At 44.5% G+C, this 252,062-nt stretch overlaps 1 protein-coding gene across 10 annotated transcripts; it reads left to right on the forward strand.

Moving 5' to 3' along the window:
• Positions 1-25,707: 25,707 nt before the first annotated feature.
• Positions 25,708-232,466, forward strand: DGKG (diacylglycerol kinase gamma). 10 transcript variants are annotated; one of them, XR_005984257.1, is made up of 29 exons: positions 25,708-25,982; positions 61,323-61,633; positions 74,572-74,648; positions 83,438-83,600; positions 84,156-84,218; positions 92,056-92,226; positions 96,510-96,559; positions 100,223-100,297; positions 100,955-101,077; positions 105,554-105,671; positions 107,462-107,550; positions 110,631-110,747; positions 111,770-111,862; positions 113,487-113,546; positions 116,146-116,225; positions 117,367-117,441; positions 120,022-120,107; positions 124,941-125,030; positions 127,117-127,277; positions 134,647-134,711; positions 162,918-163,008; positions 184,241-184,418; positions 205,392-205,512; positions 208,453-208,513; positions 218,928-220,003; positions 220,555-220,660; positions 221,123-221,264; positions 231,119-231,261; positions 231,363-232,465. XR_005984257.1 is itself a non-coding variant. In XM_041731892.1 (25 exons), exons 2-25 carry the CDS (start codon positions 61,567-61,569, stop codon positions 219,024-219,026), a joined length of 2,373 nt encoding a protein of 790 aa, XP_041587826.1. In that variant the 5' UTR covers positions 25,708-25,982; positions 61,323-61,566; the 3' UTR covers positions 219,027-226,676. The 10 variants fall into 10 exon arrangements, 2 of the variants coding, with proteins under 2 accessions (XP_041587826.1, XP_041587828.1); XR_005984256.1 differs by having other exon boundaries at positions 218,928-220,660; positions 231,363-232,466; XR_005984253.1 differs by adding an exon at positions 27,636-27,909 and having other exon boundaries at positions 218,928-221,264; positions 231,363-232,464.
• The last annotated feature ends 19,596 nt before the right edge of the window (positions 232,467-252,062 follow it).

Below are 252,062 nucleotides of genomic sequence, written 5' to 3' on the forward strand. Positions count from 1 at the left end.
TCCTTCCCCCAGTCAAATATCCCTTGATGAGAGTTGGTAGTTATCACTCTTTTCTGGGTATCTATGAGATTCTCATATACAAGTCCCATATTTGCATGGGCAGTTTTCCATTTCCTTCCTAAAACGAGTTTTTCTTATTCAGATCTAATCTAAATAAGAAAGAATTGATCCCATAAAAAAAGTCAAGGAGATTTCATTATATACCAGCTTAATGAAATTGAGAAAGTCATTTATTCATAGAGAAAGCATTTTATATGTCTGGAAGAAATACTTTGATGATAATAAGTAAGGTTGGTGAAGTAGTGAGGATGGACTGGCTTATTTTAAGGCCTTTTCAAGCATCAAACAATTTGTCACTAAACTGCCTTCTACAGAAGGTAGGTGGGTCCAGGTGTTCAGAGACCCTTTGCTTCCCCAAGTCCCAGGAGGAGGATAAGTCTGTGAAGTTGAAGCTTTTATAACAACCGTTTAAAAAATATGATGGTGTTGGGGGAATGTTATCTAGGAAGAAGGAAAGAAAAACCAGGAAAAACAAAAACAAGAAAACTGCTGGCTCTCTGGCCACATAGGGGCTTAGTATAAATCAGAAGTGTTTAAGGGGATATGTTTGTTAAAATTATTTGCTGTAGGATATACAACGTAAAATCTTTCTTCTGTCTTCTCTGTGAAATCTTCAGTGAATGTTTATATTGCTCATGTTCATTGTGGCTCTGGAATGAACAAATCCTTCTTAGAGAGCTCGAAGAGATGCTGCTGAGTTCTGCAAATGGATTGTCCAGGGAACAAAGAAAATGAGATGGAGTTAAAGCACCAAGGGAAAGCCAACTCTGGATTAGGCCTGTAAATCATTATTAATATTGGACTGAAGTGTGTTATGCAGCCACTAAAAATGATATTTATGGAGCATTTTTGGTGATATGAAAAATGGTTTATGCTAAATATTACATTTAGAAAGCAAGGTTTAAATTGCATATATTCTGTGATCTAAATTATGTAAGAATTATAGAAAAGTGACCGAATAGAAATATACCAGAATGTTAATGGTGATTGACCCTAAAAGGTGGAATTACGATGACTTTTTTTCTGATACTTTGTGCTTTCATGTACTTTCCAAGTTCTATGCAATGAGCATGGATGACTGTAGCAACCAATATAAAAGAAAAACATCGGGCTTCTCAGATTCTGTTCCATCTGTAGAAATGTTCGGTCCTCCCTCCTCTCCCAAGCATACTTCTATTGGAATCTGGGGAAACCATGATGGGACCCCAGCAGCCCAGGTGAAAGAGGTAAGACCTGGTAGGAGGGGAGCCAGGGGACCCTAATTCTGTGCTGCTGCTGGCCCGAGGTACAGATGGGCAGAGGAGTCTGTCAGAGTATAGGACAGAGAGGGTACTACCCTCTGGATGACCAGGACTGGCTGCTGCTGTACCTCTAGGACCTAATGCAGTGTTGGAAACCCATTACAGGTAAGCAGGAGATCCAGGGGAGCACCATAGACTGCTTATTTTTATTAGAAGCTCTTTGATGGGAGACTTGCAAGGATGTATCCCAGCCAAGTTCAGAACAGAGATCCAGATAGACAATGTGAGACAGTGGAACTGAGGTTAAAACCCAATAGACAGGGATATAGACAGGGATAGTACTAGTGGACATGAGAATTTTGTGACTTGAAGGTTTTGTGGATGTTTAAGACTCATTTCCTTTCATTCACTCGTTCTTTCGTTCATGCATGTATCCACTCATATATCGGTCCATTCCTTCATTCACCAACAAACATTTACTGGGTCTTCCATGCTAGGCACTGGAGACATAAAGCAAATAAGACATTGTCCACAAGTTATCAGACTCATGCCAGGTCCTTTCACCTGGGTAGTGCAAAACTCATGAACACACCTAGGATTTTTATAGTCTTGACCAATCTGTGGATAAAGCACACCAGTGACTCTAGGTTAGGGGAGCTGGGAAAGGGTTTGCATCCATAAACCCTCCCTAGGATCATTCACACATTCTCCACTGTTTCCTCTCACACGGAATCAGGGAATAAGCATTGGGAAAGTTAGTCTGAACTAATAAGGGCTATAGAAGATTCTATCAACCTGACTCTTAGTTTTATTTCCTAAGGATTATGTATTGCTATTGCTAGAGATCTTCCCAGGATTGTGCCCAGGAAGCAAGATTTAATGAAAAAACAAGAAGAGTACATGGATGGAGTTTTAAAGATGACACCTCTCTTTTAATCCATTCTATCTCATAGTCTTACCACGATGGAAGTGAGTAGTAAGGGATTACTATTTGAATTTTATAGACAAAAAAAAAAAAAAAAAACAGGCTCAGCTTGGTGAAGACCTCTCCTACCATAAAGAGGTAACGAACTGGATCTCCATCTCAGGTCTCTGCATACCTCCCAGTCCGTGGCTTTTTCATTACAGCTCATCCAGAGAGTCCAGATGGCTCTATCACTCTGAGGGAACAGCAGGCCCAGGGCACACTCAGAACACAGGGCATGCATGCAGAACGTGTAGGGTTGGGGGAAGGAGGCGGCTGGGTGCATTTGTTTTCTATGGTTGATGTAATAAATTATCCCAAGTTTAATGCTTAAAAAAAAACACAGAAATTAATTCCCTCAGTTTCGGAGGCCAGAAGTCCAAAATTAGTATTACTGGGCAGAAATGAATGTGTTGAAGGGGCTGCACTCCCTTTTGAGGCTCTAGGGAAGAGAATCTGTTCTTGCCTCTTCCAGCTCCTGGTGGCTGCTGGCACTCCTTAGCTTGTGGTTCTTTTATTGCCCTCAGTCTTCAAGGCCAGCATCTTCAAATGCACTTCTCTGTGTCAAATCTCCCCATCTCTCATTTCTAAGGATATATGTGATTGCATTTAGATCCTACCTGGATAATCCAGGATAATCACCTCATCTCAAAAGCCTTAACTTAATCATAGCTGCAAAACCTTCTTCACCCCCGGCCCCCCAGATAAGGTCACTTTTCAGGTTCCAGTCTTCTGGACTTGGTATCTTCGAAGGATATAATTCAGCCTACTACCCTGGGGTAGAGGCTTCATATTAGTAACCTCTTCTGCTTCTGGGCTATTGCTCAGTAAAAGCTGCAGCTACATGGGGAAAAGGAAACATGGGTAGGGTGACAAAATAATTTTGAGAAAGCTATATGGATGAAGGTAGGACTAAGATTGCCTTCTTGATGTAGCAGTTTGTTTATTGATTCTGTCTTAAAGCTGCTGCCTCTTCCCATGCTCCTGCAGAGTTGGCTCAAGTCCCCAGGCTCTTAGTCTCCTCCCTCTCCAGCCAAGTTCAGGGAAGATGGGCTGGTCCTGAAATCCTGGAATGTCAGAGCTGGAAAGATCACCTCGCTGATTCCCGCACCCGTCCTTTACTGACGGAGAGCCTGAGGTTTGAGTGAAAACAGGCCTGCTGAGTTTCTTCCCCCAGAAACCAGTACTTCCAATACGTGAGTCTATATTTTTAAGGAGCCAGCACAGTATCCCCCAAAGAGGCTGGGATACAAGGATGGAGGCAGGGGGAACTGGGATTGACCATGTGGACATCCTGCTTTTGTGTCCTTTTGAACCTGGCTATGGTTCTTCCTTCTCATCCTCTTTGGATCTTTCAACCATCTGCTCTTTCCTCTCTGTATCCTCTTGTTCCCAATTGATACTCTGCCTCCACTTCCCCTCTCTGCTCATCTGCTTATCCACTCACCTGTTAGGCCTAGGTCCTCACAGCCCCTGCAGGACTTCCTCCTGTTCCCTCTCCTCCATCGTCCCCAGTTATCCCTCCTTTCTCAGCCCACCCTCCTCCCTCCTCCTTGGGAGTAGGCTCTTTGTCAATTTTAAGGCCAACATGATGAAATCGAGAAGCACAGTGGCTTCTGGAGGCAAAGAAAAAAATTTTTTTGGTCAAGTTTTAAGACTTCTAAAACTGAGAAAGATAATGAGGAAGGAAGTGGGGATATGAAGGAGGAGGGTTCACCTTAGCTTCTCTGTTTGTGGGTTTCACTTGCATGAATTTTCCTGTCACCAGAATGATGCGTAGATATCCAGGCATCTACTCATATAATTGCACAGTTGAAGCTTGTGTGCATCAGCAAACTAGACCCTCAAAGGTAGGCCATCCAGGGTGGTCAGACAGTTCTAATTGTACCAAAGCTCCAATATCGTTTATTAGCATGTGGCCTTTGGACTTATATTTCCTCATCTTTGAAAATCACAGGGTTGGTACTATCTGCTTCACAGGGTTTTCGTAAAGTATAAATGAGATAATGCCTGTGAAATCCTCGAGCCCAGAAATTTGTGCCAGTTGATAGTAAATATTTGTGTGACTGATATCTGGGTCACTTCCTCTGTGACTCCTACTCCAAGGAGGACTGACCCCTCCTTTTTTAGTATGCCCTTTATACCCTATTTGTACCCCTGTCTTAGAACCTGTCTTATTTTCTTACCCTACTCAGCCTCCATCTGGTCCCCTTTCACCACTCTCTCCAGCTCTAAGCATCTCCAAGACAGAGATACCTCTTACTCATCCTTGCAACCCCAGTGCCTGGTGCAGTGCTGGATCCTGGGAGATGCCCTGGGAATATTGGTTGTATTGATTTGAAATGGTGAGAATTTTTGAACCTAAGCCTTCCAGGCCAGGATTGCTTTGGATTTCTCATGCCAGTTGCTGCCTCCTTGTATTTATTAAGATCAATGGCAAAACCTGTTGAAAGGTATCTGGTTCTAGTAGCCCTAGGAGATTCCATCGGCTCTGGTCCACCACAGGCAGATGGACCTTATGAAGAGAGATCAGACTGTTTGCTGTGCTGGCAGTGCCCAGACTTGCTTCTCTCCCAAGCTAGCATGACTTGCCATTCAATGCCATCATATCAATGAATGGTGAAGGCTCGAGTGAGAGCCATGGGGGAACTTCTTCATGGGTTCATTTGCCTGGGGACAGTCTTCTCTATCTCCAGAGTCTTTCAAAGGCTTTGGGATTGGTCCTATTAGATGTGATGGATAGGAGTGCAGCCCAGGGAGACACAGCTAGACAGGAAGGGTTCTGGGCCTTGCAGTGCCAGAGGCCAATCTTCAAGAATGTCTGTAGGACATTATCAGGGTGGAGTAACTCAGGAAAGAATGAGCTGTGTGTCAGATCTGAGGGTAACCTGGAAGCCCAACAGAAGAAAGAGATGTAAAGGCATAGTCAGGCATCTCTAAAAGGTAACAGAAGGAAGTGCAAAACTGGCCAAAGGGTTACTCATAACTAAAACTATCATGTATTGGGAAACTACTAATGTGCCAGGCATATTATACACTTTATCCTTTGAGTCATCATGACAACTGTGTAGTAAACTTGCACAAAAGGAAATGGAGGCTCATAGGACTAAGTGACTTGCTTAAGGCCACACAATTAACAAGTGACAGAAATGGTGTCAAACCCAGACAGGAGGCTCTGGTCTTCTGCTCCTACCATGCCCCACTGCCAGCATGGAAATGGAGGGTATGTACTGTGATGTCTCCTTTATGTTGTACTCAGCTTGGGCTGAAGAGGCATGGGCCCAGCTGGTTCAGGGGTCCATGCGAGGTGGGGAGGCATGATCCAATGCATAGCTTTTAAAGAAGCAGTTCCTGTGTCTTCCTTCTGGCTGATTTCTGGCTTTTGTATCAGTGCTTATATCACTGTATCATCCATCCTGGGATTCATTATTCATTGTAGCTACTGTGGCCTCAAGTAGAGGCTCTTCTTAGAGTTGCAAAATGTGGCCTTTTCTGCATCAATCGCTATAGCAAGAGGCAGGACCTATAACAGAAAACTAAGGAAGTAGGAGAGAGACTTCCCTGTTCCTCTTGGGGTCTTTCCTTTGCTCTCAGACTACACGTCAGAAAGCACGGATTTGTAAGGCATGACTCTGGGATGCTCGATGATGCTCAGCCTGTGAACATGGATTGAAGCCTAAAGCCACTATCTGAAGAAGATCAATCCATATCTTGAGCACTACATTATCTAGCTGCAAATTATTCTCTCTGCTTATTTTCCTGCTACCAATCTAAAGATTACATGAAGAGTTATTTAAATACCCAACCCTGATCTTTGCTTACAGAGGAATATTTAAGAGAAAGACTGTGGTTACGGCATTAAACAGGTGCGCTTGGAGGTTACCATGGAGGGTGAATTGTTGGAAACAAGAGTTTCACTGCATTGGTTTTTCTGCCTCTCTCCACATGGAGAGTCTTCTTCCCTGACCAGCCTTGCAGTGAATATCACTTGGGGTCCTTTTGGTTGCAAGGAACAGAGCGTGTTGAATCAAACTGGTTTCAACAAAAAGAAAATGTCTTACTGGACACAAGAGAGGCCAAGGTAGAGCAGCCCTTAGGCATGATGTAATCCAGGCATCAATGATGGCATCAGATACACCAGTTCTTTCTGATGTTCCACATGGTTGCCTTCAGTGTTAGCTTCTACTCAGAGCTGGTTTTCTTTGTGGTTTTGAGATAGCTGCTAATGGCTACCACAGCTACATGCATTTTGTGCATATCAAGAAATATGATGTTTTCTTGGGCACGGACTGTACTTCCTTAGCCTGACTGAAACATTTTCCACATGCCAACACCTGGACCAGTAACAGATGCCAGTGGAAGACCATGAGCTGGTAATGGGTGGATGACTGAATAAAATCAGGACTCCATTGGGAAGTTCATTTGGCAACCAATACTATCTGTTGCAGAGAGCCTGGGTACTATTTTTATCAAGGAAAGTGACAGTTTCCTTAAAACTGGCCTTTGCTTCTGTAGCTGGCTAGGATTTGGGGGCCTATCCTTGCATTTGGGCTGGGAGCCAGGTGGGATGGCAGGGACATTGCTGCCAGGTACACACAGTGCCCCAGCCGCTGTCCACAGATGAATTGTTGTTTAGGGCTAATCTATGAGTCACTGTCCAGAGTTTCAAGGGGGCTATAGCCAGCAAAGACTGACCCTGTCCTCACAGAGGTAACCAAGAAACAGAAGAAACCCTAAAAATTGGGCCTCTGGAGAACTGCCAGGTACCAATGTGTGCCATTGTCTTGTATAAACCCAACCAGGAAGAGACTTTGCCTGCCAGCTGTCCTCACAGCCTGTGGCCCTAGGAAGTCCTGGGAAGCTGTTTGTGGTCTGGCGACGTTCAGTTGGGCCCTCTGCTTTCTGAAGGCTGTTGAAGCTTTGAGTGGACTCTTTTCCCTGCATGGCAGTTACCATGGCCTTGAAAAAACTGAAGAGCTTCCACATCTGTGCCCCTCAGCCCTTCTTCCCACCAGTGAATGCTCATTTTCTAAGCACCTCCCACGAATGAGGCACCAAGAAGGAATGGTATTTGCATGTCCTCCCACAGCCTTGCCCTCGCAATTATTACTCACCCATGTGAGGAAGTAAGGGATCGTATTAGAAGAGGCAATTTAGTGAGTCTGTGATTGGGGTGGTACTGCCAGGAGAATGGGGGTGATGGATAGAGGAGCGCACAGAATGTGAACTGCACCTGCTTTTGTGGGGAAGTAGTGGTATGAAGCACGATAATGATGGGAGTCATTGTGGGTCAAGGCTACACTGAATCAGCCTTGAAAATATTTACTCACCAATAAATCACATCAGTTAATCTAGGCAATACAGAGTGGGGACTTCCTCTGTCAAGTACCACTATGTCCCTCCTGATAGGTGAGAGAGATGCTAAAACTCACCAGAAGCCATTTGGGGACCATGGATAGCTGCTGTCAGGGCCACCCTTTGTGACTCTTTGTCTGGTGCGCTCTCATTTTGGAGAGGGAAACAACATATTGGTTTTCTTCACTAGTGGTGTCTCAGTGACTGAGTCAGTAGCAAAGCTGCCAGCACTGTGAAACCAGCCCTGATCAGGATGGTGGAGGTGGGCATGTGGCACACTCCATTCTGTATCTACTGGCTTTTGAAGATAAATAGCAGGAGCTTCTGCAGAGACTGTGTATGAGTGTGAGTGTGGGTGAGTATGTGTGGTGTGTATGAGTGTGTATGTACTTATCAGAGGACCTAATGATGGCTCTATCATAACCAATTCTCCAGAGGCCATGAACTCTGCTAGGCCTCAGAGCCCCATTGTCTGGCTGCCTGGGAATGGAGGACACTGGTTACATCCAGGCAGGTTCAAGCCTGAGCAGCCACCAGAGCCACATAGATAGCACCCTGAGTTGGACAGGCCAGGTGAGAGCTGTGGAATTTTCATTCTCCTCACAGCAATGAGCCACATGGAGGCAATTGAGGCAGTTGTTTGGTGTCCTGGGAAGGAGCTGGCCCTCTTCCAATGCTGGGTCCGTAGCTCCCCCTCTGTGAACTGGCTCCTCAGGCTTTGGGGAGCTCAACTTACCCTAAATCTTAGAGGGCAGAACACGGTTCCCTCCAAGACCACTACCACTAGCACTTCCACCTGTATCCCTGCCTTTTCCTCTAGAGACACTTTCCCTCCATTTGTAACCACCATCACTACCGCCACCACCACCCTATCACCTCCACCTCTCCTCCGCCACCACCTTTAGCTCCAACCACATTCCACCAATTCCTCCATCACTGGGCTCCATCACTGCTTCGGCCAACATTGCTTCAACCACCACCCTTACTGCTACCACTTCCACTGCCACCATCAATGCCACCAAGGCTATTACCACCACCTCCTCTGCCACTACAGTCATCAGCACTACCACCACCTGCATCACAAACACCATCACTGCCACCACTATTACTGACACCACATCATCTCCATCATGACCACTACCACCACATAATCTGAGTGCTTACAACATAAGCCTGTGTGTTGTTGGGGCCACACATCTCTTGTTACTATTTCTTATAATAGTTTCTCCTTTTGTAAAAACTCTTAGTCCATAAATCTCCAAGCATAGACTAGAAAACTAGCTAGTTTCATTCCTGGAATTTTAGTTCATGAGTCAGGGATTTGCATTAGATGACCTACAAATTCTCTTCCAGTTCCAAGATTCCTTGGTAGGTGTGTGTGTGTGTGTGTGTTTGTGTCTGATTATGCTCACACCTGTCCATGCCCATAGGCATGGAGGCTGCCAATTAGGTCTGGGATTCATCTGACTTTCCATGAAAATTCCTGATAGAATCTAGATCCAGAGTGCATAGAAGGAGACAAGGCACAATGACCCACTATGCGTGTGTGAGCCCCTCCAAGCACATACTATTCATCATTGCTTTATAAACCAGTGGTGCTTCCCAGAAATCCTGGCTTTCGCATAGATTGTAGGTGTACAACATTAGGAAGAGTTATCATAGAGAATTAGAAGACTGGTATGAAGGATAATTTAGGCCTCTTATCCACTGAGTGACCTTAGGTGAGTCTCTTTGATCTCTCTTAGCTTCAATTTCATCTCCCTAGAAATGGGACAATTTTACCCACTTCCTAATATTACTGAGGAGATGAAAAGAAAAGACAATACGTGACAATACCTGATCCCAGGCCTGGAGCACAAAGGGCGTTGGTTCCTTCCTTTCTCTCCCTCACTGCGATCCTGCAGCCTTCAGGTACTTGGGGAGCACCATTGTTGATCCAGTCCTCTGAGACAGTGGGCTTCCTGTTCCCAGTTCTATCTCAAATGGCTCTGAAGAAAGAACACAATGATCCTGTAAAATGTCACTGAATCAGAAGCTCAGTGGCTTTGCCAACAATCTGGGGAAGAGGACTCTAGAGCAGCTATAGGGAGAGAAGGAGAGGACACGGTCTTGGGCTTGAACTCCTAGATGAGGATGGACCCTAGGACTTCCATCTTTTTTGCCTCTTCAATATGGAAATGCCACACACACACACACAGACACACACACACACACACAGGCACACGCACCAATCCCATTGTTGGGGCAGAAGACAAAGACAAGTAGGGAGTGGTATCAGAGCCCCCAGAAGTCCAGAACTGGTACCCATGAGCTTTGATTGATTCATGGCCCACATCCAAATGATTGCCCAGACAGTGCCCTCTGCCACAGAACATACAGATGAAAAGGGGGTGGCCTCCCTGCCAGCCCCTTGTAGCAGGTTTCCTTGCTCCAAATTTCTTGCTTCTAACTGTATGAGCCTCTTACTAGCCTTTAGCCCAGGTCCCTTTCTCCATACCATTGGCCTCAGCAAGACTAGCAGGGTCTCTGGATAAGGACTGGCTGGTAAGGAGACAATGGACTTGCAGGCTGGGGTTGGTGACAGTAACCTCACCTCTGTCCCAGATGTAGCACTGTCCTAGAAAGGCCAGGGTCAGCTCTGGAATCAGAGCAGGAGGCCAATCGGGTCTGCCTCTTTAGTAGTCATGATGCTTCCTGGAAGGTGCCTTCTGATTTCCATCTTGGCTCATAATATTTTTTGAGATGGGAAGAGATTCCAACAGACCTTAGGGTTCATGTGTAGGCATTCACTGGGGGTGGAGACTTCACTAAGCCCTGAGGCCTAGATTTCACCCCTATTATTCCACATACCAGTTAGATGACTTTGGACAAGTGACTTATCCTCTTTCTTTTTGCCTTGCTATCTTAATCTGTAAAAATGGAAATAAATAATGATATCTATTTAAGAGGCTTGTGAATTTCAATGAGATTATTTAAATGAGTTATTTCTGGCACTTGAAGACTTTCTAGTGTTCTATAAATGTTAGTGAATGCTGCTTTTACTACAACTACTTCCACCACTACAATAATCACTGCCACTATCAGCAAAGCCAGTTAGAAGAGTTAACGCCACAACTCAAACTTACAATCAGCTTTAGTTACCATTTTAATCAGTGCCAACTATGTGAGCACTCTGCTGGGTACCTTCCTGACACTGACTAGTCTAGTTCTAACAATTAGCCTCTCCCTATAGCTGCTCTGTCAGATATGTAATTTTATAGCCATTTATAGAAGAGAAAGGGGGAGGCTTTCCTCAGGTCCCAAGGAAAATGGGGGTTAGCAAGGGAACCTTGCATATCCTTGATTTGGTATTTATCTAATTATTTCCGCCTTGCTTCATTCAAAAAGAGTTGAGGGCATCTGCAAGTCATCCATGTGCCAGGTAACAAAACACCCTAAAAATTACAAAGGCAACAGAATCAATGAGCTCTGGGTTGGAATCCAGCCCTATCACTTACTAGCCAAGTGACTTGGAAGTGTTTCATAAAACCTCTGAGAACTCCAGCTTCCTCCACCCACAGACTAGCTAGGCAAACTGAAAGATATTCGTCATTATCCCCATTTTTCTGCTGAGTAAATCAAGATGCAAAGATATTGCAAGTTTACAAGTTTCCAAAGCTATCAGGTAAGTTAATAACAGAGGCAGGCAGATATTGGCCCCAGGTTGATGTGATTTCAAATTCCAGAGCTCTTCCCAGTGCTCTGAGCTATCTCAGTGGTGCCCTTCCCAGGTGCAAAGCTGGGATGTGAACACAGCACAGTGCTTCCTGTCACGTGGTGGTGCTATCCATTTTCCTAGGGGCACTGAACTCGAGGAGGAAAAACAGACATTCTGACTCCCCCGTTGGTGCTTGCCCTGTCCCAAGTGACTAAATATCTCGATCTGTCTTTCAAAAGTAATTAAAAATCATACCGCCTTCAAGGTAAGGAGGGAGAGGATGGGCTAGTGGAAAGTGAGGCAACCCAGACTGGGCTGAGATCACTGGTTTTTTGCCCTTTGTCCCCTATTCTGTGCACTGTTGCAGCCTGGCATTGGCCCCAACACACCATGGGAAGGTGCTCTCCTAAGGACCTCCGTGATCTCCTGGTGCTGAGACCCTGGGCCTTTAAAAACTTTTCCATCACTCAGTACTAGATATATACTAACAATCTGCTACACAAAGGCTTAGTGGTAGATGATTCAACATTTATAAAGGTTCCAGGCCTCAAAGGGATTTCAGTCTGAGGCAAGGAATGACAAGACGAAATAAAATACAATGCAAGGCCGAGGAGGAGACACAGAGGCAGAGACAGCTCTGAGCACCATCCTCACCCACCATCTCTCCCTCCTCCTTCTCCACACCTTACCCTTCTTCTCTTGTGGTCTCCATTTCTATGACTGAAGCTACCTCCCGCTTTTGTGTCTCTGGCCCAGGCCTCCCTCTCTCCTGATCAAGTCCTAATCATTCAGCTGCCATTTGATGGCCTTTGGAGACCAACATGGTCAAAGCTCCAGTCACCGTCTTCCTGCCACCAGCAGTCCCTTCCTGAGGAAAGGCATTGTTGTTCACCCTTAACACCTTTCTCTCCCTCATCCCCCCAATTTAATCAATCTCCACATCTTTTAGGAGCTTCTTCCTGCACAGTCCTTGAACATACCTGCTTTTCTCCATCTATAGTCACCTGGTTTGACACAGGCCTCCACATCTCGTGCCTCCACCTCAGCACACTGCTCAGCCGCCATCCACACTGTATCTGAATGATCCTGTAAAAAGCCAAACCTGATCTTGTACTTTCCTTTGCCTTTAGCATAAAATCAGAACTCCTCAGCCTGACCCACAAGGCTCTTCAAGGCCTGCCCCCAGTCTTCTCTCTCTTCCCTTACCTTCCCCCCTTCACATCCCATTATGATCCATAATTAGAGTGACTATTTTTTTTTTCATCCAAACCAGAATACTTGTGAGAGTGAAAGGAGGCCCTACTCATAAGGATACTGGGATAAACTGGGATTCCCCGGGACACACTCAGATGTAGGGTCATCTAATCCGTAACGGCCATCCCAGACCCCAAATGTATATGAGTTTTTCTCTGTCTTCCCCAGAACCTAACTAGCAACTTCCCTCTGTGCCTCCAGGCTCAGGTTTTCAGAGATTGAGAATATGTTTGTTCCAGCTCCCCTTTTCAAGGGTAAACCCAAGTTGTAGCCTCTGGCCAGCCTCCAGATTGGTTGGCTGCCGTTATGTCAGGTGACTGGGATCTGCTGGTGTCAATATGGCTATCCCAGGCTGCTCACTGAAGCAAGGCCCGTGAATGGGGACTCTCTTGGTGGGATAAGGGGCACTGGCCTCTAAGTCACCCTGTCTTTATCAATACTTCAAAAACCTCCTCCCTTCCTTGGGATCATCTGCTAGGAGGTGATAGGCTGGGCCCAGGCTCCACCAAAGTCCCAGTTCCTCCGCCATTCCCTAGCTACTCTGCCCCACCTCCCCCAGTACAGCCAATCCTTCTAGCTGGCTAACTTGGAGGATGTCCTTTTCCCCCAGCTGAATTTTCTTCTTTCTCCCTTTCAAATCCTGCTGTGCTGTTACCCAGTAATGGAAACAGCAGAAATCACTTTAGAAAGGAAGCCAGCTGGTTCATTAGTCTGATTAAACTCAAGCAATGGAATCTGAGCACAGTTCACATGATGAATGGTATGCCTTCTCCTTGGCCACAGTGAATTTTGCAGTGATTTTTAATCGTGGGGCTCAGTCACCCCTCACCTCTGCAAAATCGTGTGAGGCAGAGAGACAGGACAGGGTTACAGTTAGAAAATGTCAGGGCTTTCTGAGCAGAAGTGGTCCAGCCTCCCCCTTTTCCCTCATTGCAGGCCTGGTGGACTCCACAAGGTATGTCAGGCTACCTGAGTCTGTCAGGAAGACCCTAGTCTTCAGAGACAGCAAGATTCATCTTTAAACTCAGGTTTTGTCACTTACCAGCTGTGTGTTTCAAGGCTCACATTTTTCACCTAAAAGAGGGTGTAAAAATACATATCACAGAGTACTGTATTATAAGGACTAATAGGTACTTAAAGCTCCAAATGCAGTGGTTCAGAATGTCTGAAGGATAGGCAGGAATGGGGAAAAGTGAAAAATGAGTCAGGGCCAAGTCACAAAAGGTTGGGCAAAGGAGTTTATGGTTTTATATAGAAAGAATGGGGCAAGTTGTAAAAAGATAAAATTGTAGAACAGTGGTAAGATCAACTCTACATCTGGGGAAGCTGATTCTGGCTACAGGGCAGAAGGTATGGATTAGACTGGGAGGGAGAATGATCTGGACAGTTACCCCACAAGAGTCTAAATGAAGGCCCAGAGTGGAGTAACAAAGAACCTGCCTCTCTTGCAGCAGATTTGGAAATCAGTGAGGAAGCAAACCAAATTGTCCTTGCTGAGGATCTGAAAAGCAACACGAGGAGACAAGTTGAGTGTGGGACACATTGAATTGGAGGTAATATTGCCAATGTTCCTTTTGATGGCATAGAATCCAACTGTTGGGGTGCACAATTAGACAGACCCTGTCTGAAGGGGTCATCTCCCCAGGCGCTATTTCCAGGGAGATGAACAGCCACACTAGCTAAGACCCATCTGAAATTTTCCCTGGAAATTCCTTTTGGAAGCTGTAAGCAACCAGGGCTGGGTCTGGAAATGCTTCTAAGTTTTCTAGCAAGAAATCTCACTCGCTCTGCAGAACACCAAAACCTACTATTTATTTTGCCTTCGTTGTGAATATGCCTTTTCTCTGCTGGTTCCCTGTACGGGAGAGATACGGCAACTGCTTCAATTGGAGGATATAGCAACAGGTTAGTGGTCCTAAGAAACTGGTCAAAAAGGACTCAGAGGATTGCTACCACCTGGGGGGAAAGTCACAGTGGTGGGAGGACTGGCAGGAAAAAGCAGAAGCATCAATAGAAAGAATGAGACAGGACAAAAGATGAACAACCTGTATATAAAGGAGGCCCCAGAGGGATCTACAATGGGAGAGAAAAAGAAAGTAGAGCTCATGGTTGCCTGCAGAGGATGGCCTGGTGTAAAAGAAAGCACGTGGGTTTGGTTTTGGAACTCCACTGCCTTAGGTTCGAATTTTAGGTGTAAGCCTGGCTTTGTGACATTGGCCAGGTCATGGAAGCTCTCTTAGGCTCAGTTTTTTAATCTGTAGAAGTTTTGGGATAATACCTTCCTTGTAGGGTCAGGCTGAGGATTGGCCCAGCAAAGAGACAGTGGCGGGGAGGTACTGGGTTAATTTCAGTAGTTCTTACCTGGTACCGTCACTGCCACCCCAGCCCTGTGACCTTGGGCAACTCACCTCATGCCCATGAACTTCTGGATCCTTGTCCCTTCCTTGATGGGTATTGTAAGAGTGAAGTGCCATAACCTAGAAGAGAGTGCTGTCACATGTGGCACTCCTCCTTTCCCTTCTTCTCAAGATCCTTGAGATCCTAGAGAAGATTAGAAATTAAGTAGGAAACTGCACAGGGCTAAATGATACAGATCATTCTCTTAAATTACTATTAAATGTAAGTGTCAGCAGAGAGAACAGAAAAACAAGCATCCAGAATCCAACAAAATAAGCTGACTCTGATTTCGGAGATTGATGGCAAACTGGCCCAGTTCCTGCTCCTCCCTTTTTCTGAGGCTGCAGAGATGAGGTAACACCAATGCCCAGGCTGCAGAAGAAAATGTCTCCATGTATTTATGTTTTGAGTGTGATCTTTTAAAATATAAGAAGCAGACGGTCTTCTAGAACAAAGTAGCCCAATGATGCTTCCCACTTATATAGTAACTCAGCTTCTGCAGCTCAGTTGGGGACTCTTCTCTATCCTCCCTGACTGTCCAAAAGCCAGGGGATAAACAGCATATTTCTGTTTATTTATGCATTAAATATCATGAAGGGGCACTGGGTGGCTCAGTCAGTTAAGCGCCTGACTCTTGATTTTGGCTCAGGTCACTATCTTAGGACTGTGAGATTGGGCCCCGCATCTGGGCTCCATACTCAGCAAGGAATTTCTCTCTCTCTCTCTCTCTCTCTCTCTCTCTCAAATAAAGAAATAAATCTTTTTAAAAATGATGAAAAGGTCATGGAGCTGAAGTCCAAGTTTATATATATTTTAATGACCAAACGTGGGGGCAGTGAAGAAATCCAAAAGCTTGCAGTGATGTGTTTCAGGCTTTGCCTTGGGACCTGAGGAGAAAGACACAAGTCTACACTCCAACAACAGTGATATTTCTGGGGGAAATGTTTGCCAAGAATTGTGTGGTCTAGAGTCTCTACCTTCTTACCTTCATTACCCTTAGACCCACCGTCAAAAACCAGCTCATGGATTTGCATCACAGTGGTACAGTCCATGACTCCCAGAGACTCAGTTGGGCTCCTGTTGAGGGACCCAGTGAAGGGAAGTGGTCACTGTGAGTGTCCCCAGGAAATGTTTACCTGGGAGCCAGGGAGAGATAGGAGTGGGCAGCAGGCAGACCTTCACTTATTAGAACCAGAGACTAAGTTAATATCTCTTCCTTTTTCCTGTGACAGTTTCTACCAAGACATGAGGTATGGGGTGGTATGATAGGACTAATGTCATGCTAATGTGACAAAATAAATTTTGGCAACCAGCCAAAATAAAGTAAATATTTGGCAACCAGCTCTAATGGGAGTAGAGTGGGGAGACCTGATTTATAGCACTTGCACATTGCAGTGGTGTAAATGCTCCCACCATGGCTGATTTCAAACTGCCAACATGATGTCATGCAATGCAGAATTGGGAAGAGATGCACACCATTGTCTCTAGCACCTCACTGGGTAGGGCACTGAGACCGCCACTGCCTGCAATGTCAATAGGCCCCACGTGGAAGGCCCTGACTACCTTTGAAATACAGATAAGGGATTGTCACTGCCTCTAAGAAGTCTCTTGCAGTTCCCCTCCACCGACCCTCCCCAGCTGGATCCCCTGTGCCTCTCTCCCAGATCACTTGTAAAGCCCTAGTGTCATCATTTGTCCACACACCAGTCCTCCAATTAAACACAGGACCCCATCTTCATTGCCATATCCCCAGCACGAAGCAGAGTGCCTGAGACAAGTAGTTTCCTTAAGAACTCTTGGTAAATAAATGTTTATTGGACTGAGAGCAGAATGAATAAGTGGATGTTCTAAGGAGGAAAGAAGGAAGAATGTAGGAGCTGCCATCAGGCAGCTGCAGAGATGTGCCATAATAATTTTTAAAAAGATGTATTATGTAATCTTATGGATACCAGTGGTCAAAAGCCAGAACCAACAAGAAGTGTCAGGAAATCAGGTTTAGGGTGTCTTTGAAAAAAATCAATAGAGCTCATCACCCCTAGAAAATGATAGAGTGCAGGGCTCTTCCTATCTTCCACCTCTAAGTTAGCATCTCCTGCCTCTCACTACTTGAAAACTAGCTCCAGTCTATCCCCCCTGCTTCTAGCCCTGCACCCACACCCCAGCACGGGGCAAGGAGCTTTTGCTACTGCCACAGACATTGAGGGGACGTGGAGGGGTGTGTGTGCCAAGCCCAGAAGAGGTTGGGATCACTCAAAGGAACAAAGTCACGGTCCTGAGTATCTCCTCCCAGTATATAAATGAATAAAAAGAACTCCTGGTGGGTGTTGTGGGTTTCTCCCTCAGCCTCCCTCCACTGAATGCTTGACTCTCTCCCCTTTAGAGTTTAACTCCACAGCAGCACCCTTCTCACCACCAACTCCTCTCCCTGTGTGGTCTATAATTTTTGCTCCACCTACTAGACTCTGAGCCTCTTAGGAATGAGATTACTGTCTGAATCCCCTAGCACAGCATCTGGTACATTGGAGGTGCCCAAGAAGCATTTGTTAAATGAACAAATTCACAAATGAGAAAAAAATAATCCGCTTCCTACACCTTCAATGTATATGTCCCGAATTGGCAAAACTCCCAGAATCGCACAGAAACAATTTGCAGATCAAGTAAGCTACCAAGCTATAGTCAGAGTTCTGTGAGAAGTCAATTTGGAAAAACTCTGAGTCCCCCAACCCACATCCTTCTAGGGCCAATTGAAAAAAATCTTTTTCTTTGAGACAAATAACTACAAAAACTTTAAAATACAGACAGTTCCCTAGTTAGGAACATGTTGTGTTCCAAAAGTCTATTTATGAAATTGTTGTTTGAAATTCAGAATACACTCTCTCATAGAACCATGTTAAGAAGAATAACTGACAATGTAGCTCTAACTGGAGACATTTGAAAAGGAAAATAATAGGAAGCAATAAAGGGATACAGAGAGGCAACTTTTCTTTTAAATATAATAAAATAGACATAGACTGTTTCAAGCTACACAGTAGCCTTTGGACAAGAGGTGACACTGGGAAACAATCAAGAGAAATTATAAATGGTTTCTTTTTATTTATTATGGATGTTGATATTTGAGAAAAAGTCAATTTTCTCTACAGTTGTAGAGGTTAGAAGGGATCCCTCGGGGGAGCAGCGTAGGCTGTGGTGAGTCACCTGCTAGTCTCGTTTAAAATGCAGACTTCATAATACCTATTCAGTCCCTGTTTTTGTGGATTATTTCTTTAAGCTCCCTTTTTCTTTTATAGGGTCCCCCTTAATATTTCTTGCAGAGCTGGTGTGATGGTCACATATTCTTTCAGTTTCTGCCTATCTTGGAAGCTCTTTATCTCTCCTATTCTGAATGAGAGCCTTGCTGGATCAAGTATTCTTGGCTGCATCTTCTTCTCATTTAGTACCCTGTATATATCATGCCAGCCCTTTCTGGCCTGCCAGGTCTCTGTGGGGAGAGGTCTGCTGTTAATCTAATATTTCTCCCCATATAAGTTAGGGATCTCTTGTCTCTTGCTGCTTTAAGAATTTTCTCGTTATCTTTGGAATTTGCAAGTTTCACTATTAAATGTTGAGGGGTTGAAGGGTTTTTATTGATTTGGGGAGCAATGTCCACAATAGCCAAACTGTGGAAGGAGCCTCGGTGTCCATCGAAAGATGAATGGATAAAGAAGATGTGGTTTATGTATACAATGGAATATTCCTCAGCCATTAGAAACGACAAATACCCATTTGCTTTGACGTGCATGGAACTGGAGGGTATTATGCTGAGTGAAGTAAGTCAATCGAAGAAGGACAAACATCATATGGTCTCATTCATTTGGGGAATATAAAAAATAGTGAAAGGGAATAAAGGGGAAAGGAGAAAAAATGAGTGGGAAATATCAGAGAGGGAGACAGAACATGAGAGACTCCTAACTCTGGGAAACGAACAAGGGGTGGTGGAAAAGGAGGTGGGCAGGGGGTGGGGGTGACTGGGTGACGGGCACTGAGGGGGGCACTTGACAGGATGAGCACTGGGCGAATCGAACTCCAATAAAAAATATACAAAAAATAAATAAAATAAATTTTAAAAAATAAACTAAGTATTTTCAGATCTTTAGGTGTGGTTCTCTCTCCTTTCTAAACATTTATTGTAGTATAATTGAATACAATAAAACTGCAAATTTGAATTTAAAAAATGAAATAAAATAAAATGCAGGCTTCTGGCCTCTGCCTCCAGGGAGGCAGATTCAGTGGGTCCCAGGAAGAGAGAATCCAGGGATGTGGGTTTTTTTTTTTTAAGATTTTATTTATTTATTTGAGAGAGAGAGAGAGAGTGCGCATGAGCCAGGGGAGTGAGAGGTGGAGAGAGGGAGGAGCAGAAGGACAGGGCGAAGCAGACTCCTTGCTGAGCTGAGAGCCCCATGCCATGGGGGTGGGGGGGCTCAATCCCAAGACCCTGAGATCAGATAGTGAGCTGAGCCGAAGGCAGATGCTTAACCCTCAACTCAGCCACCCAGGCACTCCCAGACATGTGTTTTTTAACAAGCACCCATGAGAGACTGACCCAGGGGATAAGAGGACCACACCTCGGCCCTTCTGGAGGCAATGTCACATCACCTCAACTGGACTGATATGTCATCACCTGATGACACCTGATATGTCATCATCATTTCTCTGTTTGGTCTAGTGCCATGCCAGTCCTTCCTCCATCCATTTCTTTCAGTGGTGGGGGAAGGCAGCAGTGACTACCTGTCACTCCAAAGGATATGTTGGCATCAGGAATTTAGGGTTAAGAGCATAGGTTAAAGAGATGAAAGAAACCCCGTCACTCATTCACCTACATTTAGGGCTAAGATTCAGCTGGTATGCTGGTGAACAAAATAGCAAAACAAACAAACACTAAACCACTTTGTACCTCTTGGAAAATAGCCTCTGCCCTGAGTACTCCCCACCCCCAGCACTCCCCTGCCAGCAGCTGCCTCAGTTAAACTCTGCAGAATGAGATTAATAACATCTTCTTTGTAGAATTAGCATGTGTATGTAGAGTACTAAATACATATGTGCTTAATAAACGGTTATTTATTTCTATAATGATATTGCTTTGCAACTACTTGGAGAATCAAGACAAAAACATCAAGAAATACAGCCAGGCAGCAATAAACCAGTTTTATATAATACAGTTCAATTTGTTCACAAGTGCTATAGAATGAGAATTAAGGCAAGCTCAGAGCGGGAGAGTCTCTCTTAGAGGAAGTGGAGACTGCAGGCTGAGGTTTCTGGTTTCAAGTACCAGTTCCTCCACCCACCCATCCCTACCCCTTACTGGCTGGGAGACCTTGAGCAATCAATACCAGTGTAAAGTGAGGCTGATGGTGCTCTCTTCACACAGCTCTTGGGAGGGTTAAGAAGCCAGGTGCCTGGCACATGGGAGGTGCTCAGTTGAGTAGTAGCTCTTTAGAAAATTTGGAAGTGGAATAAACATTCCCTTGATGGTAGACTCGTAGGGCCAACAGGGACATTTAATTGCCTTCTTTAAGTTCAATCCAATATTATTGATCTCCCATTATGTACAATACTCTGTGGGTGATAGGAAGATGATGAAGATGTAGTCTTATGGAAAGAAGATCAATTGCAGCCACAGGAGGAGGGTGAGGTAGCCAGTTGTAAGGACCAGAGCAAATTATAAACAAATTTCAATAGACAGGAGAGAGGATAATTAATTAATAATTAGGGTAGGTGAGAGAGGTGGCCTGACAGAAGGAGTCAGAGAGAAAAAAAGGCAGTTCTCAGAGAGGGATGAGTGTAAGGTAGGGTTGGATGATGAAGCCAGTCACCTTGTATACTGCTGGGTCCTTGAAAGGCTTGACTGGAGGTATGAGTAGATGAGTAAACTGAGGCCACTTAATGGAGGGCCTTGGATGCCATTTTAGGGAATATGAATTTTATTCTAAAGCAGTAATAACAATTCCATTTATCTGGAGCTAACAGGAATGATATTGTGCTAAACTTTTTATAGACATTTCTTCTAAATCCCACCAAAATATATGCATAAATATCATTAGTGAATTTTATGGATGAAGAATTTGAAGCCTCAGAGGCTTTTAAGTGAAGGGAGGGCTCTGGGGTTTGAAAGTAATTCTGGGAGCAGTAAATGGGAAGGATGGATGAGGTAGGTGACAGCACTTAGGGGCCTCCCCTCACTTCTGACATATTGTGACATGTGGTCCCCCAAACTGGTTAACAAGAGATGAAGAAGTGACTGCTATTTCTAAAAATGGACTGATGCTCTCAAAAGTTTTGAGTTGGGCAGGCTTTGAAGCATATGGTCATTTATGGAATGAGAACCTTTTCTTCCCCGTGGCTTTTCCCAGGGGACCCCATGAAAGCTTCCCCTCCAGGGAACACAGTGAAGGACACAGCAGTATCCCTGACCAGGGCAATGGGAATGAACCAAAATTAGCCTCTTTACAGAAGAGGTAACTGCAGCTTAGAGACACAGACTCGGGTCTTCAGCTCCATCTCAATGGTCTGTGTCTCTTAAGCTGATGGCCTCTCGCTTTCGGAGGAGCTGGGGGGGGGGGTCCCTACCCTGGTGTTGGGGCAGGACTTTAAAGGTCGTGAAGTTAAAAGTACTTAGTATCAGAGCCAGAAGGGCTGTAGAGACCGTTTCCAAACTCCTTATCTTACTAGTAAGAAAGCTGAGGCTGACAGAGGGGGCCAACCTGACTGCATTCCCAGGGCTGGATCCAGGAATCCCATTCATGATAAACTGTGACCAGGAGCAGAGCCTCTTCCGCACCCTCATGCTCACCCCTACCCACCCCTCACCCCGCCTGATCTCACAATGTCTCTTGAGTACAGCCCTCACCATCAAAGCAAAGAGGAAGGTGAAGGTCAGGACTTAGCTAATATCTGTTCCCAGCCTGTGCTTGTTTGATAAGATGGAAAGATCCCATTAATTGTGGAATCAAGAAATAGCAGGTGGAAGGCAGCATGGAAATAATCTGGTATTTGTAGGTGAGAAAAGTGAGGCCCAGAAAGGCAAACTGAGCCCTCTGAGCAGAGACTTGAACCTATGTCTCCCCATCCCCAGTCACTGACCCCCCCTCCATGACCTCAGCTGTGTGGGGTGTCATGTGCTATTCACTCAGTTGTTAGAGACAGTCCGATTTAAAAATTTCCAGACCCAGGTACCTGACTCAGCCCTGGTTTTGCCTTGGCAGGGGAGATCGGGCATCAGCTGCCGGCTTGAATGATGTGTTCCCCAAGCAACATGGTGAGTGTGAGCTGCCAACACTGAAGTCTCAGGGAACGTTAAGTGTTGAGCCAGTTAAACATCCAAAAATGCCCTGTCTCTCAGAAACAAGGGTGACTCATCGGAGTGCTTGGGCTATGACTGGGAATGGCATTACAGTGGCCAGAGGAGCTAAAACCTCACACTCACAACCCTCCAGTTTCTCTGCTCCTGGCCTCCTGCTCCCAGCTCTCTTTTCCAACCTAGAGCCAAAACACGGCCACCAGGAAGCCCACGGAGAACCCAGCCCTCCTCTTCCCTGAAGACTTGACGATTCAAGCCTGGAGAAGCTTTCCCTTCTCAAGCCCTGTGAATCCATCTATTCCATATAACTGAGCACTTGATTTTATACTGTCTTTTACTCCTTCTTAATCATTTTGAGTGTTTGTTTTATACCTGCATGGATGGCAAATGCTCTGAGGGGGAAGAAGTAAGCTTCCTTCTCCATACCCTATAGCACATCTTGGAGCATCACTGCAAGACAGAGACATGCTCAGGCTCACAGCTACTCCCAGCTTCAAGACCCTTTCCACTTTACCTTGCATTTATACACACAGCAAATGGTCGCTAAATCCTCACCTGTTTCCCTGTGGCTTCAGCTTTTTCTCTGTCAGCCTATGTCAAGCCTCTGTGCAAATTAGGGAAAGGCACTCCTTCCTCCAGGCAGAGCCCCGCCAGGCTGCGTGGCTGGGCCAGTGGAGCACGGCTGGACTTCAGCCCCTCAGCTAGGTGTCCTGTGCAGTGAGCCCCCTGCACACACCCCAGGGTCTGGTTCCTCAGGAGGGCAGCAACCAGATCTCACTCGCCCAGGCCCTCCCCTGCTCTGCATTCTGACAGGGACGGCCTTTCTTGGGAAAGCTGGCATCAGAGGCTTCCCAGCTTGTTTCCCAGCCCCTTCTCTGTCCAAACCAAACAACAACAGAAAATGTCCCCCTTTGAGAGCTCTTCAGTATTCATGGCCTGAAATCTACACTAAGGGCAGGGCACTTGGGGGCCCTCTACAATAGGATCCCAACGTTCCTTCCCTGTGCCAAAGGCCCAGAACTCACCATGGAGTGTCCTCCTACCATGCCATCGGCCAAGAATGCCCTCGTCCTGCTGATCTTTGTGTCAGATCCCCACCCCCCCTTTCAAACACAAACCTTACCACTTCCCTGATGTCTCAAATAACCATTCTCCTTGGTGCTTCTCCCTACGCCCAACCCTCCCTGCCCCCCACATTGCTCTGACCTCTGTTACAATCCTACCTCCACATTTCAGTAGTGTGCAACCCAGTGGCCAGCTGTCTTCCAGCCCTCTGTCTGCACAGGCTTCTCTGGGTTCATCCTGCATCAGCCCAGATGCTAGACTCAGCCCCACCCTGAGTTCCCCAGAGGAGCCCCCTTACAAACAAACTAGGGAACACTATTGCCTTTACAAATGATTGTGTTATAGGAAGGGTGGAGAGCTGAGACTTCACAGCGGCACAACGAGCACCCGGCCCCTCCCCCCACGGCCACCCCCCCTTCGCAGCAAACTATTTACGAATCTCTGCAAGCACTCCTGTTCTCTAAGTCTTTGGAGAGTTTTTCTCCTTAGTCCTCCTCAGTAAGCTTCAGATCAAGTCAAGCCTCCATACTCCGTCTCTGCATTCCTCCCATCTGATGTATTCCCTTCCTGCTCCAACAGGGAGAACCCCCTACCTGCGAGCATGCACCCCCAAATCCATCACGATGCTCAGCCCAAAGGAGGCTCCCCCTCCGTTTTGCCTTCTTTAGAAAGTCAAGAATAGACAGAGCAAGAATGTTTTTCTTACGACACGGACGTGAGTGTGTTTTCCTCCACCGATAATGCAGTTCAGAAGGCAAGGACCGTGTCTTTCACACCCATCCGACCTAGCACAGTGAGAATAGACACAGTAAGCCTGCGCCCAGCCTTGTCCTCTACCGGGGACAGGGACAGGTCTAAGCTCCTTCTGTCTTTCTTTCGCTTCTTCTTTCTCCCAAGGAAAGCCAGGGACTAGAGTCAAGGGAAAGTGTCTGAAGACACAGTAGGAGCGTAACAGATGGTTGTGAAATGAATGAGTCAGTGCGTGAAAGGGAAACAAGATAAAAGAAAAACTTCAAGAGCACCCTCCCTCGGGTTATAGCAGGCTGGCTAAAGGGAGCACGGAGAGCCAACCAGCATCATAGAATGAAATGTGAATGGTGAGTGATAGGGTGAAGTGTGAACACAGGGTTCTGGTGTCGGCTCTGCCTTCACTGCCATGTGGAAGCTCGGGGAAATCTCTGAACCTTGGTTCATCTGTCCCATCAGCCTGCGTGCAGATGGTCTACGATGGACACTGATCATCAGGGTCCTCAGAGCTGTCTGACATTCATGTTTGAGTCTCCTACCCCGGATGCCCAGACACCCAAGGCCCCTTGGCGCCTCTGCATCTGCAGAAAGCTTTTCTTGGCTGCAGTCCTGACCCGGGGACCTTCACTGCCTGCTGGCGGGAAAGAATTCTCAGCTGTGGAAAATGGTAAACTCTACATATTTTACAAATGAAGAGTCCAAACTCCCGAAGACTCTGAATGTGGTGTGAAATGGACAGAAGCCATCCTGCTGGTGCGACATGCCTGAGATAGTGTCACTACCCACCACCAACAACCCATGCGGACAGGCACGTCATGGGAAAAGAAGGAATAAGTCAGGGTGCCCCGGCCAGTGTTGGCCTGCCTCTGTTACCCCTGTCCCCCAGCCCCTTTTCTGTGCTTTTCTACATTTTTAAAAGAAGTGGTCTGTTTGCTCTGCGGGGGGGGGGGGGGGGGCGGGGGGGACAGTCCACTGTCTCCTAAAAGCAAAGGACAGAGGAATTAACAGCCCTCGGTCCCGAGCCTTGATCCGGCCAGCACCTGCGGGCTGCGGCGGTCCCCACCTTACCTGCGGAGGGGGAAATCTTTTCAGATTGAAGAGTCACCCATCTCCTGCCACCAGGGCCAGAGCTGTCAGAAAATGTGCCCTGCGCGGGGGCAGCGATTTGGGGGTTAGAGACAATGGAGTTCCCAGGAAACGGAGAGAACTTGTTGATTTTTAATTTGCATTTTTTTCCCCTATGCTTTGGTCGGGATAGGAAGGCGGCCTCGGCTTGGGTGCACAAGTGGACATGCCCAGGGGGTATTCGATATGCGGGACCGTCGCGCTCCGTCCCCCTGCGGGGCGCACCGCGGCCACATCCTCCCCGAACCCCTAAACCGCACGGAGCCTCCGACTCCTCCTCCGGGCCCGCAGCCCGGCAGGGAGCAGCGGCCGCGGGGGCGCAGCAGCCGATCCGCAGTCACGCGTGTGCGGGGCGCGTGCGCGCGGGGTGCGGGGCGGGCTCTGCGCCCGGGGGCAGGGCTCCGCGGGGGGGCGGCGGCGGCGGCGGGCGGCGGGCGGCGGGCGGCGAGGGGCGGGGCGCCGCAGTGCCGTAGTAGCGGGCGGCCGGGGCGCGCCGCTCTGGAGCCGCGGCTACGCGGGCAGGCGCAGGACCCCGGCGCTGCCCGTCCCGGCGGGGTCCCCCGAGCTCCGCGGCGCCCGCTCGGGCTGCCCCGCTCCTGGAGAGGGCTGCCCCGGCGGGAGGGCGCGCAGACCACAGCCTCGTGCCCCTCTGTGTCTCGGTTCCTCTTTCCTCCCCAAGTAAGGGAATAAGCCCCGAGGAAGGAGCGCCCCGGGGAACCGCGCAACCAAGTGTCGCCTGGCGAGGTAAGGCGGCCGGCGGGCGGCGGAGGGGGCGCGGGCGGCCGCGACTTGGAGCCGGAGGGCGCGGCGGGGGCCGGTCGCGCGGCCCGGGAGGGGAACCGCGGGCGAGGCCGCTGCGCCCACCCTGCTGGGGCCACCTGCCGCGAAGCCGCGGGGGACGGGATGCCCCGCTGGCAGGCTGAGGGCGCGCGAGCCGCACGGGGGGCGGGGGCATCGGCTCCCTCTTCGACCGGGAAGCTCTTCCACACCCCAGAGGTGTGCGGGCGGGAGGCAGGCGGGTTCGCGGCGCTTGGCGCCAGCCACTGGCCCGTTCCCCTTCTGGACGTACCTGGCTTCCTTGGTGGCCGGCTCGCGCGCCAGGGTGCCCAGGGGCGGCGAAGAGCGGGGACGCTTCCCCTAACATCTGGCCGCCGAAGCCTCTGACCGTCCCGCGGGTTCCAGGACTTCGGGACAGTCCGCAGAGCCGCTGGGCTGGGGGCGCTCCAAGGGACGCCGGAGCGAACAGGACACCTTGACAGACCCCAGCGAGGGAGGGCGACGAGGGCCGGGAGAGTATACGAAGCCACCTGTTCAGTGACCCGACACACAGCCTGTGCGTGTGCGCGCGTGTGTGCGTGCGCCTTGCAGGGCGCGCAGCGAGTATCACCTGTGGGGCGTCCCCCAACTCCACCAGTCCACCTGCCCCTGCACATGCTGACGTTTTCTTCCTCCGGTGGGTGGACTGGGATTTTCGGAGGGGGGCCGCGGAGTTCCGGAAAGCCCTACAGGTGACTGATGCGCCGCCCCCACCCTCGCCATCACTGCAGTGGAAAGCCGGGGACGCGAGCGAGGAGGCGGCTCCAGATGTGAGCGATCCAGCTGCGGAGCTCTGAGTGCCCCCCGCCCACCCCACGCCCACCCCCGCGCCCCGGGGCCGAGGGGCTGCGGCAGCGCGCGGTGGTCCCGGGGCTGCGCCGCAGTGGCGCGGGAGAGCGGAGAACCCGCCGCCCAGGCCCGCTCCTCTGGCTTCATTAGCATACGATGACCTCGCTGTCCCGGGAGGGCCCGGCGGCACCGTTTGTCATTCTTTGATTTCGGGGTCTGGGGGGGGTACCCGCTTTGGGTCTGGAGGTGTGGACCGGGGCGCGGCGGGGGGCTACTCACTGATGAGGGCAGTGGTCAGGACACAGGGCTGGGAACTGGCCCTCAGCTTGGGGGGGGAGGTCCGGGGAGGATGAACCCATGATTTCGGTGCTTTGTGTAAAATACAGCCCCGAGAACCACTTGCTGGAGCACAGGGCACCCTCATTGACAGTGAAGGACGTTAGCTCGCGAGGGTAGTTGTCATCACAATTTGGTCACGTACACACGCACACACCCTTACCTTATGATTCTCTGATTCCAGCGATGTGTCCTAATTAACGTGGGAAGGGACTTTGTCGTGTTAAGAAGGGCTGTATTGGCCAGAGATTCCGTTCTGAATATAAATTATACTCATTAAATAAAGCAGGTGCAACTAAGCCAACATCCCTGTCTCACCCCTGGTCCAAGTCTTCTCTTTAACAGTCACCCTTACTGTCTCTGGGTAGCACTGTAGGCATTATCGCAGGTATTCTTCTTGGAGGGGTCTGGGCATGGGGTGCAAATAGATGAGTCTTTTTCATCTTACAATTTTAGTTCAGTGTTTGATTCAGATCAATCAAGACATGGGAAGAAAATGATAAATATCAGAGCATCTTGGGATCGAGACTTGCAGAGATAGGAGAAACTACCAAGGACACCAGTTGGGACTCCCCCTACAGCTTTCCACAGAGCGCTTTCAACAAGTGGCACCCGGAGGTCCCAGCTGTGCACACTGAAGCAGTAGCGCTTCCTTTTCCTGCTGTTCCCTGGGGGAAGAGGCTGCCCCCAGCTCCTGCTTTGGAAGGGAAGGGAGAAGAGAGGAGTACAGGTTTGTTGTGGTAAAATTCTTTTTTAAAAAAAAAATCTTATTGTATTACATCATTGCATATACCTTTTTAGTGTGAAAGTAATTGGTGTTGAATGGCAAATATTTGGGAAGTTGGAAAGTGTACAGAGAATCAAACTACCCACGATTCCATCACCCAGTTTCCATACTGTTACTATAGTGGCATATTTCTTTTCTATCTATTTTTTATGCCTTGAAATCATATAATCTATAGGAAGCCTACATTGATTATCTACCAAATATACATTTTAGATGATAAATATTTTATATTCATTGTGTCATTTAATCCTCAGAAAACTCTCTGAGACAGGTATTATAATCAACCCCACAGAATTCAGGTGACTTGCCAACGCCACAGAGCTAGTAAGTGGCAGACCCAGGATTTAAACCCACGCTGTCTGAGTCCTGAGTGGTTGCCTAGCCTCTGTAACTATTGCTTCTCTGCCCCCCACACACGTCCCCTCAATTAGTGTTGTAGCGGAAGTCCTTCATGAACATCATTTTCATGGCTGTATAATAATAACTATTAATAATATACTATTAGTCATTTAGCAGCTACAAAGAACTCTGTACAACATCCCTGTTGCATACATTTCCAAATACTTTCTTTGGATCGATTCCCAGAAGCAGAACCACTGGGCCAAAGGGCATGAATGTTCCAAGACTCCGAGGTATAGGACAAGCTGATTTTTGAAAAGGCTCCACCAGTTTACACTTCCATCCATCAGAGGCAACTCTCTCACAGTCAAAGCAGATGACCTCTAGAGACTGGAATAGACCAGGGCCTCGTGTGACCAAACCACACCACCCGAGCATATTCCTGGCCTCCTGGGAGAAGGAATCACACATATCATCATCCAGCTTTATACACACACCCGTGATTATGGAAACCATACAGTATAAAGTAAAGTTGGACCTGCTTTATATAGTGAGCAACTGTCAGTTGCAGAATTCTCTGGCTAGATGTCACATACTAGCTTTGGGCAAATCAAACATTGTGTAAAATACACGAATGTGCAGAGGATCCCACTTCAGCGTGTAAGTAATTAGAACAATCCTTACTCCTGTTAATGTGCATCACTGTCATAGCCAGATGGATTCAGCCTCCAACCAATCCATAACAGCGTCTTCACGTGCTGGCCGTATCACAGAGCCGTTTGTTTATACCAAGTAAAAGGATTCCACAACAAAACCATAGTGGGAGTTGACGTCACCTTATCTGTAACAGAATTCATCTGCCTCCCCATGCCCTACCAAATCAGTTATGGTTAGTGACTACTAATAAAGTGATAAAAAAAATAAGGTTATATACATTATCCCCCCAAAATGCCCTCAGGTGAAGAAGATGTGGCTGCAGAAGAGAAATGAAATTAGACAATTGAAAAAGACAAAAAAGGGAAATGTTCGAAAGCAACAAATTGGCCCTAGCTATGAGTTTTCCCTAAGCCCATGTTTGCCCCATAGCCACCTCTGCCACCAGCACTGGGTCTCATAGTCCTGGAATAGAATTTTTGTTGTAAATTGAATAAGTATTAATTGAGTCCCTTCTGTGAAATCTATTTATTCAAGACTCTGCTCAGATCTTAAATCATCCTTCTGGAAAGCCCTTCCTGACTGCTCATCTGGGTTAGAGACCTTGCTCTGCTTCACCTACAGCACCTGTGCACACACTTACCTCACTATGGTGAGATCACTTCTCTGCATATCCCCTACTAAACTGTGAGCTCATTGAAGGTACAGCTCTCTCCGTACCCACAGTACCTGAGATAGAACTTATGCACCATAGACAAATGTGGTGGAGGAACAAATAAGAGAATTTTCCAGGTCCTATACATAAGTACTTTATGTGCATTTCTCTTTCCATGCATCTTTATTTACTCAGACTAGGCAGTCTCAGAAATGTACCAGGAAACTATCTAGAACTGTGCTATTTCCACATGGGACTATTTCCATTTTCATCTAATTCATTAAAATGAAATAAAACTTAAAATTCCATTCTCTAGTCACGTCAGTAACATTTGTAGTACTTAAATGCCACACACAGCTTCTGGCTACCTCATTAGAAAATGCACACATAGAACATTTCCATCGAGGCAGAAAGTTGATACCCACAATGCTGGTTTGGATTGTGAGCTTGGCGGAGGCAGGCAATGTGAATCTACCATATTCTCTGCAACCAGCACAGTACCTGGCCTGGAGGAGGATGGGAGCAGGGAAAAAGAAAGGTGAGGGATGCTGGAAGTACACGGAGCAATAATATTAGGTACGCTATTGATTGGCACCTACTTTGTGCTCTGCATTGTGCTATATTTTGTACGTGCATTATCTCACTTGATCTTCACATCACGATGAGCCTGGCATTCACCCTGTTGTACAGACAGGAAAACTGAGTCTCGGGAAGGCTACATTAAGTGCTCATGAAGCTAGTAGGAGAGGCCGAGTTTTAACTCAGAGTCCTGTGTCTTCAGAGTCTGTTCTCTTAGGCCTTTTTCTTTACCGCCTCACTACATGTTGTATGTAGTTATTATAGATGTGAACTGCCATCAGCTTGACTTCCCGGGGAGCCAAAGAAAGGGTATTTTTGAAGGCTTCCCAAGGGAAATAATTGGTATAATTTGCGAATGTTAATGGCATTTCAAGAGTGCAAATTTTTCCTGGGAGCCCAAGAGGCCTTGTCTCTGGATGAGTGACAAGGGAGAAAGGAACCTGCCCATAGTGTGGTCGGACCAGAGGGCCAAAACTGAGGAGAGCAGACCAGCCAGCCACCACCACCCATGCTTCTCTTCAGGGAGGCCTGTCACCAGCTCTGAGGGAAATACTGGCTTGGCTAGGACCTCACAGTGGATTCATGGCACACCCCGGCTCCTGCCTCGCTAGCTAGGACCCTTTCCACTGCTCCACCCTCCCTCATAGGTTGTTGGCTTCAGTGTCTTCAGTATGATTATCCTTCTCGCTCCAGTTTTCCCTGTCTTTGTTCTTAAAGAATACAACACAAAATTTCAAGGGAGGCTTAATTAGTACCAGATAGAGATTATTACCTCTTTCATTTTACCTTCGTATTTCTGTTAAAACTCTGTAAGGCTGAATTGGGAGTCTGTACCAGGCATACCTGTTGAGCTTCATACCAACTGAAAAAGAAAAACAAAACAAAACAAAACAAAAAACAATTCTCTTAAATCTACTCTTGAAGTGTATCAGCTGCCCCACACCCCCATGCTTGTACAGATGCTGAGACCTGAAGATAGAGCCCCTGCATTTATTACTCATTTTATCTTGTTCAATTTGTCTTTTTTGCCAACTTGCCCAGATATTTCTAGCTTTGATTCTGTTATCCAATGTATTTACTGTCCCTTCCAGCTGGCTTCCTGTCATCCCCAAATCTGATGAGCATGACCTCTTCAACTCAGTCATCAATAAAAATGACAAGCATTACAGGATTCTGAGGCATGCCACGATTTGCTCCCTAAAGATAGATGTTAATTCGATAAGTAAACAGTACTCTTTCAGAAAACTTATTCAACTTTTTATACTATTACCCAGCCCATATTTCTTCATCTTTTTCAAAAGGTTATCAGATGAATGTTATCTAAAGTTTTGATAAAGTCCAGATACTCTTTATCACTGGTATTTCCCTGATTTGCCTGCCAATAATGTTGTCAAGTTATTTTGTTAGTGTGACATAAGCAACTTTCAGTTAACCCTTGTTGGTTCTTAGAGTTCACAGCTTCAGTCCTGAAATCTCATTCCACATCCTATTCCAGAATGTTCCCTGGAATTAACATCTGTCCCTCAAGTTAAGAAATGTTCATATATTATTTTTCCCATTAAAAAAAAAATAGAACTGTCTTTGCCCTGGAGGTGATGATGTTGGTGGTAGTGATGGTGGTAGGAATGATAGTGGTTTGCAGTGGTGATGGTGGTGGTAGTAGTGGCTAACTTAATCTGTTCAGAATCATAGACTAAGGAGGGTGGTCCAGTGATATCAGTTGCATGATACCACTTTTAACATCCTGGGATATTATTCAGTTAGGCCAAAAAGACTTGGATTGGTTTGAGGTAGATCTAAGAGTCTCTAGCATTATAGAAAATGAAATCAAGGGAAGAACCTGGAAAGTACCTGATCTCAGACTTCTTTAAGAAAGTGGGGAATACTCCTCCATCTAAAGATGAAGTGTTCTGCATGGGTTAGGAACTGAGGTCTGCCACTCTTACCCAGGGCATAACTCCTTTACTTCATTTTCATTTCTAAAGAAACATGGCCTTTATTTTTTTTATATATAGAAATGTCCACTTTCCTCTTGGAATTAACCTCTGAAGTCATTGATGCCTCAGTAAAAATTAAAGATTCTTTCCGGGCATTGTGATTTAAAAGTAGGGATGCCTGGGTGGCTCAGTGGTTGAGCCTTTGGCTTGGTTGTGATCCCAGGGTCCTGGGATCGAGTCCCGCATTGGGCTCCCCACAGGGAGCCTGCTTCTCCCTCTGCCTATGTCTCTGCCTCTTTCTGTGTGTCTCTCATGAATAAATAAATAAAATCTTTTTAAATATGAAAGGAGAAAGTAAGAGAGCTTAACGGCTCTCATTTTCCAAGTGGGAAATGGAGCTAAGAGGTCTTCAAGGCAGGACGGGGGCACAGACAGAAAAGGTTCATGTAAGAAAAGATTTTTTTTAGATAATAAAAATCAGGGTAATAATAACTGTCCTTTGCATGTAAACCACACTTAGAAGATAACAACGTGCTCATATTCATGAGCTCGCCTGATTCCGATCACAAGTGTGGGAGAGTCAGCACCGGCATCCCCAGCCTTATTTCAGTAGTGTGATTTCACCATAGAAGAGGCCACGGGGGTCTAGAAGAGTCTGCTATGGCAAGGAAAGGGATGACAGGTAAAATTCAGTGGCACACAGCTACCAACACTCCCCAGACCCACCTGCCCACTCGCCATTTGGACCCACCACACTTTTCTGGGTCGTTTGCATGGAGAGTTCTCTCCTCCCTTAAGGCACAAACAGTGTTTCATCCAAACAGAAACCAAGTTTTCACTTCCCTGGTGGCTGATCTGATGTGAAAGTTCCAAGTAGCCAGAGGTCAGCAAGGCCACTTTGACCCTTAGATGCTGAAATGCTTGAAATGTTTGGCCCAAATGCTTTCATTCCCTGCTGTATTTCTCCACTTCTCTGCTCTGGGACAGTGGCCGACAGCACTTTACCAACTGCCTCAGTGCCCCTGCCTTTCATTTAAAGTAGAGCTAGACAAAGCTGTTTCAGTCTCTGAGAGGGCCAGAGGATTCCTTCCAGAATCCTTGAGGTCCATGCAAAGTGGGGCGGGTGTTCTAATCCAGTTTCCCACCCTTCTCAACCCAAAGTCTCATCAACAAGTATGTCCATGATCCCCAGAATCCAATCCCGGGATACCCACTGGTGGAAGTTGGTCCCCTCCTTTTTCTCATGCATGGATGTCCAGCAGCCTTCAGCTGATCACAAACTTGTCTTGCTCAGCCATTAGGAAGCTGGTAGTTATATGTTCCTATAGTGGGATACATTCCCTCTTTGCCCCAAAGTTTCCACTGTTCCTAATCTGTAAATTATGCAAATCATGGTAAATGCATTCCTGAGGAGATTCACCCAATCATTTGACTAACATTAAATCAGCAAATACATACTGAACATCCTCTCTGTGCTAGGCATAGGAGTAGTTTCTGGGGATAGGACCCACTGGGTTTCCAGGAGCTAGGTGGAGCAGAGCCAGAAACAGATATCAGGTAGCATTATCTTTAGATGAGATTTGGAGGAGGGTTACCTCCCTAGCCTAGGTATTAGATCAAGGAGGTCAGGCATTACTTACTCCCTGGAGTAAACGAACTTCAGCTGAAATTTGAAAGATGGGTAGAAGTGAAGAAGTGAATGTGGATAATACATTCTGAGTGTGGGTAATAGAGGAAACAGTGTCAGCAAAGGCTCAGAGGCAGTTCTTGTCTACAGTTCAGTGTTGCTGGAGCAAAAACTGATTTGAGAAGTAATGGGAGATGAGCCTGGAAACGTGGGCGGGAGGGTCTTGTCTGTCAAATAAAAGCCTGTGGATCTTTTCTTGTAGACAGTGGAGGGCCACTGGGAAATTTTAAGTGGGAACTGACATGGCCAGATTTTAACATTAGAGAAATTCTTCCAGCTGAGTGTTGGGGGGGGGGGGGGAAGACAGGAAGCACGAGCCTCCCAATGGGCTTCCATGAGAATTTACATAATATGAGGACTGAATAAGGTGGTATAGATGGAGGGACAGAATCAGGAAAGAACTTGTAATAAAGTGAATGTGAGTGTAGTGAGGGAGGCGGATGAACCAACGGTAGCTGCCAGGCTTCCTCCTCGTGTACCTGGAAGGGTACTGGTTCCCAAGGAGCAAGAGTAGGGTTAAATAATGAGTCAGTTCAGGGCATGTTACATTTGAAGTGTCAGAGATCCAGATGGAGATATGGTTGACAGCTGAGCTCTGTGGCTGGAAACCCAGATTAGGGAATCATCACTCTTAAGTGGTAGGTGAAACCACAAGAGCTGATGAGATCATGGGAGCTGATTTTCATTTATCTTGATATATGTATTGCTGGTATCTGAAAGATCCATGTCAAGGATATCCATGCCTCTTTAATGAGGGAAGGAAATTTCTCACAGCATTGAGAGTCTGGGCTTGATAGGCAAGCTGTGCTAGTAGCCCTTCGCTGACTTAGTTAGACCTTCCGTGTCAGTTTTGCCAGGTGAATGGTCAAGCATGGATTTTTCTTTTTTCCTGAAACACTTATCTTCCTCTTCCACATTTGAGCTTCATAAATTTGTAATCAAGGTCCTTTTTTCTAGATTAGTGGTTCTCAACTCTGGTTGAACATTAAATCTCCTGGAGAGCACCGCAGAACTATCAATTCTGGGTTCCACTCCTGGAGATGCTAATTTAATTGGTCTGGGGTCAGGGCCTGGGGCTGAGAATTCTTTTAAGGATCCTCAAATGACACTTGTGTTCAACAGAGTTAGGAACCATTGTTAAACAAGAAGTTCTCTCAGCGATTCCTCTATAGGGTTTCTAATTCCTTAGCTTCTCTGGTAAATCTCCTATGAGTGCATTACGTTTTCTCTAAAAACCCATGTTAGCATGTCAGAACGTACAGTGGACATCGAACTTACAGTGGACACTGCACTCCAGTCATGATCTTGTCTGCACATCATCCCTGTCTTTGCATCCAATAGTTATTTCTCCCGCATGCCTTGTCAAATATCCTGTCTCTGAGTTGCATAACTAATACACCTGTCAAAAAGACTTAAGAATTACCTGCTATGACTTCTGAGTGAACCTTGATTAGTTCCAGGGAATCATTGCTTTCTCTTCCAAGTGTTCACAAGGCAGCATTCAACCTAACAGTTCTTAAATTTTTATTTTTGCCTGGAGACTTTCTCGTTAGAGATTCTGATTCAGAGACGTGCAATGATAGCCCAGAATCAGCATTTTTCACCAACGCTCAAAGTGATTCTGGTGCGTGTATACTACCTTTAAGAAATACTGCCTTAAAATGGGAAATGAAGAATACACATTTAACTCATACCTACTCCTCTAATTTTTTATTGAAATGATTGGATTAATATGTAAATATTTGAGTATAGGGGGATCCCTGGGTGGCTCAGCGGTTTAGCGCCTGCCTTCGGCCCCTGGTGTGATCCTGGGGTCCTGGGATTGAGTTCCACATTGGGCTTCCTGCATGGAGCCTGCTTCTCACTCTGCCTGTGTCTCTGCCTCTCCCTCTCTCTATCTCTCATGAATAAATAAACATAATCTTTAAAAAAATATTTGAGTATATTATAGTACTGATGGCCAGAAAAGGATACCAATGTAATCCACATGTCAGAAATTTTGACAACAGTCCATGATAAAGAGTATACGTGAGTGAAACAAAGGAAAGCTCAACTAACCCATAAGTCACCAGAGTGGAATGGAAAGTTGGCCTGCAGATGAAAAGGAAGGAACTCCCAGAAGAATTTCACTAGGAACTCTAAGGGTAAAGTGTCAGGGGCTACAAAACAAACAAACAAACAAACAAACAAAACGGGAGAAAATTATTTGCAAATCCTATGTCTGAAAGTGGGTTGATATTCAGAATATATAGAGAACTTCCCAAACTCAACAATAACAAAAACAATCCAATTTAAAAATGGGCAAAAAAAATAAAAATAAAAATAAAAATGGGCAAAAGATTTGAAAAACATTTCTCCAAAGAATATGTACAAATGGCCAATAAGTACACGAAAAGATGCCCAACGTCACTAATCATTAGGGAAATGCAAATCAAAACCACAATGAGATATACTGGCTTCATATCCATTAGGATAGCTATTGTCAAAAAAAAATGTTGTCAAGGATGTAAGAAATTGGAAACCTCTTGCACTATTGTTAAGAATGTAAAATGGTACAACCACTATGGAAACAATATGGTGATTCCTCAAAAAACTAAAGATAGTAATACCACATGAGCCATCAGTTCCACTTCTGGATATATACCCAAAAGAATTGAAAGCAAGGACACAAAGTGATATTCATACACCTAAATTTATAACAGCATTATTCACAACGGCCAAAAGTTAGAAGTAACCGAGTATCTATCGATGAACAAAGGGATAAATAAAATATTATATAGACCTACAATTGAATGTTATTCAACCTTAAAAAGGAATGAAATTCTGATACATGCTACAACATGGTTGAACTTTGATGACATTATGCTAAATTAAATAAACCAGTCACGAAAAGACAAATACTATGGTTCCTAATACTCCTAGGAAGTATTTAGTATATCAAACTCAGAGACTGAAGGTAGATTGGAAAGGGAGAATTAGATCTTATCATTTAATAATACAGAGTTTTAGTTTTGTAAGATGAAAAACGTTTTGTGAATGGATGGTGGTGGTAGTTGTACAAAAGTGTAAAGGTACTTAATGCCACTCAACTGTATCTTTAAAAATGGTTAAATGACAAATTTTATGTCATGTACATTTTACCACCACAAACATAAATTGTATATTATGTGTATTTTACCACCACTTAAAAATGCATATGTATAATATTATAATATGTATCTCAATATATTTTATATATTATATGTGTTACATATATACATAAATACTGTGTGTGTTGGGGAAGGCAGGGGACTATAGCTGTGCTAGGCATGTTGGTGATGGGAAATACCACCTCAGCAATTCAATCATGTTAGTGCTTCCTCAGACACAGATTGGGCAGCACACATATTGATGGGCCACTCGTAATCAACACATGGTCAAAGCTCATGGAAACAGTAGTTAACAGATCAGAAGAAGGGAGATATCTAAGAACATTAATTTCTCTATAAAATAGACATTCTTAAACAAAAGAAGAAAACTTTTTTTTTAAAAAAAAAGTTCCAAGTTCTATTTACAGAGATTCAAAAGAATGTAACAGGAACTATCAAAAGAAACCAATCTGAGATTTAAAAACTTTCCCTCCTTTAAAATGAAAAATATTTTGCAGAATTAAAATTGTGTAATGGAAGCATGAACATTAGAACAATGCAGAACACTGCAGAATTCTCATGGTTCTGATAGAAAACACATAAAAGCAAACCAAAAGGGGCTTCTGGGTGGCTCAGTTAAACAGCTGACTCTTGGTTTTGGCTCAAGGGCATGGGCTGGACCAGAGCCATGCTCAGCAAGGAGTCTGCTTCTCTCCCTCTCTCTCTCTGTCCCTCCCCCACTCACATGCACTCTCTCTCTAAGTAAATAAACAATCTTTAAAAAAAAAAAGAAACTAATGAGAGAAAAGAGTGGAACCTATAATTCAACACATTAAATATTAAAATACAGAATTTTTTAGAAGAGGAGTTATAAAAAGTATAGGGAAATATGTTATGATTTCAATTCAAAATATTCATTGTGGGGGCACGTGGGTGGCTCAATGGTTAAGTGTCTGCCTTTGGCTCAGGTCATGATCCCAGGGTCCTGGGATCAGTCCTGCATCAGGCTACCCACAGGAAGCCTGCTTCTCCCTCTGCCTATATCTCTGCCTCTTTCTGTGTGTCTCTCATGAATGAATACATAAAATCTTAAAGATATATTCTGGTGGAAGTTGCTAATTTATAAGATTTAGAAGAATCTATTGGTATGCAATTAGGAAAAAAATAGTATTTTTAATAAGCATGTGTCAGACATTTTGTCGCACTAAATGTCAGAAGGAAGTTGTGGCTATACAGTTTTGAGGCAATAAGATTGTGACCCAGAACTGTATTCAGTAGTACGTGAGGAGAAAAAAAGATATTGTCAGACAAAAGAAGTACACAGAAAGTAGACCCCACCAAAATCTTTTAGTGGAAAAAGTACTTATTCAAAATATTCTGATCAAATAAATAAATAAATAAATTTAAAAAAAAACCAAAATATTCTGATCAACAGGGAAATTAATGTATATTAAAATTGGGGGGGGGGGGGGCAGCCCGGGTGGCTCAGCAGTTTAGCGCCACCTTCAGCTCAGGGCATGATCCTGGAGACCCAGGATCGAGTCCCACGTCAGGTTCCCTGCATGGAGCCTGTTTCTCCCTCTGCCTGTGTCTCTGCCTCTCTCTCTCTCTCTCTCTCTCTCTCTCTCTGTCTCTCATGAATAAATAAATAAAATCTTAAAAAAAAAATTGGGGGATGGATATGATGTGATATAAAAGATAGGTGAACAATGAAATCAGAGCAGATTTAATGTTTAAACTTTATTAATCTGGTTATGAAACAATGAGAGTGTCAAAAATAATTATTAATTGAAAATATAAAAAACTAAATGATAATAACTTGGGCCTTAAAACTCAGATTACTCCAGAAAACAAAATGCTTCAAGTACTAAAGATCTCATTTTGTGTGAGATATTGAATACTAAATATATTTTTAAATAGGAGAGAGAGTAGATTAATATAAGACTGGAAATGCCATGTTTAACTTCAAAATTAGGAAAGATTTGGAGTGATATAGCCAAAATTAACTAATAAGGAAAATAGCAAGGGAACATAAAAAAAGAAAGTATAAAATAAGACGATAGAAGTGAGGTCAAACATGTTATCACATTAAGTGTGAATGGCTTAATTGTTTCTATTAAAAGACAAAGAGACATGGATCAGGCAAAAACTCATTCTAAATATATGGCTGTTTAAAACAAAGTGGAGCAGAAAGGAGAGAAAACAGGAAATAGTATAAATATATCAGGAAAATGCAAACCAAAGAAAGAAAGAGCAAAATTAATATTAGACAAAGTAGAATGGTGCTTTATTGCTAAAAGATATAATCCAGTAGAAGGCATACCATCCATGAATATTTTTATTCGAAATAATATAAATATTAAAATATATAAAATAAAATTGGCAAAACAATCACAGTAGGAAACAACATATTTCTATCAATCTTCAATATACTGAATGACAAAAACAAATGAGTATGTAAAGAATTTTAAGGATATAAGGAATTTGATGCAATGGATATATACTGGATATCACATTCAAGAATGAAAGAGCATATATATCCATTAAAACATTTATGAAATATTGAGAAATTCTGATCATTCCGTAAAGTCTTGTGGTACATTTCAAAAAGTAGAAATTGTTCTGGCACCAAGAGGAAAATAAAATTCAAGTACAATTACTCTAGGATAATATAATCTAGAAACTTGATGTAGCCTAGGACCCCTGCACATCCACCTGCCACTGTTAATTCAGCATTCAGTGAGAACAAGACTCAAGACCTGTTATTTGAGCAGCCCCGGTGGCTCAGCGATTTAGCACTGCCTTCAGCCCAGGGCCTGATCCTGGAGACCCAGGATCGAGTCCCATGTCGGGCTCCCTGCATGGAGCCTGCTTCTCCCTCTGCCTGTGTCTCTGCCTCTCTCACTCTGTGTATCTCATGAATAAATAAATAAAATCTTAAAAAAAAAAGACCTGTTATTTGACAAGTATCAAATCTGTAGAATGCTTCCTTCTCTAAGAATGAGTAAAGACTAAAACAGATAGGAACTAAGGAAAACACAAGATGAGGGAGCAGAGAATAGCATACAGAATGCAAATAAATGAGCTTCTCCAGCTGGACCTAACAGTATATTTTAGGAGACTGGAATGCTCTTAAGAGGGCAGGAAACCATGGCCTTCACAAATCAGAAGAGAATGAGAGCAAGCAGAGATGAAAATGAAATATGTTATGCAAAGATGCAAATGAGATGTGGCAGGATTGCAAGGAAACTAAAACACAACAGAATTAAAATCTATTGGGTGCAACTAATGAGCAGAGTTTGTTTTATAGAAAATCAAGTACGTGGTGAAAGCAATGTTATAAAAGACAGGATTAGTAATGAAGCCAACTTAAAAAGATATGTCTAAATCATTGTTGTGGATCCAGTTTTTAAATTATATGCAGGGGGCACCTGGCTGGCTCAGTTGGTAGAGCACGTGACTCTTGATCTCAGGGTCATGAGTTTAAGCCCCAACATTGGTTGGGAAGCCTACTTAAAATTTTAAAAAATGTTTTAATTAAAAAAAAATTGTATGCAAAAGTAAAATATATTCAAAGTGAAGATATGCATTGTTATAAAAACTTATGAAAAAGCAAGTTGGGATTTAAAGCCCCAGATTACATTTTTAAAAGCCTGAAAAAACTGGTGTTTGTCTGGAGAATATGGGAAAGGATGGGACAGCAAAAATAAAATGTTCTGAATTCCTTGGTTCAATTATGAGCAAGTCATTCTGTTCTTGACGTTTAATTTTAGAAAATAATAGTTATAGAATTTTTTTCCCACTAATCCATCTTCCAAACCCAGGGGTCTAAGAAAACATATTTCATATGAAACAAAACAGAAAATAAAGGAGATGGCGAGGAAGCATTAAAAAAAAATTGAAAGGACCGTGAAACTGATGAGCTCAAATACCTCAGTTGCAACAGCTCACATTAATGAATTAAGTGACACGTTTTTTAATAAAGGTCTTCATCTTATATCAGAAAATAAAATTCAACCATATGTTGTTTATCATATTCATCCTTGAAACAAAATGATGTGCAAAGATTAAAGTGCTGAGAAAAGGGGTGCCTGGGTGGCTTAGGCTGTTGGTCTGCCTTCAGTTCAGGTTATGATTCCTGAGTCCTGGGATCAAGCCTCACATTGGGCTTCCTGTTCCATGGGTAGTCTGCTTCTCCCTACCCTTCTGCTCCTCCCCCAGCTCATGCTTGCACGCTCTCTCTCTCTACTAAATGAATAAATAAATAATCCTTAAAAAAATAAAACACTGAGACCAAGTATAGCAGGCTGATGCAGCAAACACTAAAGCAGAAGTCATGACGTTGATATAAGACAAAATGCAGCTTAAGACAAGTATCGTTGAACAAGGCAAAGCTAATGTTGCACCCAAAACACAGTAGTGGTGAAAGATTTTAAAATGCCACTCTGGGGCTTTCATATACCAAGTAAACAAACAAGAAATAATATAATACAGGAATTATATATTATAATAAAGATTGACTATTATGCAGTCAATCCAATTATAGAGAATGCATAATATCCAAATTATAGAGAATGAATTTTGTTTTGATTTTTCAGGGTTCAGAGAACATTTACAAATATTAATGATTAGGTTACAAATAAAACCTTAGGAAGTTCCTCAAAGCAGAAATACTAAAGGTCACAGTCTCTGAATATTAGAAATGAGTAATAAGAAATAAACAACAATATGGGGGACGAGTCATAAGTTACAGTTCATTTATATAATAAATATGTATAAAATGTACTATGTAGCCATGGAAAACAATATTATATGTAAGAGAATGTTTAATAACACCAAATGATAGTCACCATATGCTGTTACATAGAAGTCAAAAAGAGATAAAAAGGAGTTCAAAACCAAAAAGAAAAAGAAAAAGAAAAATACATGCATCTATTCATGGAAAATTCTAGAAAGAATTTACAACAACATGTTAATTGTGGCTGTAGTTGGTAGTGACATCATATATGATTTTTATTTTAAAAATCATTTTAAAATGTGATTTGGATTCTTTGCTAAGATTAGTATGCTCACACTGTTTAGTAGAATCTATATGTTTTCATTTTTTTTGCTAATGAAAATAAGATAAGCTTATATCTAGACCTTTGGCTTTTTGTTGCTGCTGCTGCTGCTCTCCAAAATTCCTCAAATATCAATAAAAGTGGTTCAATAACCAGTGGAAGTTCTCTTGGTCAAACTTGTTTCCAAGCGATAGACCAAACTGTTCTTTGCTTTTCTTACTCTGAAACTAACCAGCCCACTTGCCAAACTTTTTAGAGCAAATATAGTTATTGTTTTCTACTAGTATTTTCAGATCATTCTGAGCTATTTTTCATGATGTAATTCATATAGGCTCATGCTATCTTCCTCTATATTCGTGTGCCCTTGCCTTTATTTGTAAATATCCTTTTTAGATATGAAACATGCATTAGTCTTGAAGCTCCCCACCCTTTTTATGAATCTTTCCTTTTTCCTCTGGTATCTGCCTAACTCTAGAGTCCTTGGCTATTTTTTACAACCAGATTTCTCCTTGACGATCGTGACCTCTGAGTTGGAGTGAATTCTTTCTCTCAAGATGTCTCTTATGTCTGCTTCACTTAGCAAGGTAGTTTCTGGAGGAAGAAGGTCAAAGGTAAATAATACCAATTACCACACCTGTTGAACATGGAGAATGACATTTCCATTGAAAAATGAGGAAGGGACGCCTGGGAGGCTCAGCAGTTGAGCGTCTGCCTTCGATTCAGGGTGTAATCCTGGAGCTCCAGGATGGAGTCCCACAGAGGGCTCCTGCAGAGATCCTGCTTCTCCCTCAGGCTATATGTCTCTGCCTCTCTCTGTGTGTATGTTCTCATGAATGAATGAATGAATGAGTGAATAAATAAATATTAAAAAAAAAAAAAAAGAATAAGTGAGGAAAATCTGTTAGAATAAGGTCCAGAGGACTTTATTAGATTAAGTTTGTTTATTCCATATCAACAAGGGAAATAAAAACACTAGTCGGATTCTCTACTTTTAGCCGAATGAGGCCTTCTGGACACATTCAGCCAGTACAAACTCCCTTGTACTTTTTCTGTTCCAGCTTCCCTGTGCCAGACCAGTAGTGGCTAGGAAGGCACCCCTCCATTTCCTTCTTGTGGCCAAAGTGGCCTGTAGAAAATCCTCACAATGATATATAGTACATGTTCCCCATCCTTTTCTGCTCAGTCACGAATATTCTAGTCTATCTTCAGAGACCCGAATCCCCATTATAAGCCAATTTTGGATCCAAAGCCACATGGCCATATAGGCATGTGAGTCCATACATAAAGTTTCTATTACTCTTTGTAGCCACATATACATGCATTGTATGTGTGTATGATGTGTCACCAGGCACCTGCTCTCTTGTTTGTCTTTGTTTTACCAGTAGTACTAAAATTCAGAAATATTCATGGCAGTTTCCCAGCACTTTGATCCTCTTCCCCATCAGCCTCTGGGGAAATACATACCCCCCATGCTCAAGAGGTACAAGCCTCTCATTACTATACCTGAATTTCCCCTTTCAGGATATGGTGAATTGTGGCTCAGAAAGCAATAGCTATTGTGAACACTGTTTGCTTCTTTTTTGTCCCAGAATCCCAACTGAAAGAGTCGGTGACAATACCATCCCTATACCCAAGTTTTTCATGGTCTTGCCCTAAACTAGTGGGAGATCATGGCCTTGAAAGCCTAGAAGAGGAATTGAATACCAGCTGATAGTCAATAAAAGACAAGTATTAAAAAAAAAAAAAAAAGACAAGTATTGATTCCTTAGAAAGAAAGTAAGTGAAACTGGTGGGTTTTGTAGGGTAAAGTCCTCATGCATAGAGAGGACTAAAATGGAGGGAGGCAATTCTAGAGATCGGAGGCAGAAGCTGGAGCCAATGACTGAGAAATTGGGGGTACTATCTGGCACAAGAAAGGGACATTGCTGAGAGATAATATAAAACAATTGCTAGACTGTTTCTGACTTGGTATTGAGATTGGGGGGAGGAAGAAGGAGGTCGAAGGTAAATAATACTGATTTTCAAGCCCACTGAATGTGGAAAATGACATTTCCATTGAAAAAGTGAGGAAAATCTGTGTTATTTCATTTTGGAGGTGGAGGTAGGAGGAAGATAAGTTTGAGAGTAGATCTATTTATATATTTAAAAGTCACACCTAGGAAATGGTTGGAGGACTGAATAAATGCATGTGATTTCACCAGCAGCAGGATGTCTTTCTGACCAAACTAAGCTCAGTATGTTATTTCACGCTCTGTTCAAAACAATGTCAGTCAATCAAATCAAATTATTTTTTTTCTTTCTTCTTCTTCTTTAGTGGGAGCTGATTTCTGCGGCTATTTTTGTCTAGTTGAAAGTGATTCACCCAGGGAGGCCTTGCCAATTGAATGATAATTTATTAAATACATTCAGCCAAAGGACTAACTCTGTTCTCTTTCCAAACCCCCCAGTGTCCTAATCTAGCTCATGTATCCAGCCACTCTTAACCACTGCAAGCAGAAGTTGCCACAAAGTTCCCGTATAATAGTTTTCTGCTTTATTCATTGTTTCTGGGGTGATGGTAAAAATTACCCTGTTTCATCTTTTAAAACTGCTGGCTCTGAAACAGTCTTTCCCTTCCATCCTTAAATTCATACCTTCTCTCATATTAAACGCCTTTCTCCATTATATGAGGGCCCTCATCAATGTATCAGGGAATGTTGGCACAGTTACCTGCATTCAACAAAGAAGGAAAGGCAGTTGGCCTTTATTGAGCCCTATGTGCCAGACACTATGGTAGGAAATCTGCATTCATGATATTTAATCCTACTCTGTAAGGTGATACCACTATTCCCATTTTCCACCTGGGAAAACTTGGGCTCAGAGAGATTAAGTAAGAATAACTGATGTGCTCAACACCACAGATCTAGGAAATGTCACAGGTGAGATGCAAACTTGGGTTTGTTGGACTCCAGAGTGATACTCTTTTCTGTTTTGACAGATGTAGATTTCCATACATAGGATTACTGTTAGTATGTTGTTCTCCTCATCAGAAACCAGTAGTGTGAAGAAGCAGTGGAGGAGAAGCCCTTTACAGCACAGAGGCCCCAGGGCCCTGGCCGTTTGAATCTCACCCACTTACCAACCTGTCCAAACCCATGAATGAATAGGAGTTTGGAAGATTTGGGGGAAATGAAAGGGCATACTCCTAATTAGTTTGAACTGAGGAATCCATTAACTGTAATTTTTATTGAAATTCAAAATATAAGACATAATCTCATAGCATAGGGGTGCCTGGGTGGCTCAGTTGGTTAAGCATTAATTCTTGATCTCAGCTCAGATCTTGATCTCATGGTCATGATTTGAGCCTTGGGTTGGGCTCCATGTTGGGTGTGGAGCCTACTTAAAAAAAATAATCTCAGTAGTATGAAGAAACTCCTAAATTAGACTGGGTTTAGGAGTCTTGAGGTTTTGATGTCATCTGTTCCTCTCCCCAAGGTAAGGATGTTGGGAACACTTAGTAAGTGAGTCTTTCCTTCCATCCTGTCTTCTCAGTCAACCACATGAACATCCTCGTGCACTAAGCTCTTCTATCTCTGAACTCCACAGCTTTGAACTCACGCAGCTAAGCTGTTATGGTGACTTTGTGGCATCCCCCTTGGACTGTCAGTTCGCTTAGGACGAGATCATTTCTTGTTCCTATTCATCCATGAAACCCTCAAAGCTCCTAGCAGAGTATTTTACTAAGGGATGGATGAATGTACAAGTTTAATTGCCTTTTGAACATCATTATTTTAACTAAAGGTTATAGAGAAGATAAATAGAATAGGATTTCAAGTTGCAAAGCAATCACTATGATATACAGAATAACAGTTCTGGTATAGGAGAACTTCAGGGGTAGTATACATTTATGCATAGTTTACAAACACTGAAATTCACACATATGCATAGAATACTAGTAAAGTACAAAAAAAAATGTGGTGTACCTTGTTCATACTATAAATGCACACACATACACATCCCTATGTATTATGAATACCTTCAAGTACTTCTACCTTCAAGTCAGTATTCTTCTATCTCTAACCAATGCAGGTAAACTTTGAGAAGATTGATTTGGTTTGTGCCACAAAAAAGAGAAAGAAGCCGACCAAAATGGTGGGAAAAAGAAGAATCTCCTTTATATTTAAAAAATTAGATAAAAATAACCTATCTCCCTTTTTAAAAGAATTAACACATTACAGATAATGAAGACAATTTCTAATTTCCATGTGTTCCTTGGAGGTATTAATTATGATATTTTATGTGAATCCTTTCACGTATCTCTTTTTTGAGGTTACATATGTACATTTTTCTAGCCTAATTGGCTATTGCTTGTGTAAAGGGAAGCAATTCATTTTTTCATATTGATTTTATATGCAGCCACTTTGTTGAAATTCCTTAGTCATTTATTTCATGCTCTTAGTTTTTCTAGGTATACTATCATATCATTTAAAAATTGTGACAGCTAAAAAAAATTTTTTAAAAATTGTGACAGCTTCATTTTTTTTCTATTCTAATATGTCCACCTCTTATTGCTTCTTATTTAATTGCATTGGTTAGGAGCTCTGGTAGTATGGTGAATAGTAGACATCATAATATGCTTCCTTATCTTGTCCTAGATTTTAATGGCAGTGCTTCTAATACTTCACCATTTAAGTGTGAAGTTTGCTGTGGGGTTTTGGTAGATGGTTATTGTAAGGTACATACAGGGTGTTTCATTTCCCTTCTAGTGCGCTTAGAAATATGTTTGATTTTTCATCATATTTGGGTCTTGAATTTTATTAAAAATTTTTTGAACTTATTGAGATGTCATATGAATTTCTCTTTTATTCTGTTAATATAGTGAATTATATAAGTTTTATAATTTTGTTCCATCCTTGATTTCCTAGAATAAACTCTATGTATTGTCCTTTTATACTATACCAAATTTAGAGGGTTTATGGGGGGGGGTTGCTTAATTTAGTAAGGAGATTGGTCTATAATTTATTTTTATTTGTGCTCTCCTTACTCCATTTTTGTAACCGGGTTATACTGGCCTGATAAAATAAACTGTAACTTAACGTCTTTTTCTGTGCTCTGGAAAAACTTATATAAGAGAATTATCTGTTCCTTGGTGATTCTTAGAACTTGCCTAGACCAGGAGGGTGGGGCAAGTAGAGTTTTGAATATCGATCCAGTTTCATCTGTCATTATTGGACTAGTCAGGCTTTTATACTTCTTGAGTCACTTTTGAAAATTTATATTTTCTCAAAATGTTGTCATCTAATTTTTCCGATGTAACACTATAAAGTTGATTATCTTATTTTTTCATCATTTAATAAAATCTCTTGCATTTGTAGCTATGCCTCCTTTTTCATTCCTAATATTGCTGGTTTTCCTCCTCCCCCTCCTTTCCCCTCTCTTTTCCTTCCTCCTCCTCTCTCTACCCCAAAGAAATGTCTATTTAACTGATTTTTTTTCCCCAAACAATCAAAAGAGCATTTACTCTTATTTACTAACCATCCAGGTGTTTTGTTTTGGGTGCTAGCTCATCACTTTGGGCCTTTATCTTTAGTACTGCCTCCTTAGTTTTATTTAGATTTCTCTTCTTCCTTTTTCTGGCTTCTTGAGTTGAGGTTTACTTCATTTTTTTTCCCATCTTTCTTGTTTCCTAAGAAATTCATTTAAGGCTATACAGCATGTCCTTTAAGCATTGTTATAACCAAATTGTACATTTCCTAAATTGATATGTAATTCTTCCATGTTTTCATTTTCTTTTTTTTTTAAGATTTTTTTTATTATTTATTTATTCATGAGTGACACAAGAGAGAGAGGCTGAGACCTAGGCAGAGGGAGAAGCAAGCTCCCTCCAGGGAGCCACATGGGGGATGGCGGGAGACCTGATCCCAGGACCTCAGGATCATGCCCTGAGCCAAAGGCAGATGCTCAATCACTGAGCCACCCAGGTGCCCCTTCATTTTCTTTTTAAACAAGTATTTAAGAATATGTGGGTTTTTCCCCCCTTAATTTGCATATTGTTGCAGATCCGGTTTCCTGGGGAGTGGCTTCTGAGATGGGGTTGGCTGTGGAGGAGGGTTCTTAGTTTTAAAGAGAGTGCTCTTGGGATCATAACTTGTGGAAGGGAAGGGACAGAGCAGGATTTGGCAAAGTGAGAAGTTGGACTGGGATGGCCCTGCTGAGTTGTTTTCAGTTGGCTGAGAGGACTGAGCCTTTATAAGCAGGCCCCCTCCCTCCACCTTGTATCATTCAGGAATTGTGCCTGGGTTACTCAGAGAGGGGGGAGGCCTGACCTTGAGTGAGGCAGCTCTTTCCAGCTAAGGCAATTCCTAAAAAGGGTTGACAGCCAAGAGCTGTCTGCCAGCAGCACTCCCAAGCAGCTAGGGGAATAAATCCTTCTTTCCAAAAGGAGGTCTGGTTGGCATAGTTCAGCACCTGGTACAAATATAGTTTTAATAGTTTAACTGACTTCTGACTGTTGATGTTTAATCTGTACGAGACATTTCTCCATGGATATTTTTTTTAACTAAGTATCACCAACTTCAGAGTATTTACTTAGAAGCATGTAACCAAAATGTATTTAGCAATCCCATACTGTGTGACATTTAAATTATTTGGAATTTCTGCTCTTATGAACAGTGCTGCCACAAATGTCCTTAGAATTGAAATCTTGTAGCGGTAGTGATAATAATTGCAGGCATAGTGCTGTTATTGTTGGGCAGACAGAGGTAGGGCCTCTCCAAAATGGCTAAGGCTAATAGGTGGGGTCACCCTTCCCCCAGATGTCACCCCGGATAAGTTCCTAAGACATCAAGTCTCAAACAACTCGCAACCTACCGAGACCTGCCTAAAAGAACACCAGAATCAGCCAAAAACAAGAACAGGCACCCTGCCTCACCTTATCACATAAAACCACATGTTCCTAACCACCCCATTTTTCTTTCTTTCTTTCTTTCTTTCTTTCTTTCTTTCTTTCTTTCTTTCTTTCTTCTTTCTTTCTTTCTTTCTTTCTTTCTTTCTTTTTTTTTTTTCCCCATTTTTCTTTCTTAACTTGCACAGGCATAAAAAACACACACCCTTCCCCTCCTGGGCGCAACTTCCCTGACTCGGGCCTCCTCTCCGAGTCACAAGTCATGGAACCTTGCCCGGGAGTGCTCCCCATTAAAGCACTCTCAAATCTACCGCCTGGCCCTGCTGTCTTTAATTTTCTCTGCTGATCATTAAAAGAAAACCTAAGAGTTATTATTATTGTCTTTAGTTAATTTCTAAAGACAAACCTACAGAAGTAAAGTCCCCTGGAAATGTACATTGTGAGGCTATTGGTATAGCGTGCTATTTTGGCTAGCATACTTCCATACCAGCAGCACTGGAGAGTTTCCATTCTCTTGCTTTCTTACCAGTAAGGATATTATGTATTTTGAAATTGTTAACAATTTGATAATGTAACAGTAGTATCTTACTATTGTGTCTACCAATGAAGTATGATTTAAATGAATATAAAAACAAATGAAAAATGAAAAATGAAAAAAATAAAAATAAAAATAAAAACAAATGACATTTCCCAGGCTACAATGAGAGCACCAGGTACTGTGTGTCAAAAGCAAAGAGTTGATGTCTACCATTTCTGGAAGGAAAATGGAGTTACTGTTATAAGGAACCTTAATATTACTATTCCACTCTCTGCAAATATCAGTTGAGGAAATTGAGGTCTAAAGAGTAGATGTTACCTGTTCAGAGTCACCAGCTACTAAATGTCAGAACCAACATTAGACCGAAGGGCTCCAGGCCATGTCATTCCAACTTCTCCTGATTTGCTTGAGAAATGAATGTATCTTTCTTCCCAGTTTCTAAAACTCCATTAAACTGTGGTGTTTCTGAAACTGGAATTCATGAGCCTCCTATGAAATGTTTTAGATTTTGTGTTTTATTCCTTTTTTTAAAATTTTTATTTATTTATGATAGTCACACACAGAGAGGGAGAGAGAGAGGCAGAGACATAGGCAGAGGGAGAAGCAGGCTCCATGCACCGGGAGCCCGATGTGGGATTCGATCCCGGGTCTCCAGGATCGCGCCCTGGGCCAAAGGCAGGCGCCAAACTGCTGCGCCACCCAGGGATCCCTTTGTGTTTTATTCCAATAAGACTTTTATTTTACTTTATTTATTTTTATTTTTTTAGAGAGGGAGAGGGAGAATCTTAAGCAGGCTCCATGCTCAGCGTGCAGCCCAATGCAGGGCTCTATCTCATGACCCTGTGATCATGACCTGAGCTGAAATCAAAAGTCAGATGCTTAACTGACGGAGCCACCCAGGTGCCCTCAAATAAGACTGTTTTAAAATTGTTATAAATGTATCGTATTTTCCTGATGACTGTCTTACACTGTGTACTGCTGTGTGATTTCAGTGCTACATGGCCTAGGACCAGCTACTCAAACCTTTGTGGTTCAGTTTCCTCATCTTTAAAACGGGCAAAATATTTGTATTTACCTCATACAGGTGTTATGACTAGTCAGCCAGATAATTCATGTAAATTAATTAGGATAGTCTGGCATGTTGAATGTTATTATTAATGAGATGTTTTCCAGGCTGGTGCCTACACACCTCTGGGGTGAAGAGGGCCATCCAGGGACTTGTTGTCTGGAGTCAGAATGAGGTGTAAGCACCCCTGGGTGCCGTTGTCCATGGTACTTAATTATTATTGCATGATTACTCATAAGGACATTGTTATTCCATGAAGTTGGTGGAGGACGAGACACCTGACAGCTCAGAGCCTTTTATAAGCTAAGTACTGGGCTCCTCAGATGAGCCAGTGAGTCGATCCTTGGGCAGTTTACAATCTGGAAATGGTATTAATGATCTTCCGAGATGTGAAAACCAGGATGGATGCTGGAAGAAGTAGGGGCTTTGTATTCAGCCTGACTTGGGTTTGAATGATGGCTCAGCTGCCTGCAGGAGGTGTGATGCTAGGTATGATGGCATAATAATTCTTACTTTGAAAGATTTTTCTGAGGACTCTGTTCATGCAGAACAGGCAGTAAATTTTCAATAAATGGTGGCTGTTTAGGTTGTTATGGGAAGCAGAGAATGGAAGGAAAGCAAAAGAAAGGAGAATTAGAGACTGGGAGGCAGGAGGCAGCAGAGAAGGGAGAGGGGAGAGAAGAGAAGGAGAGAGAATGCTCACAGGACAGCTCACCACAAGTTCCTCCTGGTGTGCGGGGCCTCTCCAAGCTAAACGTGATTTCACACGCTGTTCAAAATGTGAATGTCGTCTCTTTGGTGTGGTTTTGTGGTGGTGTTGTTAACACACGCACCATCCCAAGCACGTCCCACATGCATGGTGTTTTTGCAGTGCTCTCTTTTCCTAGACCTGCCAAGCCCCGTACTCGTGCCTTGCCGTGTCCCTTCCCTGACAGTTCCATTTCTGAGCTGTGGTGAGAATGGACTTGTCACTTTCTTACTCCTTCAGGCTTTTCTGTTTGTTGGGTTTTGCCCTCCACTTTATGGTAGGAAACTCCTGTCATCTGTGCCCTCTTCAGATGATACATGTGGCACAAAATGTCATGGGAGGAATTTGAAACACAGATCCAGATTGTAAAGAAGGGAAAATTCTGCAGGAAATATAAATCATAACATGAGAATTTTAGTAACTAGGCAGGATAACAGGCATCTGGCAGTCATGGGGCTCTGGCTTCCCCATAATGTTTTCCTGCCTCAGGAAAGTGGAACTGAGAAATCTGGAATCTGTCTGCTTTAGGGCCCCCTTAAGGAGAGGAATCACTCCAAGTATTCCAAGCTTCTCTTCTTAGTCCCGTCTATTGCATTAAGGTAAAGCAGTGGTTACAAAACACTGGCATGAGATCAGAGTCTCCAGAGCTCTGTTAAACAAAGATTGCCCATCCTAAATTTCTGTAGGTCTATGGTATGTTCCAAGAATTTGCTTTTCTTACATGTTCCCGGCAATGCCAGGAACTGCTGGTGTGAGGACCATACTTTAAGGACCACTGTTAGGAAATTGTACTTGCTAAAGCTCTCCTAAACATTGTACAAATCATTCTCATACCAATCCCTGTGAAACATGTGTTACTATTATTATTATTATCTTCGTCTAGAGATGAAGAACAACTTGTTTAATGTCACATGGTTGTAAGTGGTAGAGCCAAGATTTAAATTCTGGTCTAATTTCAACACCAGGCTTGTGCTTAATGCTTTGGGAAGAAGGCTCCCTGACACTGGATAGGAGTCACATTTCCCAAGTAGTAATTTCCTGAAGGAGGCTTCCCCTCACTTTCCTTTGCCTGCCTCCGCCCAGCACCCTCTCACCCACCACCTCGCTCCAGCTCTGGAGCTAAATCAGGCCGTGGTGTTGCTATTTGCAACCCCATTTCCTTAGCATCTCCACTGTAGCGCCCCTAGTGGCAAAGCCAAGACTACAGTCTCCCATGTAGAGAGAACAGAGGTGACTCAAGTGCAAAAGCAAGTTTCTTTGAAGTCTCCTGTTTTACCTCAAACTTCCTGCATATTTTACATTATTCTGTTCCATTCTGTGTTCATGTTTAATGTAATAGAGTTATTTTCCTCAAATACTATTATTAGCTTTCCAGGAGCATGCCACGGGTTTTCCACTGGCTTCCAATTCACCTTGCAGTTTGAGGATGAGGGTTTAGGTCCTCTCTAGTTGGTTTATTGATGGCCTCGGCACCTAACAAGGGCCTGGCACTTATTCATTGTAGTGTATTATAATAAAAGGAAAGACCATGGGTTTTGGCACCAAATAGACTTGGGTTCAAATACCAGTTCTGTCACTTACTGATAGGCAAACTTGGGAGAATCACTCTGGGACTGTTTTTACTGCTGTAACATGGGCATAAAAAGTACCTTTCTCACAGGGTTTGGCAACTTTAAGATGAATTGTACAAAGCACCAGATGTGGGGTAGTCCGTAAGTGGAGGTTGTTGCTATGGCTCATTATTAGAGTGATATGTTGAATGGGTGAATGATTAAATGAATGAGTGACCCACACTCAAGCTAGGATGCCCCTGGGCTGTAAATGTTATCCAGCCTGACACTGCCTGCTTGTGCCAAAGGCAGCCCGCCTCAAGTGGCTTCTCCACACAGACTGTGCGCCTCTCCTGGGTTGCAGACCCCTGCACCTGGGAGCTTGGTTTAGCCTGACTTTTTCACACCACCCCCAGAGCAGGGATTCTTGGGTTCAGTCTGAGGCTGCTAATCAGAGACAAAGTCCTTAATTGCAAGTCCTCTAAACTGTTATGGGTAGCACGCAATCCCAAGACTTTTTATTTTTATGTTTGTATAAGGACTATATATTGGTAATTTATTAAATGAGTTATTAGGGATTACTCATATTTGCTATTCATACACTCAAATTAGCTCATTACTAAATTCCCCAGGGGGTGCTAATTCAGTTATCTGTGGAGTCCGGCTGCTTCTAAATACTCAGCTGCTACTGCCTCCTCACTCAGCTGGATGGTTAGAACCCTGAGACCTGTGGGAAAAGTCACGTTGTTGTCTTGCAGTGTCAGACTTGCTTTGAGTTGGTTGTAGTGTTCAGCTAACTGCTATTCTTGCCTTTTAATTAGAAATTAGAGTCATTTAGCTACATCATTATCGTATTAGCTTGTGGAGGATATTTGGTTAACCTAACAGCATGTAGTAACACATATTTGCCTCAAAATTATTTTAGGCCTGTAATTTTCCAATTACTAGATTTTAAGACATGAACAAGTTGCAGTTCCAACATTAATCATGCATATTCTTTTGCTAAACAGGTACATATGTATTCTGAACCCAAAAGTGCTTATGTAGTTGTTTTGATTATCTATGACTGCATAACTAACTGCCCTGAAATCTAGTGGCTCAACAACCATTTTATTACTCTGAATTATTCTGTGCGTGAAGCATTCAGACAGGGCCCCACAGGGACAGCTTATCTCTGCTCCATATTATGTCTTCCAAGGTGGTAAAATCCAAAATAGCTTCTTGTCTTCCATGTCCAGCAGCACAGCAAGAAAACATAAGTGACTGCATGCTGGCTGGAATGGCTTAAGTAGGATCACACAGCAGAGCCTTCAGTTTTCCCCATCAGCTGGGTTTCTCACTTCTCTCTCACTTCTCCTCCAGAAAGGTGGCTGAGCTCTTGACATGGCAATTCAGTGTTCCCAAGAACACAAAAGTGGAGGCTGCCAGGACATCTTCAGGCTTAGGCCTGACTCTGGCACAGTGTCACTTCCACTGCATTCCTTTGGTTAAAGCAAGTCACAGGCATAGTCCAGACTCAAGGGCAAAGGACCAACATGGGCATGAGTATCAGGAGACATGGTTTGGGAGGGACCCCCAGGGTGATAAAGTACTATAATATTGACAATTCATTAATAAATTCAAACTCGTAAAATACTGTCAAATTAAGCCAAGTAAAGTGACTATTATAAGTTTATAGATTATAGTTTATAGTTACAGATTTACAGGTCATTATTTTCATATTAAAATGTGTACATTATTTAATATTTTTAAAGATTTTTTTATTTATTCATTCGTGAGAGACATAGAGAGGCAGAGTCATAGGCAGAGGGAGAAGCAAGGTCCCTGCAAGGAGCCCAATGCGGAACTCGATCCCAGGACCCCAGGATTATGCCCTTGAGCCAAAGGGAGATGCTCAACCAGTGAGCCACCCAGGTGTCCTTACATTATTTAATATTAAAATGATAATTTTAATATTAAAATTCTTTTCCCACTGGAAAGTGCAAACAGGTATGGTAAGATCTTTTGCTCCATGAAAATGGTCTCAATCACAAAAGATTGAGAACTGCTTTTCTACTAGTCAAGAAATGAGCCCTTAGAAATCTTGTAGTAGGTAGACACAAAGTGTGCAGGATAACTCTGTTTCCACCTTGAAGGAGCTCAGAGTCTCACGGGGAAGAGGTGGCATGTGTATTGCAGTGTGGCAAGTGCCATGGTGGAGAAAAGCCCAAGGAGCTATTAGAAGAAGAGTGGAGAAGACATGCCCATCCCAGGCCAGGCAGTTAAAGGGAGCTTCTTGGAGTACATGACACTGGAACTGAACTCCAAAGGCAGCATAGGAGTCATAGAGCTTCAGAAGGATCAACGGGAGCACAAGCCTGGAGATAGGACAGTTATCAAGATGGGACTCATCACAAGTTTGGGAAGAGAGAGGGGTTATCTTTCTAGCTCTTAGTCATTTTTCCTTTAGAAAAAAGTTCTCATTATGGGTACTTTCATAAATCATCGGGTGCATATAAATAAGCTCCCCCAGTCTGATGCCATATTCATGAATTAGTGTTTTTATGAGAGCAAGAGGAGATGAAGAGGTGTTTGTTCTGGGTAATTGGCTATGGCTGATTCATTCAGATGAATAGAGACCTGGGGCTCAAGTCAATACCCATTGAATATGCCATCTTCCTTCTGACTTGTGATTTCCATGCTGTCATTTGTACAGAACAAATGGAGTTTGATCTGGGATATGAAATTGCAGAGCGAGAAAACACGTTAGCAACCATTATTCCCACCCCCTCATTTGACAGACAAGGTCACTGAGGCCTGGGGAGCTGAAGCAAGTGCTCAGAGTAGAGTAGCAGAGCCGTCGGGACATAGAACCCTCTTCTCCCATCCAAGCCTGACAATACCCAATCTGAGTGTTATTTAGAAAACCCTATTACCTTTTTCTTTCTGCCAGGAAAGATATTCAGGATGGTAATAAGAAGACTGTGCATACTCTAAAGAGCCACCGAGAGGGGCGTGTAGGGCGGGCTGCTGAAAGGGATATGCTAAGCAATGTTGGCAGAAGCAAGCTTCTTGTGTGGTGGCGGCCAGCTCTGTCAAAGGCAGAAAAACAGAGGGGCTGTCATGAGGGAGCGTCATCAGCAGTGACCATCTGATGGTCAGACTGTCTTTCAGGCCCCTAACTTCTCCCGATGGAGAGTCTATACCACCACACTTCCCATCCTGTGTGTTAATTATCTGTTGGGGGATCCCTGGGTGGCGCAGCGGTTTAGCGCCTGCCTTCGGCCCAGGGCGCGATCCTGGAGACCTGGGATCGAATCCCACGTCGGGCTCCCTGCATGGAGCCTGCTTCTCCCTCTGCCTATGTCTCTGCGTCTCTCTCTCTCTCTCTCTCTCTGTGTGTGTGACTATCAAAAAAAAAAAAATTATCTGTTGGGACGTCTGTCTCCTGCATGGGACTGCCAGCCACCACAAGAGAGAAGAAAGAGGACCTGTGTGTTCTATGGGAACAGCTAGGGGAACAGCTTAGTTTGCTCCAAGAGTTGAAAAAAAAAAAAAACTATAGAAGAGAAATCATCTTTGAATCTGGAACCAGATATGAGTTTGGTATAGAAAGGAAAGAGTAAGGGACATTCTAGGTAGATTAAAGGCAATGTGTGTTTGTCAGTCCATTAACTAATGTTCTGGAGGTGCTGCCTTGTGCCACGTACTTTGGTGCTAGGAGGAGACGGTAGGATGATTTGGCTGGAACATGGAGCATGTGGGCAGGAGATAATTGGAGTGAAGATGGGGAGGTGAGCTGTACCACAGGTAAAGGATTTTCTGGAACTGGCTAAAAAACCCGCCCAAAAGGGTCCAAGAGAAACTGCCAAATGTTTTCAGGCAAGTAAGCGTTGGGGGTCCACTTTGGTTCTAAATCAGGAAAATCTATGAACAAATATGGAATGATTCATGGGATATTGTTAAGCAAAAAAAAACACACACACACACACACACAATGTGCAAGACTGCCTTTTGTGTCATAAGGAAGGGGAAATTTTTTAAAAATCCAATAATCTGCTCACTGGTGCAAAAGAAAAACCCCAGGAAGAGGGGCGCCTAGGTGGCTCAGTGGTTGAGCAACTGCCTTCGACTCAGATTGTGATCCTGGGGTCCTGGGATCAAGTCCCACATCAGGTTCACCTTTGCCTGTGTCTCTGCCTTTCTCTGTGTGTTTCTCATGGATAAATAAGTAAAATCTTAAAAAAAAAAAAAAAAACAGAAAGGATAAACCAGAAACTATAAGGGGTGAATGGGAATAAGATGGAAAGGAGAGGCATGAGCACAGAGTAAGAGGAATGGGGTAGCAAGGCTTCGCTGAAGAAACCATATTAAGAAAAGAATCTTTGGGAGTGGAGGAAGAAACTGGAGAGTCAAATGCAAACAAACGAATAGGAGTGTCAAAGAACAAATCTAAGTAACTTTTGAAAATAGTACTTTGAGGACATGCTCTGTTGGCTCAAGACAAAAGAACTGTCAACAAATCTTGAACTCTTTTGTTTTTCACAGAGTTGTAGTTAGCAATTCTGAAACTACTTCCTATATAGTTTAGGATTGAGCAAATAAATATATTATAGATAATGGAAGCAAGGTTTGCTGGAGAAGGGAGCTTAAAAATATGGAATGAGAGGGTGGCTACAGTTGACACTGTAATATTGGGCTATAGTTGGAGTCTGAGTATGAACGTGGGGTTTTTAACATAGATGGACGGATGGATGGATGGATGGATGGATGGATGAATAGCCAGCCAGCCAGCCAGCCAGCCAGAGATGAGATGTGTGTGTATGTCTACATATATTTCCTGGCCCTGGCCCTGATAAAGCCTAGAAGCAATGACACCCCAGTAGCAATGTGCATACCCAGTGCCAAAGTTTGGCTTCAAATACCATTCTTCACTAAAGGAATCTGCACTTTGGAGAAATGACTGGTTTCAAGACTAAAATTGAGGATGTATAGGGTGAGACTGAAATATTTTGTAGTACTAGAAAATACAGATATACTCAAAGGATGATGGGAAGATGTCTGAAGAACAAGAAAGCAATTTGAATGACATTCCACTGGCCAAATCTGGGACAATTCGAATCAAAACAAATAACGATAGTGATGGGTATAAGCCTCTGAATAAAATAAGCATTCATTAATATAAATAAATGTATATATTATATGTAAACATAACATAAATTCATACTTATATAGATATTTATACATGTATCATGTTTATTTATATGCTATAAATATAAATAAATATAAGTAAAGCAATATAAAGAAATAAAGAAAACTCTTCCTTACAGTAGAATCTGAACTAATAAATATAGAAGGAATGATAGAATTAGACGTTCTTTATCATAATAATAATTAATCCAGAGGTGCCTGGGTGGCTTATTTGGTTAAGCATCAGACTCTTGATTTCAGCTCAGGTCATGATCTCAGGGTTGGACTCTGTGCTAGACCTAAGATCCTCTCTCTCCCTCTGCCCCCCACCCCTCGCTCACACATTCTCCCTCTCTCTAAAAAAATAAATAGATAAAAAAGTAAAATAATCCAGGCAAGAATCATCAGTGGATGCTAAAACTCATGGATAAAAATTTGGTGAGTAATTATAACAACTTGGAGAAGGAAAAGATCAAGTTCAGAAATCTATGGCACAACACAAAGACTGCACCTGACTGCATCAGCTGAGTGATTGGTCAAGTCATATTGCTAAGTGTTGTATTTGCAATTGGGATGATAACGATAATTATTTATTGAGTGCCCACTGCATGTTAGGCATTATGTTAGGTGACATTTGGAAGTTTTCTGTTCGTTTGGTTTTTCCATATATTAGCTCACTTCTAACACTAGCTCAGTGAGATTTTTATTAGTATCCCCATTTTTGAGGTGAGGAAACCAAACGGTCAAGAAACACAAAATTTGTCTAATGTCAAAGAGGTAGAGCAGGATTCAATGTTCTTGTCTTCTGACTTGCAGTTCTATGGTGTTCTCAGGCAGTGGTCTCTTGGTCCCCTCAGAGCTAGCTCTGTGTTTCTGGAAGTGTACAGAATGATATGGCCAGAGAGGCTTTCTTAAACAAAAGCTTTGGAGGTTCCTTCTTTCTCCACACCATATTTACTGAACACCTTGCCTCATTTTCCTCATCTAAAAATGGGGAAGTCAATGCTAAATTTATGTGATCATTAGGAGAACTAAATGGGTTAATCTATGTAAAGCATTTAGGATAAAGTAAGTGTCCTCTAAGTGACAGCCACAGCCGTAATAACACCAGGGGTAATGTGAATTCCCTGGTATGATGGAGAGTGTTTCTAAAGGTCACCCCTCACTTTTGGAATGAATCGATCATCAGAGGGCAGATCATAAAGAGCTTTGTGTATCATAAAAAGAAGATAACATTTTATTCTATAGACAATAGAAAACCACTGAGGAATTTTATTACCGGGAGAGATGTGAACTGGTTGGCAATTTAGAGCAGACCAAGGGCAGAAGAGTAGAACCCAGGGCAGGGAGTCCATCAGGAGACTGTTGATAGAGACTGGGTACAAGAAGATACAAGAAGATGAGGGTCTGAGCTAATAAAGCTGGCATGATGGAAAGGAGGGGACACACAATGGAAAGTCATTCTTAAGAGTGGTGCCTGGGTTTGGCAGGAGAGGAAGGGGAACAAGCTGAGGCTGAGCCTCAGGCTTCTGGCCTGTGCACTCTCTTCTCTTAGGTCATGACCTGAATGTAGAGGAGGGGCAGGTTGAGGGCATGGGAACGTGCTGATTTAGGGTGGTTTGGGACACACAAGGGAGTCACAATGGACAGGGGATATTCAGATCTCGATTGAGGAGAGAGTACAGGGCTGGGGCAGCATGCCTGGGGTCGCTGAAGCTTGGCAGTAGACCCCTCAGGGAAGGGGTATAGAGTGAGGAGAGGGCTGGGAATGGATTTGAGAAATGCCAGTATTTAACAGTGGCAAAAGAAGTGGAAGGAGACTGAGAGGGAACACTCAGAAAAATAAGATTTTTTCCAGTGAACTATTTCCTGCCATGGCAGAGGCTGCAAAGAGAAGTAAACAAAGCAAGGAAGGCCTGAAAAATGCCTAGTAGATATGACAATTGTGTCACTGGGGACCCTGGCAAGAGCAGGTACCAAGGAGCAGAATCCAGTCAGGCAGTGGATTAAGGAGAAAATTGGATGTTTCAAGGAGAGAAACTAGAACTTGGATGCTCCTGGGGATGCAGGCATCTCACTCCCTTGCCCTGCACTTCCACCTACGGGAGGAGAGCTCTGATTGGTGGAAGATCCTCCTTCCGGAGCCAGAATCTCCTTGCAGCATCTTCCCTTAGCTCCTGGCCAGCCCTCCAGGTCCACAGCGACCACGTCCATGTGCTCCTCCAGATAGCTGCTGCACAAACCCACCTCCTCACCGGGTCCATCTCATCGAGCCCCTCCACCATCCCTTATGGGCTCCAGGCCCCCATACTGAACTTGACGTCTGGCCCTCCAACATAGATCCTGTTTTATTAAAACTGAGCTTCTTTGGTAACATCAGTGTGTGTTTATCCCCCTATTAGGTTGGTGGCTTTCCATCATTTTTAAAAACCTCAACCCAGAATACGAAATACATTTTATGTTAAACATGTATGTATAACTGAGAGGAGATACACTCTTATTTTCAACTCCATTTCATGCCTTTCCACTCTGTCCTTTTCTGTTTCGGGTTTATGAATGCTGGCGGTGGTGGACTTCGTGGCTGATGGTATGACTGCGGCACCACCGTGCTGGGAGGGACTCAAAGGAAAAGATGCTAAACATCTGTCTGAATCTGTCTCCTTTCCCTCCCATGAGTTCTGGCGAGTTCTGGCCGTTCTTCCCTCTAATCCTTTTGTATGGTTCTGAGAGGAAAGCAAACCACTTCACTCACCAGGTGGTAGCCAGCCTTGGGAGTATTTGAATGTCCAGAGTAATGGTGGAATTTAGAAACCCGTGGAGGAGAGACTGGCTTACCCTTCAAATCAAGCAGATAAGTACTGTCCCTACTTACTCATGAGGCATCTGACAGCCTGAGGCATTTTCATGCCTTGAGGATGCCCTCAGGTGGTCTACTGTCACCTCTGCTGTGAGGCATTTAAAATTTCCTGAGTTGGGGAGTATAACTACCTATTCAGACTGGCCACCCAGCCAGTTTTTTTTTTGTTTTTTTTTTTAGGAAAGGTCTGTTAAAGAATTGCTTTATTAATACAAAATACACAAACTATTAAGTGCTAAGAAATTTAAACATCTAAGTCATAGCAAACAGGTGGCAATTCAACATCGAAGGGAGGTGTGCTGGTCTGGTCTGCGTGCCCTCTTTAGACTTCCCTGAGGAGACATCCACCCCCACTCCGGGAACCACTGCCTCCCATAGGTCTTTCCCCAGTGATCAGTTGAGTTTTTTGTCTTTGTTTTTGTTTTGTTTTGTTTTGTTTTATAAGAAAGAGTGAATTATGGTATTCTTACGCTCTCATTCACAACATCTTTTCTACTTCTGCCCAGGAGGAGCACGGATTTCCGGCTACTGTGACCACGGATAGTAGCATGCTGTTGGAGTAATAGCACAGGCCTTCTCTCATCTGCTGAGAGGTGCCTACTACCGCCATAGACACGTGGGTCCTCAGAGTCTCCCAAAGGGCCTGTCCATCACGTACCTGCAATGAGCCAGGCCCTGGGCTGGGCCTCAGCTTCATCCTGGTGAACAAAACTCCATCTCTGGCCTCAAGCACTCACACCCAGCTTAAAGATGAGTGATGAACGGTGGGTCTCCCTTACTCCAGAAGAATTTGACCAACTCCAGAAATATTCAGAATGTGAGTAAATGGATTCACCCACCTAGGGCAGGATTTCCTCTGGGCAGGGGAGAACATTTCTGGAGAGCAGAGTGGTGTGATCGTTGCAAAGCCACAGAGAGTAAGGTTGGGCCTGACAGATTAAATTTCCTCATAAACACGGAATCGGTGTCTTTAAACATAAAAACAATTATCTTTACACTCTATAAATGATACACGCTCACCATGGAAATTTGGAATATACAGGGAAAAAAATAAAGAGTAGGTTAAAAATCACAGCCAAACTCATGAACATTTTGGAACACTCCCCTCCTGTGCATATTGCTTTGCATGGTTGAGTTCCTGAGTATACAGTAACTTTTTTTTTAGCCTGCATTTTCTACTTAACATAAAAACTACTTTCTTAAATCATGAAAATCTGTTTATAGCATAATTTTTGAAAGACCAAAGGCTGCATGATTGTAAAGTTACTCAGTCATTGGCTTTAATATACTCTTGTGTTTGGACTCAGTGCCCTTTCTTCAGTAAGATACAGAATTTTGATGTGTTGTCTGTTTCTTGACTCTGTTCTGAATAAGCCTGGCCTCTCAGCTGGGGCTCTCGGTTTCCCTTTAGTTATACCCAGGGACAATTGCAGTGCATCAAGACACATTGGTAGCAAAGCCAGTGCTCACAGGTGGGCACACAGGTGTGCCCTCCACAGGCTACTCCTAATCCTGTCATGACAGGAATTTGCCAAGGCTGGAACAGCAACTGAACACTGCATTCTGCACACACCTGGTGACCATGGTGATTGTGCAGTGGTACCAGCGTTTCATAGAGTCCTTTGCTTTGCAGACCTCTCAGGTACATTATCTGCCCTGCCCCTTTGTTCTAATCACCTCTCCCTTCCTGTGAATTATACTGGCGGCTTTGTAAATCACTAGGCCAATGGCAATTTGACCTGCCCTACAAAGCTTGCCCAGATAGCCCTTGTATGCCCTTTTGGCAACCTGCCCTGCTCCCAGAGGGCAGGCAGCCCTTGTCCATAGTACTGGTCTGGGAGTCTAAAGATTGGGCTTCAGTGCCAGCTATGGCTCTTGCTCTCTGCAAATATGAGAGCTCTTAACCCCCAGAGCCTGTGTCCTCTTCTGCAAAATGAGGGAGTTGGATTAGATGATCTCTTCTTGTGATTCCTCCCAGGCCTAACACTCATGACTCCATATGTTCCCCACAGTCAGCAGGAGGCCCCCACACACATACACATACAGACACACCATGGGACTTCTGGTCAGTCTCCGTCTTGGCTCCCTGGAGCCCATGGCCTCTTGTCTAATCTTGATGGGTTTAGAGAAATTCTATGATATATTGACAAGGAGCAAGGCATCACCTTCCAGGGTAAATTGCATTTAATTCAGCATGCTCTCTAGGGCAGCAAAGTACTAGCCCTGTCAGGGATGAAAAAGAAGCAAAAGAAAAGGCTTGCTCTTGAGGAATCAGAATCTTGTTAAGGAATCAGAAATGTGCTCATAACACAAGCAAAGAGCAGGTTTAAGGCAGCTGGCAGATACCTCTGGCAGAGCTGTCTAACTTGAGTGCATAAATGAGAAAGGAATTTAAAGCTAGGGGAAATTGGTATGGAGGGAGTATATTCATTTGCTAGGCTACTGTGACAAAGTACCCACAATCCAGGTGGCTTAGAACAACAGAGAGTATCGAACAGTTCTGGAGGCTAGAAATGCAAAATCAGGGTATCAGCAGGGTACTTCCTCCTGAGGACTGACTATAAGGGAAGAATGTGTTCTAGGCTTCTCTCTTTGGCTTGTAGGTGGCTGTCTTCTCCCTGTCTCTCCATGACATTCCCCCTGTGTGTGTCTCTCCATATCCAGACTTCTCTTTGTGAATGAACACAGTCATACTAGATTAGACCCACCCTATTCCAGTATGACTCTATTTTAACTAACTACTTCTGTAATGACACTATTTCCAAATAAGGTCATATTCTGAGACTCTGGGGGGTTAAGACTTCAAATTAAGGGGGGAGAGGATACAGTTTACCCCACAATGTAGCATTTAATTGGGTGAACTCTGTGGAGGAAGAAATTTAAAATGTGAGTAGCAGATAGTCAAGGAGGGGTAGAAACAGTAGAAACAAAGGGAGAGAGGCCCAGAGAGGGATGCGTATGGGTAGTGAGGAGAACGTCAGGGCTCTAGGAAGACAAGGAGAGCAGGGTGGGGGGACATAGGAGGGATGAGGATAGTAGGAGGCCTTGGGTCAAAGGTGGACAAGTATAAAGCCATGAATCTGGTGACTATGTTTAGGGGTGGCCTGAATATAGAAACTGCCAGATCAGGGAGGTAGCGCAGGGTCCATTGGATGAAATCTAGTCTGGGGATGGACTGTGGCAAAGAACAAATGCTGATCTGTGGAAAACTGGTGGAAGTATTACCAAAATTTACAGAATGAAAGGAAGCCAGCAAAGATATCCCTGAAGACTGTAAATCTATGGCAAATGCCAACATTAATATTCAAGGCTGGTGGGGACAGCTTGGAAATGTTGATTTGGAGATAGTGATGATACATCTACTTCTGCGTTCAAGTTGAAGGCAACCAGAAATGAGTGAGACACAATCCCTGCCCTCGAAGAGCTGCCAGTCTAGTAGGAAAAGATAGATAGGGCTCAAACAATGATGTTCAGTATGACAGGTGCTAAGGAGTTGGGGAAGAAACCTAGCCTAGACTGGTGGGAAGCTTCCTGGTGCAGGTGTGGTTTCCAGATGCCAGAAACACTAGTAGGAGGGAGGCAAGAGCATTACAGGCAGAAGAAGTGGCTTGGGAAAGCAGGGAGGAAAGAAAGTCATCATGGTTGCTTCGAAAAATGTCAAGGAGGTCACAGACTTGGGGCCTAGAGTGTTTGGTGTTGGTGGGCAAGAACTGGAATGATAAAAAGGCCCTATCATGGAGGACAGTGCTTTCCATGTGAGGCCTGGAAGGGGGGTGGTGGGAGGAGAGTGGGAAGGAGAGCTAGGCTACAGCTCTGACATGAGAATCATTGTGTGGAGGCAGCAAGGAGAGGACAACAACAGGAATGAAAGCAGTTCAGATAGAAAGAACATGAGGAGAGAGATGAGAAGATGGAAAACAGGGCCACGGTCTGCATACAACTAGAGGTCAGAGAAGGGAAAGAAGTCAGAAGAAGGTAGAAGAAAGATGGCCAGGCAAAAAGAGTAGTAGGTGGAGGGAGCTGAGGGACAGAGGGGTAGGCATGTAGCAAAGCAGTAGGTGAGACAGGGATTGAAAAGAAACCAGAGTATTTAGTAGGAAGGGGTTCCTTTGTGGCTTGGTTCTTTTTTAACCATCAGCTTTGTCCTTCTGTGACCCCTCCTCATCTTATTCATGTCGCAGGTCTGGACAAGGTGCTCTGGTATTGTTGTTGTAACAGGAGAGGGAAAAAAAGCTACAGTTCTTGGAAAATGATTAATCCTCAGAGGAAACCCTGAAAAAGGCACTTCTACCAATTTTAGACACATGCTGGTATTCAGTCAGATTGCATTGCCATAGCAACTTCTCTTCCATAACTGCATAAACAGGAACTTTGCAGTAGTGGAATAGCCGAAGTGTATGGCCTGAGAATTGAGAACTTTCCCCGGTGGGGTTACCAGGTAGGAGAGGCCAATAATTTCAGGAGAAGAGGCTCTTGGTGTACTTGGTGTATATAATAAAAACCCTATACCTTCTCTAGTGGCCTTCTGCTGGGGGAAAACCGTGTTAAAACTGCCCTTGGGGATGTATATATTTATTTTATATGTACACACGCACACAGTGGATACATATATATATGGTAGGTTTCATGTGAGTCAGTAGTTTAAAGTGCTTGCAAAAAACATGAGGTGATATTAAGAATATTTTTGTTATAAAAATAACACAAGTATAAAAATGAAAAGTGGATGAAATTTAAAGCTACCTATAATTCTGTCTTCCGGTGATAACCATGACGTGTGTGTGTGTGTGTGTGTGTGTGTGTGTGTATAAAACAGACATGCAAGGCTATTTTGTATGCTGTTCTTCACCTTAACAGTTATCTGTTCAATTTAGTTATCAACTGCTGCATCAAAACAACTTCAAACTTGTGAGTTAAAACAGCTATTTTGTTTTTTCCCATGATTCTGTGGCTCCAGAATCTGGCAGGGGGCACAGCTGGGATGGCTGGTCTCTGCTCCACAGTTTTTGGGGCTTCGGGTGGGATGCCTGACATGACACAGCAGGACTTATTCACTCCCATGCTGTTACCTCAGTGTTCCTCCATGGGATTGCTTTCTCCAAGCACTTTGTCATCTCCTGGGGCCTCTCCATGTGGTCTCTCTCTCTCTGGCTGGCTGGCCTGGACTTCTTACATGCAGGCCTCAGACTCTAAGCATAAAAGCAGGCCTTTTTGACACCTGGACTCAGAGGTCCCTAAACAGAACTGTCTCCACATTCCACTGGTCAGAGCAGTGCCAGGCCTGACCCAGACGCAATGGGCCTGGGGAATAGACCTCACACCTCATGGGACAGTGGCTCACACAGGGAGCAGGGAGATTGTTGACAGCTATCTTTGGAGGCTAGCTAGCACACAATATATCATGAGGTGTTCCTGTGTTGTTCATTACTTTCCAGAAGCCTGATTTTTAGGAGATACAGAGATTTCTTTTGATATTTTATTTAACCAAACCACTGATTTGTGGCTATGATAGATCATAGGATGTATTAATAGATTTACAGTGTCTAGTAAGGCACACTGATACCCACATTCTGACCTACCTTGATCAGACCTCTTTGAGAGCTGAATTTATTCCTGGGCACCACAGTTCACTATGGATATGGACAAACCAGGAACTTGTTTGAGAAGTGCTGCCAGCATAGCAAGGGGCCTCACAGTAGGGCCCCTTGTGGGCCTGAAAGTGCCTGAAAGTCCTATGCCTGTTTGCTGGAGAAGGGAAGACCCAGAGAAAGGATCCAAATAAATAAATAATTAAATTAAATTAAATAAATAAAAAGTGGGGAGAAGGTGTTTATTTAATTTTGGTTGGCTTCCAGAAGTAGCCCTAGGACTAATGGGAGGAAATCATCAAAGAAAGACTTACAGCAAGGAATTTGTTGGTGCCTAATGGTCAGACCTGCCCAAGATAGAGGACTGACTTAAAAGCAATTGAGTTTTCTTTCCCTGGATGTCCAGTTGATTAAATGACCATCATTAGCCCTTCTAATACTTAGTTTCTGTGTCCAAACAGGTTTCTTTTCAACCTCAGAGGGCATGATCTTGTGGAGAGGCCTCCTACTGACCCTCCCTTAACAGCTTCAAATAGACATATAATAGGCTTATTGCCCTTCTAATCCTGATACTTGGGGAGAGGCAATTATTTTTCCATGATTTGTCAAGGACAAAAACTATCAGCTTTTTCAGAAAGGGAAAAAAGGAAAAAAGTGATAAATCATCAATTTTAACTTTTAATTCTCCAAGAAATTAAACCAAACATTTTCAGCATCAGCCCACAGTTGCTAGATTTTGTAGACCTTTTACACCTGGAAGAAATTGTAAGCCATCATCAAATCCAACTCCTACCCATTTTATAAATGAGAGTACTGAGTCCAGAAGAGCTCAGTGACTTCCCCAAGGTCAATGGCAGAATGAGAATTAGAACCAAAATTCTCAGTCCCAGGTCAAATTCAATTTGCTTCAATCCAGTTCCAACAGATTAAACAAAAAGTACCCATTGGAGCTCAACCTTCAGTGATACAGTTGAAAAAAATATATGTATATATGCATATAGATATGTATGTATGTCAATTAAACTATAACAGAGCAAAATTTTAAAGTGCATTTAAAGAGAATGAATCAGTAAGTTATGCTATTCAGAAATATATTTCATTAGAATCAGATCAATGCAAAGTCTCTTTTAGATGTGGATAAATTACAGCTCAAAATTCAAACCTGTCAGTGTTAATATGGGAGTCAGAGAATATGTTTAGGGCTGGTTTATAGAACAATGTAAGGCTCTAAGTAAGCTTCATTGAAACCTTACTATTTATATGGGCCAATGAAATGACAGTTAATGAAACGTTCTTGGAGGCCTGGGTCCATGCCTCATTGCTTCCATCCCAGAAGGAAACCACATCTATTTGTCACCCACATCTCTTGCAGCATAACTGGCCTTCTTTTCTCTATGATGACTGGGACTCTACCCACAAGCAGTCACAGAATCTATGGATAGGGTAGAATTCAATGGAACAATAGGTCTCAGAATTGAATATGCACATGAATCTCCTGGAGATCTTGTTAAACTACCGAGTCTGACTCAGTAGGCCTGGGATGGTTCCAAGATGCTGCATTTCTGACAAGCTTCCAGCTGTTGCTGATGCTGCTGGTCCAGGGCCACACTTTTAGTCACAAGAAGGTACAGGTTGTCTGACCCATTCTTCCACCTTCATTTGGGCTATGACTGATGAGACCAAATTGTTTGAAGAAAAAGTGTGAAGTTTTGCTAACAATGCGATTTTACTTATACAAATAAGCCATACCAGTCATTCAGAGCATTTATGATGAATCAGAAAGTCTCAGTATCCTAAAGAAGGTTCTCTTATATGAGCCCCAAACCCTGCTGCTTTTAATGTAAAGTCTTTTTCTCTTATTCTATTAGAGGTAACAATGTAGCAGGATTATTACTTCCAGTGGTTCCCCTCCATAGTTATCTTGGTAGACCTCAGTGGTCCTCAGCATTGGCTGCACACTAGAAACACTTGGGAGGCTTTGAGCCCTTCCAGTGCATACCCCAGTTCACACATACATCCAGTTCACACATACCCCCACCTGGGATCATTTAATTATAATCTATAGGTGCAGGATCCAGGCATGAGTAGTGTTTAAAACTCTCCAGGTTGTTCCACCATGCAGCCACGGTTGACAACCAGTGGTCCAGCTTTTCTCCCTATGCCCCTAGAAATATAGGATCTATAGGACAAGCACAATAACTCCAATCTCTTTTCTAGTCCTCCTTTATTCCATGAGTCTTTATTGAATATTGATTTTGTGCCAGGCATAGGTTATATGCTGGAGAGAAACAGTGCACAGGAAAAGAAGTGTGGCTGGGAGAATGTGTCAATGTTTATGAAGCTGGGCTTCTTACACATGCTTTCCATCTTCCATTTTGGGGCCTGATTCCTCCTGGGCTGAAAAAGAAGGCCTTTTGATGCAGTGCTCCTGGATCTGGCATCTCTATTATGACATCATTATCCATCTTTCCAGAGCCCTTGGGAAACTCCACTCTTGCTTTTTTGCACCTTGCTGTGTTCTTGACTCCCTGGAATACTTAGAAAACTTATTTATACATCCCAGCTGTCATCAAAAGAAGGAAAATCTAGTTTTTTTTTTCTTCCCTTTCATGTGCCAACTTTCCCTTTTCCCCTCTTTGTGTCTTTCCCTCCCAGGGTTGAGTCATTTATGCACTTCTCAGTCTATGGAATATGTTCCTGTAGCCTCAGCATCATGGTTTTGTCTGTGTTGTGACAGGCAAGTCTTACCTAGTCAGCCACAAATATACAAGCATGTTACTTAAGTCCTTCTCATCAAAAATGAGGTCCATGCACCTACATGATTGGTGTCACCTACGGTCTTATTTGAAATGCAGAATTTCAGGCCCTGACCCAGACCCTGCTGAGTCAGAATCTGCATTTAAACCTGATCCTCAGGCAGTTCCTATGCATGTTCAGTTTGAGATGCTCTTGGGGAACTTTGAGGAATGGAGAGTTGTTACGCATCTAAAATTTCACCCTCATCTATGGATTTTCATGTTCACATTTGAAAATGTTGATTTATAGTTATTTCAAAGTTTAATGGTCCAACTACTATTCAGATACTCAGTGTTCTTAACTAGAAGATGGCCCATAAACTTTGGGTTCTAGTTCAGGCAGCACAGCTGACATGCTGCAGTAAACACTGCACCTCCTGATTTGTCTGCTTGTTCAGTTGGAGGGCATCCCTCTCCTACACAAGCGTGACAGTGAAGGTGCTTGTGAGTTGGGCCAAATTTTCTCCTTAAAAAGGCTTTGAATGTGCTCAAACATTAGGAACAAATGTTTGGTTAAGGTCCCAGAATTCTTGGCACATAAAGCATAAGGAGACGATTTTGGATTGAAGCTTCTTAGGGTAGTTGTTACTACTAGAGACCTTGATCGCAGAAAAGAGCCTCCTTAATCCCTGATTTGGGGAGAGCTGCACACTGATGGTTCTGCCAGTGGGAGTTAATGCAGAACATATCCCTGCCTTGCCACAAAGCTGAATAAGTCGACCTCTTGGATAAAGTTCCTTAGTATTGTCCACTTAAGCAATGGAGAATGTCTACCAAGCATGGTGATTTCAGATTTAGCAGAGTTATAAACTTTTTCTCCTTTTGCAATAATTCTCTGACAAGTTTAGCTGCTTCTTAAGATACTCTTCATTTCTTTTTTTTTTTTTTAAAGATTTTATTTATTTGGGATCCCTGGGTGGCGCAGCGGTTTGGCGCCTGCCTTTGGCCCAGGGCGCGATCTTGGAGACCCAGGATCGAATCCCATGTCGGGCTCCCGGTGCATGGAGCCTGCTTCTCCCTCTGCCTGTGTCTCTGCCTCTCTCTCTCTCTGTGTGTGACTATCATAAATAAATAAAAATTAAAAAAAGAGAAATTAAAAATAAAAAAAAAATAAAAAAAAAAGATTTTATTTATTTATTCATGAGAGAGAGAGATAGAGAGACAGACCGACAGAGGGAGAAGCAGGCTCCATGCAGGGAGCCTGATGTGGGACTTGATCCCAGGACTCCAGGATCATGCCCTGGGCTGAAGGCAGCGCTAAACTGCTGAGCCACCCAGGGATCCCTGACACTTTTCATTTCTAACAGTAAAATTACATTCTCGGAATAATAGTTCTTAACCTGACTGTACATTTGAACCCCCACAAAGCTTTAAAATATTTTGAATTCCTGAGTTTCCAGAGAGATACTGACTTCATTGGTCTCAGATGAGGTGTGGGTTTCAATGTATATATAGGGCTCCTCAGGTGGTTCTGACATGTAACCAGGTTTAGAGAGGTACTGCCATAGAGGAAGGGCCTTGTCTTCTGATTTACCCATGTTCATATATCCAGTGAATCTAATAGCTATGTCACATCATTAGGTATACCAAAAATTAGTCACCCACTCACTAGCTGTGTGCTCTTGAAAGAATTATCTATATTTCATAAGCCTCGGTTTTTAATTCTCTTAAATGAGGACCATTAGGGGCACCTGGGTGGCTCAGTGGTTGAGCATCTGCCTTTGGCTCAGGTCCTGATCCCAAGGATCTGGGATGGAGTCCTGCATCAGGCTCCCCACAGGGAGCCTGCTTCTCCCACTGCCTGTGTCTCTGCCTCTCTCTCTGTGTCTCTGATGAATACATAAAATCTTTAAAAAGAAAATAAAGAACACTATTACATTAGAGGGCAGTTGTGGCAATTTAAATAAAATCTGTAAGACAACTAGGACAATGCCTAGCATACAATAAGCACTCAACAAAATAGGAGTTCTAGCAAAGACCTGCAGGCATGGCAGAGGTACCTATTAAGACACTCAGGAATATAACTGGATCTCCCACGAGTCTGGTGGTAGTGCTACTGTATAGCCTTCTGCTCTCTATTAAGGCTGCGCAGTTGGATCCACAGACAGTGCCTGAGGTAAGATCATGGAATGCTCTGTAGAGGTCCCTCATTGTTCTTAGGTGTCTTAAGATGAAACAGAATGGAGCAGTATGGGCAGCCCAGGTGGCTCAGCGGTTTAGCACCGCCTTCAGCCCAGGGATCAAGTCCCACATCAGGCTCCCTGCATGGAGCCTGCTTCTCCCTCTGCCAGTGTCTCTGCCTCTCTCTCTCTCTCTCTCTCTGTCTCTCATGAATAAATAAATAAATAAATAAATAAATAAATAAATAAATAAATCTTAAAAAACAAAAAAAGATGGAGCAGTACCCACTTACTCCTTGGGCAAATAGAAACCCAGTCCAGAAACCTGTCGAAAATAAAACTAATAAAATATCAAATGACATCCCAGGAGAGAGTAATGGGTCTCAACTTTGAAAATTAGATTTTCTCCCATTTTAAAAAAGAACAGGTGTTGACACTATAAGCTCATTAAGGTCCATGAAATAAATTGAAGTAAATGTGTGGTGAATCTCCTCATGGAAATCTAGGAACATGCAATCTCTTGGATTGTTTTTTCCTATTTGATTTTAGGCTATTAATCAGAGATTTTATCTCTGTTTTTCTTTTTAAGACCTGTTTATTTGAATGTGAACATAGGATAAACATATTTGTGTATGTTTATATACATATATGGGCATGTGTGTGTGGAGATGCATTTATAGCATACATTTAAATATAAATGAGGATTTTGCAAATATATAGCCTTTTAGAACCAAAAGATTTCTGCTAGGATCAACTGTGGAATTGCCAAAATGTGACAATAATATCAAGGGTATGAATTCAAGTGAAATCACCCCCTGGTTCTCAAAATGCTCACTTTTTATTATTCTTGCAGAAGCCACACCTAGGGTACCCATGCTTCCAAATGTGTACTTTTTAGTGCAGTACAGATTTGGCCACCCTAGCTGGCCTGAAAATCTCCCATGAAATTCTAAAATGTAGCGTTTTCTAAAGAATTGGGCTGCCCGTAGAATGATTTGAATATAATTTATGTGTAATGTTAACTACACTCAGGCCTAATTCTAAGCTCCCTTCCATTCTGTTGCCAGAGTGGCCTTTAGAAAACAGACACTTGATTATGGTACTCAACCTATTCAGAAAATCTTTTAACAATTTCAAATCAATATCCTTAGCTTGGCACTCAAGACTCCTGCAAATCTGGCCCCAAACTACTCTGGTTCTGACCTTTCCTAGATATCTTATAATGCCCATCTCTGCAACTTTGCTTAGAATACTTTTTTCCATTTCATGTCTGCCTTTCAAACCCCACTCATTCTTTACACCTCAGCTCAAATGCTAACTCTGTATAGGACATCCCTGGTCCCCACCCAAGCTTTACTGTCATCCTGCTCTTTTACGTCTTTCCTGCTTATTCTATTTCTCTGCTGTGTGCTTCCTAGAGCTTCATATTATTGTTATATAGCTTTAATTATACTTTCCCTTGTGTTAGCAAGTGTTAGCAAGCACAATGAACAGTGCTTAAGGGAAAGTTAGCAAGTGTTAGCAAGCACAATGAACAGTGCTTAAGGGAAAGACTTTGAGTCAAACTAAACATGAATTAAAACTCTCTTAGGCAAGTCGCTTAATTTTCCTGAATTTCAGCTTCTTCACCTGTAAACTGAAGAAAATATAACCAAATGTGCATATGAGAATATGCAGTAAAGGCCCCCAGTAAGAAGTAGCCATCATTATCACAATTATTCAGATCACCTCCCCAGCTAGTTCATCAATAGTACCTTGCAGCATCTCACCCTCCATAGTGTTTTCTGAATTGAGTGGAAGCAGCCCAAATTGATGACATCTGCTGCCTGGATCTCACTGAGTTATTAGTTTTTCAGTATCTGTTTTGAATTTCAGAAAGAAATGTCCATTTTTAGGCAACATCAACATTTTCCTGTGGCATTTCAGTAGTCTTAATCCTGAAATTATTATAACTTGTGTTTAATTGAATCCAAGTCAGCAGAACTATGGAGAATAGCTCAACTCATAAGCACATCTACTTTACATAGACCTGTGAAAGTGTAGCCCTCTGTGCAAAGAACCTGAACACCAAGGAACACTATTTCTATTTTTAATAACATTATCCTTTTCTCAGATGTTCAAATAATGGCAGAAATGGAGCTTGGGAAGCTCATAATTATCCACAGTACTGTGAGACCAGGAGAGCACAGAGACCCTGGTTTTCTCTGATATCTAGAGTTCTGGTAACTACACAGGATACACTCAAGTGTTATAATGACAATTATTGATTCCCTTTTCTAGATTACCAATTTCCTCATAAAACTCAAAAGAAGAAGAAGAAGCCACCATTTTCTCTGGTAGTTTCCAAATTATTTCCTACGGAAAGGGGAATTTTCTAAATCACCATGTTTCATGAATCCCAATCTCTGTTTCAGCACCAAGGACAGAGCATCACTGGGCTTAATGCCCATTGATCCTATTTAATCAACAAAATTTTAAATATTTTAAAATTTCTGCTCAGATTTTATGCAGTCATCTAGTATATTGGTTTCCTGAACACTAGCTATGTGTCGGACCATGATATGATATACAAAGACTCACAAAAAAAAAAAAAAAGACTCACAAGCCAATTACAGCTCTCAAGGTAGAACTGAGGAAGTGAGGCAAGTTAATAAATAACTATAACACCATATGACAAGTGCTATTACAGAGTTATGTATAAGTCATGTGGGAGCCAGGAGAGGGAACTCTAATTGATAAAGGAAGACCTTACAAAGGAGTTGACATTTGAACTGGATACCAAGAATTGAGTGAAGCTTACAACATAGAGAAGAGACTCCATTGGAAGAATGAATGAGTGAATACACAGTGTATTCAGGGATTTATGGAAATGCAATTTGATGTGGCTGAGAAGTGGGGTAAGTGGGAAGTTAAAGTAAGAGATAAGGAATGAGCTAGGTCAAATTATCACAATATTTATATAGCAAGCTAAGGGAGTTAAACTTTATATTGGGAAAATTAGAGCCATTGAAGTATATTGAGTAGGAACACAATCAGATCACATTTGTGTTTTAGAAAGATAGTTCATACAGCAGGGGAGACACTATACTGAAAATAAGAAATAAGAGGGCAGAAGGGCAGATAAGGGTGACATTTTTCCATATAGCCCTGGGAATAAGGAGTTGCTCTATCATAACCAAGGTTAGATAGAATTTACTTGGCCCAGCTCCCATTTGCTGTTCACCAATATTTTACATGTGGATTATGTCTCTCCAGATTCTTCCAAGAAGATAAAGGATGTCTTGGCTGAGTTTAATGAGGGTGGGAGCCTCAAACAATATGACCCACATGAGGTAAGAACATTTCCATTTCAAGCCTTTATAAAGGATGTTCTATGTCCTAGCCTTTCCATAATTTGTCCCACCCTTAGAAGTTTAGCTCATTTTAAAGAACTTGCTTCTCGACATATTTTCTCTAAGTCTCAAGTGAACCATTTATACATTTGCCAAGTTTAATCACCCTCTCACTGTCCTAGAAGACTACATCAGACCTTCCTCTCTTCAAATCTTTCTGTCTTCCTGTCTTCATTCTCAGTTATCAACCATGCTTTCTACTTCGCTGAGAAAATAACAATCAGAAGTGATCTTCCACAAGATCCTCACCTACCTCTGTACCTTTTCTCCTGTAACTAGGAATGAACTCTCCATGTTCCTAGTAGTTTTAGTCCCTCACTCAACTCATTCCCATTCTCTTCTAGTCTATTGACAGGAATTGCTTTCTCTCTCTCTCTCTCTCTCTCTCTCTCTCTCTATATATATATATCCTTCACATCAGCTTTCCACTATTTGTTAGATTTTTCTCATCAACATATAAGCATACTGTTATTTGTCCTATATTAAAATTGTTCTCCTGGGGATCCCTGGGTGGCTCAGCGGTTCAGCATCTGCCTTTGGCCCAGGGCGTGATCTTGGAGTCCCGGGATCGAGTTCCGTGTCGGGCTCCCTGCATGGAGTCTGCTTCTTCCTCTGCCTGTGTCTCTGCCTCTCTCTCTCTCTCCTTCTTTATGTCTATCATGAATGAATAAATAAAAATCTTTAAAAATATATAAATAAATTAAATAAATAAATAAAATAAAATTGTTCTCCTGACAACACTTCTCCAGTCACCTCATTTCTTTCCTGTTCTGTATAGCAAAACTGTGTAAAAGATTTGTCTATAGTCATTGCCTCTAATTTCTCTTCTTCCCTCTTTCTTGAAAGCCCTTCAATCAGAGCATAACCGCCACTCCTCCACTAAAACCACTAGTGAAAATAGCCAAGGATTTCCATGTGGCTAAACTCAGTAGGCATTTTACTCAACAGCATTGGACACAATTGGTCAGATCCTTCTCCACTGTCTGTCTGCATGTGGATTTCAGGACACTGCCCTCTCCTGGTTTTCCTTTTATCCCTCTAATTTGACATTTCCGCTAAAAATCAAATCACTATCTCAAACTTAACATAAGCTAAACTGAGCTCCTTGATCTTCCCCTGTAAAGTATTTTTCCAGCAATCTTCCCCATTTCAGTAAATGACAATGCCATTCTTCAAGTTTTTCAGTCTAAAACTATGGAGTCAGCATTGCGTTTTCCTCTCACACCCATGTCCAGTTCATCAGCAAACCCTGTCACTTTCACCTTCAAAATATATCCAAAATCTAGTCACATATCACCACCGGCACCACTTCCACCCTTATCTGAGGCACCACCATATTTTGTAATAATCACCTAACTGTGCTCCCTGTTTCTGCTCTTGACTTTTAAAGTCTATTCTTCACATACATCCTGAGCAATTTGTTAAAACTTAAGTCAGATCATGTCACTGCTCTGCTCTATAATTCCTCATGGTTCCCCCACTCCCTACTCAGAGTTAAAATCAAGGTCATTACCATCTGTACTTTTCTCTACTCTCTAACCTCATCTCTTGCTACCCTCCTCATTCCTTTCCAGCTATTATTAGCCTTCTGATGCTGTCAAACAAGACAATATTGCTCTAACCTCAATATCTTTGCATCTGCTTTTGCCTCTTCCTGAAATGTTTCTCCCACGTATATCCACATTGTGTTTTTCATCATCTCCTTCAAGTATTTGTTCAAATCACCTTCTCAATCAATGTCACCTTTTCTAGTTAAAAATTTAAGCCCTCTTTCCTGATGCTTCTTATCCCTCTATTCTGTCTTATTGTCCTCTTTAGTATTCCTCACCATCTGTCATGCTATGTAACTATTTAATTGTCTATCTCTCCTACAGGAGTATTCTGTTCATGTTCATGTCGGTATCCCCAATGACCAGAGGAATATCTGGTTCATAGCAGACACTCAAGAAATATTTGTCGAATGAGTAAATGAATGCAAGACTCCCCTACTTTCAAACTCAACTCATCTAATGTTTCTTGAGCTTTCAGGTACTGTTCTGGGCACTGTAGAAGATATAAGGATGAGGAAGCACGGTTCTGGCCCTCCAGAACTTACTTCCTATTGTCAGACTCTACAGTTACATGGTCTTAGGTTAGACTTCTACCTTTGCTGCCAACCGGCAATGTGGCCTGAGATAATATTTCACCTCTCTGAGCCTCACTTTCCTCATGTGACCTGAAGATAACAATAAGCAGAGACATTGAAGTTTGCAGATGAGTGGATTGAATGAGATAATTTTTGCAAAATGTCTAGCACTTTATGGGACACTGCCCATAAGGAAATGGTACCCTTTATTATTCCCCTTCTGGCTCCTTTCCCCAGAATGTTTTAAACTCAACTTCCTTTTCCCTGCTCCTGAGTCCTTTCATGAGAGCTAATTGCAGAAAAATGACTGATCAGCAGGACAGACTCGGGACAAGGCTGGCCACTTATTTATTCATATTGTCATCCTTTCAACACACCTTGACTCAAAACTCCTTCTCTGCGGGGCAATGGCAGGGTAACCAACAAAGCACATGTCTTCGAGGTGTACCTGAGCAGGGGTTTTGGATAAAATGCACCAATCATGGGGAGAATGAAGCAGGAGGAAGATTGCCAGTACAGGAGCCAGATTGAGAATGAACCATTTCAAAGAACATTCCCGAGGAGAAGCCATGCAGAGAAGATAGTGGAGCCAGCAAAAAACTCCCTGCCCCTCCCACCTCCCACCCCCAGCTCCAAAAACACAAGAACAAAGAAGGGTGGGGGCTACTAATCAGTCCTGTCAGCCCTGAGGCTGAAGAGTGGGAGGGGAACAATTTAGTCAGGGCCACTGAGGGTGTGAAGGCCACAGGAGCTCTCAAAAGCAGAGAGCAGCTTGGCTGTTATGAGCCTGTTGCCACCCCCGCCTCCATCAGGCTGGCCCCCACTCTTTGTACGCCTGGCACTGCCGTGTCCCAGGGAAGCTCTGTCACTCTGATTTTATTCTCTCTCACAGTGTGGCTGGCTTCTAGTAGGTGTAATGTCCCAGCACAGGGTTGGGGAAACAAAAAGAATTTAATTTCTCTTGAGTTTGATGGCTTACTGCTGGTAAAATGTCTCAAGGAGGAATGAGTTAGTTGTGGGAAGGGGCAAGTAGCTACAAAAGTAAGGCCAGGAATGAAAGTTTACACCTGGCCATGACAAGCATGCCCTTGCCCATTAGCACTGTGGGATTTTCTGGAAAGCTGACTACAGCAGCAAGTGGACAAAAGCACAGTGGAACAAAAGGGGCAAATGGCTTGGTGGCCCTACGATCTTAGACTCAGACACACCAAAGCACAGAGCCTAGCTCTGCCACCTGCTTTATGACTCTGAGCAAGTTATTTATGTTTTCAGGATTTTTTTCATCCACAAAATGGCAGTAATCATCCCACCTCACACTATTGTTTAAACGCTTAAATGAAATCATGTATGTAAGCTGCCTAATGCACAGTAAGCTGTCCATCTAGTTCACCTCCCTTCTTGACCTGTGCAAGAATCAATACTTTAAGCAGATTGGAGAAGCAGAAATTGCCCAGTTAGTTCTTAGATGAAAGTTGCAGTTTTTGGGAAAGAACAGGTCTGCCCATGACCATGCCTCACATGTTATTCCAGAGCTCAGAGAGTTGCCAACATGCCTCATAGTGTTTGTTGATCTGGTTTGGGCCTAGTAAACCACCTTCTACTCATCACACTTTCACTAGCAGCTACTCTGAGCCTGGCTTGTGCTCACAAAGAACTTAGTCTCTCATAACCCAGATATAAATTTTAGAATGGCAGCTAGTCACATGTTTTTGCATACTATACTTGAAGTTCTTGGAGAGGGTGACAGGGAGCCATATGTTAGCACTGGGACGATCACTTCTCGGCCTTTTGGCTAAGATCAAGTATATGTTAGCACTGGGACCTGGAACAGATATGGTAGCAGGAGCACTGGAGTGGGAGTCAGAAGATCGGGCTTCTGGTTTTACTCTGCTGCTGGGGCATGTCACGGAACTTTCAGAGCCTCAGTGACCTGAGGAGATCTGGGGTCTTCTGGTGTGAATGACCTTTGATTCTGGGCTTACTCTATGTGATCCTGTTTCCCAGAATAGGGTCATGAATGGTTGGATGTGTGTTCAATCATCGTTTTCTAAGTTCTCATAATAGTTTGTCAGTAGTTTTCCTATACTCACCACTATTGATCCTGTATTGGAATTATTTCACTACCCAAGTCTCTTTAAGGTATAGACCTATATGTATGTCACTGGTGTGTTCCCCAAGATGTTTGTTGTACCTAGAAGGCTCAGTACATATATATTGACTGAATAGACCCCACAATAATTGATGACAGCCAAGTGTATAAGAAGAAACCCAGCATCCATTAAGATACCTATCAGGAAACACTGTGATAGGTGATGTGGGGGGATACTTAGGTAAAATAAGATATTTCACTACCTTCCCAGAGCTCTAGATCTAGTTGAAGAACTAAGGATATATTTGTCATAAACAACTATATTAATAGAGGGCAGCCAATAAAAGTGTCGTAGGACACAAGTTGAAGTGGAAAAGTACAGAAATTCAGGTACAGGAGATCATACCAGGCTTCCTGGAGGAGGTGACATCTGGGCTGGGCCTTAAAGGATAGCTAGAATTTTAAGAGATAGAGAAGGAAGCAGTTTATGTGATATGTATGGAGGCTTGACCAGGAAAGAACATGGAAACCAATGTGGACAGAGTAGAGGTACACATAGGGAATAATAGGAGAAAAGACCAGAATGATCTCAGAACCTGAAGTAGCTACAAATCTAGGTTGGCATGGGATTTTAGGAGGGCTGTGAATCCCAGAGGACCCAAGGAATACACAGGATGATCCACTGGAGTGTGGGAACACTACAAATTAGACCTTCTATATACATTGATTTTTATCTCATGTAACTTCTATTCTCTAATTTCTTCTTAAGTATGTTTTATAGTGCATAATAGAGGAGCACAATAGTGCATGTCTGTAATTTATAAATAAGGATAAGTGGGAATGCATGCTCAAGAATGTTATGGAGGGACATATGATTTTAAAACTGATCTCACCTCTTCCATGGGCAATTAGGAGCCATGGAAAGTTTTTGAGTAGGGAAGCAATCTGTTCAGAATTGCGCTTTGGGAAAACCAATCTGGCAAGGATGGATAAGATGGGAGGACTGACAGATGGGGATAGAGGCAAATCGAGAAGTATTGCAGTGGTCCAGGTAGGAGGCACAGAAGTCTGAAACCAGGAACAATGGGCCTTCAATAGCCTTCTCGTCAGGGTGGAGGTAGATGAGCAGTGGACACACAGAAAGGACTTGGATGTGACAGATGTGGCAAAACAACAGTAACAAGAAGAGACAAGACCTAGTCTCACTTGACTGGGAGTTCGAGACTGAGCCTGATCTTGTCAGCTTTAACAGAAACTGCAGGGTCAGGATGAGAAGCTGGTTTAAGGAGGGAGCTAATAGAAGATTAGAACTTGAGATCTTCTAATTCAGCACTCACCATCCGCTGAAGAAGACACTGAGGCTCACAAAGATGAGGAAAAGTGGTCAAGCTGAGACTAGTCACAAGGTCTCCTGAATGCCACATTGCTCTTGTTTGATGATCTTCCAGCTTTGTTTTTTTTTTTTTAAGTGTTATATTAGACTTTGTTTAAACTTTCTCTTTTTAAAAACAATTTAGTATAGTCTGTTTTCCAGACATTTAAAAAATATTTTATTTACTTATTCATGAGAGACACAGAGAGAGACAGAAACATAGGCAGAGGGAGAGGCAGGCTCCCTGCAGGGAGCTTGATGCAGGACTTGATCCCAGGACCCCGGGATCATGACCTGAGTGAGCCGAAGGCAGATGTTCAACCACTGAGCCACCAGGTGTCCCTTCCAGAAATATTTTAATGCTGATAGTTCTCAGTTTGATAAAAAGATTAACAGGGCACTTTGGTGCTCAAAGCTACAGTTGACCCTTGAATAATGTGGGGGTGAAGATCGCCAACCCCCAACACAGTCAGAAATCCACATATAACTTTTGACTCCCTAAAAGCTTAATTACTAATAACCTACTGTTGACTGGAAGCCTTACTTTAACATAGTTGATTAACATGGATTTAGTATGCTGTATATAATGGATATGCTGTACTATATTCTACAATAAAGGAAGCTAGAGAAAGGAAAACGTCATCAAGGAAATCATAAGGAAGAGAAAATACATTTACAATACTGTACTGTATTTATTTAAAAACATTCCACAAAAAATGGCTGGCACAGCTCAAACCCATGTTGTTCAAGGGTCAGCTGTAAACAGTACTTGTCAATTTAAATAGCATGAAGGAGGAATGCCTGGGTGGCTCAGCGGCTGAGTGTCTGACTGACTCAGGGTGTGATCCTGGAGCCCCAGAATTGAGTCCCACATCAGGCTCCCTGCATGGAGTCTGCTTCTCCCTCTGCCTATGTCTCTGCCTCTGTGTGTGTGTGTGTGTGTGTGTGTGTGTGCTTTTCACGAATAGATAAATACAGTCTTTCTAAATAAATAAGTAAATAAATAAATAACGTGAAGGAAAGACAATGCAAAAAAGAGCCTTTTATTTATTTATTTTTAAATATTTTATTTATTTATTCATGAGCGACACAGAGAGAGAGAGAGAGAGAGAGAGAGAGGCAGAGACACAGGCAAAGGGAGAAGCAGGCTCCATGCAGGGAGCCCGACTTGGGACTCGATCCTGGGACTCCAGGATCACACCCTGGGCTGAAGGCAGTGGTAAACCGCTGAGCCACCCGGGCTGCCCAAAAAGAGCCTTTTAAAATAATGACAGTGCCATCAGCAAATACTCAAATCAGAGCAAATCAAAGTAGAGAATGAAGAGAACCAAAATAGCACAACACCATGGAAAACAAAGTTTCAAGAAGAAAGGATGGAATGCTACAGAGAAGCCAAATATGAGCAAGTCAGAAAAGAGACAATTGAATTGATGGCCTTCAAGAGAATGGGTTTAGAGGTGATGGTTTCAGAACCCAAACCAAATGGGACTAAGGAGGTAATGAGGCTAGTGTGGTCTGGCCAGGGAACATAGAAGGGGAAGAGAAAAAGGACACGGCTAGTAACTCGAGTATCCTTCCATTTCTTTGGAACAATGACCTTGAACATGCTTGCAGGTAGAGAAGCAGAAGCTGGGAGATGCCTTCAGATGGAGGGAGGGTAGACCAAGGGGCATAGTGGGTGGGTTCCACTTGTAAACTGGGAGGAAAAGATTTTCCTTTTGCAGACTAGTAAAAAAGAGGAGGATGTGTGAGGAAGAGCACTTGGATGAGGCTGTGGAGACAGGGTCAGAAAGAGAGACACAGACTCAGGGGCAGGAAGGACAGAGGGATAGAGACAGATTGGTAAATGTCACAAGAAATAGGAATCCACCATTTGCTTAGAGATCCCTTAATCTGCTAAGAGCCTGCATTATCCTCTGTCCAACCAAATCAGGCTTCCTCCACTCTGCAAAGGACAGCTTGGGGTAATTAGAAATGGCCCTGTGAGCTCCTTCCCAATGGGGTCAGGAGGGCATTACTTGTTTTTAGGGCCAAAACTTTGTACACTAGACCTGATTGTATATATTGAAGCCACCTCTCAGTTCTGGGAAGGCTCAGATCTTCTAGATGAGACAAGGGGTTAAATGCTATCAACATTTTGCAAAGAGCCAAGTAGGCTCCCAAAAAGGGATTTTATTCTCATGGCTGTTATTATTTACAAAAGCCTGCACAGCAGATCTTAGAGTAGAGCTTCCTCAGTGATTTCCAGGAGCATCTGCCGATTTGATGAAGAATCTGATGCCATCCGAGCACGAGCCAGTGATGACTCACTGCAAACTGTCTTTGTTGAGTGTTTGCTGAGTACAGCAGCCCTTTCTGGCACGGTTGCTCCCAGCCTGGGACCAGAAGCCAGGCAGTAGTGGGAGAGATACAACAGGGAGAGGTTCTAGTTTTTTTGGCACATTTCTTGATTCTACCTTCTGTCCCTGGCTTCCTGTTCTTCTCCCAGTGCCTAAAACCTTCACAAGGACATGTTTTGAGAGCAGCTGAGCCAGACACATACCCTCTCCTGTTCTCTTGAGGTTCATCCAGGGAAGATCAGTTATGAAAGTAGTGAAGGATGGAGCTTGTCTTTTCATATTTTCTGAGACCTGAACACTCAGGAATCACATCCCTCAAGCAGAACATGGAGACATCACAGAACCATCTTTCCTTCCTGTTTTCTACTACATCCTTCTTCATCTTAACTAGGATTCCAGGGCACTGATCAGATCCTCATGAGAGGGCAGTCTGGCTTGTGGGCCTCAATTCAGGCAGAGCCCTCCTCTGTGGTCTCTACTCCCAGTGCCCACTTCCCATTACCCTCTTTCTACCTGGTTTTGGATGCGTCTTGTTACAGAATCCTCCTGCAAGCCCCAACACGCAACCACCAGGGTCTTCTTTTTCTTGCATCCAGTCCTCTCCTCCCTGTGCCTGCCAGTCTCCATCACCTCCTGCCTGGCCTTTTCATTCCTGCAACCACCAATCCCCCTACTTCCATTTCCCTTTCATTTCTCTTAACCTGCCTGCCCCCCCCCCCACCACCACCATCAGTTTCTCATCTCTCCTTTTTCTCTGTCTCTTTGCTTCGTTACACTGACTTTTCCCTCTTTGTTTCTCCTTAGCCAATTAGCTATGATGTCTTTAAGCTGTTCATGAGGGCTTACCTGGATGTGGACCTTCCTCAGCCACTGAGCACGCACCTCTTCCTGGCCTTTAGCCAGAAGCCCAGACAGGAGACCCCCGACCACCCAATGGAGGGGGCCAGCAATGAGGCCAGTGGCGCAGGTATGTAGACCAGTGTTCCCCAAGATGAAAGGTAGATTTTGCAGCTCTAATGCATTTGCAACAGGCACAGGCGGCATTTCTGGGGGGTTCCCTGTGTATAGAAACTTCCCTATGGGGTGGGAATGAAGACCAGGGGACCAGGACTCCTTTCCCCAGAGGCCTCACAGGAAGCCCTGTCTGATGGCTCTCTCAGAGGAACAAAGAGGCAAAAATCCCCAAAAGAGGATGGGGAGAAGAGGAGCACAAACTAACATTAAGGGGAAGAGAACCTTCTGTAGAGATTGCAAGAAGCCTCTGGATGGAGCACATTCAGTGCATGCACCCAGGCTGGAGTGAGCCTAAGAGTGTCAGGAGAAGGGGAAGGTGTGGTCACTGTCTTCCTGAAGCTTGGACTATAATGGGGGAGACACAACCCCAACAAGTCAACATGAACCCAGATGACGCTCAGAGACACACAACTCAAGTGATCCAGGCCCCATAGGACGGTCCCCTCCCTGTCTTTTTAGGAAGCTAGAGAGCATAGGCTGGTCTTCAAATCTTCTTTTTATTCCCCAGATACCAACATACAGAATGTGGATAATGCTGCCAAAGCAGATGAGGCCTGTGCCCCTGATACAGGTAAGTCTTTGTAATAGAAGATTAGCATGGTAGGGTGCAGTGGGGGAATACCTCATCCTTGGGAGGAGGCGGAATTCTAACCAGCAATTTGTCTCCATGTCTTTGTATATCCTTTAAGCAGCTCTTGTCCGCCTCCATATTTGGGGCCTCCACCGCTCTAATGTGCTGGGATTCTGAGGCTTGATGCAGGTTCTTTATTCACTTGCCCTGAAACAGGGCAGGTTGTTAACTATTTACTTCTAATGGGTCTTCTAATGGTTTACTTCTAATGGGTCTGCTGGGCCAGAAAGGGGAGAAGGGGACCCTTCTCAGGAGAAAGTGTTTGATGGGGTTTGAGTGAATGTGTGTGTGTGTGTGTGTCTGAGAGGTGTATAAAGAGGTGGCGCTAGCGCTGAACAGATGACTCTGCCTGTGGATGGTTGGAGGTGGGTAGGGCAAGAAGGTAAGGCTATGCTCAGGTGGATAAAATTGTATGAGCTGTACTACAAGAAAGGTAAAGGAAATCTTTTTAGTTGAATTAAACCACATGTAAACCTAGGTTTACACATGAGAATGAAGAGCACTGAAACTGGTAACCTCATGGGGAAATACAAAGAATATTTTTCTTATTAGTTAAATCTCTTTGAAAGGTAATTAACTGCTAAAGCAAAAAAAAAATGACATTGTGTTGCGCAGTTTATAAAATATGTAGGAGTGAAATGTATAGCAATAGCACAAAGGCCTAGATGGGAGAATTGGAGGTATTTACAAGCACTGATTTAGTAAGTCAGGAGGAAGAGCAAGGCCACTGACTAACATTATTTTGGTCTATTTGCCAGGGACTTGGTAGGATGGGAGAAATTCTTCAAGTGGATACTAGATGTAGTTCTAATCTTTTTTTTCTAGTCCTGGCAAAAAGGGCAATTGAAAGGATTATAGAGTTTTTGGTGTGTAACTGAAGGACTAGTGAGATGAAATCTGTGGATGAAAAGCAGAACATGGTTGGGAAAGGTGAGTTGCCTCCGGACCATAAGCTCAGCAAATTTCAGCCTTCTTATAGAGCCCTGCAAAGCAAGGATTATGAGCATTGGTGCCTTTCTGAGGCCTTCAGGGGCAGCATCAGGGCAAGACTACAAGGTATGGCTCACCCACCTGCCCTCCCCAGCATCCTACCCAGCCATGCTAGGTCTGTGGCCTCTTGGTTAAATGGATTTAAGTTATAAATAAGTCTAAAATCTTATATGGGGTAGAAGAAGCATGTTACAACATAAATTACTCCCATGATAAGAAGAGAAGGGTGGAACTGGGATCCTTGAGATTCTAAACTCTGAGCAAGAAAATCAGCCTTGAAGAGCATTTGGACCCAAATTCTTTACCCAGAGACTTTCTTGGTCCAGGTATCTGGAACTTTAAGAGGAACCTGAGAGAAATTATACTTTATTCCTTGAGGTTCTAAATTGAGCATTATTTGTTTTAGTGGCTGAATTTTCCAAGGAACCAAGGGGATGCTGTCATTATATGATATTTGAGAAATATAATCAATGATGATAATGGAACTTGGCTGGCTTATTTGACCACCATGTTTATTTGCAATATTTGTATTGTTCTGAGTCTGAGAACAACTTCCAAAGACTTCCTCCTGGAGGAGCGATTTGTGATGTACCATTTTCCTTGTCTAGGGAAAGTATCAATCTCCTGTGGTCACATAATGAAAGGGTAGTGATCTGACTGCTGGCCCAGGGAGTTATACAGCATTTTTTTTTCTTCTTTTGTGACTTGAGACTTGAAGCAGAAAATCCTTTTCCTGTTAGGCCACCTTCCATGGATGTCTTAATTAGATGCCCCTGTTCACCAGAAACAGGAAGATAGGGACAGACGGATACCACAGAGAGGGGCCTCTGCCAGTAAGGAAGAGCCAAGTTCTGGTATCACCTTAGATCAGGCCATCTGTTAAAAATCCCAGCCTTTTCTTGTCACCCAAGCAGAAGCCAGAGGAAAGTAGATTCTCATTTGATATGGCCTATTTAGGCCTATCGGAGCAATCTCCAAGCTGGAATCTAGAACAGCCCACTTCAAGTTATTCATTTCCAAAACCAGGTCAGTGAATGATTGGGTTCATAAGCACAACAGAGAGGGGCTTTCACTGAGTCCAGACATTGACTCAGAGCCTTGAGCAACATGTCATTGTCAGGATGTCAGCTGGGAAAGCCTGAATACACCTCCCCTGAATGCCCAAGACTAAATGGGATAAAGAATGTGAACGTCAGCCTCATGGTTTTTATTTAGTTTCTCAGGCTCTTGAGATGTTTCAGCACCTTGGAATATTGGACTCTAAGAAAGTCCTTCAATTTTTTTCTCAGTTTTTCCCAATTATAATAAGTAACACATTTACATTGTAAAAATTGTGGAGGGTACCAAAAAAGAAGGAAACATCAAAACTACCCATAATTTACCAAGGCAGTTACATACATGCACACACACACACACACACACACACACACACACGTGTCCTTGCAGGTTTTTTCTATAAATTTTTTACTGAATTGGAATCAGCCTACACATATAATTTTGGAACCAGCTTTGTTTTTCACTTAACGTTATACTCACAAACATTTTTTATGTCATTCAAGGTTTTTGGTAAACATCAATTTTTATACAAGCCCCTTTTTCAACAGATGAAAAATCTTGAGGTTAGATGTAGGAATAAGCCCACTTGTGCAAAATCACACATCATTTAGCACAAACACAGAGCTAGAAACTCAGGCCTCTGCCTCTAGCTTGGTATTCTTTCCACTATGCAATACTCCTTAGCTGGAGGGCAACAAATAATACAGAGAGTAAGAGAGAAAGTGGAATAAGTCAGGTCTGCCTAAGAACCCTCAAGGAAAAGAGTTTATGAACATGGCACCCACACAGAACTTCTGTAATCTGGAAGAGGGTGTGAGTCTTTTATTACTGATGATCCCTGAGGGGATTTAGATGGCTCAGGTTGGAGGTGTTTCACATAAGGCAGCTTGAGGAGGGAAAACACTAGTAGGACTATGTGCGCCTTCTCCTTCTGCACACCAGCATTTCCCTGACTGGAATGAACAGTACACCTCAGTGTAGACTAGAACAGTGGTTCAAGATCCAGTCATAATTCTGGTAATCTAAGGGTCTTTGGAAAAGGCTGTAATAGTGAGGTATAATTGGTATTAAATGAGTTTTACATGTTTAAAGTATATAATTAATAAGTTTCTGCATATGTGTACGCCTATAAACCAGTACTACATCAATATCATGAAGATATCTATCATCCCTAAAGTTACCTTATTATCCTTCTCCCACCCTCCCTAACCACCACTCCTCTGTACTATTACTCATCTGCTTGCCGTCACTATAGATTAGATGGCATTTTCTGTATTTTTATACATCGAATCATACAGCATGTATACTTTCTAGTGTAGCTTCTTTCATTCAGCATAATTTTAAAATTTATCCATGTGGTTGGGTGTATCAATAATTAACGTATTTTTAATGCTGATTAGTATTCTGGTATATAGGTAGATATTTCACAGTTTATTTATCCATTCACTTAGTGATGGACATTTGGGTTGTTTCCAGTTTGGGGCTATTACATATAAAATGTGAATATTTTTGTGTAAATCTTTGCATGGACAGCTTTCATTCCTTTTAGGTAAAAATCTAGGAGTAGAATGTTTAGGATTATTATGTTCTTGTGATGATTTGATCTCTTTGTTATGAATGACCCTCTTTATTTCTGGTAATATTCTTTGCTTTGAAATCTACTTTATTATGATTATGTTCATAATAAATGATACCATTTTAATTAACTGGAGTTATAATGGTATCTTTCTTGATTCTTTTAATATGTTTGTGTCTTTATATTGAAACTGACTTTCTTATAGGAAGCATGTAGTTGGGTCTTCTCTTTTTAATCTAACCTGACAATCTCTGCCTTGTAGTTAGGATTTTGAACATTTACATTTCCTGTGATAATTGATATGGTTAGGTTTAAAAGTACCATTTTGCTATTAGTTTTTTATTCCTCATCTGTTCTTTCTTTCCCTTTTTCTCTTTTTCTGTCTTAATTAGTTGAATTATTTATGGTTTCATCTTATCTCCTTTTTTATCTTATTGACTATAACTCATTATTATATAATTTTAGTGACTTTTAACTATCACAGTCTATGTTCAAGTAATATTCTGCTTTGCATATGCTATAAGAAACTTACCGCAATATACCCCTATTTCTTCCATCTAGGCCTTTGTGCTATTTGTATCATATATTTTACTTCTATTTATGTTAAATTATAAACCACACAACACATTGTTATTACGTTTGCCTCAATAGTTAATTATCTTTTAGAGAGATTTAACTAATAAAAATATTTTTTATATTTACCCATGTGGTTACCAGTTTTAGTGCTCTTTATTCTTGTGTGTAAATCTAGGTTTCCATATGGTATAATTCTATTAAAAATATTCTTTATCATTTCTTGTATTGCAGTTTTATATAGTTTTGTACATCTGAAAAATTCTTTATTTTGCCTTTTTTTTCCTAAAGATATTTCACCAAGTAAAGAACTCTAGATTGATGGGAGCATCTGGGTGGCTCAGTTGGTTAAGCATCTGCCTTCAGCTCAGGTCATGATCCTGGGGTCCTGGAATTGAGCCCCACATCAGGCTCCCTGCTCAGTGGGGAGTCTGCTTCTCCCTCTGCCCCTGCCTCCCTGCTCATATTCTCTCTCTCTCTTTCTCTCAAATAAGTAAATAATTTTTTAAAAAAGAATTCTAGATTGACAGATTTTTTTTTTCCATTAGTACTTTAAAGATGTTGTTCCACTAGCTTTCAGCTTGTTTTCTTTCCAGTGAAAAAACTAGAGTCATTATCATCTTTGTTTCTCTCTATATAAGGTGTCTTTTTTCCTCTGGCTTCTTTTATTATTTCTTTATCATTGCTTTTAATCAGTTTGTCTTTAATGTTCCTTGGTGTAGTTTTATTCATGTTTCTTATGTTTGGGGTTCATTGAGCATCTTGGACCTGAGGTTCTATAGCTTTTATCAAATATTAACAAATTTGGAAAAATTTCAGCCATTATTTCTTCCATTTTTTTCTACTTCTTTCTCTCTTCATCAGGTACTTCAGTTTCATGTCTATTTGAAGTTGTCCCACAGCTCACTGATATGATATTCTTTTTTTTTTTTTTAAGACTTTTTGGATAGTTTCTATTGCTGTCCTTCAAATTCACTAATCTTTTCTTCTGCAACGTTTAATCCACTGCTAATCCTATTCAATGCATTTTTTCATTTCACACACGTCAAAGTTAGACAACTGATGTGGGCATTTCTTAAATATCTTTTAGGCCTCCACTTAACATGTGCAATCTTTTCTTCTAGCTCCTTGGACATATGGAATACACTTGTAATCATTATCTTAAAGTTTTTACCTATTATATCATCTGTGTCATTTCTGACTCCATGTCAATTGCTTTTTCTCTTATTATTGTTCATATTTTCTTGCTTCTTTGCTTACTTTTCAGTTTTTTATTAAATGGCCAGACTTTGAAAATTTTACATCATTGGGTATTGGATATTCTTGTATTCTTATAAAAATTCTTGACCTTTGCTTCGGGGCACAGTTAGGTTACTTGGAAATAGTTTGACCTTTTTTGGGTCAAGCTTTTAAAGCTTTGTTAGGCAGGACCAGATAAGCATTTATTAATTTCACTCAACTACCAGAGCAAAACTCTTCTAAGTACTCTATCTAATGCCTCATGAGTTATGAGAGTTTTCTACCTTGGTTGGTGAGAATAGATACTATTCCTGCATTCCATGGATTGTTCCCTCCAATACTGATTCTTTCCCCAGCCTCAGGTGGTCTCACACATCTGTGCAAATTGTTACTCAGCTGAATAATGTAGGGAAACTCTCCACTGATACAGGGGACCCTCTAATCTCTGAAATTCTCTCTGAGCAGCTTCCTCTTGTTTGGTGCTATGCTCTGTGAACTCTAGCCACCTTGGACTCCCCCAGACCCTAAACTCTGCTTCCTCAACTCAGAGAGACTTCTAGGATCTTCCTAGGTTCTGCTTCCCTGTGCTATAGCCTAGAAACTCTTTCTGGACAGTATGATGTGGCAATTTCAGGGATCATCTCATTTTTTATCTCTTGGGATCACCGTTGGTGCTACCACATTCAGGGACCTATGAACCATTATTCTCATATCTTTTGTCCAGTTTTTTAGTTGTTTCAATAGAAGGATAAATATGGGACATTATTCCAATTTGGTCAAAATAGAATTCATTGTAATAAAGTTTCCATGGATGGATAATCTGAGGGTATAACAGTAACTTGAAGTATAATGGGCTATCCAACAAAGGATTTCTCACATTTGTCTTATATACTATTATGTTTTTCTCCTAACTTTCCTTCCAGTAATGATTTTACTACTTCTGTTCCATATGTAATTTTGTTGCAATTTCCCTATATCATTATCCTTATTTTTATCTCATCCTATTGTATTTTTATCTCAACTTGCTCACCTCTGAGGCTTTATGCCCCTACTTAATAAAGGTTATAGCTTCCTGAAACCTCCTGAGGGTCTTGTCCAGTAGGAAATTGTTTCCAAAGATCTGGTTTTTGGAGACTTCAGGATGGAGCTTCCTTTCCTTCTTTGCAGCTCTGTTTCATAAGCTCTGTCATCTCTTCACAGGGCCCCTTGCAACATACAGAGTGTGTCAGTGAGACAGTGGTCTCACTCACTGTCCATCTGGATCATGATCACAACCCAACTCCTAGGACCCAGGAGGCTTTCATGTAGCACAGCTCTACTAGCCTGATGTGAACTGTTTGCCTTTGCCTGGCACTTTGGCTCTCTGAACAAAAAGTGTACTGGTAGCATGGCCTTCCCCAGCAGGCATTACTGTTGGGGTTGTCTCTTCCTCTGCTTATGCCTTCAGTACTCCATTACTTAGTGGTTCAACACCTAAGTGGATTTGCCACTGCCAGTCTTCCTCTTTTCCCTGTGTTTTCTGTGAGTTGCACTCTCTTACTGGATATTAAGAGATCATTTCTGTTGGGCATGGGTCTAGAGAGACTGGGAGAAGAGAGATAACCCTTAAAGTGCCTCAAGAAAATATAATTCCACAGTAAAATATAGGTGCCCAGTTTTCTAATTAGTAATAACCTCATGTTTCTGAAATAGAGGACAAAGAGTAGAAGAGAGACAGTATTCTCCTACCTAAGAGAAAGAAATCTCCAGAGGGAAAACTTCCTCTGTTCCTGTGGTATGATCAACCACCTTCTGCATTTTCTTAATCCAAATGATTAAGCTTGCAGCTAGTCAAAATTCTTCCTAATTTCTGTAAACTCATTGATTGTTGATTCCAGTTTTCTCTTTTGAATATTCATCTTTTTATTTCTCTTTAAATGTATTTGAGAAGAAAATTGCGAGAGAGTATATTAGTGAATTACCAATAGTCTGGATTTTGGAATCCTAGCCAAAACGCTACAAATTGAGTGTGTTCCCCAACAATTAGGCTAAACGGCATTTACCTGTTGGCTATTGATATTATTAAAAATTATTATTAATCTTTTCTGAAAATTCACTGGGTATAGGTAAATTTCTTACAAGGATATAGATTCTAAAAGGGTCAGGATGGGGTCCATTCAGAGTATGAACTCTACAAACTAGATTTCTAGGGCCACTGATTTGATCATGTTTAAGTAACCAACACTTTTGAGGACACTTATATAAAATTCTTTCCTCTATCAAAAAAATGATAGAGCAGCAAAAGGGGTTTGATATTTACTAAACATTGATTGCCTTTGGATGGTTTCCTTTTGCCTATCACAGAATCAAAGATCACTGAGAAGCAAGTGCCAGCTAAAGACCAAGTGGCTGCAACCCTCCTAGGAAACCCTGTTGCTCCATCTCGAGGCTCAGAATCCCCAATAGTGTACCTGAAGGATGTAGTGTGTTACCTGTCCCTACTGGAGACTGGGAGACCGCAGGATAAGCTGGAATGTAAGTGCTCACCCTGTCAAGGGGCTTCAACTTTTTCCTAGAAGAAGATAATTGATTTCATTCTAAACATGCTGGAGATTGATCTGGGATCATGGGTATTGGTGACATCTGCTTGGGGAAGGTGTTTCTGTCCTGTCTCCAACAGTGATCTCAACATTTCTTGCAATCCATATTGGGATATAATACCAGTTGTATAGAGAGTAGGAAGTGCATCTGAGACCTTGGTATTAAGAATCAGGATTTGAAAAGGAGAGAAGTCTCTACAAGGGGTCAAGACCCCCTCCCTTTGCTGGCAGGACTTCCCAAAAGCCTCCAACCAGAAATCTCCTTCCTTCTCATATTTTTCAAGGGAGGCTATTCAACACCTATCTTCCTTCTCCTATTCTATATCCAAGCAGCTCTTTAAGTTTGAGGAATTCCTTTTTCTTGATCAACCTCTATCTTGTTAAAGCTTATTTCTATTTCTTCACCTATCCTTACCCCAAGTTTTTTTGACCTCTAGAGAAAAGGGACTAGTTAAGTAAGGGAGTTGAGCTTGGTTTCATAATATTACTGAAGTTGGTTTCAAAAACACATCTTCAGAGAGAGAGTAATGGCTGGTGGCAGAAAGGAAATCCCACAGCAGCTGAAACAGCCTGTAGTCTTGTAGAAGACTCACTGCAGGGTTGGCCTCCCCTACCTCCATGAGCCTATAGGCAGACTTTTAAAATAGGAGATAATAGGATCTTGTTAAAAAAGGAACATTGTTTTGGCTCCACTTGGGACCTTAGTAGATATTAAGGGAAAAAACACACATCATGGCAAAAGTCAAAATTTCAGTTAATAATAAGACTCATCAATAAAACTTAAACATTAACAAGGAAATGTCTGGCAAAGGTTAACCCTTGCCAAAATGAAAATTAAAGTTATCTCATTAGCTGAGCCTAAAATCTCCCCCATAGTTTTGAGGTGTTAACAATTGTAAGTCTGAAGTGCTAATTTAGTGGCAAATATAGCAGATTTCTGTTTCTTTTGGTTAATGTTAAAAGTGAATGTCAAATTATTCCCAACATTCAGCTGGATTATGAGTTATAGGCATTGTATTTGTTCATAATTACCGGAGAGGATATGGCAGATTTTTTCATATTAGTGACTCCCAGGCTGAGTCTTGTAATGGCAATAAAAAGAAACTGTATTTTAAAAAAAATTTTGTTACAAAAAATTTCCAACATAGATAAAAGTAGGAAGCACGATGGACTTCCATATACCCATAAGCCACCTTCAGTAATTACCTGCTTATCATGTTTTGTTTATACTTCCCATGCATTCCCTCTGCCCTACAATATTTTGAAGCAAATTCCAGACATCATATAATTTCCCTGTAAATATTTCAGTAGGTACCTCTAAAATATGACTTTTTCTTAAATATAACCACAGCACCATTATCACATTGAAAGGCAATGATTCCTTACTATTGCCTATCCGGAGAGAAAAGAGGCAGAGCTAAAATAAGAACAAAAGCATTTGTGTAAGGCCTCAGAATAGCAATTAGGGGAACACAGATTTGGGCAGCAACCCAAATAGTGCCCTTCCCAAGGAATAAATGTCAAGGGTTTTTAAAGACAAAAGGGAATGCTTGTATATGTTCTTTACAGAGAGCTTTGATTGGTGTTGATGGCAGAAAACTAATTGGTCACTAAGGCCATCACTAAACAAAGTCTCTTTTCTGTAGCCAGTTGCAGGTGTTCGGGCTAAGTCCTTGGAATATTTGCAGTTTGGTCCAATTCAGAGTTCACAATTCCACCCAATGAGGAAGTGCATAAAGCCTATACCTCCTTAATGGCCTCCCAGCTTGATTTTAAAACCCTTTGACATAAATGACATTTAATTTCACCTTTTATATATCAAATATTCAGACAATTTCCCCAATTCTATATTTCCAATAGTTTGTTTGAATCAGGATCCAAATATGGTCCATACATTGCCATTGCTTCTTAGGTTTCTTCTATTTTAGTTTTCTGCATATTTTTTTTCCTTGTAATTTTTTGTTGTAGAAACTTGGTCATTTGTCATCTAGAGTTTTTCATCTTGTTTGCTTGTTTTTTAAATTAAAGCAGATGAATTCAGATCCTTTTCTAATTTTAATGATTGAAAGCAACTTAAGCTTTTCTTTTTTAATAACCAAACACATATCTTTTTGGAAATAATAGCCTGAAATTCTACCTCTCATTAGTACATTAATAACAATAACCCTCATTATTGAATACCTTTTATTTACTAATCATTTTAAATGAGTTATCTCATTTTAACCTCACAATAACCCTAGAAGGTCAAGGTGAATATTCTCATTTTATGTCAGAAAGCACAGAAAGTGTAAATGACTTGCCCAAGGCCATGCTGCTAAAAAAAAAAAAAAAAAAAAAGGATGCTTTCTTTCTAGTTCTTTCTAGCTCTACTGTCCATGCATAGTAGGACCAAGAGAAAGAAAGCTCCGTGTTGAGTTGCCCAGACCCAAGGTCTGGGAGCAGCAGTAGTGGGAAGGTCTGTCCTTTACGTCATTCAGCCATCTGTTTGGCAAGTCAGCCTCATATGCTGAATGCCTCTGACCAGGACATTCTGAAGACTCATGGAGAATCGGAAGACTGTGATCCTACTTTGAAAGAATCTCGACTCCCACTACAATCACACCACTGAACAAACACAAGGTGCAGGGATATTAAAACATGTAGAAAGATATGACAACACATGGGCCACCTAGCAGGATTGTTGTGACCTGTGGGGACAACACTGAAAGGTCCTGAGTTGGTATGTGGGGGAAGGGTCAGCCAAGGGAGGCCCCATCGAGAAAGGTCTGTTGAAGGATTTCAAGAATGGGAAGAAAATGAAGATGTGTTCAGCTCTGCTCCCCACTCTGCTTACTTCTGAGGTCACAGACAGGATCTCTACCTTTTAGATGAATTTAAGTTCCCATGTCCTGAAAATGAAAATTTAGTCCTTTGCCCAAATTTCTTTCCCAGATCTTCCTTATCCTGGATCACCTCCCTACACCTAGAACATGATAGCAGATATTTCTGAGTAGCATGTTGATATTTTAGAAAAACAAATACAATAGCTTCTATAATGGTAACTACTTCATACCTTTATTGAGAATTTGATAAGTAGTAATGATAAAGCACATAGGATAGTGCATTGTACTTATTAAATGTCATATAAAAATATTCACTGATGAGAGAAAATAACAATAAATAACATTTGTTGAGTGCTCTCTACATTCCAAGCACTTACTAAGGAGTAAGACACCTAAATAGAAATCCGTATCATATAAGCTCAATCTTTCTGAAATCTTTAAAGAGGCCAAAAACATTTAGATGTCACAGTATCGATTTTTAGAATGATCATGGCTGGCATTAAATCCTGAGGTGAATGAAATGTAGTTGAACTTCTTTGCTTGCTATGGGGATGTTAAGAGAAAGAACACATCAATTTAAACTTCTCTAGATATCTTTTTAAAGAGAACAAGATTGTCAAAATCTTCTCCTAAAGCCTTTCTAAGTATTAAAAAGATCAGCAAAAATAATTACTATTTATGTAATCTTACTTGGCATGTTTTATGAACATTTTAAAGGTTTAGTATATTTATTTTATATATATCTTATAATACATTTTATGCTTGTTTTTATCTCGTATATAGAACAATTAAAATTATGGCAGAGGAAAAAAAAATTATGGCAGAGGAAAAAATTGGCCTATCATTTACATATTAATCTTCATTAAAAAAAAAAAACTTAGGAGAAAGAAACCGTTGGAATCTCCATCTTGCAAGTAAAGAAACCTGGTCCAATGAAGTTAAATGACTTGTTTGATGCCCTGGAGGTAGGACCAAGGCAGGATAAGGCCCAGATGTGAGTCTGCCTAAATCCACACCCTTTCTGTGTGCAATAGAAGCAATGTCCCAATTATAATTCTGGTGTCTCTGCCCACCACCAGCTGGGCATTTGCTTTGAGCTATGTTTCAGTGATGCTACAAGGTATGCATGCTCTACCAGGAATCATGCTATGACCTGGATCTCATCAGCCACAGGGTAATTGCTTAGACAGGTCTAAAAGCCAGACAACTGGGTTTTCCTCTCTTTTCCCACCCTCTGTGTGAGAAGTCAGACTCTGCACCTTGGAGGGTGGATGAGTTGGCTGCAGGGGCCTTTGGCCCTGTGACAGAACTGATCTAAAGACCAGCAGCATCAAAGCCGCAGCCCCTCCTTGGTCCCTGGAGTACACCTCAAGCCTCACCTCTGTGTTTCTTGCAGTCATGTTTCGTCTCTATGATTCGGATGAGAACGGTCTCCTGGACCAAGCGGTAAGCTCTTACTCCAGATGTCCTTCCTGAAATAAAAAAAAATCTGGGGGAGAGGGGAGCAGGTAGCGGAAGAGGCTAAAACCTTCCAGTTCCATCTTTGTAGAAATAGCAATGTCTCAGAATGGGCTGCAGAAATCCTGGTAAACCGTCACTACTACTTCCAAGAGGGCGGCCTGGGGCAGAATGAACACTACCTTGGCCTTTTCATTTTAGAAGCCCTGGATCATAAAATTTCAGAAGGGGAGATCCTCTGAACTCCTACTTACCTAGGAGTAACTCCTACTTACCTTCTGAACTATCTTACCTAGTTTAACTTCCCAGTCTTCCTCTCATACCCAGGGCGCTTGTTCAACAGGTCTGGTTCTTTCTGCTCTGAGCACATGGTCCCATCCCATTGTACCTGGGAAAGCCTGAGATTCGCCCCCACTCTCCCTCGGGGATAGGACATGGATCATGGAGTGAAAGGAGGTATGCAAAGGAAGAAGGCAGAAAGGGGGGAAAGGCAAACAGACTCAGACAGGCCCTGTGCTCATAACTCCCAGTGTCAGAGATGGGACTCCTTAACAGAAAGGCTGTGAGGTTGAGGGGCATGGGACTGAGTCAGACCAGCCCCACAGGGAAGGAAGGAAACACATCCACTAGACCAACTAAGTCATCCCAATGTCCTCTAAACCCCAGGGCTCCTTTTAGGGATCCGTATAGCCACATTGCAGTGCTTTGGATTGCATCATGCCAGGGAATAACCAGAGGACTGACTCTCAAGCATTTGACTGGCACATATTGATTGAGTGTCTGTCACATGTCGAGCACTGCTCTGAGCGCTGGGGCTACAGCAGTGAAGCCACTGGACAAAAATCCATGCCCTCGTGAAGCTTTCATTCTAGTGCAAGCACACACCCTATAAAGCATAGCAAGATATGTCAGAGAGAGGTGCGTGCTGGAAGAAAAATAAAGGAGGGAAAGGAAGTGCTGGGGGGTGGGGGGAGGAGCTGCAGGTTTAACTAGAGGAGCTAAGGAAGGTATCCCTCAGGAGACATCTGAATAGGGACTGGAAGGAAGTGAGGGAGTGAGTCATGAGGACATGTAGAGGAAGCACCTTCCATGCAGAGGGAACCACAAATGTGAGGGTCCTGAAGGGTGCTTGCAATGTCAACCAATTTTTTTAAAAGAATTTATTTTTATTTATTCATGAGAGACACACAGAGAGAAGCAGAGACATAGGCAGAGGGAGGAGCTCTCCCCACAGGGGGCCTGATGTGGGACTCAATCCCAGGACCTCAGGATCACACCCTGAGCCAAACGTAGATGCTCAACCACTGAGCCACCCAGGTGCCCCGCAATGTCAGCCGATTAATGAGGAGGCTAGAGTGATGGAGCAGAATCATGAAGAGGTCAAAGTGAGAAGTAATAGATGAGATCAGAGAAATAATGACCTGGGGTGGTTGCAAAGAGAGTTCGCCAAACGTAGCAAGCCATATCAGTGATTGGAAGAGTTTGTTTCTCTAGAGAAATGGAGACCCATTGGAGATTTTGAGCGGAAGGATGATAGGACTTGGGTTTAAAAGGATCACTCCAGCTGCTGTGTTGAGACTAGACTTTAGGGACTCCAGCAGGGATACCAATTAGGAGGCTATTGGGGAAATAAGACAAGAAATGATGGTAAGTTGCACCAGGATAGAAGCATTACAGATGGTAAGAAGTGGTTAAATTCCAGATCTATTTGGAAGACAACATGGGTAGATGGAAGTGAGTCCTCAGTAAAAATATCTGATTCAACTTCCCATGGATGATCTCTGGCAGATGGAGCTCAGGCTCTATGTGAACACTCACAGGAATGGAGAGTTCGCTCTCTACCTTAAGACAGCCATTCCACTGCTGGGGGGACTGTTGGAGAGAGCTGCCTTCCTGCACAAAAGGCACCTCTAGTCTGCCAGAGAAATTCTGAACACAAAATAGGATTCTGTTCTCTCCCCCCCTCCCCAGCCCAGCAAAGACAGCAAAATAGGCCAGCCTTCGGCTCCTCCTTCCCTACATCCCTCGGCTTACTTCTGCCTTGTGTAGGACCAGGGCAGCTCACCAGTGGAATACTGGCCCTATATCATAGGCCTTTAAGGTTCAGAAGGTCTTGTCACATCTATCCCCATGATCTTCTCTAAGCTCAAATTCTCCCAATGTCTACACTGTTTCTCACAAGGTGGGCTTAAATAACCACTCTGACCAAGCTCTGGTTTGTCAATGCCGTTCTTAAAATATGGCACAGAACTGAACCCACTCCTCTATGACTCTATACATATCCACACGTGGCCTGACCAGGGTAGACGTCCAGAGAACAAGTTCCTCCTAAATCTGCCTTCTCTGCTTCCTGAAAATGCCCACCCATTCGCACAGACCAAGACCGAGTCTGATTCTCACTTCCTGAATCACGTTGCTTTACTCAATGAATCTTGGACCCGCCTAGATGCACAAGCTCTTTTTTGTTGCACATTCTGCTGTGCCCCGTCCCCACTGTTCTGCCCGCTACGTTACCTGCATTTACTCCCTGATCTGCGGTTTGGCAATGCATTTTTAAAAATTTCAAATAAAATACAATTTTTTACATCCCTGCTGGGTTTTAGCTGGCTTATTTTGATCCAGCAATCTACCTGGTGGAGGTAACACTCTTGAACTTTGCTTCAGTTCACCAGCGTGTCTCCCCTGATCAATCTCACTATGAACATCCTCGATGGTGCCCCAGAGATACAAATGCCTCTCAGTCCAGTGTATTTTCCATGTGACTCTTGGTGCATGGATTCATTAGCAATCCAACGATTCTGTGAGGTTGTTTTTTTTTTAAGATATTATTTATTTTTTCATGGGAGACACACAGAGAGAGGCAGAGACAGGAGCAGAGGGAAAAACAGGCTACCTGCAGGGAGCCCAATGCAGGACTTGATCCCAGGACCCCAGGATCATGACTTGAGCCAAAGGCAGATGCTCAACCACTGAGCCACCCCAGCATCCCACAATTCTGTGAGGTTTTAAATAAAGTCTGACTTCAGTACCAAACAGAAGTCTTACTCACCAGGCAAAGGTAGCCCTTATCAATTTCCTGTCCACAGAGTCCTGGACTCATGGCTGGAGAAGATGCAAAGGGAAGAGAGATACCCAAAGGAATCTGAGTCATACTGCCAGTGGCCTTACCCTTTGCCCCCTCCCACACACACTGACTCCTGAGGAATATAGATGGATCTCATGTTGCTAAAGCTGCAGGAATGAGGAGAGATAAAAGAGGGAGGAGGGAACTGCCTTGGTTTATAAGTGTTTAGGAGATAAGAATCCACAAAGGAGAAAACAGGGGTGCCTTCAATGCTGAGTCCAAGTGCAGAATTGAAGAAGGAAGGTGAGTCCAGGGGGATCCAAGAAGAGGTCAGTGTTCAGTGAGTTTTCTTCATACCTCTGGTTTATCCATGTTCTGTGCTTCTTGTGAGCATCTCCTCTGCACAGAGCTTTGTGGTCAAGGCTGAAATAACGAGCAGAAACAAACGGTGAGCTCCTTAGGAAACACCAGTACGTTACACTGCTGCTCCTCACGTTCTGCCCTGCGCATCTTCCCATGGGGTTTGATTTTGAGTCTTGCTCTTGAAAACGCATCTTCAATGGTTCTCTCCTCTTGATGTTTTCTAGGAGATGGATCGTATTGTCAACCAGATGCTTCATATTGCCCAGTATCTGGAATGGGATCCCACGGAACTAAGGCCTGTAAGTTTCCAGAAGTAAGAGGAGATGTCCAATAAGCTTTCAAGATGAAAATAGGACACTCAGGATACAAATGTTTACTGTGTATGCTTTCACAAACTCGCCTCCTTCTAGGCAGCTTCTCTGGGGTCTCATACCCCCCCACTTCTCTGAAATTAAAAATGAAAGACATAATTCATATTATAATACCTAATAATACTCCCTAACCTTTCCACTAGAACCAAGTTTTCATAACAGGAGTTCAGGGAATTTTGAGCTAGAATAAATTTTAAAGATTTTCTCAATCACCAGATAATATTATTAATAATAATTACATTTGGGGGCTCCTGTGAGTCAGGTATTAGAATTTATCCCCTATCACATTTTCTCTTACTGTCACTACATTGCTACACACGTAGCAATGTTATTTTCATCTTGTAGATGAGAAAAGCAGAACCCAGAGAGTAGAGGTGGCTGGCTGAAGGCCACACAGGGCAGGGCATGGAACCCTGGCCTCCTCAACCCAATTTGCTCCCTCACTGCTCTGCTCACTGGGAATCAGAGGACAAAAGAGGTAAAACACAGACCAGATCACACAGAGCAAAAGAGAAAGAAGGGGACAGAGGGAGGCAGGGAAGCACAAGATAAAAGTGTACAATTGTTGCTCTTTGGGTTCTGCAGATACTGAAGGAGATGTTACAAGGGATGGACTATGACCGGGACGGCTTTGTGTCGCTAGAGGAATGGGTCCATGGAGGGATGACCACCATCCCACTGCTGGTCCTGCTGGGCATGGATGACTCTGTAAGTCAGCAAGCCTGAGCTCAAAGAGTTCTTGCCTTTCAGAAGCATCAGGTTCCACTTAGAAGCTTAGATAACTTAAGGAAGTTATGTCTATATATGGCCCTGGCTCCTACCTCAACTTCCCCATGGACACACCATGTGCTCTAGACCAGCCCCAAAGTCTCTTTCTACCTGTTGGTGCCTGGCATATAGTCATTCATTTTACAGAGGACGTTTACTAAATTAAATAAAGCTACTGTTCTGAGCACTGCAAGGGGACACAAATACAATACTCCCCTATCAGAAGCTTAGACTCAACCAGGCAGGGGGAGAAAAAAGTCAAGGGAGAATTTCATCTTTTCAACAAATTAGGTTAAAGTATGCTAAGAGTGTTGACGAAGGAAGGAAGGGAAGGAGAGATACTGATCTATCACAAGGTAGAGGGCGTTCAGTGACGCTGTCTTATTTAACCATCAAAATAACCAGATTAGATAGATATTTTCCCCCCCAATGTATACAGATGGAAAGCTGAGATTCTGGGCCTAAAGGGTAAAAGAGGAGCCAGAATTTATTTGCACTGGACTCCAAAGATCCCAAGCTTTCTAAAACCTCCCGCACTGAGGAATGAGAAAGAGGGAAGAAGCTTTGGAGGTCCTTTGACCTGGCTGGAAGTACATGTGGGAGTCTGATATCTCCTTCTTGAGTGTAAAGTTCAGGTAGAAAGCCCTTAGAGGATGTTCGATCTGGTTCTCAAGGATGGGTATGATCTGGCCGATGGAAGATGATAGAAGAAAGAGTTTATGGCTGGGAGAAAAGCTTGGTCAAAGACCTACATGAAAGAAAGTTCAGAGTGTATTAGAAAAACCTCCCAGGTTTGTCAGAGTAGGGGGTATGTAGGAGGCTTAAGGTGAAATCAGTGGTAATATCTGCCTGCATCTGACCTAGTCTGCTTATCTTACAAAGGAAATAACTTCCATATATGAGGTAGGAAAGATAAGAACTAGAAGTACAAATGGTGACATTAAGCACATACCAGGACTGTTGCACAGGTTGTGTTAAGCACCTCTTTGAGATTGCTGAAATGCGGTAGAGAGGAAGTTCAGCTGGGCTAGCCTCTAGCTGGCTATCATTACCCGTAATGTCTCTGTCTGACAGTTGCATAATTCAGAACTGCAATTCATAAGCTGAGCCTCCATTCCCAACACTCAAGAACAAAGAATCCTGCAGTCATCTTAGCATGTCCAGTTCTTCCCAAGTGCTAAGTAGAAATCCGGGAGCCAGGACCTAGCTATACAACTTCTGCTTCTTATTCCTTAAGACCCATGAAGTCGGAGCTGGAAAAGATCTTGGTGATTCATGCTCTAGCCTCTTCATTTTACAAACTGAGGGCCACAAAGATAAAGACTTGCCTTAGGGACACACACCTAGTTAGTACCAGAGGCCGATCTCCATATTCCGGAAGAGCACACCCTTTATTCAGTGATTCCTTATCAAGAACCTACCAAGTGTAAGAACCCACAGGAGCTAGGACATGGGGTGGTCAGATAAGGAGGACATATTTTCTGCTCCGATACTTGAATCAAAGTGGAAGTTCCAGCATATCTGTTTTTTTCTCTAAAACATGGGAATGGAGATGAGACATTTTAATCACAAGGAAGCAATTTCTATTTTCTGTTCTGTTTTGGACTTGCTAAGTCCAAGGTGTCATGCAATTCTTTGCATGGAGGGGATCCACTATCATATGGCTGGAGGAGGGAGAGAGAGCATTACCCCCAAAGGAGCATTACCCCCAGAGCCCCCCCACCAGATGCCAGACCAGCCTTGCAGGAGACCATAATTTACACCAGTAAAGTGGCAAGCAAAAGCAAATGTGAATGTAGTTTTTATTAATTAAAGCTTTATGCATTTATTTTTAAATATGCACTAAATTGTAGTTTTTACATTTTATAGTCAAGATTCTGAAGAAAGCATCCCTCAGTGTCTTAAAAAAATCACATGGTTCCTTTGGCTTTTTCAAAACCCACACGTAGCCACTAAAAAGTCTGAGATCTCTGAATGGCACAGTTGCATAGGAGAAGCAGTCTGCCTCCTGGGGAAATTGTGACAGCACCATACCCCCTGGCTGGCACGGGGGAGGTGCCGCCCTCACCCTGTAGCCTCCGATGTGCAGAAATGAAAGGGCCACATGATGGCGCTATAACCCAAGCAGAAATATTACTTTAGCCTTCATCTGGGTCTTTCTGCTTCTAACTAACCCTGTGTCCATAAAAATAGTACCTGAGAAAAGGAAAGTCAGCTGATTTAGTTAATAAAGGGATTTTCAGATAAAATGACAGTCCTTCGGGCTATATGAAGAAGCAGTGCTGAAGAATGTGCAATTTCACTCCTGTCCATAAAAGAAAACCCTAGAGTGTATAGGTAGGGGAGAAGGATGAAAGGAACATGGGCTCAAGCCAGCAAGACTCCCAGTTATTAAAATCAGTCGCTTGTTATTTTATAGTGTTGGACTATTTATACAACTTCTCCAGGACCCCTCTTCTTCATTTCCGGCATAGGTAAATACCTACCTCCTTACACATAAGGAAACACTCTGCTTATTTTGCCTTCCCTAGTGTCTAACATGGAGAGAAATTTAATAAAAGCTGTAATTCACAATGTGGTAAGCACCAGATTAGAAGCTTTACTTACATTATTTCATTTAATTCTTACAAAAATCCTCTGAGTTAGATGTTTATCAAATGAAGAGATGAATCAATATTTTCATGAATCATTTAATCAACTAGTAAATCTGTTTGCTAAAGTGGAAACCATTAAATAAAAAGACTTTAATTCTGTAAAACTCAGATCTTGAAAGAAGTAAGGTTTTGAGGTGGTGAGAAGAAAAATGCTTAGCCTTCCCCAGGGAGGAGACCAGCATTTGGAAAAACAGATGGGCTTCTCCAAAGACCATAAGGAGCACAATCTGGGCACAGGAATGGAGCTGGCTGCTGTGGGCAGCCCAAGCCAGAGGTGCCCAGAAGTAGGAACTGGGTGGGAGTTCGGCACGCTGGACCCTATGTACCTGTCAATCCTCCTTACCTTATTGCCACAGTTCGTATTGCCCGTAAGACCAGCCCAAGGGTATTAGTTTTTTGATGGAAGCCATTAGAAAAGTTTAGGGACAGCATACATGGAGGCATGTTCCTACAGCCACAGCCTCTAGTGACACTGCACTCCCAGAGCTAGAAGTGGGAAGTTCTGGTATTCCAGGGAAGGTGTGTGATTGTGTGAGCCTTGGCTCATCTAGTTGGATAGGATGAATTGGCTTCCGGGCCAAGTCTGGAGGAAGTAGTTTAACCCTCTCTCTGTCTTTGTCTCTTTGCCATTTTATCTGTGCACAGAAAGTTGAGGGAAGTACATTGCTTTTGCTAAATTGCTTTTTCTTGCTTATAAAACCAGCACATGCTCACTGTAGAAAATTTGGAAAACACCAAAGATAGGAGAAATTCGAAATTAAAGTAAATCTGTAGGGCTGCTAACCCCTGTTAATATTTAGTGACATTTCTTCCTATCCAAGATCTTATTATATAAAACTGAGGCTATAATATATCATCAGATTTGCAATCTACTGTTTTCACTTAGCATTGTACTGTGAGCACATTCCCACGCCAATAGATATTCTTACTAATATCTTTTTGATGGTCACTTAAAAATAAATCATATGGATGTACCACAACTAACCTTTGGATAATTTTGAGATCTTCAGGATATTTCCAGTTTTTTACTATTTTAAACAATGGTGGATTTAAACATCTGGCAGAGCACCAACATGTTCATCTTACTTTCAAATATTATTTCTTTGTGTGTGTGTGGGGAGGTGTCTGGGTGGCTCCGTCGGTTAAGCAGCCGGCTTTTGATTTCAGCTCAGGTCATGATCTCAGCATTCTGGGATCAAACCCCACATCAGACTCCGTGCTCAGGGACGAATCTGCTGAAAGATTCTCTCTCTTCTTCTTCCTCTTCCCCTCCCTCTGCTCATGTTCTCTTTTTCACAAATAAATAAATAAATCTGTAAAAAAAATGTATTTCTTTAGGACAGAATCCAAGAAGGGGAATTTTTAAGTCAAAAGTTACAAGTAGTTAAAAATGATGACAATGGATGGATGGATGGATGGATGGATGGATGGATGGGTGGATTTATAGTAGAAGATAGATTAAAAGTTTGTGACTTACTTTCTGCCAGCCATATAGGAGAGGTCTTATTTTATCCCCCATATATACATTCCCACTCAGGAATATCTGAGTTTTTAATATTTGCTAATTTTAGAAACAAAGGACTTTGTTTTGATTTGTGCTTTTTTTTTAAAGGAACTCCTAAAACAGTTAAATAAATGAGTATTTTGTCTTCTGTATATGAGAGGTCTTTTCCGAAAGAAGGAAGAGACCTATGGGAGACGCTCCCTGGCTTCTGCTAGCAGGGGGCTACCGTTCAGCAGCTCATTGCCCTTATCCCTGCAGGGCTCCAAGGGGGACGGGAGGCACGCCTGGACCATGAAGCATTTCAAGAAGCCCACCTACTGCAACTTCTGCCACATTATGCTGATGGGTGTTCGGAAGCAAGGCCTGTGCTGCGTTTGTGAGTAAACTCTCTTCAAACCCCCTTCCCCAGGAACCGCCTTGCTCTGCACATACTGAGGGAGAGGTTGGGTGTTTCTGCTTCCTAGCTTGAGGGACCAACAGCAGGGAATAAAGCAAGAGCTCTCTGTCCTACTTTTGTTTTGCCCCAGTCAAATGGACAAACACTGTCCTGTTGTCGGAATCCTGCCATGGGCCCTAGAGCCCTAGAAACAAATTGTTAATGGTCACACATGATTTTAAAACATCTCATGATGGGGATCCCTGGGTGGCTCAGCAGTTTAGCACCTGCCTTCAGCCCACGGCGTGATCCTGGAGACCCGAGATCGAGTCCCACATCGGGTTCCCTGCATGGGGCCTGCTTCTCCCTCTGCCTGTGTCTCTGCCTCTCTCTCTGTGTGTCTCTCATGAATAAATAAATAAAATCTTTAAGAAATTAAAATTAAAATAAATAAAACATCTCATGCTAATTTTAGTTGGGTCTTGCTAGCAAATGTTTATTTTGCTGAAGCCAGGGGTTGGTTATTAATAAACAATATAAAACTATTGTGTAAGCACAATGGAATTTAAAACCCTCCATTTGTTTCTCTTTGTAATCCATTTAGTAAAGTCAGACAGGAAAGGAGGGAAAAAAAAATAGGTGAGAAAGGAGGGAAGGAGAACAGAGAAAGGAGGACCACAGGAGAAAGATGGAGGGGAAGGAAGGAGAAGGGGTGATGTTGGAAGGAGAGTGGAGACGGGAGGAGGAGAGAGGGCGAGAGACTACAGCACAAAGGCTTTATAGCACCCAGGGCCTGTGATGCAGAGTCTTGCCAGCCACCTTACCATATAGGCAGCAGACACTCCGCCTGGACCCACTGGAGCCTAGCAAACTACTACTATAGGAGAGCCCTTGGGTGAGGTTCAGGCTGCAGAACCATTTCATCTGAGCATGCTTACATGATGAGCTAGGCAGCGCGTGACCTGGCCACAAAAGTCACCTTGGCAGAGCTGAACCCCCAGTATGCCAAGAGCCAGCATCAGTGGGCTAGTGCAGGGGCCACCAGTCCTTCTAGCACCCAGTCACCTCCAGCTCCCACACTATTCTTAGAGAAGAGCCCAATCTCATTCCTAGTGGGTTCCAGGCCTGTGGGCCTCTGCTGTTCGCATGGTAGCAAGAAGTGGTAACAGCCATAATGATCACATGTGGAAGAGCTGTTTGGACACAGAGACACAGTGAGTGCTGTCTACAGATGATCTCATCTAATGCTGTGAAAGCCTTGCAAACAGAAAGAGAGGCAAGTTTATCCAGAATTTTATAGAAGACCCTGAATTTCAGAGAAGTGAGGAAAGCTACCCAAGGTTATGTGTGTGGTGGCCAATGGCAGAGCCAGAGTTCAGGCCCAGGCCTGCCTGCCTCTCAAGTGAGCAACACCCCCAGTCGTTCTGTTTCCTCCTCCTCCTTTCTGCATGGCATGGGCATATGAGAGGAGGACTCCTCATGTTTCCTTTAAGCAGAAAATGCTTTTTTGGGGATGTTTTCTTCCTGCATTTGTGTTCCTCGGTGGAAAGCAATGTGGTGGGGGAGAAGGTATAAAACCACGTCTGGGAGAGAAGTGAGGACTGTCTTCTCACTGAGCAACTGTTGATTATTTTAAATTTCTACTAGGAAAGCCAGCTCCATATGTCCCTTGCCTCTGACTGGCCTCTCAGAGGGAGGCATGGGACTCAGCTGGAGTGGAGGTGGGCAGATGGCTGGACCTACCTGGGAGGTGACTTAAAAGCACTTTCCTTTTTTTTTTTTTTTTCCAGACTGCAAATATACTGTCCATGAACGCTGTGTATCCAAAAACATTCCTGGATGTGTCAAAACATGCTCAAAAACCAAAAGGGGCGGTGAGGTTAGTGCTACCTATTGCCATGGTCTACTGCATGCAGCATCCCAGGCAACATGTCCATCACCACAGATTCCTGGGCAGAAAGTTTTATCCAGTCCCTTCTCTGCCTCAAGGACCCCCTTTAAATCATCCCGTTCATCCATCAATCCATCAGCATCACCCTGGTGCCCACCGTGTGCCAAGCACTGTGTTAGGGGGTATGCAAGTTACAAGATGGTCCCAGCCTGTTCCAGAACTGTGCAGTCCGGGAGAGAGACAGACAAAGCAATACTACATACAAAGTGAGATGTATGATGACAAGAGGGCTATGTGGGACAGAGTGGAGGCACCAAGGAGGAGGCCAGGGAAGGTTCCACACAGGAAGTGGCATTTGAGTTGTGTCTTGAATCCAAATCAGGAGGACTTCACAAGGCGTCAAGGAGGCCAGGGCACCCCAGACAGAAGCAGCCTTGAGCGCAAGGCATAGAGACATGGTGTATTCGAGGATCTGTACTTAGGTTGGTGTGACTGGGACAGAAGATGCTTTGAGGGAAGTGACAGGTGATGTTCTCTGAAAGTGCTCAGTCCAGCCTGGGGAAGTTGTCATGAGGCCAGCTCTGGAGTCAGAAGGGGACCCCCTACGTAGCAAAGAGGCCTCTGAAGAGCTTTAAGCACATGATGTGATGACTGGGTTTGTGAATCAGGTTAACTCCTCTGACCATGGGGCAGGAGAAAGATCAGAGGGGGCCACAGAGCTCCTCCAACAGTTTAGGCAAGAGGCAGTGCCTTGTTGAGGGCCGGCCTGGGGTGGGGTCTGCACTTGCTACACTCAATACACTCATGTTCACACTATAGCACCATGGTAGCTGTCTCTACTGAGGGTCCCCTGGCCATGCTGATTGTCGCATATTTTGATTGTCATTCTGGCTGAGGTAGAGGAGATGAAGGAAGAGTTTGAGACATAATTTAGAGGTAGCACCACCAGTACTTGGCGATGGGGACATAGGGGATGAGAGCGAGGAACAGGTCAGGAATGGCTCCCTGGTTTTGAACTTAGCCATTGGGTGATGCCATTTATAGAGTCTGGAAGTAGACTCTCCTTAAATTTAGCAGGGAAAGGACACTCTTAGATCCTGCAGAGGGAAGAGTCCATTCAACCTGAGTCAGGAGATGATTAGCAGCAGGAAGTAGCATCCAGCTCTCCACAAAAGGACTCCTGAGAAAGAAGGGCACCTCCACAACACACATGCATGCCCCATGAGACACCGCATGGTCCCTTGTCTACTCCTGCAGCACGCCCATACACACCTCTTTTCATGTCCATACCTTTCACCAGGATGCACCGTGTACCTCATGGGCTCAGGCCCTAAACCTACACTCTGGCCATTTGCACACACACAACAGAGGAAGGCCACTGATGGGCCAGTAGGGCACATTCACAACCTTCTGAATCTCCAGGGGCAACCCAGGTCCTTCACCATCCTCTTCTGGGGTCAGAAGAGGATGGAGAACACAACGTGGTGGTGGGACACAGCCATGGACTTGGAGTCAGAAGACCTGGCCATGAGGTCTACTTGGCCACTTACCAGCCTTGGAACCCAGGGCTGGTCACTTAACCTCTCTGAAGCTTCATTTTTATCTCTGAAAAATGGAGATAACCAGAATCTCAGAGCAAATTCAGTACAACCGTATAGATGACAGGTTGATCACCAAACGGGGTATTTTATACCAGCGGGGATGTGCAGCAGAACCTGAGAAGCTGCAAAATAAACATGACACATCTTCTAGAGCAACAGTTTTACCAAAAAACTTTAGTGGGGAGGGCATAGTAACTTAATTGATAAGTAATTTAAAAACTTTTATTTAATACAGATAAGGATGGTATCATGCAAATATTTGATGTGTTTTTAATATTGTGTTTGGAGTAGGCACTTCAGGCTATGTCCTCACATTCCTGTGGAGTCCATATTCTCTTTATTCTGTTGTTTGGAGTGCCCTGCTAGAAAATTTTGAGAAGTTCTGTAGAAATCCTAGATGGACCTAACTGAGGGCTTAGGCTCCCAGAATTTGGTGTCATGGGGCAGTTTGGCTCCACTTACACACACACACACACACACACACACACACACATACACACACACACACACACTGATTTTCCCACCTGCTTCTCAAATTCCTGGGTTGTCCTGGTGGCATTTCCGGGTTAGGAGCAGGTACAGCCAGCCCTCCAGGAAACAGATATGCAAGCCACTGGCTGCTGAACCACACTAATTTCTTTGGATTTTTGTTCGTTTTCCTTCTAGAATGCTTCTCAACCTTAGCTGCACATTATAATCATAATCATACAGAGTGCTTTAAAATAAACTAATGATGAATCCTGTCTCCAGAGACTCTGGTTCATCTGGTCTGGAGTGAGGGCTGGGCATTAAGACTTCTAGAAGTTCCCAGGTGGTTCTAACAGGCTGAGAGCCACTGGTCTATAGAAGACGGGAGGGGAAAGGGAGTTATCTCTCAGTGGACACCTCTCAAGGGCTAGAACTGTGCCAGAGAGGCTCTTCAAAGGGCACTATCTTTTTTAATCCTCCCAGAAAACCCAGGGGTGGGACTTATCATGCCAATTTCTACAGATGAGGGACTGAGACTTAGAGAGGTCCAGGAACCGGCAAAGTCACCCTGCTGCAAAGTGGAAGATCAGTGACTCCAACCAGCTCTGTCCGGGTCCCAAGCCCTCTAGTGCTTCCCTGCATCGCGCTGCCTTCCAGAAGAGGGCGCACACAAGCACATCACTCTGCAAGGAGTTCTGCAAGACAGACAGATGGACTGCCAGACAAGATGCTGTTCAGAGGCTTGCTTGCCAGGGTGAATGAGCTATTCAAAGTGCAGGCCTAGTGGCTTTTCGTCTACTTTGATTAGCGTGATGGTGGTTAGGCAGGGAGGGACCAAGTCAGTGCAATTCAGCAAAGCAGCCCCGTGCCCACTAAGTACATCCTCTGAACAGAAAGCGGCCCCTCTGCACCCCCCCAACCCTGTGCTCCTCCCAGGGCCCTGGGCCCTGGGCTGTGGCTCTGCAGCCTTCCCTGGCATCCTTCCCTTCCCTCCTGCAGGTGATGCAGCACGCGTGGGTAGAAGGGAACTCTTCCGTCAAGTGTGACCGGTGCCACAAAAGTATCAAGTGCTACCAGAGCGTCACCGCGCGGCACTGCGTGTGGTGCCGGATGACGGTGGGTTGGCGCGCAGGGTGGCCCTCTTTCTTTTCAGTGTGTTTTTGCTCAAGCTGCAGCCAGGGAGCAGTGGACATCCTGGCAGAGGGCGTGAGCAGAGCTCAGGGAGCAAGACTGGGGGGGCACAGAGCCCCCATTCAGTGCTCTAACGGTGGTTCCAGTGAATCTCCAGGCCGTCCTGAGGGAGGGCAGCCCCGGATCCTGGGGAGTGAGAGCTGCTGGAAAAGAAGCAGACCAGTCCACTGCCTGTGTGGCCAGGCAGCTGTGAGCAGCAAGCCAGACCAGTAACTTTTCCACCTGGGTGTCATCTGGGGCCAAGGGCACAGAGTAGGAGCAGAATTAGACACCAGAGCCCTTGTTCCTCAAGGCATCAGCAGAAGGCACACCCCTTACAGCAGCCCCACTGCCGGGGCCAGAGGCCCGCATCTGCCGCTGTCACCACAACAAAGATCCACGTCCCCCCAGGATACCTGAAGCTGCCCATCCTGCCTGCCAAAGCAAACTCTGTGTCATGTCTTGTCCCCTCAACCAGGTATCAGCCTCAAAAAGGATGTGTCTCCACATCAGACTGTGGAGATCAGATCTCTTAGAATGCACAGGTGGAGTTTTGGATTTTACTTCCAGCCTCTTGCAAGTTTGTTCAACAACATCTCCTTCCTTACAGTCTCAGAGCCTAGGGAGCAAATGTCCAAGGGGGTTTCTGGAATCCACATGGCGGTGCCACGCTGCAGGGACCCAGGCCTGCCCATTGACCATTTCACTCTAGCAGTTGTGGACAGCACTCTGTCTCCTTTCTCTGCCTGCAGCCAACGTGGAGCCCCTGACCACATGTGCTCATGCGTACGCACACACTCACACACACACACACACACATACACACATGCACCTGTACTGCCAAAGCCAGCAGTGCATAAGAATTTGGGGGAGCATTGCACAGTTGCCTCCCCAGCAAACCTCTGAACCCTCACACCTGACATTGCCTTGGTCAGTTTCACTCACTGTCATCTTCATTTTTCCTCTAGTTTCACCGCAAATGTGAATTATCAACATTGTGTGATGGTGGGGAACTGAGAGATCATATTTTGCTGCCTACTTCAATATGCCCTGTGACCCGGGTAAGTGCTGCCATCCAGAAGACTCTGGGGCTCTGGTCTCTCCGGGTTCACGTTTCAGATGTAGGCAGCATTCAGAGGCTCACATCCCTCCCTCTGTGAGACTCCTCACAACTCCTAGGACCTCCTCACAACTCCTAGGGTTTGTGTTTTCACTGCAAGTTTGAAAGGTTCTCGCAGTCATCAGATTGTGAGAGAAAACTCCTCTGACTGCCCCCGCCCTTGCTGGCCACCTAGCATGCTCTGAAATGGCCCATTGAGGAAAGCAGGTACCTTCCTTCTAGGCACCTTGCCAACGAGCACAGCTGCAGGATTTTGTCACCACCTGCATGTGGCTAGGCCTCCTGAGCCTCCCTTGTCCCTATCACCCTGCCTCTTCTGTCTAAACATGAACCTCTCTCTGCCTTGGGGATTCCCACCTAGGTGTCCCCATCTTGTTTAGAGATGAAAGCAGGAAAATTAAAATCCCTTTATCTCCAACTGAAACTTTTTGCCTCTTGTGTTGGAGATGCCTCTGACCAAATACCAAACACCTTAACTATCCCCTTCTGTTTCCAAGATGTGGCCAAGTCCCATTGATCTCTCCTATCTCACCCTTGACTTGACCAGCTACTTTTTTGTCATGAAATAATTGAAGGAAAAACACTACTTTGGAAAACCAGTTGGCAGTATCTACTGGGTCGGAAATATACTCATTCTGTGACCCAATATGCTCTCCTGTGTATCTGCCTGAGAAATATGAGCACTTTTTTTTACCAAAAGACCTGCATAAGAATGTTCATATTGGTTTTGTTCAGAACAGTCAAAAACTAGAAACCAACTAAATTAAATAACTGCTGACAGCAGGGGTTTGAGGCATCTCCGTGCAATGGAATACTGCATTGCAGTGGGAAAGAGCCGTGCTCAGCCGAAAAAGCATGGACAGGCTCAAAGACACAATGCTGAACAAAAGAGGCAAGACTCAAAAAAAAAAAAAAAAAAAGACATTCCCTATGATTTCACTTGTGAAATTCAAAAGCCAGGAGTTATGTACTTGAAGAGACCATAGTTATAAGGGTGTGTGTGTGTGTGTGTGTGTGTGTGTGTGTGTGTGTGTGTATTCATCAAGCTGGAGATTGAGATTTGGGCCATATTATATGAAATAAGAATTTTGCCATATTATATGAAATAAAAATTTAAAAATAAATATTGAAACAAAATAGGACAAACAAAACCAAGAAAAACAACTTATTCACTATCACATCCTTTAGACAGTGCTTACCAGATAAGCCAGATCTAAGACAATGCTTCCCCCAGTTCTAGCTTCTAAATCAACAAAGTAGATTTCTGCCAATTTCAGAATTTCTTTTCACTAAGTCTGTTCCAGGGGCTTGAAGTTAAAGTCAGAGCAAATAATGACAGAGGCCTGGGGAGTCCTAGAGAATCCCAGAGGAGAGCATGGGTTTTTTTGTTTGTTTGTTTTTTGTTTTTAGGCTCAAAGCCCCATTTTAAAAAACTCTTCCCCACTCTACACTGGTTTTGTATTGTCTTTCTTTATATTAACTCTTTGTTTTTCTTCTGATCTCTCTCTCTTTTTTTTAATTAGGGCATTTAAAAATATATGTTTGTCTTTCCTCTCTTGTCACAGGACAGGCAAGGTGGAAAGTCTGATGGCAGCGCATCAGCCAAGGGTGAACTTGTAATGCAGGTACCTCAGCAAGCCCCAAGTCTGGTCTCTCATTCTAAGTGTGTCCAAGCCTACAGGGAGGACAGGGTTTGGGTTCTAGAGAAATAGATCTCAACATTTGCTTTCTCATATGATCGATTACATAATTACATCACACAAGAGGGACACTTTATTTCCAGCTTGTGGAATTATCTTTGACCACTACACTGTTGGCAAGTGGTGAAATGGGAGGTTGGGAGAGAGGCAGTAGTCATAGGCAGAGGGAGAAGCAGGCTCCATGCACCGGGAGCCTGACGTGGGATCGATCCCGGGTCTCCAGGATCGCGCCCTGGGCCAAAGGCAGGCGCCAAACCGCTGCGCCACCCAGGGATCCCCAACTTTATCATCCTTTTAGGAACAAATTATATAAAACTTACTGAAAATATACAATGGTTTTTCCAAGACTATCAGGCTGTCTCTAGAATGCGATCTGCTAAAACAAAATTAGCCAGATCCAGAAGTTCTTCCTCATCCTTAAATGTCTACTTAGGAATGCATACGTAAGAATTTTTTTAAAGATCTTATTTATTTATTTGAGAGAGCATGAACGGGGTGGGGGGGGGGAGGTACAGAGGAAGAGGGAGAGGAATGATATACTCCCCACTAAGCAAGGAGCCTGATGCAGGGCTCGACTCAAGGCCCAGTCCCAGGATCCTGAGATCATGACCTGAGCTGAAGTCACACGCTTAACCAACCGAGCCACCCAGGCACCCCTTAACTATTCATTTTTTCACTTGAGTTCACCAAATAAGAGTATTAGAAAAGGATAGAGAACTAGAGTCTCCTCCTCTGCCTCTGATCCTCATGTTTTCTTGTTTGAAAACATGAGGAGTATCACAATCCCTGCACTGCCCACCTACCAGAGGTGCTCTAAGATTAAATGAGAACATGCAGATTCATGTGTCTTGAAAATTAAAACATAAGCAATAATGATGGAGAAACCATAGTAATATGAAAAAGCTCTAGACACCTATAGAGGCAAAAAGTCAGGTGTAGCGCACACGCACACACGTGCGCGCACTATGCAGATATACCTGTTGTTTATAGCTCTCGTCCATCTGGCTATCCTGCATATATTTTGATTGGGAGTGTACTCATGCCAAATGGATTGTTAAATATTTTGATTATCATTCCCAGAGGTAAAGAATTACCCCTCAGGCTCCAAGGTGCTTCTGGGTGTCACACAGTCAGTCACCCTGTGACTGATGAGAAAAATTCTTAAAAAATCATAAAGAATGCTGCTGTCCTATTCAAACAACATGGTGCTGTGTTTGCTGAAATTTTAGCTTGAGATCTGGAAAGGCAAGCATCATATATTGAATATGGAATACAGCTGCATCTCCATATTGGCCTGTCCTTCAGCTGGATTCACAAGTGTTTCTTAAGTACCCACTCCTAGATCTGGTGTCATGGGGCATTGGATAGGAGGGTTATACGCACACCTGCCCTGCTCCTGGGGCACTTAAAATCCAATTGATATTTTGAGACATTTACCTAAGAAAACATAAAATCCACACGAATGGACAACAAAAGAAACCCAGAAGATATTCCATATTTTACGTGCAATGGTTTCAGTTGCAATGACCCAGGAAAGCTTAGAGGAAGTAGGTCTTGAGTTGGGCCCTGAAAATGAAACATCCTTTTTAAGAGATTGCAGAGAAGGAAATGGACTCTTCGGGGCATAAAGGAGGACAAGAAACCACTGTGAGCAGTCTCCCAGGGTGGAAAGGCAGGGGACACACTCAGTGAGGGTTGGAACCAGGCTTGGCTGGGACTGCCACAGGGATAGCATTTAAGAGGCAACCAGAGATTGAGGCTATGCTAAAATGCCTTGGAAGCCAGGTTAGGAGATTTAGATTTATCCTCTGGGCAACAAGGTGTCATTAAAGGTTTCTGAGTGGAAGTGGCATGACTGATGTCCTGGGAAGGAACTGCACACAGGCCTTAACCGAGGCGGGAAAGGCCCGAGTGCTGTGGGTACCATGGCAAGTGCCAGAGATAAAGGGACATCCAGGGAGATATTTGGCAGGACGGGGTCTTCCCTAGATGACTAGCCAAATGATAATAGTGTGTTTAAGAGAAGCAGTGAACCAGGACAGAAGACCAGTTCTGTGGGGACAGAAGGGGTCAGGTTTGGGCATGTGAGTTTGCAGTGATGGTAAGATGTCTGGTTGAAGGTATCCATTGAACAGTGAGAATGTGGAGCCAGGGCTCAAGAGAAAAACTAGGGCTGGAAATGTGGATTTAGAAGGTGCTGTGGAAGTGCTGGTTAGCTCCATGAGTATTATTTTATTCGCATATATGACCTGAAGACCATAACTTCCAAAAGTATATTCAGTTGTATCCTCACAAAGCATAATCTTGTGCTTATAGTGGATGCCTGGTCGGCTCAGTGGGTGAACATGCGACTCTTGATCTCGGGGATCATGAGTTCAAGCCCGGTGGTGGGCATTGTGCTTACTTAAAAAAAATTATATATATGATCTTGTGCTTATAGCTACAATACCACACCATTGTTGAATGATTTGATTTGAAGCTATGGTACCATCTCTGATTCCAGACTCTTCTTTTACCTTTTAAGTATAAGATCATCCCCACCCCGGGTACCCACCCCCTGCTGGTCTTGGTGAACCCCAAGAGTGGAGGGAGACAAGGAGAAAGGTATGTTCTTTTCTTTTTCAAAATGAAGAGGCTGAGACAAGTTTAGTCAGGTTTTTTCTTCCCCTCCACAGGGTGGACAGCAGAGATAGGCAGATCGGGGTTCCAGCCCAGCCCTACCCCCTTACCACTTTATGACCTGGTTCTACAGACTGCTTAACATCCTTGTGCTATGGTTTCCTTTGCTCCTCTCATAGCTCCATTGTGAGGATTAAAGCAGACACGTGCTTAGCCCAGGGCCCATCTATTATGGCTCCCAAGGTTGGACCAGGTTCTGAGACACCAATTTCTTTCCCAGCCTCAAACATCCTTTCTTGATTTAAGAGGTCTGGCAGGACTCATCTGATTGGGACCTCCTGGCCTGCCCAGCTCCTGAAAAAGCAGGGCACTACTTCATCAGTGAAGGAAATGCCCAGTCTCCTGGAAACAGTGGGGGAGTGGGAGGAGAGAGGGAGAACTGGTGAAGCAGCTCTGCCTCCCCATCCTGTTCAGCTCAGGGTAACAGACAGACAATGCAGTATTCTGGAATCCAGGTTTACAAAATAATAAGTAGGGTCAAAGCGAGAACTATGAGACCCCCCCCCCAACCCTTATCCAAGGGGCAGGGCGCCCCTCATGAACTGACCTGATGAGCCTCAAGCCAGAACCTTGAAACCAAGCCTAGAGGTGATCACTGCCCCCAGCCTTCCCCTGCCCAGCCCCACCTCCTGCAATTACCTCCTGATCCCAGGATTTGGCGGGTCTTTCCATAGAGGGTTCCTTGATACCTTTGTGTAGTCCACAAAGAGCAGAATCATACTACTTAGAACATATGGAATGTTTAGGAGAAGGACAAAGCTTTAGGAGAATAGAAGCTTTATTCTCTGCAAGGGAGGAGAGTCCTGGGGTTGAATTCTACAGTCTTGGATGGTGGGGAGGCCTTGAGCCAGGACATGAGGGTGTGAATGATGCCAGCTGGACCCAGGACTTTAGGTCTGCAGGGCCTGTGTGCATGTGTGCAGTCTTTTCCCCTCTTGGGTTTAAAGGGACCCAGATTCCCACCACTGGTGGGCTCCAGAGGGGTTTGTCCTACTGTGACTTCTCACAATGACATTCTCCTTCTCTGTCTCTTTCTCTCCCTCTTCCTTTTTTTTTTTTCCCATAGAATTCTTCGGAAATTCCACTATCTGCTCAACCCCAAACAAGTTTTCAACCTGGACAATGGGGGTCCTACTCCAGGGTATGGAGAAATAATCGTTACTTATCTCTCCTCCTGCCACTTTTATCTGAAGAAGATAACCTTTCATTGGTCACCCTTCTTGTCTCTTTTATCTATGGACTTATCCTTCCTGCCATTTTACTCTGTCTTCTTTTCCTCACATCTACTCTTACTCGCTCCTGGGGATATTCAAGAACACCCCTTGTGGCTAACTCTGGGAAGTAGTCTCCTGGATCTCACCCCGGAAAAAGTTGTCGTTTTTTTTTGTAAAAGAGAAAAAACACATATGTGCCATCCATTTGATTGACAGGAAGAGCGGGCTGGTAAATTATGTGAACTTGTCTGCAAGGCTGTATTAGCCTGTGTCTTTATACTGAGTCATCAGAGAGCAGGAAAGAGTCTTCCTATCGCTGTCAGCAGTTCGGAAATCTATAACAGCTGACTCAGAGTTCTGCTTCGTGTTCTGTTGGGGAGCATTTTAGGTTGGAGGCAATTGGTTATTTAATGACATCACTTTTTTTTTTCCAGGATTATCCAATTTAGAGGTTGTTAAGCTGCCCCTGGCCCTTCTGCACTGGACCTATTGGCTGTTCCACTGCCTATTAGAGCAGGAGAGTGAGGGGAGGAGGCAGGCAGCCCCTCTGCAGCCTGCCTGCCGGTCTGGTGGGAGGAGCTGGGCCCGGTGGTAGCATTAATGGGATGGCTGTGAGTCCCTGTAATCAGAGGCCACTTCAGCACTGGGGCTGGAAGGCACCCAGACTGGGCTTCTTACCAGACAGAGCTGGTGCGCTAGAGACATCTGCTGGCCAGCCCGCGCCTGGCTGTTGCAGGCCAGGTTTTCAGATCTGTGCACACTGGGCTGGGCTTCCCAGCACCTATCTACTTTGCCCAACCTCCTAATCTGCAGTTTCTGGGCTCAGTTCAGCAAGACCTTTGGTGGGTGGGGGCAGGGGAAGGGACTGTGGTAAGGAGTACAAAAAGGCATTATGTCCCAGTCCGTTGTTTGACACAAAGCTGTTATGTATATGGCTGCGATGGTGCAAGACCCAGTGAAAAAGAGAAACATGAGTGCAGGACCAGCACGCCTGCCATGACCTCTGAGTTCAAAACAGAGCCCACCTCTGCTGCTCTGGGTGTCATCAAAGTCACCATGATTACAGTTACTTCCCTGTTAAGACCCGTGACTGAATGGCGACCTGCAAGTACCTTTACCAGCCCCCTCTCTTTCAGGGCATTGAGATACTTGAATGCCATTCTCTAGCTTAACCTCATTCATCCTAAATTGTTTTTGTCCTATAGGGCAAGCCTGGTGGCTACTTCCAGGACTGCTGAGCCCTGAGTGTCTTTGCTGTCTCAGTCTATAACCAAGCAGCCTGTCTAGTGGAAAGGAATCTCCATTCAGAATTCACTTCCTATAGGAGAGTAGAGTTGCAAGAGTCCAGGAGAGGAGGAAATGTTACTTTGCCCACGTGTGCATCAGTGACTCAGAAAGCCCCAGGGGTCTTCTCAGACCACCAGGCTAGACAAAGGCGAACCCCAGAGCTTCAGCTTCCTATGTCCCAACCCAGGGTGTTGACAGGTCACATTTGTTCTACAGCAGAGATTTTTGTCCTTTTTGTACCAGAAACCCATTTGTCAGCTTGATGAAGCTGATGGGGCACTTCTCAGAATTTTTCTCAATGTGTAAAGGGAAATATATAGGATCACCAGGGAAACTAATTATATTGAAAAGACAGTTATCAAAATATTAAAAACACAAACATTGTGAGATAGGAATATATGTGATTTACTAACCATGTTTGGTAAGATCCAGAGGCAGGTCTGATAACTACTGTTAATTAATAGCAGTGATGGGCATCAGTGATAATATGGGGCAGCTGCCACAATTGTGATAAAACATGAAAATACCTGTGATTTTGATTTCTAACAAAGTCATAGAAATTGTTCATACCTCTATGATGTGTTGCCCAGTTCCATAATTGGAGAGGCTAAATCTCACTTAGAGCTGAGAGAAGAGAAGAATGTAACATCTTCTCCTCCCAGGTTCTTGGTCCTCTGGATTCTGTTTAGCGATCCCTTAGAGATTTGTCGGGCCGCTGGTTAAGAACCTTGCTCTAAAGGGTGAAGGCTTCGGAGGGGAGATGATGCTTCCTCTGCTCAGGTCTGGACTTACAGGACAGTGGGATGAAGATCTGGCTAGTTCACTGCATCTGACTTAAAAGGAGAGTTTGTGAAGACAGAGCAGGGGAGCCAGGGAGGAGTCAGAATGTGGGGGGTTAGTTGTATTGGTGCCCAGAGAGGCTCACTGTGGCCTCCTCTGCACAAATAGTGGAGAATTTCTAGAAAACCATTTTCTGTTTGTGTTGAATGTTGAGTCAGCTTCTCCTTGTACAAGGATGGCTCCTCGGGATTCTTCTCTGTACTCTAGTGGCACTGCTTCCTTAGTAAGTTCCACCTTTAGAACACTTGTGATCCTTTCAACCCCAAAAGGAGTCAGGGCTGTAACATACTCCCAGGGAATAGGGGGGACACTGACTCAAACAGTATCAAATGTCAGCCGCAATCTAGTCAATAAGACCATTTTGGCCTTTTACTTCCCAGATTGAACTTTTTCCGTGATACTCCAGACTTCCGTGTTTTAGCCTGCGGAGGAGATGGGACAGTTGGCTGGATTTTGGATTGCATTGGTAAGAATGGGCTGGGAGGGGCTTTAGGGTTTATTTATAATAAGTATATTTAAAGTCAGAGGAAGGCAATCACAAGAAAGAGAAATGGAGCCATGTCTTGTTCATCCTTGTTTCCATGCTTGGACCATTGCTTGACTACATATCTACTTTGAGTGGAAAAAAGAAATGGAAGGATTCCCACAGGTACAGGTATAACTGTTTAATTTTTTTAAGATTTTATTTATTTGAGGGATAGAGAGATGGGTGCGGGGGGGGGGAGGGGGAGAAGCAGATTCCCTGCTGAGCCCCTGGGCCTAGTCCTGGGATCATGACCCCAGCAGAAGGCAGAAGGCAGATGCTTAACTGACTGAGCTACCCAGGCACCCCCAGGTGTAACAGTTTAGTCTCAGGCTTTGCCTCATAATTATCTGTTATGGCCAGGGTTTGGGCAGTGGCTGGACAGGCCAGTTTGGGGAGCTGCAGGGGAGAAGGGCAGGACCGGGACTCCAAGCAGATCCAGGGTAGTGGATAAACGCCGGAGAATTAAGCATAGGTGCAAGTCATCGCCTTGAGATGAGTCCCTGAGCCTGAGTCCAGAAAGCACATCTAGAAAGTGCAGATCAGTACACGTGAAGAAGGATCACACTGGGCTGTGTCTAGTAGGCTTAGATCAGAAGAGCAGTGGGGAGGGCCCAGGCTGGGAATCAGGAGGCCTGGGTTTCATTCTAGCTCTGCTTGGATCTGTGGGTCCTTGGACATCTCATCCCCCATAAATGATGGAGACTAACTCTGGAATTGCCTGTCACTACTCCCACAAATACTACCTGTAAACATCCATGTGCCATGCCCTTCTCCAGGCACTGGAGATGCTGTGGGGAACAAACACATAGAAATCCCACCCTCGAGGAGCTTCCTTTTTAGAGGCAGGAGACAGGCAATCAACAACAACAACAACAAAAAAGGGAAACATAAAACATAATAAAGATACAGCGGGGAAGGAGCAGGGTGGGTAGGGCTGGGGGTGGTCTAGACCCAGTGTTTGGGGAAGACCTCACAGAGCGGATGATGTTTGTGTGGAGACCTGGAAGAGAGGTGAGCCATGTGATACCCGAGGAAAGAGGAGTTCTGGCAGAAGGAGCAGCAGATACAAAGGCCCTGAGGTAGGAGCAGACCAGGCTGCTGAAGGCAGCAGGAGGGCTGCAGAGTGCGCTTGGAGCAAGGTGCAGGAGCGGAGGGAGAGAGAGGATGAAGCAGAGTGCAGGGCCAGGTCACAGGAGACAGTACGGCTTCCATACAGGAAAGGTCCCGAGGTGCTGCATAGTTTGGAGTGGAGGAAGGACACAACGGATCGTGAGCAAAGGGCAGAAGGCTCTTGCAGTAATCCAAGTGACAGGTGACCAAGTCATGGACAACAGGAGGCTCAGAGGAGGTGATAAGGAGTAGTCGGCTTCTGGATATTGGTTGAAGGTGGAGCCAACAGGATGAGAGGAAGAGAGGAGTCAGGGTGGTCATGGGCAGACCCTGGGAGTCGTAAGCAGCCCGTCACGAGGGGTGGGACCACGCCCGGCACACCTGCCACCTTCTGCTCCACAGGCGCTTCGGTTGCCATGGACACAGCCCTGCCAGGCAGCCACCCACACTCTCCTGTCACCTCCAGCTCAGGAGTTGTTTGTGGGCGGAGGGGAGGCATCCTCTGGGAGCCCAGAGGAAGAGCTGATCAGCAGAGGCTGGGTGGCTGCAGGCCTGGGAGGTGCTCACGTGGTTCCCTCTCCATCACGAAGGAGAATGTAGGCTTTGGTGGTTTTATAAAATTCATCTGCAGAAAACACAAGGGAAAGGAAATGCCCAAAACTGAAAGAAGAAAGGTCACGTGACAGGCTGGCAGCCTGAGAGAGAAAACAGTAGTGAAAGGAATAACTGCATGATGTTCATTCACTCATTTGGGAATGTTTATTTTTTTTAAGATTTTATTTATTTATTCATGAGAGACACAGAGAGGCAGAGACACAGGCAGAGGGAGAAGGAGGCTCCCTGTGGGGAGCCCAATGTGGGACTCGATCCCAGGATCATGCCCTGAGCCAAAGGCAGATGCTCAACTGCTGAGCCACCCTGGCGTCCCCATTCGGGAATGTTTAAAGCAATTATTCAGTGTCCTCTGGCACCCCATTTTGGTCACCTCACTGATCTGTTTATGCTGTACAACAAGAGCAGTCTTTCCTGAATGTCAGTGCATTCGTGGTGTGCATAAAGCATATCCATGGCTTCCCATTATTCTTAGGATATAGACAGAAACCTTTCAAATGACCTATAAGATACTGGTGCTCTAGGAGCTGCCCACCCTTCTAGCCCTACTTCATTCCTCCAGTCCTCTCCCTCTAAACTCTGGCCACCCAGTCCCTCTCTCAGACTCTTAAATATACCAGTTGCCCTTCTGCCACAGGGCCTTTGCACAAGTGGTTCCTCCTGTCTGGTATGCTCCCTGGCCATTCCCTTGGTCAACTTCTACGTCAGATCTCTGCCAAAGCGTGGCTACGTCAGAGGAGCCTGCCCTGACACCCAGCCTCAGTCACTTTATTATATGATCCCACTTCTTGCCTTTCCAGTAGGAATTTGAAATTATGCATCATTTATAGAAGACTTTATTAATATATTTCTCTCCCTCACATTTGTAAGCACCATGAGAGCCTGTGTCATGGCACTTTGACCCACTATTAAATGAGTCACAGTACCTAACACAGCACCTGGCACATAGTAGGCCTTCAGCAAACGTGTACAGAGACACTGGGGTGAATGAGATATAGTTCCCCCAGGGAGGTTACAGCGCATTCAGAGAACAAACGAGCCATCAATTCCAAGAGTCAATGATAACATCGTCCCTGGTGCTAAAAAGAAACACACTGGAGGGGCACCTGGGTGGCTCAGTGGTTGAGCATCTGCCTTTGGCTCAGGTCGTGATCCTGGGGTCCTGAGATCGAGTCCCACATCGGGCTCCCTGCATGGAGCCTGCTTCTCCCTCTGCTAGAAAGAAAGAAAGAAAGAAAGAAAGAAAGAAAGAAAGAAAGAAAGAAAGAAAGAAAGAAAAAGAAAGAAAGAAAGAAAGAAAAGAAAAGAAAAGAAAAGAAAAGAAAAGAAAAGAAAAGAAAAGAAAAGAAAAGAAAAAAGAAACACACTGGAAAGGAACCTGGCCTAGACTCAGGCAACCAGGGAGGGCCTCCCAGAGGCAGCACCTAAGCAACCGAGAACTTGTGACTTAAGGGACTGAAAATACTTCAGCATGGTTGACATGTCAAGCCGTGGGAGGCTAGAGCAGAAGACAGTGCCCACTGCCATGCTAGAGATGATGGGAGCCAAGACAGAGGGAAAGGGACCACCCGCCTTGGAAGGTGAAGGACCATTAGGGGGAACTGAGGCTGGGAAGGCAAGGAGGAGGCGGTGGCTTCAATACCAGGGGGAGGGAATCATGTACCTGAGCTTGGGCATCGCTAGAAGCCACTGGAATAGCTAGAAGAGGTTGCTGAGAGATCAACTACGGAAACAGCACGTGGAAACTGATGTGTGAATGGATGCGGGCTGCGGGAGAGGGAGCAACCTAGGACGACGTCCAGGTCTCCAGCCTCAACGCCATGAAGATGGCCTGCGTGTTGAGATGGAGACCACGGAAGGAGCGGACTTACGGCAACAGGTGCCTTCCAGGCAAAGGGAGCCCCGTGCACAAAGGCAGGGAGGCAGAAATGCAGACCACACGTACTGGGAACAGTGACGGAGCCCATTGCCTTGCTCTGTCCACCATCATCGTAAACCTCCTGGTGGTGATCTCAGCCCCGGGCCTTGCCTGAGCTCAGCCACCTGTGGCACCAGCCAGACAACCCCGGGGACGTGTGAGCGCCCCTTCAGCTGGGGCAGCCCTCGCTCTCACTCTGGGATTCCTGCATCACCCCTCCGCCCACCTGCCCGCCTGAGTCAGCATCACTCCCCTCCCAGGCACCAGCTGTGCTGCAGGGTGTGTCAGTGGCGCCCCCTGGAGCCCAGCGGGTGCCCGTACTGGTCCCACCTTTCTCCGTGCGGCCAGACCAGCGTGTCACTGGAGATGCGCAACCAGGTGACCCCATGCATGTTCTGCTGCGCTTTCTGCAGTGCTTCAGTCTGATGCTTCCTCACAAGCCACATGGGAGATGAGGTTGAGAATTGTGGATTTGCGAGCCTAGGGGGTGGGGGGAGTGACGAACTGGTACCTGGGTGCCAAATAACACCTTGAGGTTTTGTTTGCTCGACACAGTATTATTTTTAAGCTTTGAACCTGAATGACAATTAGTCGAGACAGCTCCAGTTTCCCAAATGCCCCACTGTGCCCTGATTTCTCAGGCCCACCTGTGCTACCCACCGTGCAACTGCCTGCCCCTGAGGCAAGGAGGAGCCTGGGCCTGGGACCACAGATCTGGATTTGGATCCTGACTCCAGACTTACTTTCCCCCCGGGGAAACTCACTTTTGTCATCTATGAGGGGAATAATCATAACCCTGCAGAGTTGGTGTGAGGGACAAAGGGAGAAAGCGTTAGCTATGATCACAAACTAATGCTTTCGGGGTGTATGCCATCACCCCTAAGGAAAGGATTTGGATGAAATGAGGATAAGCAGGTGCAAATTATGGGGAGAGAGAGCTCGATATGAAAGAAGCCTTCGTTCCCACAGTGGAAGGTTCAGCTGTAGGAAATAGTGTGTTCTCCATCACGGGCGCTCTTCAAACTAAGAATGCCATGAAGGGGTTTTAAGCATCAGATCAGGGATAATTAAGTAACCCACAGGTTCCATAATCTGGTGCCATATGGTTTTCTCTTCTTCTGCATGGGTTACAGATAAGGCCAACTTCGCAAAGCATCCGCCAGTGGCTGTCCTGCCTCTCGGAACAGGAAATGACCTGGCCCGCTGTCTCCGCTGGGGAGGAGGTGAGTCCGCATGCCAGGGGCACTGCCCTGGGGGGCAGGCACACCAGTCTCCAGCGATGCTCTGCAGGACCAGGCTGGACTTCCCTTTTATGAATTACATTCCAGAGTCTTATCTACTTGCTTTGATGAATTACATTCCAGAGTCCTATCTACTCCATGACCATTCATTCCCGTGCCCTCCCAATCTTGCTATTTCCTATGATCCTGAAACTAGCAGCCTAGAGCCTACCTACCCCAGCAGAACATAGCACTAGGGTAGTCTCTCTCTCCCCCCACAGTGCTCACTCTAGGAGGGGCTCACTTAGGTGTTTTCTGAATAAAATTCTCTCCTCTCCAACTTACTGCTCTTTTTCTGAATTAGGACTCAGAGTACAAACTGAAAAGCTACACTGCCAGGTAGTAGAGGCATCCAAGCCATCATAGGCCCCCATGGCCATTGGCCCTCATGTTGAAATCCCCCTGTGGGGGATCTCCCAGTGGTGACCAGCTTACAGGACAAGGGGCAGGAGGTAAGGAGAGCTCTGCAAACTGCAACTGCTCCCATGGAGCTGGGAATGCTCCAGAGAGTAGAAGAGGTCGGGGCAGCACATGGAAGGGACAGAGAAGTCTGGCAGGCAGAACTGGGATGGGATTCCAGATGGCTGATCGATTCAGAGAAGATTCAAGACCAGCTCAGGCAGTGGTCAGTATTCAGAGATGGGTTCATGCCTGGTGGCAAGAGCGGAGGGAGCAGGAGCCAGCCCCAGAAGGAAGCTGGCAGGAACAGATGTCCTTGGCCCCACACTGATGCTAGGGAAGCACCCTGTGTTCAAGAGGAACAAGCAGAGTGCAGCCCCATGCGCTGCGCATCTAGGAAGCATGGCTGGGCACGAGTTTCATGCAGGAAGCCCAGGTCTGTGCTCCCAGAGAGCCTCAAGGCTCTCAGCTACACAGTTGCTACCACTGCTATCTTGCGAGGCATCCCCAAGGAGCTGACCAGACTAACAACTCGAAAGTACTCTTCAAGGTTGCCCTAAAGGTAAGCAGGAACGTGGGAGTGTTGTCGGAAAGAAAAGACGGTCTCTCCCACTAACCTCTCATGGCTTACGGTTCACTTTCTGTGCTGCTCTTCTGTTGCTGCATAACAAATTATCATAAATGTCGAGGCTTATGACATCCATTTGTTCGCTCACAGTCCTGTCGCGCAGGAGGCCTGAAACAGTGTGACTGGGTTCTCCGCTCTGGGCCTCACAGCCTGAAATGAGGATGTTGGACAGGCTGTGCTCTTCTCTGTGCTCTTCTCTGGAGTCTCTGGAGGCAGAATTTGCTACGACGCTCATTCAGCTTGTTGGCAAAATTCAGGCCTTTGTGGTTTTGGGCCGGAAGTCCCTGTTTCCTCGCTGGGACCACTGTCAAATCCTCGAGCCTTCCTTTTTCCTTGACAGATGGATCCCTCCATCTTCAAAGCCAGCAGTAGAGAATCTCCCTCACCTGAAATCCCTCTCAAGCTTTGAATTTAATTCTTAAGGAAAAGCCCAGTCCTTTCCAAGGACTCAGCCGATTAGGTCAGATCCACTCAGATGACCGCCCTTGCTTAAAGTCAGCTGTGCCATATAGTATAGCCAGTCATGACAGTGATGGGGCTATCTTATTTAGAAGTCCTGGGAATTGCAGGGTGTATGCCCCCGGGGGTTGGGGCACGGATAGTGAGACCATCCTAAAATGCCGCCTACCACACTGTCCATCTCCGACATGACACAGTCCTGGAACGGATCTTTTGTTCCGTGGCATGGAACTTTCGAGCCACCCAGCCCACCAATTCTCTAGGGCTTGCTTTGGCTACATAGGCCTGCTCACCTTTGGCCAGCCCCCAACCCTATCTCCCACTACTTTGGCTTCCAAGTCTCCCAGCTTTTTTCTGATTACACCCTAATGTCCTCTCCTTCTCCATGGCTCAGGGAACGTAAGTGTCTGTGGCCCCCAAGACACACTGGGGTGTCTTGTGGTCACAGATGCCCACAGAGTTCCTGTCCCCAATAGCTGACTATACATCAGAAACAACTTAGCCTTTCTGCCTTGAGGTCAAATGTAATGCCGTGTTCCACAGGTTATGAAGGGGGCAGCTTGACAAAAATCCTGAAGGACATCGAGCAGAGCCCCTTGGTGATGCTAGACCGCTGGCATCTGGAAGTCATCCCTAGAGAGGAGGTGGAGAATGGGGACCAGGTCCCGTACAACATCATGAACAACTATTTCTCCATTGGTGTGGTGAGTTGGTCAAGGATTGCCTTTCTGCATGGAAGAGAAATGTCTGGGTGGGCAGAAAAGTTCTGGTCCTTCATTGTCCCCCCCCCCCCCCCGGGTCCCTACTCTTCACCTCTCCCAGCTGTCCCCAGTCTTGACTTGGGTCCGAGCATCCTTGCATCTGGCCTGGGCACGGCCATCCTGAATGTACCCAACCCTGACCCTAGGTTATGGAGCAAATTCCTTCCCCTATAATTTTAACTAACACAAGAAAATAAGAATTTTTTTTAAAAAACCGATTTCCCCTTTGGGTAATTTGAAACAGTTTAAAAGAAGTAACACCAAGAAATAACCACAGGGCAAAGTCAGGAAAAGACTCTCATGTGAGCTTCCAGAGTTGAGAATTCCTATCCTCCGAGGAGGGCCCCTCCGTGTCTGAGGGTTCTAAGCCAGCTAAGTTAGCTGTCAGAACTCCTTGTCTCCTGTTCTCTCCCCTCCTGTCAGCTGAATTCCCTACAATCCAGGTGTTCATGAACCTCTGGGGGTGTCTCCTCCCAGCTGACCCCTTAGCTGAGCGCCATGCTCATCAGTGGTGCTTCCACAGCCTTCTTCATTCACTTCATCAGTGTACTCTCTGTATTTGATTGAAGAGATTGGTTCACTGTGCCCATTTAACACCCCCAACACACACACACTCATCACACACCCAACACACATATCCTCTACACACATATACCCAACACACACACATATAACACACACCCTTAACACATACCTCTACACACATATATCCAACACACAACACAGACACACACAAAGCACAAGGACAGTGCCACATTCCTGTTTCTTCCTCCAGGCCCCAGCACATTGAGCATAACTCAGTTTTACTGAACTCAGCTTCTGATCCAAAGAGGACTGTGTGGACACTCTCTCAAACTGTTGAGAATGGAATCAGGGAGAAAAGAGATCCATCCACTCCATAGATAGAGCTGGGGTTCAGGAGGGGGATGCAACAAAGGCACTAGCATTTATTGAGCATCAACTGTGTGCTCTCCACTATGCTAGACCTTACATATTGCAGTCTTGTAGGAATCATTGTCCCCACAGTCTCCATTTTATAGACAGGACCTCAGGACCCTTGATGAGTGAGGGCAGGAACTGAAGACACAGACACACTGTGCCTTACAGTCTTTCCTCTCTGTTTCCCTGTCTTTAGAATTATGCTGTCCAGTTTCAGATCCATAGGAGTCCCTGCAAACCAACCATCCAGACCCAGATTGTGTGATAGCTGCTCTTGTCAACCATCCTCACCTGTGCCTCTTTTGAAAAATTTGGTGACTTAAAAAGAAAAATGAAATAGGAGGGGAATTGATAGGTAGCTTAAGGGAAGAGCCGGTTTGAGGAAAGGTGGTTTTTTAACAAAAAGACTAGAGGAATATCTGGTGGCTCAGTCGGTTGGGTGTCCAACCCTGAGTTTCAATTCAGGTCATGATCTTGGGGTCGTAAGATCAAGCCCTGAGTCAGCTCCATACTCAGTGCAAAGTCTGCTTGAGACTCTCTCCTTCTTCCTCTCCCTCTGCCCCTCCCCGCTGTCCTTGCTCACATACACGCACTCTCTCTCTGAAACCAATAAAATCTTTAATAAAACCTTTAATAAGAAGACTAGAAGAAGAACCATGGAAGAGGGAAGGATGTTTTAAAATACCGTAAGTTTACAAAATTTAAAACTTACCATATTTGTAGGTATTTTCTTGATTCTTACAACAACATCAAAGGGTAGTATTCTCTCCATTTTGTAGGTGAGAAAACAAAGAGTCAGAAGGAGGGATTTGCCATCATTTTTCTGGCTCCTGAGCCAGCACTGTTTTTCTATTACTGCAGCAGAAGACAGAAGCATCGCTGAGCCAACAGTCAGGGTCTGACAGGATGGGGGATTAGACTAGCAGCATATTTAGGGTCCCTGTGCCTTATCTGGTTTATCCCCCCAGCTCACCTGGCCTCCACTAAGGGAGACCCCTCTCCCTAGCTTCTTCCAGCTGCCCCCCTCCAGAGGGGAGATAAACCATAGTATAGCTTGCTAGCATGTATTGAGTACCTGCTGTACACTAGACACAGGTGCCCTATTGGTAGGTATAGACCTTATCCTTTTGTATTTTGTCAGGAGGAACTGTAGCTCAGAACAGTACAGAGCCGGGTCTCAGCTGGTGAGGGGTGGAGCTGAGAACCACTAGTGTCCAGCTCCAGAAGCCCCTGAGCTGTGGACTCTGAGCCACATGGCCTCTGCACAGCCTCTCTGTCTTCAAATGCTTTCCTTCCTAGCAGCACTGATGGGGGGAGGGAAGAGGGAGGGAATCTCAACATTTAGTGTGTGATGGCTCACCTATGCCCTTTGTCAGAGATGCAAATTCCACCCCCATGACAGATCTTGGTTTGTATTCTGATTCAGTTGGTCTGGGAAAGGTCTGGGAGTTTGCACTTTTAACAGGCCTCTGAGATCATTCTGATGTGGATGACCCCAACCAATTCTTCAGCAAATGATAGCCCATCAGAACAGTAAAGAATGGTCAAAGGAGATGGTCCTACGCAGGAGCAGAAGCCAAAACTGAACTAGATGAAGGAGAAAAATGATAGAGAGGAGAGGATGAAGACCCTATAAGCAGCCAGAAGGAAGGGAGAGCTGATAGCAGGGCTGGGTGCCCTGTCTGGGAACTTCTGGATGGCAGCTTACAGCCATGGCTGCCTTCAGAGGCTTTGGCCCCACATCTTCTCTTTCTTGACACCCTCAGCTCTGGCTGCCAGAACGTGATTCTTGTTACCTCTCGTCTGTCTCTACACAGTGCCATATGCAAAAAGTTTCACTCACTTTGCATTTCCTGACCAGATAGGTAAACACACCAAAAAGGAATAAACAGCCTCACCTTACACAGACCATACCCAAGAGCTGGGATGATCGTGGTTTTAATTCATGCGCGCAAATGTGCAGGTAGGAAGGAAGTTGGGGGACAGGAGGAAGTAAAGGAGACCACCTCATTGTCCCCCAAGGAAAGGCATCCAAACATTCTCCATCACACTTAGTGGTCAGGGTGTTTCTGTACCTGGAGCTGACTTTGAATAATCCAATCTGTTCATCTTTCAACTTAGAACTTCACAATATCTTTCGCATGATTTTTTTCATACACCTTTCACTTGTGCGTGTTTAATATTTTATTGCAAAGCAGTGAGGAACCAGGACAGGTTTTTATCTCCTCGGTGTACCCTTAGCCTTCTCTCAATAAAAATGTTTGCAGGGTTTGTATGCTCGCTCTTTAAAAGTTGGAAAGGGAAATTCTTGAGAAAACAAGTAGTCAATACGCAACTCTCACAGAATCTGGGGCTGACATTTGCAGAAGCTCTTCCTCCCTATTTGACCTCCCAGACTTTGTAAGAGGAGAAGTAGGTATGTAAACCAACCAACAGTTTTACTTCCTTGGGATAATTAGAGTCAGACTCCTTTGGCAAAGAGAGTCTTGCAAAGTCTTTGCCTCTTTTTTGGAAGGACCTGGACTATCTTACTGATGTCAGATGTCCGTGGCCTTTCGCATGTATGAAGGTGATGACAGGGACTGCTGCTGTGGTGGCGCTTGGTGGTAACGCGTTTGCCCTGACAAGTTCACCTGGTCCCCTTGGTGCCAGCAGCACCCATGTAATACATGGAGGGATAAACAGGGCAGACCCTCCTGGCCCACTCAGAGAGTGACTGTGGCCCTGCTGTTACCACATTTCCATCACCTACATACATGCTGGCCCTCCACCACTGAAGAGTTGAGAGTTGGCCTTCTCAGTGCCCTATTGGCAGGAGATTTTAAACATAGTCATTCAGGCTGCTACTTCCTCTGGCTTCTCTGGCCTCCTTGTCCCTGCTCTTTATTTTTGGATTTGCAGAAATGTCAGGATGGCCAGGTATCAGTGACAGGAAGTTTGGGACCATGAAATAATTTCTGGGGTATGTGTAACTCCAAATGCCTCAAAGGCTCTGCTTTCACTGAGCCTCCACAGGAGGAGTGAACAGCTAATCCCTTGATTCAATGAAATCTATTTCTGATACTAGGGGAACCCAGGGGCCAGGGAGAGGCCACAGTCACATTAAGCTGCACACCATTCTCCACCTTCTGATTGTACTTCTCAGGCTTTTCCAGCTAAGTGTCCACGGTGATGAGCCCCCTACTGATAGGGAATTTACCAAAAAGTTAACCATTTTCGCTGCAACTTTTTGGATGCCCTCTGGGTCAAGTTCTTGTCTGTCACCTGTGAAAACCATGGAGGCCCTAAGACAATGGAACTCACTGAGTAGTGTCTGGGAAAAGGGGTCTACATCTCTTTTTCATCCTCCAACCTGTCATAATGTTTCAGAAAAATCCAAATTCCAAATGATCTGTTTTATTGTCTCCTTTGTCTTTTTACCTCCATAAGTTGGTAACATGGCTTAGACCTGCCTTGTCCAATATGGTAGCCATTAGCCACATGTAGCGATTGTGTACTTGCAATGGGACTAGTCTAAATTGAGAGATGCTGTTAAGTATAAAATATACACCAAATTTCAAAAATGTAGTATAAAAGGATTGTAAACATCACAATAATTTTTATATTAACTCCATGCTATAGCAATAATATTTGTCAATGAAAATATATTATTCAAGTTAATCTCACTTTTTTTCCTTTCCCTTTTTTAAATGTGGCTACTAGAAAATTTTAAATTTATTTCCATTGGACAGCACAGGCCTAGACATACAAAAAGCTCAGAGTCCAAATAACAGCTGCTTATATTTGGAAGGGACACAAAAATCTTTTGGACTTCTAGTTTTAATTCAGGAAAGAGCAGCCCATCATCTCCTCTGTTCCTCACATCACACAGAAGGGCCCCGGAGAGTGAGGCCTTCAGAAATGTCATCACTTCCAAGGCTTTGCAATTCCCATCTCTATCCCCCTGCACCTTCAAAATGGAAGTCTTATTTTGCTGTAATTATTACCAAGAAAGGGTTTGAACTGTCGCAGCACTGGATTCGAGAATTTAAAGAAATTACTGTTGAATGTAAAATACACCCAGCTCAGTGCCTGACACAGAGCTCAATGGAGGGCGAAGATGAATCTAGACTCTTTTGAATCCCCAGGTAGAGAACTGTGGTCAGAGTTGAAGTATTTATCAGCATCGCCTTTTCAAGACCAAACAGCAAAGGACCTGCTCAGCTCTCCCTTGCTACTTTATGTATTTGTGGGGAGATTACATTGGAACCCCATGCTTAACTAGCAATATTGTAAAGGCTGGTCTTTGTGAAAAGAAGCTTGGCAAAACCTAGTTTAAAAAAACAACAACGAGGATAATCAGAACTGTATGGAGGGAGGGAGCCTGTGCCCATAGCCCCGAAAATAAGAAAACCAGGAGCCAGTCACAACAGTCCTGGGGGTGGGGGGAGGTCGCAAAGCATAAATCATGCCAGGCAACATGTGATGGCTTTTCGCTCTCCTCCTCTTTCTTTCTTTTCTTTTCTCCTGACAGAAGAAAATTAGTGCTTCCAAGGAACACAAGTAGATGGAATGTTTTCTTGAATTCTAGAGAAGCATTTGACAGATGTCACATGAATCTTTTTCAGAGTGTTCACTGAAACTTGCTCAGAGTGAGGGAGGGAAAATGAAGGCCTGCTGCCTGGAGAAGCCACCCGGGGTGAGGCCTCGGGGAGATGCTGCAAGTCTCCCACCATGTGTCCACAGGGGGCCCTGACCAAGACCTTCAACTCTCCATGTGTCTTAAAGAAAAAACAAAACAATCAATAACTAGAATTTAAATGTCAAATTCCCAAAAGGCTATTTCAGCAAGGAGTGTTCGCCAATCACAAAAAAAGCTCATAGCCTCGGCTTGCCTCTGCAGTGGACTGCTCGCTGGGTTTGCTCCTCTGCCAAGTTCAAGTATGATAGAAGCCCCCCTTTGCTCCCTAACTTGCACCTGGACTTTCTGTCTCCCACCATTACCCTGGTTTTACTCCCATACACAGCACATGCTCAATAAAAGCTGCTCCACTGAACTCTACCTCCTAATGTTAAAAAAGTAATAATGATAACATTCAGAAAATTTCTTTTGTGAGTCCATACCGAGAAACAGAATTAATAAGCATTCACTGAGATGGAATGTCAGTTCTCTCTTAGCCAAATAGTCTAGTAAATGAGTTTCTGTAGCTTTTTTCCTGCATATTTCTGACTCAGCTCCCTTGTTTCTGTGTCATCTCCCCCCATCCCCGGCCCCCCCAGCCCAATTCTCCTGTTTATTTCTAAAACCCACCACCTGCACCCAACGTGCTGACATGAGGCCTGAGCAGTGAAGGGACGCAATTCGTTCTTCTGCTGGAAAATGAGACCATTAATGAGGGTGAAAGACCAAGTGTGAGGAGGAAAGATGAGTAGATGAGCTCAGTGTTAGGTCTGAAGCTCAGAGATGATTCTAGAGATCAACATTATAGAGACATTACACACTAGGAGTAAGTATGAGAACTCGAGATGGTCCATGACATGGAGTGTAGGCTGCAGATGGGACTCAGGGCGGAGAAGTTCTGGTCAGAGGATGCAAAACTCAGAAGCATGGTGTCCTGGAAGCCTTCCCAATCGTGAGTTCTGAGGAGCAGGTGGTCAATAGTGCAGCTAGGGGTGTGCAAATAAGAGGACAGCAGAGTGTCCATAGAAGGTGGCAGTGAGACTCTTCTTGACTTTGGGGAAAGTCCTTTCTGTGGAGATCAGGGAAAAGAAGCCAGGAGTTTAAATATATTTTTAATACCTACTAAGCATGTTATTCAATGCTACTAATAATTTCTATTGCTATGGATTATTAGAATTAATATATAACCGCATCTACCAAAGTCAGTGTTCTGGTTTTGACAGTGTAGCATAGTTACATAAGATGTTATTGGGGGAAGCTGGGTGAAAGGGATACAGGAACTCTCTGTACTATTTTTGCAACTTCTTGTGAGTCTTAAAATATTCCAAAATAAAAAGTATTTTTTTAAAAAAGAGTTAATATGGCAAGGCATTTCCAGAAATTCACACTCAGCCCCACGCACGGGCTTCTGTACTATAACTGCCCCCACACCCAGACACCCTCTCGCTCCTCAAAGGGCAGTGGCTTGTCCCCTTCATTCACCCTGAACTGTGGTCGAGAGTGAAAACTGCGAAGGGTGGACTGGTCTAGGCTCTACAATCTCTGTAGCCCCTGACCTTGGACCTAGTGTTGCCCCTTTGTGGGAGCCTCCCCTGTGACATGGATTCTCAAGGTCTGGGGGATTGCAGTGGGAGCCCGTGTGCTGCTTTTCTGTACGCACTGCATGGTCATGACCACTCATCAGGCGGCCGCTTTCTTCTCCTTCCCTTTCAGGATGCTTCCATCGCACACAGATTCCACGTGATGAGAGAGAAACACCCTGAAAAATTCAACAGCAGGTAAGAGTGCCATGAAGCTGCAGCCCCCCTCCAGCCCTGCACTGCCCTCCACCCCCCCACCCCCCCCAGCCAACCACACCGCAGCCTCCACCTGCTCTCACCCGAACGTTCTTGGCCCGGCCACCCAGGGACTTGGCTTTCCTGCCACGTTGCCGGAAGGAGGGTTTCCATTTCCAAGCAGAAAACGGTGTCAGAAACCTGCGGCAGCCTGGCCGCCTGTCCCCTCGCAGAGGATGCTGTGAAGAGGGAGGGACTGCGGGCGGGCAGGGAGGGCGCGCTGTGCCCGCCTGGAGGGGTGGGGACCTGCGCCTGGCTAGCTGGAACCCCCTCCTGGGGCTTGGCCGCTTTCTCCAGATGGAAAGCTGCTGCAGCCTCGGCCCCCTGGAATTTCTGTGGGGAGGAGCAGGCTGCATGGCAGGGGCCTCAGCCTCTCTGGAAGGGAGGGGGTGGCAGCAGGGGAGGAGGGGTGGAGGGGGTAGGCCGGGCCAGGAGGGCAGAGAGGGCGTCGCCTCTGTGTCCCCCCCCCAACAGCAGAGGGCAGCAGAGGGAGGCCCCTGCAGGGGCTGGGACACCAGGAGCCCCCCAAGTCCCAGCCTCAGCCCCTGTGTGAAGCCTGGACGTTAGGTCCAAAAACACGAGAGAGAAAACCAGATTTTTTGCAAGCAAAACTAAATCCTTCTTGCTGGTGGGAGGGAATATGCGAGAAGTGAGTTGTGACTGGCATATAGCTACCCCGGGACTGCTAAAATACCTTTCTCCATTCTTCTTTCCTTTTTTTTTTTTTTTCCCTTCTCTTTGATTTCCATCCCTTTTCCTCTGTGTTGTACCATTTCAAGATGACCATTGGATCCCACCCCACCCTCCAGCAGGTGGGGGGGAGGAATGCAGACTTAGCCTCAGGGAGTGACTTATATAGCCCATAGGATTCTCTTCAGAGCAGAGGTCCAGTATTGTCGGAAGACATTTATTTAAAGCCTCACACCCCCAAAGAGTGCCATCATTTTCATTCCTACTCCTTTCCCCTGACAATATCCACCACCCCTCACCGCCACCTAGGAGGTTAACAGGGGTAAAAAGTCCTATCGTAACATTCTTCAGCTTCAGGAAAAGCGATCTGAGATCTGTGGAATCTACTAGCTAAACTCATCTTCTTAGGGTGGGTCTTCTGTGCCAGGCATATTCCATCAGGCTCGCACACACAGCCCATGCACACTCACAAATCACTATTAACAGGTATGTGTTCACCCCCCACTCTTACTGTAATCAGCTGACCCTTCTTGTACATCCTTTGTCACTCTCACATACACGCTAAATTATTTCTTCTCTTCCACCCATTGTAGACCTTTTAGGCACTCTATTCACAGGGGGGCCCTTATGCATACTCATGCACACATACTTGTTAAGATGCCATATGCTTGTGAAATCCATAAGGGTTCTGCTCATTCATTCATTCAACACTAGCTTTTGAAAACATACTCTGTGCCAGGCACTGTTCTGTAGGTGTTTTGGACAGACATGTGTAGGGGCTCGCAGTCCGGTGGTGCAGACCAGAAGGGAGATATGCAGAGTGACTTGTGTTCAGTGGTACGAATCAAGCTGACTTATGGGAACACAAAGCAAGGACATGGAATTTGGTATGGAAGGGCTTCTATCTATAGAGATGCCGAGACATGGAAAACAAGTATGTATTTTTCAGGTTGACAAAAAGAGAAGGGCAGCCCAGAGAGAAGGAACCAACTATAAAAGGATAACAATGAGTGAGAGAAAGCAGGATGCTTGGGGAAGAGCAAGCCGTGCTGGTCTTTTGGCAGGGAAGAAGCAAAACCTCTATAGTAGGTAGAGAATGAGAAAGCAGAAGGAGGGAGAAATTTCTCCATATCCCAAAGATCAATAGACAGGTCAACATATGACATGAAGAGAGTAACTGTCAATTGTCCACATGATTAAATATAATTAGAAAGATACCTCCCTCGGTGAGAAGAAGAGTTGCAATTGTGCATTTCACGATGATCTGGTGACTGTTTTTCCTTCCACTTTCCTAGTTCTATTAATAAGACTATTCTGCAGTTCAGGGCCCACCCTTCCCCTGGTCGAGGTCAAGGTAGTAGGTCGCCTGGCATGACAGGCACACGGATTTGTGTGTAAATCTGGATTTACACACAAATCCGTGTGCCTGCAAGTAAGTGGAGACCTAGTGACATAGAAATGGGTCCTGTTTCACAAGGTCCTAGACCCCTTCCTAGTAAGAACTTTGAGTCCATGCTGCTTCCACCCTGCCTGCTTGCTCATGTTGAAAATACTCATGAGTGCCCAGTTTGTCCACTGAGAGGCAGGCGAGCAGCCATTTTTTTCCAGGCTTCCTTATTTAGCTTTGGAGATGGTTTTAAATAGGCAGGTGGTTGTTGCCATGGTTACACCATTACACCAACGGCTAAACTTAGGAAGGGCCACAAGGGATAGGAAGAAAGCTTGATACCCGGGATTTGGAAATGTAAACGATATTATTAAACAAGGCTTCGTTTTACTCGGCTGCACTTAGGTTTTCCAGAGAGTAGTCACTGCTTGGCTGGATGTTCTTACAGTGAAGGTGCCACACTGGGCCCTCTGGGGTAATTCTGAGGTTAAATCTAGGGAGTCGTAACTGTTTTGTTTTGCTTTGCTTTGAACAAGGGAGTGTAACTAATCAGGGCTAGAATTTATCAGGAAACTTGAATCTTTCACATCGCTCATTCAGTTTTCTGGGCTAGTCTAACAAGAATTCTTAACCTGAGGTACAAGGGCTGCAGAAACTCTGAGAACACCTTGAAATTGTATAGAAGACATTGACTATCTTTTTCTGGAGAGAAAGTCCATAACGATCAGAAGGCTCTTGCAGGGACCCAAAGCCCTCTCATAGTTAAAGGTCACAATTCTGAGGCCGCCTTGAATCCTAAAAGGAACCTTGGGGTTTGGTTGGGCTTTTAGGAAATTCTTCCTCCAGTGGCTTCTCTACACAGGTTGTTGCCAGAGAAGGTGATTGGTTGTTCGAAACTGAGTTCTGTTCCCTAGTGGAATAGCTTTGCTAATAGATTAAAAATCACACCCAAGAATGCAGGAACATGAGCCAAGTGTGATGGGCAAGGACAAAAAGGCCTTTAATGGCAGAGATAGGGCTATTTTGGGTACATTCTACTTCATAATCATTGACAGGCTAATAATTGCTAATTTAGAAATATTATGAAAAATTATCATCTTGTTGTTGGCATAAACAGCAGAAGACAGATTTAACTCAGCTGCGAGTCTAACATGTGTTAGAAGGTGTTCTAGGCTACAAGGATAAATAAGACCTGATTCCTGCCTTCAGGGAATTCACAGTCAAGCAAAGAAGGAAGAATAATCTTCAAATATTTTTTACAAAGTGATTTGCACATATGAGGGGGTTCCATTTTGTAGGTCATACAGCGTAAAAGAAGTTGGATAGTATAAGACACTTATTAATGGCTGTATCCCTACATCACTTATAAATGAATTGTTTAGAAATAATGTTACAAAGGAACCATCCTGAGAACTGTTATTTTTTGAGCTCTTACTAGGTGCCAGGGGATAAACTAGGTTCGTTAAATACATTATAGTTTCGAAATCTCAAGATCACTCTACAAGATAAATATTAGATAAAGGCGTTTTATAGATAAAGACGCTGAGGCTGCGAGAAGCCAAGTCACTTAACTGAAGTCATACATCTTTTCAAACACCAGAGCTGATATGATTCTAAGCTAGCTCCGAACTCCTCCAGAGTTCAAACTCAGTTTTCTGCCCCTGCTGTCTCCCATGGATTTCATTTATCAAATGCCTATTGTGTATCAAACACTCTGATGGGTACTACATACATGGGCCGCTGCAATGCTCACAATCACATGCAAGGGCAAGTGCTGCTGTCTCCATTTTGGAGATGAAAATATTGAGGCTAAGAAGAGTAGAGCTTTTATCAAGTCTACCCATCTTTATGGATTATCTCTGTGGGAAAATGCCTGCTGAGTTCCAAAGGGAGACCACAGGTACACTACCCACTCTTAACTTGTGTGGTATGACTCTTCTCCCTATCCCAGTGTCTAAGCACAGAGCAGGACCGAATTTATGATTTGTGCAATGTTAAAATGTAGGGCCCTTTGAACAAAACTATTAAGAATTTCAAGTCTACGACAGTAGAGCATTAATTAAACCAAGTACAGAGCCCTCCTAAGGGGGGCTCCTTGCATCTATGCATGTTTCTTCCATAAGCTGGCCCTGGCAAAGAGGAAGGAATTTATTTAAAAAAAAAAAAAAAAAAAAAACCTCACATTCGCCAGGGCTCGCGGGGGGAAGTTTGCAATAAAGATAAGATTATGGAGGAAAGAGGGCTTTAGCTCTGGAGGAGGGAAGGGATGATCAGTCCCTCAAACAGGCAGTCGTCAGTATTAGCAGATGAGCTGATGACACCACTGAAGTCTTCCAGCTAGCTAAGAACCAGTCCTCTGTGGAGTTTTTGGATTAACTCTCTGTGAAGAACTTTTTTAATATATGGAATATATACATGGAAGCTACCAAATTCCAAAGTCACTGTGGTTGAATGTCCAGAAAGAGAAGCCTAACTATGGAATTTTTTCGTTGTTGCTCAGAAACTCAGAGCACTTGAGGAATGTGTTATTCCAAACCTGTTGAGTGCCATCCACTTGAATATGTCCCTCAGCAGTTTAGGCTAAGGCAAGATACTTCCTGTTAGGCACTTCAAAGGGACCGAAACCGTACCTCATTCCTACCAAAAGCTGACCACCTTTCCCCAAAGCTCTTGGGTAATTAATAGACTCTGGAGTGTTAGCTTTCTTGGAATCAGGCCCGTGGAGTAATTGATGAGGGGTTCCCCCAGAAGCCCTAATGTAGCATGAGACCTTAAGAGGTTGGAAATACATCTTGCAAATAACTAAGCACTTAACAGTTATTTATAGAATGAGGCAGCAGGGTATAGTCTAAGTTGGCATTCAAAGTTGGCTCTGCCACTTACTAGCTGTGTGACCTTGGGCAAGTTACTTAATCTCTTTAATCCTTTGCTTCCTCCCCTGAAAATCCTGCAAGGTTGCTATAAGTATAATGAGATCATGTATAAGTTCATGGCACACGGTAGGCAATCAATAAACATCTGTTGTTGAGTGTTGCTGAATAACTAGCATGAGGAAAGCATTGCCTTAAATTGCCAGTGACAGGCTTTTCTGATAGAGTGGCTAGTGGGATTCAGTCATCATGAAGTCTTTGCTTTATTGGCATGGCCCTGGAACTGAAAAGTTGGAGGACAACTAAAAGTGGAAGCAACCACATCTGTGATACACTGAATCTATCTAAATCCCTCTCCGAAGGGGTGAGAGTATGGCATCAATTAGCCGGGATGGATTTGGATTCCATAGAACTGGAGCTACAGAGAAAATGCCCATTAAAGCCAGAGGCAGAGATCTGGGGTCTGAATACCTGAGATTCTAAGTCCAAATGCCAAGCCAAGGCTAGAGATAGCTGTCTGGGACCCCAGCTGACATGGTAGCAGGAGGAACAGGTAAGAGTGAGTAAGGTGGAGTCACAGGACAGGAGCCATGGGCTCAACGGATACCTAGGGGTTTACCAGCTGGAGGCAAGGAGTGTACTGTTGGTGGGTAGGGGGATGGTCAAGGTCAGTCAGACACAAAATGTAACGACTCTTCATTCATATTGACTCTACCCTCACCCACTGAGCACCTCTTCTCTTACTTTACTTAGATGAACACAGCAATGTTCTGTGGGAGGCAAAATAGAAGCCGGTAAAGCTCAAATCATACAATTCTGGAAATCAAAGGGCCTCCCCTCTTGAATGCCTGTACTATGTTCTGCAGTCACAAGCATAGACTTTATCACCATTTACATAAGATTTTCTTTGTTTTTTATAATCTAAAAATGAAACCATTCTAAGTTATTCTTTCCAGGAGCCCTTTGAGGTAGCCTAGTGTTACAGCCCAGACTGTTTGACTTTCCCAAAGCATAAAGATACAACAGCAGCAGACGAACGAAGCAGGGTTAAAATCCTCACCATTGGAGGTGTCATTCTGTGCCCTGAGTTGAGTTTTGCTCCTCCCTAATACTTGGCACCCTCGAGAGACCTGCCCTCAGTACCCAGAGGGTCCAAACTGTCTGCACCTGTTTCCCTCAATATATCAAACTATTTTTTCAAACATTTGGGATTCAGAAAAGCCCCAAATGAAGTTGATTGTGGCATTTCTATTTTTATTCTTACTCCTGTAGGTATTTAAAAAGGAAATGCAAACCTCATGTTTTGTGTTCAAGTACCTTTGACTCTTCAAGTCAGTTCTGACAGAGCAGCCTACTTAATTACTGGAATGTTTATATACTAGCCCACACAAATGTTTATCTGCCACCCTCCCTACCCCTTCTTGGAAGAGATTCAGGGAGTTAAATGAATGAAATATGGGTTCATGTTTTTTTCACCAAACATTCATCATTATGCAACTGCATAAGTTCAGGGGTTTTTCTTGGCTGTCTTCTTTGTTTACAGTCAGCCCTTGATTATTTGCAGACACAAGGGAACAGCAACATGGATCATTTAGATTGAAAATTTTAGGAGGCTGTTACTAATATTTGTGTGCAGGTCTCTCTATCCTAAAGATTCATAGTATTTTAATAATATGATAAAATCACATTGACTTTTTTTTTTAAAGATTTATTTATTTGAGAAAGAGAGAGAGAGAGAGAGTGTGTGTGTGTGTGTGCGTGTAGGGGGGGCGGATAGAAGGAGAAGAGGAGAGAATCTCTGGCAGACTTAGCACTGAGCACAGAGCCAAATGCAGGGCTTGATCTTGTGACCCTGACATCATGACCTCAGCCAAAATTAGGAGTCGGGTGCTTAACCGACTGAGCCATCCAGGTGCTCCAAAATCACATTGGCTCTTGACATTTGCTTCATTTTCCTTCTGGCCCCCCAGTCCATTAGAACAGGTAGCACAGCTTCTCAGACTGGTACACACAAGGAGCCTATGATATCTCGAGGCTCCTTACAAAGTTGCTCGTTTGCCAAAACAGTTCCTTATTGTAGCTTAACAGGCCTTTTCTTCTAGCCCCTGCCAGACTAAAACAAGAAAGGTAGGATTCCTGTCGATAAAGAGTGGAATTAGTTTGTGATAATATCAAAAGGAACTTGGAAACAAGCTATATTTTCACATATTTAGGACAGATAATCCAGGGGCACCTGTGTGGCTCAGGGGTTGAGCATCTGCTTTTGGCTCAGGTCTCAGGGTGTGATCCCGGGGTCCTGGGATTGAGTCCTGCATCGGCTCCCCACAGGGAGCCTGCTTCTCCCTCTGCCTATGTCTCTGCCTCTCTCTGTGTCTCTCATGAATAAATAAATAAAACCTTTAAAAAAAAACCAGATAATCCAAAAATTATCAGTATTTACTGATTTTTAGAAATATTTCCGTCAAAGAGCTCAAGGTGTAATATATAATCAAGTTCAGAAGGGTTTAGGTCAGCATGATAAGCTCATGGAAGAAACTCAAAGTAAGGTTAAGAACTGGCTGGTCCTCAAATGGGTGTGACAGTGTGGATGCTTTCCAGAAGGAAGAGGTCAAGAAAGTGCTGGAATTTAATGTCTTCTTTTAAGGAAAAGACTGAATCAGGGATTGTTTCACCCAGAGAAGAAAAGACTTAGGGAGAAGTGATTACTGACCTCAAATATTTAAAAAGTATTTCTCATTAAGGAGGAATTAAGTAATTTGGTCTGACAAATCAATGAGGAAAATGGCTGGAAGGACCACTAAATACAGGACATCAGTTCTACTACTTAGAGCCATCTTAAGTATAGGGGGCTACTGATGAGAGCATTTTCAGATTTTAATATTCTGGCCGATGCTGGACAAACATCTGGGGCTCCAGTGAGGCCAGGTGCCCTAGGGTACAGGTGCTATCACCAGACAACCTGGATTCAAATGCTGGTGTTGTCATAACCACTTATATGTGACCTTAATCAAGTTACTTTTCTAAGCCTTAGTCTGCTCACCTATAAAATTGGGATATAATAACTTTTTTTTGTTTGTTTCCTATGGATGCTATAGCACATCACTACACTAATTTATTATATTGTAGTTCTGGAGGTCAGAAATCTGAAATAGGTCTCACTGGGTTAAAAATCAGCGTATCCTCAGGGCTGCATTCCTTTCTGGGGGCTCCAGGGGAAAATCCATTTCCTTACCTTTTCTTGCATCTAGAGGTTGTCTGGGGGCCCCTTCTTTCTTTAAAGCCAGCAATGGCCTATCGAGTCTTTCTCTACATGGCATCCGTCTCACAATCTCCTTCTGCCTCCCTCTTCCACTTAAATGGACCCTTGTGATTATACTGGACCCACTCAGATAATTCAGGATCATCTCCCTATCTCAAGGTCAGCTGACTGACCATTTCAATTCCACCTTCAACTTTAATTGCCTTTTGCCATATAAATGAACATATTCACAGCTTCCAAGCATTCGAACATGGACATTTTCAGGACATTATTCTCCCTACTACAAGTACCTTACCTAAGTACCATAGAATTATCTCGAATCTTCAATGAAGCAATGCATTCAAAGTGCTTAGTACAAAGGCTTGGCACATTGATATTAATTATTACTATTATTTTTAATATTTACATTATTACAAAGATAGATCCTACATCAAATAATAGTCATCTTAGGTGACTCAGAAGCCTTAAAAACACTAAGATATGGTGATGCTCTGAAAGGGATAGATAAATATCTATTGGTCATAGGACATGAGTCATCAATACAGCAATATACAATGTGCTTTTTTTTCCTCTTCATTTATCTTGATAAAATTTTTTCAATGCATTTATCATTATATAATTTAGTACTATATCATAAAGTATGATTACATAATACATTGAAATATCATTGTAAATGATTTGTAAAGTTCAGAAAAGTTAAAGAAGAGGGATGCCTGGGTTGCTCAATGGTTGAGCATAGACGTGATCCTGGGGTCCTGGGATGGAGTCCCACATTGGGCTCCCTGCATGGAGCCTGCATCTCCCTCTGCCTATGTCTCTGCCTCTCTCTATGTATTTCTCATGAATGAATAAATAAAATCTAAAAAAAAAAAAAGTTAAAGAAGAAACCAATCACACATAGTGCCATCACTCAGAAACACAGTATTACCTTTTTGATATATTTCAGCAGTTTACTTGATACACATATTTTTTTTTTAATTTTTTTTTTATTTATTTATGATAGGCACACAGTGAGAGAGAGAGAGGCAGAGACACAGGCAGAGGGAGAAGCAGGCTCCATGCACCGGAAGCCCGACGTGGGATTCAATCCCGGGTCTCCAGGATCGCGCCCTGGGCCAAAGGCAGGCGCCAAACCGCTGCGCCACCCAGGGATCCCTGATACACATATTTTTAAATATTTGTGATAATATGTTTTTATAAAAATATATGTACAATTTATTTAAAAACTTTTCTTTATACAAGTAATTAAGACTTATTGTGGACAATCATAGTATCCTCCAGGAAATAAACACTGTTAGATTTATAACATATTTAATAGCAGGGAAGCTGCTATTAAAACCTAGGTCTGACTCTGCAGTCTCCATTTATCCTGCTATACTTCCCTTCATCTCTCAATGCCCAGTTTGGTACTCCATGGCCAACGAAACACCCAAGAAAGAGACTAGGGAAGAACCACAGAGATAATTAATGGCCCCATGAGAAAACCTTAAATAAACCAAAATCTTTTGTTTTGTTTTGTTTTGTTTTGTTTTGTTTTGTTTTGTTTTGTTTTGTTGGAGAGGAGAAGCAGGGGCTGGGAACTAGTCCTCCCGTGTATGAAGGATTCACAACAGGAAATAGTAACCACACCTTACTCTTCATCTCAGCTCAGGAAAGAATGAGACGGGCAAATGTGCTTCTCTAGTGAGGAATTGCTGTTTTGGATGGGAGGAAGATTCTCCTGGCCTGGAGACCCATTAAAGGCTAAAATGAGTTATTGAGGGAAGTTGTAGAATATATTCCAAAGGTTTCTAAAAACAGAAGCCAGACTCATTCATCAGGGATGACAAACACATCATCTTCCCTGAGCCCAGAGGTAAGCGGATGGTGCACACCAAGTGACAGCCCTCTCCCTCCCACACAACAACCAACTGCAGTGCCCCATAAGAGACTTTACCTCCTGTGTTCCTCAGCTCCCTGCTGGTCCCCACGATGTCCCTTCCTGGAGATATCCTTAGCAGTGCCCTGGCCATCTTGATGCTCTTTCTTCTCAGGCCTTCAGTTTGGCAGCTGCCCATGTTTTTGTCCTGTTTCTGCCACATAAGGACTTGCTACCACAATCCTTGTCACATTTTATAAAATTTAAACTCACGTGGTTTGCCTTCGGGATCATTTATTATCATCTCCCCCCAAACGCCAATCTAGCCTTATCGTTGGCTTGTTCTGTTGGTCTCCTCTTCCCCACTCTACCCTTAACTCCTCAGTCTAGTACAGCATCGCCTTCCGGGGCCTGATCATCACCCATTGTTTCAAAATGCAGTCCAAGATATTCAAAACACTCCAACCCCAGCCTTGGCCTCCACTTTTTCTTACAATCCACCTACAAGGTTTTTGACACATCTTTTCCAACTTCGATTTTACCCTTTGTCTTCCCTAAGTCATTATTTTGATGCAAAACCGCTCTCACTCCACCTCATTCCTAAGCTTGATCACTCAGAGAAGTGAACCCTTCTTGGGATCCACTGACCTAAAAGCAAAAGAAGGTTGATTCCCAAGTATGTTCCCTCATTTGGCCAAAACATGTTGAGCATCTATTCTGTGTTAATATTGTGCTGGGGCCAAGGAAATCAGGATTACCACAGGCCCTACTTCTAGGAGCCCATGGTTCTAGTTGGGAAGATGAGCATATCCAGAATCTATCACCAACTGTATTCGTTTCCTAAGGCCACCTGTGTCTCTCTGTCCAAATTTCTCTTTTCTTATAAGGACACTAGTCATTGGATTTGGCCCACCCTCATCCGGTGTGACATCACCTTAGCTTGAGGACATCTGCAGAGACCCTATTTCCAAATACAGTTGCATTCACAAGTATGGGGCTAGGCCTTCAACATAGCTTCTTGGAAAACACAGTTTAACCAACCATACCTACCCTCCCTGAAGCCCTCACAAAAGAAGGAAATATAATATAATACGGTAGGCTTTGTCTTAACAAGGAGCCATGAATAGTGAGTGTGTTGTGGGAGCACCTAACTGAGAAAGTAGGATTAGACTTCAGAAAGAAAGTTGCATTTGAGCCTGAGAAAGAAATGGGAATGCCCCGAAGAAAGTAGGAGCCAGGTGTGGGAGAAGTAGGCTGGGCAAAGGGCAGACATGCTGGAGGACACTGGATGTGAAGAGAGAGGCAAATGGTTCTGAGGCGGCATGGGAAGGCAGGTGGGAGGCAGCCACAGCAGGATCTCCATGCTGTTCCCAGGAGTTGCCCTTTTCCTACAGGTGAGGGAGTGGACGGGGAGGTAGTCAATCAGCAGATATGTTTTGAACAGGTCAGTGAAGGAATGCATTGTCTTTAAAAATCTTTCCAGAGCCCAAATTTCAGGGCTTCTAGGAACACAGGGACCTTTATCCTGAAATGTATGGGTGTACAGGGTGTTAGGTCAGAGAGGGACCCAGAGGGACTGGAGAGGAGGTAACCCTCAGGAAGCCGGAAAGAGGGCTGTCAGGAGAGAACCAGCTCTGCTAACCTGGGGGAGTTCGTGCATATCAGGGCCAGAAAAACCGTGGAAACCAAGCACTGGGCTTTTTTCACAAGCCCGGAACTGTGAAGTGTGCTGTTTGATTGTGGAAGTAGAAATTCACATTGAACAAAATTCCACACGTCATTCTCTCTTCCTCACTACCACGATTTCATATTCTCTCATCCAGAAGTTGACTTAGGTGGTCTCTAAACTTAGCTTAACATGGTTTTTGCTTACTTGGTTTTTACGTCCAAAGGAAAGAGTATCAGAGTTAATTATCCCTCTGTTATTCTCTACTAATTAGAACTTTGGAGAATTATCGTCCTTCTGCATTAGGGGCATTTCTGTGATACACCAGAGCCCATCTTTATATTTAGAGCTGATGTGATTAGCATATGCAGTATGATATATTTTCCTTAAACTGTTCATACTTGCACATGTTTTATGAAAAAAGAGATTGAAAAACAATAGATATTCTCAAGAAAGATTCAAGCGACGATTAATTTTAATTCTTCACTTAAATCAACATTTACTCAAGAAAATGTTAATGGATTTGTTATTTGGCCAAAGATTTTGAAAGCAGCCTTTTGCTGTACTTATCAGGAAACTCAGTAACTCTCCTGTGAAATAAGTAAATTATCTCTCCAGAAACCCTGGGCAAATGGCTTTACAACTCCATATGTTAGGCTGTGTTTCCCTTTACATGAAATGTAGATACTAATCCCTGGGTTTTGCTGCATCCAAAAATCAGCGCCGAGTTTCAGCTTCCACTCCGCCTCTTTCTTACTCTCTGCCCTTGGGAAAGTTACTCACTTCTCTGATTCTTCATTTTCTGGTATGTAAAATGGAAATTACAGCTATCTCACAGGATGCTTATGAGAATGAGAGTGGATAAATGAGTGGAATTGAAATGTTTCAGATGTTGGTATGATACTATTGATTATTATGGGCATCTGTAAGAAGAACATGCAGTAGTATATAAGCAACTACATTGTATAGGCTCTCTCATTTAGACATATAGTGTTGTGATTCTTAACTGTACTAATAACTTGCAGACTCCAAGCTTTGGGCAGGCCTTTAGGTTTCCCCTCCCAATGTAAGCATCCTTCTGTAAACACCTCTCTGAGAGGGATCATCAAATCTCCACTTTGAAGATTATAGAGCTCTACTTTGAAGATTGTATGAGTGTTTAAATTTCTTTTTTCTTTTGGCCCTGCCACTTCACCTTTCACTCAGAAAGCAGTTTCCCTATCTTCTAATGCTCTTCAATGAGAGAGGCTCTCTTCATTCCAAGAATGCACTTATACCCTCCAATTGCTAAAGCATCAGGGACTTACATAAATGCTGCACAGTCATGTTTATTGAGCCTACACTTAGATTGAAACTCCCCACTGTCTAGTAACAAGATGTTTTCTATTCTATTGAATGAAGGGTCCCTTTAATCTCAAAAGTGGACCTTTTTTGGAGAGTGTTCCAAAGTGCCAATCAAGCCAAGTACCCTACCTTGCCTTTGAACTCAGGGGGCTGAAAGTGTGTCTGTAATCTCCAGTTTGGGATTACCACAGGGCAAGAGGTGGTAGGAACATTGAGGGTAAATTAAAACCCCCAACCGTTAGTCTCAGTGAAGCTTTTATTGGAGCTATCAATACATTCCCATTAATTAGCATTCTCATTCATCAGGTTCTCCCTTTCCTCTTCCGTATTACCTTGTCCCTGAACTTGGGCAGGGAAAAGAATGGAGGGTGCTCATAATCAGGGTTTCTGCAGACATGTGCAGGGTTGGGGCAAAGAGAATCAAACAAGATGCACTCTGATTTGAGCTGATGGGCTGGTTCATGATTTGTACTTTTAATTTTGCTCTCCACCAAGCTAGAGATAACTATACTAAAGAAAAATGAAACAGTCAGCAATAAGCCAATGAGTTAGAAGAGATTTGAGGACTGGATAATCATTTGTCCTTTAATAATCAAGACTTGATAGCATAATGTTAGCATTCATAATAATCATCGTTTGTGCCAAGTGGAAAATTCGGGGGAAAGGTAAACATGAGCTTAAGCTACTTCTTCAGTAAAGGACAAGTTCGTTACTTAGTGTTCTGTGATCGCCAGTTGATAGCCTACCATGTTGTATCTGACCTGTAAACACAGGGTGACTGAAATTTTTTTTTTGTCTCAGAAGAAGTGGACTTGGGATGATATTCTATTTCTGTGTATATGATCAGTGCAATGCCAACAGCTTCAGTTCTTACTCTGACACAGCTGGTCAGCCCTTGATGTTAGACACCTATTAGGACTTGTGACTGAAAACACTGGCAGCTCAAATGGGAAGAATCAGATGGGGAAGGAGAGAGAGGAGACGCTTTTGAGGCAGGTGCTAGGAAAATTCCTAGGAGGGAACTACAAAGGTCTCTGTGAGGGATCCCAAATCCAAATGGCAGCAGAGGCTAGGTAGTTAATATAAGTGAGGTAAGTGAGAGGATGTGGGGTTCGGGGGGCGGGGGGGGGGGTGTGCTCTAGCAAACAGGAGAGCACCTGCCCTATGTCATGGGAACAGCCAGCACTCAGCTTGAGCCAATTGCTCCCATGATGGAGAGCAACCCAGTATTAACAGATCCCATTTCTCAAGAGAAGCTGGCTTCCAGGAGTGTATATAAAATCTTCCAATTTAAAAAACCATGGTGCAAGTCAAATAAACACAATTCCAGGCCCCATAAGATCAGGCCTCCAAGTTGTCACATTGAAGACACTGGGAAATAGAACCTCAGGGATGTGATGGGGGTGCCAATTATTTATTTTTCTTACTTGACCTTGATCACAAATTTACTGGTACTGCCCAGGTAAACGGGTCTCCTAGCAGAGGAGTGAATGAATGGGCTTCAGGAAGCTTTAGAGATCTGTGTATTTGCATTGATGAAGGGTTTCTTGATGTCCTAAAAGAAATGATCTAAAAAGAAAACAAATTCAGAAGGTCAAGGGAACATAAAGCAAGGTCAGAGTCTCACGAATAAATAGATATAACATGGAAATAAAGAGGAAATGCCCCATCCCTGTTTGGGGAGAAAAATATAAAAGTCTGATACTGTATTCAAGGAGAACAGACATAGACCTTCTGGAGAAGAGAAAGCAGGTTTAGTGAGAGCCAGTGAAGGTAGCTTCTCAAGTTGTCCACTTCAGGCGTGTATCAAAGTAGCATTGGTTAAAGCGCATTCTATGGGAAGTTACAAGAAAACTCACAAGAGGAAATCATCAAATCCACTTGGGAAATCCCATGTTATGTATATTTCTTTTGGGTAGGATCTTTTAGAGCCTTTGGTATAGATTCTAAAATATCGAAACCATGCAAAAGCAAGATATTTAGTTTCTCAAATTTACTTGACCATAGAATTCGCCTACCCCAGAGCACCTTATGAAATCAGTATTTTGCTGAATTGACTTTGGTGAAAACCCCTGCACTAGAGACAAGAAAGGGGTGAGTATACATGCTCATATATAACCCCTCGACTATTTCTCCCTCCTGTGGGTGTGGGGGCAAGTAACACATCCAGAAGAATCCTCATGAGTATCTCTAGTGACTCTGATGCCTTGCATAGGAAACTAAGGGATGTGGGGCAGAGGTGATGCTCAAGTCTCTTCCTCTGCCATGAGTCATGATTTTAGAAGCAATAAGCATGTATGGGGAACACAGAGCTGCTCTGTAGCTGATCTGAGAATGACTATTCTTCTGGACCATGGATCTCAGTGCTGGAGTGACAGGCCCCTGGCAAGAAATCAGGAGCTTGTCACATAAACCAAGAGGAATATTTTTGGCCAGAGACTTGAAGACCAAACAGGAGAGCTTTAGAATGAGATTTAAAGGGGATAAAGTAGAATGTTCAAATGAAACTCTAAAATCACAGCCCACGGAGGGGCAGCAGGTGTGAGCTAGAAATAAGAAGCCTGGCAGAGGAGGTGCCAAGCAGTTCTCCCGAGGAACTGGCAGGGAGGAGCAGCGGGGTCACATCCACAGTGGCGACACGTTTGCCAACTGCACAGTGAGGGGGCAAAGTAAACGGGTTGGGTTTCTTAGGGGAGTGAACAAGACCTCCAAGACAGCGGAGATTTGGTGGGCTTGAACGCACAACCAGAACGCCGTGCTGGTGAGGGTGACAAGTTCACATGATCACAGTCCCTGCAGTGGGTGTTAGGAGTGCATACACAAGTATCAGAAGTCACAAACATCAGAGTGGAAGCAAAGCCGAGAGCATATGGATGAGATTTTCTAAAGGGCAAAATAGAAAGGATTTTGCTGGCAGTGTATACTCCAGTCTTCTCAGGCAGAGTGAGGCTCTGGCTGATGCTTTCCTAGTTAAGATTTTTAAAACTGGCACAGGAAGAAGATGGAATAGGGATGGGAAGGGGGTATTTATCCAGGCATCTGCCCCATCTCATGAATCGTTGGCTCGCCTTGCTAACAATTTCTTGACTTAAAAGGTAGAGGAAGCAAGGAGGGAACTAGTCTGTATTTAACTCTGACCAGGAGGTGTCCAGCTGGTTGGTGGTGTGGAAGGCATGGAAACTTAAGAAAAAGTAACCAGATCTTCGTGTAGTTTTATGATAGCAGAAGGAAGAGAGAGGACGCATACCTACGTTGCGCTCTGACTCGCCTTCCTGCCTCTGCTACTTCCCACTTCCCTCTGGCACCTCCAGTCCCATTCTGATAAGAACTCCAGCCCAGACTTCAGGGTCGCCAGCAGGGATCTGAGGGCATGAGAGTCGCCATGTCCCTTTCCCAAGGAAAGCAAAGATTCTCCAATCCAAAGTCAGCAAGAACGGTGCGCCGCTCATATTGCATGTTGGAACTCAGAATCCATGAAGCCACAAAGCCAGTTTTATACAGGGCAATGGAATTCTGTTGTGCCATTATTCGAGGGTATATCATAGAACCCATTCCCAATATTCCCAATAACCCTGCAAGGTACGTAATATCATCCCAACACAAGATAAAGAAACTAAGGCACAGAGACTCAATGACTTGCCCAAGACTTCATGGCAAGTAAGTGACTGAGCCGTGGCTGGAACCCATGCCTCTCTGGCTTCCAACTAGAGCAGCTCCAGCTCCACCAAGCTGTTCCCAAAGCTAGACACATAATGGGTTAATTGGCTTGTATAGGTTAGCCTGGGAACCCAACCTCAACATAACATTGTTTCTATGGGGAAATGTGCTCAGAGTGACAAACAACTGGCTTAACCAGGAACTTTTGTAACCTGACCTATCATAAATCTGGCACAGCTCATGTTCAGAAAGGCTTTTTGTGGGAGAGAGAAAAGAGAGCAGGCTCATTCATCACGTCAGATACTATGATACCATTCCTGTCTAGCTTTGCATTTTGAAGGAACTACAGTCTCAAATGCATCTATAGACTAACCCTCGGCGTGTAGATGTGAGAAGCACGTGAGGGGGACCCTTGGGCTTGTAAAACACCCAGTGCAGTTACAGCACACAATAAACATTGGGTAAGTGGGGACTGGGATGATTCTCAACAGCTGGAGGGTGAGCTGGAGACAAAAAGAGTGCAGAGGGAAGGCAAAGCTCTGCTGTCTCTCTCAGAAGTCCACCTGGCAATCAAGGTAGGGTGTGAGTGTAGACCTGCTTCTGGGGTTGCCTCTACTCACCCAGATGGTTTCTAGTTTCTAGTCTTCGTTGGTCAGGACCCAGGAAGCAGCCTTCCTGGACACGAGCTCAGTTGCAGCCAGGTGGCCTGCCTTACTTAGTTTCTAGGCATTTGGGACTTGTTCTAATCAGCCATCTTGCCCACCTGGGCCTTAACTGTCCTCACCTGCCTTCAAAGACCAGCCTCCCGGGCTGATGGATGTGTGAATGCTGGTAAAGCATAGTCCAGAATCAAAAACGGTACCCAACGGGGCTGCCCGGCTGGCTCACTTGGTAAAGAATGTGACTCTTGACCTCAGGGTGGTGAGTTCAAGTCCCACATTGGGCATCCTACTTAGAATATTTAAAAAAAAGATACACAACAGCTAAGCAATCATTACAGAACCTTAAAGACACACATCCCCCACCTGCCTTTGCCTCTTTTCTTCCAGGTGTAGGATTTCTTCTTGTCCTGGTATTTGACTTTGCTCCCTGAGAACTAGGAGAGCAAGCTTACTCAGAGCCCTCTAGCATCAGCCAAATCGGCCTGAGGGGGATTTTCATTCCATGAATAAATCTTCAAAGGAAGAAAAGATTGCTAAAAGCAGCCAAATTCTGTGAGATTTTTAAATTTTTATTTTATTTTATTTTATTTTTGGATGGGGGAAGGGAGCGATTTTCTCTTGGCAAGGACAGATACTGACTGGAAAAACACTCCAGACACTCAGGCCCTCAGGAGAGGAAAACCCTAGCTGCCTCACCAGCTGTCACTCCTGAGGGTCACCCCCAAAGTGGCAGGACCATGTGGTGGCATTCACATCACTGCGGCAGTTCTCAGGTTGGGCTGTGGGCCTTCGAGAGACCCTGTCACCTCAGAGAGGCCACATCTGTGACTGTGCTTAGTAGCAGAGTATTAGAGAAGCCTCCCTGTTTTGGCCCGTGTGTGTGCCTGCACACACACACACACACACACACACACACACACACACACGTGTCCTCGGATGCTACAGAGAGGGAGGATCACATTTCAGACTTTGGCAGGCTTCTTGCTGGAGTCCTGCCCTTAGGAGGAGATTTTGTCAGGTGCCAGACAGAAATGGGGAGAGCTTACCAAAGGAGAATATGTCCGTAGTCCACAGAAACAAACTGTCTTGCGGGAAACAGAAGGGTCATTGTTCAGAGGGGGCAGGTTCTCTGGACCCCAGTCTCCATCGAAGCAGTGGAAGGAGTGCCAAGTGGGTTTGGCTCTTTGTTTCCTTGGGAGAAGAGTGGAGACCAGAGGCCAATAAGGAGCCCCAGACCACAGGCTCTGTGGAGAAGAGTGCCACAGCGCCCTGAGCAACCAGAGCCAGCCAACCTAGGGCTGCAATCTCTAAGTTGTGACAAAGCCAGCCCACAAGCACATCTGAGGATGGCCAACAGTTTTGCAGTCCCTAGCTCCTGTGACTCTGGCTGACGTTTCCAATTCTCAGATACATCCTAGGCACAGCAACAGGAGCCAGGGCAGGTGGAAAGGTAAGGGACATGGACTAAAAGTTGGGAGCTGGGCCTTGGATTCCAGCCAGTGCATCACCAAGGACTGGTCTCAGCTTCTTAATCTGTACCATGAGAAGGCTGCTCTGGCTTAGAAGAAAACCACCTTCCAGAGCTGGTATGACTAGCAGTTCTGCATGTACCCTTTTACCATCAAATAGTGCACTATTTTTCATCATCCCTCATCACTCACCACCATGGGTGCCATATTAAATAAGATTTCTATCAGCCATAAAGCTGTTCTAAGAACTTGTTTCCCATTTTTTTAATTGCCCAACATCCATTTACTGTACAATCAGTGCCTCTGGTTACCAGGAGGTGACCAACCAATGTAATTGGTTTAATTCCATCCCATGGCAAAAAAAATTTAACCCACTAGTTAGCCTGTGCAGTCTTTATTACGAGTAAATGCACAAATACTGTTTCACATTAAGAGATGTTGACAGCAACTCATGGACTCCTTTCATACTTTGGAAGATTCCTGGGAACCTGTGATCTTCTGGCTGGGAATCCCCGGACCCCAAAGGCCCCTTAAGTGCAAACGATCTGTCATCTGTGATTTTACAGGTAATTTTTCACACATGAAAATGAGCTAAGAAGTTATTAAAGTTGTTATAACATAGGCTATTAAGAGGATTCCATATTGATATTGTAAAATACATGCTAGGTACGTTCTTGGCCTTTTTGTTTCCTTTAGCTCCTTCTTGAGGTCTTCCCTCTTGTTTTGTTCCCCACGTTTCCACCCACCCCCTCCTGGTCTCTGGTCTCCAGCCCTCCAATCTATTCACCGCCCCCCCCCTAGATTTTCCCCAGTGCCGTGAACACCAGTCTGTCTCCAGTATGGAAAACAGCCAGCAAATACCTTGCCCCTTAAAGCCGAAATACACTGAGCCAAGACAAATCTGTTGGCAGGACTAGTGGGCACAAGAGTCACACTCAGAGAACAAAAACAGCTATTTATAAAGCCTCCTTCCTGATTGCGGGGGGCTCACTTTCCCTTAAAGCAGAGGGGCCACTGCCCCCTCTTGGAAAAGATTCTTGCACCCATAGCTCCGTGCCTGAGGGTCATGGAGTGCCCATTCCAGCGAGCAGTGAGAACAGGGGACAGCATGCAGGGTGGATTAGATGTGGTGACAAGCTCTCTGATGGGCCAGGGCAGCTGGATGTGCAGGTGACACAGATGGCCTCTGCAGCACCTGTGAAGTGATGCTCATGGGCCCCTACAGGACTTAATATTCTGGCCTTAGAACCAAGCCCACCTGCCTCAGCCCGTTTTTTTTTTTAAACCTTTGATCTAAACTTCAGTTAACCCAACTATTTAACTCCCAGAGGCACTTGGGATTCAAACAATGTAAAATGTTAACAAAGTATTCTATTATTATTAACCTTCATCCTTCATATCACTTCAACTCCAGTTGTTTTTGCTTTCTGTGTTATCACATCCGTGTGATTTTGCTGGATTATTATTCACCTTAGTAAACTGGCACTAGTCTACTGTCTCCGGGAGTAGTAGCAACACCACCGCCAATAACTCAACAAACCTTAAAAGCATTAACTGAAACTCTTCGCTTTGTTTTTAATTGAGATGAAACTTATGAAAATTTATAATTAGTGTACCAAAGTAGCCTGTTGGCTAGCTATAATTTTCCCCAGATGTGTAGATTTTAGCCCTTTAAAAAATTGTATTTGGGGGCTCCTGGGTGGCTCAGTCAGTTGAATGTCCGACTCTTGGTTTTGGCTTAGGTCATGATCTCAGGATCCTGAGATTGAGCCCCACATCTGGCTCTGCACTGGGCGTGGAACTTCTTGAGATTCTTTCTCCCTCTCCATCTGCCCCTCCTGTCCCTCACTCTCCCACCCCCCCCCAAAAAGAAACAACAAAAAATGAATTTGTTGCTAACTCTAATAATCAGAGATATTACATAAAAACATATTTCTGGCTTTTCTTTAAAAGATGGCACTTCTGGCCGTAGTGGGGCCCACATCCTCTGCAGTGGCAGTGTGGAGCACACGACTCTCCCACCCTATCCTGTGTTGCATTATCTCGCATTGTTCAGGGAGCTTGGAGAAACCTTAGAAATCAGCTGTTCCATGGCCTTCTTTGTGATGAGGAAACTGAGGCCAGGACACCCTGCGTAAGTCATGGTGTCACATGCGCATGTGTATGAGAGCTAGGGCTACGAGGCAGGCCGATCTCCCGCCTGCTGGGCCAGCAGGCCCTCCACCACAGCAGTCCACCCCCTCCACACAGCACAGAACGCCATCTTGCGGGGAGCATCTGCTTGGCGAGGCTGACAAGAAGGCCTGATTGACCGACTGAGTCATGACCCACTCAGGGAACCTGATTATCAAAGTCCATACCACAAAGAGGAATACCATCACTTCAAGGGCTCCTATTTCTAGAAATAGCCGTAGTGTCCTCTTTGTAGCCTTCTAAGCCCAAAGAAATGTTTTCATGTTTTCACGACTTCAAAAGTCTATTGCCCTTAAAACTTCCTAGAATATCAGAAAAGGGCCATCAGAAGCTCCATGGCCTTTGTTGGTAAAAATGCCCAGCAGCTAGCTTGGTTTTAACTTGTGGACATTCTTGAAAATGAGCTATTCATAGGCTGTGGGGATGATGACTGAATCCAGCCCTAAATCGCTGACAAATACAAAAGAACATTTTTAATTAGTCTCATTTTGCCCTCATCTGTCAAATGAGAAGATCCAGCTCACTTGTGTGCAATCGATGTTATTTTCTTATAAAGCTGGGGGAAGTTAAGAAAACCCAGAAATAGACTCAGCCCACGGTGTCACTGCTGCTGTTTGCCGCTCCTCCATGTGACTGAAGTCCCTTGAGGAGCCCAGTGGGGGTCTTCTGCCTCAAGGATGGGCTCACCTGGGTAGTAGTTTCGAGCCTGACAGTGTATCTAGGAGTTTCGTGGACATGGAAACCTGCCCCAGGACAACTGGTTAAGGATTAGTCCTCTCCAGCTAAAAGGTGATTATGAGAAGGAAAGACATGGTGAGCCAAAAAAGAACTCTGGAAGAGAGACACAGAAAAAGAGCACTCCAGAAGTCACTAAAACATTGTTAGCTTTATTTTCTTCAAATACATTGGCTACCTGGGATAGACCCCTCACCCAACCCTACTCCTACCCCTAAAGGAATGAGTCTCCCAGTGATTGCATCTCCCAGTAACTAGAAAGAACAGTTAGTGAGTACTTGCCATGCATTAAATGCTGCTTGGTGCTCTGTATTTGCCGCAGCAGCTTCACAGCTTTGTGGGACAGAAAATAATATTCCTGGGCGCCTGGGTGGCTCCATGGGTTGCGTGTCAGACTCTTGGTTTCGGCTGAGGTCATGATCTCAGGGTTGTGGGTTGAGCCCCACATCAAGGCTCTGCGCTCAGCACAGAGTCTGCTTGTCCCTCTCCCACCCTCTTCCCCTTCCAAAATAAAATAAATAAAATCTTTTTTAAAAAAATTCCCATTTTGTAGAAGAAATGGAGCTTTAAAGAACTCCTATCACCACCTAGCCAGCTGGTGGCAGAACCATAGCCTCTCAGATCCCAAATGCCATGTTGTTGTACAACTGAAGGTGAAACACACAGACCCCAGTGCCGTAGGCAGCAGCAGCAGCAACCCTCCAACAAGGGCTAACCACGTGTCTGGGGAGCCGTCTTCAAAAGAGAAGAAACACAGGCGTTCAGGCTCTGGTTGGCAGGGTAGGGTAGGGGCTACGTCTCCCACTGCAAACTGTAGAGTATCATATGCTTTATAGACTTTTACCAAAGGCTTGGGAAAGGTGCTGGTGCTGGTCAAGGAAACGGTAAAAAGGGAAGGTGAGGCAGAGAAGAACACACTTGAATGTGTGAATTCTGTATTGGTAGCAACGGTACCTATTCGTCGACTTCTCCTGAGACTAAAAAGAGAGAATGTATGTAAAACGTTCAGCAGAGTACAAAATCAAGAGGCCAAAGTCTAGTTCCAGATCAACAAAAAATCTGTCAGCACTCCATGCTATACAGATTTGCTCTGGCAGTGTAGACAGAGCCTAGGAGTCCCGGCTACTGCTCCCCTGGTGTCTTGGTGTGCAGTGATGGTAGGCTGGGAGTTTGGCTTCCTTCCTGATGTGAAGGGGCTGCGAGAGGGGGCAGCCCAAAACCTGCATGGAGCCCTGCCTTAGATTCGCCTACCAGTGAAATCCTTGGCAACAACACCCCAACATATATAAAGAAAGGTTCTGTCTTATCTTCTCTTACATCACTTGGCTTGAAGCCAACCTCCACCTCATGGCCCACCATTAATGACTGACCTCAGTCGGGCAGGGTTCTGGGAACCATCTTTCCCTGAACCAGCTTTAGCCCCTTAGGGGTCCCTTCCTTTCTCTATCTCTGTCCCCATGGCCCCTGCCTTCATACATTCAAACATTTCGGTGGTTAGGACAGAGACAACCTAAAAATCCCCCCTCTATATTATCTCAAATAAAGGCTAGTGGCTTTTTTTTTTTTTTCTGATTAGCCACATAAGTGACCTTCTTCATTATGAAAAGAGTACTTTGATTACTGACAGGGCATCAGCAACATTCAATCAACAAACTTAATGTGTAGGGGATAAGGGCCTTCTGTGGACCAAGACCTATCTGTAGATGATTTCACGTGTCTCCTAAGCTGGTTTGTTTTCCAGCTTTCCCTGTTCTTTGTCCCTGTGTTGGGACACTGCCCCTGCCCCATTTCTGGGTGACCTGAGAGAAGGCAAAGTGCAGGGTGTCCTGGAAGCATCTGGCTTTACCAGGGACCATTCTGGTCTCCCTGACTCTCTGAGAGACTGGGTAGATTCAAAACCAGGAGGTTCCTGTGACAAATCCAATTCCAACTCCTCTTGAACTCCCCTGGTCACTGGGAGCTGGGAGGGCCTGACACTCTGCATCAGACAGTATCTCCTAGGACGCAAGGTAACCTGACACCCCAGGTCCTTGAATATATCCACTTAACAGCCTGGAGAAGGAGAACCACAACTCACAGTCTAGTGAGCACAGTAGGAACACAACAGCACCACACCACAGAGCACGCTAAGATCAGTGGCAGAGCAGCAAAGCCTACGCAGGGTTGGGCACCACTCTGCACTCACTGGCTTTGCAAACTTAGACAAGTTACTTATCCTCCCCAAGTCTCAGTTTCCTTATTTGTAGCAACAGTATCTACCTCGTAGGGTTCTTCTGAGACTTGAAAGAGAGAGCGTATGTAAAATGTTTCACGGCCATGGCTATAGGCCACAGAAATAGAACGTATTCACTTCTAACTAAAACGTCCCTGAGTTAGAAGAAGAAGTAAAAGCTCTTAAATGTTGGCTGCATAGTCCTCTGTGGGTCAAAGGTCAAATGTTAGTGTCTTGGTGAAGCTCTTAAAAGTGTGTAAGCTCTGTGGGGCCAGAGACTCTTACTCATCACCACCTCCAAGCCCTACACGGTGCCTGGCCCATAGGACGGCTTAGCAGATGTTCTATGGACAGATGCATGGATGCATGGACAGATAGGCCCCAACCCCAAAGTTCTATCCTTCAGTTACAAGGAGGACCACCACTAGAGAATTGATTTCCTGTGTCCCTCTCTCAGAGAATGGCGCCTGCCATTCTCATGCTACAACGAAACCTTGGGTGTTACCGCGATGACTCTTTCTTATTTGTTCCTCACAACCAACCAGCTCGTCAATTCCACCTCCTAAATTTTAGCTTGTGAATGGATTCTCTTCTCTGTAACTCTACTGTCACTACCTTCATTCGAGCCCCTCCCAGTTTGTTCTGGATTTCTACACCACCTCCAAACTACTCTCTAGGCCTCCAGTCTGTACCCACTCTCCACACTTGGGACAGAGTGATTTTCAAAAAGCACAGATTTTTATCAGGTCATTACTATCACCCCAACCCCTTACCTTCAGGTAAGGATGGTCATGATACACTATAGACTTAAAGATAAAACCCAAACACCTAAGTGTAACATCCCCAGCCTTTACAATCGTGCTCCTGTCTGCCTCTCCAGCCTTACCTGCCCGATCACCCACCTTGAATTCAGGACACCTGCAGCAAGTTTATGCTCTCTCTTGCCCTGTGCCATTGCCTGGGCTTCTTTATCTGCCTGAAATGCTCCACTTTCTCTGTTCCCTTTCACACTCTTCAGAACTCAACCCTGACATTCCCCACCCCTCACCCCCCAGGTTGCTTTCTCTGATTGCCCCTGGCCTCACTAAGAATTGGATATCCCTTCTCCTAGGTATCCTCAGTGCTTAGGGCTTAGCTCACAACTCTATGATCTTTTTCCTTGTCCATCCTTCCTCATGTGGTACTGTGTTTTGTTCTTCAGTTATACCTAGCACACCCCCATCTAGTTCCGGCACAATTAATTCCTTGAACTGAAATGCTTTGTCTCACACCAAACATACACTTTCTCAGAAGCATATTCCTAATCAACATCACATCTTTGGACAATTGTGTGACCAGTCAAGATAATTAGCCAAGGACTAGGGTGCGGTAATGATCTGGAAAAAGCTATTAGAACAAACATGTGGGGAACATATGTTTCTAACCACAAGTCAAGACACATGATTCAACAAATAGGATCACATATTTTCCTATACTAGAAACTTTTCACATTTAATGTCTATAGCCACCCAACCTGATCTGTCATTTTTGTCCTATGTCATCCAAATATGTCAACTCAAGACATTGAAATAATAACCAATATTTAAGTAGCTAACATTCTTGGTGAGCTGGCTTTGCAGCAAGCCTTATGTAAAGTGCTTTGCAAACGCCACGTTTAATCTTCTCACCCTTTGAAGCAGGACTTTGTATCAACTCCATTTTACAGATGAGGAAACTAAGGCTTAACACTTGCCAAAGATTACACAGGCAGCAACTTACCAGCAATGGATGAGTAGTCTGTTTGAGCCTCTCTGTCATTCTGTTGCACTGACCTAACCATGACCTCTTAACCTTATTAGATTATCAGAAGAGCCACTTCTGGACAAAAATAGCAGGTGGCTTCCGGAAATTTTTATTAAAACTCTAAATCTCCTGGCAATAACTTTCAAGTCATGATTCAGACCAGAAGTGATATTTGAAAATGGAATCACAATGCAGGTCTCTTGGCTATAGAGATGCTTTCGCTGCCAAAGAGGAATGCTCAACCTTGACATTTATGACGGTCTGTGTTTTTCCTGTCCCTGGGTCTTTTGCCATCATTGTCTATGGAGAGGCATTGACCCTCATTTTATCCTCCCTGAGGAATCCTCTCTGTCAGGTTTAATCAGTCCATTCTGTTCCTTGGATGTCACTTCATTGGTATCTAGAGGAATGTTTCTTAAAGTCACGACACCTGACCACCTGCGTAATGATCCCCTGGGCACTCCTGCCTCTTCCTGGGCCCTATCCCAAAATTATCGCAGACTCTCTACAGATCGAAGCCCAGGAAGGAAGATTTTAATCACATTCTCCAGGCAGTTCTTATGAATACTAATGTTTCAGAACCATACTTGTGGTCTCCACATCCTCACGGCACCAGGTGTGATCCCTGGACCAGCATCCGCAACTTGTTAAAAAACACAGAATTCTCAGGCCCCAGTCCTGAATGGCTGAATCAGAACCCGTATTTTAATGAAGTCCCCAGGTGATCGTATTCCCATTACTGTGCCTACAGAGAACCAGTGATCTAAAACAGTGTTTCCCAATATTTTTCACTTCAGGGCAGGTGTAGAAAACAAAAGCACTTTTTTGGCATACAGATGAGAGTCCCCACTATGACAGCAGGGCTCAGCCTGCCCCATGCCCCAACCTGGCTACCCCAAAGACTGAGGGGATGGACATTCCAGGCATGCCCTGTTGGAGCACACTAGTTAAGAAGCACCGGTCTGCTTAAAAGTATACCCGGTTCTGCTCATTTTCTTCATTAGGTATAACTCTTAAATTATAAATCCTAAATCTTACCTGTTCTTATTTTCCTCATTATTTATTATTTCTTTTCATACATACACAAAGTCAAAAAGGCGACTTTCCAGTCAAGTAGGTCTTAGAAACCATCATGCGATGGATGAACAGTCTCATCATCTTCACATTCCAGGCAGACTCTTTGAGAAATGCAGAGATAAAAGTTGCCTTTTGTTCTGAAGACTCATCTAATATGGCCCAAGGACTACTAGAAAGAAATAAGAGCCCTCTTCCCTCCAAAGAATGCTTTGTTCCTTCTAGTCCATGAATCTGAGGATGGAGGATCAGCAGTGCACAAGTTGGCTTCCCCTCTCCTGAAGAATGTGCCAAGAAAAATGTGATTTTGTTTAATCCTTCCTTAGCAAAATCTGCCAGCTTATAAACTGGACAGGTGTCCCTTCTCTTAGCCAGCCCCTCATAATGGGACAACAGTTGGGATGGAAGGAATGGGATACCATCAGACACACTTCTTGGTGAAACCATCTGATCAAAGTGACCAAGTGTCAGGAGACACCATCTGACTTTGCAAAGCCCCCAGCTACATGGGAGTCCCTTTCTTTTCCTCCCACTAAAGAAAATGTTGAAAACTTCTAAAGCTCAAAGTGGTGAGCTCTTACTTTGAAGCAAATGACCAGGCCTCCCCCTAAATGAAGTATTGCCATGACCTAAGCCAAATGCAATCAAAGAAGGGGTGTGTGGTGGGGGGAGCCTCTTGCTACCAAATAACTCACTTTTTTCTTCTCTTTCTACCTTGTCTGGCAAATCTGTCTCTCATTCTCTCCACTCTGCGTCCCTCAGGCAGAGCATAGAGCGGCACGTGTTTTGGCTGGTTTAGTGTGGAACTCTCTCTTCTCTGCCCCGAGACGATCTGTATCTCAAGTCTCAAAAGTCTGTCTCTTCTTCCCTTTGTACCCCAGCGATACCCAAGAGAGGCCTGTAGCTGAAGTTCCTGGGCATTATCAGTAGAAAGGACCACGATAGAGATGATGTCACTTGCCACCTCTGGTTGATTTTCATAGGACTCTTCCCTTGATCCAGATACAGGGGCCAGTGCACCTCTCCCCCCTGCTCTGTGTAGGAAGTTCAGAGCAGGTGGAGGTTCAGCCAAGTAGCCATGATGTCTAAGAAATGAATGGGTTTTTCTCTAAGTTCGTAGCCAGAACAGCCGGTGAAAAATTTCTACAGGTGATCGTCTGATTAAGAAGTGCTGAAAATATAGGAATGCAGGATGCTAAGGGCTCGGGCCTCACAGCCCCACTGGCATAGCTATTTTGCACGACCATTTCAAATACAGAATATTGAGTCAGCTCTCTGCTTCATTGTGCAGGATGAAAAATAAACTGTGGTATTTTGAATTTGGCACCTCGGAGACCTTTGCAGCTACCTGCAAGAAGCTCCATGACCACATAGAGTTGGAGGTAAGTCCCCAGGAGAGAATAAGGCTTCCCAGACCTTGGTTCTGCTCCTGGACTGTCACACACACCCTCAGGACATGTCTGCTGGGTCCTTAAGAGGGGATCCAGAGTGGAGTCCATTGGTTGTATCTCCATCCTGTTCCCAAACACCTCTGCAACCTCACTCTGATGGGGCTCCAGCTGCTGGACCTGCCTTTCTTGGCGCATCCGGGGAGTCCTTGGAGCTCTGGGCCTAGAGGTCCATTCCAGTCCTCAGCCCTGTCCCCACCACGACATTGCAATTCCCCCTTTCCTGAGAGGCAAAGACTTAGTTGGCGCCAGCGCAGGGAGACCAGCTGTTGGTGGGGAGAGGCAGCATCTCAGGGCTGGTAAAGGTCTGGGAGCTGACGGCCAAGAGGCAGATACCCCCCAGCTCACTCCACCTCTGCTGTCAAAGCTGCTCCAGGAGCCCACTCATAGGTACCCAGGGTCAGCTTTGTGGGTGTGCAACCTATACGGTTGCTCAGAGGGTCCTCGGGTTCCTGCTTGAAATTCTTGGTAGGTTTTAACAAAGGGCCCTGCCTTTTCATCTTGAACTGGGCCCCTCCAATTATGTAGCCGATCCCGTTGGCACACTTGTGTTTTCCTAACTCTTCCGGCACTTGTAGCAGCCTGCCTCACAGTTTGCCGGACGCTTCCTTCCCCTGGTTGATAAGCTGCCCTCTTCCTACCGCTCACCCCACTCCTGCCGGGTTCCCCCCAGAAGTCTCTTCGGCGCTCTGAGAAGCCGTCCTTGGTCTCTGGCCACCGGAGAGCCCTGCTGTCTATGCACCCCAGCCTGCGTCTGCTCTGCGGAGGCCTCAGGCCGCTGGTTCCCTTGCCCATACTTCTCAGCTACCACGCCACCTTCCCGTGGGACCCAGGCCTGTAGCCTTGTTTTCACTTGAGAAAAACAAGTGAAAGAGGCAGCCAAAGAGTTCAGCCAAGATGGGCTCCCCCTGGCCCACCAGCTTTGTCCCTAAGCCCACATTAGCAGTCAAGTGGGGCCTGGGCACCCCTTTGAGGAGGAACATTTGGCCTGAAGCAGTGTGGGAAAGCCCCGCCATCCCCTGTCGAAGGCAGCCTGTGTGCACAGGGAGTTTTCACAAACAAAACACAAAGCCAGAGATTCTGTGCTTCCATTTGACTCATCTGCCTGCCTCTCCCCTTTGGTTGCTGGGTTACCAACCCCAGGGTGGGAGGAGCCAGTCAGGGCTAATCCCTGGAACTTTTGCCCAGCTCTGTCTGAGGGTAGGAAGGCCCAGGAGCCAGGGCTGTGTGTTCCCGGGTGGGACCAGCTACACCTGGGAGAGGCCGGGGAGCTGGCCCACCTCTCTCTCTCCCTCTCTCTCTTTCTCTCTCATCTACTGCCTGGGAGCTGCAGTGAAGGCGGAGGGGGCTGAGCTTGGAAGCTGAACCAGGCCAGCAGAGATGTGTGTGCATTTTTCCTGTTGGCATGATCGTCTGGTGGGGTCTCTTTAAATATACCCCAAGTGAGGGACAGCCCTGGCCTATCCACTGCCAGCTGCAGGCGCACAGCAACTGCTTGTTCTCCTTGCAGCTGGCCTTGAAACTGCGCCCAGAATAGAGCAGCTCGGCTCCCCTGCGCCTGCCTCTGCAGCTCGCCCTCCCAACGGTTCCCTTTGGGTCTAGGACACAGGGCTCTTCCTCAACCCCAGAGGGGGCTAGTAGCTTCCTTGCATAAGACGCTGGGGACCTCTGTAGGGGGTGGGATTGTTCAAATTGAGGGTTGTAGGGGGCTTTAGGGAGCATTTCCTGTTTTCTTTATCTACCCATAATGAGTCTTTTTAGTACTTATTCATGAGGGTAGGGGGGTCATGTGCAGGCGGTTTCTAACAGCCTGCGGGATTGGAGCAGGCACCATTTTTGCATCCAGAGAGCAGTGAGTGGGTGGTCCGGTGCCTTGTGATCCAGAGAGGCAGATGGGGGTGAGGCATGGGAGGGACAGGGATTAGGAGGCCGCAGAGCACCACAGGTAGATGTGAGAGCATTAGGAGCCTCTAGAGAGCAGAGAGCAGTAGGAGAAGCTGGTGAAGGGAGCTACTAAAGGTGGCCGCTACACAAAACAGCCCAGGCCTTTGAGGACCAGCACACTCATCAGTTCGAGGTCAGTGACCCCGAGAATAACCCCATACAGGTATTTCTAGTACACATATCCTTTCCAAAGCCCTACCTCAGCTGATTGGGCAGTTACACAGTAATCCTGTGAGTGTGTTGGCCAGGTAGTGTTATCCCCATTTCCTGGAAAAGGAAGCTGAGACATAGTTTAGAAGGGTAAATGGAAGAGAAAAGTACAAAGGAGAGGAAAAAGTCAGGTGTGGTGACTGCCTACCATCATGTGTCCTCATATGACACAAGAATCCAGTGAGGCAAGTATCTTCACATTTTTTACGGAAACTGAGGCTCAGATGCATTAAGTAACTAGACCAAGATTCTCTCACTGGAAACTGCTAAGAGAAGATTTTGGTCTCCTGAAATGAGGTTAGCTTAGAACTCAACAGAGATTTACCTTGAAAGTGCTAGGAACTCTGAATTCTTTAGCAAGGATGCAGTTCCTTCCTGCTTTATTGAATGAGGGCCCCTGTGGTTCCCTCTCAGTGAAGGCAGCTAGGGGGGTCTGCTGAGAAATGTGTTAAAAGAACAGAAGACACTATTCCCCTAAAGGGCTCCTTTGGGAAAGGAATGGGTTCATGCTGGACCACAGGAAAGTGGTAGTTATGTCTTTAAAAGTTTACAAAAGGCTTTCCCGTGCAGCAGTTCATGTTGTTTTGATCCTCGGAACATCCAGGGCAGTTACTCACATCCTTACTTTATGGGTGAGGAAGCTGAGGTCGAGGGGTTCAGCAAATTGAGAAAGAGCACAAAGGTTAGAGGTTGAGGGGAACAGATAGCAAAGTCTGAATAGTTGCTGTGTGCGTCATGCTGGTGAAACTCTTGAGTGGTAAGATTAAAAGCTAACCTGAGATCATCCAGGGAAGCTCTCCATTAAAAGTCTCTCATAGGAAACACAGTCTATTTCTGAGGCCAGTGGCTTGTTGAGAAGAACCAGGAGACCTGGTCACTTGTCTGAGAGCTTACAGCCCCACTGACACGTACAACAGCTGGTTAATATAGCATCTTCACTTAACTAGTGCTAAGGAAATTGGATCCAGGGGTCCTGGGGAGCCACATGAGCCAGATCACTCTAGATGCTCTTTTGAGCTGCTCAGAGAGACTCAGGCAGGGGAGAAGGTAATTCTAGATCTCCTGCTCACCTGCAGAGACTCTGTGAGGGCAGGCACCATAAAAGGTGCCTGACCCAGGAACACAGGACCAGCAGGTGAGCCCTGTTCTGCAGTTAGGTCAAGTCTCGTGCTGAACAGGGTGTCTGGGCCTCAGTACTCTCATCCAAAAAATAGAAGGAAAAAAATTAAGTTAAATTAATTAAAATTTTCATATTTGGTTTTTGAAAAACTAGCAAAGGAGCCAAGTGCCTTGCAGAAGCTGCAAAGCAGCCCCAAGTGGCAGGTGTCACAATCAGCTTCCCAGAGCTGGCAAGGAGTTCCCCTGAAGTCTACAGCCTATGAATGGTCAGGCCAGGCTTCGAATCCAGATTTGCCCCCAAGCCCCAGAGTTTCGGGACAGTACTGGCACTTCAGTTTAGAATCTAGATTCTCAACTAGGTATGGGGCATATGTAATCTTTTATTCACATGCTTGTATTTAACATTTCAGATAGCATTAAAAGTAGGCATGAGATTTTTATGTTTATCCAAAAGAAAGCATAAAATAACATTGCACGTGCTCACTCTGGATGCTTCCTTCCCAGTAACACAGAGGAAAGCCTACGAAAGCTAGTGTTGTTCTGAAAAATGGATGCTCCGTAAATTATGGTTGACGCTAATTAAGAAGCTAGCAATGTCACCCACATAACTCTCATCATCCTTGGTCTAAGGCTTCTCGCAGGATCTCTTTGTCTCTGACTTCCCTTCCAAAGCTACCATTAAGGTTCATTTTAATCTGATTTCACCTGAATAAACAGATAGGGGCTGGGGTGAGGGAGGGACACAGTGAGTCACCTCCCCCACCCCAGGCCCAGAATAGCTTTGGAAAGGTTCTTAGACGTGATCAGAGTTAGGTGGAGCCAACCAGGCAGGCTTCGACTAGAGCACTGTATTTTACATACTGTGGAAATTTTTCATTTTACTGGCTAAAAATAAGAACTTCCAAAATTCCTTGATATTTTATCTACTTTAAAACAATGTTCACAAGGGGAGGCTAGTTGGCTCCACTAATATGAATTTCTGCATGGGGGAAAGTGAATCCAAATTTGGAAGCTGCTCAAAAAAATCTGTTATCCTGTATATTTTGGGAATCTGCACATCGGTTTTCCCCTCCCCCTCTCCCCATTTAATTGAGGAATTTTTTAAAAATACAACAAAGTCTCAAGAACAATATATCAAATACTCCTATTTCCCTCTCACTAAGAAATGATATTTGTCAATATTTGCTTTATTCCCTTCAAGTATTTCTTTTTATAGATTTCATTTATTTATTCATGAGCCACCCAGGCATCCCTATCTGTACTATTCTCTTCCTTTGATTAAAAAAAATACTTAAGGGATGCCTGAGTGGTTCAGTGGTTGAGCATCTGCCTTTGGCTCAGGTTGTGATCCCGGGTCCAGGGATCGAGTTCCACATGGGGCTCCCCGCAGGGAGCCTGCTTCTCTCTCTGCCTATGTCTCTGCCTCTCTATGTCACTCATGAATAAATAAATGAAATCTTTAAAAAAAAAAAAAAAAGAGAGAGAGAGAGTATAGATAGAACTGAGTTGCCCCACAATCCTTTTGTGCCCTGCAACCTGCCTTTTTCACTCACCATGATGTTCTCGGGATCTCTCCATGCTGATGCTGATAGAGCTAGTTCAGGACTTCATCACTCTTTGGTCTCCCCTACATTCAGCCCCATGGTGGTCAGGAGACACAGAAGTGGGAACTTCAGCCGCTGCCATGGAAATGCAAGTGGTGGCCATTTCACAGAACAGTTTAGCAATATACGCTGAACTGAAAACGCGTTTGTAGATCCTATGACCCAGTAGATTCTTTGCGACAGACCTAGAGAATTTCTCGAGTGCAGGCTCACAAGAAGGGACGCACGGAGGTGCAGTGCAGCATTTTGTTATTACAACAAAATGGAACCAACCCAACCGACTGTGTTATTCTAACACTTTAAGAAGACAGTGTGAGTGGAAGTACTAAATGCCACCGAATTCTACATTTTAAAATGGTTAATTCTGTTATGTGAATTTCATCTCAGTTTTTAAAAATTTACTTTTACAAAAGGGAGTGTGCCGGACACAGTGCTGGGGACCGTTGATCTTCCTTCCTCAAGATATGGGCCTTGTCTATGAGAATCCTAAATTCTTAAACTAACATTTAGCACAGCCATGTGCATGTAAAGACGTTAATAAATAATGCTTCAGATTATTTTAAGATTTGGGCGGATACCCTTAGCTACTTCAATCCAATCAAGTGCTGTTATTTTTTTCAAAAGAGAGAAATTGAGGACTTTACGGCTTAAGTAGCCTGGCCAAGTTCACCCAGCCAGAATAAGGCATTCTCTTGTTCTGCCTCAGTATAACCACCTGCAGTAGTGCACGCCCTTAAAATGGAAGGGGAAGAAATCTTCAAGTCCCGTGGCCTCTTCAGACCCTCAGACCTTCTCAGCTTGGGCAGGTACAGCCTTTCAGAGCTTGGAGTAATGAAGATGGGAACTGGCCAAACACTTAGCCCATCAACCCAGCCGCAAATCCAAGGAACATGGAATGAAAACAGCCTCCTGGGAAAGGGAGAGGTGAGAAGAGCATTCATAGGGGTTTTCAGTTCCTGGAAAATAAAAAGGTGGCAACCTGATTATGCATTAAAGCCTAGAGTCCAGGGAAGGCAGGAATGGGCCTTAGAGAGACATCCTCTTCCTCCGTCAAGGCCAGTGGTTCCATCACTGGAGCACCATCATCATGATGAGACCCCCGCACCAAAGCAGCTCTGGCCAGGTCACAATCCTCCCTGCCCATGGCCCAGCGCTCCCTGCTGGGCTCCCACCTCAGTTTCCTTCTCGCTCCCTCCTACTATGCAGGCTACTCATTTCCTGATTATAACAGTACCCCCAATTCATTGTAGAACACTTTAAACTATAGAGGGGCAGAGAGGAAAAGGAACCCATGATCTCAGCACTGCTCTAACACAGGCCTTATTTCAACCCCATAAAAAAAGACTATTAGCCCCTGTGTCTTTATTTTTTTTTAATTAATTTTTATTGGTGTTCAATTTACCAACATACAGAAAAACACCCAGTGCTCATCCCGTCAAGTGTCCACCTCAGTGCCCGTCACCCATTCCCCTCCAACACCCGCCCTCCTCCCCTTCCACCACCCCTAGTTCGTTTCCCCGAGTTAGGAGTCTTTATGTTCTGTCTCCCTTCCTGATATTTCCCAACATTTCTTCTCCCTTCCTATATATTCCCTTTCACTATTATTCATATTCCCCAAATGAATGAGAACATACACTGTTTGTCCTTCTCCGATTCACTTATTTCACTCAGCATAATACCCTCCAGTTCCATCCACGTTGAAGCAAATGGTGGGTATTTGTCGTTTCTAATTGCTGAGTAATATTCCATTGTATACATAAACCACATCTTCTTTATCCATTCATCTTTCGATGGACACCGAGGCTCCTTCCACAGTTTGGCTATTGTGGACATTGCTGATAGAAACATCGGGGTGCAGGTGTCCCGACGTCTGTGTCTTTAAAATCACGTCTCTAGGAGGACCTCTGTGATTCTTCAATTTCTTGTAACTTTACCCATTTTTCACCACAGCTCCATCCTCCCTCTTTACCTCTTTCAGCCACGTACTGGCTACACGTTTCCTCCACTGATCCTTAAAATCTTCCAGCCAAATAAAGAGAAACGGTTTCTGTCGATTTTCTCTTACAAAATGCCACTGTCTGCTTGCAGTTTCAGCCACATAACTTTTTCCCTCTCTTATACGACCCTTCTTTTTTTACTTCCCACAAATGTGAACCCTGTATTCCACTTCAAGCCTCCATTCATCCATATGCTTTTATTTTCTCCTTCTTTTCCATTTCCTTTGTTCTTTTTGAATTGCTTTGATTTTCTTTGTCTGCAGACTCCTGGCTATCCATACTTTGTGTCTTCCAAGGACCTTGGAATAACTTTTAAGGATGAATTCTCACGTGCACATTGTCACAAAGCAGCAGGGAGATACATGGTGCAGAGGCTAGATGAGGCTGTAGGCGGTCTCAGATGACCCAGGTTGGGGTCATGTGACAGCATGTCCGGCTAGGAAGCACCCCCCACAACGGGTTCCTGGAAGATCCCCCCACAACGGGTTCCTGGAAGATCGCTAAGCTAACCTCTGCCCCGGTGAGTTTAACTTTTCTGCCCCCAAGGTCCCTTAGTGAAAGAATAACTTCCCTAAGCACTGTCTACCAAACAAATACATCATCCTAAGTAATGATAAACTGTGAGGTTCTAGCAGTGGGAAGTGTATCATTTCTCTTAGACTTTTTAGAGTATTGAAAAGAATTCATCATCTTCATTTCCACATTCAAGAGATTCAGGAACCTCAGGGAATAGAAGCATTCCAACCCTTTACTGCTCCTACAACTGGGTTATATAACAGAGAATATTATATACAAATATGACTTGTTGGCTCTAGTGGGTAGGCCTTCGTTTATCTATCTTAGTGAGGTCATAAATTTGCTGATCCTAGTCTTTTACAGAAGAGGAATTAAGGTAGAAGAATGGACTCTTTGGGGAAGAGTATCTAATCTAACAAAGGTTCAGATAAATACCACTGTGCACACATACTTGTTATATCTCAAGTCCATTTGGACCAACAGATTCATAGTAGCAGTAATCATTTACCCGGCGATGGGCTCTGTCCAGGCATCTTCATACATGTCTTATTCAATCCTTATAACAACTCTGCATGGTGTGTATTATTCTCATTATTTATACAAGGAAACTGAGTCTCCTAAACATAAGTAGGAACCCTAAGATCAGATAAGCGTCCAGCCCATGTGCCCCCACAGTGCTGCAGCACTCCCAGGAGACGACCTCTGCATTGCACTCTGCTTTCTACCTAAGGCACATGTCTCTGAGTTGATGGTGGGGGTCCCTTGTGGGATTTGGCAGTTAGCTATCTGAAGCAAGAGCTCTAGCTTATTCGTTCTGGATCCCCAGGTCTAGCACAGTGCCTGAAATGAAATAATTGCTCTATAGTTATTAGGTATAAAATTGAACAAAGGCGTGAAAAATCCCATAATTAGTGGTGTAAACACTAATAGAAATTACCACTTGACCAGCCCCAAGTGATACCTTTTTGTGGGAAGCCATCCAGGTAAAAGGGACCCACCTTGCTCCATTTAAAGCACAAAGGGGGAGGTGGCCATGCTTGCAGCCTGGCACTTGGACCTTCTAACTGCCTAGAGTGGGAAGTCCTCCCACACCCATCCCTGAGCCGTTGCTAGGACCTCTGAAAGTAGTAGAGGGTCTGGGACAACTGTCAACCAGGGCAGGAAATGCCAGAGTTCTCCCACTTCTTTCCCACCAGAGAGAGTTAAGACAGTGAGTGGGAAGAGCCGATGGGACAGCAAAGGTGCCTGGAGGCTGTGGGGAAGTGACCCCGAAAGGCAGAAGAAGGGGGTCTCCATTCTGAGCCCTCTCTTATGGCCCAGAAGCCTACCTGCCCCTGAACCCTGCCAGTTCCCATGGCAATCAGCCTGCCAAAAATGCTGGACCTCTCAGAAAGCCCTGTCCACCCCAAGTTGGCCTGAGCAACCCAGACAGACAGCAAAACCTGTTAATCTGCTTCCAGAGCAAGAATACCTCAATACACCAGTTTTGTGTTGGGTTTTTCTTTTTTCTTTCTTTCTTTCTTTTTTTTTTTTTTAACTTGGGGAGGGTGGAGCAGTGTATAGGAAATGGCTTTGCCTTCTGTCCAACTCTGAGGCAACCCACCACCATGAGCTCTGAGAAACAGCAGTTTTGTTTTGGAAACTGGCACCCAGAGCAGGTTTGCTCCTGGAAATGAATTTGGGTCCTCCCCCAGCTGCAATGTTCTACTTCCAGCCTCCCTGCCAACACCCCCTTCCAGCTGCCCCTCTCAAAGGCACCATTGTGCCCGCCTGGCACAGCAACAGAGGAGGGCTGAAGAGGAAGAAAACATTTTCTGCCCATGGGATGTTCTTAAGCAGGTTGTGTGTACATGGCTTCAATGCTGCATTCCTTGAGCCCACACAAACCCGCCAAAACTCCATCATCCCTGCCACAGATGGCCACCACTTTCCAGTCTATCTGGCCCACCACGACTCACGGTCAGAGAATATAGAGTATGCAGCTGGGTGGGCAAAGCTGGTGGGAGGGGGTCATGATGACACATTTTCAGTACAGCACAGCAGCCTGCCAAAGCAAGGCTGAACGTAGACTCCGAATCTCTGAACTGGGGAGGGATTTAGTCCCATTTACTACTCAACAAGGAGATTCATTCTGGCATATTCTGAGAAGTGCACATCCAGCTTCTTCCTGGATACTCCAAGGATAGGAAGCTCACTACTTTTCCAGAATCCTATTCCATTATGGGACAGGTCTGACTTCCAGAAAGTTCTTCCCGATGTTGAACAAGGATATATGTCCTGTTCATCATCATATCCTTCCCCTGTCAGCACTTAGCACAATGCTTGGAACAAAATTGGTGCATAGTATGTGTTTGTTATTTACTCATGACTGAGTTGCCCATTCATCTCCATCCATTTGGCCTATTTTCACCCTCGGAGGGCACCTAGAACATGCCTTCTTGCTCCTTATGTGACCATCCTTCAGAGGGCTGAAGATCTGTCTTCCACATCATACCCTATTATCTTCACTGAGCTAACCATCCCCAGTTCCTTATGTGACTCAGCGTACAGACCCATGACCATCCTGACCACTCTTCTCTTGATAGACTCCATTTTTTCTGGCATCCTCTATAAAATGAAGACTCAAATATCTAATATCTAGAATACTCAAAAAGCAGTCTCATAGGTAACAAAGCACAAGATTAACAGGCATCCCCAAACATACCATGTAAGTTGGGTTGTCTTCTGGAGGTTGTCGTTTCCATCTCAAGCAGGAAACCTTCAGGTTCATGAAACCTTAGTTTCACTGAGTTGATGTTTCCTCATCTGTAAAAATGAGGATACAAATAGCAACACTGAAGGGGTATAAGGACTAGACATAAAACATATGAAGTACCAGGTAAAATTAATTATTACCTGGAATATATAGTAGTTAATACATGATATACATTAATATTATCATATAACATATGTACGTATTGGTATCTAGCTGCCCATGACAGATATTAGCTCCTAAAATGGCATAAAACCACCCCTCTGGGATGTAGGGGAAGCCATGTCTTATAAGATTTACCTATGCCAAGCTAATTTTTTTTCAGTGTAGATAATACTGGACTATCTTTCCAATAATGCTATCACCACTCATCAACACCACTCAATTTATCACCTTTTTTTCCCTCAGGATATACATCAGATTATTGACACTAAAAACATTCTCTTTGGTTCTTCTCTAGGGAAAACAGACATCATTGTTTGCCCTGGCTGCTTTTCTTTCACTCCCAATAAATGTCTCTCTTCTGGCCACAGGCCCTGCAGATATGCAGATAGCTACTTCCTCCCCAGTGATGTGCTAGAGCCAGCTTGCTTGCTGGCACATCAGTTCCAGCCCCACTTTCAGTGATGTCACATTGGTAGCTTGAAATTGGCCATAGTGGGAGTATTTATACCACGGAACACCACAATCAGAGCAACTGCTGCTTTTTTTTCTCCCCTGGAGATTCTGCTGTTAAGCAGTTAGCAGCACACCATTGCCTCTAGCATTGACCTGCTGTGAGCACCTTGAAGACAAGGACTGTGTCCCATTTCTACTCCATCCCCAGGGTCTAGCACAGAGTAAGTAGGTTTTCATCATTCTTGATAGATGAGTAAATGCTTTTGTCTTCTGTCTCTTAATGTCTCTCTCATATAAATCATGCCCCATGTGCCCTATTCCTGTTACAAGCTGTTCAGCTATAGATTTCCCTTAGCTGTGATCAGAGGACTACTTCTTGCAGACTTGGATTAACCTTTCTTATCTCTCCCTAACCTGGACATTCAGTCCACTTTATTTGGTCAATATATTCATCCTTGGAAGTTGTGGGAAATCACCTAAAAGGAAAGAAACCTTGTGAGGTTTCTTTCTTTCTTTTTTTTTTTTTTTAATTTATTTATGATAGTCACAGAGAGAGAGAGAGGCAGAGACACAGCCAGAGGGAGAAGCAGGCTCCATGCACCAGGAGCCCGATGTGGGATTCGATCCCGGGTCTCCAGGATCACGCCCTGGGCCAAAGGCAGGTGCCAAACCGCTGTACCACCCAGAGATCCCCTTGTGAGGTTTCTTTAAAGAACACTTTGGTATTCTTTCTTTCAATTAACTAACAGTTATATTGGACATTTAATGTGGAAAGTTAATTATTACCTGGAATATATACCAGGTATAGGTATATATACCGGGAAGATATACCAGGTACCATAGAAAGCACAGGGCTGTGTAACACATGGTCCCTATCCTCTGGGAGCTTAAAGTCTCCTGGGGACAGGCAAATAATACATAGCAAAATATTCATTCCATATTGGAGAGAGAAGCAAGGCAATGAAAATTCGGAAAAGGAAGAGATGCAGTTTCTATCTAGAGCATTGGGAAAAGCCTTATAGAGGAGACAGCTTTTGAGCTGGAAGAGTAGGATTCTAATAGGCATAAAAGAAGCGATTGGCAGTTTAAAGAGTGAGTACGAAATAAGAGCGGGTAGGCCCAAGTCTGTGGCCTGTATGCAGACCAGTCTGGGCTAGCATGACTGAAAGCCAGAGTCCAGCTCACCCTCTTCCTCAGCTACTCTCCTCTTTCCAAACCAAAGGATATCTTGGACCGGTGCCCAGCCTTCCTTCCCCATACTCTAACTTACATTCCTACCTGCCGGGCCAAGTCACAGAGAGAACACCCTCCCCACCTACCAAAGTAGAAATGTTGCCGCTGTAAATGAGTACCTCACCCCCATTCTCACCTGGGCCCTACAGGACCCTGGGATTGTATAGGACGGTACCGCTGCTTTCCCTCTTCCTAATCACTATTGGGATACTGTTCCCTCAAAAAAGGGGAATGGGAGGATCTTGGAAGGGAGGATCAGGTCTTTATGTCAGCTCTCCCTCTGCCCTTTAGTATATATCTGAGCCCAGGCATCAAGTGAGGCCTCCCTCTCTTCCTGCCCATCTCCCTCTCAGCCCATCAGAACCCTGATTTACGTGTGTCTGGATATTGTTTACCTCTTCCTCGTCCTCTCTCTTCCTTCCCACTGTAAGTGAAGTGTTATTTTCCGTAGACATCACCCACTACTTCCCTACTTCATTCTTCAAAAGACACACCACTCCCATTTCTCACTCACCAGGGTAGAAAAGGACTCCACTATCATCCCCAGACCAATGTTCACCACTGTCTTCCACATCTTCTCTTCCATTCTATCTACTTCCATCCTAGGCATCGCAGAATCCTCCTCCCTCTGTGCATTTATCTAACATGTATTCATTGAGTATCTTCTCTGACTCAAACATCCATGAAAACCCTTTTTCTCAATCACATTATCCTTTAGTTCCTATCTTAGGTCTCCAGCCCCATATACTCCCAAAACACATGGCTGTTCTGATTCTGTCCTTCACTACTACCCCTATTCACCCTACAGTCCCTAGTTAAGCCCTAGCTCTTCCAAGAGTTACTTGTGTGATCTAGGAAGGTCACTTACCAATTCTAGCCCTCCTTGTTCTCATCCTCGTAATTAGATATTGCCAAATCTAATATTCCCTCTGGCTTTACCATTCTAAGATTCTATGCTTCAACCCTCATCCAGTGGCCAAAATCCTTCTTTACAAAATCACTTATGACCTGTTGGTTGCCAGTCCAAATGACCAAAAGTCTCATTTCAGACCTGCTGATTCTGATTAGCTCTGTGACACTGGACCATTCTAATTTAACTTCCATTTTTCTCATCTATAAAATGAAGTTATTGGATAGAATGACCTTTTAAAACTTTGATTATGGGGCACCTTGGTGGCTCAGTGGCTGAGCATCTGCCTTTGGCTCAAGTTGTGATCCCAGGGGTCCTGGGATCAAGTCCCGCATCAGGCTCCCCACAGGGAACCCGCTTCTGCCTATGTCTCTGCCTCTCTCTCTGTATCTCTCATGAATAAATAAAATCTTTAAAAAATAAAACTTTGATTCCATGAGAACACAGAGAAGAGAGGGAGATCCTTTTTGGAAAGTGAACAAAGAACTCATGGAGAAAATGACATTTGTAGAGATTCCAAAGAAAGGCACAGAAAGAGTACTAGGGTGTCCTCAAGGGTATCCTTCCACTAGGGGACTGTAATAATGGGTCTAGACAAGGATCATCATCTACTAATTAAGAGCTCCATAATGGAAGAGTCAGGTTGACCACACTGGAACCCACTAACCAATCTGAACATAACAACAACAAAAAAATGAGACAAGCAAACTATAACCACCTTACGAGATCCAGCTGGAAATACACACTACCACTGATAAAGTAGTCTTGCCAAAAAGTCAACCCAGGTGTCAACTATACTCAAATTTTTAAAATTTAAATGAATTAATTAAATTTGATTTAAAATGTCAACCCTGAATTTGATCAAACCTCTAGATCTATAAGTACCAGCTTAGTGAACATACAGCAGACAGACTGGGAATTTGTTTAAAAGACACCTCAGATACACAACCCGCAAAATCCAGAATCCTGGAAATGTTATACAGCCTTACTTCTGGAAGTATGGTCCCTCACACACAGCACATAGAAATCCAGAGTCCGAGGCCCTACCTAAGATCTCCCGAATCACAATCTGCATTTTAATAATCCCGAAGTGACTTGTATGCCCAGTTGACCCATTTCCTTTGATAAATGTTAAATTATAAGGAAAAAAGGACAGGGAATTTATAGGTCAAAAGAAACCTAAGAAACATCTCAAACAAATCTGTAGACCTTTCAGACAAACCAATTATTTTTAACAGTGAGATTATCAAGGAAATTTGAACAATTACTGGATATATATTGCTACTAAGGAATGGTTACTTTTGAAAGGTGATGATAATATTGCATAATTCTTTTTTTAAAGACTTGTCATCTAAAGATACAAATACAAACACAGAAGTATTTGTAGAGGAAATGATAGAATATCAAAAACTTTCTATAAAATACATCAGTATGGAGATGGGGAAACAAACTGGGGCAGAGTTAAAACAAGATGTAACTGTGAGTGCTAGTTGCTTAAGCTGAGAGGTGGGGTACATGGGATTTATTATTCTCTCTACTTTCCTATGTACTTAGAAATACCCATGATAAAAAGATTCAGGGACGCCTTGGTGGCTCAGCGGTTGAGGGTCTGTCTTTGGCCCAAGTCTGATCCTGGGGTCTTGGGATCGAGTCCCGCATTGGGCTCCCCACAAGAGGCCTGCTTCTCCCTCTGCCTTAGTCTCTCTCTGTGTGTCTCTCATGAATAAATAAATAAAATTTAAAAAAAAATTCAAAAAGAGAAACTAAGAAGGAATCATCGAGGAAGGGGGAGGGGGAGGGGGAAACAAGCTAAGGCAGTTCAGGGAACCCACGAAAGAAAAAGTCACGCCGAAAGCGGACGAATGCCCAGAGCCACTGAGGCCTGGGTGACACCCCGCTGCGGCCTGGGAGGGGTCACCCCAGAGGGCAGACCCGCCCAGCCCGAGAGGATGGAGCGAAACACCCTGTGTTCTACACCAGGAGGGAAAAAAATCGACGTAATCCGTGGCCCCGTGAATCGAGGTTAGAAGGGAGAATTTCCTAGTTGCTAAAAACTGAAACAGGTCATCAAGTAAATTATGGGATCTCCTTCTCTGAGGACCTTCAGAAATAGGAGCGACGGGGCTGAAGTGGAGGCGGCCTCGGTGGGGGGGGGGGGGGGGGGGGGGAGGCAGGTTCGGGCCCGCGGCCCTTCTCAGGTCGCCGAGGCCGAAGGGCAGGGGAGCCCCCGCGCCTCCCTCGCTTCCTCTGCTCGCTGCCCGTCGGCCCCGGTTCTGCCCAGAGTTCTGGGGGTTTCAGGGATCCCAGAGGCGGAGGCCCTGCAGGGCGGGGTGGGGGGTAGCTGGGGGGCGGGGGGGTGGTGACTGGGGTGGGGGGTGACTGGGGTGGGGGGGCGGGGGGGTGGTGACTGGGGTGGGGGGTGACTGGGGTGGGGGGGAGGACAAGAACACGCGGTCCCAGGGCTTTGCATTTGCACGGGGCGCGCTCCGGCTCCCTAACCTAGTCTCTGGTTACAGACGCGCTAGCCCTGCGCCAGCCCAACCAAGCCTCCCCGGCTCCCCAAGAAACCAAAACCACGGGCATGGGCCTCGCCAGGGGGGGCAGCGCGAACGTGGCCGGCGGGGCCCCGAGGGCGCGGGCCGCTTCCAGGGGGCGGGAGCCGAGCTGGGCTCAGAGCCCCCGCCCCGCCCCCCCCCCCCCCCCCCGCAGTGTGCACCGCTCGCTGCTGCCGGGACAAGGGCCCCCAGTTAGGGCCCCACGCCCCCGGCGGTAAATACCTGGTTCCGCGCAGCCTCGGCTTGGAAGGGAGCCGGGGCGCAGTCCTAGGTCAGGGAAGGAAGGCCGCGCGCCCCTTGCGCTCCCCGCTGCAGCCCCCCTGGGCCCGGGCAGGGGCACCGGGCCCGATGACGTCATGGAACTGGTGGAGGATTTAGCTCCGAACCCACCCGGGAGCAGCCCTGGGGCCGATGTTCTATTTCCACCGACGGTGTACCACTGTCGGCTCTGCTTTCCCACATCCAGCACGACGGCTTTCCACCTTCCCGGGATCTCAGCAGGGCTCTGAAAGACCTCAGCGTGTCTGGCCTGGGCCCAGAAGCCCCGGGAACAGGCCTGCAGGTGTGGGCTGGCAAGGCTCTCCAAGCGAGGGTGGGGCCAAGAGGCCGTTAAAACTTTTCCAGCCAGGTCTCAGGTACTGGGCCTGACTTCAGGCTGAAATATGCCTCGTGGCACAGGTAATATCATAATTAACGGTAATAACGCTGTAGACAGTTCTAGAATGCTACTGCCTTCCAGAGACCAATCAGATCCTCGAAGCAGACATTCTACTACCCTACCCCCATTTTACAGATGACAAACTAAAGCTCCAAAAGGTTAAGGAGCTTTAATGAAGGATCACACAACCACCAGCGTCAGAACTAAGATCTGAACCCATATCTCTTTGTCTTCAGGCCTAAGCGTGCTCTTTTCAAGACACTGCGTTGCTTCTCAATTTTTCAAATAGGTGCATTCCCAAGGTGAGGGCACCCACTGTCCAACAGCCCCCCGGGCTTTCCCATCTCTTCTCTTCTGTCTGCCCCAGTTCTGCCGATGACCCAAGACGTAATGGGGGAAGGGGACAATCCATCAGAAGGCAGAGGGAGGACTGTTTGCTCTTCAGGAGAGACCTTAACAATTTACCAAGTTAATAGCTACCACTCCTAAACGGCTATGACTGGAGATGGAGGGGACAGGGTATATTTAAAATAGCAGTAGAGAAGAAAGATGACTTTGTGGAACATGATGTGCCAAGGGCTGTGCTGTGCTAGTAGTATACTTTTTTTTTTTTTTTTAAATCAAAGCTGGCAACAAGGCAAGATATGATACTAATATCTAACATTGATGTGCCGGGCATTGCTCTAAGTACTCTGCAAGACAGAGTAGTGGTGGGAAGATTTCAATTATTCAGACAACAGCTGGAGTTTAATTTTGCTATAAGTCTAGCATCAGCAAAAGTCCCCGTTTGCCTCATTGACTCTTTCATCTCCAGGGTAGGACCAGGCATCTGACTGTCTGGGTTGGCATCCTAGCTGTGTCAGCTTGTAGGGGAGCCGGTTATGTACATTTGAGGAAGCACCTTAGCCCCTGTGAGACCCTGTCATTGGGGGGGGCGGGGGGGTAGCAGTGGTGTCACGAGGATCCCAAAAGAGACTGCAGAGGAAGGACCAGCATGTTGCCCAAGGAAGCTCTTACCAAACGTGAACTGCTCATGCTGTTATTATGACCTCTAGAAGGGAAGGGGCATTTTGACCAACAATAAATAAGTTGAGATGATGTGGAGGTAACTCCAGCCAAGAAGGAAAGTGACCCTTTTGTCTCAGAGGGGATAAGGGTACAGGAAGTCAGCGCTAGGCACAGAGTTGAAGCAAGCGAATTTCCGAGAGTTTGGAGAAAAGTCTGACTCAGTGGGATTCTAGCCTAAATCCTTAAATAAGAATTTATGTATAAAGGATGGGAAGTATAGAAGATATTCCAAAATAAAATTTTTAACAATTCATTAATTCCCCTGGGAAGAAAAAGGAAAAGAGTTATAAAATTCAGCATGACAGCAACAGGGAGCTCTGGGTTGAGCCCATGCTTTCAAGAGACTGTACGCATACATCCAAAAGCAGGGTGTGGGCATGAAACCAGGTGTGAATGCACAAAGGCAACTCAGACCTGATGCTGGAGGCCAAGCAGAATGTTAAACAATGAAGCAAAAAGAGAACATGGAAAGAACAGCTCATTAGGACTTTGCCCTCCAAAAGAATTTTTATCTTTCCTAGAGAGAGTAGCCCTAACCAAAAAAAAAAAAGAAGAGGAGATGCTCTTCCTTTAAAGGGGGGCACCAGAGCCCAGGGTGGATCAGTAGAGAACTAACTAACTGGCCTTGGAAAATACACATTAGAATCCAAGTTGCTGGACAAACCTACAGGTGTCCTTAGGGAGCCACTTAATATTTGCCTCATTCATCCCATGAGGCAAATGGACAAATGTCCCAGTTTTCAAAAAATTAGAAAAGGAGACATCCCAATTCCGGCAGGTATAAAATTATTCAAGTATTTGCCCTTTGCACACAGATATCAGTGAGTTAATATGAGTTCCCTTCTTTTCTGACAGGTTGTATGGTGGTCATTTAGAAAATGCCATTTGATCTAGCCTTGCATTGTAATGGAGAAAATGAAGGGTTTAGGTCTGGACACCTAGATACTAGTCTGGTTCCACCATTAGTATGTTAAGTGACTGCAGGCAAATTTTTAAACCCCTCTGGGCGTCATTTATGAAAGGGCATGTTCTTTTAAGGCGTTCTCATTTTTAATTTCCATGATTCCACATTGTACTGAAAAGCAGACCTCGTGACAGTCCAGTCCAGTCCAGAGGATGTAGCCCCGGGAAGGCAGCCACACCTTGAGAGCTTTTTAACGTCCAGTGTCTGCTGTGTTACACTGACCAAGGAGATGGCCTTGGTCCCAGTATTTGCCCTTTATATACACACGTGTTAATGATTTAATCCCAAAATGAAAGGAAGGCTATGGCAAGGGGTTGTAGAATGAAGATTGAAAATGAACTAGATGGGGATCCCTGGGCGGCACAGCGGTTTGGCGCCTGCCTTTGGCCCAGGGCGCGATCCTGGAGACCCGGGATCGAATCCCACATCAGGCTCCCGGCGCATGGAGCCTGCTTCTCCCTCTGCCTGTGTCTCTGCCTCTCTCTCTCTCTCTCTATCATAAAAAAAAAAAAAAAAAAAAAGATGAAAATGAACTAGATGGGGATCCCTGGGCGGCACAGTGGTTTGGCGCCTGCCTTTGGCCCAGGGCGCGATCCTGGAGACCCGGGATCGAATCCCACGTCGGGCTCCCGGTGCATGGAGCCTGCTTCTCCCTCTGCCTATGTCTCTGCCTCTCTCCCTCACTGTGTGCCTATCGTAAATAAAGAAAAATGTTAAAAAATATATATTTAAAAAAAATGAACTAGATGGATGGAGGGGGCTTGGGCTAAGAACCAGATGAAATTGACTGATATAAATGTAAAGCCCTACGTCTATGTTATTTTTAAAACATACCTATACAAGTTCATGATAGGGAAGAGCTGGCTGAGAAGTAGATAATGGGATGAGGGTCTGTGATGACCACTCATTCAAGCTGAAGTGATTCAGCTGTCATCTAGCTGCTAACAAAAGAGCTAGTACAACTGTGATCATATTTAACAATAAGGATAATGATAATGGGGGACATGTGTTGCACCCTTACACGGGCTTCCCACAGTATCTGATTTCTGGGGGAATGACAGTGTGAGAGGAGCCCAGCCCCAGGATGTGCTCCTACCATGGCCACCTATGCCATCAGATCCTGTGGCTGGTGTTATTTTCAGTGCTGGAGGCCTTACGGAATAGGAGAGTAACCAACAGTAGTCTGTGCAGACCAGGGCAACCAGGACAGGGAAGTCTGAAAACCAAGTCCCACGGGAGCGGCTGAGAGTGCTGACAGTGTTCAACCCAGAGGAGGCACAACCAAATGGTAGTGTGAGAGGGAGGAGAATGAAGGAGCCCTTCAGACTTAGGCTCTGACTGTCTGCCATCAAGTCTGTGTACTTCCATTTGTATGTTGTGTGACTTTGGGCAAGTTACTTAACCATTTGTGTGTCTCAGTTTCCCCAAATATAAAGAGGAGATAGTCACAGTATCTGAATTACAAGATTATCACAAAGGTAATAATAATACAATAATACAAGAGCTTACCTGGCAGATGGCAATGCTGAATACATATGAACAGTGATGCTGATGATTGTCATCATGTATTGGGTGGACTGTCCCCATGAAGGAGGAAGGAGGGTCATTCTGTCTGGCTTCAGAAGGGAGAATTGGACCAAGAGGTGGAAGCAGGAAGAAAGAGAATCTGGTTCAGTATAAAGAGACAACCTTTCAAGTAATTAGAATCTCCCAGTGAAGAAATGAGTTTCCAATGACTCCATTGGAAGCTCACTCCATTCCATTTTGTAGTTGAGAGACAAGCCATGGGGATGATAAGGTACCATAAGTTAAGAGAGTTGAAGAAATCAAGAGGTAAACAAATATGAATGGCAACAAGCCCTAACTTCCTGCTCCTCTTCTGTTGAGAAATCTCTGGAAGTTTGGATTTGTAGGTAACCCCAAAGACCGTGAATTTTTGTTGCATACTTTTCATTTTTCCTACCTCACAATAAGTAAAATAAAGACCTTGGGCTTTACAGTCAAATTATGTAACTTGGAATCCTTGCCCTTTAATATATCAGCTGTACAACCCTGAATAACTTAGCTCACCTCTCTGAGTCCAGTTTTTTCCTTCTGCAAATGAAGTAAACTACCTACAATCATAAGGAACAAAAACCAGAATGAATATATTCCTTGCTGCATGGGTAAACTGTATGCCAAAAGTAGGCTGACCTTACAGATATTTGAGACAAACAGATTCAAGCATTCTGGCCTTTTGTACCTGGCAGGGGATGCGGGTGGCAGAGATTGGATAAATAAACTCTGCTACATCAGCAAGCACATATGCCAAAACTGCACTTAAAATGCAGATACGGGAGACAGGCAAATTCTGAAAGCCTTCCAGATCTTTTTTTCTTTGTTATTGAAGCACGGTTGACACACAATGTTACATTAGTTTCAGGTGTACAACATAGTGATTCAACAACTCTATACCTTATGCTGTGCTCACCACAAGTGTAGCTACCATCTGTCACCATACGACACTATTACAATACCATTGACTCTATTCCCTATGCTGTATCTGAAAGCCTTCCAAGCCTTAAGTCATGTACTTATTACAGGAGGGATAAACTAAGAGGGGTGAAGTGAAGTGAAACTTTTCTGTCCTTTGTTCAGAATGTACTACATGTTAGGTGCAGGGCTCAGTGTCCCACTATATGGGACGTCTTCACAATGGTTATGCAGGGACAGAATTGATGATAATGAGGTTAGACCAGAGAACAGGTGTGCAATTGTCTCAAATTCCATCCCTGAAGCCCTTCTAGATCTGTAGAGGACCTCTGAAGCCTTGTACTGCCATCCTCAGAGATGACCAGGATTTCATCTCCCCAATCCACCACAGTAGCCAAAGCATTAAGCCTTCTGCAACTTTGCCCAAGATCGAGCATCTGACAGAGGCAGGCTGCTGGCTGAGGGCCCATCACACACACACTCAGCACCGTGGGGGTGGGGAACACGGAGAACACCAACAAATGACCTTTTCTCTCTGCCCTTCAGTGTGATGGGGTCGAGGTAGACCTGAGCAACATCTTCCTGGAGGGCATTGCCATTCTCAACATTCCCAGCATGTACGGTGGCACCAATCTCTGGGGAGAGACCAAGAAGAGCCGGGCTGTGATCCGGGAAAGTAGGAGAGTCGTCACTGACCCCAAGGAACTGAAATTCTGTGTCCAAGGTAAGCGAAGCATTAGGAAAACTGGGATTCCACATTTTACTGTTTTTTCCTATTCCCCCTTCCCTGTCTCTTTCCCGATTCCCCGTCTCTCTAATCTTTTGGTGCCGGCGGCCCACAGGCAAGGGCCTCAACCCTCTTTTCTGTCTGTACTCACTCTTTTGATGACCTCATCCAGGCGTGAGACTATTTAAAATGCCACGTGAGTGTCAGTGACTCAGCATGCCCCAAACCGAACTCCTGTTGTCCCTCCCACAGACCTTCTCCACCCATAGCCTTCTCCATTTTGGTTGATGTTAACTCCAGCCTGCCCGTTGCTCGAGCCAAAACACTTGGCACCATCCTTGACTCCTTTTTATCTCACACCTCCCATCCAACCCATCAGAAAATCTGTTAGCTCTACTTTTAAAGAACAGCCGGGATCCAGTTACTTCTCACCGCCGCATTTCTGCCACCTTGATCTGAGTGAGCCGCCTTCCTCTGTCTCCTGGATTACTACAAATCCTCCTAACTGGATTCCTTGCTTCTGTCCCTGCCCTGTAGAGTCTGTTCTCACCACTGCATCCGAGTACCCTTGGGAAAATATGTCAGATTATGCCACTCTCTGGCTCAAAATCCTGCAGTGGCTCAGAGTAAAAGTCAAAGATCGTATGTGGCCCAGAAGGCCCTAGATGGTCTGGCCTCACCATTACCTTAGCGACCTCACCTTCTAGGACTCTCCCCTTCATGCCCCTGCCTCTGCCAATCTTGGCTCCTCCAATACAGCAGGTTGCTTCTGTGGACTAACTATTCTTTATGACCGGAGTAACTGGGAGTATGCCTTAGAGCCATCAGCTAGACCTCCCCTTTTAACCCATCAGGATACAGAACACAATTTGATCCCTACCCCTTACCAGCCATTTCCACCCACGAACCAAATGGGAATGCAATCAGCGTACCTGGGCAGCTCTGATTCCTCCGTGGATTGGGTGAATGGTTGTCAGTGAGCTGGTGGGCTGAGGGAGGAAAGGCATGTATGAGGGTACTGGCAAAGATACCACATCAAGAGGCAAGAGACTAGGTTCAAGTACAAGTACTGGCACTAACCTATTTTTGGCATTTCAGTTTTCTTTGCTGTAGACCAAAATCTCATATAAAATTTTGATAGCAGAATGAATGGCGTTGAACTAGATCATTGGTTCTTATACCAGGCCTGCTTATTGAAAATGAAGATTCCTGGGCCCTAGCCCAGATCTACCTAATAATCACTGAGTTGGTTCCTGGGAATCTAAATTTGTAATGAGCTCCCCAGACAACTCTGATGGGCTGCCAGGTTTGAGAACCACTAATAGACAAAGTATCCGTGGATCTGGATCTCTGTTCTTTGATGTCTCTGGCTGACAAGTGCTAAGACTGGATGTGATCCTACCATAGCAGGAGACAAAACTTGGCTGACCATCAAAGGGAGGGGGTAACTTGCTTATTTCAGACTCATCTGTTAGACAGTCAGATTGTTCCATTCCAAGGCAAGGTCATCAAGAGGCGTTAGCTCCACACCTCTAGCCTTTAAGAGAGGACTCAGGAATTTTTATTTCTCTGTTGCCCTCTTAAGTCCTCTTTATTTCACACAGTAAACTTTTCAATTTGTATAAATTATTAAACTGAATAATGTGTTCCTCCTTCCTCCCTTGGCAGGGGAAGTTGTGGGTGCTAGCAGAGGGTGGGGGAAGCATTGAGGTTGTATAAAGTTTATGCAAACTTTCCCAGCCCAGTGCTCCTATCCCAACCCCCATCCTGACATCCAGTTCCAGCAGAACAGAACTGAGGGAGAATTATCCCCCTACCTCCACCCAGGGTGTGGGGAAGCTCTTCTGAGGACATGTACTGGTTAGGACTCAAGGACAAAGCCCTTATCTTCTCCTTACATATCTGATCATGTATTTTCCCCTTCAAGTAAGAGTAATATGTCTGCTGATCACTTCTAACCATCATCTACATGAACTCTCTTCCCCAAATCCCCCTTTCCCACCCCTAGAATGTGCTTTCAGAGCTAAAAACAAAGCTACTTCCTGTTCTTTAGATGAGGACATGAGCTGATCAGAGCAGAGGCAGAAGAGAGACCTGGCTTCTGGGTTTTACAGAGACAGTGTCATTGAGCTTTCTTTTGAAAGGACCATGATCTCATTTGGGATGTTAATGGAGGAAAGCTAAAGAGACCAGCTATTTTAGTGGAAAAGCATTGACCTGGAAGTCTAGAGACCCGAATTCCAGTCCATACTCTGCCTCTCACGAGTGTGATATTGGGCAAGTCTTTCACCCTGTTGGGTTTCAGTTTTCATTATCTGTAAAGTAGGCAAGTGTGACAATCACATAGGCTCCTGTAGATCATCATGGATCTACAAAATAAAGGCATGGCCAGGTTTCAGTCTAGGTGGGCTCCTTGAGCAAAATCAGATGACAGGTTCCTTTGTCTTTCAGTGCGTTTTGTTTCACAGTTTCTAGACCAGCTACTGAGAAGCCAGGAATCTCTCTACAGGCTCTTCATTTGCTGGGATTCTTTACTCTTGAGCAATTTTGTTGGGCATGGGGGTGAGGAAGCAGTCAGCAGAGAGCAGTGGGAAGGAAGAGATTTATCTGAGAGGTATAAGAGGAAATGACAACAGAAAGGGTTACTGTCAAACCTCCTCATCACAGATCAATCTTTCTCCTTAGAAAAAACAATCCAAGAAATAAAGTTCAAGATGAGCATGGAATGAGTTCTCTAAAACACTGCCTAGTTAGAACACAATGAGGGCTGGGAAAAGCACCAAGCTTGCAATTGAATGACTTAAGTTTACGTTTAGGCTTTATGCTTTCCAGTTTTATAAACTTCCTGAAGTCTCAGCTTCCTCATCTATAAAATGGGCATAATCATATCTAATTTGTACTAAAGATGATGGATGTGAAAGTGCCTGGAACATAGAATAAGCTCAAACCTTTTTAAAGAAATTTCCCCTCACCTTTAATCTTAGCTTATTCTGGAGAATACCAGTTGAATTTCTGATTTTGAAGTTCTTATCTTTAGCATTGCCATCTACCTATACTATCAATAAAAAGGAGCAGAGCTCCTGCCAAAGTCCAGCCTAGCCTTTGTCCTAGTACATTAAACTTGTATCATCAGTTGTAACGACATCTCCTTTCCTAGACCTTTCATGTTCCAAGCATGGAGGTTGGGAGTTATTCATCTTTGAATCCCCAGTGCCTGACCCAGTATAGTTAGTCCAAAAAAGGTTGTTGGATAATGAGCAGTACATGACATTGGTTCTTTCTCATTTTTATGACACCAAGAAGAATAGTGACAGGTAGTCTCTTATATTTGCATTTCATTTTGGCTTACAAATAGTTTTGCATATATTAACTTAATGTGATCCTAACCAGAAACCCACTCCCTTCCATACCTCTGTTTCATAGTTGGGGAAAAACAGAGGCCCAGAGAAGGGGGCCTCATGCATAATTTATGGTGTGATGGCACCAGAAGCAAGTCCATGATTCCTAGCTAGCCCCAAGTGGCTAGTGTCCAACCAGAAAATTTATTTGAGGCCCTACTGTGTGTGTTGTACAAGCCAGGCACTTAGTAAACAGGAGATGCCAGTCCAAGGCAAGGCTCCCCAGAGACTTGTGGAAATTCTGCTCCTCCTCCTCCTTTCCAGAGCCTGTGGTGGTGCCTCTGGAAGTGGATCCAACCTCTGAATTCCTAGAGTACTTGATTTTGCTATCTTGAGACAGTACACTGATTATGGGTTCCCCTATCTCATTGGTGTGTGTATCCTAGTCATTTCTTTCTCCTGCCAGTACCTGGAAAATGGGGAGCACATGGTCTTCATCTTTGTGTTCCCTTCAAAGCCCAACATCCTACCTACCTGGCTTATTATGTTGTTCTACAGACGTGTTTTTTGGAAGAAGGGAAAACAGGAGGGAATTTTGCCTTTGGTCTTCCAGCACAGTGGGCAGTAGATTCTGGAGCTGGACAGGAACAGGAACTCAGTAGAAAGTCTTTTTTTTAAAAAAGTATTTTAAAGAGTTATATGTGAGTATTTATGAGGCTGAGGGTTTCATCTTGTGATACCATTAGACTCAATTGATAAGTAAAATGTGCCAGCTATCTGCAAATAGGTAACTCAGATCTATCTTGAGGACTTAGAATCGATGCAGAATGAGGGACTAAACATTGAGGTAGAAGTTGAAAGGCCTAGGCCTTCCCACCACCAGCCATGTGACATTGGTTAAGTCATTAACCCTCCACAAGCCTCCATTTCAACCCATACAAGATGGAAACAATTAGAGTCTCTCTCACTCAGCATTGTTTTGAGGGTTAAATGAGACCATCCACGTAGAGCATTTAGCAGAGTGCCTGGAACATGGTGAGTTCTTGATCAATAGTAATCAGAATTACTGTTAAGTGGTAAATGGAGGGTGATAAATATTTAGTATATGATAAGAAAGGGGCCAACTTTAGAGTTTCAGTCTCAACCTCTGCTTCAGAATTTTAGTCTAGATTATTTCTAAATTACCTGCGGCTCTAGGGTTATTTGTTGGCACTGGGTGAGTTAGTTTGGCTGTTGCTTCCAATATAAGAGTTACCCCTGAGCTGACTCTCCAGTGAAGCAAGATAAGGGTAAGAGTGCGAAGTCTTGAATCCAGGTGAAGCACCAAGGGCATGATACAAAGCTGGACCAATTTCTGCAAGGTTGGGCAATGAAGCCTTGAAAAGCTCTGCCATTGTTTCTCTCTAGGCCTACTCTAGGTATGAATGAGGGGACTTCCTATACACATATTCTCACATTCTTCACTGAGCCTCATATCTGTCCCAATCTTGGCTTTTAGCCTTGAACCAGCAATAGCTTTAAGCTATGTCGTCCACACCTAAGCCTCTCTGTTATTAAAGCAATACTCTTCTCAGTGATTTCTTAGTCAATCCCATTTGGTTTTTTTTTAAGACTTATTTTATTAATGAGAGATACAGAGAGAGAGAAAAAGAGAGAGAGAGAGAGGCAGGCAGAGACACAGGCAGAGGGAGAAGCAGGCTCCATGCAGGGAGCCCGATGTGGGACTTGATCCCGGGTCTCCAGGATCAGGTCCTGGGCTGAAGGCGGCGCTAAACCGCTGAGCCACTGGGGCTGCCCTTGGTCAATCCCATTTGAACTGCAAACAGGATGTCCTACACAAGGTTCTAAGCAGAGAGGGCAAATCTCCCCATACTTTCATTGGTGATAATTTTTGCAATACCTGGTAAATGAAGACAGGGAGACAGACCATCGTTGGTAGGGTATACACTTCATGTCAGTTTTCCAGCAGTGGGGACAAGCTTTCTGTCATCTGTTCAACACACATTTAGAAGGTACCTATCAAGTGCCAGGCACTAGGGAACAATGACGAACAAAAACAGACATAGTTCCAGTAGCCATTTAGGGAGCATGGGAGCCAGGCCTCAATAAAATAATCCAACAGATAAACATATAATTAGGTTCTGTGATAAGTGTCAAAGAAGGAGAGTTACATGTCTACCCGGAGCCCTAGCAAGGCCAGCCAGCCAGTGTGTGGCTCACAGGGAAGCCTCCATAGCCTGGTACTCAAAACATCCAAGCAGGCATCTCACAGGTACCCTCCTAGCAAACACAGAGTCGTAAATCTGCCCAGATGGAGATGTCCTGCCTGGGAAGGGGAAACCTTGCCACTTAAACTGACCCTGCTACTTTGCAGGCACATGTGGTTCTATGTGTCTCTGTGCCCATGTAGATTTTCATAGATTGTGAAAGGACCATACTCTATACCTCAAAGCAAGGGAATGGGCTGCCAGGCAGTCATCTCAGGCTCACATTCCCAGGTGAGGAGCTGGAGCTCAGATGAGCCAACAAAATAATTGTGAGCTTGTGAATTCCTTGCTTCTCAGGGCTTTCTTTTTACTGGCATGAAACCATAACAGAAAGTGGTCTTTTGGGTTTAGGAGCTGTACTTAGTTGCAGGTTCCCAATTTTCCCATTCGATGGGGAGCTGACCAGAAAGATAGTCATAATGAACAGTAGTCAGCCACTTACTGCTCATTGGGGTTGAAAGAAAGTAGAAATGTTCCTAACAAGTGTGCATTCCATAGAAGTCTCTCGAGCCAGGGTCTCTCCTGGGAGACTGAGGTAGAGCAAGGCAAGTGATCCCTAGGGAGCCTGGGGGTACTTGGGTGTGCACTGGGACTCCCCTCAGTGCTGGGGAGTAACCATGGCAACATGCATGTCATTCCTCTTAACCCACTGCAGGCCTACAAAGAGACTGCATTGCTTTTCACAGGAAATCACCACATTGTCGTTCAGTCCTTTGGGCACCCACCTTGGAAGCAGTGTGCCCCAAATGAGGCATTATCTTCTTTTTTACACACCCTCCCCCTCTCCTAAAGCCCACTGCCCCTGTCCTTGCTTGGTTAATAGCATCACCTGCAGCCCAAGCTAGAGACCCAGAGTCATGCATTCCCCTTCACAGCTGGCTTTATTTCCTTACGTGGTGTCTCCCATCCAACTGGGGAGCTCCTTAGCTCCAGATGTCATACTTCTTTCTTTATTCTTGTGCCTGGCACAATGTCTGAGACCTTAAAAGGGGTTATTAACATTGGTTGACCTAAAACATTGAGGGGCATCTGGAGAGGTGAGATAGGGAACTGTGCTTGAGTTGATCTCTCAGCAAAGTGGAATTTGTGGGTGTGGTGCTAGGGCGCAATGTCCCAGCGCCCTGTGCCAGCATCAGCCTGTACCGGAGGCCAGAAGGTCCGCCTCCCGATTCTCACTCTTCCCTTCTCCAAACCCCTGTCTGTTCCCAGCTGACCCTACATCAGGTGTGGTTCTCAGGGCACCTATCAGAGCTGCCTGCAGGATCTGCAGGGTAGGCCAGGTATGCTTTTTGCAGCTTCCAAATGAAGGCCACACAACCTGGTTCTCAGAAGTCTGTTTCTATAGAAACTATGATGTTTCCTATGTAGCACTGAAATCCCAGAATCACACAAGTCTCTTAGAAATTCATTGTGTCCTCTAGATAAGGCAAGTAAGAACCAGCAAGGTGAAGTGGCTTGGCCTTGGCCAAACCCAGACTGAAGTGCAGGTCTTTTGGCTCACATGGGCCAGTTCTCGATACACTAGAGCAGGCATTGGCAAACTTTTCCCGTAAAGAGTCACATAGGAACCATTAAAATAGTTGGGTTTTGTGAGCTATACGGTCTGTTATGCAACTTCCTAGCTCTGTCCACTTAAGGTGAAAACAGCCATAGACAACACACAAATGAAGGGGCATGACAGTGTTGCAACACAACTTTACTTACACAAACAACCAGCAGGCTGGATTTGGCTGTCGAGCCATGGTTTGCCCAGCTCTGCTCTAGCACCTCATGTGGTCCACAGCCAGCAGCAAGAGCATCACTGACAGTGTCAGAAATGCAGATGTTCAGGTCCTGGGGCAGACCTGATGAAGCTGAATCTGCATTTCTACAAGATGCCCTGGTGATCATATGTGTATTGAGGTTTGAGAAGCATGGCCCCAGTAAGCCTGGCTGCTCCCCCTAAGAATTCAAAGAAGAAACTTTATAGATTAGAAAAATGAGACCCAGGGAAATTCATGGACCTTCCCATGGTCACACGAATTAGTGGATATGGGATAGATCCCAAGTCCTACTATTTCAACATAGAATTCTTTCTGCACACACAGCAGACTAGTGGCCCCAGCCTCCTCATTTCTGGCTGTCCCCAACCCAACTAAATTCACTGGAAATTTGAGAGCAGCAGTCCCTCATCCTTCCTCAGCTGACTTCTGAATCAAGAGGGCTCTGACTCTAGCTGTGACTCCTCCTCTTCCCCATCTCATCCGCAACTGAGACCTGGGAATTGTACCTCTGGAGGCTGCTCAGCATTGACAGGGGGGAGACTTGCTCACACAGGTTCAAGCTGGAGTTAAACTTCAACTTAATTCCTGCCTTAGGAGGTTTGCTGCACAAAATAGAACCACAGAGCCAATGAACCCTTCATTCTTCACATGCAGAAGAAACTTCGAGACTAGCTCTTTGGCAGGCCTAGACACCTTAGATTTTTCCCTCTTCTGCTTACCTCACCTTGGCCCACACACCAGTCCCTGTTTCTCTGTAGCAGCTTCTTAGCCATTTGATACCAGGTGTCTGCTAAGATCCAGCACACAGCAAAACTCCACGCTGGCCACACGCTCCATACAGCCTGAACGTTGTTCTTCATCTGATCCTAATTTGGGTAAGAAGTATTTCATGTTCTTAATCAATTAATATGTATTGGGCTGCTTTTTACTGAGCACTGACTTATGGACCAAGCCTGTTGCATATTTAATTATAGATCTTCCTTGACTTAAATGGGGTTACATCCCAGTAACCCCATTGTAAATTGAAAATACTGAAAGTTGGAAGTGTATATATACGACCTCTAACCTACGGAACATCGTAGTTTAGCACAGCCTACTTTCCATTACCCACAGTTGGGCAAAATCATCTAACACAAAGCCTTTTTTATAAAATGCTAAATATCTCAACCAATAAATGAATCCTGTGCTGAAACTGGGTACAGAATGGTTGTCAGCATATCCGTCATTTACCCTGTGATTGTGTGGCTGACTAGGAGCTGTGGTTTGCTGCCCCTGCCTGGCATCAGAGACAGTATGGTACCGCATATCACTGGCCTGGAAAAAGATCAAAATTCAAAATGTGAAGTGTGGTTTCTACTGAGTATATTGCTTTCGCATCACTGTAAAGTCAAAAGATCGTAAGTCGGAAACCTTTTGTGTTTAATACACTTTATGGCCAAGGACACTGAGGTTAATAGGGTTAAGTGGCCCAAGAACACAGACAGTACACGATACAGCATGAATCAGATCTGCCTTCAAGTACTGTAGTGCTCCACGTGCTGTGGAGGATGCAAGCAAGTGTGAGGTATCCAGACCTCCAGGAGCTCACAGTCTACCTGTATGAAATATATGGAGAACATTCCTGTTACCACTGATATGATAGGCGAGCACCATGGGATGGTAGAAACAGAATATCATAGGAGTGGCGGGGGGTGGAGCAGATTAAGGAAGGTTTTCCTTAGGAACTTGACCCCAGCTGCCAGTACTCTATGCCCTGGGCCCAGGAGGTGATCAGGAAATATTTGATGTAAGAATGAATGAATGAGCCAGATGGAATGTGCATATGCTGACACATGAAGCTGCAAGGACTTGACAAGACACTGAGTGAGAGAAGCGAAATGGGGGCTAGAACATTAGCATGCAGAGGTAGCAAAAGGGAAGGCTAGAAAGATAGAGACCCTTGAGTAATGTGCCGTGGAATTTGTCCACAATCCTCGAATAATTGGAAGAGAAGAGGTGAAGGTATTTAAGCTCAGAGCAATAAGATGGGAGAGTAGTGTCCATGGAGGGTAGAGGACAGAGAGGGGGACTGGCAGCAGGAGGACCAGTTCAGAGGCTAATGCAGAATGCAGGCTGAGAGCAGTAGGGCCCGGGACTGAGACTCAGTGGCCCAAAGGAAGAATGAAAAAGGAACAGAGGGACAGGTGAAGGGGATGCTGGCATGTAGGTGGTTCCTCCCTCCCCACAAACCACCCAACAGCATCCCAGCTTCTTCCCACACATTCCCACCCTCCTGTCTGCCTCCACACCAAACCATTCCCCATGCTTGCAGAATGGACGCCTCATACTGGAGCCTGGGTCTTTTCCACCTCCAGTGCACTGCCAGCACCCACCTCTTCCCATTTTTAGGCCGATCCGTCCAATACTTGTTAAGCATCTACTTGAATTTAGCACTAGATGCTCGAAATATTTTATACTCATCATCTCACTTTAATCCCCTACAGCACCCTTGAGAAACACTTTATAATTAGAAAAATGAGGCCCAGGGAGGTTAATTGACCTGTCCAAGGCCACAGTAATTGGTGGATCTGGGACTAGAGCCAAGTCCTAGTATTCCAAACATGGCATTCTCTCCATATCCACCACAAAACCCTCCCCCAACTCTCCCTCCCTGGCCAATCCTGACCCAACAACCAGAAAAAGTCCCTCCTGATCACAACTCTCTACTTTTGCATTTCTGGGGCAGGTGGGTGGTGTGCACATCTCTCTGAGCTGTGATTAGCTTGGTGGGTGTAGATGTCTGCAATGTACCTTATTATATGTGTCATGCCTGAGAATCAGGTTTGAGTTGAACTGGAAAATCTCACCACTAATTGATTTATTTTATTATATACACCGTACCTGGAACTGAAGCTTCTCAAGCTCTATGAGCAAAATAAAGCCAGATAATATACCAACAAAATACCAACAATAGCATTTTACATTCAAGCCGAGAAAGCCTTCCATTTAATAAGATTGTGCAGCCAAGAAGTCTTCCCTGAGAGGAGCCGAGAAGAGGCTCGCTCCCTCCATGCTCACTTCCCTGCCATCAGACACCCTATCACCCTGTCCAAGGTATTTTGTCTCTGCCTTGAGTTCTTTATTCAGAGCTTATTTTTGGAGTCAAACAAGCCTTGGTTTGAATTCCAGCTATACCACATGGCAGTTTGGTGACATTAGGCAAAATCCTCAAGCCCTCTGAGCTTCAAGAGGGTTTTTTTTTTTTATGTTGAGATAATAGTTTCTATCTAACAGAATTGCCATGAGGGTTAAAAGCAATAACCTTTGTAAAGCTCTAGGCCTGGCCTACAGTCTAGGGTCAGTAATGGTCATTCTCTTCATGTCTTCATTGGGAACACCCAGTCAAGATTCCCTGTTCCTCCACTGCCTTCCAGACTATAGAGACATTCTTATTCTTGGTTTTCCTTAGAGACATGATAGTGTCAGACCCTCACTTCAGAGCCATTTCCAGGAGATCATTTCTTCCTGGAAACTTCCCCTGCACACTGCCTCTCCTCTTCTCAAGCACTTCACCCTTGTGCATAGAGGGGCTTAGACGCGCCCCTTCCACAAAATACAGAGCTTTTGTCAGAGCCCTGCCCAACCCAGGAAGAGAAAGCCACACAGGATGGAGGCCCCACTCTTTCCTCCCCACCCCACCACACAGCAGGCTTTCAGGAACCAACAACAATGGCCATTGTGAGCCTGAGCTTGGTCTTTCTCTTGCCTCAGTGTAGAGTTGCACAGAATGTTCTGTCAGAAGTGTTAAGGAATGGTAAGGATTGCTGCCAATCTCTTGATCCAGACATGGAATGCTACTTTTGTTGGAACAGCTCAAACAGACTTGAAGCATAGATTGCCCCCACCATAAATCAGGGAGAACAGAGGCCGGAGGAAGAAAGTGACTTCCCCAAGGTCACACAACTAGACAGCCAGAGCAGAGACAAAACTCCCAGCTCCTGTCTGCTAGATCAACACATTCCCCTGGCCTCCAACCCTAAGGCCTCTCCTCTTCAGAAAGCAGAGACTCTGGGCTGTTACTCCATCCTACCTGTTTCCCTCTGAATTATCCAGAGGCAAAGTTCACTCAATAGCCACTCTTATGGGGCTTTACAGACCCCTGGGAGTAGAAGAAATCCGCAAGCAAGTATGACAACAGCAGGGCACAAAGGAAACTGCCTTCAAAGGAGGTGCCTAGCTAGACCACGGGCAGCAAACTATGCCTGAAGTATCTCCAGATCCTCCTCGACTCCTTGCTCAGCCCAGAAACAATGGATGACTGTGGGATTCTCTCTTTCTCTCTCTCTCTCTCTCACACACTCACACACCACACACACACACACACACACACACACACACACGAATGCAGGGAAAGGAAAGGAACTAAAAAAACTCATTTCTAAATAAAATGCTGAGCCTCCTCCTTGCTTTAGAGTAAAGAAGTAGAAATAGGGGTGCTTCATTTGCCAGGAGGGGCAGTCATCCCAAAAGCTCAAGGTCACAGTATCTCTGGCTGTCATGGTATGTCTGCTTTTCTTCTCAGCATTTCATTCTTCCCTTACCTTCCCCCTCCCTCTTTTCCTACCCCTGCCTTCCCTACCTTCCATCTCCTCATCACCTTCTTTTTTTTTCCCTCCTGTACTGCCTTCTCTGGGTTACATTAATGACCATCTGCAGAGGGCCACTGGCTTACCATGTAGCAAAGACAAGATGTTCTGAAGACACCCCTTTCTAAGGAAACATAAAATCACAATAATTGCCACTGTTTCTTGAGGGCTTTCTGTGTGGCCTCTGTGCAGGGCTCCTGATTGCTTCACTTCTAAACTTCACCACGCACAACCCTGCCAGTGAATTATTAAATCAACGTTTGCCAGATAAAAGACAGACTTGGAGGGGGCACCTGGGTGGCTCAGTCCATTGGGCATCTGACTCTTGATCTCAGCTCAGGGTCACAGATTCAAGCTCCGCATTGGGCTCCATGCTGGGCATGCAGCCCACTTAAAAAAAAAAAAAGAAGAAGAAGAAGAAGATGACAGAGCCAAGGAAGCAAAGTGATTTCTCCCAAAGTAATAACACTAGTGGGTGCCAAGCAGTAGTAATTGATGTAAGTCTGTCCAGAACCCATGCTCTGTACCCACAGTTTGTCTCAGGGGCACATTCTTCATGTTGGGTTTTCAGAATGCTGGGGAATGAGCCCTCCTGCCTGCTTGGTTTGCTGGCAAAGGCCCCTCTGCCTCTATCCGGTGTCTGAGCAAGGATCTCTAGGAAAAGCATTGATCCTAGACTATTTTTCAGGGCTAGTGTGGTTGGGATCCCTAAAGGCCTGGTGCTTGGAGAGGCCAGATGGGAATGTGTCTGTCAGTTACAGCCTTCCTTCCTTAGCCCTTTGTGCCCTAGGAAACCCCACAGCCCCTCCCCTCCAGAAAATCAAGAAACAGCCTTGTGGGGTTCTCCATCTCCCCGCCCCTGGGCTATTTTCAGGCTGCCAGGCTTCTAAGTTGGCTTTGAAGCTTTTCAGCCCAGAGCAGTCTTTCATCCGCACAGACCAGACCCAGTGGGAAGCTGAGGCCGTCTGATCAGTGCCTGGCTTTGTGGGGCTCTGGGTGCCTGAGCCGCCAAGGGCACGTGGCCCATCTCCATGGAAATTTGGAGGCAGGAGAGGAGCCCAAGGTGATACCTGCCACAGCTTTGGCAGGCCGAGTCTGAGAGAGGCCTGCCAGCTACCACTCACTTCTCTAGACTGTGGGGACTGAACCTGGCCCCCCAAGAAGGTGAGCTCTGCTTGTATCCTTCCTTCTGAGGAGAGCAAGAGGATTCCCCCGCCCCCCTCCAGTGCGTGTCAGCTTCTCCCTAGCACCATGATAAGGAACATTTCTTATTGCTGTTTATAGAGCACCTTCACATTCTTTAAGTCTTTTGCCCTCAAAATAACTCATGAAGTAGGCTTCATTATTGTGCCTATTATGGGCAGAGACCTGGGGGGAGTTTTGCCACCCCCCAAATTCATATGTTGCAGCCCTAATCCTCTACCTCAGAATGTGACTGTATCGAGAGATAGGGCCTTTAAAGCAGTGATTAAAATGAAATGAAGGCAGTTAGGGGGGACCCTAATCTAATCTCACTGGTCTTTATAAGAAGAGGAGATTTGGACGCTCAGGGAGAAATACCCAGGATATGCAAGCTCAGAGGAAAAGTGTGTGAAGAGGCGGCCAGAGGGTGGCCATCTGCAGACCAAGGAGAGAGGCCTCAGGGGAAACCAGCCCTGCCAGCACCTTGATCTGAGCTGTCCAGCCAATACAACTGTGAGAAAATAAATTTGTGTTGTTTTAAGCCACCTGGCCTCATGGGATTTTCTTATGGCAGGCTTAGCAAACTAACAGCCTCAGAAAGGACAAGTAACCTGCCCCTTATGGACACAGAGATGAAGCTGAAGCTGTTAGCCCCAAAAGCAAGACCTTGTGCAGTGTTTCTCAGCATTCTCTGTCAACTCCTTGTCTACCAGAGGCCATTTATCAAGTAGGGACAAATTCCTTTTTGCATTTTTAATTAGTCAGACACATACTCCTGCCAGTAAGAGCTTCCAGATGAGCATTAGCTAAGCTGCGTTACCCACTGAGCTGATAGGACTCCAGCCCAAAGCAATGACACCTAATATCTCAGCTTACCTGTGCTGCTATAACCCAGGTAAAGGGACAGTGCCTACAGGTGTTATTCTATTACACAGATGCCTGAAGGTAGGAGGCAGGCTTCCTTGCCAATATGGTGGGATGGTTCAGAAACTCTGTGGGCGCCATCACATAGGGTTTCAGCACCTCCACTCAGGATTTATTGGTTCCCTGGGCTGGCCCATTGCAACTCTCAGACCTAAATCTGTAGTATGACTGAAAGGGAAATGGGTAGGAATGGAGTTGAGCGTAGCAAGGCATCCTTTTAAGCTAAGGATCTCCCGTGGTATAGCAAGCAAGAGCCTCAAATCATGCCACTCATATGTCCTGAGCTTCCCTTGAATCTTAAATGACTGAATTTTCATTAATGTGAACCAGAAGCCAAGATGAGAATGATCATAAAAATTATGCATCAAGAGAGAGAGGTAAAAACCAGACTGGGTCATCATTACCTATTATATGCAGATTAAATAAGTTAAGTCATGGAAAGCCTGCTACCTAGTTCAATCTAGGCAAGTTAGTATTATTATTATTATTATTATTATTATTATTATTCACTATCTTTTTCCTCTTTTGGGTCAAACCTGTTAAAGTCTTTGGCACTAAAGCATGTATCTTATTCAGTTTATTCAACAAACATTTATTGGGAGACCTTCTATGTGCCACAGGCTGGGCTAGTTGCTAGGGTTACAAAGATAAACAAAACAGGAAAACATCCGCACTTTCAACTCTCACTGGAGTTGGGAGAGTGATATGTCCAGAAACAGTTGTCGTTGGGTGAGATCCATTATCTGAGCACAGGAGAAGGTAGAAGCACAGTGCCTGGGGAATCCAGGAGAGTAAACAGGAGTTCTCCAAGCAGAGGGACACCTGTGCAGGAGAACAGGGCCAGCTAGTAAATGACCGCGTATGCCTGGCTAAGGAGCCTCCAGAGCCATGGAAGGTTCTGAAGAAGAGAGTGGACATATCAGATGTGCCCCTTAACTTGAATGCTCCACCCCCTCCTGCTGACAGTGGGCAGGCCCAAGAAAATAAAAGCAAGATGAGACTGTTGAGATCAATGAAGTAGGAAAAGAAGCAGAGGGAAGGAAGAGATAAGAGGAAGGAGAAAGACTGAGCGGATGCTCACTTAAGGTAGAGCTCCCCTGAGTTCACGGCCTCTGTGTGGAGGTGTGAAACTATGAGAACCATTGAAGATTTTGAAAAAATTTTAGCCTGAATACTAGGATTTGGGGACACTTGTGCACAGCTCTAAGAAGGTAGATAAACAGATAATGAATGGGGAGTTGTCAGGCTGAATCTGGCAGATAAGGAAAGTGAAACCAGGAGACTTTTAGTGCCAGACACGTTCACATGCAGTTCTTCCATTTCGATCTCATAACTGTATGTGAGGTCAGTATTATTCCTAACTCGTAATTTTCAAGAGAAAAAGTTCCAGATCAAAGTAGTCAGGAAGTAACTTGTTTCTATTCTTTTTCACTCTAACTCCTGCATATATTTTGGGCAGTTTTATTGCTTAAGGCTCAGGTTCTCAATCTTGAGCATGCCCCAGAATCTTCCAGAGGGCTTGTCAGAACACAGACCATTGGGCCTAACCCCAGGCGTTTCTGATTCAGTAGGTCTGGGGTGGGGCCTGAGGATTCATGTTTCTAATAAGTTCCTGGGTGACACTAATGCTGCTGCTACAAGACCACACCTTGAGAAACACTAGCCTCTAGGGATGATCTACCCAAAGACCCGGCCCAGTGGTTCCCAAATGGTGCTACCTTTTGGAATCCCCTGGGGATCTTTTTTTTTTTTTTAAAGGTTTTTATTTATTTATTCATGAGAGACAGACAGGCACAGAGACACAGGCAGAGGGAGAAGCAGGCCCCATGCAGGGAGCCCAAAATGGGACCTGATCCCGGGTCTCCAGGATCACGCCCTGGGCCGAAGGCAGGCGCTAAACAGCTGAGCCACCAGGGCTGTCCCCTGGGGATCTTTAAAAACAAACACTGATCCCTAGCTCTTGGGCCCACACATTCTGATTTAAGTGGTATAGGTGCAATCTGGGCATCGTTATTTGTAAAAACTCTCCAGGCAACCCTAACATGCAGCAAAGTATGGCAACCATTGACTTAGCCTCTTTGCCTTGATGCTAATGCTCATTGCCACCCTCTTCTTCAGCTGCCTAGCACTGAGGCCACAGTAGGAACTTGGTATGTACTAGCACTGCTCATAACACCTCTTTCTAACTCTCCTTCTCCCACCTTCTCCTAGAACTCATAACACCTCTCACTGCCTTCTCCCCTTCCTCCAGTCCTTCATCTCCCTGCCTGTTCAAAGTAGACCCTCTGCTATAGTATTACAACCATCTCTTGCCCACTGCCAGTACATCAACCGGTTGTTCTTTCTTTGACCACATCTACCTGGAAAAGTTTGAGGAGGAGGATCTAAACCAGACTGCAGGCACGTGAATGCAGGGAGGCTTCTTGAAGTTGATGGTACTTGAGTTAAGTTTTGATGAAGAAGTAAAAATAGAAATGGACGTTTCAAGCAAGGGTACAGCATACAAAGAGGCACAAAGGAGGAAAACCAGAGAGTTTACCTAGAAAACTACACGGTATTGTGTACGTCTAGAGCAGGTACCTAGCCCTACAGGTGTCAAGGAACAAAACTGCAGAGGAAGCCTCTTGCCAGATGGGGACAAGCCTTGGGCATCAAGCCAGGAAGTTCACATCATGCTTACAAGTATGAAAAGCAGTCAGTTGATAGCTTTCTCTAAATGGCTTTTAAATTATAACATTAATACATACTTAGAGAAAAATAGGAAAAATATAGAAAAGCATAAAGTAGAAAATAACAATGTTCTTTAATCTAATTATCCAGAACTCCCCACTGTTAAGATTTGAAGGGAATTTGTCCTTTTCTCCTATGCATATTCTGATGGAGCTGAGAGCATGCTGTGTATAAATAAGTGCATATCTCACCTTCACACTTAACATGATATACATATTTAATGTTTCTGAAATTTTGTAAATATCTTAATGGCAGCACAAAAGTCTATCATCATAGATACCATATACTTTATCTAACTCTTCTCGCACAGACGGAAATGGGGAAGGAGCGGGGGATGTCACCATTATAAATGATACAACAGTATTCATGTTTGTGTGAACTTAGATCCTGTCAATGAGTTCTTGTGATTGGTACCAAAAAAAGAATTAATGAATCAACAGTATGAAAATTGTAGACTCCCATTGTCAAATTTCTTTCTGAAAAGTTTTTCCCAATTTACACTTTCATCATAGGTGTGAAAGAATGCACATTTCATCTCTTCTTGCCAGCACTTGGTGTTGTGATTGGTGCCACTGAAGGATTTTTGGTATGAGGATGACATGAGCAGATTTGCATTTATAAAATCACATGCTGGAGGCTGAGTCAAGAGGGCCAGATTGGAGCTGCTGCTATTGACGTCCTTGCTGTTCTTGCTTTGCTTTCACATTCTCCTTTTTCCATTTCCCCATTCTTCATCTTTTTTTCCTGCTCAGAGAGCATATATTGTTCCCTGCACACAAGCACAATGCTTTGTTACCAAGAGCAGAGCTGAAGGGCCTCATGCTGTGGTTGCAACAAACCTGTGCCTAGTTCAGTGACCTTCTTCTTATAGTTCTGTCAAATGAATAAATAAATAAATAAATAAATAAATAAATAAATAAATAAAATAAATCTATTTCTAGGCAGTAATTCTCTTTAGGTAGAAATTTTTTTATATATTTTTCAAAGAAATTGCCAAGTGAATTTATTACTAAATTAATTTCTTTCGGCATCCTGTGACCATCCAACCCTACATATGATCATCTCTGTCCCTGGAACATCTTTGCTCTTCTTCCTTCTTAACCCAGCAAATTACCTGTCATTCATGCATCAAGACCTTCTTAAACATCTGTGACACCTTCTTCCCATACTTAGTCCAGTAGGAATCAGTTACTCAGGCCTCCCTGTCCCTATGGTTCAATTATAGCATTTTTTACACCCAATACATTTTCTCCCACTTGGCCAAGAGCCCTTCAAGAGTAGAACATTTTGTATTCCCAATTCTTGTCTGGCACTCAGTTGCTACTCAGTAACTTATGAATGAATGAATGAATGAATGAATGAATGAATGAATTCCTGTTTTACTAAGGTGCATGGACATTCCAGCTTAAACACTAATGAGTTGAAAAGTGTAAAGACAATATGGAGGTGATGTAAATTGCCAAAGCCACACTCTGAATCATTGGTACCAGGTAAAACAGACACCTGGTATACCAGATGTCTTGATCCTGGATTCTGAGTTCCCAACACTAATTGTTCTGAGTGCTTGGATATTGAGTTGCATTCTATTCTGTTTCATTTTAACTCTAAATTTAATTTGTGCATATGTATCTCTGTGTTAAAGAAAGTAAAGGGAATTAAGTGATGCTAGATGACCCCAAAGTATGTATCAAAGAAAACTACCATGGACTATTTATAGATATCACACAAAAGAAGAACCCTGTGGTCCCCATAGGTTTAGAGAACAACATTAAATAGATTTCTTTGTCTCAGAACTACCTGGTAGGCATTGTAGGAAACTGAAAGAAAGATCACCTAGGCAATGGTGGAGAAATAGAAGAGCAGTCAAGTCTCCCTTCAGTGGTAGACAGGAGTCATCCTAGCCTCTTTACGCCAGAAAAGATTTAGAGTACAAATTCAAAAGCAGAATGGTGAAAAGTATACCAAGATCCTAGCCCCTTACCCTGCATTTATCTCCTCAGTCCCACATGTGTGTAAGCCTCTGCCCCCCACCCACCCACCATGTGGATGAGATCAGCCTTCATTACTTCTCTTCTAGAGCCAGGAAGCAAGGTAATGTGTGGGAAGTGATAGCTGCAAGGTAATGTGTGGGAAGTGATAACAACTTAAAGCCATTCAACAGGAAAATTTGTTAAAAGACCAAGACATTGTAAAAGCTGAAACACTTGAGTCTATTAAGTCCCCTGCTTCTTAGAACATTTTGTTACCAGAGAATGTTTCAAGGAGGGAAAACACTGAACTATCACAGCACTGTCAGATCCTGAAGCCTGCTACAAAGAGCAACATTTTACAAGACATCTGTCTTTCTGCCATTAGAGGAACCTCTGAAAAGTTCTGCTGCTTTTTTCTCCTACCCCAGTATAACTCCCCCACCCGCCTCACCCTTAGACACACTCCTCTATTTCTCCTCCTGCCTCCTCGTTCCTCCCTTCCTTTCCCCCTCTCTCATTCATAACCCATGCTGATTTTGCAGACACTGTTAAAATGACACAGTAAGCTAAGACTATCCAGTGGTTATTTAATGCTCTTTGGTAAGAAGGGAGCTAATTAAATGACTAGAGGTTTAGACATTTGTTGTTTATTGGATCCAAACTCCTTAAGAGAGCCTGGAGCATTCTCCTAAACAAACATTGCTCTTTCATGGCTACTTGTTCCAAGCCCAAATGAGATGGAGAGTTTAAGGAGACAGCATCTCTTCACAGATATGGGGGTAGGGGAGGGCAAGAGCCAGAGAAGAAGAATGGGAGTGTGGATTGAAATAGAGGGGAAAGCTTATGGGCCTATCATAGAAAGATGAACAAACACAGTTTGTGTATCTGTTGGCCCCTGCCGTCCATCAGTGAACATCAGTAGGTTGGACTGGAGCAATATTGACACATTTGTGGTCAGCTCAGTGGTTTGCTTAACTCTTCATTAGAAATATATCCATCAAGAGAGTGTTTTAAAACAATAGTCTTCCAAACAAAAAAGTAAAGACAAACCCAAATATCTCCTTGGCAATCTTTTTTTTTTTTATTATTCTCCTTGGCAATCTTAACAGACACTGTTACACTATACCAGGAGGCACCTTAGACAAAAGCCATCCATTAAGTAAATAAAAGCATTCACTTTCTAGTTTGGGGGTAATACGGGGATGTTAGTGACTAGATGCAATCTGTGAGGAAAGTACCTTTGCCTTCATAGGCAAAAAAAAAAAAAGAAAAGAAAAAAGAAATCTTTTAAAGAATCTGCCTTTTTGTTTTGCTTCTGTTTTAAGTACGAAAGTTCTGTTGTAAAAGTGAGTCTCGTTCCCAACATCAATCCTTGATCCTGCCATTACTTTTGTAAGAAATTGGGCAGGCACAGATCAGGCCTCAGGAACTCTGAAAAAAAAAAAATGTCTTCCAGGTGCCAAATCAGAAGTAACTGCCATTGTGAGAGGCCATTGATCCAGTGCCTGAGACTCATATTTTCTGTCTTGCTTTTTCTACGTGGACTCAAAATAATGTGGTATGGGTGAAATACTCTTTTCCTTGGCGCAGATGAGGTACCTGGTGTCCTGAAAGAGGTCAGTGATTTCCCCAAGGATGTCCAAGGAGGTTGGCTCACCACTGGCTTACCACAGGCCAAATTTGAGGTTAATTAACCATCAGTCATCATCATAGGGCCATGATGTTATTCGAACATTCAGAGAAAAGAAACTTGAACCAGCTATGGATAAGGACTTTCATCATCATTCCTTTCCTATCCTGATCCCAAACCAATGTGTCTTTAGCTGCACTGAGGGTACGTGTGTGTTGAGGGGGAGGAAGATTGAAAATCAGTTTGGAAGTAGCTGGTTCATCATTTGTTACTCTCCATTTGAAGAGGCTTCCTGAAATGTCAACCTGTTCATTGGATGCATTTAATGTTCTGAATCAAAACCTTTTTTCACTGGAATTGGGTTTCTGTTCATGAAAAGGTATATTTATTGACCTTTGGGGAAATTCTCTATTCAGAATGAGTATGAAAATGCTGTTTGGTGGGAGATGAAAGGATATGGACAGATCTGGGTTTCTGACCAAAACTGGCCTGAGGAACAGAGAGATGTGTATGCACTGCTTCTGCTTGTCTTACTCTGCAGACCTCAGTGACCAGCTCCTTGAAGTGGTGGGGCTGGAGGGAGCCATGGAGATGGGGCAGATCTACACTGGCCTGAAGAGTGCTGGCAGGAGGCTGGCCCAGTGCTCCTCTGTCATCATCAGGTATGCTTCCTCTTACCCAGTGGCCTCCGAGTCTTTTACCCCCTCAGTATTCGTACACACAAGGACTAGGAAGCCATCTTTGGATTTCAGTGCAGGGAGAGTGAGGTACAGAAGATAACATTTATACAGGATTTCTTTAGGGGCACCTGGGTGGCTCAGTAGTTGAGCATCTGCCTTTGGCTCAGGGTGTGATCCTGGGGTCCTGGGATCAAGTCCCACCTTGGGCTCCCCACAGGGAGCCTGCTTCTCCATAGGCAGAGGGACCTGCCTATGTCTCTACTTCTTTCTCTGTGTCTCTCATGAGTAAATAAATAAAATCTTAAAAAAAAAAAAAAAAAAAAGAATGTCTTTAGAGACCATTTCCCAAACAAGGTATAATGCAACCATCCAGGACATCAACTGAAGGGTCACCCATGACCTGTTGGCTATTATTTTTACAGTGAATTAGTGAAATTCTCTAGCCATATAAGATTATGAGGTCCAGAGGACCAGAGGTCCAACTCCTTGCCTTTTTTTTTTAATGATTTGGCCAACATATAGTACATCACAGTTTCAGAAGTAGAGTTCAGTGATTCATCAGTTGCATATAACACCCCGTGCTCATCACATCACATGCCCTCCTTGATGCCCATCCCCCAGTTTCCCCATCCCCTCACCCTCCTCCCCTCTAGCCACCCTCAGTTTGTTTCCTATGGTTAATAGTCTCTCATGGTTTGTCTCCCTCTTTGATTTCTTCCTTTTCAGTTTTCCTTCCAGTCCCCTATGATCCTCTGCTCAGTGCTGCCTTTCTTATCTTTACAAATTAAGATGCCAGATGCATGCTAGAGGGCACACTGTGACAAAAACCAGGTTCAGGTTCTCTGCTTGCTCTTTCTTTGATAGTGGCCTTCGAAATACTGTTTCCTCTCTGCCTTTGTAAAGCCAAACCATCATCATGAGCAAATCGGTCCCAATTGCCTAAGAGGGTGATGCTTCAGGAGGATGTGGACCCCACAGGTCAGTCACTGCAGGCTGCTGGAGGAAATCAAGTCTAATAGAGGGGATCCTCTGATTTCAGTTGCTTCTGTTGAGTCAGTAAAACTCATCAGATTCTTCTCCACCTGATTATTTGAGAAGTCTTTATTCCCTTCCTTTTCCCATCTAATTTTTTCAGCTCAAATCTTTTAGCGTGCCTTAAGGATCTCCTGGAGGAGCCACAGTATGTGGGCTTCCCAGAGATATTTGACCACAGAACCCTTTTGTCCCAAAACCTCTTGGGTGAGTGTCCTCAGCACACTTTTGGGGAAATGCTACTCTTGGCACTACCTTGCCTCCCTCAGAAAGAACCCCAAAGCTGGTTCCCTGACATCTCTTAGCTGAAGGTCTATCCTACTAAACCCTGTTATTCAGTGCTTCCCTGGATCTTCTTTGTCTTTTCTGTTATTATCCAAAGCTTTGCTTGCGTTCTTTCTGGGCTCTTGTCATGCTGGGGCCCCTAATTTCCACATTAATCTCCATACTTCTTTCCTTGTCCATCCTCCATGACTCTAGCACTGAGTAGGTCCAGGGCTGATACAGACCGCAGAGAGTGTAATATCTCAGTCCCAGGGGAATAAAAAAAAAAGCCACATGTAAGAGGAAGGACTTTTTCTTCATATTCAGTAGACCTATTTTAAGGTAGAACAGAGACGGTGAGCCAGGATCCCCATCCTCCTGGGCATTTCCCAGACACGCTCCTCAGCCCCAAGAACCAAAATGCCACTCTCTCCTTTCCTGATTCATTTTATTATTTTTTACTATTAAATATTCTCAGGATCAGTCAGACAATCATCTACATCAACACATAGCCTGTGTCATTTTTTTTTGATTTTTTTTTTTTTATGATAGAGAGAGAGAGAGAGAGAGACGCAGAGACACAGGCAGAGGGAGAAGCAGGCTCCATGCACCAGGAGCCCTACGTGGGATTCGATCCAGGGTCTCCAGGATCGCGCCCTGGGCCAAAGGCAGGCGCTAAACCACTGCGCCACCCAGGGATCCCTGTGTCATTTTTTTTTATTTCAAAAGCAGGGCAGATGCCAAACCCAGGTGAGAGCTTCCCAGCCAGTGGGTGGCTACTGTTCCCTGCTCACCCGACCAGAGACTTCCAAAAGGGCTTCCCTTTTTCTCCTGAAGGCAATCCAGTAAGAGTGCATATCTCTTCCACAGAAAGAAGTCAAAGACCTCCTCTCTCTCCTTTTCAGAATCCATATGCCGAAGAAGCCTTGTCCCAGAAAAGAAAGCAACACTGTCTTCTCTCCAACTACCCATAGGGACAGTATTCAAAATGACCCCACTTGCCAGCTAGGCCAGGTTCTCAATCTATGGAACTACAAAATGCCCTGGTGTTTGAGACATAAAAGAGAGGATAGTTAGGAGCAGGGGCAAGGCAAGACACACTCAGACCTGAGCTGTACCTTGTATACGTTGAAGACGTTACCTCATTGACATGATGCAACTTCTCACTCAACATAGAAACCAGGCCTTTTCCCATTTCATAACCTTTCCCATTTCACTGTGGAGTTTCTGGCACAGTCCATAGGCCCTCCGGCTGGTTGTTGACTGAGGGTCTGCTCAGCAGCAGTGCTGCCATACTTGTTGGCCACTGTTTCCCAGACTTCCGTGGACTTCACTGCTCACTCAAATCTTTTAGCATGCCTGAAGGATCTCCTGGAAGAGCCACAGTATGCAGGTTTCTCAGACTAGAGTCTGAGCACCAAAGCAACAGAATCACCCATAGCCTTGAGTCAGAATTCCTGAGGTGGGCTCAGAAACCTATTTTTAACAAGCCCTCCAGGAGAGTCTTTGGGAACCACTCCTAGGTGGGCAGATAAGGTCTTCCCACTCCTGTTTCCTTTTGGGGGACCACCCTCATTCTTTGACTCCAGAAGAGTCAAAGCTCACTGTGTTTTCTTGGAATTCCAGGACAAACAAGCTGCTGCCCATGCAAGTGGATGGAGAGCCCTGGATGCAGCCACCTTGCACGGTGAGTTTTGCCAATCTTGGAGGTAAGGGTGAGAAGCTTTATCCTGGGCCCCTTTTAGGCACTGACAATATGAAATCCTTGACTCTCAGAGTTGCAGGAGCTTGGGGAAATCACCTACTGCAGCCTGTCTTCCACTTTATTCATCCACCCTTTCACATACCTGCTAAGCCTTTATCGAACGTCCACTCTGGGCCAGGCACTGTGAGGTACCAGTTCCAAAACTGAATGAGACAAAGACCTGTCTCCAAAGCACTCACACTTATAGTTGGTGAATTCTAAGTCTTCATCAGCAGTGTCCTTGAGCATCTCTTGAGTCATTGCAATGGCCAAGAACTTGCCACCCCAAAAGGAAAGCTTGTACTGTTGATAAATAAGTATAATTGTGAGAAAGCATCTCCTTGTATAGAAGCCAAATATGTACCCTTGCCCTGGAACTTCTGCCCAGTGGCTATGACCACTGGGGCCTCTGGAGGAGAATCCCCATGGCCCACACACTTTGCCATAGGTGCACCTGCCTGAAATCCCCACTGCAAGGGAAACGCCAAGTTCTCACTCAGCACCCAGCACTGTGCCTGGTTTGTAACAGTTGCACAATGATATTCGTTGAATGATGAGTAAAGCGTTAAACAAATGAGCAAACAAAATAAAGGGAGCATCCTCATTCCCTGACTTAACCATGCCTATGTTTGCCCTCCATTGAGCTCTACCACCGGGGCCATGCATCCTTCATTCTTAGCTAGAAACCCAGCTAAAAACTCGATGATGAAGAGAAACCACTGTCCTGGTGTTCAGGGCCGGGATGTTCACAGGGATATTACATGAGTATCACCTTTAGTACTGTCGTGGATGTGCAAACCTCCAGAGGTTCTGAGCTCCCCCACTGCGGAGTATTCAGGTATCTCAAGAACCTGCTATTTTGAGCCCTCAAACATCAAATTTTCTTCTACTAGAGAAAGGGTTTGCATGAGATTTCTACCAGGCCTGAGTTGTAGATGTGTTTCCATCACTCTTTGTTCCATGTGACTTCTACAGATTATAAAACTGGCCCCTGGAGATAGACTCTAGGGATGGCAACTTCTATAAAGGGTATCAGAAGCAGAAATTTTTCTGCAAAACCTTACCTCAGTCTTCTGGCTTCTATGAAGACTAAGGAAAAAAAAATGAAAACACACTACAGCAAAAACTAATAATAGCTTACCACTTTGTTAGAATTAGAAAGGATGGAGGAAATTTCTACTACTTATAATTTTGATGGAGCTAAATTGAGAGAAATCTATCCAAACTCCTCTTGTCTCTAAAAAAAGGCTGAAGAAATCAAATCCTCTCCCACCTGGCTCAGCGAAATCTGAACACTGGATTGCCATTTCTTTTACTGCAGGGACTTAGTTTTGGAAAGAGCCAAATCTTTCCAAAGATCTTCTCCTGTCCCACTCTGACCCTCTCTCCATGCCACCCTTCGGAGATTTCAACTCACTGTAAAAACACTCATGTTCCAATGATCTTAAGATGTATAGTCTATGCATAGCCATGTGTAAAGATGTACGAGTCTGCTCGGGCTGCCATCACAAAATACCACAGACAGTGCAGCTTAAACGACAGAAATTTATTGTCTCATGGTTCTGGAGGCTGGAAGTTTAAGACCAGGAGCTGGCAGGGTTGTTCTCGTGGCTTCTCTTCTTTACTTGCAAACAGCCGCCTTCTCACTGTGTCCTCACGTGGCTTTTTCTCTGTGTGTGCACACTCCTGCTGTCTTTTCTTCTTATTTTAAGGATGCCAGCCCTTGTGAATGAAGGCCTCACCCTTCTGACTTTGTCAAAACTTAATTACCCCCTTAAAGGTCCTCTGTCCAAATATAGTCACAATGGGGGTTAAGGCTTCAACATATGAATTTGGGGGAGACATAATTCAGTTCATTTGAGAAAGTCATCTTAAGCTTGCAAGAGTGAAAACAGAAGTACCCTTGTTGAAACGTTTTCCTGAAGGCACACACCGACTGGGAGGTAGTGCCCTAAGGTTATATTAACCAAGGCTGAAAGCGCATTTCAGGGAGGCCTGAAAGGAGGGAGGCCTCATTAAAGGCAATAGTAAAACTATGCCCAATTTTTTTCATTGCCTCTCTTTACTTTGATAATGAAAAAATATAAATCAGAAGAAAATTTGAATAATTAGATAATCACGAGTGAAATCAAAAACAGGGTGCACGCCTTTCAAATCTGGGAAAGTTTAAATTTCATGAACCCAATCAATGTTGAACTCTGACAGAAAGCAAATAATAAGCAAACATTTAAGTTTTCATTTTAATTCCAGTTAGTTAATATGCAGTGTTATATGAGTTTCATCTGTACACTATAGTGATTCAACAACTCCATACATCACCCTAACAATAACAAGCAAACATTTAAAAACTTTTCAAGGCAAAATGAAAGAGGTTAAGGCTAAATATATCAATAATGACCTTAAAAATGTGCTAAAGTCTCCTATTAAAAGAACAGTACTCTCATATTTGGTTAAAAATTAAAATCCAATGATGTGCTTCTTGGAAAAGATATGCCTAAAACAAAAGGATGGGTATCTTTTATTTTATCCTTTATCAGACATAGAGAAATTAAAAGTAAAAAATTATATTACTAATTATATTAATTTTAAGCAAACTAACCTTCCAACATGCCAAAAGCACAAAGTGGAATAAGATAAGGCCACTTTTTATTTGATAAAAGGCACATTCATTTCTGAGATGTAATTATGACTGAATTGTAGGTATGCAATAACAGAATCAAAAAAATACATACTGTGAAAAACAGGATGAATATATGTTCTGAGAAGAAAATTGATATAAAAGAAGAAGCCGACAGAGATACAAGTATGGAGAGACTTTAAAATATTTGTTTCTGCCTTTGAGGTCAAGAAGCAAAAATAAATATCACAATCCTCAGATGAAATAACTATAACCTATAAACAAATTAAATATCTCATTTCTTTCAAGGATCCAGAGAGTATTTACTAAAATAGATCTTAAACTAGTTCACAAAGAAAAAAAACTATATAAAACCAGGAGGAAAAATCATAAAGGTTATTTTATTTTACCGTAAGGCAACGAACTCAGGAATTAATAAGAGAAGGTTAAATGAATAAACAAGCAAAATTCAATCACTTGGAGATTTTTAAATTATCCTAAAGAACAGTAGACTCAAAAGGAGTTCAAAACCACCACCATAGATTTCCAAAATTATATTATTTCCAAAAATAATAAAAATCAGAAGGTTCTCATGCAAAAGCTGTAGAATGTAGCCTGAACTATATTTGGAAGTAAATTCAAAGTGACATATACTTCTATCATTTAAAAAGAAAAAACATGTAATGAATAATTGCAAAATTAGAAGAACAACAGTAAAACAAACTCAAGAGAAGCAGAAGGAAGAAAATAATAAGGATAAAAGTAGAAATTACATAATTAGAAAGCAGGAAAATTGACAGCTACTTCTTTAAACTAATAAGGACAAAAGTAGGAATTACATAATTAGAAAGCAGGAAAATTGACAACTACTTCTTTAAACATGTGAAATATTTGAAAGTCTAATTTTAAAAAGAGAAAAATAGATCAGAGATATTAACATATAAAATAATAAAATATAAATATAAATGTGATGGCTTCATTTTAATATATGACATATTTAATATATAATCATCTTGATTCTGATAAACTTGAAACACCTCATGAAAATTCTAGGTAACCACTAATGAAGGAGAAAATGTGTTCAAAGAATTACATCCAAAATGATCTTAAAACAGAGGGTCTTACTAGGAGTCCTTCCATACTATGAGGAAATAAATATTCCTGTAAACTGTTCCACATTATAAACAAAAGAGAAAGGCACCTGATCCATTTCATGAAATTAGGACAGATACAAAACCTGAACAAACATTGTGATTTTTATTTTTTTAGGATTTTATTTATTTTAGAAAGAAAGAGAGCATGACTAGGGGAAGGGGTAGAAGGAGAGGGAGAGAGAGAATCTCAAGGAGACTTCATGCTGAGTGTGGAGCCCGATGTGGGGCTTGATCTCAAGACCCTGAGATCATGACCTGAGCTGAAACCAAGAGTCAGATGCTTAATGGACTGAGCTACCCAAGTGCCCCAAAATTGTGATTTTTAAAGAAAAAACTCTTAGGAAACTAAAACCAGAAAAATACTCCCCCAAGATAATAAAGAATATTTATTATCTTAAACCAATAATGAATATTTTACTTAATGGTAAAACACTAGAAGAATTCTCATTAAAATCCTGGACAAGACATGGACACTAATACTGTTTTGAAGTTTTAGCCAATGCAACATAAATGACACAGAAAAGAAATGTAATATTTGGAAGAGTCAAAACTGTCATTATTTGCAGATATGATGATTATGTATATAGGAAGCTAATAGAATCAAGTGAAAAACCCCAAAGACTAAATTATTTCAGTGAAGCTCTATAAAAAGATAGACAAAAGTTAATACAGCTTTTGTATATCCCAGTACTAACTAGTCAGAAGAATATAATAGAAAAAAATTAAAATATCATAATAATAATAACCAAAACCAAAATATTAAACTGAATTGTGAAGAAAAGATGAAAACTAATAAGACTTAATCTTAATCAGTATATATATATATATATATATATATATATATATATATATATATATCTGAATTTTAAAACATCCATGTTTCTAAACAGGGATCCCAAACAAAATCCCCAACATAATTATTTTTTTTTAGCTTGACAAAACAATGCAGTAGCTAAAGTGTTTTATGAAACAGCTATGAGGAAGGACATCCCACAAGGTATTAAATTAGTTATAGAGCCACAATAATTGACATGATATTGAATGGATAAATCAGTAGTACAGAAGAGAGCCCTAAGAAACTGTAGTATACATAAAATTTATTTTAAAAAGAAGAAAGAAAGATCATAAATTAATTTGTAAAGAATGAACTGTTTAACATATAGTATCCAAGAAATTGCCTGTTTGGGAAAATATTATTATATATTGAAACTTCTGACTTCAAACTATACTCCAAAAACAAGACCAGAAAAACTCCAGTTTGGTTAAAATTTAGTACTACCGAGGGGAAGCTTGGATGACTCTAGTCACACTGTGAGCATGGACTTTCTGAGAACTTGACCATTAGCACATTTAAAATTCTGCAAGTCAAAAATCAATGTAGACATTTTAAAGGACAAGGACAAGATGTTTGCAATAACTGTCTCCAAGAACAGGTTCATTCCCATAATGTCAAAAGAGCTCTTAGAAACCAAGAGGGGGAGGATGCCTGGGTGGCTCAGCAGTTTAGTGCCTGCCTTTGGCCCAGGGCGTGACCCCGGAGTCCCGGGATGGAGTCCCACGTTGGGCTCCCTGCATGGAGCCTGCTTCTCCCTCTGCCTGTGTCTCTGCCTCTTTCTCTCTCTGTCTCTCGTGAATAAATAAAATCTTAAAAAAAAAAAGAAAAGAAACCAAGATGGGATGCTAACAGTGCAATAATGAGCAGACAGTTCACAGAAGTAATACCATGGGCTACCAAAGCTGTGAAATAATATCATAAGTTAAGAAAAAAGGGGGAAAGACTTTCAAATAGAAATAGTGAGAAAAACCATGCCATGTTTCACTCATCAAATATCACAATTTGTTTTCTTTTTAAGATAGTATTCATTATGGTGGAGATGTGTTGAGGCCAACCCATACCAGGAGTAAGATAAGAATATAAACCAGAGGGGCACCTGGGTGACTCATTCGGTTGAGCTTCTCAGTCTTGATTTTGGCTTTGGTTATGACCTCAGGTTATGATCTCGGGGTCGTGAGATCCAGTCAAACGTGGGGCTCTGGGCTCAGCAGGAAGTCTATTTGGGATTCTTTCCCTCTGCCCCCTCCCAACTTGTGTATGGGCACACATGCACCCTCTCCCTCAAATAAATATATAAATCTTAAAAAATTATATATATATATATATATATATATATATATATATATATATATACCAGAAAGCCATTCTGGAAAACACTGGTAGCCATGTATCAAGAAGAGCCTTACAAATATTAATATACATTGACCCAGTTCATTTCCTTTGACCCTTAAAATTGTGTTCATTATACTTTTTGGAATTTGTTTTAAGTAAAATAGAGGTTGTCAGTGGGCAAAAATGGGGGGGGGGAAGCCTAACATTTAAGGAATGGGTTAAGTAAGCTACGTGAGATTCATCAAATAGAATAATTTTTAGCCATTGAAAAATGTTAATGAATACCTAATGACATCAGAAATGCTTATGAAATAATACTAAATGAAAACAGATTTAGAGGCTGATTTCAGTATATATTTTTTTAAGATTTTATTTTATTTATTCATGAGAGAGAGAGAGAGAGAGGCAGCGACACAGGCAGAGGAAGAAACAGGCTCCATGCGGGGAGCCTGACGTGGGACTCCATCCTGGGTCTCCAGGATCAGGCCCTGGGCTAAAGGCGACGCTAAACTGCTGATCCACCCAGGCTGCCCCTGATTTCAGTATATTAAAAACATATAAGCATACAAATAAACTGAAAAAAACCATACCCAAAAATTAACAGCAATTACCTCTAGGTGATTTTTTTCCCACATTTTCTGAATTCTCAAAAGTGAGCATACGTTTGTTTATGCACATAAATATATGTATATAAAATACATATTATTAAGAAAACTTGTCTTGTGCTTGCAGCAGGGTAAGATGACCTCTCATGTTTTATCATCAGGTAGGCAGCATGTAATCTGAGCCTTAAAATTTAAAATATTCCCCCGTAGATATGATCTCAAAGTGAAAAGGGATTCTGGTTATCTAGTTAGTGATTCTCAAACTTAAGTGTGTGTCCAAATAACCTGGAAGGCTTTTAAAATATGGATTGCTGGATTTCTAGTTCAGTAATTCTGGGTGCCTGAGAATTTGCATTTCTGACAAGTTCCTAGGAGATGCTGATGCTGCTGGTGTAGGGACCACACTTGGAGAATCAATAATCTAGTTGAACTTCCTGACTTCTCAATATAGCCCAGACTTCTCCTCCACTACTAGCAAAACCTAATTGTCCAGCTACATTTGAAAGCCTCTGATGACGAGAAACCCTCTTGTGAAGCAGGGCATCCTAAGAACTTAGAGGACCATTAACAGCTAAGACCTGAAAGATTGTGCAAGCCCCCTCGCATCTCCCCTAGCTTCTCTTTAAGCAGGAGATACTCCATAAATGATTTGAGATGGGTCCACACTTACTGGTATTGGCCATTTTGCGGGGTGTCGTCTGAATCATCGGCCCAGAGGGGGCAACATGCAAGAAGGAGTCCCGCAGTTTATTGCATCTCTTGAAGTAATAAAAGTGTGTTGATTTGCAGGAAATGGCCCCCAAAACAAAGTCAACACCCAGCACTAGTAAAATTTTAAAATTTACTCCACTTTAAAGGGGAAATTACATACTGCAATGGTTTTGTGAATTTTGAGCTATCACACAACAGCCTACTGTATGGTTCTCTCCCTAATACAGTAGAGAACTAAGATAATGAGGCTGCTGTACTTAGTGCTTGTCAGATGTTGTAAATCTCATGAAAGGTTTTTAAGAAAATTGTAAAGACTTTAGTTAATTGCCTGACCAGCCCGATTAGCAGAGAAATTTGAGTTCTAACTACAGAGATATGGGATGCTGTCTTTCCATCGGGGATTGAAAAGGCAAGCTTCACAATGTCCACCTACCTCCTGCAATGGACTCTGAACTACTTAGCCCACTAGCCTCTCCCAAATGAGGGAGAAGAGAATAAAAGACTGACACCGCTTTGACTCAAAATGAGAGTCTGGTCTCCCACTTCAGTGCATGTACGTACAGTGAACTCTCAGTTACCTATGGCACTGGAATCCGCAAGCCACATCAAAATCTCATGTTAGCCAGGATCTCCAAACTCCTACCCCATCAAGACCTTTGTCAAAACTGCTGAAAAGCCAAATGGGAGGGATCTGAGTTTCACTTCCTCCTCTTTGCCCTGGAGGTGCTAACAAGCAAATAAATTGCTCAGCTAGAGAAAGAAAAAGGAGAAGTAAGGGTCTTCCATCATCTAAAAAAATGGGCTCTATCAGCGGGAAATGTAGGCAGTGCATCAGCTGCCACTGTCTGCCCCAAACATAGCCATCTCCACTGCCAGGACATTCTCTCTCTCTCTCTCTCTCTCTCTCTCTCTGTCTGTCTCTCCCCCCCCCCCCCCCTCCTGGGTTGTGCTCATCTGTCAGTACTTCCAGGCCATGCTCTGTCAAAGGGAGGTACGCTGGGTCAGGGAGGAGCGTGGTGAATAAGACCGAGTTCTTCCGGCATAGGGGGCTCTGGTGCTCAGGAATGAGAAAGGCTTGCCACAACACAAGGACATGTGCCACAAGTCACTCTGATCAGTTGGGGCTAAATTACATGCCACAGACAAGTTGTGTCAGAGTCCCTAGGCTTTGCCTCACTTCCACGAATTCTGGAATAAACATAATAAAGCCCATAACACTAAATGGTACTTGATGTATTCTTGGTTTGCTCTTCTGGGGCCTACCCCAAAACAGAAAGATGACCTCCCCTCCTGGAGCTCCTGTGGGGTGAAAACCAACGTTAAAAGTCATCTGCAGCTTCTGTCACCCAAGTTATGCTAATTCTCCACAACGTCTTTTGGTTTCATCCTTGTCTTTCCATATCCTGGGGACTTATAAACCTGGCTCGCAGTAGTACCCTTTTAGCCAGAGTCTTCCCTACTCCAGCTTGCCCTGACAACAGCTGTGGAGTAATTTCCCTGGAACTCTTCTCTTCATCATGGTGTTATTCTGCAGCTTAAAAGTTATGGTGCTTCCTCATTACCTCACGTTAAACCCAGCCTCTGCCACATCCCCTTTAAAGCCCTAGACCAACTGCCCCACCTGCCTCCCTGACCTCATCGCTCATTCTGTGCCTCACACTCAACCAGGTCATACATGGCCCTTCCACCCAGTGCCTTTCCTTTCTCTTTTCACCAATACATGTCCTTCCCTTTCTTTCAGAGCTTAAAACTCTTCCTTAATTTCTCCACTCAGACTCTTCTCCTTCCTTACCTAACTTCTTTTTGATACCACTTGGTCTATCCTTGCATTAATTTAAACTTGTTGATGGGTCTCTGTCTTCAAGAGTTTTTCTGTGTTCTCTGTGGCCACACTGACATTTCCAATAATGCAGAAACCATGAGAATGAGCTCATGGATTGCTTCTTTGACATACATCTTTCTCCTTCACCTCCACTGTAAGATAACAATTATTTAACTAACTGTTGCATCCCATTTTAGAGTTTACAGCGGGCTTTCACTGACAGTCTCCCATTTGAACTTCACAACAACTTTGTGAGGAAAACAGGACAAATGTTATTATCCTCATTTTACAGTTCAGCAAGCATGGCTTTGAAGGTTAAATGATTCGTCCAGAGTCTCAGAGAAAAGAAGCAGGAGATCGGAGACCCAAACCTAGGCCCTTGATACCTAAGTGCCTCTTGTTCCCACATCATCTTCCTACTCTGGACATGTGTCACACTTGATAAATGCTGATGGACTGATAATGCAGATTAGTGACGTGCAGTGTCATCAGGCCACATTGAAATAGTGATTTAGCGTTCTGGAGCCATGCCCTGAGGATAAGGTTGGGAAGAAAGGCAAAAATGAGAATTCACCAGTGCCTTTCACTTCCAACTGACTTAAAGTCTGTAGGAGAAAAAAACTCATAGACCCTAAAATTAAAAAAAGAAGAAGCTTTCAAAAAGAAAGTTGGTTTTTTTCCTGGAAAGCTAAGAAAAGAGGAAACACCTAAGGGACTCACTTGAAACTTTCCACAAGATGTGGCTTGGGTCAGATGTTGGACTGAAGGCTCTAGGTTGACTTTGAGTTGACTGGCTGATGTCTCTGCTATGCCTAGACAAGAGTGGCCAGGAGCCCTGGAAGCTCACAATCCAAAGAACTGGACTCCAGCCCTCCCTGTGTGACCTTAGGCTAATCCGAGGCTCAACAGACCCTTGGGTCTCCATTCCTTTATCTGTCCTGCAGAGGGGTCGAATGAGATGGCTCCTGAGGTCTGCTCTGGCTGTGACATTTTGAGAATCTATGAATAGCAAGGACACAAGACAGGTGCGAGCTGATCACCACGTGGGAAGCTCACACCTGTCTCTCCCCAGTGTTTCCGCCCCTCACTTCCAGCAGTGCCAAACTCCAGGCCCAGTGAGGGTCCAGTTGCCAATTTTGAAGCTGTTCAAGGACAGTCGTCCTTCTGCATGGGGCTCCTTCCAACCCGAAGCTGGCCCGCCTTCCTCCCTCTACAACTCCCTCTCTCATAGGTTAGTGGGATCTGCATGCCACTAATTCACTTATGCCTCTTTGCTTTTAGATTAAAATTACTCACAAGAATCAAGCGCCTATGATGACGGGGCCTCCCCAGAAGAGCAGCTTCTTTTCACTGAGGAGGAAGAGCCGTTCAAAAGACTAAATAATGTACCAAACGCCAGTTAAACCAAGAGAGAAAACAAGAGACTATAACACACACACACACACACACACACACACACACACATGCACACACACGCACACACATGCACACTCATCTCTAACCGGTGGAAGCAAAGCCACCCATCAGGAAGAAATCTTCATCTTGCTGTACATTCTGTCTACTTCAACAATGGGCACACCCCAGCAGAGCCAGTACCAATGAAAATTTTGAATGGACTTAGGCCCTGCCAGGGTGTGGTTGGCTCATATGGCAACCTCCACATTCCCAGAAGGCCCTGAGACTGAAGGAGAAATCCCCCTCTCTTCCCACCAGTCCTGTAAGTTCCCTCATGGACGCTCACAAGAAGCAGGCTGCAGGTTTCCTGCCTGGTGAGATCGGATGTGGCCAGGGAAAAGAGCTCCCATTCCAGAGAATTTACACAAAGGTCCCTCTGTACAGAGACAAACGGCCTCCAACTCTCAGAGCATAGCCCTTGGCAGGGCTCAGCAAGCGCACGTTGGTTTCTTAGTTGTCCTTCAAGCAGCAGCGTCTCCCTGAACTTGCTGAGGAGGCAGAAAGGCTGTGGAAAGCTGTGTTTCCATTCTTGGTTCTCCACACTGTCAGTGGGCACTTGTTATTTTCCCAAAGTCTTCTTCTGGTGGCTGTGTGTTTGTTTAGAGACGGCTCCAAGAGCCCCCAGAGCTGCCTGCACAGCACACCTTAGATGTGGTATTTATTTTCTTAGTTCTGTGAACACCTGGGAGGGAAAGCAGAGAAACTGGGATTTATTTTTCAAATTGGTGTCATAATATTGTGTAAAAAGGGAAGAAAAAAAAACCACCCCCAGTTTCTTTCTTTTTCAAGCCAAAGCGTGTTTCCTGTTTGAGTTCCAAGCCCTGGTGGCAGACTATTCCTGAAGGCAGAGAAGATGAGAAGGAAGGGCCTCTTGCTGAGAAGACCAGGAGACAAACCATCAGGTGGTTCCCACCTGCCTCTTTGCACCTACTACTCCCAAAGTGTGACCTGAGGGCCCTTCTGATGGTCTTATGTGTGTGTGTACATATATGTAGCATATATATTTATATATACATGTATATATAAATATTTATTTACTGATGGACTTTTCCTGATTTGGGAAAAAAAAATATGTAGAATAGGAACAGAAAGTGGGAAAGAAAAAGAAGGTTCTTACTCCCCCATTCCACCATTTCATTGTCAAGACACATTTCCCCATGGTGATCATGAGATTTAAGGGAAATGAAAGTAACTTCTTATTGTAAAGAGACTGAGAATTCCTATTCTGGATTCTCAAAAGAGCCGTGAAAGATATACTGGACAGAATTTACTCTCTCATTTGCCAGATAGAGACGATGAGTCTCAGAAAAGTTAGGAGACCTGTCCATGGCATCTTACCTAATGTGGTTTGGGAATAGGTGCCATTAAGAGGATATTTATTAGAAAAAAGAACCCACGCGTCTTACAATAGGGTCATTTCTGGTCACTGAGAAATTGTTCCATTCGAATCCAGGTTTCCAGGGAAGAATGAATGTGTAGCACATGTGTGGATGGGACAGGCCCACACAAGAAAATGAGGGCCTCATGATGCTTCCAGAGATTCTTTCTGGCCTGAACTGGTAAGAAGTTGGTCGGGGTTGAAGGCACTAGGCAGATCACCAGATTAAACTCTCCACATGTCAACTCATCATGGTCATCATGGCCGCTTAGCTTGGAAACACCTCTGGCTGCAGGGATGACCTCAGTGGAGACTCACAAGGACCAAGGCACATTCTGCAAGGTGCTGCCACCCAGCACCTGGAGGGGTCTCGGCAGAGCCCAGTGGGCTTTATGCAGCTGGTGCCAGCATTACCCTCCTTTCCCAAGGGCAAGTCTGTGTAGAGCTTCATTAGTAGGCAGAAACATTTGCCTTGGCACCTTTGCTCCATTGGACCTCCATCCCCTCTGAGATTTCTTGAAAGGAAACTTGGGCCCACTCGACATTACTCCACTGAGCCCTCTCTAATCTTGCACTGAGTCAGGAGCTTTGCACAAGGAAGGTAAATTAAGATTGTGTGTACACATTGATCCTGACTCTGAAGGAAGCAGTCATCTAGGACCATCCTGCTGGACCTAACGGTGCGAAACCGATGGGTGAGGGGAAATCCAGGCCACCTGAAGAATGTCCTGAATGATGAGATCCTTGGTGATGGGACGGACCAACAAGCTCCAGAATAACAACAGGTACTATCTTGGAAGCCACTTGATTTTGAAACAAAGGCAGGTTCAGATTTGAGGTCACTGGTTCTGAGACATTGACAGAAGTTTTGGCATGTGTTTTGACCCCGATTGCCCAAGATTGAGGCTCTTGAGATGTGACCCTATGCCCAGGTGAAACTGAGTCTCAGAGATCCACAAGGCAGAGTGGCCGCTGCCTGTTCTAGTCTGGTGCATAGGACTTGCAGTGTTGCTTGAGAGACATAGCCCTAGAGCCACTGAGTATAACAAAGCAGTGGAATTGCACTTCCAATTTGGTAACCTCAGTAAGTCTAGTGTTGTTGTGTAGTGTGATAATTGCAACTCATTCCTTAGCTCCTGTGACCAGGAGAGTCTTCTTCCTCTAGAGTACCTCACCATAGTGGGCCTTCCAGCAATTTCAGAGGTTGATGGAGAAGGTATTAATTTCCCAATCTTAATAATGAGACAGTGAGGCTTAATGAGGGTTCGAGGACTTCCCAAAGTCCACACAGTTAGGCAATCAGAGCAGAATCCCATCCCTTAGTTACCCTTCATCCTATTCTGATTGTGACCGTGCCACAGACATGTTCTCACCTGCCCCCACGGTTCTACCCCACCAGCAATAAAAATAATTAAAAACAGAAAATCTTCAATACGCTGTGTTGTCCCTGGACTATTGAGCTGAGAGTTGCATCTCATTATGGCTTGGTCTTTGTGGATTTCCTCCAGTGAGTTGAGAATGGAGATAGGCTTAGTAGAATGATTATATTTCAGGTCAGAGACCAGCTCCTCTCAAGATAGTTCTTTCCACAGATGGAAAAGATATGTTAAAATTGCCAAATAAATTAGGAAATACTTGGCAGAATCTGGAAGAGCCTCCAGACTGGCGTTACATAACATGCATATACATTATACATATGCACATTATATAAGGTGACATAGTACTTAATGTGCTGTATATATTATGCAAATTACATATTTGTGAGTAATCATGATAAATATAGAGACCCACTAATCACTTTTTTACACATACTCAGTGACAGATTAGGAAGTTACTTTGCCAGAGAGTCTTAAAACTTACTCTCTCCTGCTGCTTTGGTTCCAATTCCTGACAAAAATAATTGCATCAACTTTTCCCATCTCTAGCCCCCTCTCCTCTTGGCCAAAACCCTCTGTTACCTCCTGTCCCAGCTAGGCTGTACCTTCCGTGGAACACACCACAATTGGGTCCATAAAAATAGAATCATGGGAATGGGAAGGATCTAGACTTCCAGATTCCCCTATGTCCCAGGCCTACACCTCAACATTCCCAGGCAAGTGGGTGCCTAATGTTAATATCAAAGGGAGAGAGGAAGGGAAGGAGGAAGAGTCTACCAACCCTCCGAGGAAGGAAACTTCATAGTGCTCCTTAGCCACCAGTTCCAGGATCCAACAATAACCAATCAGGAAGTTATTTCAAATGTCTAAGTCCCCACAGCATATCTGAGACCATAATTTCCTAAGATGTGTTTCACAAAATGTTAGTAGTCATAAAATGCTACATGAAAACAGAGTTCTGTGATCAAGTACTAGCTCCCTTTCTAGGAGAGACATTGAAAGGCTTAACTCAGAATTCGACTTAAAGAATCAGTGTCTTTTATTTGTCTGTCAACATCTGTAGATTAGCAACACTGCCTTATGCCCACCATTTCTTCTTTTTGTTCTCAGTGGAGATAGGAACACGCAAGTAAACGTCTTCAGCAATAATATTCCAAAAAGTACTTCTCTAGGACAAGGAGTCTCCATTCTTAGGACACTCTTTAATTTCTTCTATGTGACTGTTTAACTATTTTTAATGTTCCCCTCTACATGTCTTCAAGCAAGAATCAAGGATCTGGACTCTCTGCTTCCTCGGGGGTCGGGGGAAGGGACTAGAATACGTGATAGCTGCCAGGGTTCAGACTTAATCTGTGTAGCTCCAGAGAACAGAACCAGGTCTGAACAGCACAGTTAGAGAGAGGTTGATTTTTATTCAATTTAATGACTGCTTTTGGAACTGGCCAAATATGGAAGAGGCTGTCTTCTGGGGGAATGAAAAGTTACCCACTCTTACAGGATGAGCCTCGACCTGGTTGGGTGGGGAACAAGCAATGATAGATCTACCTTGTCCAAGAAGCTGTTGAAATAATTCAGAATCTGTTACTTTCTTTTGAATAGCATACCTCAGTGTCCCTTGTTTTCTGAAAGAATGAAAATGACTCCCAGAGAGATTTCTGGATCAGTGGGTACTAGACAATTAGACCCCATCTAATACATGGCAGGATTGACCAGAATCAATCATTGATATCCTCTGAGGACAGCTAGTGGTGGTGATCTCCCCTCAGTAGCTTGGAGAGTTAAAGGAATGAGGTACAGTATTCAGACCAAAAGAGTTTCTGCCTTTCTGTCAGGGTCCATATTGACAGTGTGGAACTCATCTAGTCACAAACATCAGACCTGCAGCTGACTTGTGATAACATGGAAAAAGAAACCATCACGCATTTCAAATATTAATCAAGTTTTAGATAAAACAAGAGAGCAGAATTGTCTAGAATTTCCCATGGAGCCATTGTTTGTATCTCACCTTGATGTCCTATCATGTTAGAGTACATCTTTCAACTTTCTACTATAGAGAGAAAACAGGAAAAGGAGAGAGGAAAGGGAATTCCCATTTATTGCTTACTGGATACAAGGCACCATGTCAAGGTCTTTTCATGCGGTATCCCATTAATCCTCAGAACAGCCTATGATACAGGCATTGTACTTATGTCACAGATAAAGGAATTAGTGCATAGAAAAGTGAAGTACCTTGTCCAAGGTCAAACAGATCGTAAGTAGTAACAGCGAACACTTGACATGGATCTGTCTCACCAAAATGTATGCTTTTTCTACTAGACTTTAGTGCTTTTAACATTCTTGTCTGTTTCCAACCCTACCATCATTCTGGGTGAGATTACACAGCATTGGCAAATGGATCTATCAGGTCCACCTCTGTTTAGCCATCTCATCATGTTCCTACTGAAGAACTTCCAGTGCTTGTTCACAGTTAAAGTCAACAGACTCCTTGGACAGCTGGAACCCCAAACCTCAACTTTGAAATCAAATTGGCAGCCAAAACCTCATCTTCAATGTTTCAGATTCTAGCTGAATGGGAGTCATTCCCCCGGGCTACCTAATAGATTTTCTGTTCAACTCTGTGAGTGGGAGAGCAGCAAGCAGCCTTCTCAGATATAAATGCCACGGTCAACGGTGCCTGGCCTGCATGGGGAAGGAGGGCTGGGGTTGTTGAAGGGAGCCTCCCCGCAAGAAGGCTCTGCATGTGATCCTCATTAGTGATAGGCGTGGGCTGGGCCATCTGTATTCCACGGGAGAACAGAATGGCAGGCTGCCTTTCAGATGCCAAGAGAAGCTATCTAATGGGAAGATCCAGAGAGCTCAAAAAGCAGACAGGCATCTCTCCTCACGGGAATCTCTGTGGGAAACCAGGGACACAGAAAACCAAGGGTTTGGGGAAATTAATGGCTCAACTTGCTGGGCACCCACCCTGGCTACCACTTCATTCTTTATGCCCGTGGTGCAGGCAAGTGTAGCCCTGCAGCCTCATTTGCTAGCTGAACTCTCTTAGATGGAGCCCACAATGAACCGATGTTATCCTGAAATCTGTGGCCACAATGGCAGGTGCATTAGAGCAAGGCACCAGAGTTTTCAGTTAAGCCTTCGAGCCTCCCAAGGGTCAGGAAACACTGCAGCTAGGAGAGACCATGTGATTGGATACTCAAGGCAGATTCTAGAGAAATAATCAGAAAACATGAGGACAACTCTAAATGCTCCAAATTAGGAAAATGCAAGTTGGACACAAAGAAGAGAACATAGAACCCAGCATCATGCATGTAGTAGGTAATGAATAAATATTTGTTAAATGAATGAATAGCTAAAGTGGGTATCTGTCCTTCTGTCCTGGAATGAGTAGGGGAAGGGGAGGTAGAGGCGATGAAAGCTTTTTAACTAACAACTCAGGAACTTGAAACCACAGGATATAGAGGGAGCTCATGGGGGCCTCTAACTACCCAGACATCTGTTGAATGATGGACACAGCTAAATATGGATCATCAGAGGGCTTTCTAGGTCACATGGAGGGCAGTTTCATGATTCAGAAAATATGAAATTCAACTTGGATAGAAAGACAGAAATATTTGCAATCTACTTCTTAGCCATCAGGTCAGAATGGGCAAAAGAATAAAAAGGCAGCACAGAAGTAGAGTTACAACACAGTAAGAGATCGGCATAATAAGGTACAGATTCAAGAGATGAAAAGACATGGAGAACTGGATTTTTTTTTTTAGCAGATTTATTTGGGCAAGGGAGCTGAGCACTGTAGTTCAAAAATGAAAGAAAAGACAAGTCTTTTTTATTTTTAAGCAGCTTAAAGTTGAGTTAATGTAATATGGATGTGTCCAGGCATTAATGAAACTGTTAGTAAATAACTATCATTTATTGTGTGGTCCAAAACCTATTACTTTTATGACCACCGTTAAACCTCACAGGAAACCTTATGAAGTTGGCAGTATACAGTTCCCTACCTGACAAACAAGGAAACTGAGAAAAAGAGCAGATCTCACAGCGGCAGATCCAGGATTCAGATCTATCAGAATTTGCCTTCAAAGCCACGCCTGTACCCACAGTGCCATTGTGGATTCCTCTGAGCTTCAGGCACAGTGGCAGGCCTTATTACCCCCAATCGATCCCATGTGCACAACTCCCTGACTTCCTTCTCGAAGTGGAAACCCAAGTCCACAAAGCTGGAGAGGTAAACAGCACTCATCCGGAGGACCGTAGAGGCCCATTGAGAAGGAGCCCATCTGGGCTGCAGAAGGCACACGCACACCTTACCCTCCCCTTTTCTAAGGCCCTCTCCCCAAGGTGCCAGCTGGGCCTCGTTTTAGGACCTCACTCAGATGGCAGGCAGTCAACCATAGACAGCTGGCAAAGACTTCACCTGATTAGGGTGTTCACATAATATGAAAGATCTGTCTTAAAGGATACAGAGACCATATTAAGGATGAGGAGCAAGTGAAATGAGGTCAGGTAGTCAAACATCAGAATTCAGCAAAGGATACATAAAGGTGGAACAGAGATCCGAAACATCCTTTTAAAAATCTGTTGGATAAATCTGAATTTGGGATAAAAAGACTGCTTCTAGAATGATGCAAAAAAATTTTTGAACTTTTTCCTTTCCCCAAAAAACACAAAAAATCTTTTTAAAAATGGAATCTTAGCAAGAATTACAAGGTGAGGAATCATAAAATGGTAATTTATTTTTTTCCTTAGGACAAAAGGAAACGAATTTCTAAACCTCACAATATAAATGACAATCCAGAAAAAGACTCCAGGAAGTGTGTGTTTTTTGTTGAGGGAATAAATATCAGTACTTTCAAAGTAATTAATGAACTTTTTTGGTCTTTTTAATTTATTTTTTAAAGATTTTGTTTATTTGAGAGAGCATGGGTGGGGAGGAGCAGAGGGAGATGAGAAGCAGGCTCCTCGCTGAGCAGAGAGCCTCATGGGGCACTTGATCCCAGGACTCCAGGATCATGACCTGAGCTGAAGGCAGACACTTAACCAACTGAGCCACCAGGCACCCTTCTTTTTTTTTTTTTTTTTTTGAGAAAACTGATACTGATTGGTTACCAGAAAATGGCATGATCTTCAAGAAAAGAAAAATTTTCCTGGTGAATATTTCCTCTCTCTCCAACCTCTTTGAGGCAAAAGGATTGAGAACTAACTAGGTCTTTTGACTCAGAGGAACATACATCCATTGAAGGTGTTAATAATAGAGGATATCATTAAATTGCTATTTGGGGTTTGTTATCATCATACTCTCCTACCACCAGGCATGAAGGTAATGATAATAAGCCTAAAAGGATTAAGTAATCTCTACCTCCCTCCCTCTCTCTGTCAGCCTCCAAAAGCTTCCCACCATGGCCAGCCAGGTTAAATACACTTCCTTGAATTAGAATATCTGGGAATAATGTTTTTATTATGGAAATTTTCAAACACACAGAAAAGTAGACCCACGAGTATAATGAGAACACATATACCTATCACTTTGATTCAACAATTATCATTTTGCCATATTTGAATCTTTTTTTTTTTTTTTTACTGAAGGTATTTTAAATTACAGATGTAATTTAATGACGTCTCACACCAAAATACTTACACACATATCATTATAGGGGATCTTTCCCTATGTGTGAAAGGCTGTGTACATCAAACACAGTGCTGTTGGAAGATGTCCAGGTGCTCTGGTACACTCAGTCATTCCTCAATCACAAATAGAAGTTAATCAGGACATTACTCTAACACTAATGAGGAGAAAGTTCTGGGTGGAACCCAAGGAAGGTCTTAGCTGTATTCAGAACGTTCCTGATTGATCTAGAGAGAGGGAAGTAAATAGTACATTAAATAAATTCTCAAAAGATATGAAGTAGAGAAGTGTTACAAGCATTAATGGTGCCAGAGAGAAAACACAAAGCATTTGCAGGAGGTAGAAATTTATCTAAACAGTGCATGTTCTTATTTTTTAATAAAAATTATTTAAAACATTGGTAATTACAGAAAGACCAGGCACAGTATTATTTGGGACAGGCAAAAGAGTGAAACATTATATCTGCAGATTCATTTAATCATATACAAGACAGCTATGGTTATTGCCCCCACCACGTGATGAACATGGTGCTAGACTTGGCGGGGGTAAGCTGCTGAGATGGACAGACAGGTCTTCCCCCTCCACTGGGGCATAATTGAACTGGAAGTGCATTAACTCCTGAGAGAACGTCTGAGAAACTTGGTTGAGAAGCCTCAGCTCACTTATTCAGGGCAAGATACCGTTTTTGATAGGCAAAGATAACATTCCACTTGCTCTTTGCTTAGCTTCTGGGGTCAGGGCAAGCTAATGTTCTGGGCAACATCTGCAGATGTTCTGGGCAAGATAGTGGGCAAGGTGGTTCAGTAGTTTGCTTACAAAAGTCTGATGGTTCAGTGGTTCTGCCAAACGAGAGAAGCAGGCAAAATGAGTGACAGCAGCTTCCAGAATGTTCAACCTGTCTCAGTCAATAAGTTTCCTATTCAAAACAGCCTGGGTGGTAGCAACAACCAGAAACCAAGGCCTAATATACTCAGTCTCTGGCTGGTGGACCTAACTGAGCACCCATCTGGCTTTCCACCATGCCAGGAGGAAAAGCTTCCTTATCCATACTCCCAGTGCTCATCTACATCTGTTTGACTTAGGAAACACCCCACCCCTTCCCCCACACCATGGGGGTCATAGAAACAAACACCATCATCTCTTTTCGTGACATTGCTGCCATAAGGAATGCAAGTCTATGTTGGCTGACTCGGCGATGATAATTGTTTTCATCCTCCTGAGAGTAGGACCGTGTTTTCTTCCCAGAGCGCCCCCTCTTTGGAAGAACACAGTCTCTCTTCGGCTCCCTCCTCCAGCCTAACCCCTGGCCCTGAAGCCCAGGATCTGCTGATGGGCGAGAAAACACATGAGCTCACTGGAGCTTATATAAGAGCTCTTGGCAGGCCTCCCCGGGAGCATGCTCGCATTTGCCTTGCCTAGGCAATGTGATTTTTCTCTCCTCTATCTCCTCAGAACAGAGAGGCCTATTTGTACTACTGTTCATTAGTCGTTTTGGAGCAGGGAGAAGGAAGCACAGTGTTCCCTCCTATATCCCAATGATTCAATTTGGCACAACTATCCTGAGGGGGAGAAATAGTATCTAAAAGATAGAATTCACCTGCGTGTGTTGAGCACCTTCACACTGGCACTGGTCTTTCTCTCAGCTCTTTTCCATGAGCAGGCCATACGGCTTTGGTCACTCCAGAGGAGCACGGAGGGCCATTAGGGCCAAAGCCTCCTTGACATGTCAGAGGACTCCCACTCGGATATCCCTTCCAAGATGTTTGTGAACAAGGTCGAGGGAAGAAAGACACAAAATAAATGGACACCTCCCTATTCCTTCAAAGCAAAAAAAAAAAAAAAAAAAAAAAAAAACCAACACATTTAGGGAGATCTTTCAGGTGTTCTCATTGGCAGGAAGTTGTTGAACCTGCCTCCCAATGACTTAGTGAAGACTCCCATCCTCTCCCAGACCCCATTGTCTTGAGGGAGGAAAGAAACTTCTGGAAATTTTGGGGGGACTGCACTCTGGAAACTCAAAGAGAAGTGAGGAGAGAAGGAAGGAAAGAGAAGGCCTGGAACCCAACCTCCAAAATCAGTGGATGTTTTACATAGCTCCCGAGAGAAGAAAGGATTCAGTTCTTCTCCTGCCCCTGAGGGAAGAGAGGAGGGGGAGGAGCCATGGGCCCTTGGCCGAGATGGGCTCCACTCTGCCATCCTGGTGGCTCCAGGCCTGGGCACTTTGGGGCAGTGCCACACAAGATAGAGGGGCTCAGCCTGTTCCTTCCCATTCTCCTTCCTGAGCTTCACAGGCCGAGACCCCAGGGCGCTGCCTACCCACAGGCAGGTGGGGAGATGCACGCTTCTCCCCCTACTCCTCTCCCGGGGCCAACGCTGCTTCCCACCTCACACCAAGGAGCAGTAGGGAGACTTGGACTAGTGTCCAATTATGCCTCAGCTTTCCCACCCACCAGATGGGGCTGGAGAGGGTGGTTTGTACATTTGTTCGTTTACCCACCAATAAATACTGTGTTATTAACCAACGTCTATTTGCCAGGCACTGGATCCTAACGTCTTACCATGTTTCAACGTGGTTCTCTTGCTTTTTCTCCAGCATTTCCCATCACATTCTGCTTTTCCTAATCTCCACCCACCCCCAATACCTGCTTTTTCCACTTTCTTTCTTTCTTTTATTCTCATGGTATTTCTCTTCCTTTTTCTCCCATGATTCTATTTTTAGAGCTTTCAAATACATAAAATCAGAGGATCACAGGGATCTGAAAGGGACATTTGCCCACTTTGTTATCTCTGGGCAAGTCTGTGCTGAAAAGGCTCAGGAAAGATCAGAGAACATAGTCCAGAGTCCAATTTCAGGATGTATCTGAGTGTCTCGCAACTTTTCCCATCAAGAAATTATCTCCAGTGTCTAACTGAAACCCCTCTGTTCAATACTACTCTCCTTTATCTCTTTACCTTTTGAGTCACATCTTAGGCATAGAGCACCTTTGTGGGTATAGAACCTTTGGGGAGTTTAATGCAAAACAATATAGCTGAACATCCCAGTCCAGAAGGTATTAGCTTCAGTATGAAAACAACAGAATCAGGAGCAAAGAAGGGACCAGAGGGACCAGAGGCCCTGGCAGTGAAGTGGGTTTGACTTCTATGAAATCAACAAAACAGAATAAGCAATAACCCACAAGCATAATCCTACTGGAGTCACAATTTCTGATTGACTACCTCATTTAATACAAAAAGTCCATTGAGCAAGGAGTTCTGGAATCAGCCCCCTATTGTTGGAAAGGCCCTTCCTTAGATGTCATCGAGTTCAGCCTGGCACGCTGAGTTGGAAGCCAGCGTAGCACAAAATCAGTGGTTTGTTGATTGTAGTTGAGTTACAAATGGTGGTCATTCAGCTTTGGTTCCAAGGCGACCACATACAGAATTCCTCTCCAAAGTTATTTTTCCAAGCCTCTGGGGAGGAGGCAAGCCAGGTCTACACTTGGACAGGGCCTGATGCTCTAAATATTGCCTTTTTTGATCTGTGTGAACCTGCCAAGGTGGCTCACAGTCCTGATAGAGGCAATGTGCCTGCCTAGTGAGTAGGTTACCTGACAAGGAGGCAAACCTACACCGTTTTCTCTCTTGCTTTCTTCTTCAGATGGCAAGAGGCAGGAGATCCAACTAGAGAGAAGAGGGTCCTGCAGCAAGTTGCTGAGCCAGCTTATAGCACAGCTGCCCTCTTGCACAGAATGGGAAGAAGTAACCTTTTGTGCCTCTCTGTGCCATCATCCTCAATACTCGGTAGATATCTCTGAGAAAGTGTTGTTGTTAGCAAGTAATCATAATCCCAAAGAAGCCACTGCTAAAGGTCCTGATGGATGTTTTTCTCCCTCTCTCTGCAGAAAACAAGTAAGACCCTTCTATCTTGGAGAAGTCTGGCAACTGTTCCACAGAGGCTGCAGGGGAAGGGAGCCATTCCATGTGCCAGGATGATATGAGGGATGAAACCCTGCCTGGGAAACCAGAGCAACATGGGGAGTGGGGCTACCGTCCTATCTCAGCCACAGGGCCTTGGACATGTCCTTTAGCCTTCTGGGACCTCTCTTTCTCTATCAGATAAGGGGGCTCTAAGGACTTTCCCTCTTCCATGATCTTGCCTTTACCTGGAGTACATGCTGCGGCCATTGGAGAGGGGGCATGGTCCTCATTCCACCAGGCCCAAGGCTTCCCCCAGCCCTGCTACCCTGGAGGGCTACTCCTGCTCCTTAAAGAATCTGCCCTTCCCTCTCAAGGATAGATCATGCTCAGAAATCAGCTGATTTGGGGGACCAACCTGAAAAAAAACCCTCCAGAGAAGCTCTTGGATAAGCCCTCCACCGTTACACACACACACACACACACACACACACACACACACACACACATATACTCGATCCCTGGAGTGTAAACATTTTCCCTTCTGTGTATCAAACCTATTTTACCTTTCTCATTGCCAGGATGTTAGGGGAGAGTTCATTCCCACCAGTGGAAAAGCACCGTGTCCTTTTAGAGCACTTAGCCAAACCTTGGTGTTTGGGGGTGACCCTGGGCATAGGTTGAAGCTGACGGTCCCAGTGCACCTCAACTGCAGCCTGTGAGTGCAGACTGAGGCAGTGACTAGTTGCCAGGGTCCAGATCCTTCGCTCCTTGCTCGCCCAGTCCCAGTGCCTCCTCTACCCGTAGACACGCTACTCCACAATGGTGGTTGCCTGCACCAGCCTGCCCGTCTGCCTGCACCGAGTGCCCTGGCCTTGTTCTGTAACGTACCGTGTGTGTGTGTGTGTGTGTGTGTGTGTGTGTGTGTGTGTGTGTCCTGACACTATGGTTTACTACAAATAAAAATGACAGCGGATGGCTGACCTCTGACCTCCTGGTGGTTTCTTTTCAAGCCATCACTGGAAAAATCTGGATTGTGTGATCAGCCGCAGAGCACTAGAGACGAGCCTGCGCCTCTAGACTATGCTGTAGCCTTGTCACAGGTGCCCATGGCCTGGGGGCCCGCTGAAGAATGGAAATTCTCTGTTGCCACTTCCCTGTTGTTGGAGGACGGGGACAGGAAGCCAAAATTACTATTCAATAAGCCTTTACTGAACAGTTCGTAGATATCATTTCATAGATACCATTTCGTTGATATCTGAAAACTCCCCTATGACGTGATTAGCATTTTCTAGATAAGGAAACAAAGGCCCTGGGGCGCCTGGGTGGCTCAGTCGGTTAAGCGCGTGCCTTCAGATCGGGTCCTGAGCCCAGGGGCCTGGGATCCAGCCTCGTGTTGGGCTCCCTCCTCAGCATGGAGTCTGCTTCTCCCTCTCCCTCCGCCCCTCCCCACACTTGTGCTTGCTCTCAAATAAATGAGATCTTAAAAAAAAAAAAAAGAAACAAAGGCTCAGAAATGATAATTAACTTGCTCAACAAGTAACATAATAAGTAACCCAGCTCTTTTCTCCTATTCCAATATTCTTGTTCTTCCCTCTAAACCAGCATTTCTCTAGGGTGGCGGGGGAGGGGGCATAGACTGCTCACATCAGAAATACCTGATGTCCAAATTCTCACGGTCTCTGAGAGTAGGACCCTCAAATCCGGTATGTTAGAAGCCGGGTTGGCACATAGATCCTTGCGCCCACCACACCGCACCCTGCTGGGGGGTGCGGTGCAGGACCACCCTGGGAGGACAGAGACAAGCCCGGGCTTCAGAACAACTCAGAATTGGAGCCTGTGGAAGAGCATCGTTAAACAGAAGAGACCCGGAGGCTAAATGTGTCTGGGAAGAAGCGAGGCTGTGGACTTCACATCAGAGTTGGCTGGCCCCTCGCCCCAGAACGTAGACTCCAAGAACAAGCCCGTCAGCTAGTCTCCAGGCTGAGCTGTTGGGAGCCAAGGGTTCAAAGTCACACCCAGGTGGGGCTGGGCAGGGAGCTGTGGGCTCAACCCGGCAGCCTCCAGGACAGGGGCCTCCACTGGTGCGACAGCCTCCAGAGGAGGCCATGGGTGCGTTGAGGCTGCTTGTGGCCTCTGCTGCCTTTTCAGTTCCCATCGCCCTGCCCAGCCTGGCCCAACTGGCCAGTCCCCAGACCCGAAGAGCCATCATCATTGCCTCTCCAGGTTCTTCCTGCCACAACTGGCCGACCATGTTCCAAAAGACCCAGAGCTCATGCCTTGAAGTCTGTCTTCTCCAGGTCCCTGCTGTCATCATCAGGGCTGGGCAAGGACTCTGGCCTCAGAGAACCTCACCAAAAATGTTACTCTTACCCATTCTCTGCCACCACCACCCCCACCCCCACCTTCCACCTGGATCTGCCGAGTTTTATTTTGTGCCTTAAGAGTCTAGGTGGAGGTTTCTGAAATGATGGTGGGGATGTTTGAGGTGGGGCGCTGTGAGACAGGTGCATAATTGGTGCTGGGGGCAGGGCAAAATACTGGAAATAGCTCCAGGGCAGCTCAACTGGGGACATTTGGCTAGTTCTCACCCGCCCTGCTTGCTGCCACACTAACTATGTGGGGGGGGGGGGGATATTTTCCTTAAGGAAATGGCTTTTCTGGAGTCAAGAAATCAAGAAAAACACCTCCTGTACAGAATGTGATGCAACCAAATCAGCAAAACATTTAAACTGTGAATGCAGAAAGTGGTCTAGGATACAGAGCTCTTATAGTTAGAATTCTCTCCAATCTCTGTAGCTAGGGAAAGAATTGGATAAACAAGGAAAATTCTGGTCCATTCAAGAACAAAGGGCCTTAGCAGTTGTGTTTGCATTTTAAACAATAGCGGAGAATAAGCGACTTGCTATAGCATTTACAAGATTTTCTAACACACGTGCCCATGTTCCTGCTCCTTCCTCCACTTAACAGGTTACTGTGTGCCTTTAAAAGTAACAAAACTGCCTTTGTTTCTCAATGTTTTCCCTCCTCCTTTCCATTAAAGCACACTATTAATTATTGCAGAAGTATTTCTGAGTCTAAAACCTTCATGCCATTCCCAGACGGAGCGGAAAAGTCAAAGACAGCCAACGTGGCAAAGAAGATCAGAAAGAGAGCTCGGAGAGAGGAGCAGGAGAAGTGCTGGTCTCAGAAGGGAGGGCTGGTGGAGGACCTCTCAGCAGGAGGGAGACTGGCATGCCACCCCCTCCCCCGGCCCCCCCACCCTGGCCCTTGCCCGGCCACCTCTGCCTGCAGACTTCTGTTGATGGGCAGCCCACCACCTTTCCAGGGAAGCTCTCCAGGAGAAGTTCTCTGAGCCTTACTTAGGCTCCCATTGCACCCAGGTTTGTGTCCTATCCATTGGGTCCCCGGCTTGGCCACCAGCACCCCAAAATACATCTCACCTCTGCTGCAGGACCACGTGCAGGTATCTGAGAACAGTGACCTAGTCCTAAACTCTTTTTTCCTTCCCCCTCCAGACTAAACACCCCCTGAATCCTTCAATCATCTCTTATGTATCATGACTCTCAGACCCTGAGCTGTTCTTACAACTCTCTCTGGAATAGCAACAGTTTGCCAAGGTCCCTCTTAAAATGCAATTCCCAAAACCGAACACAGCACAGTGCCCCCCAAATGAGTGGACAAGTGCGGGGCCACATCCCTCCCTCTGGACTCTGCACTCGCGTTCCTTGGCAGCCGTGCGGCTCTGCTAATGTATCCCGCTCTCCCAGCTGGCATCTCCTCCTCCCCTGAATGCTGGGCACTCCGGTGGGGCGGTGCCTCACAGATCACGAGGCCCCTTCAGAGACACCGGCTCTTTTTACTCCTCACCACAGCTCGGGGAGGGTGATTAAAGATGAGGAAGCTAAGGTTTTTCCACGGCCTCATGGCCAGGCCTCATGCCCTGAGCCTGTGGTTCCAAGCCCTTGCTTCTCCACATACACCCATGTTGCCTTTTCAACTTGAACTTCTGTTAAAGCCAAGAAAGTCTCCCTGGCTTCGTTTGTTAGTGTCTACTCAAAATCTTTTTCTCTTTTCTGCTCCGTTTTTTTCTTGTTAATTTCTGCCCATCCTTGAACCTCTCTAGATCTTTCTGGCTCTCATTTCTGCCGCCCCGTATATTCAGCGGAAGACACTAGGTCAAAGAGAGAAGGCAGCAGAAGAGGATGAAGAACCAAGGAGGAAGGAGCTGGAAAGGGAGCATCTCAGAGAAGAATGGGCAGCACGGTGTGGCAGGTGTGTGTTGAAGGGGGTGGGGAGACTGGGTTCCAGGGCCCACCCACCTCCTCGGGCTCTGCTACCCTAGGCAAGCCCCTTAGCCTCTCAGAGCCCCACTTTCCGAGGAAGGGGCATCTGAGTGGGACCAGTCCATTCCCAAGATTTTTCCCAGTTTCATGAATCTAATGCGGAAAAAGACTTTCTCTTTAATACAATGGGTCATTTTCTTTTTTAATCCAATGACTATGTTGAAACACCAGATTTCACTCCAAATATTTCACTTTTTTTTTTTTTGCCATAATAAAGAAAAACAAAGACGGTCAGGGGCCATGGCTTTAAGCAACATATATTTCATTTGATTGCCAGCCCTGCATTTTGAGGGGTGGGGGAGGATTACAGCAGTTACATCTCAAGATGTTAGACCCAAAGGCTAAGGAATACTCAAGGAGACCAAGCCAGAAGCTCTGCAGTTGTCACCAGACATCTTCCCCATATTGTAAGAGGGCCGTGAGTCCCGCAATAAACAGTGGCCACTGAAATGTCATGAGAAGGAAGAGAACATGTTATGTATGCATCTCTGGTGAGCCTTCCTGGGGAGGTCACATGGCAAATGTTTCCAGATCATTGAGCTAAGATAGGAAATAACATCCCTGGTTTTTATTCTTCTGGAGCAAAGCTGTTCAATAGAAAGATAATGTGAGCCACATATGTAAGTTTACATTTTCTAGCAGCCACGTAAAAAAGAATAAAAAGGAACAGGTGCAATTAACTTTAATAAAATATTTTATTTAACTCACAATTTCCCAGGTCTTCTCATTTTCACATGTCATCAATATAAAAGGTATTAATCACTTAATAATCAACTAAATACTTAAAATCATCTTAAACAAGTTTAAATAATAATTTGAATACTTTGAAAGGGTTGATTGAATACTTAAATCCTCAACATCATTTTTTGGTACAAAGTCTTCAAAACCCAGTATTTATTTGACATGATGGTGCTAGCCTGGGGCAACCGGCTGCCATACCAGACAGAGAAGCTCCGGTACTTGCTCCCACCGCATCTGGCACGTCCTCCCCATGGCCCCTCTCAAACTCCATCGTAACCGCATACATATACACTTACTCCCTTGCACATATACACAGCACCCCAGAAACCACAAATACTTGTACCTAGCAGAGCCCTCTCACACACAGGCACATACACAACACCTCAACTGTGTCATACACCTTCCACTGGTCCCCCCACCCTTAGGCAAACCCAACCAGCAGATGGAAGAGGACAGGAGGGCTGGCCCCGGGGAGTTCACTGGCATCTTCCCAGCTCCTGGCCCCGTGTTTGACATGGACATCACAGGCCCTTGATGGACATTTGACAAGGAAGCAAGGAAGGAAGGGATGCAAGCTCGCCTACAAGCCATGCAGGGAAGAGCTCGGGTTTGAACCTAAAATAAAACACGTCATCATTCCACTGCATCATGCTTCCTCCTACACTTCCAGAAGCAGTATGAAAAGAGCACAGGTTCAGTGCCCAGCACACTCGGGTTCAAATTTCAGCTAGGTGACCAATTAGGGGGAGCTCATTGCAGAGGTTTGGGAGTGACTTTGGCTAGTGACCTTCTCTCTCTTAGCCCTGATTTCCTCATCTATAAAATGGGGATGATAATATTTACCTCATAGGTAACTATGAAGATGACATGTATCTCACAAACGTCAGACTTTCTGTAAATGTTAGTTTGCTTTCTTGTCTAATAAAATGGAAATAAATCATTCTTATCTGGCCAAGTTTTAATCATGCAGCAGCTTTGTCCCTATCGAGAGAGGGAAAAGTAATGAAAAGCAAACCAAAATTTGAGAAAAGGAGCCAGCTCCTACCATCTGCCTCCTTGTTTGTTCTTTAAAAAGCTCCACAAAATGCAGATCTAGCCAGGGTAGCCCGTGAATTATGAGCAAGCTAGCAATCCCCTTGCTTTTCCAGCAGGTAGATACACACTGTCCTTTCTTCTGACCTTTGCCTCAGGGATTCCAGCCTTTAAACCTCCTCAGGCCCAAGCCCAGTAGAATCTGCTTTTGCTATTCTGAGCTCTGGAAGCTGGATGCACTTTGAACCACGCCTGGTGCCGCCCCCCAGGTGGGAAAGGGGCCCAGTAATGGCTCAGAGATTCAGCCCTGAGGCCTGAGCCTTAGCTGGCCTTGATCCTCAGGGAAGGAAATGGCTCCCTTAACCAAGAATCTCACATGAGCCCAGGAAAAGGGACAGCTGGGGAAAGCAAAACTGCCATTGTCTGGATAAGAAAGCAGTTATCAAAATTAAACACTCCCTCCTAGCTTATTTCTGACTGTGCGCCCTCCCCTCACACACCCCCTCGAGAGTCTTCTCATCTCCAGGCCTTTTCTGGCACAGCTCCTCTGCCCGCAGGGCCCTCCCCCTCCCCTGCCCCACCTTCACTTGTCAATAGGTCTCCCCTCTCTCAATCCTCCCACCGCCATGGCCAAGAAGTACACCGCACACACACACACACACACACACACACACCATACACACTACCCTAAAAGTCTTCCTTTGCCTAGAAGTCATCCCTTCCTCCCTTCTACCACCACCATGGTCAACACACACCACACACACAACATACACATGCACATATATACACGGCATCATCACATGCGTCCATGGCACCACCACTACCACACGCTCACACCCATATTCCATCACCATGTACCATCGCCAACTGCATCCATATACACTTACTCCCTTGCACATAGACCCAGCACCCCCCACACCACAAACACACGTGCCTAGGCAGAGCCTTCACACACACAGGCACATACACAACACCCCAACTGTGTCATACACCTTTCACTGGTCCCCCCACCCTTACACAAACCCAACACAGAAACCGAACAAGTATCCACCTGGGAACATTTGATCTCCTGCGTTCTAAGGACTTACCTCTTTCACCTTGATGAGAGACATCTTGCCTCCCCTACTTGACTACGAGACCCCTGCAGACAGAGTCTGTTTCTCTTTTAATTTTTGCAAACTGCACGGTTCTTGGTCCCTTGGTTGGGACTCAATAATTATTTCTCTCTTTTTTTAAGATTTTATCTATTTATTTGAGAGAGAGTGTACATGAGTGAGCATGAGTCGGGGGGAGGGGCAGAGGGAGCATCTTCAGCAGTCTGCGTGCTCAGTGGAGAGCCCAACGCGGGACTCGATCCCAGGACCCTGAGATCATGACCTGAGCCGAAATCAGATGCTTAACCGGCTGAGCCACCCAGGCGCCCCTCAAGGATTATTTCTGAATGAGTAAACGACTCCATTAAACCATCACTATGGGTCTATAGGGCCCAAATGAGGTGATGGGGAGAACCAATGGTGTGGCCCTGAGTCCTGGCTGCTGGGGGGGGGGGGGGGGGGGGGGGGGGCGGTGTTGGGTGTTGTCTTTCGTGGCTAGTCCTGCCTCATCCTGCTTCGCTGCCTCGGTTTCATTCCAAAGGAAATATTTGTTCTGTGAGCAAATAAAATGTGAATATGTTCTAATCTGTTGCAAAGATACACAGAGCTGCCTTGGGCCTGATGCTTAGCTCTCTGAGGGCACTTCAAAGAACTGCAAAAATAAAATGTCCCGGTGGGGGTAGGAGGCGTAACTCTTTCCTTCCCAGAGACCAGGCCAAATGAAGACTGGGTATTCAGATTCCCCTCAAACATTTCTAAATAAAACCTCCTCCTCCAGGGACGTGCCTGGCCGGCTCAGCCAGTGCTGAATGCAGCTCTCGGTGTCCAGGTTGTGAGTTCGAGCCCCGCACTGGGTGGGGGGATTACTTAAAAATAAAATCTTTAAAGAAGCAAAGCCTCCTGCGGACCTGTCGGGATCCGAGAAATGATAGGTCCACATAAGGTCATCTTTCCCATGGTGCCCCTGACTCAGAAGAGCCAAACATGTGAAAACACATAGATGCACACTCATCCCAGAAAACTTCACTTGGTGTCCACGGTTAAGTAATGGAGGGGATACCTCCCAGAAATCGGGTGAGGTACACGGAACTTGTCCACCTCCCTGGCCCTCCGAAGCTAGCCTTCTGCCCACCCCCCACCCCCCGGGGTGGCGCACACGGTGGATCTATGTGCCTACATTCGGACAGACGGACAGAATGGTGGGAGAAGTCAGAAAGAAAAACAATTCCTAGCAGCAGAAAATTAGGAAAAGATCTTTGTATTTTGTTTGTTTCCTGCTAAGGAATTCTTAGAAGTTCAGAACCTTCCATAATAAGCTGTCATCGGATACAGTTGTTTCCGAATATGGCCTGGGGTTTGATTGCAGGGTTTTTAAGCATCTGACCCAGGGATGCAATGTTTCTTTCCGCTGTCCCCTTGGTCCAGCCCTGTCCCCGCTTACAGGCTGGGACAAAAAAACACAGCGTCCAACTATCAGTTACAGAAAGCCAGGACGCAAAAGTGCAACCGTTTAGTAAACGCCTGAAGAGGGATGACTTAAGTCCTTGCAGTAGATTCTGAAAATATAACCCAGGACTCCCCCTGCAGCTCCATGTTCTAGAATCCTGGGGCTTCCAAGTTGAGCTGTCCTGAGGTCAAGCACACCTATCTATAATTCCATTTCAAAAACAAGCCACAGCACTTCGTAGGGTACAGCCTTAGCTGCCATTTGCAGATCCTTATTTGGTGCTTGAAGCCTCTCAACAAACTGCAGGTGAAAAATATTAATGTCATCCTCTGCTTCATTTCACAAGTGGGGACCCTAAGGCTCAGAGAGGCCAAGCGACTTGCCCAATGTAGCCCAGCGAGAGTGAGAATTCTGACTTGCTGACCCCAAAACTCCTCCCCAGGGGACTGCTTCACCGAGGAAGCCAGCCTGCACAGAAGAACTTCAGGAAGCCAACGTCTGCTTATTCCTACTAGTTTGTTATTCAAAGCAACTGCTATTCTCTCCCTCATTAGATCCTCTATTTTTTAACACATGTAATTTTAAAAATTTAACACATGTAAAAGCAACACAATACTAACCCAATCAATTCAAAAGGCTTTTTGAAAACCTCTATGTTTCCTTGGAGAATGAATTATCTTGTAGATTCCCCCATTGCAAAGTGGAATTGGAAGACCTCTGTGGTGTGTTTACAACAGCCCTGTGCTCTGGATGTTATTTGTCTCTTCCAGAGGCCAGGTGGATGCCTCCAGAGCAGCCCTTCCTCCAGCTGACACCTGCCATTCACAGCAGGAAGGGGGGCAGTGGACCCTCATCTGATACAGGCAACAGGGTCTGGCCCAATCTCCAGCAGGCATACCTATACTAAAACTAAAACACACACACACCTACACAGAGATTATCATGGTAGTGTTGTTTTTAACCTCAAAAAATTGGAAACAGCCTAATAGCCAACAGCAGGGAAACAAGTAAGTGATATTATAGCTGTAAGAAGGGTACTAGGCAAACCTTAAAAATGGAGTTTATGAAGAGTGCTTAACGCCCTGGGGACATGCCTGTGACATAATCTTAGGCAAAATGCAAAGTTATATATTAAAAAATATATCTCTATTATGTAAAACAGTGAAGAAAAAAGCCAGGGAAGAAATATGTTTAAATGTTAACAGTATTCATTTCTAGAATTATGGGTGCCTGTTAATTCTGAATCATTTTTGTATTTTCCTAATTGTACACAATGAGTATATAATGACTTTCTAACTCAAAATGTTTTTTAAACTTTTCAAAGACCAAGTCCCCAGCGCTGATGAATTAAGAAGACTGACAAAGAAAAAAATTGACAGAAACAAACAATTTGGGAGGGAACTGTAAAAAAAATGAGACTATTAAATATCTGATTGCAATTTGGCCATAAATTTAAAGTTTTTTAAAGTATCATGATAGATATGTACGCCTGCCAGTTGAAAGAACAATTTCTACTTCCAATCCTACTCCCTGACAAGTAATAACGTACCAAATCTTTTAAAATAACAAATGTAGCAGCCTTCAGAATTCTGTTCCTTGTCAGTCCTGGACTTGAGCTCAGAATGGCTTGAGTTGACCTCTACCATTCAGAGGAGGCTTTATGAGGGACTCTTGGATGAAATCCCTGGCGTTTGGGGGGAAGGGAGACAGGGGTATAAGCAAATATGAGCCTCCTCCCCAGGCTGGTGTGAGCTTAGTCACTTGCTGGAGGAATTTAGAACTCTGTTCTCCCTCTACTATGCAAGCTAGCAGAGGCAGAGAGTAGCAGCAGAAGGACATGCTGGGTTGATTCCAATCATTCTGAGGCACGCAGAGTGCCAATAGCCCATAGCCAGCCTTCCTCATTCTTCTTGTAGACCCAAACCTGTTCATTTCCACTTGGGAACATCCTGGGCCAGGACAAGGAGGTATCTAGAATGAATGCTTTTTTTGATTCCCCACCCTCACCTCTTCATCTGACATCTGAGCCCTTTTTCTCTTTCTTCTCTGTTCTGATGTACTTCAAGCCACCCTTCACACCCATTAGATGCGGCTTTCCCAAATTTCCCCTTTCCATGTGTGACTCCCATACTCCAGAATTTACCTAGCTCCCTCTTGCTAGAGAAATCAGATCTAGACTCCTCACATCTCCACTACAGTCCCTACCCTGCTCTCCCCAAACTCACTTTCCTCTGCCCTACTTCCCCTCCACACTCCCTGCCCCCCTCCCTCATGCTCCCTACTCCCTATCCTTGTATCCAGCCCAGCCCTCCCCATCCTGCAGGCTGCACTTCAGTGGAACCTCAGAAGTCTCATCAATTGGAAAGAAATGCTCCTTCACTAAAATAGAATAATGGAGTCTTGTCCAAATTATGTTCAAAGACACAATTTTCTCAATGTTAAGTTTTCTCCCATCAACTTTTGTTAAACCTTTGGCACCAGCAGCTCTGCCTATCTCTAGTGAGAGCCCACAGATGGCAAAGCAAAAAAAACAAGTCCCTGGTGAAAAATTGTGGAAAAGCCTCAGGAACAGCCATCGCGTGTCTTCAGTAGCTTGTTTATTTCACAGACATGTGCTCACGTTGCAGTTTTATATGTACACAAAAAATAAATTCCCATTTTCTACTAATTGTTTTGGTTCATGTGAGAGAATTACATACCACATGCTTTTGTTATCGCCTCTTCAAAAAAAAATCAGTGTTCTTTGTATAAGAAAATTATGATCACTGTGAGCCAGGACACCCGGGTGACTTTGTAAACCATTGCTTAAGACACATTACACCCCTCTTCCCCCAACATAGCACACCCTTATGCCTATTTGTGCCTTTATCATTCTGTTCTGTCTGTGTTCTCCACATCCCCTCCTCCACCAAAAAATACCTCGGCATTGTACAAGGTCCCCTTCAAATAACACATCCTCCGTGAAGACATTCTGCTCTCTGCCCTGAGATCCAACCTAACTCCTTTAGTTCCTTCAGAAATCAGTGAAGAAGATGAGCACTGGGTGTTATACTGTATGTTGGCAAATTGAACTTAAATAAAATATTTTTAAAAAAGAAATCCGTGAAGAAAGAAACACTATAAGTCAGAGAAAAGTAGTTAAGGAGAAAACACTAATAAGATCTACAAGAAAGGAAAATATCGCATTGAGAAGCGAGATGTTAAAAACTTTCCTTTATCCCGGGAAATACTGCAAAGGTCAGGAGTGGTCCAGAAAGGTTCATCTAGTGCCTGAATTTATACAGAGAAGAGAGGAGGGAGATGATGTGTTATGTTTCTAATCTATCCCACTGTGCTAGATGCTTTTCAAATATTTTATTTCATCCTCCTTGGAGACCTTAAGGTTTGCATCTGTATCCCTATTTTACAGTGTTAAAACTGAGGCTTAGAGAGATTAAATTTTCTCAAATTCACCCACTTAGCAAGTGGCAGAACCATGATGGAAACCCAGTCCCATTCCTCATACCTACTAGGCACTGGGCATGTTTCTTTGTTTTTAAGATTTTATTTATTTATTTGAGAGAGAAAGAGAGAGAGAGAGCATGAGCAGAGTGAGGGGCAGAGAGAGAAGTAGACTCCCCACTGAGCAGGGAGCCCGTTGTGAGGACTCAATCCCGGGACTCCAGGATCATGACGCAGAAGACAGACCCTTAAGACTGAGCCACCCAGGCACCCCTAGGCACTGGACATCTTCACATACAATTTCACTGAACAGTCAAACAACTCTGTAGAGGGAGAGTTATTATTCCCATTTTCCAGACAGGAGAGGATAGTGCAGAGAAGTGAAGTGATCTGCACCAACAGTCACATAAATAATAATGATGGAACTGGAGTATGGAATGGAGCTTTGGCTCCACGTTCACCCTCTCTTCCCTCTATTCACCCGACAAGGGAGCACAGGTAGGTTTTAGTCACTGCAGGAGAAGGCAGGGAGTCTGGGAGGCAGGGAGAGGTAGTCTAACCCACTGAAGGTTGTTTAATAAACAGAGAGCTTCTTCCAGACATGAGTCTATAGTGCTATTACCATATTACCTTATGGATTACCTCACAACCACTTACGTCTGCAGGGTGTACACAGAGTTGTAAATGAACGCTACCTGCATTCTTTTGGGAATGTGTGGGTTGGAAAGGGTAAAACATGGATCCTGTAATGAAAAATTATATCTCATCATTGAAGGCAGGTTAACACATAGGAAGGAAGAGGAAGACCATATTTAGCATTTATATTCTACTGTGGTTGAGAGGACCCTGTCAGAACAGGCTCTGGGGGCAGTTTCCAGGTTCAAAATGAACATTCCTAAGTGGAAAGGTCCTGATGAAACCCAGATAAACATAGAAAGCAATTAGGTATGTAGAAAAGAGCAGCAAGAGGGAGGAAAGATGGCAAAGGCAATTCAAGTCAAAGGGCAGGTGAAATTCTCCCAACCAGGAGGCTACCTGGTGAAAAAAATTCCTCGAAGGTCAGGTGGAAATGCTGATTTTTCGGGGAGGTACCCTCAGGGGTGAGGGGGGGGGGTCTCTTCCAGGTAGCTGGCCATGTTTAGGAAGGCCAGGCAGACAGAGGAGAAAGGAAAAGTGGTTCTTCCAACCTGTTTCACGTCACCAGCCCAGTGGCTAAGGGGCTGTCTGCAAGGGAGGATCTAAGTTGAATGAGTCAATGAGGAGGCTGATCCCCTTTTTCTGAACGAGGCCTAGATTTCCAAAATGGAAATGGAAGATGTGGGCATGTTAGTGCAGTACTAGTTCCCCTGGCTTGCCAAGGGTGGAGATGAGGCTGTAGGGCCTCACCAAGCTCCATGCCACCCTCAATCTGCCGAACGGAAGGCCCATGTTGGGTGCAGGTAGTGTTGCTAAGGAAATGAAGCACTTCCCTCAGCACACAGCCTGAGCTAGTACAGAAGCCAAGGTTACCAGCTCCCCATTCCTCTCCCACCATGTGGGCAGGCAGAAGCTGGGCGTGCCTAAAAACAAATCCACAAAGAGACGCTAACCCGGCCACCCCCTTTCTCCAGCACAGAGTTTTGCTGTGCCCTCAAAATCACTTGCTGCACATTCACATACTCATTCATTCTCTGGTGACCACCTGCAAGTGCAGGTGCTGTGTTTGGGGCTGGGCAGTTCAGACAAGCAAGAGGGTCCCTATGAGAGGAGTTTGTCCTGTGGACCATACAGACACACAGCAACAATGTGATGGATATTTTAATCAAGGCTATCGCAGAGAAGATGATGTTGGAAGCAATTGCTCTGTGTCTTTTGGATGATTGTTTTCAAGCACCTAAGAGTCATAGCCCACAATTCCAAAATGTGAATGATCACCCCTATAATGACTAAGGCCCCTGACATCTTATCTCCCAAATCCCTGCTTTACTCTGGCTCAGTCATCTGCTGGCCCTACCGTCCTACTAACCCATGGCCTACCCACACATGAGCAGCGGCCAGACCCTGAATATGCCAGTTACTGCTCAGACTCCAAAAACTCCAATGTTTTTGAGTCATTCCTTTGGCCTAGAAGGCCTTTCCTTTATTGCTCTGCCCTTCCAAGTTCTAGTAATTAAACATTCCAGGGCTGGCCCAAATGTCAACTCTCTCTGATGGCTTCCTTGACCCTAACAGGAAGTACTCACTGCTCCTTCATTTGTACTCTCAGAAATCATTTTCAGCCTTCTGTTACGACACCTGTAAACATCATGTAATAGCTACTTGTTCCTGGGCCTTGCACCCACCTCCCACCAGACTGGGAGCTCTTCTCAGACAAACCCCACACCAAGGATATGAGCCACTCAAGAATTGTGTATGGAAGTAAAAATGAAAGTTACTGCTGCATAAACTCTCACGTGTCTTACCTTAATAAGAGCCCACTGAAAGTTCATCTTCATCTGACAGGAGGAATAGGCCATTCATCCTCCATGCCAGATGCTCTCATACTGATTGCCTTGACTCTATAACATCAAGTGGGGGACAGGGAGGGGCAGAAATATAGTATAGTAAAATCAAATTTATGGGGTTTTAAAAGGCTTTAATGCATATCCTTAGATATGATTGCCTGATCAGTAGAAAATATCTAGACTGATACACACTAAACAGTTAATAGAGCATGATTCTGGATAATGGGTACAGGCTGGGAAGTGATGTACAGGCTTTTGTTTTTCCTTTGCACACCTTTCTGTGATGTTGAGATTTTTGTCATGAGTCTCTGTCACTTTTCAAAGAAATAAGACACTAAAATGAATCTTGTGACTACATTTTTAATTTTTTTGAGTTTTTAATTTATTTTTTAAGTAATCTTTGTCCTCAATGTGGGGCTTAAAATCACAACCCCGAGGTCTAGTCTCATGCTCTTCTGACTGAGCCAGCCAGGAACCACCTATGACTACATTTTAAATGAACCAATTTAAATTAGGTTAATGTTACTAAAAACCACATTCTACAGTCTTACTAGAATATTCATAGCAATGTCATTAGTAACATCAAAAACTAGAAACTGCCCGGGATCCCTGGGTGGCGCAGCGGTTTAGCGCCTGCCTTTGGCCCAGGGCGCGATCCTGGAGACCCGGGATCGAATCCCACATCAGGCTCCCGGTGCATGGAGCCTGCTTCTCTCTCTGCCTGTGTCTCTGCCTCTCTCTCTCTCTCTCTCTCTCTCTCTCTCTGTTACTATCATAAATAAATGAAAATTTAAAAAAAAATTAAAAAAAAAAACTAGAAACTGCCCAAATGTCCAGGAACAGTAAAATGGATAAATCAGCTGTAATATATTCATACAATGGGATACTATGCGGCAAAGAGTGAATGAAACACAACTACACACTACAAAATGAATGACTCTTCTAAATATAGTGAAGAAAAGAAGCCAGATGCAGAAGACTTTTTACTGTACAATTCCATCTATAAAAATTATAAAAACAGGCAAGATTGATCTATGATAGGAGAAGTCAGGATGGTGGCTACCTTTATGGGGAGGGGGGAGAGGGAGTAAGTAGAGGGGGGCATGAGGAGGTCTTTTGGGAGCACGGAGCTGATAATGTTCTGTTTTATAATCTGGGTCTAGATGCACAGAGGCGCTTGCTGTGTGAAAATCCATCAAGTTCTACAGTTATGATATGTGTACTTTCCTGTATATATGATACATTAAAAAGAAAAAAAAAGGAACACAAAATAGGTCACAATTTCGATGTCCGAGCACTCCCTTACCTCAAGCTGATAATCTCTCTTAAGAGGAAGATGCCAACCTTCTGGCCTTCTTAGACATTCAGCAATGGGACAAGGGAGACAGAAGCCAAACTGTGCTCCCTACAGGTTTCGGGAGCACTGGTGTGCTGCCCCAAGGCAGAGCCCAAGTGTGAGGAGGGACAGACAGAGGACCTGAGCCCCTCTGCGGGGCAGAGAAGTCAGAGCTTTCCAGGGATGGGCAGCTGTTCTCCTATTTTGCATTTTTAGTTGCGTATGTAGTTGGCTACTTGTGGGGAGAAAATGTGAAGAAGGGGGAGCAGGGATGAGGAGAGGTTTTTTAGGTGAGCTCTGGTTTAAATAGAAGTTGCCTTATGCCCCAGAGGTAAGGGGCAGGTAACAGACCACTAGCAAGAATCATGGTGGAGGAGAGACAGAAGAGGACATTTCTGAGTTTTTTTAAAAATTTTTTTAACATTTCTGGTTTTTTTTAATTTTTTAAGATTTTATTTATTTATTCATGAGAGACACACAGAGAGAGGCAGAGACACAGGCAGAGGGAGAAGCAGGCTCCATGCATGCAGGGAGCCTGATGCGGGATTCGATCCCAGGACTCCAGGATCAGGACCTGAGCCGAAGGCAGACGCCCAACCACTGAGCCACCCAGGCGTCCTGGACATTTCTGGTTTTTAAACAATTCTTTGGCTTCTTGTAGCAAGAAGGGGGAAAGACTGCCTCAGGCTGAGAGGGCAGGCCAGAGGCCCGGTTGAAGCCACCTGATCAAATCCACTGGCAGGATCGTTTCACCTGGGGGCTCCCTCAGCAGTGGCCACGCTTGATCTCTCCTGTGTCCAACTCGGGCCCCACGCAGCCCCCTCCAGGCCTGGCAGAGCTGCAGCAGAGGTGGGCGCTTCACAAGCCAAGCCAAGAGCTGAGAGAACCACCCTCCTCACCACCCGCTTTCCAGCTGCCACGCTGAGGCAGGCCCATGAGAGGATCGGCGTTCCCGCCCCGCTAGCCTGCTCTCCCACGGCCGACGGTGACGCCGCCAGATCGAGGCCTCGCCGGGCCTGAGGCCTGCTACTCAGGCTGGGGGGCTGAAGCGGGAATGTCGCAGTAAGTGTTAACCCCTGGCCATAAGGAACTCCCCACTCATGGCCTAAGGGAAGCAAAAAGAGGACTCTGGATGGCCAAAATAGATTTCGCCAAGTCGACACATTCAAGTTCACCCACTTCCTCATCGGAGGGGGCCCGGTGGCTCTCACTCAGAACCCACAGACCCTTTCTCTACGCCCAGGGCCGACTCAACTTGGTTCGCTGCCTTCTGTGCCCTCAGTGGATCAGAGGAAGAAAATTGCAGTGGACGTGAAGGGCTGCTGGAGAAGCACGTTCCTCGTATGTGGACAAGCTCTGACTGAGAGCTAGTGCGGCAAAGGGGCAAGAACACTTGAAAGACAAGACTCAGGATTGCCCCCCAGTTCCAGCAGCCTAAGGCTCCTTCCCTTGAGGACAGCCAGTCCTTCTTGGGCCTGGGGGGCAGAGCAGGGTGCCGGGCTGGGACCCGTCTGACCCAAGGACCCAGGAGGCCCTGGAGAGACAGCAGGGCACTAGTGTTCAACGGGGAGCCCGCTGCAGAGCGGGACTCCTTTCTGGAGGCTGTGGGAGGCCTAAGAAGTTTCTGAAGATGTTTCACTCTTTTTTTTTTTCTTAAAGATTTGGGGCTGAAGGAAGAAATCAGCCATCAGGAATCTAAATATGACCTGTGCTCCCAGGTTTCCCTGATAGCAGATGTTTTCTAAAATCTAAGAATTGAAAGTTAGGAGGAAGAGGCAGGAGAGAGGGTGTCCTCAAGCTTAGGACATGGGCCAGGAGAGGAGGGAGGGGTCCTACTAGGCCCATGGGTCTGAGGGTCAAAAACATGCATCTGGTCAGAGGCCTGGCTTGCCGGATCCTCACTGTGATAACTGCAGACATGTTTATTAACCTCCCACTTTGACCCTCAGTTTTCACAGTGGCAAATTGGGGGTTCTGTTGCTCCCTCTGAGGAGACTCAGGAGTTATTAACTAAGACAATGTTCGAGAAGTGAAGACAATGTTCCAGAAGCGTCTAGCACAGAGCTCAGAGCTCGGGATCTAGTAACATAATTTCCATTCTCTTTCTAAAGTGGCTTTCAAGTCTTGCGGGGCCCAAGATAGTAATTCAGAAGTCGGGTGAGAGTTGCTGGAGCAAGTTCCCAAGGAAGCACAGGGACTTTCGTGGGAGTGGTCAGTTAGCAGCTGGAGCCCCACAGGCAACATGAGGGAAATGCACAGAGGGAGACTGGAGGGACATCGGCTTCCTAAAGAAATGTTTCAGGGCAAGGACTATGTTCAAGGTCTGACTCTGTTCAAGGTCTGTGTTCAGGGGTGCCTCGGTGGCTTAGTGGTTGTGTGTCTGCCTTTGGCTTAGGTCGTGATCCTGGGGTCCTGGGATCGAGTCCCGCATCGGGTTCCCCCAGAGGGAGCCTCCTTCTCCCTCTGCCTGGGTCTCTGCCTCTCTCTGTGTGTCTCTCATGATTAAATAAGTGAAATTAAAAAAAAAAAAATCTGCATTCAGCTCCTGACTCCTACTCCTACTCTTAGGTCTTAGACAAATTCCCTAACCTCTCCCTGCCTTGGCTTCCTCACCTAGAAAATACGGACACTAATGGTATCTACATCACAGGGTTGTTAGGAGGATCAAGTGGGTCAGTACAAGCAAATCGCCTAACCGGCCTGGCGCAGCAAAGTGCTCTTTTGCTGAGGTCATTCAGCTTCCTTCCCTGAGGCTGAGGCAGCCCAGCAGCAAGGGTAAGGGTGGGCTCTGGAGGGGCCCCTTCAGGTACACTCTCCCTCTCACTGTGTGTGGACTCTGTGACCTGGAGTGATTTATGGAACCTTCCTGTACTGAAAATTCCTCATCTGTGAAAAGTGGAGGTGGTAATAATAGTACCTCCCTCAGAGGACTGTTGTTGGGACTAAATGTGCTAACACATGTGAAGGGTTTGGGAGAGTGTCTGGCTCATATTAAGCACTCAGTAAATGTCAGCTGTTATTATTCCCTGGCTATAAGGAATCCTGAAGGCAATATGGCCCCAGTTTGTTTAAAGAGACATTGAATCTAAAAAAAATTTTCTTTCCTCTCTTCCATTTTTAGGGTATTTGCTTCTGAATTTTAGAAAGGAAGAGGTGCTAGCCAAATGGAGTTCTTTCTCTCCCCCCTTGAAGACACAACAAGCAAACCAACAAACATTTCCTTACCTTTCTGACATTGCCCTCAAGTCCCTTCCTCTGTATTATACTGGAAGGGGCCGGGTAGCCCATACCCAGCCTCCACCCAGGGCTACCCTCACCAGAACAGTTCTAACAGAGGAATGGGAGGCAGTTTCCCAGTGTGAGGGACCAAGAAGAGGACACGGACACATTTCCCACCACTATTTTGGTGATCAGCTGGAGGCAGGATTGCCTACCTTGCCCTTTAATCTGCTTTTGGGATGTTAGGAAAAACCTTAAGAGCTGCCCTCCAAGGGAAGAGAAGTTTTCAGGCGTGGGGCAAGGGACTTGTTTTTTCCATCCTTCCCTGTGGTTTCCCTGAAGACACACTGCAAATTGAAGAACAAGGTGCGAGTTATCCTATTATAATTGAGTTCTGCTACCACTGGAGGACAAAAGCTAGGTTGACACTAGAGGAGTGTTTCAGAGGGCTGGTCCCTCTTTTTGTTATCTTTTCAAGTCCTGTTACTCTCCTGGAAGAGAAGAAACAGTACATTAGAACACATGCTGAACAAAAGCTCCAATGTAAGTAATGTTCTAAGGAGGAAAGACTCAGTGTACTAGACAAAGAACTTCTGAATACTGACCCTTAACTCTTTTTTTTTTAAAAAAATTTTTTATTTATTCATTTGAGAAAAAGAGACAGTGATAGCAATAGAGAGAGCAGGAGTAGGAAGAAGAGGGGGTAGCAGGCTCCCCTCTGAGCAGGGAGCCTGACATCGAGCTCATTTCCAGGACCCTGGGATCATGACCTAAGCCAAAGAGGTAGATGCTTAACTGACTAAGCCACTCAGGTGCCCCTAACTCTTTTTTAAAAAGATTTAATTGATTTATTTATTTGAGTGAGTGAGAAAGCTCACATAGGGAGGGGGTGAGGAGCAGAGGAAGAGGGACAAGCAGACTCCGTCCTGAGTGTGGAGCCCGATGCCGATGTCGGGCTGGATCCTACTACCCTGAGATCATGACCTGAGCTGAAATCAAGAGCCTTAGCCAACTGAGCCACCCAGGCGCCTGACCCTTAACTCTTATAAAGCAAAGATAGCTAGAGAAGATGGGCAGAGGACAGAAGTCACCAAGAAGGAGAAGCAGAAGAAAAGAAGGAAGAGGTGTGGAGAAAAGACATCAGAAACACTAAACAAAAAGGAACCAACTCTGGGAGGAGAAGTCAGCCTGCCGAGGTAGGTCATCATGAGTTATACTATCACATTTTACACCACAGTACAGTGCCTGTCCAAGGACCTCCCTGTCCAACACAAGCTCCAAATTCCAGAATCATAGACTCTTAGAGCTAGAACAATCCTCTGTGTTCATCTATCCCACCCAGTACAGTGGTCCCTCTGCACTATCCCTAAATCTTTCTGCATAAAGGCGTCCTATGGTAGGACCCTCCTTACCGGTGGGAACGTTCTCTCACTGGGCCACTCCAAATAACCCCAAATCCTACCTAATGCTATATTAAGCTAAAATCTGCTTCCCTGTGACGTCAGCCAGTTCTGTCCACCATTTGGGATTCCAGTGATATTTCCCGGT

This window comes from Vulpes lagopus, chromosome 17 (assembly GCF_018345385.1).
Source record: "Vulpes lagopus strain Blue_001 chromosome 17, ASM1834538v1, whole genome shotgun sequence".
Lineage (NCBI taxonomy): Eukaryota > Metazoa > Chordata > Mammalia > Carnivora > Canidae > Vulpes > Vulpes lagopus.

Coding starts and splice junctions, on each gene's coding strand:
- DGKG (XM_041731892.1), top strand. CDS start 61,567: ATGAGTGATGAACGGTGGGTCTCCCTTACTCCAGAAGAATTTGACCAA. Junction 134,712..162,917: donor CCTGAAAAATTCAACAGCAG/GTAAGAGTGCCA, acceptor TTCATTGTGCAG/GATGAAAAATAAACTGTGGT. Junction 205,513..208,452: donor TGCTCCTCTGTCATCATCAG/GTATGCTTCCTC, acceptor TTGGAATTCCAG/GACAAACAAGCTGCTGCCCA.